Source organism: Rhodamnia argentea, chromosome 5 (assembly GCF_020921035.1).
Source record: "Rhodamnia argentea isolate NSW1041297 chromosome 5, ASM2092103v1, whole genome shotgun sequence".
In the NCBI taxonomy this organism is placed as follows: Eukaryota; Viridiplantae; Streptophyta; class Magnoliopsida; order Myrtales; family Myrtaceae; genus Rhodamnia; species Rhodamnia argentea.
This window is the reverse complement of record NC_063154.1, coordinates 16,373,614-16,655,643: the sequence shown is the minus strand read 5'-3', so window position 1 is coordinate 16,655,643 and position 282,030 is coordinate 16,373,614. Positions and strand designations below refer to the sequence as shown.

Below are 282,030 nucleotides of genomic sequence, written 5' to 3'. Positions count from 1 at the left end.
GAGGTTTATTATCCATTCTAGCATAGTATTTGACCGTTTTACCATGTATTAATGTTTGTTAATTTGGAGTTCTGGCATGCTTGATCTTGTTGGGTGTAAACTACTTATACATATCCTTTTTTTGGGTGGAAAAGATTTACTGATATCATTTTGGCTTTGTTTACATAAAGCACAGCAAGAGTAAAGCGTGAATTGGAAATTCTCCTGCATCAATTGATTTCTTGTGTTAGTCCGTCATCCTGTCTAACGATGGGTTGAAGCATTCATTTTGTAGCATGGCTATTCAATTAGTTGTTTCTCCCCTCCTCCCTCCTTTTCTTTGTGGGTGTGCATCCATTTGTGTTTAACATGAATAATGTGTGAATCATGAGGCTTAATTCAAGTTTCTGCTTTTTCTGTGTTGCTTTGTTTCTTGTTTTCACTGCATGCTTACTGAATGGTTGTTGCATATCAGGTTTTTGCTATGAAGAGCGTTCTCCAGAAGCCCATAAGTTTGATTCAGGAACCTCCTGGCATGGGCAAAACCGTTACTTCAGCGGCAATAGTTTATCACATGGCTAAACAAGGACAGGGGCAAGTAAGCTTAGGGACTTTCCTTTTGAATCCATAAATATATATATATATATATATATATATATATATATTTTTATGAATTTGTATGTCTATGTATCCTTGGAGAGTATACTTTTGTGCTAATAAGGGTGTCCCATGGATATAGAACCACAACCATTGGTTTTTGACTGTTGAAACTTGAAAACCATTTCTTCTTTTTTTGTTCTTATTTGTAGCATTGCATGTGCCCGCATTGCTTATTATGTTTAGCTTTTGTCAGCTACAAAATGGTTGTCGCTTTTGCTGTTGAATGTCGTCCATTATTGCCTCATCCGTGCATTTTTGCAGCCACACAATCTGCTGGGAATTAGCCAATCATCTCTTAACTCAGTCTTATTGTCGTTCTCCTTATTCTTGCTAGATTTTGTGCCAAGCTTTTAATGTTTTACAAACCAATGGAGTCAATGTCCATATGATCTCTCAAGGAACTTCCAAGGTATCGTTAAAGGCATCTTCGTTTTTTTCTCGTGTGCTTTTTTGCATGTCTTGAATGGTATTTCTACCCATACCAATGGTGCTTTTCAAGTAGGAGGTGATAGACAAAGTATGTCTCTGAAGGATCATCTGTTCCGATCAATATCAATGAGAGCCCTACTTATTAGTGCTGAAACAACCTCCACTCTTGAAGGCTGGGAATTGTTGGCCATCGAATCCTTCACATCGTCCCTAGCTAGAGCTTTCAGCTTTAATATAGCATCACTGCTGAACTTGAACCTGCTCGTGACGAATTGCTCGTTGCCAGTAGGCGGTGGAGGCTGATATCGAACCACCGGCTCTTTACCTGAGAATAGAGTGTACAACTCAAAATTTGGGCACTCTACCAAGTCTATGTTACCCTGGAAAGCGGTAGCCCATGAATTAATGAACATGGCGAAGGTGCACACGTCACCGATGTTGCGTATAAAGCGAAGGCCAACCACTAATCCGCCGCGCTTAAATGTATTCACTTGAATCACAACTAATGGATTGCCTACCACGTTGGTGGGAAATTGCGACAAACGACCGATCAACTCCATGTCGAGGTCTCCATGGAGAAGCTGATCAATCTGGCCGTCCACTTTGGCATGGACAAACTCGACTCCAAGGTCGTTACAGTCAATAAAACAACCGTCGTCCTCGGTATATCTCCCTGCCATAGGATAGAAGAGTGTTAGGGTTTCAGAAAGCGACTTCTCCATCCGGTGAAGCCTCTGAAGAGTATCAACTCCCCGATTCTCAGCATTATCTCTATAGCAGAAGTTACTGCCTACATAAAAGGGAACTTGAATCCCATCAATCGGAGATAGCTTCAGTTTTTGCCGGTGATGTGGCGTTGGAGCTGTCGGTTTCACCAACTTCTTCCATTGCACTTCCACCTTCATGCTTGGATTGCTTCTCAAGATATGCGTAGAAGTACAATGAATTGGAAGTAATTTCGTCGAACAAGGATGGTGACTATGGTGGTGTACAAGATATGTCCAGTGCAATGCTCGTTTTATAGAGCGCTCCAAGAAAATAATTAGGTCTTGGGATTAATACGAATCTAAAGGATGGACGTGATAGACCCTTCTTGTTGGCAGACGTTCGATTTAATTCAAATAATGTGACTGATTAGCCATTCATTGGACATTGAATAACACACATTATAGAGGCTAATTTTCTTAGTAATGATGCAATTCGTTAGTTGAAGATTCTTAGCCAACTCTCCACCACAAACAACATGATATCAGTAATGCATACTGGCTGAATTAAGTACAATTAATTATCACGTACAGCTAATCACGGACCTTTCGCTCGTACCGTTTTCTTCTTCCTAAGTAAACTATGCCACATATATAATATGTGACCTCAATAACTATTATGAGCTCTTAAATTATTTTTTTTATAAGAAGTGGGTTATTCAAATCTTTTGATTTCACAAACAACCTCGTCCTATCCAAACACATTAAATTAAGTGTAAGGAAATGTTAATTGAGTGAAATTGAATGTGTGGAATCTAAGTACATTTTTGACAATATCTAGGAATTTAAAAGGACTTGATTAGCATAATAGTCTTTGGGTCGGTGTGTTGTGATCCACAAATTCTTAAAAGAGTGGATTTCCTAATAATTTTTAATTAATTGCTATTTATTTTTTGTGACCTAATATAGACTTATTGTGACGCCCAGGAAATTCGAGTTTTGTATTTTGCCCGAATTCAATAAAAAGGAAGAAAATTGAATTTTAGTCGGTGTAAATTTTTGGATCGAAAGGACAAAAGTGACGAAATTTGGACGAGTCCCGAAATGTCGTTCGATTTCGATTGGATCTTGAAATCTCTGTCGCCGCAATCTAGGATTTTAATCCTCGCGCCTAGACTTTTTCGTAACCGAACCTAGCCCGTGAAAATCTAAATTTCAGTCCCAATCGGTTGAGCCAAAAATCCGATCAATCCCGATTTATCGGATTACCAAATTGCCCTCCAATAATTGACCAAAAGACAAGATAATTAAAAAAAAATCTTGTGGGCCCCACCTGCCATTAATTTTCCCCCCAACCACCAGTCACCCTCAGTCAAAGTCAGCCATCTCTCTCTCTCTCTCTCTCTCTCTCTCTCTCTCTCTCTCTCTCTCTCTCTGCTCCCCCTCCCTTGTTCACTGTGCGAGCTCCCCTCCCCCCACAGCTGAACCGAAGCCTTCATCCTCCTCCTTCGTCCAAGATTTTTGTGCGACAGCCACCCCCAACCTTCGTTCACCACCGCTCGTTGCCGTCTCACAGTCGTTAGCCGCCTGCGCCGCCGTGAGTAGCCCCGAAAGCCCCAACGCCGGACTACCCTATTTCGGGTCCAGAGGGCTGCTCGAGCTGCCCGGCCGCCCCACACCCGTTCTAACCACCACCCATCGTCACTCCACCTCCCTTTCGACCGCCCGACGCCGTCCTATCGCCGCGCGCTGCCATGAAACCGTCGATCAACCCCAGAACAGCCCGGTGACCCACTGCTCTGTTTTCCGTCGCCGAGCCCCACAGCCGCGGTTCCAGCCCCAACAACCACCTTCAACCCCTCACAGTTCCCCAAGCTCACCGAACGCCAATCGCCACTTGTGGAACCCCGAAACACCTCCGGCCAGCCTCTCCTCGTTCGCTCGACGTCCCTTGTTTCACGCTCGGTTACGTCGAGCCGCTGCTCTGCCACCTTACGCCGCCACCAACGCTACCTCCGGTCACCCCGGACACCACCCGACCTTGGCCGAACTTCCTCCAACCCATGAGCCACCCGAAACCCTCGAAGCCTCCTCAAAACAGTCCCCAAAACTCGGTCCCCATTCTCGGCCGTCACGGTTCACCGCCGGCTGCCGCCGCTCCGACCGCCACCTTCGAGCCTCGTGCCACCTTCCCGAAGTGTCGTCAAGTCTTCGGACCGCCTTTGACCAAGTTGGAAGCTCGAAATTTAAGTGGATCGAGTTGTGAGTTGTCGTCGTCGTTGGGCCAGGCCGAGTTCGTGTCACCGCCACTCGAGTTGAGACCGCCCGAGCTAGTTAAATTGTGAGTTAGCCCCTAACTCTTGGTTAGGACGCTAATTGCGTTCAAATTAGTTTAATTAGATTAGTATGTGTTTATGTAGTTTGATTAGGGCCGGATTAGGTTAGAAACTTGGTTTAGGTTCAATGGCCCTAATTAGTTAAGTTAGTCTAATTAGTTAGGATTCTATGCCTAATTAGATTTGATTGATTGATTTGATCGATTGAATTGATTGATCGCGAGCGAGCGATAGGTCAGAGACGAGTGCGCAATTGGAATTAATAATCGATCGGCTGCAATTGACTAAATGATTTATGGATTGTTGGTCGTGAATGTCGGATTTGAGTGTTGATTGCCGTGGGGATCCGATTAGAGGATAATCGCCCCAAATTGCCCGGTGTGTCGGGCGATTTAATTGCGCATTCATGTGACCACGTATGAGATAAAATTGTATGTTTTTGCACGAAAACGGCCTTGGGCCAAGTATTTGAACATGCGAGTATGAGCATTCGACCTAAATCCAAGAAAAGAATTGGCTGGTTGTCGAAGTGCCCGAGTGGTCACATAATGGAATAATTCCGACGATCATTGTCTTCCGGTCGTTCGGTCCCGGTAATCATTGTCTTCTGATTGCTAGATGTGTGTCGCTCATTGTCTTCGGGCTGTACGTTTGTCGGTCGCAGCTTGTGATGGGCCGAAGCCTTTTTAGGATTCCTATTAGCTTCGTGTCGTGTCGACAATCATTGTCTTCCCGTTGGTCAAGCGGAGTCACATGAACTATCAGACACCGTCGCCGAAAGTAAGGGACGATGCCCGATCCTGCCAGGAGAGCACCAACCGACTAGTGTGCTGGATCTATGGGCCGGATCCGATAATAAATAGATTACGTGTGGTGTCCTGTGCATGCAAGTGCTGTGATGCTTTGCGATGGGTTGAATTGATTTGATTGGTGGACTGTTGAATCGAGTCCGCATTGCATTATTTGTGGCCTAGAGGGTAAGTTTGCCTATGATTGAAATATTTGCTCTATGCTAATGTGATAATTTTTTGGGTGTACGAGCGAATCAACGTCCTAACCGGGCTTAGGCGTTGGCTCACTAAGATTAATTTCTCACCCCGTCGTGGTTAACAATTTTCAGGCAATGATGGAGGCCGCGGACGTTGAACCCGGAGGAGTGTGGTAGGATTTTTTAGAGTAGATGAGGGATTAACCTTACCCGACTTTGTGTCTTTTTGAGGTTCTAGTGAGCCATCCCGAAGTATAGGGTTGTATATATTTACCGTAACTTAGTAGGGTTAAGATTTGTCTATTCTGGCTTTTGAATGAAGTTATGTTTTGTGAATTGACGGTGTTGATTTTCCTGCTATTCTATCCCGTTGTTTTTAATTGTCTAGGAGAGTTGCACGTTCCACATGCACCGTAAATTTATAGGTCGATAGCTTACCCGAGACGCTATCACTCATGACCCGAGGCGAGTAAGGTAGGGATGTCGCAAGCTCGAGAATCGGGATGTGACACTTATAGCATAACAGTCGCCGTATATAATCAATCCTCAATTTAAAAGGACCAAACTCTAATCTCTCTCATGAATTACTGTCCTTCCAAATTCTGCCACTCCCGACGAAGCCCAAGCTAGGCAATTCTTGGCCACCTTCATTTCACATTACCTGAACTTTCCCGATACGAGTACTCACACCTCGACCAATGGTCTCCCAACCATTGAGAAAACTTTCAAAAATATTTTGATATTAATAAAACCGTCGCTTATGAATTATGGTTTGATAGATGCATATGTTGATTCCGGTCGGGTGGCACGGATTGATGATTCAACACTACTCTAAGTGCTAAGTGAAAGGACTCAAAAGACTAAACGAACCTTAGGTGTGAACAAGCCAATAAAGTGAATAGGAAGTTCGTGAGGACTTGAAGGAACTAACAGGTGAACATGTCTGTGAAAGTCTCATTCACATGTGCATGCGGGATAATCGAGGGAATGTGATGAAAAAGTTAGTTTATCCGGTGGATGACCGGGTAGATTCGCCAAAAGCCGACGTGAGCCGCTGGTTGTAGCAAACCGAGAAGATCGTCCTCGGTCACGTGACATCATAAATGAAGACCCATGTATTCATTTGATATTTTATTACATATCCGAAGAAATTTGAGAGTTAATCACTTATATGAAATTATCGATTTATTTGCTATGAGGATAATCGAGAACAAGGATTATTTCCTCATATGAACGACTATATTTGTGAAAGCAACAAGATTACTCGAAGATTTGATTGCATATGAAAATAGATCTCTGGTGATTTTGTTGCACTCTAAAATGGCTAAATTGATCTTCTTGAAAATCATATAACAATCAACTGGAAGATCAGTAACTATAAAGAAGGATCAACGCAAGCTGAAGTAGAAGTACACGAGCTGAAAACACTACAAGAGCTATACATATTCTGTTTACTATAACATTAGTTGTTGAGAGTTATATAATGTTTTATGATCTATCTTGAGAACAATGCGAGTGTAGCAGCAATGTGTAGCATTGGTTGGTTGATCTACCAGCTTCGGGTAGAAGCGGGGGCTAAGATTGTATCTACTCAAGGATTACTAGTGGAATCCAAATTGTTGTTGGCTATTAATCTAAGAGAGTAGAAGGAGGCTTAATTTTAGCCAAGCCAATGCAAATTTCCGTGTATCTATCCCTATCTCTCTACACATTATTTTAACTATTTAATAGAAGCACCAGACTTGCTATTAGCAACTTATTCTTGCGTATATCAAATTGTTGCAGCATATATCAATTTGATTCTAAAGTGGCAAACAATATAATATAGATGGGGTGAATATGTGATTTTAAAAAAATTGACTAACTTTTGTGGAATTATAAACATCAAGTTATATATGACTAGTGTAACATAATTGTGTTGATAGGAATCGGTCATAATATCAAGTGCGGTTCGCTTCTATCAAACATTCATAAAAATGAGTAGAGAGATAGAAAATGATGCACTCGGAGCTTTTATAGTTGTTCGGCTTGGCGTAACTCTAAGTCCATTCTCTAGACTAATACTCGACTGGCTGGATTTCACTAGTAATGTTATGAATAGTTGCACTTGTAAGTACCGCTTATACTCAAAGCACTTCTTTTCAAAGCTGGTCCCGATTATATCCAAGGGAGTAGATCTCACTATCACACATCTAAGTATAAACTATAACACTAATACACTTCTCAATAGATTACCATGTCACGATCCTTTTTTTCCATGTCGGGGGAAAGAATAGGTTTAGAAGTATTCCCCAAAAGGTGAGTCGACGACCCTCAATTAGACACAGGGTTATCATAAGCCCTTACCTCGCCCGCCGTTGGTTTTATTTTGATTTTGATTATTCTCTAAAGATTCTATGTGAGACAAGAGTCACCACTAGCCTTTAGGGTCTGCTGGAAAACCAAGCAAGACACTAGAGATTGTCACTCTTCCTACACAACCAGAAATTAATTAGGTTAGGAGAGTTTATTATGCAGCCTAATTAGCGCTCTTTCAGTTCTTTTAACTTGGTAGGATTGTCAATCTAACTGATGAAATGGTTTTTTAACTTATGAATCCCAAAGGTCTTTTGAGTCGCTACATGTTCGCGCAATGTCCCGAAAGGGTTTATTATGATCCTACACTTGAACCAATTTAGAAAGAAAAAGAACAAGCAATGTACTAAGAGTGGGGGAAATGTGTGGAAATGAAAAGTTGACACTTGTCGGGCCAAGAATATTACATCGGCTTTTTCGAACCTTCGGACTTGAATCCCCATAAGCTTGATATTGGAGACTAAGCCTAATTCTAGATCAATGTGAGTCTAAACTGTACTCATTTTGTCGGGGATGATTATGCTAATCTAGACTAAGCTATCCATTTATCAAAAGAGTAATGCTAAGTCTAACCGATACTATTTATATTATTAATTTCTATGTCTATTAACTTAACTAGCCTAATTGATTCCAAGTTAAGCCGACAAACCTAATGTTATCCACCACCTTGGATCGCCTTCCGGAATTCCCTTGGCCGCTGGTCTCCAATGCCAATCACATTAAATCATGCAATCACTTAATTCAAACAATAGCAAACCAACATAAATCAATCGGCAATCAAGAATTTCAAGTTTGATCTGGCCATTTGATATTGATGTTGCGATCCGATTACCCATCCACAACGTAATCATCCGTGGATTGATTGATCAATGCTAAGTAATTATTAACCTCCACTTGCATATCACAAAGAGGTAAGCTAAGTCACTAGGACCTAATTAAACTATAATTCCCATTCCTAGTCTACCCGCCGAGGGGATCATGCATCGCCAGTGAAAATTAAGAGCAATCAACATCAACGTGGACATGTGTTGAGGCTAATTAGCTCCACTAATACTAAGTGATCCTAAACTAAATAGAGAACCCATAATCTAACCTTATATGAACACACAAATCATCAATCAATCAAGCAAAGGCACGAATTACACTAAATATTAGGAAATATAATTTCCCTATCTATATGAATTCTAATGAAATGAAACTAAGCTAAATCAAATACTAAAAATGACTGTAACTAATATTGAGGCCTAGTTTGATTAGAACAGTTCTGTCATAGACGTCCTAGCTCGGTTTATGGGTGTAAGTGATGCAAAATGGTCTTAACAAATGAGCTAATGTGAATGGGAAAACGGGCGTCCGAATTGAATTTAATAGGCTTGTGTAATGGTCTTGGCTACACTTGGGCTTGGGCGCAAATGATGGGCGAATTGGACGAAGCCCCTTCTTGGAGGTTAGGTAGATTGGAACAAGTCAGAATTGATCCCCTTCTAATTTGTTGATTTGTTGGTTAATTTTTTCTTCTTTTCTTCACTTTTACAAGAATGAAAATTTGAATTGTTGACTAAAATTTAGGTGTCAGCAATGCACTCCGAAGAACAATAAATATGTAAAATTTTCTTTTCCGATTCGATTGCTCGTCCCCGTTGATCTCTTACATTTGTAGGGTTTGTTAATCCTTTTTCATAGTCCTCGGTATCTAAATCTTCTGGTTGGCCAATCTTCACGAGGATCAATATGCAAGATATCCGTTGGATAAGTTTTCAGCATATCAATTTAGCAGCTAAAGTTAATCAATTTGAGTTTCCGGAGATTTGGTTGCCCATTCAATCAATTTTCCATTTACCAAAAACAGAGTATCTCTTGCTATGGAAATAAACGTCTCCCGTATGGTTGTCGATCCTATCAATATTTCACGCGTCATGAAGATCATCCACATAGTTAATTTGCAGTCATAAATGTCCAAATGAAAACCGTCATGGGATATTTTTATCAAGATTTTCCAGCGCATGTGATAAACTTGTGTGTAGGTAATATGGGCACTCTGCTTATACTTTCCAAGGATATTATGCTGTACTTCATTTGGCAACTTGAGTATGATATTGATCTTGTAATCTTGTTATCTTGGTACCTCCAAGTTGTTGGGCTTAAAAAGCAACCTAGAAAGGGAGTTGAATAGGTTGAGTGATATTTAGTGGTATAGGTTTATAACCAAGCACACATCTACTTTTAGTCCAACAGCTTTAATAGAGGCTGGATTCACTCGTAATCAGTAGCGCAAGTTACAAGTAATTTGTGCTTTTCCTTTCACACTATCGAGACACAAACACCGCATTTGTACTTGTATACTCTTTTCTTTCTTTTTTGTCAAAACACTTGTATACTTGACTATTAGCTATTATAGTGCTAAACCAAATACACAGAGCAATGCTGAGTACGATCAGAGACAGTTTCTACCTTAGATTGTAATAGCAATATTCTACGTGTCCAACCCTCTTCATACTTTCATTGCTCCTTATATACAAAAGTCTTGAATTTATCCGTTGGAGACCTTCAAGGATGAATAGCTAGTCATTTGAGATTTAGTAGAGACCTCGAACAAAATTAGCACTGCTCATGCGATCACTTCCTCCGAAATTCGTAGGTTCCTAAGATATGGATTATTGTGGCTCCAACTTAAGGCCCGATATGTGAGGGGGAGATTATTGGGGTTATCCCACATCAATGGTAAGTTTATAAGTGTAAGGAAAAACTTCATTCTTTGAGTAAAGTTTTAGGATGAGAGAGACCCAAGACCATTCAACACTAATATCGTAGCCCAAGTTATCGGCAAATCTGGACTCAACAATCACACGAGATAGATACGAGTTATTGCTGTATTGATACAGGCTCAATGTGTGAGTGGGAGATTATTGGGATTGTCCCACATCGGTTGTGAAAGGGGCTGGTTGTTCGTTTATAAGTATAAAGGAAAACCTCTTTCTTTGAGCTAGCTTTTGGGATGAGAGAGGCCCAAGACCACCTAACATTGGTATCAAAGCTTAGGTTACCAACAAGTTTGGACCCAATAATCATACGGCAAAGACCATCCAACATTGGTATCAGAGCCTAGATTACATATAAGTCTAGATGCAATAGTCACACGGGAGAGATACGAGTTGTGGTGCTTTAACCCAAGACTTGGTGTGTGAGGGAGAGATCATTGGGGTTATCTCACATCGGTTGCAGAGGTGGGTGATGGTCGGTTTATAAGTATAAGGGAAAGTCTCATTTTTTGAGCTAGCTTTTGGGATAAGAGAGGTCCAAGATCACCCAACACCGGTATTAGAGCCATCTTACCAACAAATCTGAACCCAACAATCACATAAGAGATATTGGGTTGTTGCAACTCCGAGTGCATCAATGCATGATTAGAAACAAAATAAGTCTTGACACGCTATTTAAATTATATAGTTAATGAATAAATGATTCTATTCCATGTTATAGCATTCGTGTATAGGTTGCACTTATTTTATGAACATAGTATAAATGTCATCTACCATATCATCCTAGTGCATCAATGCATGATCAGATAAAATCATATAGTCATAGCATTTAAATTAAGACTTGTTTATCTTAAACAAGAAAAATCAAAAAAGAATTAGTTGGCATTGCATTTTACATTGGTCTATGTCACACCCATAGCTTTACAGTATGTATGAATCATGTGATTGACCCTTATTGTTGGTAGATGTACAATTTTCTCAGTTTTAGTTCCCATTCATAAACATCAATTAGTTAGCGGCAGACCAATTCAAATAATGTAACAGATTAACTATTTAATCTACATTGAATGATACTCACTTATGAGGGCTGATTGGAAGTTCATCCGGCTTTTTCGTAAGTTGAAGTTTCTTAATCAACGCTCCTATAAAAGTTGCATTAATTATGCGTTTTAACAAACTTGATGGCGGTCCCTCAATCATTAATGCATATTTACTAAAATAAGCACAATCAATTATCACAAACAGCTAATCGTGCACCTTTCGGTCGTACTGGAATTTGAAATAAAAGTGTGTAACATGAAAGTGACTTGACAAAATTTATTTTTCGAGGGTCAATGAAAGGAAGAAGAATCATAAGACCTCCGATCAATCCCAGAGAATATTCTCCATCTTTACCTACTTCTATTTTTTTTTTCCTGGTTAAAGTATAACACTTATTTATTATGTGATGCCAATAAACATTTTGAGCTCTTAATTTGTTTTTCACAACATATGAGTCACTCGAACCTTTTGAATCGACAGAATCCCAAAGAAAGTATGCAAATCATCCTGTTCATGTACATTAAACTAAGTGTACGAAAGGTAAATAGAGTGAAATTGAAACTATATGAAATCAAAGTACATCGAAATCCATATATGAAATTTCATGTGACGAGATGGAGAATCACATGAAAATGAAAAGCGAATGAAATAAAAGGGCAGAAAGACACCTCAAGGAACAATATTTGTGTACAATGTTCACTTTAGTACTAAAATTTTTTGTCGACTTACTTAAGTGTCAAATTGAAGAAAAAGTTATCATTTAAGCGCCAATGGCGAGAGATTTCGATCAAAATAAATACGTGGCATTTTTGTTTAAAATAATTTATTCACATGGCATTTTTAATTCAAACAATTTAGTGACAAGGCTTTTTTAAATAAAAAATCAATTCCACATGTGCAAAGAGAATGACGTCGCTCGATCAACACGGCTAGGATGTCTTAAACTTATAGCATCTAAATGATCATATTTTAAAACTTACGGCACTTAAGTGACCACTTTTTAGAAAAACTTGGCACTCAAACCATTATAATTTACAATTTATGGCACTGAAAGTCATTCCGCGAAATTGGCTAAACAACGTCGTTTGTGCTTTGGAAGTTGACTAGGATCTCTAGCGAGGCACGTAGGATTAGTTAATTAATAAAAAATTGCCACGTATAATTTCCGGTTAGGCTCACTGGAGTTGGTACTGAAATAACTGTTTTTTTTTTTTAATAAGCACTTAAGTGATCCGGAGAAAAAATTTGGCACCAAAATAAGCATCGTACTCAAACATTCTCACCTGTCTTTCGGCCGATATAAAAGGATAAAATCTCTGGAGGATTACCTTGGTTAAACATAAGAACAAATTATGTAAATAAAGAACGTGGGAGGGAATCATGGAATTGTGCAGAAGAAAGATGAGCTATAATGATCAATCACTAATCAAAACGCTTATTACTCAAATATGGTCCACATGTCGCGTACTTTTTGACAAAACCTCCTACAATATTTTGAAGATGACAAAATCATCAAATATTATTTACATTTGTATTTGATTGTTCAAAATGAACAATTTTTATATACATTAGTCATTTGTAGATGGTGTGAACAAGTTACTGAAAATATTTCGTTTTCTTCTTTTATTTCTTTTCTAGAATTTTTAATAACCTTCAATCTTGGGGAATACATTTTACAAAGCAAGCATTACTAGGAGAATGCAGCCGTGATCAACTATACGATACCACCACAGATGCGATCAAACAAGAAAGTTGTATAAAGATGAGCTGTAATGAATAATAATCGGCAATTCATCCGATAACTTCACGGTCACCAAAGAAGCAATTGTTGGCCATTACCTCAAAGTTCAAAGAAGGAAATTGGGATTAACCCATTGATCCCAAGGAGAAGAGCTCCACTTTTGGGCCTGGTAAAGTGGCATCGCGGCATGCCTTCGCCTCTATAATAGTTTTGACCCGGGCAAGGGGATTGGGCTGGCACACTTGCCTTTTAGTTCTTATTAATTTGCAGTATCGCCAAAGTACCTCATCTATAACTTTTGTTTAGACATTTTAAATGATTGTCTTACAAAAGTAGTGTCCATTGATGCTAGCTAGATTGTGTAGACCTGATTATCGGTTTGGCAATTTGTAAGCATACTAGTTAAATTGACGAGTCTAGTTAAATATTTTAAGTTCGTTGATAGGCTTGGACAATACATTCTAGGGCTCGCTAGTGAGTGAGCAAAAGCTTCGAGGCTTGATCCAATTTGCCCATTGGTTTGCCAAAAATCATTTAATAAGATATTTACTTTTCTCTACCTTCATACAAAATTCACAAACATTAGAAGAGAAATGAGGCTTAAAATAGAAAAAGGAAAGTATTCTACGACTCATCCGAAGTGAAGAACCATATGGAGTTATTTCCTATTTATGCTTCCATTTTATATGTTAAATTATCTGGAGTTTAAACTAGCTTATGAAATCGATTTGAATTGGCCGATGCAAAATAGAATTATAAATCGGATCTTCGGATGTTGAAGAATATATTGTAGCCTTGTTTATTATCCTTAAAGAAGGCGTGCAGTAGCTTCTGTCCTCAAAGCCTCATCATTAAAAGGAATGAGATAATTTGGTGGTCCCAATCAAAGTTAGATTTGTTGACTTTCTTTTAAAAGAGGCACAAATAAATAACGTGGGGATTTGCTTTTACTTTCCGATGAAGAAGCCGCACAAGCCGAAGGAGCTGCACACAAGATCACTTCCGATATTCGCACGAACTTTGAACGAGAATGAAGAGGACGTCGGGGTTCTCGTTTTGTTGGCCGTGCGAACGTGCTTCAACACGATTGATTTGTGTTTGTGAGTTCCTTTTATTATATCCACTTGTGAGTTGTTTTATTTGTAAACACTTAGGATTTTGGTATAATCTAGGTACGGGAAACATGAGCGTATTGAGTGATTGTAATTCTGATTCTCCGATTATAGTGGATTATCCGTGCTGGCTCTCTCGTGAATGTAGGTACCGATATTCGGACCGAACCACGTAATCTCTAGTGTCCTTTATCGTTTTCTCGTTATTTTTTTGGGCTCTTCGCATTGACATATTTGCAAGATCTTGGTTAGTTTCCGTGCATTAGTATTACAACAAAAGTATCGAGCAATCGGGTTCGGATATTTTAGATTGTAATTTGGGGTTTTTAACTTGCCCGATTATTACCTGGATATTCTGTGATTGCAATTATGTCTTGAGTAAAAGCTGAAATTGAGAAGTTTAACGGAAGGAATAACTTTTGATTATGGAACCTCAAGATAGAGGAGTTATTGATAACTCAAGGTTTAACATAAGTATTAGAGGGCAAGGCTAAGTTACCCGAAACGATGACAGATGCTGAAAAGGATGTGGTAATAAGGAAAGCTAGAAGTTTAATCATGTTGAATTTATCAGATAAAGTGTTAATAGAGATAAGCGAGAAGAAGGATACCGCAGCATTGTGGGCAAAACTTCGGGCGCTCTATGTAACGAAGGGTTTGAACAATCGCTTGTATATGTTGAAGAGGATGTTCCAGTTCATATATACTAAAGGTACATCTATCGGAACCCATCTAGATGAATTTAATAAACTTATGATGGATTTGAAGAACGTTGGTAAGACACTTGATGATGAAGAGCAGGGCATAATGTTATTGGCTTCCCTACCCTAGTTATGGGAGCACTTTACCGATTCATCATTGCAAGGGCGTACTACGATTACCTTGGAAGAGGTAAAGTCCGCCTTATTTTCTAAAGAGTGGTAGAGAAAGTTGTGAGATGACATTCTAGTGCGGGATGTAGCGCGAGGACTAGTGATTCGGGGTAGAAAGCAACAACGATGGTCCAAGAGCTGTAAAGGTAAAAGCAAGTCTAAATCATGCCATAAAAAGTCCAAGGGATGCGTGAAGTGCTTTAAGTGTCACGAAGAGGGGTACATCGGGAGAGATTGTCCTAAGTTGAGAAATAAAGGTGATAAGCGTAAAGCCACAACTAGTATAGCGAACATTATTGAAGAGAGCACTAGTGATGTAGAGGCTGTTTTATGTGTGACTACGGGTTCGTTAGGAGACGAATGGGTGCTAGATTCAAGGTGTTCTTATCATATGACGCCTCATAGGAACTAGTTTACTACTTACCGACTCGCAGATGGTAGTAGAGTTTTGTTGGGGAATAACGCAGCCTGCAAGTTTATGGGGATACGGATAGTTCGGATTCAGATGCATGATGGTGTAGTGCGCACATTGATAGACGTAAGGCATGTATCGGAGCTCAAGAAGAACCTTATTTCTCTGGGGACACTTGATGATATCGGGTGTAAGTACATCGCTGAAGATGGAGTGCTGAAGATCTCTCGAGGTGCCATAACAGTGATGAAAAGGAAGAAAATGAGTTCTCTCTATCATCTACTTGGGAGAGACCGTGACGGAGCTGTTGTAGTTTCATTAGGTGAGTCGATTCTCGATTTAACTCGTTTAGGGCATATGCGTCTAGGGCACATGAGTGAGGCGGGTATGACAATGTTGAGTGATAAATGGTTGTTAAAGGGTTAGAAGACAAGTAAGTTAGACTTATGTGAGCATTGCATCTTTGGGAAGCAACGCATGATTAAGTTTGCTACACGTATTCATTCAACCAAGCAACCGGTAGAATATATTCATTCAAATATCCGGGGCCCATCTCCTATTCCTTCGAAAGGAGGTGCCCTTTATATGCTGACATTTATCGACGACTATTCCAGGAAGGTATGGGTATACTTTTTTGAAGCACAAATCGACGTGTTTGATTGGTTCAAGAAATTTAAGGCATTGATTGAGAAGCGATCGGATAAACGGATCAAGTGCCCGAGAACCGATAACGGCATGGAGTTTTGTAGTAATGATTTTACCAAGTCTATCGGAAAGAAAGGATTGTGAGATACCGCACGCTGCCCGGGACAACACAAAAGAATGACGTGGCAGAACGGAAGAACGGAACTTTACTTGAGCGAGCTTGGAGCATGCTTTCGCATGCTGGAATTGGCAAGGAATTTTGAGCCAAAGCAAAGAACGTGGAATGTTACCTGATTAATCGATCTTCATCATATGCTATCGAGTGGAAGACTCCAGAAGAAATATGGTCGGGGAAACCTATTGATTACTCTATATTACAATTATTCGGATGTCCCGTATATGCTCATGCGAGTGATGGTAAGCTTGAGCCGAGGTCGAAGAAGTGCATATTTCTAGGTTATGCACATGGGGTGAAAGGCTACCGGTTATGGTGCACCGATCCCGGATCACCCAGATTTCTAATCAGCAGAGATGTGATCATCGACGAGACCGCAATGCTTTGACAAAAGAGTTTTGAGACACAACCAGCAAAGTAGACAAATTATGGTATCGGTAGTGAGGTGGAGCTTTAGGTGAAAACTCCGGAGACCTCGGAGGTAGTAGATGTTGAAACTGCAGATGAGGCCGTAGTTCCCGAAGTCGGTGATGGTGAACAACTAGTACAGCCGCAGCGTAGTATAGCCACGCATGACACGAGACGACAAATTAAACCACCGGTATGTTATGCTTATACAAATTTTGCTTATGCTTTGACCGTAGGTAACGAGGTGGAGATAGATGAGCCTTCGTCTTACTTTGAGGCGATGGCTAGTTCCGAGTTGTCGCAGTGGCTAGAGGCTATAAGTGAAGAGATGGAATCACTCCATCGAAATCAGACATGGGAGCTCGTTAAAGTACCTAAGAGTCAGAAAATTTTGAAAAGTAAATGGGTCAATAAACGGACAAAGGCAATTCTTGGTGTTGAGCCAGCTAGGTATAAGGCGAGATTTGTTGCAAAGGGATACACCCAACGGAAGGGCATTGACTACAATGGTGTGTTCTCTCCCGTGGTAAGACATACTTCTGTTCGTATTTTACTTGCTTTAGTTGCTGTACAAGATCTCAAATTAGAGCAGCTTGATGTGAAAACAGCTATTCTTCATGGTGAGTTGGCGGAGCAGATTTACATGAGGCAGCCCGAGGGATTTACTATTCTAGGTACGTAAGACCATGTTTGCTTGTTAAAGAAATCATTATATGGGCTGAAACAATCTCCTAAGCAATGGTATAAACGTTTTGATGTTTTCATGGCTAGTCAAGGTTATTCAAAAAGTCATATGGATAGCTGTATTTATTTTAGGAGATTGGAGGATGAGTCTTTGATATATTTGCTATTATATGTTGATGATATGTTGATAGCAAAGAAAAATATGTCCGATATTGATGTGTTGAAGAGGCAGTTGAGTGCTGAGTTTGAGATAAAAGATTTATGTGCTGCAAAGAAAATATTGGATATGGAGATTTTGCGTGACAAGACTGCAGGATTATTACGTTTGTCTCAAAAGAAATATATTGAGAAGATTGTAGCACGTTTTAATATGCAGTCTGCGAAGTCCGTGAGTACACCATTAGCGAAGCACTTTAAACTTTCAGTTAAGTTATCGCCGCAACCTGAGGAGGAGGAGGAACATATGTCTCATGTTCCTTACTCTAGTGCTGTGGGTAGTATTATGTATGCTATGGTATGCGCTAGGCCCGATATTTCGCAAGCTGTCGGTGTAGTTAATCGTTATATGAAGCATCCTAGTAAAACTCATTGGGAAGTCAGGAAATGGATCCTTAGATATTTGAAGGGGACATCAGACGTTGGTATAGTATACCGGAGGGACAAGAATGGCAGTGAGACCACTGGTTTTGTGGATTCCGATCATGCGGGTGACTTGGATGAGTGTAGGTCTTTAGTAGGATACGTATTTACGCTTGCAGGTAGTGCAGTTAGTTGGAAGGCATTCTTACAAGACCATGTATCCTTATCGTCGACTAAGGCAGAGTACATGGCACCGACCTTTATAGCAAAAGAGGCGATATGGTTACGGGGTTTGCCCTTGGACTTTGGATTAGAACAAAAAAATGTTGACATACACTGTGATAACCAAGATGCGATTTATCCGGCATATAATCCGGTTTATCACGAGCGGACAAAGTATATCGATATCATGTACCACTTCATCCGACATGTCTTAGTGAAGGGTAAAGTTGTTGTAAAAAAGATTGCTACAACAGAGAACCCAGCAGATATGATGACTAAGCCTATTCCTTTGACGAAGTCCAAGCTTTACTTGAACACTATCGGCATCTATAGAAAATGAGCGCCCGTGAGGGCGTTGGGAGAGTTAGCATGGATGATGAACACTATTGATTTGGTTTCAAACCTCGAGCTAAGGTGGAGAATTATTGAATTATCCGGAGTTTAAACTAGTTTATGAAATCGATTCGAATTGGCTGATGCAAAACATAATTATAAATCGGATCTTCGGATGTTGAAGAATCTATTGTAGCCTTGTTTATTATCCCCAAAGAAGGCGTGCAGTAGCTTCTGTTCTCAAAGCCTCATCATTAAAAGGAATGAGATAATTTGGTGGGTCCCAGTCAAAGTTAGATTTGTTGACTTTCTTTTAAAAGAGGCACAAATAAATAACGTGGGGATTTGCTTTTACTTTCTGACGAAGAAGCCGCACAAGCCGAAGGAGCTGCACACAGGAGCGCTTCTGATATTCGCACGAACTTTGAACGAGAACGAAGAGGACGTTTGGGTTCTCGTTTTGTTGGCCGTGCGAACGTGCTTCAACACGATTGATTTGTGTTTGTAAGTTCCTTTTATTATATCCACTTGTGAGTTATTTTATTTGTAAACACTTAGGGTTTGGGTATAATCTAGGTGCAGGAAACACGAGCGTATTAAGCGATCGTAATTCCGATTCTCCGATTATAGTGGATTATTTATGCTGGCGCTCCCGTGGATGTAAATACCGATATTCGGACCGAATCACGTAATCTCTAGTATCCTTTATTGTTTTCTCGTTATTTCTCCGGGCTTTTCACATTGACATATTTGCAAGATCTTGGTTAGTTTCCGCGTGTTAGTATTATAACATTATACATGATTTAGCTCAATTAATTTTTTTAAAGTAGACATAGCCCATGTTGTTGGGCCAATAATTTTCATTGAGCAAGGCTCCTGTAAGTTCGAACCGAGCCTATACATTGATCAAGGCTAATTAGGAGTACCTTAGTGCGTCACACTCAGATTTTTTCTCTCTATGTATGTCATATGAATGAATTTGCCGGGGTCAAAGAATGGATGGGAGGATTCACCGCATGTTCTTATGATCCGTTTGTTCCGCGAAAAATGAAAGATTGAGAAAAACATTTATTTAAAAGTGATTGATTGTATCACTTATAAAAATAAAAAAACGAAAAATATTCTAATCATCCACGAAAATGTATGACATATCGTTGTTAATATTGAAAATATTTTTTGTTATATAATTATCTCAATCGATAAAAGTGATATTATTTATAAAAAAAATTCCGAAACCATTTCCTTTTCACGAACTAGACATCATAATTTCAATAATTGGCGGTTGCATTCTGAAACATATAATACTTTCGGAAGTAATTATAGAAACCCAAAATAAAAATCTTACTCGTGCGTAACATTTTCCAAATTCATCTTTCGTGCAAACATAAGTTTGAAATAAATAAAAAAATAGAGAATGCATCAAGCTTGACGACTTGAGCTTGATCTTTCAGCTTTTGGTGCTTGACTCATAATTATAATTGACTTAGACGCGAAACCAATTCCGCAGAAGGCGCCAAAAGAAACAGTCAAAAGTAGGGGAGAGAAAACTTTAACCCGACAAAGGAGCCGACAATATTTGTGGAAAGATAGAAAAGGGTGTCAAGGTAAAGTAACCTTTTAAGATGTCCAATGTTCACGTAACGAATCAATGGAGTCGCTATTTGTCATAAATATTTCTACAGCTAAAATTAAAATAAAAAAGAAAAAAATAATAATATGATGAAAATTAAAGTTGGTATGATGATTAAAGTTGTGCAGATTATGAAAATTATCATAGGATGATCAATATTGGCGGGCACTTTCTAGTCATCGTGACCCATCTTGAACATTCGACTTTTTCATGGACTGATTTTTCCACATGATCACCATATAAATACCCCCTTAGCTATTGTCCATCTCTTCACCAATGAACTAAGATATTTCCTTTGCCAACTTTTATGATCTGCCACGATATGAGTTCCCATATAAGTGTTCCTCTCCATGTCGTTTTCCTCATCACGCTAACCCTAGCGTCGATTTCTCTATTTGCTGCCCAGGACTCGCCTCAGGACTACGTCGCAGCGCACAACACGGCCCGCTCTCAGGTCGGTGTGGGCCGGATCGTTTGGGACAAGCGCGTTGCTGGTTATGCCAGTGATTACGCCAAAAAGCTCGCCAGAGATTGCACGCGCCTGGTCCACTCTGGCGGACCATACGGGGAGAACCTTGCTTGGGCTTCCCCTGATCTCACCGGCACAAGAGCGGTGAACATGTGGGTTGGGGAAAAGCCTTACTACAACTACAATTCCAACTCGTGTGCACCAGGGAAGGTCTGCGGGCATTACACTCAGGTGGTGTGGCGTAACTCGGTTCGGCTTGGATGCGCGAAGGCTCGATGCGCGACGGGCGGTACTTTGGTAACTTGTAACTATGATCCCCCTGGGAACGTTGCCGGCCAGAAGCCTTATGGAGTTACAAAAGGTTGGATGTCCGGATGATGAACTATCATGTTAAAATAATGCCTCGTTAGGATGAGGCAAGAGCTTTAGATGCACCAAAATTAAATAAAGTCGTATGAATGATGAAGGTTAATCTCTTTGCTGATTAAATAGTTAATTGCTTTCAATAATTAGTTCTCTCTCTTGCAAATTTTATTTTTCAATTGAAGGAATTTCGATCCTTGATCTAATCTCCTCAGCTCCATTCTCTCAAGCACATCACCATCCTTTGAAGTCTCTTCACACTATGAAAGAGAAGCTAAAAATGATCTTCATGACGGAATTCACTCTCGAGTTCATTCCATTAGTTCTTTCAATTGATTCGAGTATATGAGATTTTGTGAAATCACTATTAAATGTTCCAAAAGTTTAAGCTATTAGATGAAGGTGTGGTTTAATATTAAATTACTCTATCATAGTACATAACAATGGCTATCTCGATCATAAAAAGGTATGTTCCATTCAATAAGCTATATCCGATAGAATCGATTGATCCATCCACGGAAAGAAGATTAAAATGTGGGACCAATATTACTTAATAAATTGGAATTGATGGCATATTCATCAAGAGTTATCATGTATTGATGAATTGAACTACTTTTTTTGATCAAGTAAGTAATATTATCTCTAATTAGTCAACTTGGTGTCGATAAACTTCGGCCAAAAAGATAAATTAGGTGTCAATAAGCGCTATCGAAATTGACTATGTTCGATTTCAATCCTTTTTATCCATAGCAGCCTATTATAGTACTTTGAAAGGTCATAGGCTCATTGATAGAATATTCTTTGCCACTAGGATCTATATGCTTGGATAACTACCTAAATGATGTTTTCACCTTGTCTCAAACCACGTGGTTCAAACAAATTCGGACACACCAACGCGCCACAATTTGCGGTTAACGAATTCCAATTTACGAGTTTGTGCATCACGATCTTCATACCTGCTTTTGGGAATTATCGGTAAGAAAGAGCTCAAATCCAAACTTGTGAACAAATCTCAACTTAGATATATTAATATGATTCATCTTACAGCACATCCCCAATGTGGGATTTCTTGTGCTTGACACCCTCACACATATACTTCATCAAATCTTCCTCACACATGTGAGCCTTTGGTGTGAGGCCACCGCCTTAAGCATGTATTCCTTCTGCACCAATGTTATCTCAACTCGAATCTTCACCTTGACCCAACCAAGTTTGGCATATGTTGGAGCTGAGTAACATCATATGCCTTCAGGCTTTTGCTCAATCGTCTTGGACCATTCGAGCTCGGTAGGAAGCCAGGATACAGCATCTATCACCAAAATTCATTCTTGAGATAATTTCCAAACACCGATATGTATTGAAAGTCAACCACCAATTTACTATCGACACTTACATCACCTAGAGACAGCGGGCTACTAATTAGTTATCGGCACTTTGTTGGGGATGCGCTGCATAAACCCGAACCTTCACCTGGGAGATCATAAAAAAAAGAACCCAAGTCCGAGGTCATTAAGATATTCAGTTGAATCCATCACTTAAAAGCCAGTAGAGTTCTAAGCGAAACAGAAGTCCAATTAAATATTGTTGCAAATATGGTCAATGTAGTGTTAGGCGAAAGAAATCCCAAGTTGGGAATGTGGTGTCAGGTGGAAATAATTTCTAAGATTTTATGAAAATCCTGATAAATTTATTCTTTTATTTGAATTTTTAAGTCCAAGTAGGAGTAAATTGGACAATTCAATTCCTATCTATTCGACCAAAAAACAATTCCTATTTCTAAATGGAAATCATTATCTTTAGCCTAGAAATTTTGATTTCATCTGTAAGTAGTTATAAATCCCGCTTTTTGCGGAGGCATACTTGGATATACTTTTTTGGCAGCATATATTAGTATTTTTATGCGTTAATATATATGATATTAACATATAACCGTAACCACTTACGATACTGAGAATTTTGTCTTGTCTTATTTTTATGAATGAGTTGGATCCGTGCATAAATAATAAAAAAGAAATTTCTTTGTACATTTTGATTTTTAAAATTGAAGAACATGCTAATTTTTATACCACGAAATTTGAAATTTAGTTTAAAATTTAGCATATAGAGAAATTAGCTGTTTTATGAATGTGTGGACCTATACATCCATTTTAACTAAATTTCATTTTTAACCAGGATTTGCTCTAGTGGCCATTCTTTCCATTTGGAAAGAAGGAGGTGGGGGGTTCGAATCCCATCTTCGTGTGGGAGTGGGTTGGGGTCGTGTGAGCAGGATTTTACAACCCATGCATGGCACCTAGCACACAATGCGGCTTATATCCTCTTTTGTACATTTAATTTTCATTAATATCATTACAATTAAGTTTTTTCAAACGGATAGAGAAATAGGAAATAAAATAGCATGATGATTAAGTACACTCAATTATATTATTAAATCACAAGAATTAAATATTAGGGTTAATGCTACAAAAAATCTCAAACCGGTACATCTATGATAAATTTATCAAAAAATAATTTTTTGACCACAAAAATCTCAAACTAGTACATCTTTGACAAATTTATCCTCCGTTATTTTTCGTTAAATTTTACAGTCAAATTTTTGAGTTTTATGACATGTGACAATTGGCGGGGGTACTAGTTTAAGATTTTTACTCCTCGTTTATCACAGTTGTACTAGTTCAAAGTTTTTTGTGTTATTAGCCCAATTTAACAGATACTAACAAAGGGTAAATTTGTCACAAGTGCACCAATTTAAAGTTTTCGATAGTCAAAAAATGAATTTGAGGTAAAGTTATCACTGGTGTATTGCTTTTGGTAGTCAAAAAATTAGTTTGAGGTAAATTTTTCACAGCTTTACTAGTTTGGATTTTTTGTCTTAAAAAATTTAGTTTAGGATTTTTTGTGCTATTAACCCTCAATTATATTTAGGAAAAGGTCACAAAAAATCTCAAATTATGCACACTGTAACATATTTATCATGAACTTCTTTTGTGACATCAAAAACTCCAAACTATGCTTAGTGTGACACATTTACCCCATGATTTTTCTTATGTCATATATAACCTCAAAATTGTACCTATATAATGCATTTACCCTCTGCCAAGGTTCCATCAAATGATTTTTCAACCAAAATCACGCCGATTTTATTTCACTTAAGTCATGTAGGGGTCAAGTCAACATCATTTGCTTTTTGGTGTCCATGTAGGTAGATTTTTAATAATTCTTATTAACAGAACTTTGACAGAGGGTGATATATCACACCGGTACAAGTTTAAGATTTTTGGTACTACAGAAAAAGTTGAGGGTAAATGTATCACAATGGATATAATTTGAGATCTTTGGTGGCTTTTGCCCAAGTTATTTAATTACTCAATGAGAATCCTTAAATCACGCCGACTTTATTTCATTTAAGTCATGTGGGGGTCACGTCAACATCATTTGCTTTTTGGCATCCATGTAGATAGATTTTTAACGATTCTCATTGATAGAACTTTGATGAAGAGTGATGTGTCACACTAGTACAAGTTTGAGATTTTTGGTATCACAGAAAATGTTTAGGGTAAATGTGTCACAATTAATATAATTTGAGATTTTTAGTGACTTTTGCTGATATTATTTTATTACTTAATGTGGCAGGATACTTTATATTGCACTTACTTTTTGATGCGGTGGGATCGATTTCTTGGGCATCACCATAATTTACTTAAATATGAGGTACGTTTTAAATGTCTGCTAAATATTATATCTAGCCACGAAATTAATCTGTCTCAAATCGTGTACATATATTCCTATTAAAACAATCTCGTAGTGTCTCGAATAGACTTTGAGCTGTCATTAGATGTTACAATTATAAGACAGTATACTAGCATGCAAACACTCTTAGTGAGTCAGCCTCTATGTTGAGTAAGCTTATCATCGATTGAGCAAGTAATTCACCACATATAGGGATCAAAAATGCTAATAATTGTAAATCACACAAACGATCTTTGATGATGCGTACCATATAGTAAATTCTACTGATATATCCCAAGTGATCTCACTTGGAAGATTATAGAGGTGGCTTCCACGGGTTCAAGAGATGATTCCAACCATGTAAAACTTTTTCCCTTATGAGGTTCAAGAGATGGCTCTCAAAATGTAGCGCTTTGTCTCGCGTGGCACTTAGTTATAATGGTGAAGAAAAAAGACCGAATCAGCCCAGGCTTAACTCGAATTTTCAAGCCCAAATAGGCCCGAGATGGGATTTCATGCTCCCTCTTGTTATTCTTTTTTCCGGACAGTCCGAGCCATTTTTGAAGCTCGAAATGGCCCAGATCAGCCCGATTATAAACATTACTCATCACAAACGCACAAATTGTATCCCGAACACTTTACTAGACTTGTAAATAAGTTATATAATAAATATACAATAAAGTGAATTTGTGGTCCAAAATATAACAATTCATATATGTCTACTTATAGATAAATCGGTCTAGTCTTGAACGAGCCTGGTCTAGTTCGGACCATATTATTTTGTTTAAATATGGGTCCCGCCTACTAGTCAGGTCCAGTCTTATCGGGCCAAGCCGAAAAAGGAATTTGGACCAACCTGGCCATTGTCCAGCCCTATTTAGTTCTTAATTTTTTATAAATATCTGCCCATGTCGGATAAAAGATTTACAAATAGTAAAGAGGATGTTCTTTAACCACCCAAAAAAAAAAAAAAGATCAGTATTTCTCATTTTGTTCATGCAAAATCAACTACTAAAATATTATTCAATAGCTACTAAGATGGCATGGCGACTTGGCCTACTTTGAGAGTGAATGAATTGACTACACATTTGTACGGAATATTCAGCCATGGACCTTTAAATCCTCGCATAATTGACGAAACAAATCCATCCTCATATGTAGATAAGCAATTGTAGATTAAGATTGTTATGCAAGAAGCGAACGCAAGACTTCAACTCTTAGAATCCAAGTTGGTTCACCCAAAAAGGTTTAAGAGCATATTTGATAACAAATGTTTGATAACGATCTTCAATCGATTATTAAGTAATCCGACCAAGTACGAAAATTTAATCATCACTAAGTGATGAGGGCGTTTCTCATACTTTCGGCTAAAAAATTTAGCATAGTCATTTCAGTTGCTATCTTGGGAAATCTAATTTAAGTGGGTAGCTATGTCGGTAGTTTCCTGTGCTAGTTTTCTTAAAAGAAAAAATAATAATTTCCTTGATATTTTCGGAGCAAGGCTATTGTTATTTATGTGGTATCCTGACCTCCTCCCTTTCTTCTTTGTTATTACCTTAAATTTTGTGCTCTCTCCTGAACTTTTCAAGGTGTTTCGTGTTGGGCAATGCCATGTTATGCATTCATATTAGGAAATTGCTTACTTGACTGTCCCCCAAAGCCAGACTGTGGGATGGTGAGTTTATGGCCACAAACTCAATTTGTGGCTAGTTTCAGTATTTTGACTCCCCGTTTTCTTTTTTTTTTTCTTTTTTTTTCTTTTTTTACTTTTATGTGTTTTTATTGCAATCTAAAATTAGAAGACAAAGTATATAAAATAATTACGTTTCTATTTTTTTTTAGTTATTAAGAATTGAAAAAAGCTAAGATGACAATCAATGAGAGTAACGGACCCACGTGCATCACATACCCTCGTGATATGCTTGTCGCCCAAAAATTCACGTCTAATATTTTCACACCACATATCCGCGTGATATGCTTGTCAATCAAAAGTCCACATCTAACATGCACGCACCACATATCCGCATTTGATGCTCGTGAGCTAGAAGTTCGCGACGTTTATGGTTCAAGTTACACTGTTGAGTGACGGTATTGTCGCCCAAGCAAAGTCCTTAGGTATTTTTTCGTAATGTATGAAACAATATCCACATAATCTTTTTATTTGGCTGGAGAATAATATCTACTATTTTAAAAGTTACAACTTATTATTTGAATATTACAATTAGATATGTTTCATTAGAACCTTGATTGTGTGGGCCCTTACATAATTTTATTTTCCAATTTTAGCTTAAAATAAAAAAATAAAGTAAAAAGAAAAGGAAAAAGGAAAATGTGGAGTCAAAATTTTGAAACCGGATCAACAAGTGACCGATTTCCACAAATCAAATTTGTGACAATAAACCGACCGTCCCACAAATCAAATTTGGGGGACGGTTAGCTTAGCCAAGTCCTTCATATTAATATACTAACCCATGTGGCAGACTATAAATGAATAATACGTCGTATTCAATAATTTATAACAAAGACTTTGTGGTATGATAATATTAAGTAACTGTGAGAATAACAGGCTATAAATGAACAATATGTCGTATTCAATAATTTACAATCTTTAGTTTCATTGCTGACTTCCTATGCAGTCTCTGGGAAAACAAGGCTGAGTCTTCTTCGAGTCTTTGACCAAGTAAAAGAGGGCAAGTAATCGAGTCCAATATAACGTAGTCCTTCGAGTGCAGGCAGTTCTGGTCAAAAACCCTGATTTTCTTTGGCATAATTCAATCCTAACGTCAAGGATTTCGTCTCTACCAAACCCATGCACTCTCGGCCTCCGACGACGAGCCGATTGCTTGCCAGATCATAGACCTGATCGTCCTTCTGTCGGATTCCGGGGTCGGATCGGCATTGGCTGGTGAGGTCGCGGCTAGGCTTTCGGGCCTGCTGTGTTCTCGCGCTCGCTGGGGTGGAGTCGACGCCAGGTTTATGTGGTAAGCGCGACTTGGCGAATTTGATGTCGTTACTGTTCGGGTTCTTTTGGCTTGTGATGAGAAAACGACGAAAAGGGATGTTCATTGTCCAACTCAGTTCTGATTCACAAAATTTTGGTTTGTTCTTTTCTCGTGAGACCATTCACTTGTTTTCCTGCTCGCATCTCTCTCCTCTCCGTTTCCTCTGTGTTTGTGTGTGAACGCGTGGGCGGCGTAAGTGGTTAAAATTTTGATTCCTTCTGTCCGCGATGAACTCATTTTGCTCCTTTTCCGAAAGATAAGGTGGTTTCAATTATGGAGTTGTGCATTGGGCAATAGGGTAGCAACTGGTTAGAATTTCACATAAAAATTGTCCGTACATGTTCTTTAATTTGAAGTTGAGATAATCTAGCAGCTGTTTAAGTTGAAGCTTGTGATCTGATGCGGTGCTTCAATTAAAGTCTTATGAATCTGACATGGGCCTTGAATCTTTGCATGTTGACTGGCCAAATTGTATGCCTAGTAGTGATGCTATCTGCTTTCGCGTCCTGATGCTTGTCCTTCCTGCCTGAAATTAGGGAATGGTTTGACCTTGGCTTTGCATGTGTCTGCCTTTTAAAGGAAACCGAGTCCATATGACTTTGTTGATGGTGTGATTTTAGGTACTGCCAGTCCAATTCGTGTTACTCCAAATTACTGTCCGCTTATATAATGCCACACAAGCAATGTGAATTCGCAGAGGCAGCTTCAACCATTACCTATATCTTGTTGCATCCATGGCGAGCTCATCTTTGTGAAGAGTAATAGTAGTGCATGGAATTCATTGTCTTGTGTCCATTTGTGTGTTGTTTCTTCTTCTGCAGCGTACCTATCGATCTATTCGCCGAACCAAGTTCCAACCGTGTCTCAGAACATGCAGTCCTATACCGAGGCAGTTGTAGAGAGGTGATCCTATAAAATCCTCTTGTAGATTCGGAAAGTCCTATTGCTTATTCTGATAATAAGTGACCGCCTTTTCTCTTTTTTTACAGCAGTTGCGAACCAGCATATGCTGATGTCAATTGGGACGAGTTGGGATTCAATCTTATCCCGGCCGATTATATGTACATGATGAAGTGCACCGATGGCGAGAGCTTTTCGCATGGATTTCTCGCTCGCTATTCCAAGCTCGAACTCGATCCTTCTGCTGCGATCCTCAACTACGGACAGGTCAGTGATCAGCAGCATTGAGTTGATCTCTTCTCTGAGATAGGAAAACAATGGGTAGAAGTGAAGACACAATTCCTGTGCTTCGGTTGAGTCACATGAACATCCATCGCGCCAAAACTAGTGTTTATCACTCTAATTGGGTTACATTTGCAGTGGGAGAGTTTACAGAAAAGAGTCACCTAATGAGCACGTTGTTAAGTGACATTGCTGTCGTTCAAACCATCGAATGATGATGTCTTGTTTGTAGGGATTGCTGGAAGGCCTAAAGGCACAACGGGCAAAAGATGGTCAGATCCTGCTCTTTCGGCCAGAAGAGCACGGCTTGCGCATGAAGATGGGGGCCGAAAGGCTTTGCATGCCATCACCATCCGTAGAGCAATTCGTTGACGCCTTGAAGCAGACTGTCCTAGCCAACCAGCATTGGGTATCAGCACTTTCTTCATGAACATGATGAGTTCAACAAGCAGAAAATCCAAAGCGTTAGACCTCAAGTGTTTCTCGATTACACTTGATACCGACATGTTCGATTTATACTGCAATCTGCAGGTTCCTCCTCCAGGAAAAGGATCATTGTATGTTAGACCTTTGATCATCGGAAGTGGACCTGTTTTGCGCATGGGGCCAGCGCCAGAATATACATTTCTGGTATATGCTTCACCGGTTGGTAATCTGCATAAGGTGGGCGACTGACAATCCGTTTCTTGTGAACAATGAGAATTCTTCGGATCTTTTTTTCTTTCGTTCTCAGGGTTGAAAAGATTTCGATAACGCATTGAATTATTTGTATCCAGGGTCAGATGTCCATGAAATTGGTCATCCAGGATAAATCCCATAGAGCTACTCCTGGAGGAACCGGGGGAATCAAATCCATCACAAACTACTCCCCTGTAAGCCATTGAACAGCAAAAATTTCCTCTAATCACATAATTTGAATGACTTGTGCTCTGCTTCTGCTCATGCGAATGCATCAGTTTCATACAGAGATCTACTCTTAGTGGCATTTCTATGTGGGTCACTACAAGTTTCTTCAACAGGTTTTCAAGCCCATAAGTGAAGCAAAGGCCGCAGGGTTCTCCGATATCCTGTTCCTGGATGCTGCAACAGGAAAATTCATCGAAGAGGCTTCTTCGTGCAATGTATTTACAGTCAAGGTATTTATTGCCTATATGGTATAAGTGGTAACCAAATTTTGCTTCCGGCTAAAAATGACAACTCCGCATTTGCGGTTTATCACAGGGTAATGTCATCTCTACACCGGCATTACAAGATACCATCTTGCCTGGAATCACAAGAAAGAGCATAATTGATATTGCTCTCAGCTTCAAATACCAGGTGTGTGGGACTAATAAACAATGAAATCTGATTACTTTGGCTACAAGACAACTTAGGGAAACAGATTCATTAATCCGACTAGATTTAGCCAGTTAGGACTAGAGATTCTTGTCCAGTTAAGAGGCTTTTCTCGTTTTAGGATACAGAAATATAATTGACACTCCTACATGGAACATTAAGCCCATAAGGAACACTATGAATCAATGATCGTTCGGAAAGGGTAAAGGAATTTCTCTTTCTGACTTACCAAACACTCGCGCAGTAGGAAACTCTCAGAAGAAGGCATGCTTCAACTCTCTTCATAGTCGTCTAAATTGCAACCTCGAGAATTTGTGCAGTAAAAAAGGTTTTCGATCAGGTGGAAGAATGTCTGCTCATGGTGGAGGATGTGATGGATGCTGATGAAGTATTCTGTACTGGAACAGCTGTGGGTGTCACTCCTGTTGCTAGTGTAACCTACCAGGGCAAAAGGTATAACAAGAATTGGTTTATTGATGTTCGCCTATGGAAAGAAAACCACATTTGCCATTCTCCTTCATCCTGGGTTGTTCGTCCAGTACCGACGGTTGCATTACTGCAGGTGCGAGTACAAAACTGGAGACGACACCGTGACCGAAAGGCTTCGCACAAAGCTTGCAGCAATTCAAACCGGTACAGCCGAAGACGACTTTGGGTGGACTTCAACACTTAACCAAGCTTAACATCTATTCTCTACTGCCTATGAAAAATGTAGAAATCAGCTAGCTGATATGTACTAGAGAAGCAACTCATAGTTCAGAGGCATCAGAGATATCTTCTCTGCTGTTTGCTTGCATTGACATGGGAAAGTTGAATAGTTCCTTTTTCTTATTTTTCTCGTCTTTACACAGAGACACAGTACGAGAGGATTTCGATAGCTGTTTCTTCCAAGACTGCGTGGCAGAACAAGTTATACTTGGAACAAATCTCTCATCCTATCCAAATCTTTCAGCATCTGTACTCCCCTTGCTTTTAAACTGCGGTTTTGGTTTTTTAGTGAATTTTAATGTAGATGTCAAGATCACTTTTTGTAAGATGAGAGAGTTCAACTTACGTTAATACCCTTACAAAAAAAAAAAACTTACGTTAATACTATTCACTCAAAATACAAAGTGAACAAATCTCTTTCTGTTGGATTTCACGCAACATGCGTTGGTTAAATAAAATATAGACGCAGCGGAAGCAAAAATAAAATTAACCATACATGTATCTCCAGAGTTGTTGTTCGCATGTCACAACTAAAAATCAGAAAAATAAAGGGAGTCAAACGGATTACCTCTCGTAGCATGCCTAAGACGACTTGATTTTGATATTTTTCAATTCGAGCCTTACAAATGTTGGACATTTAGTTCAGACACACCATCAATCGCACGTCAAATGGAAGAAAGAACTCGCGGGTACCCATTACTTTAATTATGCTAGCAATCTTGTGAACACAATTCTCGCTTATGGTACTTAGGTCGCGATACCAACAAAAGAGAGAAAACCCCTTTTGTCTCTCACTTTTTACGCATATTGCACACACTCAGAAATAAATTTTTGGCAACCGTCGCAGATCAGCAACTGCTGATCGGGCATCACATACATGATCAGCTACCGTTGCTAACCGTGATGCTGCACATGGTCAACAACGGTTGCTGACCATGTGCATGTGCACTTAATATATATATATGTGTATTAGAATAAAAGAGTACATAACCATATGTACGCATTTTGGGCCCATTAATATGTGTCTATTTTGGGCGTGTGTATGCATCGTATGCACACATGCTCATAAAAAATTAAATTAAATCTCATTTAATGTAATTTTAGCCCAACTCAGTTCGATTACCATGATTGCAAACATATTTGCAATATTGAGTCTCTCGTTCAACGTTATCTTGAATTGGTTTGTAGTGTATGAAATCCCTAAGTTTATCATTGTGCTAACATATTAGCACTCTCAAGAGAATTGATTGTCACTATCAACCTCTAAATTCTACATGCACTGATTGACATCTAACAATATGCGATGGTTACCCAAATAGTGCAAATGCTTTAAAAATATAATGAACCTGTCAACTTTGGCTATTATATAATTCAATCCTCTATCTTACTATGTCCCAATCAAGTGGAATTTTTGGTCAAGTCACCATTTTGATCATTTGCACGAATTTAATTGACATGCATTTTACACAAGACATAAACAGTCCAATCTCGGTGACAACCCCGATCGTGAATTTCAATGCAGTGTCTTGCTTGGATCGCATATGACATCATTATTGTACCTTGCATGTAATAAGGAGATAGATTCTATTTTGCGCACACGTGTAACTTCGTATGTAAATGAACTATGACCATAAAGTACAGAGACAGATTAATGAACCCGCAACATGCACACTTGTGAACCATAGCCATCCAACATACGAGTCGACACTGTACCTCAAGTTTAAGGATTATTTACTAGAGCATGAATGATTAGACTTGACCATGCTAAAAGCTTCTATGTTGCTAATCATTATATGCGTGTCTTGTTCACTGAAATTATCTAACTTGGGCATCACAATATCCAATGACTTATGACTCGTCATCTCCTCACGTATCCGTTAATTAATTGTGAATTTAAGAACACGCCGGTCTCAATAAGATCATTAATATCCACTCGATGATCCATCGACCAGGAATAGTTTAAAGATTCAGTCTAACCGTGAACTTAGCACACATATTTTTAATATCTCAAGAATAGGTTTAGTCACAACTGATTTTATGGAATCATTTATTTTTAAATAATCGGACAAATAAATGAATGCGTCTTTTCCATTGAATAATAAGATTGATAATACAACCGAGACCCCCAAACATGTAACTATTATATGATTGCCTTAGGGCTTAAATCCAATAATCTCCCTCTTGCACTAAGGCCAACTTGTTTGGTACCTCAAACTATTTTGTCAAAGTGTCTTTCAAAAGACGACTCAAGTAAGGCCCTAGTGAAGGGATCTACTACGTTTTTTAATGAGGCGATTTTTTGTAAGGCGATATCACCTCTCCCAACAATTTCTCTAATAAGATAGAAGCGTCTCTCAATATGCTTGGACTTCTGGTGAGACCTTAGTTCCTTAGCTTGAGCTATTGCCCCACCGTTGTCGCAAAACAATGTAATTAGTTGCTCAATGGAAGGAACTGCTTCAAGTTCAGAAATGAAATTCTTCATCCATGCAACTTCCTTCGTTGCTTCCGAAGTAGCTCCATACTCTACCTTAGTAGTAGAATCAGCAATTATGCTGGGTTTGAAACTCTTCTAATTAACTGCACCACCATTAAGTGTAAAGACATACCTAGATGTAGATTTATAATCATTAGAATCCGATTGAAAATAAGAATCAGTATAAGCTTCAACTTTAAACTCTTCTTCTACATATATAAATCTTTAGTCCTTCGCAAGTATTTAAGGATATTTTTTACCTCTATCCAGTGCTCTTCCCCTGGATTAGACTGATACCTGCTAGTACCGCTTACATAATGCGCAATATTAGATCTTATGAGTAAGGTATCTTCGCCATCCGCTTTCTTTTTTCAAGAATGTTGGGACACATCTCCTTGGAAAGACAGATTTTATGCCTAAAAAGGTACTAATCCTCTTTTAGAACATTGCATGTTAAAGCATGTTAATACTTTGTTTATGTACATAAACTATGAGAGGCCAATCAATTGTCTCAATCTATCTCTATAGATCTTGATATCTAAAATACAGGTTGCCTATCCTAAATATTTCATAGAGAATTTCTGTGAAAAGAACAATTTAATTAATGATATTGTCAATACATTTCTGATCAAATGTATATCATCGACGTAGAGAACTAGAAACACAATTGCGCTCCCACTAATCTTCTTGCATACACAAGTCACATCCGGATTTTTAATGAAGCCAAATGAATTGACTACCTCATCAAAATGGATGTTCTATGTTTGAGTCCATAATGTTGAGAAAAATTCCTAATAGATTTTGAAGGTAACAAAACAATAATATATATCTCTCGAATCGATAAATGTATCTAAGTATTTATCCGTAGCTGATACTTGAGAAAAGAAATATATATCAATGTTGCTTATGTTTAGACTATATGAGTAGAATGATACAACTATAGTCTAAAGGGGTAATTTCATGGTTGTTATCCTAAATATCGCATTTTGACCATGGCTTGACTTTTCAATCAAAGTTTAACCGGAAAGTCAACTTCAAATTAAACTTTTGTCTCTTCGAAACCAAAATGCAAATGACCTGTAAATGTAAAACTTACGCTAATTCAAATGCTAGATGACTCCTTTTTTTTTTTTTTTTGAAAAATAAAAACTGTCGCAATCAGAAATCTAAATTTCAAGTTTTTGACCTTAATGAGTCATCAACTAAAATCAAGTGTTAACAAACACACAAATCATCAATCAACAAAGTAAATGCACGAGTCACCCTAGAAATCAAGGAATATAATTTTCCTAACTAAATGAGTTCTAATGAAACGAAACTAAACTAAACTAAATCTAATACTAAAATCCAACAATCGATGGAATTAAACCCAATTCACAAGAAATCAGCCCAAGCTTAGTTAGCCTAGTCAAGCCCACTTACACTAATAACATTATAAGCCTTCTTACGTTGAACTATTGCAGGCGAATCCATTCTCTATTTATATCTAATTTTGAGCCCAATTTTGTTTCTCCTTGTCTTTTTTTATTAGCATTTCCGTTTCCACTCGATTTTCACCGTCTTCCTTCAATTTCTCGTCTTCCACAGAGCGAACCGAGAACTCCAACTTTTGCCGATTCACAATTTCAACTATTCACCGAATCAGTGCATCAACGCTCAGCCACGTTGTTCATCATATGATCACCAGGACTACAGTCCACCGGCCAATATCTCAACGACCAGAACCATAAATAACTAAACATGGCAGAAATGCACAGGATACGAGCACAAAATTGAAACGTGGTTAACGTGAACTTTACCGGAAGAACAGCATGCGTCTCAATAGTTTCAAACCGTTTTTCTCACCAGGAATCACAATTTGGCTCCATAGGAGTATGGGAAACGCGGAACAAAAGCATGAGAAAAATTCATGTTCAAGTTCGATAATCGTAGAACTTTCGCCTTATCTAAAGTTCTTTCCAGCTTGAAAACATCTCAACGCCCAATACCTTGTTCACCCTTGATACCACCAGCGATCTCTCCATATCAGCAAAGCACTCTTGACAGTGACATAGCACTCCTTATATTAGCTCACATGGTGCTGATTATGACATCATCTACATAGTGAATTGTGCATATATGACCTGGCATTACTCAAATTTACAAACATTAGTATTCTTTGATTATTTTGTCATTTTAAAATGACATAGGGGATTTTCCCAACAAAGGGTAGTTTGGATTGTTCCAATGCAAGCGTCTTGATAATCCAAAAAGCGGGTGTCTAATAGGGCAACTCGGGCAACAACTGGGAGGCCTTTTCTCTAATGGAAAGACAGGGCAAGACATATAGCAGCAAAGTGAAGCTGCATATAGCCTTGTTGGATCCACCGTCGGGGAATTCGGGGGGGACCTAAAGGGTGATGAACTGATCTTGCTGAGTTTTAGGTATATGATGTTGATAGAACTTAGAGGACTGAACATAGTCCTTAACTGCCCAAGCAGTATGCTTAATAAGATGTTTAACATATCATATAGGAGAAAAAGAAGATGGCTGAGCAAACAGGAAATATAGATTTACAAGTGGAAGATGAATTTCCGAGATCTCATTAATCTCATTGAGCTGTGAAACGTCATAAAGACTATCGGTCTGCCTTATAATAGCAGACTTTCTGATGCACAGGGTTCATATGATGGCAAGTGCAGACCATACTACCAGGAACAATCAGATTATGCATTCTTAACTTTCAGGAAATCACAACAGACTTGTGAGGAGAGAGGGAAGTGTCTAAAGATTCATGGAGAATTAATTCAATGCAAATCTGCAAACTTCACTCCTTATTCCAAACTGATTACAAGGTTGGCCTTATATAGGCGACACTAGAGGTATTACAGACATTTAGGCACACTTATGATACACACTCTTAGCAGACACAATAATTCAAGCACTTAGGGCATCATGCAGGACGCCTTATTTTGACATGAAGTGAAATAGTACAAGCTGCTGGCCAACGGCTGTTGTCCGACACATAAAGCAGCGCTAATAGCGAACGGTGCACAAGTCCTTTCGAGCTCTTCATCAGAGCTATCTTCTTCTTCACGCCTTTTCTCAAATCTTCTGGAACGCCAGAATTTCCGGATCTTGTTTCAGAAGAATCATCTCATCTTTTTTTATGGTTATGCACGCATTTATTCCTCCGTCCTCTTCGTCGTCGAGAAGAACAATCAATCTGAAATTCACTGACGTGTGGCTGACGAAAATAGGCCTTCCCCACCCGAAGTCAATCTCACGTAGCCCATACCTGCACCAGCTACTAAAGGCAATCACAAACTCTTCGCTATTTGTCGACACATTCTTTAGGAACTCGGCTTGAGAATTGACCACCATCGAGCATAACTCCCCCTTGTCTACGACTGTTGCATATTTCGTTTTGGCATCTGATATCATGTCGCAAATTACATGCACCAGTCCATTGAACTCCAACTTGCTTTTGCCGTCCGTGGGTTGACCGGACTGCGCAAACATCACGGCGGAGAAATTGCCAAAAGAATTCGCAGGCATTGCCACACTAGTTTTCTCGCGCAAGTTAGCTGTCATAGAAACCACGAAAGCCCTTTTTTCCCCATGTTTAATTCGATCAATATCAATGAGAGCCCTACTTATTAGTGCTGAAACAACCCCCACCCTTGAAGGCTGGGAACCGTTGGCCATCGAATCCTTCGCATCGTCCCTAGCTAGAGCTTTCAGCTTTAATATAGCATCACTGCTGAACTTGAACCTGCTCGTGACGAATTCCTCGTTGCCAGTAGGTGGTGGAGGCCGATACCGAACCACCGGCTCTTTCCCTGAGAATAGAGTGTACAGCTCAAAATTTGGGCACTCTACCGAGTCCATGTTACCCTGGAAAGCGGTAGCCCATGAATTAAAGAACATGGCAAAGGTGCACACGTCACCGATCTTGCGCGTAAAGCGCAGGCCAATCACCAATCCGCCGCACTTAAATGTATTCACTTGAATCACAACTAATGGATTGCCTTCCACGTTGGTGGGAAATTGCGACAAACGACCGAGCAAATCCATGTCGAGGTCTCCATGGAGAAGCTGATCAATCTGGGCGTCCACTTTGGCATGGACAAACTCGACTCCAAGGTCGTTACAGTCGATAAAACAACCATCATCCTCGACATATCTTCCTGCCATAGGATAGAAGAGTGTTAGCGTTTCAGAAAGCGACTTCTCCATCCGGTGAAGCTTCTGAAGAGTATCAACTCCTCGATTCTCAGCATTATCTCTATAGTAGAAGATAATGCCCACATAAAAGGGAACTTGAATCTCATCAATGGGAGATAGCTTCAGCTTTTGCCGGTGATGCGGCGTTGGAGCTGTCGGTTTCACCAACTTCTTCCATTGTACTTCCACCTTCATGCTTGGATTGCTTCTCAAGATATGCGTAGAAGTACAATGAATTCGAAGTAATTTCGTCGAACAAGTATGGTGAGTATGGTGGTGTACAACATATGTCCAGTGCAATGCTCGTTTTGCTCGTTTTATAGAGCGCTCCGAGACAATAATTAAATCTTGGGATTAATACGAATCCAAAGGCTGGATGTGATGGACCCTTCTTGTTGGTAGATGTACGATTTAATTCAAATAATGTGACAGATTAGCCATTCATTCGACATTGAATAATACATATTATAAAGGCTAATTTTCTTAGTAATGATGCTTTTCGTTAGTTGAAGATTCTTAACCAACGCTCCACTACAAACAACATGATATCAGTAATGCATACTGGCTAAATTATGTACAATTAATTATCACGTACAGCTAATCATGGACCTTTCGCTCCTACTGTTTTATTTTCCTAAGTAAACTATACCACATATATAATATGTGACGTCAATAAATATTATGAGCTCTTAAATTATATTTTTTTTCATAATAAGTGGGTTACTCGAATCTTTTGATTCCACAAACAACCTCGTCCTGTCCAAACACATTAAATTAAGTGTAAGGAAATGCAAATTAAGTGAAATTGAGTCTGTGTGGAATCTAAGCACGTTTTAGACAAAATCTAGGAATTTAAAAGGACTTGCCTTGAATAATAGTGTTTGGGTGACTGTGAGAGCAACAATATGTTGTGATCCATAAATTCTTAAAAGAGTGGATCTCCTAATAATTTTTAATTAATTGCTATTTATTTTTTGTGACCCAAAATGAACTTTTATCATAATAGTGACGTTATATAATCAATACTCAATTTAAAGTGATCAAACTCTAATCTCTCTCATGAATTACTATCCTTCCAAATTCTGCCATTGCCGACGACCCTCAAGCTAGGCAATTCTGGGCCACCTCCAAACACTCCATTGCACGGTACCTAAACTTTCCCGATACAAGTACTGTCACCTCGACAATGGTCTCCCAACTGTTGAGAAAACTTTCAAAGATATTTTGATATTAACAAAACCATCACTTATGAATTATGGTTTGATAGATGCATATGTTGATTACGGTCGGGTGGCATTGATCGATGATTCGACACTACCGTAAGTGCTAAGTGAAAGGACTCAAAAGATTAAACGGACCTTGGGAGTGAATAAGCCAACAAAGTGAACAGGGAGTTCATGAGGACTTGAAGGAACTAATAGGTGAACATATCTGTGAAAGTCTCATTCATATATGTATGCGGGATAATCGAGGGAATGTCGTGAAAAAGTTGTTTTATCCGGTGGATGATCGGGTAGATTCGCCAAAAGCTAACAGAAGCTGCTGGTTATATCAAACTAAGAAGATCGTCCATGGTCACGTGACGTCATAAATGAAGACCCATATATTCATTTGATCATTTATTATGTATCTAAAGAATTTGAGAGTTAATCACTTACCTGAAATTACCGATTTATTTGCTATGAGGATAATCGAGGACAAGGATTATTTCCTAATATAAGCGACTATATTTGTGAAAGCAACAAGATTACTCGAAGATTTGATTGCATAGAAAACCGGATCTCTGGTGATTTTGTTGCACTCCAAAATGGCTAAATTGATCTTCTTGAAAATCATCTAACAATCAACAGGAAGATCAATAACTATAAAGAAGGATCAACGCAAGCTGAAGTAGAAATACACGAATTGAAAACAAGACAAGAGCTATACATATTCCGTTTATTGTAACATTAGTTGTTGAGAGTTATAGAATGTTTTATAATCTATCTTGAGAATAATGCGAGTGTTGCAGCAATGCGTAAGATTGGTCGGGTGATCTACCAGCTTCGGGTAGAAGCACGGGCTAAGATTGTATCTACTCAAGGATTACTAGTGGAATCCAGTCTGTTGTTGGCTGTTAATATGAGAGAGTAGAAGTAGGCTTGATTTAAGCCAAACTAATGTAAATTTATGTGTATCTATCCCTATCTCTCTACACAGTATTTTAACCGTTTAATAGAAGCACCAGACTTGCTATTACCAACTTATTCTTGCGTTTATCAAATTGTTCTAGCATATATCAATTTGATTCTATAGTGGCAAACAATATAATATAGATGGGTGAATATGTGATTTTAAAAAATTTGACTAACTTTTGCGCAATTATAAACGTCAAGTTATATATGACCAGTGTAACATAATTGGGTTGATAGGAATCGATGATAATATCAAGTGCAGTTTGCTTCTATCAATCATTTATAAAAGTGACCAACAAGATAGCAAATGATGCACTCAGAGCTTTTATAGTTGTTCGGCTTGGTGTAACTCTAAGTCCATTCTCCGGACTAATACTCTACTGGCTGGATTTCACTAGTAATGTTATGAGTAGTTGCACTTATAAGTACCGCTTATACTCAAAGCACTTCTTTTCGAAGCTGGTTCCGATTATACCCAAGGGAATAGATCTCACTATCACACATCTAAGTACAAACTATAACACTAATACACTTCTCAAGAGATTACCATGTCACGATCCTTCTTTCCCATGTCGGGGGAAAAGAATAGGTTTAGAAGTAATCCCCCGAAGGTGAGTCGATGGCCCTCAATTAGACACGGGGCTCTCCCAAGCCCTTACCTCTCGCGACGTTGGTTTCATTTTGATTTTGATTATTCTCTAAACATTCCACGTGAAATAAGAGTCACCACTAGCCTCTAGGGTCCGCTAGAAACCAAACGAGACACTAGAGTTTGTCTCTCTTTCTACGCAATCAAAGATTAATTAGGTTCGGAGACTTTATTATGCAACCTAATTAGCGCTCTTTCAGTACCTTTAACTTGGTGGGATTGTCAATCTAACTGATGAAATGGTTTTTTTTTAACTTATGAATCCCAAAGGTCTTTTGAGTCGCCACATGTTCTCGCAATGTTCCGAAAGGGTTTATTATGATCCTAGGCTTGAACCAATTTAGAAAGAAAAAGAGCAAGCAATGTATTTAGAGTGGGGGAATTAGACACCAAATTACCGAAAGGCTCAGTAAATGTGTGCAATGAAAAGTTGACACTTGTCGGGCTAGGAATACTGCATCGCCTTTTCTAAACCTTCGGACATGAATCCCTATAAGCTTGATGCTGGAGACTAAGCCTAATTCTAGATCAATATGAGTCTAAACTATACTCATTTTGTTAGGGATGATGATGCTAATCAAGACTAAGCTATCCATTTATTAAAAGAGTAATGCTAAGTCTACCAGACGCTAGTTATATTATTAATTTCTATTTCTATTAACTAAACTAGCCTAATTGATTCCAAGTTAAGCCGATAAACCTAATGTTATCCCCCACCTTGGACCACCTTCTGGAATTCCCTTGGCCGCCGGTCTCCAATGCCAATCACATTAAATCATGCATTCACTTAATTCAAACAATAGCAAACCCACATAAATCAATCCGCAATCAATAATTTCGAATTTGATCCGGCCATTTGATATTGATCTTGCGATCCCATTACCCATCCACTAGTCATCTATGGATTGATTGATCAATGCTAAGTAATTATTAACCTCCACTTGCATATCACAAAGAGGTAAGCTAAGTCACTAGCACCTAATTAAACTCTAATTCCCATTCCTAATCTACCCGCCGAGGGGATCATGCATCGCCAATGAAAATTAAGAGCAATCAACATCAACATGGACATGCGTTGAGGCTAATTAGCTCTACTAATAATAACCGATCCTAAACTAAACATAGAACCCATAATCTAACCTTATATGAACACACAAACCATCAATGAATCAAGTAAATGCACGAATTACACTAAAAATTAGGAAATATAATTTCCATATCTATATGAATTCTAATGAAACGAAACTAAGCTAAATCTAATACTAAAAAATTGATCGTAACTAATATTTGAGGCCAAGTTTGATTAGAACAGTTCAGTCATAGACGTCCTAGCTTAGTTTTTCGGTGTAAGTGATGCAAAATGGTCTTAACAAATGAGCTAATGTGAATGGGCAAATGGGCTTCCGAATTGAATTTAATAGGGTTGTGTAATGGTCTTGGCTACACTTGGGCTTGGGCGCAAATGATGGGCGAATTGGACGAAGCCCTTCTTGGAGGTTAGGTAGATTGGAACAAGTCTGAATTGATCCCCTTCTAATTTGTTGATTTGTTTCTTAATTTTTTCTTCTTTTCTTCACTTTTACAAGAATGAAAATTTGAATTGTTGACTAAAATTCAGGTGTCAGCAATGCACTCGGAAAAACAAGAAATATATAAAATTTTCTTTGCTGATTCGATTGCTCGTTACTCTTGATCTCTTACTTTTGTAGCGTTTGTTAATCTTTTTTTACACTCCTCGGTATCTAAATCTTCTGGTTGGCCAATCTTCACGAGGATCAATATGCAAGAAATCCGTTGGATAAGTTTTAAGCGGATCAATTTAGCAACTAAAGTCAATCAATTTGAGTTTCTAGAGATTTGGTTGCCCATTCAATCAATTTTCCATTTACCAAAAATAGAGTATCTCTTGCTATGGAAATAAATATGTCTCATGTATGGTTGTCGATCCTATCAATATTTCACGCGTCATGAAGATCATCCACATAGTTAATTTGCTGTCATAAATGTCCGGATGAAAACCGTCATGGGATATTTTTATCAAGATTTTCCGGAGCACGTGAAAAACAGTTGTGCAGGTAATATAGGCACTCCACTTATACTTTCCGGTGATATTGTGCTGTACTTCATTTGGCAACTTGAGTATGATATTGATCTTGTAATCTTGTTATCTTGGTACCTCCAAGTTGTTGGGCTTAAAAAGCAGCCTAGAAAGGGAGTTGAATAGGTTGAGTGATATATAGTGGTATAAGTTTATAACCAAGCATACATTTACTTTTAGTCCAACGGCTTTAACGTAGGCTGGATTCACTCGTAATCGCCAGCGCGAGTTACAATTAACTTGTGTTTTTCCTTTCACACTATCGAGACACAAACACCTCATTTGTACTTGTATACTCTTTTCTTTTCTTTTTTGTCAAAACACTTGTATACTTGACTTTCAGCTATTATAGTGCTAAACCAAATACACGGAGCAATGCTGAGTACGATCAGAGACAGTTTCTACCTCGGATTATAATAGCAATATTCTATGTGTCCAACCCTCTTCATACTTTCATTGCTCCTTATATACAAAAGTCTTGAATTTATCCGTTAGAGGCCTTCAAGGATGAATAGCTAGTCATTTGAGATTTAGTAGAGACCTCGAACCGAATTAGCACTGCTCATGCGGTCACTTCCTCTGAAATTCGTAGGTTCCTAAGATGCGGGTTGTTGTGGCTCCAACTTAAGGCCCGATATGTGAGGGGGAGATTATTGGGGTTATCTTACATCGGTGGTAAGGTTATAAGTGTAAGAAAAAACTTCATCCTTTGAGTAAAGTTTTGGGAAGAGAGAGGTTCAAGACCATTCAACACTAATATCATAGCCCAAGTTATCGGCAAATCTAGACTCAATAGTCACACGAGATAGATACGGGTTATTGCTGTATCGATATAGACTCGATATGTGAGTGGGAGATTATTGGAATTGTTCCACATCGGTTGTGATAGGGGCTAGTGGTCCGTTTATAATTATAAAGGAAAACCTCTTCCTTTGAGCTAGCTTTTGGGATGAGAGAGGCCCAAGATCACCCAACATTGGTCTCGTAGCCTAGGTTACCAACAAGTTTGGATCTAATAATCACACAGCAAAGACCTTCCAACATTGGTATTAGAGCCCGGATTACAAATAAGTCCGGATACAACAATCACACGGGAGAGACACGAGTTGTGCTACTTTGACCCAAGACCTAGTGTGTGAGGGAGAGATCGTTATGGTTGTCTCACATCGGTTGCAGAGGTGGATGATGGTCAATTTATAAGTGTAAGGGGAAGTCTCATCTTTTGAGCTAGCTTTTAGGATAAGAGAGGTCCAAGATCACCCAACACCGGTATTAGAGCCATGTTGCCAACAAATCCGAACCCAACAGTCACACGAGAGATATCGGGTTGTTGCAACTCCGAGTGCATCAATGCATGATTAGAAAAAAAAAAAAAAAGTCTTGACACACTATTTAAATTATATAGTTAATGAATAAATGATTCTATTCCATGTTATAGCATTCGTGTATGGGTTGCACTTATTTTATAAACATAGTATAAATGTCATCTACCATATCATCCTAGTGCATCAATGCATGATCAGATAAAATCATATAGTCAAAGCATTTAAATTAAGACTTGTTTATCTTAAACAAGAAAAATTGAAAAAGAATTAATTGGCATTGCATTTTACATTGGTCTATGTCATCACCCATAGCTTTACAATATGTATGAATCATGTGATTGACCCTTATTGTTGGTAGATGTACAATTTTCTCGCTTGTAGTTCCCCTTCCTAAACATCAATTAGTTAGCGGCGGACCAATTCAAATAATGTGACAGATTAACTATTTAATCTACATTGAATGATACTCATTGCTGAAGGCTGATTGGCAGTTCATCCGGCTTTTTTGTAAGTTGAAGTTTCTTAATCAACGCTCCTATAAAAGTTGCATTAATTATGTGCTTTAACAAACTTGATGGCGGTCCCTCAATCATTAATGCATATTTACTAAAATAAGTACAATCAATTATCACATGCAACTAATCGTGCACCTTTCGGTCGTACTTGAATTTGAAATAAAAGTGTGTAACATGAAGGTGACTTGACAAAATTTATTTTTCGAGGGTCAATGAAAGGAAGAAGAATTATAATGTAACGGCCTTGGGCCCCACGCGCTTCCGCCGCGCCACTCTGCAAGATATTGTCCGCTTTGGACACACAATCCTCACGGTTTTGTTCCTCCGAGCGTCGCCCATACAACGCCCGGAAAACGCGTCTTAGCGGCACGGCGTCCCAGCTGTGCCCTCGCCGGCACCAGCGAGCGCCCGTTGCGGCCCCACATGCGATCGGAGATCGGCTCTGATACCAACCATAACGGCCTTGGGCCCCACGCACTTCCATTGCGCCACTCTGCAAGATATTGTCCGCTTTGGACACACGGTCCTCACGATTTTGTTCCTCCGAGCGTCGCCCATACAACGCCCGGAAAACGCGTCTTGCAAGTCTAAGGGCACCCAAGCCTTATAAAGGCTTCCCAAGACCTCCTCTTAGGCAATGTGGGACTAGAGGAGTTGTGACAAACTCCCCCCTCAAAGGCACGGCGTCCCGCCGTGCCCTCTAGCACTGGACGAGCGCCCGCCGTAGGCCCACACGCGGTCGAAGGTTGACTCGATACCAACCGTAACGGCCTTGGGCCCCACGCGCTTCCGCTGCGCCACTCTACAAGATATTGTCCGCTTTGGACACACAATCCTCACGGTGTGGGGCCCAAGGCCGTTACGGTTGGTATCAGAGCCGACCTTCGACCGTGTGTGGGCCCACAGCGGGCGCTCGCTAGTGCTAGAGGGCACGCCGGGGACGCCGTGCCTTTGAGGGGGGGAGTTTGTCACAACTCCTCTAGTCCCACATTGCCTAGGAGGAGGTCTTGGGAAGCCTTTATAAGGCTTGGGTGCCCTTAGACTTGCAAGACGCGTTTTCCGGGCGTTGTATGGGCGACGCTCGGAGGAACAAAACCGTGAGGACCGTGTGTCCAAAGCGGACAATATCTTGCAGAGTGGCGCAGCGGAAGCGCGTGGGGCCCAAGGCCGTTACATATAAGACCTCCGATCAATCCCGGAGAATATTCTCCATCTTTACCTACTTCTATTTTTTTTTCCTGGTTAAAGTCTAACACTTATTTATTATGTGATGCCAATAAACATTTTGAGCTCTTAATTTGTTTTTCATAACATATGAGTCACTCAAACCTTTTGATTCGACAGAATCCCAAAGAAAGTTGCATGCAAATCATCCCGTTCGTATACATTAAACTAAGTGTACGGAAAGGTAAATACAGTGAAATTGAAACTATATGAAATCAAAGTACATCGAAATCCATATATGGAATTTCATGTGATGAGATGGAAAATCACATGAAAATGAAAAGCGAATGAAATAAAAGGACAAAAAAACACCTCAAGTAACAATATTTGTATACGGTGTTCACTTTAGTGCCAAAATTTTTTGCCGGCACACTTAATGTCAAATCGAAGAAAAAGCGACCACTTAAGTGCCAATGGCTAGAGATTTCTACCAAAATAAATATGCGGCATTTTTGTTTAAAATAATTTAGTGACATGGCATTTTTAATTCAAACAATTTAGTGACATGGCTTTTTTAAATAGAAAATCAATTCCACGTGTGCAAAGAGAATGACGTAGCTCGATCGACATGGCTAGGATGCCTTAAACTTATAGAATTTAAATGATCATATTTTACAACCTATGGCACTTAAATGATCACTTTTAGAAAAACTCGGTACTCAAACGATCATAATTTACAATAATGGCACTGAAAGTCACTCCGTGAAATTAGCTAAACAATGTCGTTTGTGCTTTGCAAGTTGACTAGGATCTCCGGCGAGTCACATAGGATTAGTTAATTAATAAAAAATGGCCATGTATGATTTTTGATCAGGTTCATCAGAGTTGGTATTGAAATAATCGCTTTTAAAAAAAACTGGCACTTAAGTGATCCGAAAAAAAAAATTGGCACCAAAATGAGTATTGTACACAAATATTTCACTTGGAGTGACTTTTGGCCGAAATAGAAGGATAAAATCTCTGGAGGATTACCTTGGTTAAACATAAGAACAAATTATGTAAATAAAGAACGTGGGAGGAGTGGACGTTTATTATTTAGATTGTCATGCTAGTATTTTGCAGAAGCAAGAGACACGGAGAGGGAATCACGGAATCGTGATTTAAAAATACCTAGAACTTGCTGGAAATCGTGATTTAAAAATACCTAGAACTTGCTGGAAATGGATGTTACCTGTTGGCTGTGTCTGGGAGTCTTTAGGTTCAATTTAATTTCAATTTGAGCTTAATGAAATAAGGACGGGATGATACATGCATAAATGTCAATGTGATGGGAAATTAATTCGATTTCATCCCAATCCTTTGCGATTCCATTGTATCTTTTGTTCATCGATGCTTGATGCTGTAGAATGTAATCCAATGTGTGCTTAATGAAGTTGATTGGACTTGATTTAGTGTTTGATCAAATGCTTGATTATTTTTTCCGACTCCGAGTCCAAAGAGTATGTTGCATTGATTAGGGAATTTTACTTAGTAAATGACCTAACTAGGTAAAATCGTCAAATAATGAGATGCGGATACTTCCTAAACTTTAGTTTGATAGGCTGTGAGCTAAAATTGGACTTCATTTGCTAAGGCAAAGTGCCCCCCATTATCTTGGTGATAATCAGGGTTTAGGAGTCCGACTGATATGTTTTAGAAAACTTAAGATTCGAAGCCTTTAGAGTCAAAATCTCTAACTGTGGTAATCTGAGTAGATTTCGAGGACTTCAAGGACTATTCAACCATTTAAGGCTCGCAAATTTCTAGGTTTATTTTATGGGTAAAATGGACTTGTAAAGTGGCGGTTTTAAGGCAGGGTTATTTCCAGACTTGTTCCAACCAGGCGGGCTTATTCACTAATTTGGGAAATTTGTGGGCCTAATCTCAAAAATTTGTCAGATAGGGAAATAAAGTAGATTCCCTAAGCTTTAAAACCGTGGGTGGCCTATTAAAATTGAAGCACAATAGGCTATGCTAGGACAAATAAAAAATGGGCAAATTGAAGCTTGTTTTGGGTTTGAGTCCTTTCAATAAGGATCGGCGATGAACTTACTCAGACATAGATATAGACCTAGTTCCATGATTAAGGAAATTTTCTTTGAAATAGCAATCTTCAAGCTTAATCTAGACACCAAACTCAATTCAAATAATTGGGTAAGAATAAAATTGTCAAGTTGTTGCATTGGATTGACTTCAAGTTAAGCTCATGGAGAATCATGTCCAGCTAAAATCATAGCACTAGTCCTAATGACCAATAGCAGGTTGTGGAGTTAGATGAGCAAAGCATCAGTAAAAATCACCTATATACTATCTAGTGCTGGTAATTGTATGGCTAGAAAATTCATAATGAATACCCTTAATACAACGAGATATCTTGTGGATAGATCATCATCAATTGCAATTAGATATCAAACTCTCGAAGAAGGATGATCAGGAAACGCTGTTGATTATTTTATTGTTAGAGTGTCGCGTTTGAATGAATGACGGTAACTCGATAAGAATGCAAGAGAGTGTACATTTTCAAGTTATGCACAAAGCAACACAGGATAAAGAGACGCGGACACCCTATCAGTATTAGAGAACTCATGAAACAAAAAACTTCACTAATAACCTTAAAAACGGCAAAAGCAATTAAATCTTTTAAAATCAAGTTTGTTAATTTTATTAAATAATCGACTTCTTATGATAAGAAAGAAATTTTCATCGACACTGATTATAAATCAACCCCATGTGCAGCACACGATTATTAAATGCAACCACTAGATTTTGTCGCTTATTGGCTGGTGGAATCAATGCTGACGTGCCTGATAATGTGGTAGTTCCAAATGAAACAAAATTGTATGTCAGGAAAGCAGAATTTTTTAAGCACTAATCGACGACGTATAGGCAAGCACGAACGGGTACAAAAACCAGAGAATCAATTCAAGAGCACGATATGAACTTTTGATCAACTCCCTTTCTCCTATTCGACTTCGAAACTTGATGGAATCAGAAATGCTCTATGATTTGTCTCCAGTGGTAAGGCTTTACAAGGATGGCCGAGTGGAGAGACTTGAGGGCACGGAAATCGTCCCTCCGTCGCTCGATGAGAAGACCGGCGTCCAGTCGAAGGACGTCGTCATTTCATCGGACTCCGCGGTCTCGGCCAGACTTTACATCCCGAAAGCTGCAATCTGTTCTCTCCGAAAGCTGCCAATACTCGTGTACTATCACGGAGGAGGCTTCATAGTCCAAACTGCATGGTCGCCGGCTTACCACAACTATCTCAATGCCCTAGTCGCCGAGGCTAACGTCATTGCCGTCTCCATCAACTATAGAAAGGCGCCCGAGGCTCCTCTTCCAGCGGCTTATGATGATTCGTGGACTGCCCTCAAGTGGGTGGCCTCTCATTCTGCCGGAAACGGCCCTGAGGAGTGGCTGAATTCTCATGCCAATCTCAAGAAGGTGATCTCTCTAACTGGAATATGTATAATCGATACGGGTCCAAACTCAGTAATTTATACTAGCTTTGATGCCCGTTTGCTATAGCTGTGGTTGTGTTTTCGTTGTATCGCTTTATGACTATACTGTGAAGTAGTGTATCTTTTGCTTCGGACCATATTCGGTCTGGTCTCAGTTTGGGTCAAAAAAGAAGCTCACATCCATAATGTTCGGGTCGGGTATCAAGGATCCCGAACCAAACCGTCGACCCCGGTACAAACTAGTAACATATTTTTCCTATTGCGAATTGTTTATTAGGGGTTCCTCAAGCAAAGAGTATGCACAACAAACACAGCACTCTCTTCTCTTGTTAATTAATTTAACTATCTTCTTTCAAAAATAAATTCTTAGGTGTTTCTAGCCGGAGATAGTGCCGGCGCAAACATAATCAACAACATGGGCATCCGATTTGGAGAGGAAAAGCTCAGTGGAATTGAAGTTCCAGGTGTTATGATGGTGCATCCTTATTTCTGGGGAAACGAACCCTTGCCTTCGGAGACCACTGACCCCATGAAGAGGTCCTTCGCCGTAATGTTCTGGCACGCCGCAAGCCCGGCGACCACCGGGTGTGACGACCCGCTAATAAACCCAGCAATGGACCCAAGGCTCTCAGGTTTGAGTTGGAAAAAGGTCCTGGTTTGTGTTGCTGGAAAGGATATGTTAAGACACAGAGGGTGGTATTACAAGGAGATATTGAGTAAGAGTGGATGGAGTGGAGTTGTGGAAGAGATGGAATCACCAGGAGAGGATCATGATTTCCATTTGTTCAATCCTAACTGTGATAATGCTGTGAAGTTGATGAAGAGATTGGTCTGCTTCATGAATGAGGTCAAGTAGGGGCCGGACGTATTGCTCATAGTAACTTCTTTTGTGTGTGGGCGAATCCTTGTTACTCTCTCTCTCTCTCTCTCTCTCTCTCTCTCTCTCTCTCTCTCTCTCTCTCTCTCTCTCTCTCTTGTGCTTACATAATGAATCTTTCACGATTTTTAATCAGCTCGAAACATGATCTTTGTTTTCATATGGCATGCTCTATGGTCTTCTCCAATGTTTTAAATTCTACTAGCAATAATACATCCTGCGTTTAAACAGTAGGTAAGGCTGTCAAATAGGTTGGTCGGGTAAAAAATGAGAACTATTTAACCTATTTTGTCCATGTTCATACAATGTAAATATAATGACTCGTACCCGATTTGACCCGTATTCGACTTGACCCATAATATCAAAGCACATTAATATTTCACCCAATTCAGAAAAAATCCATGCCACTCATTTAACACATTTTAAGCTCTTCACACTAGCTTGAATATTACAAAAACTTCACATCAAACCTAAAAAACTAATTAACACAATTAAAAAATTGCCAATTTAAGAAAAAAAAAAGGTCAAAAACCTATAGATTGAAATACTTATTAAAAACTCTTAATAAGAACTCTTCTAACATTAGCTTATAAGAACTCTTCTAACATGCGACTGTGTGTTCTCAAAGCATGCAGGCGCACTGACATCTAGACCCGTGAAATCAAAAACTTCCGGACTTACGACAAAATTTAAGGCTCATTTTATATTAGAGAATATCAGTCTTTGGGGATTTATACGCTTAAGTACATTACAAGTGTCAAAACTTATGTATCACATTTACTTGAGTGCTAAAGTTTTCAAAACGATCACTTAAGTGTCAATTTTTTTTAAAAAAACGACCACTTCAATACCAAAACTTTCAAAACGCTCACTTCAGTGACAACTCCAGTGAGCCCCGTCAGCTCAAATATTAATAAAATAAAGTAAGGCTGACAGCTGGCTGGACGCGACCGCTAGGCAGCTTCATTTTCGCTCAGCAAGGCTCGGCCAATGCTACAGCGGTTGGAGAAGATCCGAGTAGAGCTCACAACCGAGAAAGGCCACGTCGTGTTGTGATTTACAGCGGAGCAGCAGCACGTGGCATTAGAAAGTAGCTGGCTCTTCAGGAAGAATGACGAATTAGGACTAGCTTCACGAGTTAGACAGGCGGTGTTCGGGGTCTAACGAGCGATGAGAGGCAATGAGCAGGGGCAGCAGCGTCGTCGCCTAGCCTCAGCTGGCATCCGGAGTCAGAGTAGCAGAGCAGCTCCGGCAAAAGTCACAACCAACGGACGTCAAACGGCCGAGGGCGGCAGCTGACGACTCCGCTGACCTTCTCTCTCTCTCTCTCTCCCTTTTCCTCTTTTTTGTTCTCGTGTGTGATTGTCTCTAATGTCCTCTAAATTGTGATGTCTCGATGTGTATTTATAGTGAATAACTAGGTCTACTCTGATTAATAAGGCCAGTTTTCGGCCACTTTAGTTCCATGGGCATATTATCCAGCTCAAAGCCTCTTTAATTTAAGCATAAATCACACAGACTTGACCCAACTCATAAAGTTCAGGACCCCACTTTTGATCATGTAATTTTCAGCCAAGGGCTCAGTCCAAATAAGTTCAGAACCTTTCATCACCGGTCCAGGTAGTTATGCAATGCAAAATGCTCTTAACCAAGCAGCCATGCTTGGAGCTAAGGAGGTTGCCACCCCCAATGACTATCAGCAGCTCCTTCACTCTTGTTGATGAGTCACCTCTTGCAGATACCGCTAAACATAGAAAGATTATCGGTGCTACTTGGTATCTTGCATTCACGAGGCTTGATATTGCCTTTTTTGATCAACAGACTTTCTCAGTTTACGATGTTAGAGATATGCCCTAAAGCGACTATATAATAGTTACATGATAGGGATTTCAATTGTATTTTTAATTTCTTATTTAATTAATGGCAAAGACGTATTTATTCATTTGTCCAATTATTTACTTATATGAATAAATTCCATAAGGTCAGTTGTGACTGGACCTATTCTTGAGATGTTAAGAATATGTGTGACGGGTTCACGCTTAAACCGAATCTTTAAAATGTTCCCGATCAATGGATCATTGAATGGATATCAATAATCCTGTTGAGATCGGTGTGTTCTTGACTTCACAATTAAGTATTGGATACTTAAGGGAATGACGAGTCACAAGTCATTGGGTATTGCGATGCTCGAGTTAGAACATAGATGCTTGTATCGCACAAGTTCACTTAACGTGACACGCATTGAACGATTAGTGACATGGAAGCCTTGAGCGTGGTCAATGCCCAATCATTCATGCTTTGGTCTTGTGTAAATAATCCTTAGATCCGAGGCACAGTGTTGACTTGTATGTTAGATGGCTATGGTTCACAAGTGCGCATATTGGCGGTTCGTTGATCCGCCTCTATACTTGATGGTCATAGTTCATGCACAAATGAAGTCACACGTGTGGGCAAAATGGAATCTGTCTCCTTGTTACATGCAAGGTATAATGTCCTATGCGATCTAATTATGGCAATGTATTGAAATCCTCGGCTAGGGTTGTGATCGAGAATGAAATGTTCATGTCTCATATAAATGCATGTCAATTAGATTTATACATATGATTGAATTGGTGACTTGACAAATAATTCCATGGTCTTTGTTCGATCGGGATATAGTAAAACAGAGAGATTGAATTACACCGTAACCAAAGCCGACAAGTTCATTATGTTCTTAAAGAATTCACATTGTTTGGGTAGCCATGATATATTTTTAGATATTACTCATGGCTTGTGGGATCTAAAGGTTAATCGGGATAATTAATTTTCTTGGAAGTACTAACGTGTTAGTGCATGTCTTACTGCCGGTTCAGTGATAAACCTAGGAATGTCACACACCTTAACCAATAAATGACGACGTTAAAAGGAAAGACGATATTGCAAATATGTTTGCGATCACGACCATTGAATTGTCGGACTGAAATTAGATTAAATGAGATTTTATTTTATTTTATTTTTTGGTCATAGGAGCACGTACATATGATGCACACGCACGCTCTAAGAGGACATATATTGATGTATTCAAAATGTACTCGTGTGGTCGTACTATTATGTTTTTATTAAATTATATGTAGATATAACTTATATATATTTCTATAATTGTGTTGCACGCACAAATTGATGTGCGTGCAACGGACATGGTCAGCACTCGTTGTGCTGACCATATGTTTTTCTTTTCTTAATATATATATATATTAGAAGGTTAGTGCACACGGTCAGACCGTGTGCATTAACTCGTGCGTGTTCTGCACGGTCAACAAGCGTTGACAGTGTAGCACACTTGCACGGTCAGCAACCGTTTGCTAATCGTGCAGCACTTGCTGACCGTGCAAGTGTGCGACGCCCAATGAGTCAGAAAAACAGTTTTCTCCATATAGAGCGGGTGCAAATTTTTTAGCAAGGGAAGTGTGACTTTGAGAAAAACCAGAAAAAAAATTCTCTCGACACTCATGCTCCTTTTTTAGTGACCAAAATTCAAGAACGCGAAGAGTGATTACCACGGGATTGCTAGCAAAATTAAGGTGGTGATTTTCGCGAGTTCATCTTTCCGTTTGACGTTACGATTGGTGGTGTGTCTGAACTAAATGCCCGACACTTGTGGGGCTCGGATCGAAGAACATCTAAATCTGTTTCTTTTCAAGCACGCTTCAAGAGGTAATCCGTCAAATCCCTTCGTTGCACATGTTTTTCGATTGAAACGCACGAACTCGCCTCCGGAGATACGTGTATAGGTTTTTATTTATTTTCGCTGCGTATTTTATATGTTTTATTTGCCTATGCATGTTACGTGTTTCCCAACATGCGCATTAAATGAGTTGAAAGTAGATCAATAATGCACGAAACAATTTACCATGAAAAAAGGAAAATGAATATACGAGGTACACGTGCCCAAATAACGCAAACACAATGCTAAACGTAATTCATGAAATGCGAGGAAATCGGGAAAGAAGAAAAGAGCAAAGCCTCGGCCAAAGGAGAGTGGTTTATCAAACAAAAGAGTCATGGAATGGCCATGAGGAGACTCGAGAGTCGTCACTGCGCCCGACGCTTCTTCCGGACCTCCAACATGAAGTCATAGACCTTGTACTGGTCGGGCAAGGACATGGCCACGCTCTCCCTCTGCATGCAGCGCTTTGCCCATCCCACCAACTTGGGGCACTCCTCCATGATGCTCAAGTTGGCGGACGTCTCCACGGCATAGAACCAGCTATAGAACGGTATCAACGACACATCCACATACCCAAACCTCTCACCTCCAAAGTAAGCCTTGTCGCCAAGCTCTCCCTCCAGCACCTTCAAGCACTCGATGAACTCCTTCTTTGCTGCCTCCTGGGCCTCCCCCGTTGGCGCCCACACCACTCCCCCCACCGAAATCTGCACCGTCGTTTCGTCTTTCGAACGTCAAGCGCGCTTAATAAGGAAATGTTTGATAAGATTGGGCGTTGTTTTCTTACCTTCTTGTCCATGTAGTCGGCCCAGAACCTGGCACGGGCGCGTTCGTAAGGATGGGAAGGTAGTAGAGGGGACTCGTGACCCCAGGTCTCGTCGATGTATTGGACAATGATGAGGGACTCGCAAACCGGCTTGCCGTTGTGGACGAGGACGGGGACCTTCTTGTGAACCGGGTTCTTCTCCAAGAGCAGGGGGCTCTTGCTGCTGAGATCCTCCTCCCTCAGATCAAAGTCCACGCCCTTCTCTCTCAGGGCAATCTTGGCCCTCATCCCGAATGGGCTCGGCCAGAAGTCCAACAATATCACTTCCTCTGCCATTGAAGCTTTGGTAATCTGAACTCAAGAATGCGTTTTTTGTGGTGAAATGAGGTCAAAAGCTGGGGTTGCTTATATGGAGCAAAAGAGAACATTGATGAGGCTTTTCCTCGCTGCGGTGCTCGAGGAGGGGCTGCTTAATGATGTCATTGCTCCTGTCACTATCAGATCCAGATCTAGTCTCCATGCTCCGCCGATCAGATCGTGGCTTAGGTGTAAGATGAACGAGAAATACATATTATAAGTTCGACTGATGGCTTCTTCCTTCTTTTTCGGTTCTTCCAGTTCCTCTCCACTTTGTTTATTTTAGGAATAATGACACTACACGGATGATCCATGAACCACGTCAATTCTGAGAGATCTTTTACATATATCTTCTTAAGAAGGTTTTTGGAATTCCCTGTGATGGAAAGCTTATGGTATATCCAGTGCACTTGTACTACAGTTAAGTTTTTATTGAGACTTTTGAACATTTTTAGGCATGACATTGCATTTTCATACGCTTTATGGACTAAATTGAACATGTACCACAAATTTAAGAACCACAGTGAACAAATTAAAATTACAGGGGCAGCATTACACATTGGCTAAAGTTCAAGGATCACCGATGCGGATGTCATTAGTAATACGTTTCTGGATCGATTGGATCGACATAAATCTAATCGGAAGGCGAAACGGTGCTGCAGCTAAAACCAGCTGATCGGGTCAACGACGTCGGATTGAGATCAAATTCGGCAGGCTGAAGCGAAACGGCGTCCTGATCAATACTCACAGCCTTTGGCTGTGACTAACGATAAATTTTGGCCCTTCGAGAATGTTTAGATGGGTTTTCCTATTTTTTTTTTTTTAGTATTTTTCGGGCTTAATTTTATTTCAGTGGCACTTTTGTAATTTTCCGTTTTTTGATATTTTGATTCCTAATTAGACTAGGGTTAGGATAACACTCTATAAAAGGTGTTTATCATGTTTTTTTAAGGACATCATCAATAATATTCACAGAATTTTCGAGATTTCTCTCCTTTAGTAAGGATTTTCTTGCGATATTCGCTGAACGCTGCGTCAATCACATTGACAAATTTTGAAGTTCATGGACCGCATTTCATAAAATTTAAAGTTTAGAGGCCACATTACACTTTGGACAAATAAAACGTATGATTTCTTAATCTAATGGACGTCTCCCATTTCCTCAGCCTTGTTTTTCTTTTGGCGTCCTGAATTTGACTTCGTGTAAATGCAGTGGAATTACCATACCCTTCCATCACAGGGAATCCCAAAGAGCTTCTTAAGAAGATATGGAAAACAACTCTCAGAATTGACATGGTTTGGTTGTGGAAAGGGTGGCGAAAGTTAATGGAGGATTATTCGCTTGGTCATAAAGATATGTGTGTGTAAGTGCTTGTGTTGAGTTTTGACTTTCAAATTAGTGATTAGGGTTTTTGGACCATGCACTTTTGTTTTAGGATTTTAGAAGAGAGCTATAAAAGAGATATGTTGCATAATATATTATAATGCTTGCCTCCACATTCTGCTCATTTTCTTTGTTCTTCACTTCGTCTTGTTAGATCTTTAATTGTACTCTAATACTCGTTGTTAAAGATAGTGAAACCTCTCTCTCTCCCCTTGATTTTTCATGTTTTGGGTTTTCCACTTATATCTTGTGTCTCATGTGATTTTTTATCTTGCTTTCATCCTTGCACTTCGACTTGTGCATCTTTTGTATTATTCCACAATAAATTGGTATTAGAGCCAAAGATTTCAATTTTTTGCTCGAGATGGCATTTTTCAAGTTCAAAGTGGCACCTTTCGATGGCCAAAAGAATTTCAAGCTATGGGTTCGCAAGATAGGGGCGGCAATGGCTGTGTACGGTTGCATGTCGATACTATGTTTGAATGATCTCCTTTGAGTCTTGAATTGATTGAAGAGTGGTTTGGTTTGCTCGTACACTGGCCGAATGTGTTTATGGAATGTCTATTTAGTGATTGACGGTTCCGATAATTGACGTGTTAGACTTGACCTCGCATAGCTTTCAGCTTAGCCTCGTTCGTTGTAAATCTTTTCAGATTAATAGCAGGGGCGAAGCCACAATTGGATGCTTCGGATGACGGGGCCGCCCGGTGTAGATATAGCATGGCGACGATGGAGCCCTTTGTTGATGAAATATATCGAGTTAGGTTTCATTCGAGTTCAAACTCAAGATGTATTTTCGTCACAATCTGCTTATAACATTGACACCATGCCAAGGACGCGACGGAGAAAAGACCACTCCGGAAAGGTTTTCGATCCAGATGATAACTTGGACTCATTTCATTGATGTTTTAGGGCTCAGAGAACATTTTCCATCAGCGACGTCGTCATTTTGCACATGGGGGCTTCCTCAATTGAGTTGTGTGCCCCGTGAGAGAGAGGAACGAGCCCCGTGAGAGAGAGGAACGAAATAAGCTAGAGTCGAATTGGATGAAGTTAATGGAGGAACTTGATTGCACCAACTCGACAAGACTTAAGATTTCATTGCACTTCTTGAGAATTTTATTACGGACTAGTACTTTCATGATAAGTTTTAGAAATTCTAGTGTACTTATCCCTTTAGGCTGCGTTTGCTGGACTGGATTTAACTCCGGATATGATATAAAAAAAATTGTAGTAAAGTGTTCCTACCAGTATTAACTTCTACATACGAGAATTTCCCTTATTATCTAAGTCAGTAAATATTGTCGACTATAGTTCTCATATCATGTACTCTCAACATTTGAAGTGTACGTAGGCTCTTGGGTGAACATATTTTTTGCCCTAATTAAATCTACAAGCGATTACAGGTGCAACAAATGGGGTCAGCCTGGCTTAGGCTTGCCGTACTGGTCAATTTAGCATGTCGGGTGGGGCGACCCATTGGGAAGCGGACAATACTATGAGTTGGAAGGGCTTCTCATCAAACTGGTTATGCCTTACTTGAACTAACTCTTTAATTTTTTTTTATGGAGTGGTCAATGGTCACCGATACTGTTAATGACTATCAACTAGCTAATAGGTACCAAATAATCATCATGAGTAGTCATTTGTTGCCAACTTTTGGCCCTTTGGGGAAATAATTTTTCTTTTAAGCGAGGCCTAGCATGGGACTATGTCGCAACCGTACCAGATCGATGTGACGTGATGAGTAGGATCATACTTATTTGCATCTACATTTTGCATTGATGCAACGATAGAATCTCTGGCGAAGGAGTTTATCCTCTTCTTTGCTTTCAAGGTCGAGGAGATCTCTCTCTCTCTCTCTCTCTCTCTCTCTCTTCTCTACTTGAAGCCAACACTCTTTGATCGATCAATTGACCAAAGCAACTTACTAATGAGTGAAAACTCTGTAGCCTACAAAAACGTAATCGACTCGTTAGAGTTGCTTGGCTTAGCGCATCATCTCCTCCCTCGAGCAGAAGGAAACTCGCCAACACTTGGGAACGTCAAAAACAAGCAAGCTTAAAAAAAGGCACTCTGGATTTCTCTTTTCATGCCCGGAATTGATCCTCCGAACGTCGCTGCGCCTCTTCTTTGATCTGGTTTGTATTGGGCGCAAGTCAGATTTTCAAAGATCTTCAAAGATGTTTATCCTATATTGGATTGCACCATACATGTGATGGGATTTTTTATGATCTGGAGGATATTGGAAGGATTCTTAATCCGACCTTATCCTAACATATCCCAATCCAAATCCGAACGGCAAAACGCAACCTTAAGAAATCACCTCGAGTTAGGAAACTTTTTTGGATCGGATTTCATTTACCGCCTTGAATTCGTGACATATTTTCAACATTATTAGAAGTCAAGGTTAAGAATGTGGTCATTTCTCTCATATGGCCTACACCTGAAGTGGGCATTGCAAATCTCTCCTTGCCCGATTAATTTTAGGATCACTTCAAGATCAATGGCCCAAAATATCGTCAACTCAAATAAGTCTCCCATCAATTCAATACTCTACATTTTTCCAGATTTTCAATAAATGCTTTACGTAGTTAGGAAATCAAGGATGCTAGTTCTTGATACGACACCAGTGTAAAAATTCCAAACCAACACAGCTGGACACTTATTAAATTTTTTTTTATTACAAAAGTTTTACATTTAAGTATTTTGATTGCGAAGATAAGTGATAATAATAATTAAGGACAAATAAAATGGCACAAAATGAAGAGACAACACGAAAAGTAAGAGATGGCAATCAAAATCGAAATGACGAGGATGATAGAAGAAACGCACATGTGCTTATATGCATTCAAAAGACAACTAAGGTGATTTTTATTCCACTTTAACGGTAATGTATCCGTTCACAACATCATGTTTCTCTCTACGTTTACGTAAGAGGTTTTCTCCCTAATTTTGCAGGATGGTTCCACGGATAACACTGTTTAGACTGTCTGGTTTTCCCTTGGAGCAAACAAGGACCACTGGGGTAGACCGTCCAAACACGCACGAGATCGTAACAACGATATCGAGCTTGAAAAGATGTATCAAACCACTTAAGTTGACCTGGCCAAAAGAATAACGTCGTCCTTCAGAAATTGGTTCCGAATGAGAATGCCCATCTGCCCGTGCTCGTTATATCATGGATACCGAGATCGCCATCCCTGGATTTGCAATGAACTCTTAGAGTAGTTCCGCCTGGCAAATTGTTACTGATCGCAACATGTATTTTTCCCCCAAACATATCCTACACAACCAGTTAGGAATAAAAGATAAATGAACATGAGCTTAACTGATGAACTCATGAGTGCGGCCTACCAAACTCCAACATTAGCTTCATTCAGCTATTTATGGATGAAGAATATGGGGGATAAGGACATATCCTGTAATATTTGTGTACAAAAGCGAAAAGAAAAAGCTAAACAGTCAAAAGCTAAAAAGAAGGGGGAGACTTGGTCTTTGTCAACAAAGGAGGGGACATAACATTTAGAGAGAGAGAGAGAGAGAGAGAGAGAGAGAGAGAGAGATTCTTCTCCAGTTAAGAGACTGCTGGTTTTAGGATACAGATATAATTTGTACTTTGCATGAGAGACAGGATGAATCTATGATCACTCGAAAACGGCAAAGGAATTTCTATTTCGACTCTCCAAACTCGCCCAGTAGGAAGCCCTCAAGGGAAGTCGTGCGTAAACTCTCTTTAGAGGTGGCAAAATGTGTGTAGAACTAAAATAAGCTAACTAGATCATAAATGAGTTGTTAAAATAAGTTAATTGGGTCATAAATGGGTTGTTTAAAAACTTAATGAGCCCTAAATAGATTTTAAATAAGTCGTAAATGGATTAGCTAAGATAACTATATTAATTGAGACAGAATTTTTTTAAAAAACTACAAAAATTTGTTTGGCAATTTATATAAATACTTTTAGAAATGTATAGGAAACAATTTTTTATAAACTGGATTTAATATTGAAGTGTTTTAACAATATCAATCGGTGGGTTCAGTTGGTTATGGGTCATTAGCATAAAAATAGGTCAAAATGGGTTAAATGGATCGATATGAATCAAGCCGTTTTCGACCCGACCCACCAATTTGACGGCTCTAACTTTCTTCGTAGTGTTCTAAAGCTGCAACCCCAAGAATCTGTCCATTAAAAAAGGTTTTCGATTCTATCAGGTGGAACAATGTCTACTTACAGAGGAGGATTCAATGGAGGCAGATGAAGTCTTCTGTACTGGAACAGGTGTGGGGGTCACTCCTGTTGGGGGTGTAACCTACGGCGGCAAAAGGTAACAAGAATTGGTTAATTGAGGCTTGCTTATCAAAGGAAAACCACACATATCATTCTCTCATTCATCTCAGGTTGTTTCTTCTCCTTCTATTTTATTTTATTTTATTTTTTTGGTCAGAATATCAGGTTGTTTCTTCTCTGGTACTGACCATTCCACTACTGCAGGTACGAGTACAAGATAGGAGAAGATACGGCGACTGAAAGGCTTCACGCAAAGCTTGCGGATAATTCAAATTGGTACTGCCGAAGACGACTTCGAGCAGACTTCCACAATCAACCGAGCTTAATATCAATTCTCTACTGGCTATGAAAATGTACAAAGAAGCCAGCTGATACGTACCAGAGAAGTGACTCGTATTCCAGAGGCACATCTCTACTCTTTCTTCACATTGACATTCGGAGAGAGAGAGAAGAATCATTTCTTTTTCCCTCCTTTCACCGTCTTTACATAGAGATACAGTACGAGAGGATTTTGATAGCTGTTTCATTCCGGAATGCGTGGCAAAACTAGTAATAGTGGGAACAAATCGTGCACCCTATCCAATTCTTTCAGCGGGCAAGCGTAGTTTAGTTCAAATGTGTTGCAACCTACCAGACTTCAACGTGTCTCCAATAGGTACTACTACGACAAAACAAAAATGCAAGCTGTCTAAGCAAACTCTAGGTGCACCTAAGAAGTATATAGTTGCCTACAAGAAAGATTAGTAAACGCACTTTTACAGCATCAATCTCAGCAATGAAACAAAATCTGATAAAGAGCATTACGAAATTTCATCTCGATTGTCTGATTTGGGTCAAAAGCGTAACAAAAATATCGTTCCAAGTGTCAGTGATTCCTGGTAGGCACCAATGCATGCAATCATCGTGCTTCTTCCCACCAAATGTGGATGGGTGAGCATCAGCTCTGAACTCGCTCAGGTGAGTAATATCCAGCACATGGAAATCTGACCCTTTAAGCGCCTTGTAGAGGTGCCGGTTAACAAGACGTGCCTCCACATTAGTTCCGTTATTCTCAAGTGCGAAGAGCTCTTCGACCTGAAGAATAATGAAGACAACAAATTAGCAAGAGCCAAGAATAAGTCGCACGCAGTAAGTGAAGAAGCAGCTGAAGAGTTGTGAAGATATAGGATTCAAGTTATGATTATACTAAAGAAGCATTTCAAGCGTACTTAGCATAAGTTTTACTGATAAAACAAAAATTTTAAAAAGAAGCATTTCCAGAGAACTCAGAGAACTGAGGAATCTAACCTGTTCTGGTAATAAAGGTTTAGAACGTGAGCAAGAACCACCTTGGTCCCAGTCTCCTCCCTCAAAATGTCTAGGTGATTGAGTACGGAAGAATTTGATGGCATCGGACTTTGCTTCATTGGTCACATACATCATCTAATGGACAACCCAAATCAGCAGAAAAATCTCTTGGTCAGTCACCAACATTTGTCACAAGTTTTCAATCTATAGAGCACCTGTATATTTGAAATGATTCCCAATCACGCTCTAATTAAATCTTAAATTTCCAAACAATAATTGAAAAAAGAAAAAAAACAGCTTTTTGTTGGTAAGATTAAAATCGTAGTAGAATGAATGGCCAGATCCCTGCTAGAATATGTGCAGATTTGGAGGGGATGAATTATATCACCCTTCTAGTTCTGACTTCTGCCTTTTCATCCAACCTGCTATATGGCATAAAAAATCACTCCCTAAAAGCCAGCGTCAATACTTCCCTTGCTTTTAAACTGTGGTTTTCGCTTCTAAGGGAGTATTAATAGAAATGTCAAGATCACCTTTTTAAGATGTGAGAGTTCAATTTGCATTAATTCTACTTCTTCAAAATCCATAGTAAACAATTCTCTCTCCTCTTTTGGAGAAAACACCATGAGAACATTTTTGCTTCAGCACTCATTCTGAAGAGAATTCCAGCAGCAACAGTCCAAAAGATTATTGAATAAGAAGCATAATTTCAAGTGTTCTGTTTGGCTTTCAAATCTATTAAGCATTGTTAATTTTCACGCTGATATCCTAGATTTAAAGCAGCAGAGGACTACAAGCAACATGCAAAGTTGATCACCGAAACCTATAGACATATGTTAAAAACATAAAAAGCAATACCATGTTTTCGAGAACCAAATCCAAGCCGATATCAGGTTTTACAGGAGGGATCAGCGGCTGTCCCTTTTTGAAGAAAAGCATGGGTGACTTTATTGGTTCAAATTTTGAGGGAGCCCACCACCTGTAAGCAAAAGATGACATGGCATAGATAATGTCAAGAAATACTCAAATTGCAAGTTTTACTGCTGTGATTTTTACCAATAGAAGCAATGGAAGGGAGGAGAGCAAAAGGGAAAATGAATTGTATAGTCTTGCTCCCCTAACTTTTCAAAAAGATGAGGAGGCTTCCTAATCCTCCTTTTTGAGTCTGTGGAGAAGAGGAAGAAAAATACAAAAGATCTTTTAGTGTTCTCTTTTAGTTCAAGATGTGCCAAAACTTGCAGCTCATCAACATGCAAAAAAGGGATGCAGGGTGTTTAAAAAGTTGAACGGTTGGAGAGCTGCTGAAACTTCAAATAGAGGAATGTATGCGCATCAAGTCCTGATTGATTGTACTATTTTATTTCATGACCACCCTCATCCCAATTATAAAAAAAAAAGAAACATTTCTTCTTGGTTTTGCTTCTCATCTATTACCTTACCAGTCAATCTAGAAAATGAATTGTTTATCAAGGAAAAAGAAACACAATCAGCACATGGGCTAAACAGGCAACATGATTGATGACTAATATTCATTGCACTGAACAGCCAATTTAAACAACTATCAAAAGAAAATTCGACTACCCAGTGGTCAGACAAGACCTGCAAATCGAGTGGTAGCATGAAGAATTCAACGGGACCGAATCAAAGAAAATGACAGATGTCGTGATGGATAAATGAAAAGGATGAAGAAGAACTGTGCCAAAGGCTCTTCTCAGCATCATTGACAAAAACAAAAAGCCTTGGTTTGCCAAAGGCTTTTCTCGGAATCATTAACTAAAACAAAAAGGCGATGTTTGACTCATGATCCAGACTTTCAATTGACTAAATTACAATTGATTTCATATCCATGAGTCAAATCAGGACAGCATCTAACACACACAATTCCGCCACCTCGACTATCAAAGATGATGAAGCCTTTTTCTAGATTGGCCATGCAGCTGACAGAAAATTATTGTTACCAGTGCCCAGTATTGAATATCAGAATATCATGAAACCCAGGAGCTGCAGCCCATGTCCCTTCTGGAATATCTACATCAACCCTATAACCTTCCTTATATCCAAGGGACACCAGTTCCCCACCATCAGCATTAGCTGACCACCTGCATCGGCAGAGCACCCATAGTCAATAAGCAAAATGCCAAAGCTTATCAAGTTGAATGGGTAGACCAAATAAACTTTGGAACATGAAAGATGTTTCGGAATATTAGAAAGTCCAACCGCAAAACTTAAGCTTTATGAAGTGGAAAGAGACCACATGTACATAAAATCCAATCGAACCAGATATAGTCAAGCAATGTGGTATAAAACTTTATTACTCCCTCTCATGTGTAAGCCAGGCTGACACCATATGCAATAAGGCCAATGGGAGCGGGCACACGCAAAATATAATTGGGGCAAGAAGGATGCAGAAGGTTGGCTCTGTACCAACTTAAGGTTATATGGGCAACCGTTTGCTTCAGAAGCTTAAGCTATTAGAGGGCAACACGAAATACATTTTAAATCTTAGCACAAAACATCACATTAACCAATGCGTAAAACATTTCTCTTCAAAATACACTTAGAAAAGAGAGCCCACATTTAAGTGGCCTCTTGGAATAAAGTACCCAAACAAGAACACTGCAGGGAATTTTTTACCAAAAGAAAGCGCAAGAAATAAAGAAATCATCAGATAGGTAGCAGAAAGAATTCCTCTGCTTCTTTACCACGTAAGCATATAACTGACCACTCAAAGCTTAAATGCCTTGTAATCAAAATGCAAACAAGTTTTCAAATACCAGCAACCAAATTCACACTTCAAAATAGATCAATATGCACCTAAAAATATAGGGAAAAAGCCACCAAAAATCCTAAACTATGCCCATTGTGACACATTTACCCCAAACTTTTCTTTATGACATAAAAAAGCCTAAACTTGTACCCATGTGACACATTTACCCCAAACTTGTGCCTGTGCAACACATTTACCCAAACTTTTTGTTGTGACACCAAAAACCCCAAACCTATAGGCATATGACACATTTATCCCAAATTTTGAGGTAAATGAGTCACATGGGTACAAGATTAGGATTTTTTATGTCAGAAAAAAATAGTTTGGGATAAATATGTCACATGGCTATAAGTTTAGGGTTTTCGGTGTCATAAGAAAAAGTTTGGGGTAAATGTGTCACATGAGTAAAAGTTTGGGATTTTTTATGTCACAAAAAAAAAGTTTAGGGTAAATGTGTCGCAGTTGGCATAGTTTAGGGTTTTTGGTGGTTTTTTCCCAAAAATATATGTAAAATAATACACCTCAAAAACAATACCGAAAAAATATAAAACAAATGACATGAACCTGAAATAAATTATGAATAGAAGCAGCTCACAGACAATACTTGAACAAATCATGTCACCGAGAGGTGCGAGCATCCTCTTACCAACAGTTACATTCATATACACACCCCTTAGCTAAAGACTATAAGCCCACAGCCTCCATGTTTCAGTTTATTGAACTTAGTCATTTACCTCTCAGCTTTTAAGCTAATGGGAAAAAAGTTGCCACTTCAAGCCTTTTTATATGCTCTAAGCTGTATAGTTTGTACGACAGTTTGATGATCAAATTTTGATGGCTTGAGCTGTAGATCCTAGCACTTTTAATATACCACATCAAAGACCAGGAAGAGCTACCACTCATGTCAGTATCTATTGCTACATTACCAAGACACCACAACATAATGATCATGCTCTAAGGTTGTTTAGGCTGCACAAAAGTATATCCTAATGCCAGTTGAAGAGGGAAATTGTTACGGATAGTCAAATTACAATGGCTTAAGCTGAAGACAGGCCTAGTATGATTAATATACGACATCAAGAGACTAAGTGAGTGCAGGAAGAGCTTCCACTATTGTCAGTAATTATGTGCTGCATTACCAAGACACCACCACCTAATCTCCCGTCCCAACAATAAGGTATTGCTGTCACTCGGTTACATTTTAAGCACGCAACATTCCCACTCCTCTTTTAGGCCATCAATTACTTGCTTAATAATAAGGCACCCTACTTACCTTGGTTGTTGCATATCAAAAATCATGTACTCCCTTTGGACAGGCCAATTTTTACCCCCAAAGGGATGATTGTACTAATTAGAAGTCCAATATAGAGCCAACTCCCACTTCAAATTCAATAACAAGGTACCAGGCAATGGTTCTCTTAGCTAGCCTCAGATTGGATTTACAGAGGCACTATCAGCATCAATACAAAAATTGTGCAACATTCATTATTCTTTAAAGTAAAAGCCAATGACTGAACAATCAGACAAACATAATTCAGCTCACCGTGATCAACTAATTTCTCTAAAACTAAACAAAAAGAATGTGGATAAATAATCACAGTCAGAAAGGAGAGAGAGAACATGTAAGAAACATAACCATCATCATGTAAAAACATAGCTTACCTACTATAACGAGCCAAAAGATTTGTCCTGTGATAAGCAAGGGTAAGGTTGTATTGAAGAAATGTGAATCCCCTATCAGCACCAGCAGGCCGCCACTTCTTAACTTCACCCGATACCTTCTTTAAAGAGCAGAAAAGAGAGACAAACATATTCCTGTTCAAGGAATCGCCAACAAACCCTGCACTGTTGCATATATCAGGTTCAAAGGATAGTATCATGATACAACTAACTAAATTCTGATCAACTCCAAATCAAGCATGGCAACAGCTGTTGACTTTCTAAGGAACTAAATTCAGGACACATAGCACACAAAATCCAATGGCAGACGCAGATTTTTGTTTGGAGGGGCGAGCTAAAAGAATTTGTCGAGATGACTCAGACTTTCTGAAAAGCACAAAAGAAACACTATATTCCTGGATTAGAAAACAAGCGCACAAATTTAATTGAACTGACAGATAGCCTTTCAATCCCTCAAATCCGATAACTTTTCGAGCAAACACCACATATCCGTGAACCTCATCCACTTACTCCATTTCCTAGAAATACTCAGTACTCTACACAATTTAGCAAACAAATTTCAACACCCCGAATTGACCAAGGATAATTAGCACCACCAAGAGCTCTCGTCTTTTGAACTAAAAGCAGAAACAGCTCCGAGGAAGAGAAGTAACGGCATTTATCCTACTGAAGAACTTCAAAACCACAGTAACTAATTTAACTGCAGAATCACTCTATTATGCGCACAATTGCTGAGTTCCTGAATTATCCATTGCTGTGATCACTTTTCTTCTTCCCCCTACACGTTCTCAGCACACGCACACACCAGAGAGAGAGAGAGATGGAGTACCGATGTTGGTGTTCCTGTTCACCTCCAGAAACCTAACGGGATCGAAAGCGGGCAGATCGCAGGCCTCAGGCTTCCACCGCCACTTGACCAAGTCGCGAGCGCCGGGCTTGCCACCGGAAATGCAGTTCCATCCCTTGAATATCTCCTTGCAAGAGCCATCGTACCTGGCCGATTCGAAGCTCGGGTCGTAGATCCAGGACCCGACGGAGTAATCGCAGGACCGACCGGAGCCGGAGCCGGCCCCGGCCCGGGGCTTCCGCGTCACCTCGAGGGTCTGGTAAGAGCGGGCGGGGACCGGGGAGGCCCGCCGGAAGAGAGAGAGGGCGAGGAAGATGGAGACGAAGCAGAGGAGGGAGAGGAGAGGGAGGAGGGAGTTGGGCTTCGATCGGAGGTCTCTTGCGGTGGCCATGAAGGTTCAAGCCATCAACTGAACTCAACTTACAAGTATAGAACGCGAAAATGTATAATGCTTTCCGGGTCGGGCCAGACCCGACTCAGGCAAACCGAGTATGACTAAGCTTTAAATCAATGCACTTTTATGCAGGTAGCACCAGCATGGAACACCCGACACGACACCATATACGATATGCTGACACGTTATTTGTCAAAAAAATAAAAAATTTCAACACGTTGACACACTTTGGATATTAAATGCATGTTTTTATATAAATAATAAATTATCATATATAAAAATATCAGCAGTGAGTTTTTTTTTTTTTTGTTAGAATTCACGATTAGGTTTTTTTTAAGCTTGCTGGAATATTAATATTAGGGTGGCTGGTAATATGACTTAAGTGTGTGTATATATATGATATATTTTAACCCCAAATTTGTTGAAAATGTTTAAAATTGACCCATGCGTGTTGCTGGGGTGTCCGAAGCGCCGATCACGTGTCGGATGTCCGACACATATTGACCATGTGTTGGGCGTATGTCGGAGAGTGTCGAACACGTGTCGATGTCTAACAAAACACGTACACTCTTAAAGAGTGTCCATGCCCGCGCTTCCTAGCTCTTACCTAGGATCGTCGAAATTTGCCTTTGACACGATCGAGACAACCTGAGGTAGTGGTCGAATCTAGTCTAGTTAACCAACTCGGCACCTCCAAAATAATTCACCAAGTTTGTTACTCCTTGACATGAAAATCATATAATCATTGACACACAAGACAATTGATAAATGTTCAAGATGGCCATGCTGGATTGAGATAGGATGAGATAAGGTGTCTAATCCTTCGAATATCATTCGGATAGTAAAAAATCTCACCCCATGTTTGATGCTATCCAAAATAGGATTCAAAATCTTTAAAAATCTCAATTCTTGACGTAGGTGATACTCTCTAAATCTAGGGCTGGTTGGCTGGTGCCGCAAATGCTGAACATTCTCCGACATTGGGCGAAGAAAGCAAACCGTCTTAAGATACGACATCGATTATGTAAACTTGGAAATGGAGTCCATCATCTCCACCAAGAACACCTCCTTCTTAAGAAGCTCGGACTGCGAATACACAACCCTAACGACGCCGACCTATGAATCACAATAATCATCGCCACTCAATGCAAATTCCATCAAAATCGCATCCCTTACGAATCGCTCAAACAAGCAATTCCACAGCAAACAACGACGATCCAAGAGACAACGAGCGAACCGAAGTGATGAAATCATGAAACTTCCCGGATAAATGATCAAGTCAAAGAGAAGCTTATGGTTTGAGAATCGAGAACGAGAACCGTAATGGCCTGAATTTTACCCGATCGAGTTAACGAGTGGAATGGGTCATAAGAACATGAATTACTAATTATGTTTGGGAATCACAAGTTGGGCATGGTAATTATATCGGATCGTTGGTAATTATTCGCACATTAGTGTACGAAATCGGTCCCGACACGAAGATTGATTCCTGGATAAACCGTGAAGGGCATTTTAAATCAACCCATGAACTTGCCACCTGCCTAAACGTGCTACCTAGACATGGCCATGGGCTGGTTTGGACCCGAAACCAGCCCGAAACCGGCCCGTGGAATAATCGGAACAGATCCGTTGACCGAGACTAGCGATTCCGAACCGGAACTAGCCCGACCCCTCACGAGCCGGTTCCGGTTTAAAAAAATTCGAAACCAGCCGGGAACCGACGGTTCCCGGCCGGTTCCGAACAACCAAAAAAAAAAAAAAAGGAAAGAGCCGTTGGGCTCTTTACCCGTTGGGCCCTTATGGCCGTTGCAATTTTCCCACATCCCCTCTTTTTTTTCTTCTAAAATTTCTTATAAATACCATTCCTCCCCTTTCATTTTTTTTTTCACAATTTCTCTCAATTCTCAATTCTCTCAAATTCTCTCAATCCCGATTCAATTCTATCAATTTTCTGAATTGGCATTTCACTCAATTTTCTGACAAAAATGGCAAGTGGAAGCGGAGCTAGTGATAAGGGAAAGAGCCCAGTGCCTATGGGGATGGGAGAATCCGATTATCCTCAACTTCATGATCAATATGATTTTCATAAGTTTACATGTTGGGTAGACGATGACGATAATATCAATTATGTTCCCAACGTCGAGCACATCCCAACGCAAGAAAGTTTTCATTCTCCTCTCGGCGTCGAAGAAACGTTGACGATAAAGGAATCGGAACAGCGAGGCCGGGAGAGTACATCCAACTTATGGCAACACTTCGACAAGGTACATGTAAGCGGAGATAAGTACAAGATAAACTATAAATATTGTATAAAATCATACAATTTTAATAAAGGAGACGGCTATGGAACATATCGTCGCCATCCGACGCAAAAACATGCAACGCAAGCGGGGATCGACACCAGGCAACAACAAATTTCTGAATACGCCAATCCTAACACGTTTCCTTTATTTCGTTATAGTGATGAACTTTATAAAAAAAACATTAGCTCAATATGTTGCCATTAAACATTTACCTTTTACTACTGGTGAAAATTTTAGTTTGAAATTTTTTATTAACGATGCATGTACTCCGCAAGCAAAACCTGTTTCGAGAACTACTCTTAAACGCGAACTTTTTAGGGTTTATAAAAAACAAAAAAAAAAAACTTTGCAAAATTTTTTTACGGATTTCAATGGACGTATACATATAAGTAGCGACATTTGGAGTAATCCTTGACAAATTCATTCTTATATGGGTATCACATGTCATTAGATAGGTGACTATTGGAACATTCAAAAAAGAGTATTTGCATTTCGAGTGTTTGATGAAAGGCATACGTCCAATAATATTTATAGAATAATTAGGTAAGTTTTAAAAGAATATAATTTGATGAATAAAGTTTTTTCAGTTGATTTTGATAATGCCGCGTCAAATACCGCTTTCATTCCCGATTTAGAAAATATTTGTAAACCCTCTTTTGGCAGATTATTTTTTCACATTAGATATGTTTATCATGTTTTAAATTTATGTATACAAGATGGTTTATGAACTCTTGAGACTTTTTTCACTCATATAAAGAGAGTAATTAAATTTTTATGAAGTTGTCCCCAAGTTATGAAAAAATGGAGCAGATTTTGTAAATCACATAGACAAAAGCCAAAAAGATTTTCAAAAGATGTTCCGACTCGTTAGAATTCTACGTATGAGTTGCTTCATCAATCTTTTACTTATAAAGATTTATTATGTACATTTATTTCAAATAATATTTTCGAAATTAGTTTACTCCCGCAAGATTGGGTTGTTTGAAAAAAAAATAGATTTTTTGAAAATTTTTAATGATGCAACTTGTACTTCATCCGGTGTTTATTATTCTACTATGCATTTATTTTTAAAAGATTGTGTTAACATTGCTGGTATTTTTTGTGAATATGAAAAAGATGCTTAATTACCTTCGACTATTATAGCAATGAAAGCAAAATGGTTGCATTATTATGCCCGCATTCCTTTTATTTATTTGGTTGCTATTGTTTTCGATTCACGTACTAAATTAGATGGTTTGTATGATTATCTGAATGAATATTATTATGATTGTTTACATTTGAATGAAGCAGTAGATATTAAAACTATACAAGTAGAGGTTAAAGATACTATAGTAGCATTATATAATGAATTTTATAGTAGATATGGTTTAGGTGATAGTACATCTTCTCAACGTAGTGCTTCACAAAGGGAGGAGAGTGGTAGACTTAGTAGATAGTACAATTTGCTCATTAGTAGGCAAGAAAGGCAAAAGGGAGCAACATTTAATATTTTTGAATTAGAAAATTATTTAACCATTGCTTTTGAATTCCGTGATTTTGAACACAGTACTGATTTCAAAATTCTAGAGTGGTGGAAGACTCATTCAACTCAATTTTCAGTCATCGCTCTCATCACAAGATAGATGTTAGCAACCCATTCTTCAATAGTTGCGGTTGAACAAGCATTTATCGCTGGAGGATTAATTTTGGACGACCGCCATTCAAGATTAAATTCGGATGCTGTAGAGGCTCAAGCTTGTGTCCATGATTGGACAAAGGCTAAATTTCGACATCAAGAGCTGAATTGAGATAACGAATTCTTCAATGATGATAGTGGAGATACCACCACCACGGATACCATAACGGATAGCGACAATTGACGATGAGGTAAGTTGGGGTTATCAAAGGTAAAAAAATTACATGGGCTTTGATTCTTCAATAGTTGCGATGGAATAAGCATTTAGCGCTGGATGATTAATTTTGGACGACCGCCATTCAAGATTAAATTCGGATGCTGTGGAGGCTCAAGCTTGTGTCCATGATTGGATAAAGGCTAAATTTCGACAACAAGAGCTGAATCGAGATGACGAATTCTTCAATGATGATAGTGGAGATACCATCGCCACGGGTACCACAACGGGTAACGACGATTGACGATGAGGTAAGTTGGGGTTATCAAAGGTAAAAGAACTACATGAGCTTTGATTTTTCTATCCCCAAGAAAATATGTAGGCACTTAATGATAATTCATTAAGTTCAAACCCCTTCCCTCTCCTTTATTTCCCTCCAAATTTAATTACAATATACAATTTGATTATAATTGATTATTTTTTTATTTCATAATTTATTATATAAAATTAAATTTTAAATTCGAAACCGGAATCAGCCCAAAACCGTCTGTTCCGAACCGGAACCGCCCCTTCAAGGGCCGGTTCCGGTTCAATCATGACCACAAACCGGAACCGCCGGTCGCCGGTTCATGAACCGGAACTAGCGGTTCACGGCCCGTGGCCATGTCTAGTGCCACCACCATACCCTCCACTTCCCATGAGATTGACACTACCGCCTCACCCCTCCTCCACTCTAATCTCTTTCTCACTTCTTTCTTCTTTCTTCTTCATTCTCTTCTTAGGCGACATGACCAAAGCTCCATCCCTCTCTCGTCCTTCATCTCATTCTTCTTCTTCACCCGAGCTTTGTGAAGCTCTCCTCGTCACATCGTCGCTCGTTCGTTGTTCAAGCCCTCGAGCATCGCCGCTCAAATCCTCAAGCTCCATCTCTAGCCGACGTCATTCATCCTTGTGGTAGCTCGAATTCAAGACTCTGTGGTAGAGCAAGTTCGACAAGACAACGATCTGTGGTGGTTTTGCTCATGTGAGAACAAAGGCAAGTGAAATTCTAACCCATCAACCTTTGGATTGTTGGTTTTAGCCTATGTATTGCTTATTTGTTTCTTCTTGTTGCTTTGGTTTGGTGAAATTGTTATCCTTAAGTGTTGAGATGGAGGAATTGAATGACGGGTCGCCCAAATTGAGCGAGAATTTGTGGTTGCCGAGTGAGAGGTGGTCCGGCTTGTTATGAGTGAGTCGAAGTGTCTTGTACGTAAATATATTGTGACGAATGATATAGGCGAGGTAAGAATAAGAGGAATCAACGAATGGTTCATTGAGTTGGGCGGTGGGATGAAACAAGTCGTATTAATGGAGGTTCGGTAGTGAGCATATGGGAGGATAAGACACCCGTGTTTCACTTGTTGAATCTTATGGTTTGAAGGGCTTCCTTGTGCTTGGAATTGAATGGTTTGATGGAGAGAACTAATGCAACAATCATGGAACTACGACTTAGTGGAGAAAGGGAAGGTGGTCGAGAACGCTAGAGGTGGGTATGGACCAATTGTCGAACTTTACTTGGAGATAATTCTCCATATGGCTTATATTGAGTCAACTGGCATGTATGTTAATGACTGATATATCCGATTGTTGACGTGTTAGACTTTTACTTGCAGAGCCTTGAGCTCATCCTCATTGGATAAACTTCTTTTCGGATGTGCTAGTCAACAAGGTAAAGTAGTCATGGAAGATGGAAGCCATGGACGGATACGATGCGAGATCATAGCCGAGAGGAGTCACTTTTTCGTGATCCTAGTTGCTTGTCCGGTTCATTTGAAATGAATGATGTAATGAACTAGTCTATGAATATATATATATATATATGTGTGTGTGTGTGTGTGTGTGTGTGTGTGTGTGTGTGTTTGTGTGTGTGTGTGTCAAGAAAATATTTCCCAAATTGTAGGATAATCTTATTATATGACTGCTACAAATAGGGAAGCCTCTGAGTAAAGCCGTACCCTTTAAGCGACGTGCCTACTGATTGTTTTGCATGCACTTGTGTGTTTATTTTAATTTTCCACATGCGCCCTATTATATGTAATATAATATTAAAACAAAACGCGCTTAAAGCATGGATTAAGAAGCGGTCCTTACGTAATTAGTATCAAAGCGGGAGGATCGAGGACTGTGCCTTACAACGTGGTATCAGAGCAAGACGTTCGAGGGTCGTGCCTTATAAGAACCTTCATGTTGGATATACCCGTAGCATTATGTTGACGTAATCTCGCACGACCGAGACTATTACCATATTGAGGGATCACGCTTTTGCTAGAGCTCCTCCTCCTCCTTCTTCCAAATCTTCTAATAATCTTCTAATTGTAAGTAGAGTCCCGGATCCGAGTAGAGGACAGGATTGAACGTCAAAGTATCATAGTAAAATCAGGTGAACATCGTTAAGAACCAACATATGAATGCCTAGAACTTCATGCACATTGGTTTGTTTCTTCTTCTTTTTCAAAGACGGGTTTTCGAGTTGATCCATCGATTTCGGGTCATTCATCGGCGAAAGTCGACTTGGACCAACAATCGTCCAAAGACAATAGGTTGGATGGTGATGATGATCGGTGCTGTCGGTTGGAAGTGACGATGATTGGCTATCATGGAGATAGTCCTTGCATGGTGGTCTACGAAGCCGAGCTCCATCATTCCATCGTAGGAAGAAAATTGTGAAGTTATTTTTTTAAAAAAATTAAGTCAATCCAGGTTTATCCCACCTTTATTCGATCTAGAAGACGTCATCAAACATTGGATATGACATATTGTTATCCTATCCGGACTACCAAACGCAACCTATAAACCCAAGAAAAGACAATCATAATCAAAATTCATAAGTTATCAATTTAATAAATGAGAGTTATTTCACCGACAATGGTCGTCAACAAAATACCTTTCACCGAACGTTGTTTTTTCGGTTTTATTAAGAGGAGACAGGTTTTGTGGCAATTCCGGACATGAATCTCAATTGATCACAAGGAACATGATATGATGCGTAGGAATTTAAACAAAGTGCAAGAAAAAAGAAGAAGAAAAAACCAAACAAATTATTAAAAATATCCACATCGGCCGCCGATCATGCCACGTCAACGATTTTCGGCCAAAATTGGCCGGATTAATTTAATTGATACATATACAAAAGGTTTAAGACTGAATTGACATAAATACAAAAGGTTTAAGACTGAATTGACACAAATACAAAAGGTACATAACAAAATTGGCACCAATAAAAAGGTTTATAACTGAATTGACACCAATGCAAAAGGTTTAAGATTGAATTGATACTAATAAAGGGTTTAGGATTAAATTGGTATCAACGCAATATATTTATAACTTTTTTGATACTTTTCCCTTCCTTTTAGGATAGAATCTAAAAGCATCAAATGGAAAAAATTAGCAAATAAACCATGCAAGAAGAACTTACCTAAGATCACAGAACCACTTCAAGAGACATGAGTTTCAAAGTAGCTCGTTTTCTCATGGTCATTGGTCAAGCGATAGACATTAGTGGTTGCAAATAAGCATTCTCTGATCACCGCAATGCGACCCGTTGCTTAAAGCAGTTGCAACACGGTACAAATGGTCATCAATTTCCCAACATAGACACAAACAATCCACAATGTAAATACAATTGAAACGAAATTCCCGTAAATTCAAACGTGATGGAAGACACAGTAGTGACAGAACTTGCAAGATTTGCTCCTTATAGGCCATAATGCATAAACATGGAGTCCACCTCAATTGTAAGGTGTTTAACATTAACTTCTCTCCACCTCTAATTCAGCAAGAATCCCAACATATTACACCAAATTTGATACGACCTCCAATATAGTATGACTGCATTTGGTCGTTTGGATTTGTATTGGGATAGGATGGGATAAAATCTAATCCTCGAATATCTTCTGGATCGTTTAAAAATATCACCCCATATTTGATGCAATCCAAGATATGATTTAAAATCCTTAAAAAATTTTGAAAATCTCAATTGCTCACAGAGGTGATACTCTCCAAATTCAGTGGTGGCGAGATGGTGCCACAAATGCTGAACATTCTACAACATTGGGTGAGGAATGCAAACCGCCTTGAGATGCGACATCGATTATGTAAACTTGGAAATGGAGTCCATCTCCACCAAGAACACCTTCTTCTTAAGAAGATCGGACTATGAATACACAAACCTAACGATGCTGACACGAGAATCACAATAATAATCATCGCAACACAACGCAAATTCCATGAACATCGCATCCCTTACCAATTGCTCAATCAAGCAATTCCGCAACAAACAACAACAATCCAAGAGACGATGAACGAACTGAAGCGATGAAATCGTGAAACTTCCCTTGTAAATGATCAAGTCAAAGAGGAGCTTATGGTTTGAGAAGTGAGGACGAGAACTTTCATGCTAGATATATCTATAGCATCCTGGCGACGATTTCTAGTATGGCCGAGACTTGCATCATATTGAGGGATCACCATTTTTGTTGTAGCTCCTCCTCCCCCTTCTTCTTCCAATTGTAAGCAAAGTCTCGGATCCGAGTAGAAGATAGGATTGGACGTCAAAGTATCACAACAAAATCAAGTGACCATCGTTAAGAACCAACATACGAACCCCCAAAACTTTGTGCGCATTGGTTTATTTCTTCTTCTTTTTCAAAGAAGAGTTTTTTTTTATCAATCCATCGATTCCGAGTCATTCATCAGCGAGAGTCGGCTTGGATCAATAGTCATCGAAAGCCAATCGTGACGACGATCGGGGTTGTTGGTCGTAAGTGACGATGATTGACCGTCATGGCGATGGTCCATGCGTGGTGGCCGACGAAGTCGAACTCCACATTCCTCGTTGGAAGAAAATTGTGAAGTTATTTTTAAAATCCTTTTATTCAATCCAGGTTTATCCCACCCTTAGCTCGGATTTCTTATCTAGCGTTTTATCCAGGTTTATACAATCCGAACATGTCGTCAAACATTGGATACGACATATTGTTATCTTATCCGGACTCATATTCAGATTTCCAAACGCAGCCTATAAACCCAAGAAAAGATAATCATAATTAAAATTCATAAGCTATCATTTTAATAAATGAGAGTTATTTCGCCAACTATGGTCGTCGACGAAATACCTTTCACCGAACGTTGTTTCTGTTGTTTTTTTAAGAGGAGGCGAGTTTTATGTTGATTCCGGACATGAGTCTCAATTGATCACAATGAACGAATATGCTGTGTCGGAATTCAACCGATGACGTAGCACAAATCATTTTTTCGGAATTTAATCGGCGGCAAACCGAGATGATTGATCAACACAACACCGAAATTTAATCGGCGAAGAAGTATCCGAAACTACGACTAAAGTTCATAAATGGAAAGATGCGGAAATGTAAAGCTACGGAAAAGATAAATTACGAAAGTAGAGAACGTTGAGTTCTTTCATTAATTGAAGGCGGCTTTATAAAGAGTACACTTGGGACCTTTATAACCTTACAAACGGCATTTACACATAGCTGTTACTAAATTAGAAAGTAAAAATAACTCCCTTTTGGTGGTCACCAAAAGTTACTACATGAACGGATAAGACATAACAAACCAATGGTTATCTTCGAATAACTCTCTTTTGGTGGTTATCGAAAGTTACTGCATGAACGAAGAAGACATAATCAATCAACGGTTATCTCGAATAACTCCCTTTCAATAGTTACCGGAAGTTATTTCACGAATAGATAAGACATAATCGATCAACGGTTATCTTTCCGTCTATCGCTTACCATCGATATCAATGACTTTAGGAAAAACTTCAAGACTCTCGTTGGTAACTTCACATTGTGTTGTCGATGACTTCACTAGCATATTGCCAATTCCCTTGAAATTGTCATTAACTCTGTTCATTATTGACCAATCTCTACTCTTATCGGTTAAGTCCGATACTTATAGATAACAATCAAAAGTTGGTCATTTTTGGGTGTCAACAAATGCCACCTTAAAATAATTGGCCATCAACATGTGCCCCGCTTATCATCGGTAAATCCAATTTTTCTTTGCCGAGTGTTATCTTGGTCATATTCATCATCTGACACGTTTTTTCACAAAAGCCACATTTTGTGTAAAATCTTCTTGTGGGTCTTTATCTTTGTTCTTAAGTAGTTGCTCATAGTTAGACACCATTGTTGCCAATTCAAATAAACCGGCAAAGTTTTGGCCTTCCAACTTTTTTCTAGATTGAATCTCTATCCATTGAAAGCCAAATTCGTAGATTTTTTCTCTGAGAGTAAAGTAAACCATTTATTTCTAGCATTTTTTAATCAAGCAACAAACTAATTGGTTGACTCGTTATTGTATTGATAGAGTGTTGCTAAATGAGAAATTGATACCTCGGGCATCATTCAATAAAATTGACAATGAAATTGTTTCTCCATATATGCCCAATTACACACGGAATTAGGTGATAAGTCGATGTACCAGGCAAAAGCAATTTTCGACAAAAACAAAGGAAATAATCTTAGTCTTAAAAACTCATTTGTTTTAGCTTCTCCGCTTTGGAAAATCGACAAATATGTTCAATATTCGATTGTTCATCTTCGTCGAGAAAAATGGAAAATTTGGGGATTTCAAAGCCTCTTGAAAATGGCTAGTTATCCACCCATTTAGGACATGGTTTCCCATAAATGGACTTAGGGATAACCCCCATCAAAATTCATTTGTACAATCCATGCCACCTACTTGACCAATAACTGGTTCTCTTGAGGGTTTTGAATTTGTTGAAATTGTTGACCTTCTTGGACCTGGCATTCTGCCCCTTGGGGGAAGTGGCTATTTAGCCTAGTTATTCATTAGAACTTGGGGTCGGTATGTCATATACCCCAAATTTGATTGATTTACCACTCCGACATTCGGTGGTGCAGCCACAATGATATTTGACGGTACCATAACATCGATGTTGGTGAATTAACTGCACCGATTTTTGGTGGTTGTACTCTCCCATTGGGTAGGGGTGTTTCATTCTCCACAAGCCAAGTCATATAGTCAGGTGTCATTGGCAATATAGGTATTTGATTTCCATCAATTGGCACCGGTAAACTTTGATTTGCTATTACATTATTATTTTCGGTGGCACCGCCTTGAACTAGACCACTTTGATTAACAATATTTCTCACAACAATTAAAAGATTACTTTGGTTTTGACCATCGGCTACTTCGGTCTTAGTAATACTCTAACTACTGGTTGTGACTTTGTTTGGCTTAGATTACCAATATTATTTAGATGAGAAGAGGAGATAAAGGGTACGTACTCAATCGCCGCTTGACTTCCATGCATTGGAAACGTCTAACTTAATGGTCCTAGCCTCGAATCAAGTTCTTCACCATGTTGAGTATCATGGGCTTGAGCACTCCAGTAAGATGGTTGACTATGTGATTAGCTAGATCATTTTATTGCTCCTTGAACACCCTTCTCATTGTTGCCAACATATGATGATTTAGTGCAACTTCTCTCGATTGATCTTTAGTGAGGTGTCGGGAAAACTATGCCCGCTCACGTTGGCCTTCTTTTGCCATTCGTTTAATGGCTGAAGATCCGGAGTTTGCAGACCTATCACTGGTATTGCGATGGTTCCCTTTGGCATTGTCAGGCTATGGATGATTCCTTGTTCTCGGCATTGAATTTCCTCAAATTGAACCACAAGTGGTCCCACCAGATGTGCCGGAAAGATGTTCCGTCGAAAACGGTCGTCGACGAAATACCTTTCACCAAACATCGTTTTTTCGATTTTATTAAGAGGGTAATTCCGGAAAAAAGTCTCAATTGATCACAAGGAACATATATGTTGCATTGGAATTTAATTGACGATGAAGTGGGAAGTAAGATGATAGATAGTTGCGGCGTTGGAATCTAATCAACAATGAAGTATCCGAAGCTACGACTAAGATGCGTGAATAACCCATCCGAGCCGTCGCCGCGGCCGCCACCACCACCCCCCCCCGCGGCGGGTTTTGCCCTTTCTCCGGCCCATTCCTCTTCCTTTTTCTTCTTTCGGCCCGTGAGCAGCCCCGTCCGGCCCGGCCCACTCCCCCTTCTTTTTTCCACCGAGAGAAAAAGGGCAGAGTATTGCAGAGGGAGAGGGCGAGTCAGAGAGACCGACTCCAACCGGACTCCCGATCAGCCGCCTTCGGCTTCGCCGTCCGACGAATCTCGAGGCCGGTCACGTCTCACGCGACCTCCCTCGCTCTCGCGTCGCTGCTGTTTTCGGTAAGTCTCGCTTTGTCTTTGGTCCGGTTCTCTCTGTCCCTAGGATTGCGGCAGGGGGGACGTCGCTGAACGGACGGCCACGTCTCGAATCGTCTAGGGCTTGTCCCCCGGTAGCCGTTTGCTAGCCCAATAGGGACATTCCACTCGACGCCGCTCGCGCGTCGTCCGATCGTTGCTCGCCGTGTGTTTGTTGACAAACGATCTACTTTGAGTGGACAAGAATGCCCTCCGCAGGCGGTGCTATATCCATGGCCAAACTCGGCAATCCACCTTAAAGCCCTACTGTTATGACTGCTTCAGTTCATCATCTTCATTTCGTAGATCTCAATCCCAGTCCAAAAAACCCAAAGAGAAACTCCAATTTCTCACCATAAATCCACGTATTCAGATTCTTGCTATTCGTTGCCGATTGGGCTTGCGAGCTTGCACGAACGGCAATCTCCTAAGCAAATTGCGTTCTTGACGGTCCCGGTAATTATCAGTTCAATCGGAGGAGCTGAAATTTTTTTCCAATTCAGAAGTGTTCGTTCATGCGCTTTTGGGTTTTCAATTTTCTCCAGCTTCTATTTGCCTATTTTTAATGCTAGATTTGTTGGGTTGTTGGGGAATTTTGATGATTGGGCCTGTTTTCGTGGTTTTGTATTGATTTCTGCGAGGTATATGATCAATTTCCCTTGTCGGAGTAGCTCGGTGGTTTGATTAACATGGATTAGTATGTTGTCTGTTACCTGTTGGTTTAGTAAATTTGGGTGGTGAAGAACTGTTGGAATTATTGCTGAGGCACGTTTCATTTTGGATTCTTTGATTATGCAATTAGAGGGCGATGCAAGACACCCGACTGACCGGAAAACTTGCAAGGGCGTGCTGAATTTGGTTGATTTGTGCAGGTTTTAGTTGCCGCCGTAGATTTCTTGTCCGCTGAAAGGTCGCCATGGCTGCGTCGGAGGAGAATAGTGCACTGTTTCCTATTTTCATTTTGACTATAATGGCGCTGCCTTTAGTGCCTTATACTGTTATGAAGTTATGCCATGCTGCTACCAAAAAATCGAAGATCACGCATTGCCAGTGTTCGGAATGCCTGCGATCAGGGAAGTATCGCAGGTCAATATTCAAGAGGGTGAGTTTGCACAGTTGACTTCTTGAAAGCATTCGATGTTTTTGAGTGGTATGGGGGTTGAGTTTATGACCGTGTGTTCTCTTTTTTCTTCATTGTTGCAGATCTCTACATTTTCAACGTGCAGCAACCTGACATTAGTTCTGCTCTGGGTCGTAATAATATTTCTAGTCTACTACATAAAAAATATGAGTGGGGAGGTAAAATCTATTTTAGGAACTTTTCTGTTAACCTATCTATTATGCTGTTGTTGGTACACATGCCAGTTACTTATGAGCTTTTTTTCTTGGCATATGTATATGTCATCTCTTATTGCCATCATTTCCGATGAATGTAAGTTTCCTAAATGTTGCTTTTCACTCAGTTGTCTTTTTTCTGGCATACATAGATTCAAGTTTTTGAGCCATTTAGCATTCTTGGGTTAGAACCTGGAGCTTCCGATTCAGAAATAAAGAAGGCGTATAGAAGACTTTCAATTCAATACCATCCTGATAAGAATCCTGATCCAGGTTGATGGCTTGACAAATATCTTCAATGATGATTAACTTGAAATAATAAATGTATCCTAAGAGTTGACTTTGTATATATCTGTTATCAGAGGCGCACAACTATTTCGTGGAGTACATTTCCAAGGCTTATCAAGCTCTCACTGATCCTATATCTAAGGAAAATTTTGAAAAATATGGTCATCCGGATGGGAAGCAGGTACTTTTTGTTTGAAGCTGTCTACTAATCTGATTAATATGCTTTGGGAAAACTTAAAATTATCCTGGTCTCGTGCAGGGATTTCAAATGGGCATTGCTCTCCCTCAGTTCCTGCTGGATATTGATGGTGCTTCTGGTGGAATTCTTCTACTTTGGATTGTGGGCGTCTGTATTCTCTTGCCTTTAGTTATTGCTGTGATATACCTCTCAAGGTCATCAAAGTATACTGGAAACTATGTCATGCATCATACACTGTCCAATTACTATCGTTTAATGAAACCTTCTTTGGCCCCAAGGTATGTGGTTCTTTCTGAGTATATGTCCCATTCATTTTGTTGCTGTATACATCAAGAGTTATGTTCATGCTGTTGGATGTTACTGATAAGCAAGACTTACCATTTCTTTTTGCTATATATAAAATGGAGGAGGAAATGTTAGTTTAACTGTTGTTCTGATAGTAGGATGCTTCCATCGTTCATGAATTTAACGTTGTAATATGTTTCTGGTGAACTCTTAGACCCGTAAAGTTGTATGACACTCATTTTTCTCGTCTACCATTGCTTGCAGCAAAGTTATGGAGGTCTTTATCAAGGCTGCTGAATTCATGGAAATTCCAGTCCGAAGGACTGATGAGGAACCCCTTCAAAAGCTGTTTTTATTGGTCAGGAGTGAGTTGAATCTGGATCTCAAGAACATCAAGCAAGAACAAGCTAAGTTTTGGAAGCAACATCCCCCATTCGTTAAGGTGATATGCACTAAGATTGTCATTAGTAGCTTTTTGTCAAATTTTTTTCAAGTAATTCGGCACTTAATAAATATGTGGTTGGTGCTTTGATTTCTTTCAGACAGAATTGTTGATTCAGGCTCAGTTAACAAGGGAATCAGATTCCTTATCTCCAGCTTTGGTCGGTGATTTCAGACGTGTTTTGGAACTTGCGCCTCGGCTACTTGAAGAACTAATGAAGGTGCTGTTTAGTTTCTTAGTAATAATTGGTGGGGGGAAGGGTATATTCTATATATAATTTATATGCTTTCTGAATAGAAACCACGTTTCTCGTCCTTCTTCATTCTTGTTCTTTTTGTATTGGTCTGTATCTTGGCAGTTATTTTTCATGCAAATCCGTGCAGAAATGATTGAATCTCTATATAGCTCTTTGCTTGACATGTGTGTTTCATACTGCTCAATTAGTGGCACAAGAACTGAAATACTAGTATTTATGCTATATGAACACCTTTTTGATTGTGTTGGTGTTCTTTGTTGACAAATTGTGAACCATTCAGCTAGCTTCATTATCCTCTTCCTCTCAGTAGCGTTTTAACTTTTCATTCAGATGGCTGTCATTCCACGCACTGCCCAAGGACATGGTTGGCTGAGGCCTGCAATTGGGGTTGTGGAGCTTTCTCAATGCATTATTCAGGTGCTGAAGCTGAGAACGTAATCTATGTTAATTGTCGTAGTTGACTAATTCCATAGATTTTTATTTTTTTGGTCAGATAATTCCATAGATTTGGGCTGTCAAGACAACACACTTTTCCCATTTATGATTTATAGTTTTGATGCACGAGTAAGCGTTTAGGAGTCAAGGAGATTGATTTTCAATCTACTGAACAGATACTCTCTCTCTCTTTATAGTTTTGATGCACGAGTAAGTGTTTACGAGTCAAGGAGATTGATTTTCAATCTACTGAACAGATGCTCTCTCTCTCTCTCTCTCTCTCTCTCGCTCTCTCTCTCTCTCTATAGATATATATTCATGGGTGTGTGTGCATGTGCATGCAGGTGTGTGTTTTTGTTTCGCTGAGGTTCTTTGTTACTTTGAATATTCTGCCATGATCTTATAATGTCTAACATTGTGGAGAACTGAAACTCACAATATGTAGTTACATAAGTTCATTGAAAGTTGAGTATTAGCTAGTAGCAGAAAGTTGTATGAAGTGCAGATGGATACATTGACGGTATGACAATCAAAATGACAAATACCTGTTGATCTGAAAAGTGATACTACAGGCTTAAGTGCTGAAAATTTAAGCAGCGAAGTTCATGTGTAAATAAAAAATAAAAAGCTTTTTGATATTAACTGAAAGTTGGTTGCTGGAATATTATGAATTTCTTACCAAATACAAAGTTATGATTAGTATCGGTGAGTTTTTACAATATATTTGGCCAGATTCTAATAACAATCGATCATTTTCTATGGAAGGAATTTAGAAACCCTTACTTGTCAGATAAGTGAATTCCGACTGTAAATGCTAATTCAGCTTATGAAACCAACTTAATCTTATTGAGTGCTGAATTTTAGGTTTCAGCAATTTATTGGGGTTATCAAACAGGCCTTAAGCCAATATTATGGTGTTGAAGGTCTGACATGCACTCTTCTCTAATTGGAGGCCGATTGGCCATTTACCTTTTCTTCGTTTTTTCCTAAAAAATTGCTCACTTGCCTTTGTCTTCATTTCGCAATATATCTGTGATGTGGAGGGATGTAGATTTGCGCCAAATCTCGATGTACATTTACTAGATACGAAACTATAACTAATCCAGGGGAGCATTGTCGGTGTTTTATGAATGTACTCTAGGCTGTTCCTCTCAGTGCAAAGAAGACAACTGGAGGATCTACTGAAGGCAATGCACCTTTGCTGCAGCTACCGCATATGAGTGAATCTGTTATTAAGAGGATTGCTCGCAAGGTGAGTATAGGATTGCTACATGCGTGATCTCTGGTCAGAGATCTTTTCTGTACTATTCTTAAGGGTGGTCATGATATGCCTGATGGCTCGAGCTTAAGGTTTTCTGTTAATTAAAATCAAATGTTGACCAATTGTTGCACCTAGTGGAGTGACTGTGAGCCCCATCCCTAAGTCTTCTGCATTGCTGGGATTTTTAAAATGGTTTTCACTGAAAGCACGTCATGATGCATTAGACTGCGCAAGTGGATATTACTGAGTCAGCTCTGCCCTGAGCAATGGGAACCAGGGCATCGCAGATTTTTTCTTCCTTCTAAGCTCCCTTTTTCTAAGATCTTCACTCATCTTTTGCAGAAAGTGAGAACATTTCAGGAGCTCCGGGACATGTCTCTTGAAGACCGCGCGGGACTGCTCCAGGCAGCGGGCCTCTCCAGCACAGAAGTGCAAGACATAGAGAGAGTTCTAGAGATGATGCCATCTCTATCAATAGATGTTACGTGCGAGACTGAAGGTGAAGAAGGCATACAAGAGGGCGATGTGGTCACGATTCAGGCTTGGGTTACACTTAAAAGAGATAATGGACTCGTCGGCGCCCTACCTCATGCTCCGCGGTATCCTTTTCACAAAGAAGAAAGTTACTGGTTTCTTCTGGCAGACCCCAACACCAATGACGTTTGGTTTTCTCAGAAGTTAAGTTTCATGGATGAAGCGGCAGCTGTAAGTGCTGCCTCTAAGGCTATCGAGGAGACTATGGAAGGATTGGGAGCAGATGCAAAGGAAAAAAGTAAGGCCGTCAGAGAAGCAGTGGAGAAGGTGAGGGGTGGCTCGAGGCTGGTTATGGGCAAGTTTTTGGCCCCAGCGGAAGGGAACTACAATTTGACGTGTTACTGCTTGTGTGATTCGTGGATTGGCTGTGACAGAAAACTGAATTTGAAGGTGAAAGTTCTCAAAAGGACTCGTGCAGGCACTAGAGGCGGCGCAGCACTGGAAGAGGCCGTCGTGGATGACGGGGTTGAAGAGGAAGAGGAGAGTGATGAAGAGGAGTACGATTACGAGAGCGAGTACAGCGAAGATGAGGCTGACGAGCAGGACTCGAAAAAGAAGGGCAAGACTGCCAACGGCACAGTGCCTAAGAAGGGCTCAAGTTCAGAAGGCTCCGGGACAGATGAGGACTGACCGCTGTCGAATAGAGAAGATAATGTGCAACTTCATTGTGTACTTTGACCCCGTCTAGTTACGGCAAGAGATTTCAATAGCTTTCAGGATTGATAGTTTTTTATACCGTGGATCCTGGTTCGAGCCAAATGATTACAAAGAATTTTGTTTCATTCGATAGCGGTGTTGCACCAAATTTTAACTCCATGCATTGGGATATATGACCGCTTTGTAACTCAGGGAGAAGTACGAGGATGAAGATTTCGTTCAGAGTATTTTTCTCAACATATGTGAGTAACTTGTTTTCCTCAACATGGAGGAAATTACTTTTTCCTATTTAGGACTTTTCTTGCAAAGATGAGAATGCTTTAATTTTAAAAAGTATGAAAAACTCGACATTTCAATGTATGTTTATTTTGGAATGATATGAAAAGTTTTACTTTGGGAAAGTTACTGAGCCAAAATTTAATGTAGCTCTAAATAAGCAAATTTTTTTGGGATTTTACAAGTTATACTGCGTGCGTTATGTGCTGTGTGCAGGTTGAAAAGCCCCGAGTGGTTCTAAACAAGCATTTAATTCACTATTTTTTGTTATTAATTTTTTGTAAGCATATTAAAAAATTGGCATCATCAATCAAAACCCATACCTTACCCGTCAACTCAGTTCCCCATGATCAACAGTAAAAAGAAAAAAAATGAAGAAATTATCCTGCGGTGAGCCGATTCTCAAAGTCCATCTGCACTCAACCTGAATTTGATCGTTTTGACTCAATAAATTTCCTGCATTCATCGCCGGTGAAACTGCTGATGAACGCACAGCTCGTACCTGTCTACTCTTCAATCCGTGACGTTCTCGTTACCCTCTTACATCTGTTCGCCAGCAATCAATATATCACCGAAGATTGAGCCGAGAGCAAAATTCAAAAGATATTTTGAAACAAGATCGGAGTCCGAAAGAACCCCGGGGATTTTAGGAAATTTTCCACGATCGATCTTGCTCTCTTTCTTTTTCGTTCTTTGATTCCAAGCTTCAGAGTGGAGATGCGAATGTGCTTTTCACTTCTCCCGCCTCCTTTGCTCTGTCGCCATTCGTAGCTTCGAGCCATCGCGAATGCTTGTGTCCGTTCGTCGAATGATTGGTTCACGATTCTTTTGTTTTCTTGGGTTTTTTAATAGATTCTTTCTTCTGACAAACAAGCAAAGAGCAAGGAACCATCTCAACGTGTGTATACTCATTTCCCACCGTTCTCTCAAGCACAAGCCGAAATCATACAACGAAGAGCTATAGAGTTCAAACTAAGCAAAAGCGTGGTATTTAGCTACATTTCGGATCTCTGGAACAGATGGAACATCCGAGGTTCCGTCATATTGAGCCTCTCGTTTCATGTCTTTCTCATTCTATTTGGGCCCCTCAGAATGAAAATAGCTAAACACCACATCATTTTCCTGTTGTGACTGGCCTATTTGATGGCCGACTCGGTAGTAGTATAGCGGATCAGGCTCATCTCCCCCGACCGAGGCAATTCGTGCGTTCATACAGTCGAAGCAGATGGGGCATTTCAGGCATTTTGGGCCCATTTATTTTATTACATCTTAGCGGTCTAGACACCATCACTGTCTTCTCTCTGGAAGACAATTCGCTTTGGAAACGACACCTGCTCAATCTTATCTTCTGCCACCATCTATCTCAGAGACAAGTCGCTAATGATCCCAACGATGCTGATGTCTTTTGTCGGAGTCATAAAAAAATGTGGAGAATATAGTGGCACTAATTCTCTCAAGCCTCCTGAGGCTCAGGAAATCAATGCTGTTGTCGTACCTACCTCGTGATGATGAATTCGACGAGTGCATTAAATAACCCAATGCTCAGTGGGAAGGATATTCCGACGAAGAAGAAGCAAAGATTGCAGAGAGCATTGTGGTAAAGCATGCTTATAACTTCTTTCAAATATTTAGCGTCTTCATCGGAGATCACATGTTCAAAGATTACGAACGCAGATTTAGTATGGCATATTTCACGAAAGTTTCTGCGATAGATCAGTTCATGGTGCTCCACACAAAAGCCCTTGGTAATACATTCGAAGTGGAGCTGCATATTCCGCTTTGTTGCCTTTAATGACATTGCGATGTCTTTCGTCGTGTTCAACAGCTTCAAGAAGCACTGGCTCCCCAAACTCGATGTGAAAATTACTTATCCTCTTCTACTTAGAGAGATGACTCTTGATGTGATAGCTCTGTTCATGCCCGTTTTCTCCAATTGGACTGTTGCCAAAATCAAGCGGTACAACACAGGATCCTCTAAACTAGATTTATTTCTTCACAGGTTGATTCTTTCTGACTATATGTTGTATCTTTTACTTAATCAGCATAACGCGGCGTCCTCTGTGGTAGGAATTTGCCCGATCGACATCGGCAAAGGCGCCGCATGAGCTCTTCCTCATCATCCATGATAAGACCGAGGATGTAGAAGAGCTATGCAAGAGATTGTAGATGGTCGTTCCACAAGCTATCTACTACACACACTCAAGGAGTGGGTTCCGATTGGTAGGACTTGAACCGAAACATCAGCCATGTCTTGTAACCAGTTCAATCAATTTTCCCTTGTTTTTTTTTGGTAAGGCAATTTTCCCTTTTGTTTTTTTTTGGTAAGGGAATTTTCCCTTTTGTTGATCTTGATCAAATCCAATAATCCCGTTCTCGACTGTTTAATCTCCTGTTTTATGATTTACGACAGAATGGGCACGGCTATGTTTTTCCAGTAAAATTGATCGGCTTACCGGATTATTCAACACGAGGCATTACATCGATTACCGTTTTTGTTCCGTGAAGAATTAGATTGGAAATGGAGCTATTCCTAGAACGAAAAGAATGACCAAGGGTCCGTTTGTTTCATGGAAAATGAACCGTTTGAAAAACATTTTTCTGAAAATGTTCACTTATATCAGCTTCAAATAATTAGTCAATTAAAATTATTTTTATTAACGTTTGTGTTTGAAATAACCGTCGGCATAAGGCTTCTACAACTGGCATTTGCTTCCCACGTAGGAGTCAAATATGTTAATGTTTCATTTTCCTTACCGAGTTGTGGTTTTCGCAAGCTAAACTTCAATAAGAAATTAAAAAGCACATCAATTTTCTCTTTGCCAAATGGAAACATTATCTATCAAATTGAACCGTACCCTTTTCCAATTTAGGACTTTCCTTGCATAGACGAGAATGTCAATAATTTTAAAAATATGGACAAATCGTCATGTCCAAACTTGATATAGTGCCAATGGTTACCAATAGGGTCGATCTAGCGAACCAAGGGAAGATATATAAGGTTAGACGCCGGCTAAGGCCAGCGATCCTGATCATTTGCGGCTCGACTTCGTGTATCCTTCGAGGTCGCACTTCTCGTACAGCGCAACACGGTGTTCCTTCCACCATCGCTCCGCCGCCATGTTCGATAAGTGCTTCTGGCTACAAAAACAGTATGCAACATTTGCTCATGATGCATTTGAACAGGTGAAAGATTGTAAACATGAGTGTACATATCAACAATCCAAAACGAACAACACTTTGTTATGGTATGAATTGACTGGATATGTTCACCTCATTAACTCAGTAAATCTGGATATGGATCACCGAACTCTTGTCTCCTACTTAACATGGCCTGCTCTCATGTATAATCCCTAGAGAAAATTTGGACCACTCAAATAGAGATTGTGTTTGATTAGGCTTGATTTGGTCAAGTATTGATGGGTCGTGATGATGTCTGAGAACTAATATGTACTCTACACATCCATGCTCCAATGACTCACTCTAGACACGGGTCGCTATTACATGAGTCTATCTAGTGGTAACCATCCGAAGATGACGTGAAGTCTATTTTTCCCACTATCACCCCTCAAGTTGAGAGAAAATGGCTTTCTTCCCTTCATCTAGGAAATATCCTCGAAATTTTACGTCCCAGAGCTTAAACGAAATCTTTTAAGGTCATGCTTAGGACCACTCTAGAGCAAATTTAGACCACTCAAATAGAGATTGCGATTGATTAGGCTCGATTTGGTCGAGTATTGATAGGTCCTGACGATGTCCAAGAACAAATATGTACTCTACACATCCACGCTCATACACATGCACAACGAAAAAAACGTAACGGATGGGATAGATCGGAGAATCAATGACGGGAGGTTCAGACATCGAGCTCTTAAGGATCGAGATACTTAGAAGATGTGGATGGAAAGTCATGGTACCATGACATAGTGACCTACCTGCAAAGGAAAAAACTTGAAATGATTGAAGTTTTTCTATTTGGAGGGAGCTCACTGGCGGAAGTGAAGCAGATCTGAACGTGTGTACGCGAAATTTGTGATTTATATTTGAATGTAATCATTATTTCAATAAAAACAATTGGACATTATATCTTCTTATGCGTAGGGAATATCAAATCCTCTATTATTGAAAATTGTATTCCTTATTATATTGTCTATAAAATTTATGATACCTATGATACACATACTAGTTTTAGAATGTTTTGCCAAACCATATGATTCGATTCAATTATCAATTCACAATTCATCAATTTAACATTTCAATTCGCGATATGCATCTCGGTTTCACAACTATGATTACTTTGCTTAAACAACCTTAGTACCAGAAAAGTGTTAAAGAAGAACTAATATGTTCTATCGCTAATTATTTATCATTCTCTTTAGGGGTGATCTATTCTAAGGTGGGCTAATTCTCACCTTGAAATTGGCAAGCGGACTAGAAATATCGGTTCCCACTTTGTGGAACCGGGAACCACTCACCCAGTCCCGGACCCATTGGGGAACTAGATTAATTGGTCCGGTCTGGTTCTTGGGTAGGTTAAAAAACCGGCGATATACTTCTCTTTTTTGTTTTTTCATATTCCTTACATGATTGCAAGTGTTGTCGCATGGTCTAAACTACTATACGAGTGATGTTAATAGAACAAGCTCGTGATAACCTAAACATGATAATCGCCTCCACGAATAAAGTTATGCTGATCATCACGAACCAAGTATATGAGTTTGCCACAAAGTTTGACACCACAAAGCTCTCAAGCTTCACTTCAAATTAGGAATGGTGCAATTAGGGTTTTTATAGTGGGAGAGTGAAGATGAAGAATGAGGAATTGATAGTGTTTTTAGTTTTGTCATAAAAAGAATAAAAAAAAAATTAAAAGAACTAGGTGGATGCACACCTAAAATTGAAAACTGGACCGATATTCACCAGTTCTAAATTTGAGGAACCGGAAACCAGACTGGTAACCATTGGAACCTCACCGAATTGATCGGTTTGGTCCGGTCCGAATGTTTTTCAACTCAATCCGGGTATTTTCCGGCTCGGTCCTATTCCTCTTGATGAGATATTCTAATTTCTCATATGCACCCAATTTGTGTGAGCCAGTGGGTATGCATAACGACCTTAAAAAGAGGTTAGGACCCCCCCAAAAAAAAAAAGACCTTAAAAAGAGGTTACCAAAATCCAAAAGGACAAAAACTGGGTATTGAATGCTTAAGGGTCGAGACAAGTTCCTTATTGCACTTTCTTTCCCTCTTTGCTCTTTGTGGTATCTAGCGAAATGGCAACTGGATTCTCAACTTGCAAAAGATTTGGCTGATGACTTATAAAAAGTTATGGAGAAAATTAGAACTAACATAAAAGTTATTTATTAAGCATCATTTGGTCAATTTTTTTCTTCATCGATAAATAGCTGAATGAGGCTGAAATTGGAGCAATGATAGGCCACAATGGTGAATTCATCAGCTAAGCTCATATTTATTTGTTTTTTTATTCCTAACTGGTTGTGTAAGAGATGATTAGGGCAAGATACATGTTGAGATCCATAACAATTTGCCAGGTGGAACAACTCTAAGAGTTCATTGCAAATGCAAAGATGACGATCTCGGAATCCAAGATATAAGGAGCACATAGGGATTCTCACTCAGACACAATTTCTGGAGGACAATATTGTTCTTTTGCAGCTTTGCATGGTCGGGTCCACTTAAGTGGTTTGATATATTTGTTCAAAATAGAGATCATTGTGACGATGAGTCGATGACAATTGTTCTTTTGCAGCTTTGCATGTTCGGATCAACTTAAGTGGCTTGATATATTTGTTCAAAATAGAGATCATTGTGACGATGACAAGTGCGTTTGCACGATCTCCCCCAGTGCTCCTTGTTTGCTCCAAGGGAAACCTGACAGTTTAAGCATTGTTATACACGGAATCTTCATGCAAAATTAGGGAGGACCTCTTATGTAAGAAGTATGAGAGAGAAAGATGATGTTGTGAAGTGATACATTATCGTTGAAGTGGACTAAGAATCAGCCCAGTTATCTTTTAAACCAATAGACACACGTGTGTTTCTCTTATCATCCTCTTCATTGAAGTGGACTGAGAAGATGTTTGAGTGACTCGAACGTAATTTGTAATCTCCATTGTATTGCTTGATTTATAATGCAATTTATTACTACTCTCCCCGTGTACATAAATCTCTATGATCAAATCATGTAAATCTAGTGTCCGATTTATTTTCTTGTTCTGTCTATTTTATTGTTCGAACGTTTATTAGAGAGAAATAGAGATCCAACGATCCAAGTGAGGAGGAAGGCAAGTGAGACGCCATGGCTGGACTTGGTGCGGAAGTTGGTGATGATCTGGGGGATCTCGGCGACGCCCCACCACACCAGGCTCATCAGCCCGAACGCGAACGACACCTCCACCTCACGCACAAATCATTGGACCACCTAGGAAACGACAGAACATAACGACCAATTAAAAAAATTACAATTAATGCCACTCGGAAAATTCCAAGTGTCCGAGTAAATAGTCCTATCGTACTTTGGGTTTCTGAAGAATGGTATCCGAGCATCTCTCGACATTATTATTCCTAGGAAGGTACGTGAAGGAAGGAAAACATGCCGGAAACAAGGAAAGCAGCAGAGATTAGAACAGGGCAACCCTTCTTTTTTAGTAGAATATCAAAGCTTCAAATGGCAAAACCAGTGCACGGTAGCTCACAGAGCCACTTCAAGAGATATATGAGTTTAAAAGTAGCTCGTCTTCTCGTGAGTCGGCTATAGACAGTAGTGGCAACCATTTCCCCGGTCGCTGCAATGCGACCTGTTGCTAAGAGCAATTACAACACAGTGCAGAATGCCGCCAATTTCCCCGAATAGACACAGACAATCCATACAGAACACAGTAATGAGTATCGATACGGTCACCTAGAGACCAAACTGATGTCGCTACACACTATCAAATTCCTTATAACCCTTTACTACTCAGGCATTCCAAGACTGGACAAAGAAACCATAGGTACTAGGCATGAAGTTCAGATACACAAGGGTCATGATGGACACAATTGAAACGAAATCCCAGTAAATCCGATCGCGGTAGAGGACACATCAGTGACATAACTTGCAAGATTTGCTCCTTAGAGGCCATAATGCATCAATATGGAGTCTACCTCTTCTTTAAGCTGTCCAACATTAACTTCTCTCCACTTCCATTTCAGCAAGAATCCGACAACTCCAATTCAGTATTAACCAAAGAAAAGACCATCCAATCAAAATTCATGAGCTATCATTTTCAATAAATGAGAGAGTTAGAAGTTTCAAACATCACAAAAGGAAACTACTAAGTAGCAGCTTCTTGAAAAACAAACCTATTTTCATAATTCTGTAAGGGCGGAAGCCAACTTGGTGCATCCTCCACTGAATAAATACTAAGCTAAACAAATGTAGGGAATCACCACTAAAACTGATCGGGCAATCCAATTGTCAACACAACCCTTTGGGCGCGAAGATTGAAGGAGTTTGTTGCCCTGTATGTTACTTCAGGAAGCTCGGAGAACAAGACTTGAGCATGGGATTTTCAAGGCAACGATTTCAGATGGAAAACCTGGCAGGCCGGTTTATATGATCGCTTACTTGAAGCTTGTTCGAACTTCTTCGTGGCAGATTCATTTTCTTCTAGTTTGCTCTGAAAAAAGTACCTTATCCACCAAGATGAGCTCCGCAATTTGGCCTTCAAGAAAGGATCATTTACGTATTATAATTGAGGAGAATTCGGTGATTTTTTAAAATCCACAGGTATATAAACTGTAAAACTTTTGATGGGGACTAGCACATTCTCTAGTAAGCATACATTAAAAAACATGTATCACTGTATCACGATCTCTTAATATTCATCTAAACTTGTCATCACTATAGTTTTATTAACATTCTTCTCCTTGTAAACTATATTTTGCCATCTCAAATATGTTACTCACAGACTACTTTGGAATTCATACTACCTCTGCCACATTACTCTGCGCTAAAAACATAGTTTCATGAAATGCTTCAAGTCCAGTCATGGAATGGCAAAGATAGCACTTGTGACACAATAGAGCTCCATCATCCTTCAAGCCTAAAATTATTTGGCTAAATAATAAGTGCAAGAACAATTCAATATCAGAAAGTGTTGACAACTCACTGGACGACCAAATCTTGATAACTCAGCAACTTTAGGTCTCTGCTGACCTGGATAGCCTGCAAAAGCAACAGCAAAAAGATTTAAAACCAGTCACCATGAGAAGTGTAATATCTGATGCTCCAGAGTCCAGAGAAACATCTACCAGCATGCATTCTCTAGAATGCTCTAGAGAATAAGCAATTAACTCTTTTCCCAGTTAACTATAGTTAATTAACAGAGAACCATGAAGTGCCAACTATGTACATGACTTAATGAACAACAAAACAATAAATCAGTAGAATTAAACCAAATAAGTCCATGTATTGTGGGGTCTTCTGAAAGTAAGAAACAATAAAATAACAAGCAAGATAGAAAAGGACAGTACCATGTTGCAATAACTAAAAAAAGGGAAAAGGAAACAAAAGGGACCCACATCATTTATTCTGCAAAATTTTAGGGGGAATTGGCAGTGTTTTAATTTGGGTAACACTTAATGCGAGATCTCAAAGTACATGTGCCAGCCTATTGTGGAGAGGACCTAGATTGGGACATGTTAGGGGATAGGAGAATCACATCCCTCTCTTCCTCGCTGTATTTACAACATGTATATTGCCATTTGTCAAGAAAATGAATATATATTGCTCTGCAAGTGCCACCTTCTCACATCATCATCTTGATGTCAGTCTGTATGTCTCTGGGTTTTCCCCCTGTTTCTCCCTTCATCCTCTGTATTTTCCCTTCTTCGTCCTCTATCTGCTTTTCCTTTTATTTTTTCTCTTTCTCCTCTCTCAGTCATGGCCAGTTCTAATGCTGGCCCTCTCATATCGACCATTTTCGCGACCCTTCCCCAACAGACATCCATGTGTCTTCATATCCGTCGACGATAAGAACTCATCATCGAACTGCACTTCCCATGTTTGTAACCGACAAGCAACAAATCGTAATCAATGACTGACATGAAGGGTGGACTACTGTTATTTTAGGAAATGGGGAGCCGGAATACGCGTGGCAAAGGCAGCTATGCTTAAAAGAGAGGGTGAGACACACCCACACAATTGAACTTCATACCAAATATCCTGATGAGGCCTTGCAGGATGCACTCAAGTACTGTAAGAAGAGAAATGGACAGATTACGATTCTCTGAGAGCATGCCCAGTCCATGCGGACCTCAGATCGCAAGCTGTACGACCACTGCATTCTCACGCGATTTCTCCTGTGCGACAAGGAACGTGGCTTCGAGATCGCAGGAGAACTCAACCCAGGCAAGCCGCCGTTCTTTGGAACGTATGAATATTGGAAGGGGGCCGAGTGCAACAATATCTTGATGCTCAGCGATGACATGATGGAGGTGGTTTGGTGTGACATTCTGGCATCCAAGCATGGCGTCAGAAAAGTGTGATGAGGTCTCCCAAAAGATGGAGAGATTTTAAGAGGTAAAATCACCACAAGGGAGACAGTTTTGAGCTGTGCCCACCCAGCAGTCAACTTCTGCAAACAACACAAAGTGTGGCTTGTGTTTGATCAGAAAAGTGGAGGCTACGAGGAGCATTGCAGGACTTCCAGTTTGGGTCAAGGGTACCAAATTCGGATTTTCTGTGTGTCGAAAATTAGTTTGGGGTGGATATATACCGGCTTGGGATTTTTTGTGAGATTGAAAGTCAGTTTGGGTAGGATACCAGTTTGGGTATTTTAATGATGTTCATCCTCAAATTAATGACATGCATGTATGAAGGAAAATAGGGCCTGCACTTCCATCAATTATGACAAAAAAGGGCCATAAGATTTCTCTAGTTCTTAGATAATTCTCCCCCCTTTCCTTCCCTTCTCAACATATTAGCACACATGCACTCATACGAAGGCTCGCAATCCACACAAAATATACAAATGTGATAGCACACATATCTTCTGCATCCTTCAGTCCAGTTACTTCCAAGCATTTATTCCACGATTTGAAATCTCTCTCAGTGGCAAAGTCATTTAGGTGATTTATCTAACATGCTTCTGCGCTAATCAATTTTCTCATGCATACACTCTATACTATTAGCACACATGCACTCATACGAAGGCTCGCAATCCACACAAAATATACAAATGTGATAGCACACATATCTTCTGCATCCTTCAGTCCAGTTACTTCCAAGCATTTATTCCACGATTTGAAATCTCTCTCAGTGGCAAAGTCATTTAGGTGATTTATCTAACATGCTTCTGCGCTAATCAATTTTCTCATGCATACACTCTATACTATGACATGTATTATAATACGACTCTCTGGTTGAGCCATCATCTCAGACTGCATTTGACTAGAGCAGAAACCTTATACTGCCAATTTGAAGAAAACGAGATCATATTGGCAGCTAGATCCACATTATTTGATGTGTATCAACAGCCTACCATAAAAAATTACAACTAGACCAGGTTGAATGAGGTTCTAATCAACTTTATCATCAAAATAACAAATTCATTTTGCATAAAATAACATGGAAATAGATACATTACCCGTGAAAATGACAACACCATCAGTGGATACCCTTGCCAATTCCGGAAGGGTTCTGTTGAGGTATCTTGGAGACAGGTAGTCCAATGCATCTGATACTATAACAAGAGAGAAAGATTTTGCCCGGTAAGGAAGAGGAAACTTGATATCAGCTACACGTACGATTGCTTTGCGAACAAGCCTTTTGCAGTTGGCCCCAGCTTCATCTAAATCATACGGTTCAACACCCCAAGCTTCAGTATCTTCTTCCCTTAACAATTGAGACACCACTGCACAAGTGTCTGGACCTACATGCAATACTTTGTGCAGGCTATCACCATATGCTTTCTTCAGAACAGGTAATGCTCTCAGCACTTCCAGACTGCATGGTACACCACCTGCAAAAGGATCATGCTTCAAGTTCAGATTTATGTTCCCGTATAAGCATTTCTTTTCATGGCACTAAAATAGAGATTGATGTCCTCAAGAGGACATTGGTCAGACTATAGTTTCATCTTAACACGGTTGCATTTGTAAAACCTCAAGTCAGGGCAGGATTGCTACACATATTCATGGAATATGCAGAGATTTGTTTGACAGAACACAGTAATTTACAAGTATGACAGTCAAATCAGGAAAAGAAGGGAAGTAAACAAAAGAAAAAAGACCACAATCCAATATTTACCATTTATGTAAAGAATAAAAGCTTACGAGGTTGAGATGTTATTGTACGAGAACATATGAGCTCAGAGACAATTTATTCATCCATATGTCAGCTTGTAATCACAAATCAATTATCATTCATGAGCTGACTCGGGCTTACTGACATGTCACTTCACGGTATCGCCTACCAGGTATTTGGTACAACCCCAATAGATACTATTGAATGCTAGTCAAAAGCAAAAGTGGATGTTCATTTTCACTGAAAAGGACAAGATAAAACTGGACACAAACAGTGGCTTGTGAAAAAAAATAAAAATTATCAACTATCCCATACCAGTAGCATACAAGAAGTCATGCACTGAGAGGCTGAAAATTGTCAAACTATACCTTCAATTTTACTTACAGCATCTCCATCACCACTTGATCCTCCTGTCATACAAATCCAGAAGATTGAATCAGTCCATGCATACAATAATACTGTTTATTTTACCAAAATCCTGAGCAGAGAATGAAAACCAGAATTTCGCAGTTAACTTTCTATCCATTGGCCAGCCACCATTCTTTGCGACTCTACTACACCAGTCCTTTTTGCTACTAAATCTATTTGATGGTGCCGGTAAATGAACAAATTCTTAGACATGTTTGAGCTAGTGCAAACTGTATGGAGGAAGCTATTGCTACATAATCTACAACACAAAAAAGAAAGTGGGAGGAGCTAGATCTAGAGGATAAGCGTGAAGGAATTTCTCCAATAAATGATTTACAAAGCAAAAACATCAAGTACACACCTGATCCACTAAAAGAGTAGCCAATCAGAAGGATTGCACCCTGAAAGGGTACAAGCAATGAAAGAGGTCAAAACAAATCACTTGAATTCGTATCAGCATTAGTCAATCAATGGAAGCAAAATAATGTGAAGGAAAATGGGTATCCCTTCAAAGAGAGCAGAATATAAAGGTTGTATATATATTTACAAGGGACCGCTTCCATAAGACTAGATAAGACCAGGAAAGTGAACGGAAGAGAGCAATGGCAGGACTGCACCATACCACAACTAAAAGTCCTATAGCTAGTAAAGGCGGCGACCGTGTTTTGGATTGCACTGCACCTACAAAAGGTATACTTCCACCATCGGCAAAGCGCCTCGTAGCATTTGCAACCCTCCTTGCCATGTTGATATTATATTTAATCTGAAATAAAGGAAAAGAAAGAACATTGGCACACACGATTGAGTAGAAATGTCTACTGATAAATTTCATTTGGGGTCACTTCCCGCCTCCCACTTTTCTCATTTTCCATGCGCATCCCTGCCTCACGTGACCTAAGAGAACCATCATGAACTATCCCAGATTTTGTTTTCCTCAGAAAACGCCAATCTTGCATATCCTTCACAAAAACAGAGTACAAAATTGGAGTCCCAAAGCGATCTCGCAGCCTAAATTATTCTCTTAAGTATCAATCTACCAACGAACAATCTCCGTAAGATAACTAAGCTAGAATAATTCGACAAAGCCAAGAACAAAAACATCCCACCTCAAACCCCAGAGTCGCCACACAAACTGGGTCCTCCCAAACCCAGCACTACGAACCGCTCAAGATGTTCAAGAGACTTCACAGACCAATACCCAAAGTATCAAGCACCCTAAACGAAACACGCCCACGAAGCTGCAACACAGCAGCACGAGAGGCGATTCCGAGCACGAAGCAGCATCGCCCGTCGGCCTCAACGCGAGGCAAAAAGAGCAGAGCACTTGACGGCCCAAAAGAGACGAAGATTGCAGTTTGATTAGAGCGCATCAAACAGCGAATTCACCACCGGAAAACCCATTACCTGGTGAGGGATTGCGAGGGGGAAGGATCCAGATCTGACCCAGTAGGACTACACTCTTGAGCTCCACAGAGAGAGAGAGGCAGAAGATTCTCTCCCCTGTCCGTCGGGCCTTTGTCTTCTGAGATGACTGTTCAGTTAATTTATGATAAAACAAATGGAAAATTAGTGATGTCTTACGAGCGACTCATCGCCATCGGGTGTTGTTGTCCCCCGATGACGTCGTGCTTGCCAATTCGGGATGTCTTGTCGGGCCCCCTGGAAAGCCGGCTAAACGATGTCGTTGCTCTTAATTTGTAAGGAATGCACAACATCGGGAGTGCCACAAGTTGCCTATTACATTCACATTAGTGTTAAAAATTTTCTTCGTATCACTTAAGAGTAAATTTTTCTGAAAAATGATTCTTTAAACTCCAATTTCGATCTGCTTGGTTGGAAATCCGACGTGTCATTTTTTTATTAATATTTGAAGCCGACGAGCTCACCGAGAGGTCCAATCAACAAAAAAAAAAAGAGATAAAAGTTGAAAAAAACATAATAATAAAAAAATACAAACTTAATTAGATTAAAAAAAAGGCTAAAAATTTCAAAAAAAGACATGTGCACTAGAGGTTCTAAAACTTGTTACGAAAGTGTAATTAAGTTATAAACTTATAAAAAAAAGCCATCCAAGTTCTTAAATTTGTCAAATTAATGCAATCGAATCCTTCCCTTAATTTTTAAAAAAAAAAATAGATTTAAAAATTTGCTAAAACTATGTTTTCATAATTACAAATTTTATTGAAAATAATTTTAAAAATAAGCTTACAAATTTAACAAAAAACATAAAAATTTAAAAGGAGGGAGGGGGAAGGGGAGAACCGGGCGACGAGGGCTTGCATAGCTCTCGTTGTTGCTAATCCATTATCGCCAGCAATGGCAGGTGAGGCCCGCCGACCGCTCACAGCTTGGTTCTTCCCCCAACCTTTTTTTTTTTTTTTAATATTTAGCTTTTTTTTAAAATTATTTAAGCAAATTTTTAAATCTAATTTTAGTTTATTTTATTCTTTTAAGTTGAGAAGTCCACGTGAACTTAATTTTTTTTTTTAAAATGGCACTTTATATTAAAAGTTTAATTACAAATGCCACATATCAATTTTGGCCGAAATATCTCGCCAAAAGCACTTAGACAATCATTTTTTCTTCTATTTGGCACTTAATTGATCATGTGAAAACTTTCGACGCTAAAGTGAGCATCGTACATAACTTTTAACACTTATGATATTCTTTTTCCCCGAATACACGCATTCATATAATATCTCATTTGTAGACATATCGCACGGCAAATCTGAAGTTGCATCGGGCCTCCACATTCGCATCCTGCTACAACTTGAAATATTCTCTTTCAAGAATATGAAAGTATCTTATTTATCTCTCAATTTCTCGAGCATGTCATCCCTCTCGTTTTAAGTATAGTTTTTAATCAACGGTAAGTTCCTCGAGTATACTCATTAATCCCCTAATTTATAGACGGAGGTCGGCAAGTTCACTCTACGTTCACTTAAAACAACTAACTTTAATCATTAAGAAAAATTGCTAAGAATTGAAGTTGGATTGGGTTCAGTTCGGATCGAATATAGATCGTTATATATGTATTATATAAAAATAAATCAATATGGGTTAAATGGATTTATGGTTAAGCATCGACCGATGGTAGACCTTGGAATCGTATCGGACCGACCCTACCTAGTCGATCTGGTCTGCTTTGCTTCGCCCACTTCTTTCACATTTTCACCATGCAAATCAACCCTCGCAGCTCACCAGCCTACTGTAGATCAGTCACTCGGCAGTCAAAGAAGCATCGAAGATGCTCTAATCCTATTTCTACTATTCTAGCAGATACAAAGGTTTTTCAAAAGCATTTGCGGTGTTTAATCGAAAAATTATAGTCTTAGCAACACTCTCCATGAATGCAAAAAAAACGAAATAATAAAAGAAGAAATCGGTCGGTTCCAAGTGAACTCGAGAATCGGACCAAACCAACATGGTCGTTTACGGGACCTACACGCCGATTGGGAAACCAGTTTCATGCCGCAAGTTTCGAACCACTACCTATAAATGGATTTTTTTTTTATTAAATCCATTTTCGTCGTACCCAAATCATCCGACCCACTATTTACGTAGCATCGACAATATGTGGTAGCCAGGCGTGCCGTGTCGATGCTCTTTCATACTGCGATAGCTTCCAAGATGTGATCGACATGTGGTTGGAACTCCGGGCAAGCCAACGACACGCGAATCTAGCATCCCGACACGCTATTTCAACACGTGCGTGGTCAATTCTAAGCATTTTTAATAAGTTAGGAGTCAAAATGTAAACTTATAAAAATATATATATACTTAAGTCATATACCTAGTCCCCCAAAATTAATATGGCCACCTAGTAAAAAAAAAATTGTGAATCCTTAAAAGAAGAAGAAGAAACTTACCGGCGAATTTATCATTTATATATAAAATATTCCTTTAATATACAACGTGCCTCAAAGAGTCAATTTTTTTTTTTATAAATGACGTGTCGGCATATCATATCGTGTTGTGTTACGAGTAGCGTCCGTGCTACTTGGCCTACCATTCCACACGTCTATCAATAATTCGTGACGGTAAGCATCTCTAGCATTTTTCAAATCCCAAAATACCAAGTTCCAATAGACTTTAGGATCGACGACGATAAATGTAAAACTTCGTAAAAATGGAGGGCCAGATTGCAATTTGCGGTTTTGATCCTTTTCTCTTTCCCTCCGTCACCTGCTGCTCATCGTAAAACCCTACCCCCTTCCCCTCCGCTCGGCACCACCATGCTCGCCTGAACTTCTTCGCTTCGCCGGAGAACGTCGATTCGACTTCGTGAAGAAGCTCCGATTCCTTCGCATCTTTCGTTTTGCCGGAGCGGATAGATCGGACCGTTGGCACTGGACCGAAGCAATGCGAAACCTCAGGAAATTGTCGCATCGTCCTCGCCCATGGCACGCCGATATGCTCTTGCGTTCCTTCTCCTCCGCAGAGACGTCTACGAATGCCGACGCGGACCGGCTTTACGACACAATACGGAACTTGTCGTCTACGAACGACCTGAAACAGTACTTCAATTCGAGGAAGATAGTCCTGTCGAATGAGCTGGTCGATGGCGTGCTCAAGAGGTTCAGGTTCAGCCACGGGAACCCGCTGCAAGCTCTCGAGTTCTTTCGCCACGCGAACCGCAGGAGAGGGTTCGATCACTCCGGGTTTTCCGTGGATACGATGTTGTACATTCTGGGGAGGAGTCGCAAGTTCGATCTCATTTGGGAGGTCTTGACTGAAATGAAGAGGACGGATCGGTCCACGATCACGCCGCGGACTATGATGGTGGTTCTGGCCAGAGTCGCGAAGGTCTGCTCGGTGAGGCAGACCGTGGAGTCGTTTAGGATGTTTAGGAAGTTCATACCCGAGTTCGATACGACTTGCTTTAATGCGCTGTTGAGGACCTTGTGTCAGGAAAAGAGTATGCACGATGCGAGGAATGTTTACCACAGTCTAAAGCGCGACTTTCAGCCAAATTTGCAGACTTTCAATATACTCTTGTCGGGATGGAAATCCGCTGAAGAGGCCGAGAATTTTTTTGAGGAAATGAAGGAAATGGGTGTGAAACCTGACATTGTTTCATATAATTCTTTAGTTGATGTGTACTGTAAAGGTAGAGAAATTGACAATGCATATAAGGTCGTTGAGAAAATGAGGGAAGAAGATATCTCGCCTGATGTAATCACCTATACTAGCATTATCGGTGGGTTGGGGCTAATTGGTCAGCCAGATAAAGCTAGAGATGTTTTGAAGGAAATGAAGGAGTATGGTTGCTACCCAGATGTCGCTGCATATAATGCTGCTATTAGAAATTATTGTATTGCAAAAAGGCTTGGTGATGCGTATAGCTTGCTGGATGAGATGGAGAGTAAGGGTTTAAGTCCAAATTCGACGACATACAATCTGTTCTTTAGAATTTTCTATTGGTCGAACGACTTGCGGCATTCTGATGGCTTGTATCGGAGGATGATGGATGCTGGATGTCTTCCCAATACACAGAGTTGTATGTTTCTAATTAAGTTGTGTAAGAGGCAGGAGAATGTGGACTTTGCCCTAGAGATATGGAATGACATGATTCAGAAAGGATTCGGATCTTACACTTTGGTATCAGATGTGTTGTTTGATTTGCTCTGTGATGTGGGGAAGTTGGCCGAAGCTGAAAAGTGTTTCCTGCAGATGGTAGAGAAAGGTCATAAGCCAAGTAATGTTTCCTTTAGGCGAATTAAGGTGCTGATGGAATTGGCAAATAGGTCCGAGGCCCTCCAGAATTTGTCAGAGAAGATGAGAATACTTCAGTCCTAAGAACAATCTCCCGAGAATTGCGATTGATCGCCAGTGCTTGCCTTTGCATGCTGAAATTTGCTGTGCCGTGTCATGTGCCTGATCGTTGCATCAAAAGTAGTGGCACCAGATGCTTGAGGAAATGACTTTGTGACGCAGTTGAAATAGGTAAATTAATTGGTCCTATTGGTTGCTCGGCTATATCATGGCTAAAAGTGCAGCTTGGTCCCAATGGCAGCCAGATTGTTTCTTGGAAAATTAGTGCTATTTGAAGGATTTAATCTCCCAGTTGATCCTGATTGTGTGAGTTTTTGTTCTATTCTTTATTTTAAAAACGATATTTTTCAAAGAGACACTTATTAATACCTGTTGGGCTTTTTTCTTTTTTCTTTTTTTTGATCTGGATTCCTATTGGACTTGACATGAGCAACAATGGAGTTATTTATGCAACAAAATGCTGGAAATTGTTTGCTCCATTTATTCCAGATTTTGTGAATTTTCTTTCCTCACTTATATTGTAAATCCAATTTTTCCTAGGGAAACTGATTAATTTTTATTGGACTTGAAACAATTTTCATTTCATACTGCTGTTTCTTTGCCTATGGATGAATGTGAGATTTGTTCGCTAGATGTCTTCATTTCATTAACGGTTGAGATGTTATGCTATGGCTGTTTAAGGGTGAATTTGGCCTGCCAATTAGGATTTTTCTGTACTTCCGTACCCATTATTTGACAGACATGGATTTGGAAATATGTTAGTGAATAGATAGCTTGTTTCTGATGCTGTATGAAGTTGTTAGTATGCCACCTAGATTTGTTAATTTTCCAGACTCTTATCCTAGTTTATTCATGGTCAAGTTATTTATTCACTAATATCTTCATAGCTTGTGCTCAGCTTCAGTGGTCTGGAATAAGGTGATAAATCGACATGCGATGAAGAGTTGATCATTGCTGCTGCACGTGAGCTCATAGAGAAGATGACATGATATGAGACCTTGGAACAGTCATTCATGCCAAGCTTGATGGATCTGTCTGGTATTCGACGATTTTGTGAAACTCATTCATAGATTTCTTATGCCAATAGATGATGTACTTAATGATATGGAGCCACTAGTAAATCTCGACTCTCCTTGTCAGGAAAGCCATTTGCAGATTGCTAGACTTCTAAATATTACGTCAATTAGAATTGTTAGATCATTACACAATTCTAAGTACTTAATGATATGGAGCCACTGGTAAATCTCGACTCTCCTGGTCAGGAAATCCATTTGCAGATTGCTAGATTTCTAAATATCACATCAATTAGGTATCATTACACAATTCTTTTGGAAGTTTGCATAAATAGGGACTGTTGGGGAGATCAAACTAATGGAAGGAAGATGTGATGCCTTTCTGGGAGATAAAACTGGTAATTCGGTGAAAGTGCACAGGGAATTTTCACTGCGGTGACGATTTTATGCCTATTTCCATGCGGTTCCAGAGTTGTTCCTTGTCGCTATATCATGTGCATCCGTCTTCCTTAAATGGTTCCTGGTATAGTCAAACATTTTTCAGGCACATTTCAAATGTGTATTGACTTGGCACATACTGACTTCATGTTCTGTTGCAGTACCAATAGTGTTTACTTGTCACGGATCATTGTCTATAGCTTTGCGATCTGCTGATTTCAAAATGATGCTCCCAAGTGCCGTGGAATTCGAAAGTACGGGAACCCTCTTCAATAATCAGTAATGAATGAGAATTACAATGCTTAATGTTCTCTGTTGGGAATGCTAACTGAGCCAACTTTCGACAGTTATTTTACAGCTCGTGTACCTATCCTGATTTTTTAGTGGTAACTGGACTCATGTATGGTCAAGAGTAACAAAAGCGAGAGGAGCACCTTTCTTGGCCTTTCGGCAGAGATCAGGTGCTGTATCTGGTTTGCAATATGACATTTTACTTCTTCTCAGAACTAGGTTTCTGCCACTAGTAGAGATGGTGGAGCTCTTCTCAATTTAGGCAGAGGTAAAATCCGTCCTGCACGACATTTATCCGACTACTACACAAAAGTTTGAGTTCATCGAAAATGTCAATCTTACCACTCTAAAATGGAGAAGATGTTGATTCAGAAAACAGGATGCGGCATTAAACCAGGAGTCGATTGTTTTTTATTCACCAGTTATAAAGCTCGTGGATAGACTGAGATGCAACAGGAGTCAGTCTTAATCATGTATCTTTCTTTCATTAATTTGCCAACCATAATCTACAGAAGCTCTGCATATATTTTGATCGCAGGTATATGTGCCTAAAGGGGACAAGAATCTTCTACGAGCTTAGTACAAGAGCAAGAAGTGATTACCTTATCGAAAACACTCAGCATCCGAATTTTGGATCACGTAATGTCCCGTTTTGATTAGGACAAGAACCCAGAAAAAAAAAATAAGGACTATGAATGTGCTGTGACTCTGTTCTCCGAAGGAAATTTTATTGGCTAAGATACAACTCCTCTGTCTTTTCCTGGTTCACCCAAAAAGCTAGAAGGATCAGTTTTTTCTACGGTCTCTCAGAACAGCTCTGAACAGGATTCAGCACATCAGCTCCAAAAACTGAGGCGCATTAACCGATTCCAAAGCCGAGATGGGCTCCCTCAAGGTTTATCCATGTAAATGTACTGCTGTCTACCATATGAAATGCTGCCGCAGAGAACAAGAATCAGCTTGAGGGCTTGGTGTTTTGCTGCTTTTCTTCGGTCTGTTGGCTGTTTTCGCCTACTTTGTCGACGAGGACATTCTTGAGGCTGATAGGCTCGGCCTCCTCTAGCATCTGAACCACCATCCTCATCGACGGCCTCACGGTTGGGAGGTTAGCCGTGCAAAGGATGGCTATCCGGAGCACTTCAACGGCGTCTTCTTTTAGGGTGTCGGGAATGTTGGCGTCCACCAGATCAAGCAAAGGCTTTTCGCTGCTCGTGTTTCCACGCACCCAGCGAACAATGTCCTCGTTCTCCCCGAATTCCGACTCGATCGGCCTCCTTCCAGTGACCAATTCCATCAGGACGACCCCGAAGCTGTAGACGTCGCTCTTTTCATTGATCTTCATGGTGTACGCATACTCTGCAGCAAACAGGAGAAAGCGATTGTTTGTGAGAGGAACAAAGAACAATAAGAAGTTGAAGGGAAGAGAACAGAAGCACGGACCACCTATCAAGAACGAAGAGACGACGAGATCCAAAGTACTATAATTGATCGCTACAAGAATCTAAGCCCAGGCCATTCTTGAAGACTCGTAATCTAAAATCAGATTTACCTGGAGCTATGTAACCAAGAGTCCCTGCAATGGCATGTGTCCAATTACCACCGGGACCGGGCTGCACAATTTTCGCTAGCCCGAAATCCGCTATCCTCGGCTTCCACTCCTCGTCCAACAGAATGTTACTCGATTTCACATCGCGGTGTATAATCGGCCGAGCACACCCGTGGTGCAGATACTCCAATCCCCGGGCAGCCCCTAACGCAATCTCGTACCTCACATCCCATCCCATCTCCATCTTCTGGCTCTCGTGCAGCCGATCCCACACGCTCCCGTTCGGCAAGTACTCGTAAACAAGCAGGTGGCTGTCCTCGCTCGTGATGCTGCAGTACAACTTGACCACATTCACGTGCCTAATCGAACTCAGTGCAGCCACTTCAGCATCGTACTCGGGCGTGCCCGTGCTCTTCTTGCTGAGGATGGCCAAACTGCTACGATGGCTTCTCAAGCTGCCTGAACTCGATGCCCAGATGTGCTTCACCGCAAGTTCTTTGCCATTCCCCAGGACGACTTTGTACACATTCCCCGATCCGCCCCTGCCGATCAAGTTCTCAGTTCTTACGTGATCGATTATTTCCCTCTGCGTGAAGCTTAGTACTCGGTACGGCTTCATGTTCCAGGAATCCGGTCTCCACAAACTGTTGACACTCTTGAGACTATTGCTTTTCTTTCTGAACTTCAGATACATCGTAATGGCGAATACTATTAGCAACAAAAATATTCCGGCGAAGAAGCAGGAGAGGATAACCCCGAGGTGAGTGGTTGCCTGTGAACTCGAAATACACGGCTGAAATTGTTTAAGCCTCTGGCTACACAGGCCGGGATTCCCATCGAAGCTATCATGGTAGGCTTCTATTGATAGAGAGTCCGGTATGGGACCAGTTAACCGGTTGTTCGAGAGATCGAGAAGGCTTAGCTTCAGCAATGCCAGGCTCGATGGGATTACACCGGAAAGTTCATTATTGGATAGGTTCAGGGAGTTCAGAGTCGGTAAGTTTCCGATGCTGTCCGGAATTTCTCCAGTCAATGAGTTGTTTGAGAGGTTTACATCGGCGAGGGCGACACAGGAGCCAATCGATTCAGGTATGCTGCTGGAGAACAGATTTCCATTCAAATCGAGTGTATTTAATTTTGTCAAGTTCCCAATTGTCGACGGAATCTTTCCCACGAATCCATTCAAACTCAGCTGAATCGAGACCAAAGAAGATGCTTCCGACATTGCTTCTGGTAATTCGCCTGAAAATCTGTTATCTGATAGAAGTAACTGGGCCAGAGATTTTCCCATTCTGATGTCAGACGCTATCGATCCCTCGAGTCGATTCGCTGCAAGATCAATTATGGTGAGATTCGGCAAGCCCCATATTCCAGCAGGAACGGCACCGGAAAGCGAGTTATTGCTCAAGCGTAACCGAGTTAAGGATGAGCAACTCGCGTAGGTCGCCGGGATAGTACCGGTGAGCCTGTTATCCAGCATAAGAAGATCAGTCATTTCCCCATTCTTGCACATATCCGGCGGGATACTTCCCGTGAACGAGTTGTCCGACACATCTATGTAATTGAAGTCCGCCAACGAGCCAAGCTTCGGAGGAAGCGAACCGGTCAGCCTGTTTGAGTAGAGAGAGAGTTCGGTAAGATTCTTGAGCTCTCCAAGCTCCTCTGGAATCTCCCCTGTCAACTGGTTCTCAAAGAGCTGCAAGGAGGCCAGGCTTGTCAAGAACCTGATCTCCGAGAGATCGCCTCCGAGCCTGTTATGCGACGCATCGAAGTTCATGAGTCTTGTGAGGTTCCCGAACCAGAGAGGAAGCTTACCAGTCAAGGAATTGTTGTAGAGCTCGAGCTGCCAGAGCTGGCCGAGCCTTGCGATGCTCCGAGGGATCTCGCCGGACAACTCATTGTCCGAGAGCTCGAGATTCTCGAGAAGCGTCAAGTTCCCGATGCCCTCCGGGATTTGCCCTCTTATGCTGCAATTGGTGAGGTAGAGCCAATTCAACTTCTCCAACTTGATGACCTCCATGGGAAAGGGGCTCGTCACATCGAAAGGGTTGTCTCCGAGGCTCAAAAAGCCCAGATCGGTCATGTTTTCGAGCGACTTCCATGGGAAGACCCCTGAGAATCCACTGTTGTTCAGGTTCAAGAAGTCCAACCCGCTCAGAGTGGACAAATCAGGAACTTTCCCGGAGAAAGAATTGAACCCCAAGTCCAAGTACTTCAGGCTCGTGCAGTTTCTCAGGTCGGCGGCAACATTACCGTGCAAAAGATTATCTCCAAGATCAATCTTTTGAAGAGAGCCAAGCGAGCATATCGAATCGAAAGGGAGCGTACCCGCCAGGCCTTTTCGAGAGAGATCGATTTCGGTGACGAAACCATCCGAATTGCACACGATTCCAGTGAAGCCGCACTTGTCGTCGCCTGCCCGCCATGAACTGAAAACACCTGCGGTCGACGGTGTCTCGAGCACGGACTTCAGCTTCAACAGCAGCTGAACCTCATCTCCCTCTGAGGCCGAAACTACACTCAGAGAGAAGCAGAGCAGCATCAACACTCGCCCGACACAAAGCCCAGCCGCCATTCTGGCCAGCATGTCCATACTCGCCGGCGAAGCGAGCCACTAGACAGAGAGAGAGAGAGAGAGAGAGAGAGAGAGTTGAATTCAGAGATTCACGTGGCGAAATGGGAGTTCAAGAATCGGACGCAGCCATGCAGGAAGTCGTTGCTGTGCACGATGGGGTCAAAGCGAGGTGATTTTCACGAGCGTTAGCATCTGAATAATTGCATGGCGATTGATCGCGACTTTTATATTAATCATTCCATTTTTCTGCTTGGTGTTCTAGGTGTACTCAATAGACGGGGCACTCATAATCCACTCGAACATTTGTCACAACGTCTTCCTTAGCCCTGTTTTGGGACAGGATTGGTCGAAAGGTACGCGTAATAATTTCTCGTCCGAAAGAAATTAAATGGTTCTGATAATTCTGGACACGATTCGTTCTCGTGATGCAGATAAGATACTGAATAGAAGTACGGAGAAAAATTTAATTTAACCTGATCCGACACGTCTTAAAATTCTGAATTGATACAAATATATGCGAATTACAAGCTTGATCACAAAAGAATTTAGATGGTAATGATAATATTAGACATAATTCGTTCGTAAATAAAACACCAGATAATTTGCGAGTTACAAAGAAAAATCCAACTCAACATGATCGGGACACATCTTAAATATTGTAAATTGATACGAGTCGACGCGAATTGCGAGCACGATCACGACACGTGGGCGCTAATTGTAAACCCTAATTTTAGATGAGTTTTTTTTTTTTTTTTTGGTTTAAATTTTAGATGAGTTGAGAAGGGACACTTTGAAAGTCACCCTAGCCTAATGTTCTTGTGTTGTGCCACGTGGAATGTTTGCACCACTCTTTCTCCGACCTCTCCGGTGGGCGTGAACGGACGCGGCCGCCATGATTGACTCCGCTTCATGTGTTTGCCACGTGGAAGAGGAAGACAATTGAAAAAAAAAAAAGTACTTTTCGTTCCTCATAAATGACTCCCTCGGTGTAGATTTGTCAATGTTCTTCCCCCATCAATAAAATCTGATTTTGGTTGGCCCGACAAAAGAATTGTGAATTTTGAAAAGGCAAGAAGAAAACAATGAATTTTGATTTACAAAAGTGGAAATGAAAATAATCCATAACGCCGACACGAATTAGTACGTTTACGTACTATTATCTTACATGTATCCAAGGATTATCGATGTCTGGAATCTATATTGTGTAAGAAATGATCGTGCCATATGTAAAATGAAACAGAATCGCGAAATAGCAAAGACATATGGAGCTTTTGCGTATTTTCGATTTTATAGACCAAATTTAATCGCAATCATCAACTTCTACTGATTCACGTGGAACGACACACGATTAATGGCTTTAACTAACCTTGTCGACGCGATCTTAGTAATTTTACCGGATAAAAATTCAATATCTCTATCCATCTCTAATTAGACTGCTTCATTCTACATTTTAATCGATTTAATTGTTTGTCCACCATCAAACCCATTTTATGTATAATAGCCTTTTTTTTTTTTTTGGGGTTAATGACTAACAATGCTTACCACATATTTATTGATCAATTAACTAGTCAAAATACAATTGAGTTCTAAAACTTTTTATAAGATGTAATTAAGTTCTAAAACTTATCAAATTGATGAAATCAAATCCTTTCGTTGATTGTATTTTTTTGAAGTTTTAAGGCTCGATTATACTTTCATGATAATTTGTAGGGCAATTTGAATTGCAATTTTTTTGAAATTATTAAGATGCAATTGCATTTTTATGACAAATTTTATGATTTTCAAATTCAACATATTTATTTCGAAAATTAAAATATCGAAAGTAAATTGTACATCTCTTGGCCGAAAGTCCAATCGAAAATAAATAGAATTGCCGAGATTGATGTGATAAATGACTTCAAGAAGTGCCGTGAAGATATGTGTGATGGACACTGATTCCCACTCGGTTGTCTATTTCTTCGGATAAAAAGGAGACGAGATCGTTGACTGGCCCGTGCACAATCTTTTGCCCTTTTCTGAGTCTCCATGAATGGTTACGTCGTCTACTTTGACTATCCCTAAAAACCCAAATCTCCCAAAAGTGTTTGCCAAAGAAAAGTTGCAAACTCATGATTACGCATGCGCGAGATAGAGCGAGAAACTCTCATAATAACGCATTAGAATGATCGCCGATTAAAGCAGTCAATTAGGGTTGCGAAGTGTCGAAATGGGGCGCCTAATCCGAAAATGACATGGTTACATAAACGTGTCGAATTGCTTCGATATGAGCACGATATCTCTAATACAGCGGATCGGATGACGCCCGCTGCTAGCGATTGATACGACACGATACACTAACCTATGTACGCGATATGTACGTTCATAATTCATAAACCGTATGTCAAATAATTATAAAAGAGAAAAACCTATATTCTGAATTGATGAGGTTAGATTTCTTTCACTTGTATATGGAATTACACCCGGATTAATTGTTTTAACTAATGCGAAAATAATAACGAAATTAAAATTGATAAGAAGAAACGAACACAAAAATTTATGTGGAAACCCTTGCGGGAAAAATCACAGGAAGAGGAGAAACAAAATCCATTATAGAATCAAGGATTACAAAAGGCACCTCTAAAACTCTTTTTTGTCTCTACTTTTTAACATAAGAACTCGAGGAAGGACAATATATATAGTGCTGCCCCCAAACCCTAACGTTGGTCCAAGCCTGTAAACAATTAAAGGCATACTTAACAAATCTCCACCTTGGCTTAAATTTCTCGAATAGACATAACTAACAAATCATCTTCTCCTCCCACTAGAATAAAATCCAGAGGCAGGAAACATTAACCAAATCCAAGCAATGCTTGAATTTAGCAATAGGCAAGGACTTCGTCAACATATTAGCTAAATTATTTTCTATACTAATCTTCAAAACCTTAATATAGCCATCAGCAAGAATGTCCCGAATATAATGATACCGCACATCAATGTACTTCGTCCTCTCATGATACATCTAATCTTTAGTAAGATGTATAGCTCTCCGACTATCACAATGGACAACGATCGCACTATAATCCAAGCTAAGCTCTCTAAATAAGCTTATTAACCATCCGGCCTCTTTAACTACATCAGTAACAGCCATATACTTTGTCTCGGTAGTAAACAAAATAACAGTATTTTATAAAGAAGCTTTCCAATTGACTGTACAACCTCCTATAGTAAAGATGTATCCAATCAAAGGTCTTCTTTTATCAAAGAATCTATACGAAGAATCGAGACATTGCAGCAATCGGACCTTGAGATTGCGAAGATCCGAGACGAAAATCTATTAAGGAAAGAGACCAAATTTCAAATGTCGAAAGACGGAATCATGAAGTTCTGAAGATGGCTTTTCGAACTCGATATGGACATTACGAGCTTTGGTCATGCCGTTCGGATTGGCCAACCTCTCGATCAGTCCTAAGTAGCCGACAACGTTTGATTAAATTAAAGAAAAACGTCACTTCTCATTTTCACTTATCTCCCTTTTAGCCCTTGACTTCAACAAAGGCCGCAACGACGTCCAGCCAAAAGGAAGCAGAAGGTAAAAACAGGAAACAAGTCACGAAAAAAATGACGGGGGAATCAATTATGTGGGCCAACGACTAATTAAAAATTGCAACTTGATATTGCCTTGTGTGCGTCCAAAATGTTGGACCACTCTTGTCGGCCGGGGTAGCAAGTGGCTACCGCGTCGGTCCCTATAGTTGGGTCTATCGGATCCATTCGATGTTCGTCGTATGGCAATAGGTAATTGGGTGGATCTTAAGTGGGATTGATTGAAGATTGAGGAATGAAAATTATCAAAAAAATCATATATCTATTGTAATTGTGTTAATTCGATTCTAATTTTTTTTTTTTTTGTTAATTCAGTTCTGAGTCATTTGCATTTGTAAACTAAATAAGTTTATATTTTTTTTTATTTTTTTTCAATTTTTGGTTTTTATTAATTTTTGTAAACTAATTAAGTTTGTATTTTTTTATTTTAAATATTTTCTTTTAGCCTTTTTTTACTACTGATTGGATCTTCGACTAGCCACATCAATTTTAAATATTAGTAAAATAATACCACACCGAATTTTCGATGATGCATATCGAAATTGTCACTTAAATAAATATTTTTTTAAAAAAAAAAATTGATACGATGAAACTTTTGACATGTCCCCACACAACTTTTGGCGTACTATTCTTTTCCCGGCAGTGCTGAGTATGATGAACAAAGAGTTGCATCCACCGGAATCTGTCCGATTCAGTCGCACGGTCACCCCGTCCCTTCCTCGTCTTCATCGAAACTTCCTCGCTCCCCTCAATCGGGCCCCACCCACTGCGAGTCTGCGACCCACCTTCCCCTCCTCGCTCCCGCTCCGCTCACTCCTCCCTCCTCACTGCATCAAGCTTCAACCACACCCCCCGGCCCGCTCTTCTTCGTCTTCTTCGTCCGCGTTCGTCGTTGACCCACAAATCAAGATCCGCGCGAGTCTCCGATGGCTGCGTCGCCGCCGGCGAATATCGAGCTCCGGCCGCTCGGCAGCACGGGGCTGAAGGTGAGCTGCGTCGGCTTCGGCGCGTCCCCTCTGGGCAGGGTTTTCGGCCCCGTCTCCGAGGACGAGGCCGTCGCTTCCGTCCGCGAAGCTTTCCGCCTCGGCATCAATTTCTTCGACACCTCCCCGTAAGGCAAATTTGTAATTTTTCGCTTTTCTTTTACTGTACTTTTGATCAATCGCCCAGAGAGAGAGAGAGAGAGAGAGAGAGGTTTCGTCGAGTTGGGGTCATTTTATTGCCTGGATTCCGAGAAATGATGATGGTCTAGGGTAGAGAAAAGGGCGGTTTTGTCGATGGCTTGGTTCTTGAGCCATGTCTGAATTGGTAATGATCATCTGCTTGTTGCTGAGAATATGGGAATGAGTGGCTTTGCAATCTGAGTGAGCAGATGCTAAAATAGTTGTTATTTGAGAGAGGGGACGCGTAGACAGGTGAAGGATTTCAAGATAGTACGATAATGTCCTGGATGGTTCATCGCTGGAGGATCATCGAGTGAGGGGATATGTTCTTTGTTTCAAAATATTGATGAGCGATAAGATCACTGGTAGTTAATCACATAAGAGGAGGACTAGTGGAAGTTACTGAGATAACAGTGTTAATAACTCTTTGATGATGGCGATAATCAATTATTTGCATTAATTTTGTTTGAGGTGCACGCATAATCATTGCCATTTTCTACTCAATTTCTGCTTTTCGTCCAATCTTTATCCAACTTTACTACTATGCGTAAGCATTGAACCGATGAAAAGTGGAGAAATTGATCTGGACTCAGCAACTCTTTGGTGGTTGGTCAGCTCATTTGAGGTCTCTCTTTGTTTTCGGATTGGTGGATGCTCTCACATAATTTCTGGTCTTCATTTTGTTGTACCCGCTTTTTAAACCGGCTCTGTTGTTGTTTTTATACATGCATTTTGGACCTCCATTATGCGCTCGTTTTCCGCTTGAAAATATCACCTGATGTATCCTATTGTTAAAGGTACTATGGAGGAACGTTGTCAGAGAAGATGCTGGGGCTGGCACTTAAAGCTTCAGGTGTACCAAGAGATCAGTACGTTGTATCAACGAAATGTGGACGTTATAAAGAGGGCTTTGACTTTAGTGCCGAGAGAGTGACAAGGAGCATTGATGAGAGTTTAGAAAGATTGCAACTTGATTATGTAGATATACTTCAATGCCATGATATTGAATTTGGCTCCCTGGATCAGGTGCTTACCTTTCTCGTTTTTTTCCATTTGGGCACTGTATTGTTGATTTGTCACATTTATTCTGACAAATGAGCGTGAACACATGGCTTTTCCAAACTGACAGATTGTCAATGAGACTATTCCTGCACTTCTGAAACTGAAGGAAACCGGAAAGATCCGTTTCATTGGCATTACTGGACTACCATTGGGAATCTTCACATATGTGCTTGATCGTGTGCCACCACGTTCAGTCGACGTAGTCCTTTCTTACTGCCGCTTCAGTATCAATGACAATACCTTGGAAGATTTGCTGCCATACTTGAAGAGCAAAGGTGTTGGTATAATAAGCGCCTCTCCCCTAGCAATGGGGCTTCTTACTGAGAGTGGTCCACCAGAGTGGCATCCAGCTCCCCCTGAGCTAAAGGTTGGTTTACAATTTCTTCCCTTTGTTTCTCACAGAAATGATATGTTAAAATTTAGAAACAAAGCCTAGTTGAGGGGTAGTTTGGCTGGCTATCTGTCATCCTTAGTGCTCCACATGGAATTTACCTGTGAGCGATGATGAGAATCTTTTGAGCATTTCAGGTGCTTGTGCAGAAGGATGCTCATTTAAGTCATAGAGGTAGATTGGCAGTACTGGAAGGTCATGGCTATGGTTTCGGAAATTTTAATGAATTTGAGGATATTATTTGTATGATAGTAATGGTTGATCAAGCGATGTCTGAGCTAGAATAAAATTAGAATGTTGCACTTGAGGTGATTGGTCCTTGGTTGATCTTCTGTTTAATCAAAACTTTTGTAGTTTAGGTCTTTCTAGCTACCTAAATTTCGTGAAAGCAATGTCTTTTTATGCTAACTGGTACACATTGTTGGTACTTCTATAACCTTTGTCAACAAAATGATTTTGCTTCAGTCTGCATGTCAAGATGCTGCGGCCTTTTGCCAGAAGAAAGGAAAGTACATCTCAAAGTTAGCCATGCAATACAGTTTGACAAACAAGGATATTTCCTCAGTGCTGGTTGGCATGAACTCTGTCAAACAGGTATGTATTAACATTTACACTAGGCTTTCAGTGATTTATCGAGATTGTATTGTAAATGATATCTGCGTAAATCATTTCAATAAGTGACAGTTGCATTTTAGCCTTGCTTTCTGCTTGGATGCGTAATCTTTGCTTTTCTCATTGACAGACGCTTTTTGCCTGTGTACACCCCATAAAATTTGTTATCCTACTTCTAAGTTCTTTGTGGGTTGCTACTAATGTCCATTATGTGTTTGCCTAGTTTGTCTCCTTTGGTTTCTGGGCAGTACAGAGAAAAGCATGGGTCCTTGGCAAATAACACATATTTATGGCCAGGGTGCAATATGCATCCAAACTTCTTGAGTGGGACAGTTTAGAATATAGTGGTAATTGGGATTGTAGTGGGGTATTGGCTTTGGCTTTAGTTTGGGATGAGCCAATTTAGGTATGGCTCATGTGAGCCGATTTGCGGTTTGATGTTCTGCTATGATCCTACAGTCCTCGTTGATTGCTTAATTGGTTCATCTTCCTGACAAAAGTTAAGTTGAGGAATCTGGGACGCCCGATGCCATTTAAATAACTGCCACACATGCATTTTTACCAAAACAGCTCTGTAGCTAACTCATCAAGTACCTTCTACTGCGGCGAAGAACATGGGTTGTATCACCGCTAGTTAAGTAGGAAGGCGCAGCATGTAGCAGTGTAGAAATGAACCACTCTGATACGCTCTCACGCCGTGCGCGATTATCAGGTCGAGGACAACGTCACTGCTGCAACGGAGCTGGTGTCTGCGGGAATGGATCAAGAAACACTGTCAGAGGTCGAGGCCATCCTCAAGCCGGTGAAGAACCTGACCTGGCCTAGCGGGATCCAGCAGAGCTGAGAGTTGGTGTCATTCTCAACATTTGAATTTGCTCGTGACATTGTGTTCCCTCTTATCCCATTTCCTCTCTTGAACTGGTCATCATGAAATATGTTGCATCAAATTCCGACATATCTTATCCGACAAAGTGCTTCTCAGTCGAAGCTCTCTTTCCACCTCCTTTTCGTGGCTTGAAATTGAGGGAATGCATCAGATGAAAGACCCAAATCCAATGCGTTGATAATGCAATTTTTCTTTTTCTTTTTGTCTTTTTAGCATTTTCCGAGGGTAATAATTACAATCAATGTTCTAAATCATTGGCAAGAAAAGAGGGAAAGATCTGATCAGCTAATTATGAAAAAAAAACCCTTTAATTCTCGATTTGCAGATTCGTTGGGGGATTTGATTTAGTTTGCTGCCATCGATCCATTGCGCCTTCCGCAAAGGCATGGTCTAATGGAGATTCCAATTTATTTTGCGAAGAACTAAATGGTTCGAATTTTTTTTTTCCTGGAAAAGATTATTTGTATAGTTTGAAATAATTAATAAATAAAATTATTCGCATTGTTAATAACAATTTATATTTAAATGATTTTATAGAAAGCAAGTAAATATTATTTATTTATTTATTTTCATAAGCGATACAAATTATCATTTGTGGAAAAATATTGTTCGAATTATGCATTTTTTTTAATAAATAGGGCCTAAATCTATTTCCATAATGATCGATGTCAAAAGGAGCAGCGTGAGGGGTAGAGAATTCACAAGATGGATTGCCGGAAAGAAACTGGCAAGAACTGACGCATTCTTATTCATTTTTAATTAGACAAAGAGAATTTGTAATTATGTAGAAAGCATCATGTCAAGGACACAAAATCGACACGAATATTTGAAAAACTTGAAATGAAGACGAAAGACACGAGACAAGTTGATGGCTGGCTCTAGCCTATAAAAAAAAAAAAAAAAGAAAAAAAAAGATTGGTCTGAAAATTGACCTAATTCCTGAATAAACCCCATTAATATTAGGTCCAGTTCTAATTTTACATTGAACATTTTTCTTCATCTAAAAAACGTGAACATTCAACGCTGTTTTTTGCTTTTAAAAAAAATCACAAACTTTCAATCAAGTTACAAATCTATTTACCCTTTATCCAAAAATCGTCATTAGTTGATTGATGTGGTATTTGCACGTCAACGGCAAATTCACATCTGCAAAGTGACGTAAAAAATTATCTCCAAAACAAATGCATTTTTTTATATGAAAATTAGGGAAATCAGGGACGACTAATAATGATTTTGGACACAGAGGGCTAATAGGGGCATATTTGGGACTAGAGTTAAACTTTGTGAAATAAAAGAAAAGTGCAAGGCATATTAATTTGAGAGTGGACCTAAAGTTAGGAGTATTTTTTTTTAAGACGAAAAAAGTTAGGGACTGAATTGAGGCTGAATCTAAAGTTACGTTTTTTAAGACAAAATAGCTTGGGCAGAATTGGGATTACACCCTAAAGTTGGGGTTTTTTTTATAAGGAAATCGGGCCTTTGAAAATATGTTTGAAGCTCCGTTTGTCTCGTGAAAAATGAATGATTCAAAAATATTTTTTAAAAAATTAATCGTTGTATCACTTACAAAAATAAACGAACCGTAAACTTTTTCACTCTTTACCAAAAAATATATAGACATAATTTTTTTCATTCATGCTGGCTGTTTCCTTTTGTTCCCACGCCTACTGCTTCGTTACTTAGGAGCCTACTATATTGGTGGTGCTCGATGGATCCACGACCAACGCTTGATGCTGCTTCTTGATGCTAATACTTTCGGTGCTATGCGATCGGGTTCCTATTGTACTCTCCAGTTTTTTTTCTGTCCTCTAAGACTCTGCTTCCCCATAGTTATCTCCTTTTGTTTAGGGTTGTATGTTTAGCTTGTTTTTGCTCCATTTTAGTTGGCTTTGCCTCGGGTGGTTTCGTTCTACACTCTGCTATGTATCTTGCAACCGGTTCACCGTTGAACCCTCTCTGGCACTTATGGTGCCACACATTGTTCATGATTTTTGTGCCCGGTTTTCTACCCGTACCTAGCTTTTTGAAAAGTTCAATACACACTTACCTTACCAAAAATATATTTATATATATTGACATAATTTTTATTGACAATGGAATTTTTGCTATTGGCTCGACTATTTCAAACGATATGAGTGATCATTTTCAGAAAAATATTTTCAAAATTGTTTATTTTTTTTTTTGTGTGAAATAAATGATGCCTAAACCTTGGCAAAATTTGTCTCTTTTGTGATGAGAAAAATTTTCTCTATTGCACTAGCCATCTATAGTAGGGGTAAGCAAAAAAGACCGCTCGGACCGGGACCGCCCGGATCGAACCGGGACCGATGGTTCGGTTCCCGATTTTAGGAGGATCCGGTCCGGTTCCTAAAATTGGAACCGGTGACCGGGAGGTCTGGTTCCCGGTTTCAGGGCCCATGACCGGACTCGACCCCCCGGACCGGACCGATCCTTTTTTTAAAATTTGTTTTTTTAAAAAACAAACCTAACGTTTACTTATTGTTTAGGTTTATGTCATTTAGAGTTCGATCCAAACCTGCCAATTGAAGAGGCCTTGATTTCGCCGAGCTCATGGTACACCGACCCTTGTTTTCTCAACCTCGAGCTCAATTGTGTCTTCTATCAAAGTGTGTATTCACTTTTCGTAACCGCGGATCGGAAATTCTTAGAACTGCCCGGGAACCGGACCAAACCGACGGTCCGGTCCGATTCTTGGTTCCGAGGGTGGCCGATCCGGTCCGTGGTTCCGAAAAGTGGGAACCGGGACCACCGGTCCGGTTCCCGATTTTTGATGGGAACTGGATCGGACCGGGAACCGCTCACCCCTAATCTATAGCTATAGCGGCATGGGAAAAGAATCCTACTTATCTTTTTTTTTTTTTTTCGGAAGTTTCTTTACCAAGAGAGGTAAGAACTTTTATGAAAGAGCTTAAACGAGTTTATCGACCAATTCATAAGTCCTATTTATTTTAAGCCTCCGATAATCGATTCGCAACATCTGTTAGGAAAAAAAAATTGCTAAATTTCTTTGGCAAAAATTCTAATAATTCAAATGAAAATTTGCTAGCGAATATATATATATTTTTGGGTACAAGTAAACATTTTCTTGAAAAATGAAAAACAAAATCATAATAACTTTTTTTGAACAAATTCTAAATAAGAGCCAGAAATACCATCGTTCTATCAAATAAGGCATGAAGTGGACATTGTCTCTTTCAAATAAAGACCTAAAGTGGTCATCAAGTAAGGGTCTGACTTTCAAGGTGGTTAAGGGCATTTTCGTTCTTTACATATTTTTATTTTTTTTTTGCCTTTTTCATTCCTTTTTTGTTTTTTCTTTCTTTTTCGCCGATGGTTGCTTGGAAAGGGTTGGGCAAGGGTCGCCTTGCCTAGACGCTGCCGACGAGGGCCTGGGCAAGGGTTGCCTCACTAGAGGGTGATCTTGCCTAGGTGAGGCATCCCCTCGCCGGCCTCGCTTGGGGCAAGGGCGACCCTTGCTAAGAGTGAGCATGGTCCGAGATAGTCCGGTTCTCTGGTGGTCCAATGAAACCGGTAGATAAATTATTCAAATTTGATTTTGATGGACGTTTAGGCCGTGCCGATGCTCAAATCTCCGCCGATCCTCTTCCAAAGGTGGTCAGTTACTTTTGCCTTTTTCTTCTCTTGTTTGACAATCCACAGTCACACATGATCATCCAATTCTACTAAGACTGTGCCTTTCGGGTTCCCCGTTCTCAATTTGGTAATTTGGGCTGATGATGGTTTGGGTGTTGATGATTGCCAAAAAGGAAAAATCATTAGGTGGAGGCGTTGGAGAAGACCATGAAGGAGGACAAGGTAGTGTGCTTGGAGACAGGCTCGGTCGCCACCATGCTCCTCCGCAAGTCCTCCCATTTCGTCGCCGTTTTCTTGGTCCCTCAAGTCGTCCTCGTTCGACCAAAAAAGCAACAACAAAAAAAAAAAAATTCGTCCTCGTCTCCCAGCTCTCTCTCCCCTTCCCTTTTGAATACCAATTGAGAATGTTCTTTAAAAAAAAAAATTAATAAAAATTTAAAAAATTCGATCCGATTGGATGATCTATCGGTTCTGCTCCATTCCTAGAATCGGAAACTTGACCATCCGAACACCGATTCCGCTTTTAAGAGTCGAGAACTGGACTAGAGGCTTCCCGAATCAAACCAAACCGGCTGATTTGAACAGTCCATTATGCTTAGCCCTCCCAGCCCTTTCCAGTGGTAGCCATCGGCGAAAAAGGAAGAAAAAAACAGAAAATTGGCAAGCAAATAAAAAAAAGGAAAGAAAGTTCAAAATGGTAAATGATAAAAATACACCTCACCATCCCGAAAGTTAGACCCATATTTAAAATCATCACAATAATTTTAAATTATTATTTGAAATAAGATCATTCCATATCCTTATTTGAAATAATACCATCACTTCAAGGTTTTGTTTAAGACAATAACAACGCTTCGAGTTTTTATTTGAAAATTTTCTTTTCGGTTTTTTTTTCCCCCTCCTTTTGGACATATCACTCGGCATAACTACTTAAGGCGGCTCATCGATCTCCACCAGTCGCTCTATAGCAAGTATCACGTGGGCCCACCAGATTCTTTTGTCCTCTTTTGCATTTTATTATGCAATTTTTTTGGGGAGAGAAAAAAAAAATTTTAAAAAGAAAACGAGAAAATACACGAGCAGTATTTGGCTCTGTGGCTCGCTCGCACTCCTCGAAAGCACACTCCAATCGCCATCGTCTTCGTCTTCGATCCGTCAGCAGCAGAAGCAGAGCGCCTCCCGACCGGCCATGGCGACCGCGAGAGTCATCCCGGCCGCGGCGACGAGCGCCACCTCTTGCCTGCTCGCCAGGACGCCGTTCTCGCTCCGGCGGACGGCTGTGAACGCCGGCGGGCTGTGCTTCTTCAGGAGGGCCGGGGCCGAGCCGTCGTCGTCCTCCAGGAGGTTGTTCACTTGCAGAGCTATCCAGAAGCCTCAGGTCCAGGTCAAAGAGGAGGGCAAGCCCGAGACGCTCGATTACAGGGTCTTCCTCGTCGACGATTCCGGCAAGAAGGTCTCTCTCTGGTCCCTCGCTTTCTCTCTGTGAGTGTGCTTATTTGATTCTCGAGAATATGATGGAAAGGGGTGGATTTCACTTGGAAGTATCGGAAAGTTTGTGGTATTGTTATATGGTGGATAATCGATAGGAAGATCGAAGACTGTCGCTTTATAAGAAGCTTTGTGTTTGGGGCGCAAAAAAAGACAACTTTGATTCGGTTGTCATCCACGTCATATCTTGTACTTGCGGCAACATCAGGTTTTGACCAATGAGCGCAGTAACAGACAACTTCCAATGATGCAATTGGCTGCTCCTGATTCGATAGTAGTGTTCTCTTGAGTTACTGGACATTATGGTCGTTGGAAATAGAACGTATTTCAGCGTCTTTTAAAGTATTTTCGTCTTGCAGGAAAATGCCTGATGTTGGAATTGTTTACATTTCGATACAAGGAAGTGTCTCACATTCTTCTCGTCGCTGTTGTTTAGCATACGGACTTTTGCCAAACTAAAAGATGTCATCGACGAAAAACATTGATTTGAAAAAAAGTTGAGTTACCGATTTCTGGGGGTCAAACATGAAGTAGAAGTATGACACTGGTGCAGGTTTCCCCATGGCATGATATACCATTGCAACTAGGCCATGGTGTTTTCAACTTTGTAGTTGAAATACCTAAGGAGTCAAGTGCAAAGATGGAAGTTGCTACGGACGAGCCATTCACTCCCATCAAGCAGGATACTAAGAAGGGCAATCTTCGATATTATCCGTAAGATGTGCTTCTCTGCTATTGTCCCTAGTTGAAATATCTCTACGTCAGCTACTTAATATGTATGTTCCTGTTTGCTAATATATTCAACTGCAAGGCATGGGCAGACCAGTATGTGTAACAGTTAAATTATTGGGCGCTCTCCGTTCATTTAACCAAGCTATGCTGGTGTCTACTTTCTGAGCATGTTAAACACTTTAATTTCTGTCACAGCCAGTGTCACTTGTGAGTCGTAGTTCCTTTAGTTCCTCCCCATGAATGTTCAGATGTAAAAGTCATTTGAGGTTGAAACTCAATAATTTCTGATTGACATGTCATAAACCTCCTCAAACATAAGGTGGTCATGATTAATGTCCACTGCATTCATTTCTTGGCTTCCTGCTTGTGCATCATTTTGAAGCTCCAAGGCGACACACAGATGAAAAAATATGGTCTTTCTTCTTGGCCTTCTTTTTATTTCGCAGTTAGTATTTGCTAACCTTTTTTCAAACTAAGAATGTTTGATCTAGAGCAATGGGGAGAGGCCCAAAGCCCACTTGTAGCCATGTATATTGTTAGAATGACGACGACTGTGGGTGGCTTACATGGATGCTTTACGCCTGTGTGTTTCTAGCATGAAACCTGTATCCATGTTCAAGATCTTCGTTCTTATAGCTTTTATCCACATCCTTCTGGAGTTTTGATTCATTTTGACTGGAGCTGCCACTGTGTTGTGGTTGTGGAGCATCTTGATGTAAATTCCGCAAACCTATTCTTAAAGGAGCAACCGCCCGGTTTTCTCTAATAATTATCATCAGAGTAATGGAAATTCTGCATCGTTTCTCATTAGGTGTTTTTCAAGTGCATCTGTTCTTTAAAACTCCCTTTATGATGTTTCTACATGGCCACTTCATCAAAAGACTTATAGCGGCTGTGGAGGATACAGGTATATTTTGAGAGATCTAGTTTTCAGGTTATAGTCTCTCCTCTCATATTAGAACTGGATTTATCATTTATACTTAAAACAAATTTATAAATTATGTAAATGGAAGTAGCCAATTGGTTTGAAATCCACAGGTATAGGAAGAAGCCCTCTCAAATTGAGTTTAGCTAGGTCTAGAAGGAAGTTATGCCTTCTAACTGCATTTTTTTATATTCGAAAGCTGAAGCATCTTAATTGTCTTCCTCAGCTACAATATCCACTGGAATTATGGATTACTTCCACAAACATGGGAAGACCCATCTTTTGCAAACTCTGAAGTTGAAGGGGCATTTGGCGATAATGATCCAGGTATTGAACAAACTACAGTTCTCAACTTTCTTTATTCAAGAATTTTTAATGGGGATATAGAATAATAATCAGTATTTATATTCTTGACTGTGTAGTTGATGTTGTTGAGATTGGTGAAAGTCGGAGACAGATTGGTGAGATTCTTAAGGTCAAGCCCTTGGCTGCATTAGCTATGATTGATGAGGGGGAACTTGACTGGAAAGTAATAGCAATTTCACTGGATGATCCTAAAGCTTCCCTTGTAAATGATATAGATGATGTTGAGAAGCATTTCCCGGTATGTTCTATTTGGCTGAGTATCGTGCCTTTCGCTCATGCTATTCACCTTTCTCTCAACAATATGCTATTATGCACCATAGTCTGTTTTGCAACTTCGATATGTTTATTGCTACAAACTGGCACCAATTTTTATCATAGCAATCTGGTCAGATGAACTTGTAAAATTTGTGAGAGGTGATGGTTTACATGATTGGGTCTATCATAGTGGTACATATGTCTGGATTAGGAAAGGGAAATTGTCTGGCATTAGAAACAGAACTAGAATACTTATTTTTTCTTTTGAGAAAGCATGATACTATGTTTGAAAGGGCACCGAAGGTGTAAAAGCCATTCACCTATTAGAGAGGTCGAAAGTACTCTGAAAGATTCATGAAGAATCAAAAGTCAAAAGAATACTTCCCACATTCCAAGCTCTTAGCATGGATATATACCAACCGTGTGAACATATATGGTACTCCCCACCACTTTCAAAGCAGTTCTGTCTCTCTGTCACTCTCTGTGCGTGTGGACATTGAAAAAGGAATTACAAATAAAAACACTAGTCCTATCCCTAAAAGTGTTATAATTATCCATCACTGCTGTATTTTTCTTTTTTTGTTAATTATATCCTGAATAACATGTAAAGCTCAGACGCTTTCTGAGATGTTTTATATCCTCAGGGTACTCTAACTGCAATCAGGGACTGGTTTCGTGACTACAAAATTCCTGACGGAAAACCAGCCAATAAGTTTGGTCTTGGAAACAAGCCAGCTGACAAGGTATATTCAATGTCTTCAACATACTTTGCACATATTTTGACACCCAATAGAACAAAAAACTTTTGTGCAGAAGCAGTAAAATGCCATGGCCCAGCATGCACTGTTTACCAGCAATTTGCTTCACCGAAGATTTTCTTATCATGCTTATCTTCCGCAAATTGCTATGTTGAGAGTTCTCTCTAACCCATTCATAAAATAACTTTATGGCAATGCTCCATGGCCATTAGTGATTGTGAAAATTTCCTTTTCCTTCTTTTCCCCACTAGCCAGCAAGTCGCGCTACTTAGATCCAATGCTTGATGACATTTGTCAATTAGGCCTACATTGACATTTGTCAATTACAAGTACACTGGTCAATATGAGCATTTTGCCAGATTCACGACAGCGTTGCTTCCTAGCTACATATCTGTAAGATAGGCCTTGATCTGAATGGTTTCTCCACCTTTGGTTGTAGGCCTTCATCTTTTTGTCTTGAATATTTGAAATGAAAAGGTCTCTGGTCTTACTGCCACCCTGAAGGCCCAACCAACCAACAGTTAGGGAATGCTCCAATTATTAGATCAGTTTGCGTAGGCATTAGCGAATGCATCTTTCTATATAGTTTGGAAGGTTTACATTTGCTATTATTGCTTTTGATTCAAATCTAATGAATTGCATACTGTGGGATATGATGCTGCAGGCTTATGCTCTGAAGGTTATCACTGAGACAAATGAATCTTGGGCCAAACTCGTGAAGAGATCAATTCCTTCGGGTGAATTATCTCTTTTGTAATGTTGATCATTGATTTCATGCGTGCACACTTGGATATGTCCATTTTTTCCGTTATAGAGTCGGAAATGTCCTCCCGTGATGCTATTTGCCGATATTGTGTACACGAATGGAATTATCGAGTTCTGGATGTTTAGGTGGCATTTATCACTGTGTATTTTAGGCATCATTGTTGTTTCACTAACATTTGTGTGAGATTTTTCGTCGTACGAAATATAAAAACTTTCATGTAGTATATACCCCCTCATACTATTTTGGAGTTTGTGAAGTTATTTGTCTTAAATGCATTTGTCAGTGTCATGTTCATGAGAATCCTACAGGCTGCTCTGCTGGCTAAGATCAAACCGTTTTGCTGTTTTGTATTCCCACCGAGGTGGTGAAAAGCTTCTATTATACACCGGAATGCACCAAACTCTGTATTCTATGTGCACAAATTTCTTTCCGAGACCTTAAGAGTTTGGCCAGGCATAGCACAGACGCTCTTGTTTAATATGTGTAGGCCATTGGCTATGCATTCCCTGTTTCTGTAGTTAACAATGTAAGTAGTCATCGCTTAGCAATGGCTTTTCCATCTTTTGATTGATGTGCTGCTCTGCTCATCATGTTTTACTCGTTTTCAAAGAGACATTGGTAGTGTCCTTAATGTGATAGGTTAAGAAGTGTCGAATTGGTAATCTATTCAATTTGAGTTTGCTCTCTCGTAGCTTGGCCCAGAATTTTGGCCTAGCCGAGAATTTTGGCCTAGCCGTAAGGTCATTCGGTTATTCTGATCTTCACTCATCGTGCATATCTTGTACGCGCCCATGCTCGGATAGAAACAAGCATGGCGCACGGTTACTCTAAGCAGTTAAGGACAGTGCTTCAGGAAACTGCTTGATGACGGCACATTTGGCATGCGTTGGTTGTGTTGGAGCAAGTAAATTGGGTCAAGACATTCGTACCTCCTATAAGGAGGGAGACTTTGCCTTGATCATAGGTCGACATGATTGTTCAAATCAGGAGGTAACATGATTGTTGAAATCAGGAGGTGAAGAAGAAGAAGAGAATGCTATTAAACAAGGAACGGAAATTCGACAAGTGATCACAGTGCTTTTCAAGAGGTATTAGTTTCTGGGTTTGATCACGTAGAACTCTTGTTAATCTCCCAATTGTCTTGCGCGTCAAAGAGATATATTTGCCATTTATCGAAGCATTTGCTCATTAGGTACTTTTGCGTAGCTTTTATTTCGAGGAAAATCAACGACTTTAAAAGTATTCTTAAAAGAATTGATTCGCTTGTCTTGTATGGAAAAATTAGTCGAAGAACCCCATTTTCATCGGCCTAATTCTATTAAAAATCCGAAACTTTAGTTTATGTCCCAATTTTATCCCAATCTATTTTTTGTCTTGTAAAAAACCATCATCTTTCACTTCATACCCAAATCTGCCTGCCGTTATTATTCCGTCCAATTATGCTGTTACTATATGAAGTGTCATCCACGTGTCATCTATGTCATTTTCTACACATCAGTTTAATTGAACTTATTTTCTTTTTATCCTTCTTCCTTTTACTGTCGCCATGGACAACCTATATGAAAGACATTGTTTATCATCTTCTTCGCACAAACTCGCTCGACCAGAGTTCACTTGCGCTCACCAACCGTTGGAATCATATCCAACAGTCTCAGTCGACACCCTTATTTTCAGTACCAGTTTTTCAAGTTTCAAGAAAGCATTTTATCGTAATTACCTTCGATTAGTCATTCCCGAAGCTTTGTAGATCCATTTCGAGCCCGGGTGACGACAAAATGAGCCCAAGCTCTTCTCTCTCCCTTTCTGCTCTACGGCCGACCTCCATTAATGGAGGTTGCCATCCGTGATTGAGGAGCGAGACCTCACAATCTCTATTCTTAACCTAAACCAAACGGAGCCAAGATTCAATTTCGCACATGCCCTTTGAGCTCTAACTCACAGATCCACTTCGAAGTCAAATCAGTTTGGCCTCAAAACCCTGATTTCGATCATTTTTAGTCCTGAAAACTTTCAGAACTTGAACTTCTTTTTGGTAAATCTCACTAAAAAAAGTAGGCAAGAAAATGCACCACGACCCATCATCACTGTTTCAACCCACGACAAGTCTTCAATTCCCAGAGCAAGAACAGCTAAAATGCCCTCGCCGTGGTTCCACCAGAACCAAGTTCTGCTACTACAACTCCAATCGTCTTAGTCACACCACTTTTGCAAGAGCTATCATGGCTACGGGATTGCCGGTGGTGCTCTCCGTAACAATGCCAGACGTAGCACTCCGAAGGCTACCGATCAGGGTTAAATGATCTTATGGATGGGTTGATAATGGTTTGTCATGGTATAAGTGAACGGAGAAGAAAAAGGGGAAAAAATGAAAAAAAAATAGTAATTTGGAATATTACAACGATGTGGAACTAACTGGTCAAATTCTAACAGTATAACTGGACGGAAAAGATAATGGAGGGCAGATTTAGGTATGAAGTGAAAGTTTGAGATTTTTTATGGGACAAAAATTAATTTGGGATAGAATTGGGACATAACTCATAGGTGCAGGTTTTTAATGGAAATAGGCCTATTTTCATCATAATCACCAACAATTTGTGACTAAAAGTCGTCATTGATGATAAAAATACTTGCCATTCATATTTTAAGCATTACAAACGCTCATTTTTAGCAAAATATTTTTTGAATTATTATTTTTTTTGCGGAAACATCGCGTAAAACGCATTTCACTTTCCCTTTTAAGATTTTGGAACAAATATTGCCAACATTAAGAACCGTAGAAAAAATCTTGAATGCTATGCATGTCAAGATCTATATACTTGAAAGACTTAAAATAAGAATAAGAACTTTATATGTAAAAAAAAAAAGGAAAAATGAAAACATAGAGCAATGGGAAAGAGAGAGACCCTCCATTGGAAATTATTCCTTGGCATGTAGCGGATGTTCTTCTGATCACATGAATCACGATAAGTTTATTCCATCACCAGCAACTGAACTCGTAGATCTACAGAGGACGGTAATGCATCCATCTAGGAAACATCTCACAACGTTCTACAGAGGATAGTAATGAATCCACCTACGAAACATCTTGTAGCATTCTCTGCGTTTGTATTCTGGAGGCGAGTGACCAGCTCCCTGTATCATTGGCGTTAACAGAGGGACAAAAGTATTATGACACCAGAGGCTACTCAAAGAGAAGGATGAGGTGGCATTGAAGTCGGAGTTCCAACCTTTAATGTTGCATAAGTCAATCGATATGCGCCCTCTTGATACTTCCTCGTGTACCTATTGAAAGCATGGTGAAATCGGAAGCTCTTGCAGCATTGAAGACTAAACGAATGCAAAAGTACGTTCATCTAAAAGCTTGCACTAGACTGAACTGTTCGCGAGCTTACCCAGCAACTTGGCCATCTACAAACCACGGTCTCCAATCTGTATCCACTGTCAAATCAAGCCATTTTATCCACTTCTCGATACCGTTATGCGGCATAAGCATGTCGTGATCACCACTGCGAAAGAATGAGTTACTCATCACGGGTCCAATGAAGTAATTCTTCTTGTAGGATTTCACATTCATAAAAACGTTCCTAGAATATTGTAATTGTTGGTTTTCAGTAGGTTTTACCTGAAAACTAGAACTTGCATGCCCAGACGGGTGAGATTCTTATGATAATCGAGAACATTGGTGATATCTTCACTGTAGGCTAAGGAAATGTTACACCTGAAAAATTCGCTGACAGTTCCCTACAAAACGACCCGACAGGATACAACTATTTGGTTAGTTCCCTCAAAAGGAAATGAAATTTTTTTTGGACAGAAAAAGGAAATAAATTTGAAAGAGAAATTTCTGGCAAATCAAGTACATACAGCTCGAACATGAAGAGCTTCTTGTACGCCTGGATAATTACCCCACATATCGACAAGTAGATAATCGAAATACTGTCACATTTAATAAAAGAATAAGAAAAAATGATAGATAGATAGATAGATAGATAGATAGATAGAGAGAGAGAGAGAGAGACCTTGCACCAAAGATCGCGAGGTCTCCGTAGGGACACGAGATAATCCTTGCTGGAATCTTGGAGGGACCTCCTGTGCTCCTCTTGGTTTGGTGTTGCCAATTTGAAAGCTTCTTTCGATTTTGGTGAAATGAAAGTACAAACAGGGTCAAGAACATTTGTTTCGTTGATCAATTCAATTAGCTGCAAATAAGACAGAAACAACCAAACATCTCTGCTCAAACTTTATATTCAATGAATTTCATTCCAGAAAAGAGTTTGGAGAGCAAAAAAGAACTTGTCTACTTCACATGTATCCATTAGGGATGCACCAGGCTAACCTTGTTGTACGTTGCTAGATCCTTTGTGCAGTTCGCGTTTGTCGAATCCACAAAATTCCCACCACAATTTACTTCTAAAGACTGAAAAATAACGAAGGGTGCACAGTTTGATCAAACCCGGGACTCAATGCTCAACTAGTCTTGTTCAATGAGTTAACATATGATTTATCATTCATTTACCTTATAAAGTGCATCTGAAATGAGGGCCAACCTATGTGCAAACGGAATTCTTGCGTTTGTTTCAAGATCGGTGTTCGTGTGGGGACATGATAGTATCATCCCCTAAACATGATTCAAACAGAGAAGAACAGTACATTAACATAAGATACAGTTTATGTCAAATTTTAAGGAGGAGAAATTTAAGATGAAGAGCAAGCTTTCTCCAATACCTTGAGGTGGACATATGGTTTAAGTCCAGCTTCATTCCCTGCAAGTTTGCAACAAGAAAGGAAAGAAATGGATGTTCCATAAATTGATAGGGACAGGTGATAACGTCTATGTTTATCCCATTTCACTCGGGCTCATAGAAAAAAAACTTACTACCTTGTAGAATCGCCATAGCAACCATTGGAGGATATAAACCGGCATAAGAATCGCTACCAACAAACACCGGATTGGTTTCGAAACTTGGATGAGCTACCAACCACTGCACCGCATACATAAATTGGCACTTTCACTCCCAATTTTTCTTACATCATGATATAACCACCATGATCTGTCCAAAATTTCACTCACATTTCTCAAGAAGGCCTGCATCTGTGCAGAATTCAATGTGTCTGTGGGAATTGTACTCGACGTGGATGTCGCATAGGAGAAACCCGCGCCGACTGGTGCATCAATGAATATAATGTTGGCTGTCTGATTAATTTTGCGGGATGAAAAGTCAGTATGAAACTCAATAGGACGACAAGATTCAAATGGAATTGAGGTGTATTGAAAATCGAGGGCAAATATTAATCTTCGCACTTTACCTCAGTCCACGCATCTGGCTCGTAGAGTAATGACGGCAAACCCCCGGTGTAATCGGTGACGTTGAATTTAAGCGGACCTGCAAATCGCAGACATTGAAAACTCCATGTTAACAGCTACTCGAAGACATTTGCAGCATCGTACAATTACACAGATAATGATGACATTATAGGAGTAGTGAAGAAGAAGATACAGACCGATCTGGTACAAGAAGGCATTCAAACCCGAACACCCAGGACCTCCGTTCATGAAAAGGATAAGAGGATCAGCTCTAGGATTCCCCGTAGACTGCACAAAGTAGTAGAAGAACTCGATCTCGCCTACACTTATGTACCTGCAGCAACCAAAATACCCAATTAAGATCTCTTGAAGAAGTCAAATCCATCCGTGCATTGCGAAGCCAAATTTACTTATGTACCTGCAGCAACCAAAATACCCAATTAGTGCAGTTACATTACTAAAAACCAGGAGAATTACATCAGAAATGCCAAAAGTTGTGTATGAAACTCACTTTAGTGTTAAAAGTTTCCGTCAGATTACTTAATTGTCAAATTAGAGAAAAAAACAATACTTAAGTGGCTTCGGCGAGAAATTTTTGCCAAAATTAATACGTAGCATTTCCAATTAAAATTTTTAAATGAGTTGGCATTATATTGAAAAAACCCGGCGACGTGGATTTGCAAAAACAACTCTGCTTCATCCAAAGTGGCGCCATGTCTCAAAACGGCATCGTTTTGTTTCACAGCTCAATTAAAAAAAAGGTCATATAGGTGATGAAGGATTCATTGGATTAGATTGGAAAGTTGCTCTATCCAGTGAGTCAGATGATGGAGCACCAACATAGCTGACTTTCGAACAGCCAAACATGGGTTTTTTCAGCTGACAAAGGAAGGTTTTTGAAGCACTTTTTCGAAATGAACCTAAGCATTGGTGCAGCGAAAGCAATCCGGGATAACCCGGTAATGCCTTAACAATCCAGCCAGAAAATTCAGAGCCAAAAAGGTACAGAAATAGAGAGCAAAGGAACTGATAGAACCTGAAATACTTTCAAGATTTTAACTGGTTTATTAGATCAAATAATCATGTTCAACAAATATTTTGTTACTAGGACTTTGATTATCTAAATTGTATTTTCCCTACCATATGTTATGAAGTCAAGAGCACCTATATTATGGCCAAGTAGAGATGGGCTTGTCAGAACATGCACCTTTTAATCCAGATTTTATGAATTAATCCGTCACACTTGAAAGGATAAGTATGTATTTATCAGAAATCGATCACATATCCATCTATGTTGCTCCCCCAGTCATGGACCGTCATAAACCGGTTCATTTCCGTCGCATTACAATACGAAGTGTCTGAAATTGCAATACGTGAAGAAAATCTAGTTCAAATAGTTGTTGAGAGGGAGAGAGAGAGAGTCCAAACTGACCCGGTTTCAAGCTTGAAAGGAAGTCTACCAGGAAACCCAGGAAGTGTCTCCACTATGTGCTGAGATGAAGCAGCTGAAGCAGACATCAGCACAAGCAGAATGCACACCCATTTCTGCTCCACACCTTGGCTTCTTGAATTCAACATTGCCTTTTGCCTTGCCATTCTCTTTCTCTATCTCCTTCTCTGGTCTCTACTTTCACTTTGGTGCCGATGACTGACCCCGCCAGAAGAAAATCACTACATAAATATACTCATCGGAAAATGACACATCATCTCACCAACTAAATACGAAATCCTTCCATATTTAGCATTCCACCTACTACACTGCCAATTTTGAGGTGGAAATGAGAGAGCAAATTTCTCCAAGGCTCATTTCCCATGTTGACAGATGATAAAAGAGAATCTAATTGATGCGGGAGCATCGGAGGTTCGGAATTCATAGAACTTGGAAGTTGAAACTATGAATTGGAGGATTTTTGCATATTTCGATATATGATGACGAAGATTAAGCCTATTTATAGGCTTTATGAGATTACTATCTAAGGAAATCAAATAAACAGAAATATCAAATATAATCGATCAATGATATGCAATATCAAATGAGATATAAGCATAATCCTGAGTGATATGTAGAATTAGATAAAATATCCTAAACATCTCTAGAATATATCTAAATATCCTTAACATTGGGAATTCCGTTAAAGACAAACAATTCAAAAGTTCAAGTCGAGCCTTGTCGTTGGGTGAGCACATCCGATCCAAAGTCCTTGATAAGACCTTTTCTACCCTTTTCGTGTTTTTAATTGACATTGAAACAAGTTTAGAGTAAAAATGACAAGTCGGTTTGATATTTGTGCATGCAAAAGATAAATTTCAGCCACAACATGATTCGATGGGTCCAATCAAGAGGAAAGGCGTCCGAGATAGAGTTTCAAGAATTGAAGAATCGAGGCTCGTTCGGCCGAAAAGGTTGGTGATTGTTTTCTACTTTGAGTAGGTTTTCTATTCCAAGTAGGTTTCGTAACTTGAATACGTTTGTTGGTTTAAGGTGTTTCCTACTTTAATGTTACTTAGTTTAATGTTTCCTAGTCTTTTTTTTTTTTTTTTGGTAAGGAATGTTTCCTAGTCTTAGTCCGTCTATAAATCGGATATGCATTTCAATTTTAAGGATGTATTTATGAGTTGACAATATATGAGAATTCCTCCAGAGTGAGTGATTCCTTCGGTTATTTATCCACTTTTTTGGCTGTGAACTTTAATATCCTTATGTTGTTTATCCAATTTTTTGATGGTAGATTTTAAAAGTCCTTTATTATAAACTGGTGTAACATTCCTTCATGCTGGGTGGGGAGCACTTTGTTTTCCGAGATTGTATTCCAAATTACCATTTTTTCCGTGAAACAAAAGGAGCCTATATTAGAAAATTATTAAATCCTAAATAGAAATAAACTAAATAATGGATCTGAAATATAAAGACAAGATAACTGTTAGACAATTTAAACCCGTAGTGACAAAATAAATTAACCTAACAATTTAAACCTGGTGGTGAGCTCTTTCTTTTCCGAGATTGTTTTCTCTCAAACACGCTAAACACATTCTTTCCATCACACATGTTCAATATTTCTCATTCACTCCTTTTTGTAATCAATATAAGCAATCATTTTTTTTTTAAATGTATTTCAAATTACCCTTTTTTCGTGAAACAAAAGGAGCCTGTGTTAGAAAAGTATTAAACCCTAAATAGCAATAAACTAAATAATGGATAAGAAATGAAAAGACAAGATAATTGTTAGACAATTTAAACCTGGAGGTGACAAAATAAATTAACCTAACTAATAATTCTGTCCACAAGACAAAACACAACGAAGCTAGCAATTGACCTTAGGTAGGTTGAAAGGTGGCTGAGGATTTTCATCTTCGCAATAAGTAGGAAATTTCAATTGAACATGACCTCTTATTTAATCCACCTCATGCTTGAATTACATGTTCGTACTAGACAATAGTTCACTAAATGGACGAAAACCACGTGTTCTTTTTTCCTTGTGTTCTTTTCCAAAGGACAAAGAATATTCAGCTGTGAGAACCGTATGAGGGCCAACACGCCATCACTAAGTCAGGCCAGCATATTCACGTCAAAACACTTTGGGCTCCGTTTATTTCGTAGAAAATGAATGATTTAACAAAACATTTTTTGAAAAATGGTTGTCTGTATCGTTTGAAATAAGTACTCCAATAAAAATGTTTCCATTACTATCAATAATTTTTGTCTAAATATATTCGTGGACTATGAAATTATTTTTCGTTCATACATTTTTGTAAGCAATCCAAACAATAACTTTTGGGGATATAATTTTCAAATCATTCATTCTTCGTAAAACAAACGGAGCCAAATTATGGTCTCTTTTTTGTTACTTATGATATATGAATGCTGTAGGAGAAAAGAATGCTATAGGAGATGAGGGTGTTGAATGTGATTTAGGGCTTTGCTAGCATAATAGTTTTTGGTGATTGTGAGAGTAATAGTATGTTGTGAGTCACAAATTCTTGAAATTTTTTAATTCTTTGTTATTTTTTTTTTATGACTTAGAGCATGTTGTTAATCTCATAGTGGACTAAAGACAGTTATATAATCATTTCTTGGTAACTTAAGAGACTGACATCACACCTAACTTTCGATGAATATGAATGCCCTGCACTAATTCCCTAACTTCTCTTAAACGCAGAGTGAAGTAATTGGTTTTCGATATGGAAGTTGGACACAGCATTTTCTCTTCCTCTGAGCTTCCATGTCTTACAATTGACTTATGACCTGAGCTGGAAATGTAGTAGCTGTTGCTCGGTCGACCTTCCGTTCCATACCTTGCCGAACACATGTCGGTTGTTCTGGTAACTCAATGGATGTTCTTCCGATTACACGAATCATGACAAGGCTAAATAACTAGTGAATGAAGTTCTTCTCATAACTTAGCAACAGAACTTTATTCTAGCACCCACTCCTAAGCATGTGGATCTACAGAGGATAGTAATGAATCCATCTGTGAAACATCTCGTAACATTCTCTGCGTTTGCACTCTGGAGGCGAGTGACCAGATCCCTGTACCAATGGCGTTAACAGAGAAACAAAAGTATTACGACACCAGAAAGAACTCGAGGAGAAGGGAGAGACGGCATTGAAGTCTGAGTTCTTACCTTTAATGTTGCGTAAGTCAGTCGATATCCCCCGTCTATATATTTCCTCGTGTACCTATTGAAAGCATGGCGAAATCGGAAGCTCTTGAATCATCAAAGATCAAACAAGAGGGAGAATGAAAAGTAAGTTCAGCTGAAAGCTTGCAATAGACCGAACTCTACACGAGCTTACCCCGCAACTTGGCCATCTACAAACCATGGTCGCCAATCAATATCCACCGTCAAATCAAGCCACTTTATCCACTCTTCGATACCGTTATGCGGAATAATCATGTCATGATCACCACTGCAAAGAAAGAGTTACTCATCACCGGTCGAATGAAGTCTCTTTTCTTTTGTTTGAATTTCACATTTGCCAAAGTTTTCCCACAGTATTGTCAACATGGGTTTTATTAGCTTTTACCTGAAAACTAGAACTTGCATGCCCAGACTGGTGAGATTCTTATGATAATCAAGCACATTCTTGATATCTACAGTGTAGGATAGGGAGATATTACACCTGAAAAATTCGCTGACAGTTCCCTACAATTGACATGGAAAGGATACGACTATTCCGTTAGTTCTCTCAAGATGGAACAAATTTGAATGAGAAATCCATGGGAAATCATGTACATACTTGTCGAACATGAAGAGCATCTTGTACGCTTGGATAATTACCCCATATATCAACAAGTAGATAGTCGAAATTCTGCACCATTCAATGAAAGAATCAGAAATCAGATTTTGAGAGAGAGAGAGAGAGAGAGAGAGAGAGAGAGAGAGAGACCTTGCACCAAAGATCGCGAGGTCTCGGTAGCGACACAAGATAATCCTTGGTGAACTCTTGGATGGACCTCCTGTGCTTCTCTTGGTTTGATATTGCTGATTTGAAAGCTTCTTTCGATTTTGGTGAAAGTAAGGCACAATTAGGCTCAAAAACATTTTGTTTGTTGATCAATTCAATTAGCTGGAAATAAGAGAGAAAGAAGCAAACATCTCTGCTCAAACTTTATGTCCAATCAATCTCAAACCAAACAAGAGTTTGGTGAGAAAAAAGAACAAGTTTACTTGATAAGTATCCATTACGGATGCACATTCTCTAACCTCGTCGTATGCTGCCAGATCCTCTGTGCAGTTCGCGTTTGTTGAATCCACAAAATCGCCGCCACAATTTTCTTCTAAAGCCTGATAAAGAAGGATATAATTTGATCATACCAAGAAATCACAAATGCTCAACTACTCTTGCTAGTTCCCACATGATTTGTCATTCATTTACCTCATAAAGCGAATCTGAAATGAGGGCCAACCTATGAGCAAATGGAATTCTTGAGTTTGCTTCGAGATCGGTGAACGTGTGGGGACATGATAGGATCATTCCCCGAAAATGATTCCACAACGAGAAGATCAGTATATCAACACAAGATACAGTTTATGTCAAATTGAAGAAGGAAAATTTAAGATGACAAGCAGGCTTTTTCGTACCTTAATGTGGACATATGGTTTTAGTCCAGCTTCATTCCCTGCAAATTAGGAACAATATACGAAAATGACTTCGTAACGATCGATAGGTGTGGACACGCGATGATGTGTATATTCAATCAGGTTTAGGGGAAAGAATGGACACCTTGTAGAAGCGCTGTAGCAACCATGGGAGTATACACGCCGGCATAGGAATCGCTACTAACAAATACCGGATTGGTTTGAAAACTTGGATGTTCCGCCAGCCACTGCATCACATATATAAAGCATTCATTTCATTCCCATTTTTTTCTTACCTTATGATACAACCACAGTGATCTGTGAAGAATTTCACTCACATTTCTTAAGAAGGTCTGCATCCGTGCAGTATTCAATGTGTCCGTCGAAGCGTATGCTGATGCTGTCGTCGCATAGGAGAAACCCGCTCCGACCGGTGCATCTATGAATATAATGTTGGCCGTCCGATAATTTCGGGGGTGAGAAGTCAGTATGAACTCAATAAGTGGACAAGATTCACATAGACTTTAGATTCAGTATAATCCGAACTTGAGGGCAAATTTACTACTTCTCACTTTACCTTAGTCCACGCATCTGGCTCGTAGATTAATGACGGCAAACCCCCAGTATAATCAGTAATGTTGAATCTAAGCGGACCTGCATATCACAGACATCAAAATACTTTAACACCTACTTGAAGACATCTGCAGCATCGTAACGAGAAAACCATAACATAATAGGAGGAATTATGAAGAATAAGAAACTTACCCAGCTGGAACAAGAAGCCATTCAAACCCGAACACCCGGGACCTCCATTCATGTAAAGCAGAATAGGGTCAGCTCCAGGATTTCCGGTAGACTGCACAAAGTAGTAGAAGAACTCGATATCGCCAACACTTATGTACCTGCATCAACCAACATACCCAACTAAGATCACTAAGAAAGTCAAATCCATCCCTGCATTTTGAAACCAAAAGTATAGTCACATTACTAATTCACCCAGTTTCAGGAGGGACCCGAACCAAAGCGGGATAACCTGGTAATCCCATAGCAATCCAGCTAGAAATTGCAGAGCCCGAAAGGTACAGAAACAGAGAGAGAGAGAGAATGCAAGAGCAAGTGGAGTTGAGCTTGCTAGGACTGATGGAAGTCACTGTTAGAGAGTTTATGCTGGCATTCCAATCTTGTTGGGAGGAGCCAACAAGATTCCAATGCTTTGAAAAGTTGGTCATTTTGCAGTGAGCATGTTGTGTTTTTATGGAAATTTAGGAGAATTTTGGTGCAGCCGATGTATGTTAGATCAGTCCATCAAGATGAGTTGACTTATCTGCTCCTGTACATTATGAATTTGGGCGTGCTTTCTCATCCTTTAAAGAAGATGATTTTACTTGCTTGGAGGAAACACTTCTACACAAAATATTTCTGACATTAGTGTATATGAATTAGAAGATTGAATGGGTTGTGATTCAATATCGGATCGATTCATATCATATGTAATGAATTTGTGCACTTGGGACCCAACATCATCAGAGTTATTAACACATTTAGTCCTTTGACATTACTACTTGTCTTGCGGTAATCCTGTCGAGAAGAAAAGTAGGTATTTATGGCATTTATTTTCCAAGATTTAGGAAGGAATTTGCTGAACAGACGGACGAACGGCATAGCTTTCTAGAGTGCCGAGTCCGGAACGCGGGTGGACTTAAATAGGTTCAATCAGAAACTCTAGGACCCAGTTGAGACTAGTCATAAATTGTAGGGACTACACTGCAAAGTTCCCTAAAGCTGGCGTGTCTTCTTTTTCTAGAAAAGTTCTGCAATCTCAGCACCATCATGCATCACCTAATGCAAGAAACAAAGAACTGTTGGCGAAAAAGCAATCACACATTCCATGTCTGGTGCCACCGGGGCACCGTGCCTCGGGCCACAGACCGTCCTAAACCGGCTCATTTTCATCGCAGGCCAATACAAAGTGCCGCGAATCAATCGCGACCTGTGAAGGAACTCTAGTTCAAATCACTGTCAAGATAGGGGGACGGCATGAAAGAATCGAAACTGACCCGGTCTCCAGCTTGAAAGGAAGTTTTCCGGGAAACCCAGGAAGTGTCTCCACAATGTACTGAGATGAAGCAGCTGAGGCAGACACCAGCACCAGCAGAATGCACACCCATTTCTTCTCCGTACCTTGGCTTCTTGAATTCAACATTGCCATTCTCTCTCTCTCTCAAGCCTCTGCTTCCACTTCTGTGCCAATGACCCCCCTCTAAAACAGAAGGGGAATAAGGGGTTCCAACTAGGAATGAAGTAGGAAAGAAGGAAATTCTTAAATGGAGACCATGGATGGGGGCTCCTTGCGTGTCCGTTGAGTTTAGTTCAAGAAAGTTAGGTGTTGGGCCTGTGAGGGGAGCTTGGTCTAACCCCTTTTCAACTCCAATCATATGGCTTCGTTTTGTAGGACATTGTCGCCCATATGTTCATATCATCTAACGTGCGTCTAGCTTTTCTAAACAGTACTTGCATGCTCGCGATACAAGCCAGACGAGCCCGAAGCATGTCGACCGTCGAATCACGTCCCAACGAGATCAACCGGGTCCACGCGCACCGGCTTGGCGTGATGACTTTTCCGGGGTTTTCATGGGCTCCTGATGAAAAAAAGTGCTCGGCGAAGAGTTTTGTCAATGTTAAGGACGAGCGAGAACTAATTTTACGGGCTTCTTCACTGGCTACGGGGTGTTCGGTCTCTTTGAACGTTCGATCGGGCTCACGTATTAGTATTAATCGCATAATCACAACGAGTAAAAAGCTAAGACGAGAAAGAGAAATCGAGGCATAAAAAAACTCATCGAGGACATCCCAAGACATTTCGGATCGAGTGAGGCCGCCTAATCTAGCCGTCACGACCTCGCCCTGGGCCAAGGAGGGCCACGAAACCCTTGCCTGGCCCAAATCTAGCCAGGGTGTCAGCCCTTGCTGGCCTATAGCAAGAAGAAGAAGAAATAAAGCCTAGAATAGGGAAAAAAAAAAAAAAAAGAAAATTATTCAAAATTTTAATAATAAATAATATTAAAAATTATCCACCGTTAGCGCTAGTCGGGCCACGTAACTCTGTTGGCATCCACGTTAACAATTTTCTATCAAAATTGATCCGATAGACTCAATTGGATCAATGCAAAAAGATTTAAGACCGAATTGGTACCGATATAATAGGCTTATGACTTTATTTGGTACTTTTTCACTTAAACTACTACATCCAACAGTAGAGGATTCTATTATAATTAGTAAATTCCACTTCTCTATTACAACTCTCAATTACAAAAGAAAAAGACTAATATTAGTTACTCATGTGCTCAATTTCTAACTACCAATAAAATACGAGCTCAAACTACAAAAAGACCTCTGATGTCTAGAGAATGCCGTCATCTTAAGACCCCAGCCAAGGCGGTTTCCCAACCCCCCACGGGGTGTAGCAATCACCCGTCTCAAGCCGGCTAGCTAATTGTTAGAGGATCTATTTCAATCGCCGGTCTCGGGTCTGATTCTGATGTGAGTACTCAACTCACGCACTCCTACCGGTCGTTGCCGTTGCGTCGCATCTCGCTCCGCCGCCTCGGCGCACGTGGGGCCCTTTTGCTTGATTTTTATTTCTATTGATTAATTATTTCTCTTAATTTCGTTTATTTATACCTCTCCAAATGCAGAAATAGTACAATGTGTGGGGCCCATTGGAGAAGTACATGTTATAAAACTCATATAACACGTGCCAGCTAAGAAATCCGACAGTCTCCATACCTAACGTTCCACCTGTTATTATAAATTTAAACGTGGAAATGAGAGAGTGACTTTTATTTTATTTATATATTTTTTTTGTAATTTTTCTTTTATCGTAGCATTTGGAAGTTGACTTTTGATATGAGTTTAACGATGAAAATCATTTAAAACATACGCAAATTCGACATGCAAAAAGCCATCTATAATTTTTTTTTTGTCCTAATTTCTCTAGCCCTTGAACAAAAATCATTTAAAACATACGCAAATTCGACATATGAAAAGTCATCTAGTATTTTTTGTCCTGATTTCTTGAATCCTTGATGCATATCCCATTTCGTTTTGATATTTCCGAGGAACAATAAAAATAATTTTTATTAAATTGAATTTACTAAGATGACTAATATTTCCCCTGGCTATGATATAATAGGTCCCCGCGGGATCTTGGGGATATTTTCTCGAGTTGTAGTGGAAACGGTATGTGATGTAGCTCGAGTACGAAACTAAAGAGTAAAAATAATAGAACAAAATAATTATACAAATCAGCTTCATACCATTGGAAAACAATTAGACGTGATAGAATTATCTGTCCAACATTCCTCTCCCTAAATATTATCAAAAGCAAAAAAATCTCAAACCAAGATACTTGTGATAAATTTATCCAAACTAATTTTTAGAGCATCAAAACTTTCAAATTGGTACATGAATGATAAATTTATCCTCTGTTAGTTTCTGTCATATTTTTCCATTAAATTACTGACTTGCACGACACGTGGCTATTGAGGTGGTAATTGCACGTGGAAAGGGTTAGTTCCGCGAAAAATCCCAAATCGGAACACTTTTTATAAATTTATGCCAAAATTGATACATCTGTGACAAATTTATTCTAAATTGGTTACACGTGTGATAAGTTTACTTTAAAATATGATTTCAAAACTATAAAAGTCCTCTCGAGTGATCTCACCAGGGCAGCTCTCCAACCTCTCGCCCGGTGCAACGCTCACTCATCCCGAGCCAGTCTCGGGTCTGATTCCGATGTGAATTGAATACTCGCTCGCTCCTACCAGTCTTTGCCTTTGTGTTGCATTCCGCTCCGCCGCCTCGGCGCACGTGGGGTCCTTTTGCCTAATTTTTGTTCCTTTCGATTAATTATTTTTCCTAATTTCGTTATTTATCCCTCTCGGAATGCGTGGGGACCATTTTTCCCTTTTTTGGTCTAAGTGGGGCCCATTGGAAGAGTGCATTTTATAATTTTTACAACACGTGCTAGCTATGAAAGACGACAATCTCCATGTCTAACATTCCAGCTATTACTGTAGTGCAAATTTAAACGTGGAAAGGAGAGAGTGACTTTAAGTTGCTTTTTTAAAAGAGTTGATACCATGAAGAATTCTATATTGGTACACTATAATAAATTTATCTCAAAATATTTTTTTATCACAAAAAACTTTAAAGCGATATAGATGCGTCAAATTTACTGCAAACTTTTCTTTCACCATAGTAAATCTCAAACCAATACACCTATGACAAATTTACTCCAAACTGATTTTTTTACCATAAAAAATTCTAAACTAAAAAACACTTATGACAAATTTGCCATCCATTAGTTTTATTAAATTTTACTATCAAATTTCCGAGTTGGATAACACGTAATGCTTGATGGAAATACCGGTTTGGGATTTTTAACCTATGTTTATCACGTGTATATTAGTTGGGAGTTTATTGTGGTATTAGCCTACTTCAACGAGAACTAACGGAGGATAAATTGTCCCAGGTGTATTAGTTTTTTATTTTTAGTGGTCAAAAAATTAGTTTTGGGTAAATATGTCACGGATATACCAACTTAGAGTTTACTGTGGTAAAAAAAAAATAATTTTGGATAAATTTGTCACATATGTACAAGTGTAGGATTTTTATGGTAAAAAAATAGTTTTGGTAAATTTATCACGGGTGTATCGGATTGAAATTTTTTGTGGTGAAAAGGATAGTTTTGGATAAATTTGTAATAGGTGTATGAGTTTAGTGTTTTTCGTAATATTAACCCTTTTTAAAAAGAGTTCTTTTCTCATAGAGGAAGTTAACTTTTGATATGAGTTCGAGAACGAAAATCATTTAAACTTACACAAATTTGACATATGTAAAGTCATCTAAATATGTTCGTGGACTATGAAATTATTTTTTGTTTATACATTTTTGTAAGCAATCCAAACAATAACTTTTGGGGATATAATTTTCAAATTATTCATTCTTCGTGAAACAAACGGAGCCAAATTATGGTCTTTTTTTTGTTACTTATGATATAAGAATGCCGTGGGAGAAAAGAATGCTATAGCATATGACGGTGTTGAATATGACTTAGGGCTTTGCTAACATAACAATTGAGAGTAATGGTATGTTATGAGCCAAAAATTCTTGAAATTTTTTAATTCTTTGTTATTTTTTTTATGACTTAGAACATGTTGTTAATCTCATAGTGAACTAAAGACAGTCATATATAATCATTTCTGGGTGACTTAAGAGAGTGACATCACACCTAACTTTCGATGAATATGAATGCCCCGCACTAATTCATGCAACCCATGTGGCCTGTTCATTTTATTCTTTGCTTCATCGGGTTTTGCACACTCATTGTACAAAAAGGGAATTAAACAAGCCAATGGTGAAGTAATCGGTTTTCGACATGGAAATTGGACACAGCATTTTCTCTTCCTCTGAGCTTCCATGTCTTACAATTGACTTATGGCCTGAGCTGGAAATGTAGTAGCTGTTGCTCGGTGGACCTTCCGTACCGTACCTTGCCGAATACATGCTGGTTATTCTGGTAACTCAATGGATGTTCTTCCGATTACATGAATCATGACAGGGCTAAATAACTAGTGAATGAAGTTCTTCTCATAACTTAGCAACAAAACGTTATTCTAGCACCCACTCCTAAGCGTGTGGATCTACAGAGGATAGTAATGAATCCATCTGTGAAACATCTCGTAACATTCTCTGCGTTTGTACTCTGGAGGCGAGTGACCAGATCCCTGTACCAATGGCGTTAACAGAGAAACAAAAGTATTACGACACTGAAAAGAACTCTAGGAGAAGGGAGAGACGGCATTGAAGTCACAGTTCTTACCTTTAATGTTGCATAAGTCAGTCGATATCCGCTGTCTATATACTTCCTCGTGTACCTATTGAAAGCATGGCGAAATCGGAAGCTCTTGAATCATCAAAGATCAAACAAGAGGGAGAATGAAAAGTAAGTTCAGCTGAAAGCTTGCAATAGACCGAACTCTACACGAGCTTACCCCGCAACTTGGCCATCTACAAACCATGGTCGCCAATCAATATCCACTGTCAAATCAAGCCACTTTATCCACTCTTCGATACCGTTATGCGGAATAACCATGTCATGATCACCACTGCAAAGAAAGAGTTACTCATCACTGGTCGAATGAAGTCTCTTTTCTTTTGTTTGAATTTCACATTTGCCAAAGTTTTCCCACAGTATTGTCAACATGGGTTTTATTAGCTTTTACCTGAAAACTAGAACTTGCATGCCCAGACTGGTGAGATTCTTATGATAATCAAGCACATTGTTGATATCTACAGTGTAGGATATGGAGATATTACACCTGAAAAATTCGCTGACAGTTCCCTACAATTGACATGGAAAGGATACGACTATTCGGTTAGTTCTCTCAAGATGGAACAAATTTGAATGAGAAATCCATGGCAAATCATGTACGTACTTGTCGAACATGAAGAGCATCTTGTACGCTTGGATAATTACCCCATATATCGACAAGTAGATAGTCGAAATTCTGCACCATTCAATGAAAGAATCAGAAATCAGATTTTGAGAGAGAGAGAGAGAGAGAGAGAGAGCTAGAGAGAGAGAGACCTTGCACCAAAGATCGCGAGGTCTCGGTAGCGATACAAGATAATCCTTGGTGAACTCTTGGATGGACCTTCTGTGCTTCTCTTGGTTTGATATTGCTGATTTGAAAGCCTCTTTTGATTTTGGTGAAAGGAAGGCACAATCAGGCTCAAGAACATTTTGTTTGCTGATCAATTCAATTAGCTGGATATAAGAGAGAAAGAAGCAAACATCTCTGCTCAAACTTTATGTCCAATCAATCTCGAACCAAACAAGAGTTTGGTGAGAAAAAAGAACAAGTCTACTTGATAAGTATCCATAACGGATGCACATTCTCTAACCTCGTCGTATGCTGCCAGATTCTCTGTGCAGTTCGCGTTTGTTGAATCCACAAAATCGCCGCCACAATTTTCTTCTAAAGCCTGATAAAGAAGGATATAATTTGATCATACCAAGAAATCACAAATGCTCAACTACTCTTGCTAGTTCCCACATGATTTGTCATTCATTTACCTCATAAAGCGAATCTGAAATGAGGGCCAACCTATGAGCAAATGGAATTTTTGAGTTTGTTTCGAGATCGGTGAACGTGTGGGGACATGATAGGATCATTCCCTGAAAATGATTCAACAACGAGAAGATCAGTATATCAACACAAGATACAGTTTATGTCAAATTGAAGAAGGAAAACTTAAGATGACAAGCAGGCTTTTTCATACCTTAATGTGGACATATGGTTTTAGTCCAGCTTCATTCCCTGCAAATTAGGAACAATATACGAAAATGACTTCGTAACGATCGATAGGTGTGGACACGCGATGATGCGTATATTCAATCAGGTTTAGGGGAAAGAATGGACACCTTGTAGAAGCGCTGTGGCAACCATGGGAGTATACATGCCGGCATAGGAATCGCTACCAACAAATACCGGATTGGTTTGAAAACTTGGATGTTCCGCCAACCACTGCATCACATATATAAAGCATTCATTTCACTCCCATTTTTTTCTTACCTTATGATACAACCACAGTGATCTGTGAAGAATTTCACTCACATTTCTTAAGAAGGTCTGCATCTGTTCAGTGTTCAATGTGTCTGTCGAAGCGTATGCTGATGCCGTCGTCGCATAGGAGAAACCCGCTCCGACTGGTGCATCTATGAATATAATGTTGGCCGTCTGATAATTTCGGGGGTGAGAAGTCAGTATGAACTCAATAAGTGGACAAGATTCACATTGAATTTAGATTCAGTATAATCCGAACTTGAGGGCAAATTTACTACTTCTCACTTTACCTTAGTCCACGCATCTGGCTCGTAGATTAATGACGGCAAACCCCCAGTATAATCAGTAATGTTGAATCTAAGCGGACCTGCATATCGCAGACATCAAAATACTTTAACACCTACTTGAAGACATCTGCAGCATCGTAACGAGAAAACCATAACATAATAGGAGGAATTATGAAGAATAAGAAACTTACCCAGCTGGAACAAGAAGCCGTTCAAACCCGAACACCCGGGACCTCCATTCATGTAAAGCAGAATAGGGTCAGCTCCAGGATTTCCAGTAGACTGCACAAAGTAGTAGAAGAACTCGACATCGCCAACACTTATGTACCTGCATCAACCAACATACCCAACCAAGATCACTAAGAAAGTCAAATCCATCCCTGCATTTTGAAACCAAAAGTATAGTCACATTACTAATTCACCCAGTTTCACGAGGGACCCGAACCAAAGCAGGATAACCTGGTTATCCCATAGCAATCCAGCTAGAAAATGCAGAGCCCGAAAGGTACAGAAACAGAGAGAGAGAATGCAAGAGCAAGTGGAGTTGAGCTTGCTAGGACTGATGGAAGTCACTGTTAGAGAGTTTATGCTGGCATTCCAATCTTGTTGGGAGGAGCCAACAAGATTCCAATGCTTTGAAAAGTTGGTCATTTTGCAGTGAGCATGTTGTGTTGTTATGGAAATTTAGGAGAATTTTGGTGCAGCCGATGTATGTTAGATCAGTCCATCTAGATGAGTTGACTTATCTGCTCCTGTACATTATGAATTTGGGCGTGCTTTCTCATCCTTTAAAGAAGATGATTTTACTTGCTTGGAGGAAACACTTCTACACAAAATATTTCCGACATTAGTGTATACAAATTAGAAGATTGAATGGGTTGTGTTTCAATATCGAATCGATTCATATCATATGTAATGAATTTGTGCACCTGGTACCCAATATCATCAGAGTTATTAACACATTTAGTCCTTCCACATTGCTACTTGTCTCGCTGTAATCCTGTCAAGAAGAAAAGTAGGTATTTATGGCATTTTCCAAGATTTAGGAAGGAATTTGCTGTACAGAAGGACGAACGGCATAGCTTTCTAGAGTGCCGAGTCCGGAATGCGGGTGGACTTAAATAGGTTCAGTCAGAAACTCTAGGACCCAGTTGAGACTAGTCATAAATTGTAGGGACTACATTGCAAAGTTCCCTAAAGCTGGTGTGTCTTCATTTTCTAGAAAAGTTCTGCAATCTCAGCACCATCACGCATCACCTAATGCAAGAAACAAAGAACTGTTGGCGAAAAAGCAATCACATATGTGCCACCGGGGCACCGTGCCTCGGGCCACAGACCGTCCTAAGCCGGCTCATTTTCGTCGCAGTCCAATACAAAGTTCCGTGAATCAATCGCAACGTATGAAGGAACTCTAGTTCAAATCACTGTCAAGATAGGGGGACGGCATGAAAGAATCGAAACTGACCCGGTCTCCAGCTTAAAAGGAAGTTTTCCGGGAAACCCAGGAAGTGTCTCCACAATGTACTGAGATGAAGCAGCTGAGGCAGACACCAGCACCAGCAGAATGCACACCCATTTCTTCTCCGTACCTTGGCTTCTTGAATTCAACATTGCCATGTTCCTAGCCATTCTCTCTCTCTCTCTCTCTCTCTCTCTCTCTCTCTAGCCTCTGCGTCCACTTCTGTGCCAATGACCCCCCTCTAAAACAGAAGGGGAGTAAGGGGTTCAAACAAGGAAAGAAGGAAATTCTTAAATGGAGACCATGGATGGGGGCTCCTTGCGTGTGTCCGTTGAGTTTAGTTCAAGAAAGTTAGGTGTGAGCCTGTGAGGTGAGCTTGGTGTAACCCCCTTTCAACTCCATTAATATGGTTTCATTTCGTAGGACATTGTAGCCCAAAGGTTCATATCATCTAACGTGCGTCTAGCTTTTCTAAACAGTACTTGCATGCTCGCGATACACGCCAGACGAGCCCGAAGCATGTCGACCGTCGAATCACGTCCCAACGAGATCGACCGGGTCCACGCGCACCGGCTTGGCGTGATGACTTTTCCGGGGTTTTTATGGGCTCCTGATGAAAAAAAGTGCTCGGCGTAGAGTTTTGTCAATGTTAAGGACCAGCGATAACTAATTTTACGGGCTTCTTCACTGGCTACGGGGTGTCCGGTCTCTTTGAACGTTCGACCGGGCTCTCGTGTTAGGATTAGACGCATAATGACAATGAATAAAAAGCTAAGACGAGAAAAATCCATTGCTCGCCGGCCGCGCGGACACCTCGGTTATCAAAAAAAAAAAAAAAAAAAAAAAAATCGAGGCATAAAAAAACTCATCAAGGACATCCCAAGACATTTCGGATCGAGGTGAGGCCGCCTAATCTGGCTGTCGCGACCTCGCCCTGGGCCAACGAGGGCCACGGCGCCCTTGCCTGGCCAAAATCTAGCCAGGGTGTTAGCCCTTGCCGGCCAATAGCAAGAAGAAGAAGAAATAAAGCCTAGAATAGTATAAAATAAAAAAAAAGACAAGAAAATTATTCAAAAATTTAATAATAAATAATATTAAAAATTATCCACCGTTAGCGCTAGTCGGGCCACGTAACTCTGTTGGCATCCACATTAACAATTTCCGATCAAAATTGATCCGATAGACTCAATTAGATCAATGCGGAAAGATTTAAGACCGAATTGATACCGATATAATAGGTTTATGACTTTATTTGGTACTTTTCACTTAAACGACTACATCCAACAATAGAGGATCATATTATAATTAGTAAATCTCACTTTTCTGTTACAACTCTTAATTACAAAAGAAAAAGACTAACATTAGTTATTCATGTGCTCAACTTCAAACTACCAATAAAATACGAGCTCAAACTACAAAAGACCTCTGACGTCCGGAGAATGCTGTCATCTTAAGACCCCAGCCAAGGCGATTTCCCAACCTCCCACTGGGTGCAACAATCAACCGTCTCAAGCCAGCCGGCTAATTGTTAAGAGGATCTATTTCAATCGCCGGTCTCGGGTCTGATTCTGATGTGAGTACTCAACTCACGCACTCCTACCGGTCGTTGCCGTTGCGTCGCATCTCGCCCCGCCGCTTCGGCACACGTGGGGTCCTGTTGCTTAATTTTTATTTTTATTGATTAATTATTTCTATTAATTTCGTTTATTTATCCCTCTCCGTATGCAGAAATAGTACAATGTGTGGGGCCCATTGGAAAAGTACATGTTATAAAACTTATATAACACGGGCCAGCTACTAAATCCGACAATCTCCATACCTAACCTTCCACCTATTATTATAAATTTAAACGTGGAAATGAGAGAGTGACTTTTATTTTATTTTTATTTTTTTTTGTAATTTTTCTTTTATCGTAGCATTTGGAAGTTGGCTTTTGATATGAGTTTAACGATGAAAAATCATTTAAAACATACGCAAATTCGACATACATAAAGTCATCTATAATTTTTTTTGTCCTAATTCCTCTAACCCTTGAACGATAATCATTTAAAACATACGCAAATTCAACATACAAAATGTCATCTAAAATTTTTCCTAATTTCTTGAATCCTTAACACATATCCCGTTTCGTTTTTTTTTTTGTATTTCCAAGGAACAATAAAAAGTACTTTTTTAAAACCAAAACTAACAAGGCCTTTTAAAATCATAATCGAGTCACACGACGCCACAGGTGCCGGCGAAATCTTGGGGATCTAAACTAAAGAGTAAAAACGAATTAAAAACTTGGGTTAAAACTATCATTATCGAAATACTAAGGAAAAAAAAAAAGATCTACAAAGAATATAAAGAGTTCAATGGTTAGGTAAATTATGCTTAGTGCAGTGTAAATGATTAGCCAATTAACTAAAATGAAAGTTGGATAATTCAAGAACGATTGTAGACAAGAAAGGAAGAGAAAGCGATATGTAAAATGGTAAATAAGCCAAGACAGAAAGTAAAACATACCATATAGGTGATAGTTACCTAGATGCATTCAAGCCAAACTTTGCAACCTAATTAAACTGAATTTACTAAGATGGCTAATATTTCCCCTGGCTATGATACAATAGGTGCCCGCGGGATCCCGGGGATATTTTCTCGGGTTGTAGTGGAAACAGTATGTGATGTAGCTCGAGTAGGAAACTAAAGAGTAAAAATAATAGAACAAAATAATTATACAAATCAGCTTCATACCGTTGGAAAACAATTAGACGTGATAGAATTATCCGTCCAACATTCCTTTCCCTAAATATTATCAAAAGCAAAAAAATCTCAAACCGATACACTTGTGACAAATTTATCTAAACTAATTTTTGGAGCATAAAAAATTTCAACGGGTATATACGTGACAAATTTATCCTCTGTTAGTTTTCGTCAGATTTGTCCATTAAATTGATGACTTGCACATGGCTGTTGAGGTGGTAATTACACGTGGAAAGGGTTAATACCGCGAAAAATCTCAAATCGGTACACTTGTTATAAATTTATGCCAAACTATTATATCTATGATAAATTTATTCTAAATTGATTACACGTGTGATAAATTTACTCCAAAATACAATTTCAAACTATAAAAGCCCTCTCGCGTGATCTCGCCGAGGCAGCTCTCCAACCTATCGCCGGGTGCAACGGTCACTCGTGCCGAGCCAGTCGCGGTCTGATTCCAATGTGAATTGAATACTCGCTCGCTCCTACCGGTCTTGCCTTTGTGTTGCATTCTGCTCCGCCGCCTCGGCGCACGTGGGGTCCTTTTGCCTAATTTTTGTTCCTTTCGATTAATTATTTTTCCTAATTTCGTTATTTATCCCTCTCGGAATGTGTGGGGACCATTTTTCCCTTTTTTTGGTCTAAGTGGGGCCCATTGGAAGGGTACATTTTATAATTTTTACAACACGTGCTAGCTATGAAAGACGACAATCTCCATGTCTAACATTCCAGCTATTATTGTAGTGCAAATTTAAACGCGGAAAGGAGAGAGTGACTTTAAGTTGCTTTTTTAAAAGAGTTAATACCATGAAGAATTCTATATTGGTACACTATAAATAAATTTATCTCAAAATATTTTTTTTATCACAAAAAACTTTAAAGCGATATAGATGCGTCAAATTTACTGCAAACTTTTCTTTCACCATAGTAAATCTCAAACCAATACACCTATGACAAATTTATCCAAAACTGATTTTTTGACCACAAAAAATTCTAAACTAAAAAACACTTCTGACAAATTTGTTATCCGTTAGTTTTTATTAAATTTTACCATCAAATTTCTGAGTTGGATGACACGTAACAGTTGATGAGAATACCAGTTTGGGATTTTTAACCTATGTTTGTCATGTGTGTATTAGTTGGGAGTTTATCATGGTATTAGCCTAGTTCAACGAGAACTAACGGATGATAAATTGTCCCAAGTGTATTAGTTTTTTATTTTTAGTGGTCAAAAAATTAGTTTGGGATAAATATGTCACAAGTATATTAGCTTGGGGTTTACTTTGGTCAAAAAAATAATTTTGGATAAATTTGTCACATGTGTACGAGTGTAGGATTTTTTATGGTAAAAAAATAGTTTTTGGTAAATTTATTATAAGTGTATCAACTTGAAATTTTTTGTGGTGAAAAGGATAGTTTTGGATAAATTTGTAATAGGTGTATGAGTTTAGTGTTTTTCGTAATATTAACCCTTTTTAAAAAGAGTTCTTTTCTCATAGAGGAAGTTAACTTTTGATATGAGTTCGAGAACGAAAATCATTTAAACTTACTCAAATTTGACATACGTAAAGTCATCTAGATTTTTTTTTTTTTTTTGTGTCCTCATTTCTCGAACCCTTGAACGAAAATCATTTAAAACAAGTCATCTAGAATTTATTGTCCTAATTTCTTAAACCCTTGATGCATGTCCCGTTTCGTTTTGATATTTTCGAGGGACAACAAAAACTACTTTTTTTTCCTTACAAAAAAAAAAAAAAACAAAAACTACTTTTTTTTAACCAAAACAAACGAGGCCTTTTAAAATCATAATCACGTCGCGTGATACCATAGGTGCCGGCCAAACATTGGGGGGTCTAAACCAAAGAGTGAAAACAGATTAAAAACTAGGGTTAAAAATATTAAAGTCGAAATAGTAATAAGAACGATCTATAAAGAATATAAAGAGATCGACGGCGAGGTAGATTATGCTTAGTGCAGTGTAAATGATTAGCCAACTAATTAAAATGAAAGTAGGATAATTCAGGAATGATTATAGACAAGAAAGAAAGAAAAAGCGAGATATCAAATAATAAAGAAGATGAGACATAAAGTAAAAACCAACCATATAGTAATAGTCACGCAAATGTGTTCAAGCCAAACTCGCCAAACCTATTAAATCGCGGGATATTGAAGATATAAACTAAAGAGTAAAACTATCGAAACTAGAAACCTTTAAATCACCAATTTTCTTTAGATGATGAAATCATTTTATCAACTTAAAGAAGTTGTTACGGCCGCAACCGATGATGACACTTCTTCAGAAGGCTTTCTTGAAGAAGAAGGCCTTCAAATCGACGAAATCGAAACCTCATCGGAATAATCAGAAGATCCATCTTCTAACAAACCAACACCTGAAATAAACATGTCAACAAAAGTTGAAGAGTTCTTTTTTTTTTCTAAACAATGATTACCATGATAGGATTTAATCCTCTAAGATAACCTGTGTTAAGAATAATACATCCTATAATCTCAAAGATATTATTAACAGAAACCAGAAAAGTCAACCTAGACCTCCTAGTAATGAAATTAAACAACAAGAACTATTTGTTCCTGATTTTTGTCAATCCTTTACAATCAAGCTACATGCGGTTGCGGTTTGATTCAGTTTCAAACCGAGCTAAACTGAAATATTCTTTTTTATACAAATGCAGTTTCAAAGCTTCTTTCAGTTTTGGTATTTTCCAGAAACCATATTATCGCAGTTTGTTTTGATTTTTTCATCCAAATCAAATCGAACTGAAATGTGCATGTGTCACGGATAAAAAAAAGTGCCACGTCATCAATCCGAAGGGAACTCATCGAAGCCGTTAGATCGTAAAGGGACTCAATCTCTACCATCAAATTTGATTGACAATGTTTGATGATCTCAATTGTCGGATAAATTTAATCTCCACCATGAAAATAATATAGCAAGGATCACCACCCTCCACCGTTAGATCAAGTAAATTTCCACCCTCGGATTGACTAGACAATGATTGACATTCTCTATCATTAGATCGTATAGTAGATCAACAGTTGTAATAAGAGGCCCTCTAGTATAAATAGAGGAGTCATCTCCCTCTTTTGCATCATCCACTTCAATTAAGCAACACAAGTATCCTAATGCTCCTCTCTCTAAACTTTCTCTCTATGATCCGGGAGATTCGACCTAGCGATTCTCCAGAAAAGGCCTAACTTAGGCACTCCAACGATCCAAGAGAGCATAAGTTGCCGCACGGATCGACTCTCAAAAGTCATCCTGTGATAGTTGCACACCCAAAAACTTGGAGCACACAATATAAAATGCGTCTTTGCATAGACAAGACAACTGGATCGTACTTAAAAACATCTTTGCAATACGGTTTATTTAAATTAATAAAGATTTCAAATAATGGCCTAAAGTTTCATTATTTTCTCAAAAAAGGCTTGAAATTTCATCATTTTCTCAAATAAGGACTTGAAGTAGATTTTGTGTCAAATAAGGGCTTGAAGTGCCCTCACTATCCAAATAAGGGCCCGAAGTATCATCATTTTATCAAACAATGGCATGAAGTGGACCTCGTGCTAAATAAGGGCTTGAAATTGACATAGTTTCAAATAAGAGCGAAGTGACCATATCATTCTTAACAAATGGCTTCCCCACCAGTTGACAAGAGCATTTTTATCAATTATAATTATTTAGTTTTTTTTTCTTGCTTTTCCATTTTCTATTTCTTTGAAAAAAAATTTTAAAAAAAAAGAGTAAACACCATCGCCCCACCGCAGGTGGGGCATTGGCGATGGCCCGCGGGGTCGCCAGCCCTCGCCCAATTCCTGGTGAGGGTCGGCAGCCTCCCGCCTACGTTTCCTTTTTTTTTTCCCTTAATTTTTAACTTAATTTAGCTAAAAATTAGATTAAAATTGTGTTTTGACAAAAATGTCCTTGACCGGCTGGAATATTTAGCTTGCCGACGAGCTCGGACCCTTAATTGAAACAACCATGGCCACTTCAGGTTCTTATTTGAGATGATTTGTCCACTTCGGGCTTTTATTTAAAATGACGTTTACTTGAGGTCCTTATTTGAAAAAATGAAGGAACTCCAGCATCTTATTTGAAAATTTTCCTTTGAATTATACGTGTTCTTGTCTAGAAAACCTATTTTAACCATGCAATATTCTCAATTTTCATCCATAAGCTTGATATTTTGAGTTAATCATATTCTCATCTCAATTTGACAATTGCGATTTTACATGGTTGAACGAGATTTATTTCTTCGACAACAAAGTTAAGCTTGTTGCTGGGATACACGAAAAAGATGAAATTTTCGGGTAAGGTGTATCGATGATACTGTCTTAAAAATAGAGATTTTCTCGATAGAATTCGTGATCATGCAATTAGCTCCGATGAAAATCCTGTCCCCAGGATGCAATGCCCAGACTCGAAGAGGAGGAAAAGGATAAGTAACATTAATGGTTCTCTCCTTATTTTCATATTTTAGGAAAATGAAACTAATGGCCCCAAACGTTTGGTAATAATATTGGAATCCTAAGGTAGATTTGCTAAATTTATGAACCGCAATAAACTAACTAATGTATAAGAATTTAAAGACAAGATAGCTGCTGGACAATGTAAAGCTCTCGCTCAAAATATTTCACGACGAAGATAGCAATTGAGTTCAGGTAGGTTGACTGGCGATTGAAAATTTATGAGGTAATTATTGATTAACTCATGAATTTATTATATTGATACCAATTTAGTCATAACATTTTTAATTTTAGGGTTAATATCATGAAAAACCCTAAACTGGTACACCTATGATAAATTTACCCCAAACTATTTTTTTGACCATGAAAAACCCCAAACCGGTACATATGTGACAAATTTACCCCAAACTATTTTTTTTACCACCAAAAACCCTAAACTGGTATATTTGTGACAAATTTACCCTAAACTAATTATTTTGACCACGAAATACCCTAAACCGGTACACGTGTGACAAATTCACCCCCCGTTAAATCGTCACTTTGTTTTGGCTTTTGGTTCGCTACTGTATGGGAGGACACAACCCTTGGTGCTCCACCCATCCGTGCGCTATGGATGGTGTCATTGTACAAGAAGAGACTACTGAAGGAAGGAGGTTCACGATTTGACATAAATAGGTAAGCCTTAGGGGCGACCCAATGGGCGAAGATCCTAACCATGGAGACCATGGGGATAACCCAGTAACAATGATACGGAAAGCAAGTCTTCGATCTTACAAAGAAAGGCGATGGCTCGAAGACCTCGTCTCTAATGCTTTTGCCTTCCACGAGACCGTACTGCTCGGATCCGAAGATCGCCTATCTCAAATTGATAAACCAGTAACAAATAGAGGGTTAAAACCCCATATTGGTATACCCGTCAACTATCACATGTCACTAAATCAACAATTTGATAGTTAAATTTAATGAAAATTAACGGAGGGTAAATTTGTCACATGTGTACCCGTTTAGGGTAAGTTTATCACGGGTGTACCGGTTTAGGGTTTTTTGTGGTCAAAAAAATAATTTGGGGTAAATTTGTCACAAGTGTACCGGTTTGGGGTTTTCCATGGTATTAACCCTTAATTTTAACAATATAGTCCTAAACCTTCTTGCGAAATTCCAATATAGTCCTTCCGGTTCATTGCCTTCGAAAATCGTTGATGTGGCTCCAGCCATCACCGGCCGTCCTACATGTCATGCCGACTTGAGCAACGTGGGAATTGCGACGTTAACGATTTCCCGTAGCAATTGGCTGGAGATGTTACATTGTAATTTTGCGAAAGGTTTAGGACTATATTAACAAAATTTAAAAAGTTTAGCATTGAAATGACATTTGTACAACAGGTCGATGACTGAATTGGTAATTTCCCCAAAGGTATGCATCTGGACAATTAATATGAAATTTCCAGTTGAATATGACCGACCTCTTAGAAGAACGCGCCTCATGTCCTCATGCTTGGATTGCATGTCTGCGTTCAGTCTTCATTATAGAATTAACCGTGAGAACCATATGACGAATTGAACCAACGGTGACTCCCCACAATATCAAATCAAAAACAGAACGTTACACCAAACAAAACGTGTCTCCTCCGTTCGAGAATCCGAAGGTTAGGTTCAGCTGGCGGATTGAACCGCCGGTGACTACCCACCATGGACTCTCTCTCTCTCTCTCTCTCTCTCTCTCTCTCTCTCTCTCTCTCATTTTGAGCCAGAGCCAAGTTTCACTAGGAAAAATTGCACATTGCTGTAGGGGCCCCTCAGTACTGCATGTACGGACCCGTCCCCGAAGTTACGGAATGACTTGATTACAGCAACCGGCATTAGCTTGCACAATTGAAATCACAAAACCTAGTCGAAACAACTCTAAAGGACGAGCTTGACTTGAGATTAGATAGGGATGTGACAAGACTTGAGGGTACGTTTGCTTGGGGCAAAACTCCGCAAGAAAATAAAAAAGAGCATAATTTCCGGGAAATCATTTTTTAGGAAACAATTTTTTTTCCTTTATTTGGTGATATGTGACTAGAAAGGTTTTATAGTGTTTAGATCTCATTTAGAAAATGATTTCAATCTCACGACTTTATATGAGACAAAAAAATCGAATTTTTCCATAATTATTTATTTATTTATTTATTTCATTTATATATTTACCCTTTTTTGTTTTCTTTTTTATTTTTCTTTATCCTCAAATAATTGCCAGGTCTCAGCGATGGCTGACGACTGGCCACAAGAGGTCAAGCCTCTCCAGCCCTTGGGGAGGCTCGAGCTCGCCGAATATGGCGAAGCTTGGCCTTGTGTGGCCAGTTGCCAGCCATTGTCAAGGCCCGGCGTAGGAATAAAAAAAAACGAATAATAGAAAAAAATTAAAAAAATACATAAAAGGAAAAAACAAAAAATGTATTTAAAAATTCGAGAAGAGCATCTGGTTAGATTTAGGAATTCACTTTCCTAATTTTATGTATTATTTTTCCGTTGATAGGAAAAAGTTTTCCTTTGACTAAGTCATTTTCGGCGAACCAAATAGGTGAAAATCCGAAAAATTCAATTCCTGAAAAACAATTACACTCAGACAAAGCACCTCAAAAGAGAATTTCCAAACATATATAGAGTAAAGAAGAAAACAAAACAGAAATACCCAGAAGCAGTTAGTTAGACCGCTGAAGACAGATGATCGGTGTTGAAGGTGAGTTAGAGACCGATGACACACCTAACTTTCTATCCATACGAACATCCACGTGCTCCATCCATGGTTGTCTTGTCCTTCTTTGCTTCATTGGGTTTTGGCCCCTCGTCAGTCCTCCTCGTTTTCTTATTTTGGGAAGGTTTGGTACAATACAAATGGGACAAAACAAGCAAATATCCAATTTAACAAGGAATAATGACACCAAACAATTCACCAACTTTGCATGGACTTTTGACCTGCATAAAGCATATATGTAGAGAGAGAGAGGGAGAGAGAGAGAGAGAGAGAGAGAGAGAGAGAGAGAGAGGCTTCGAGCTTTGATGTTGCTGTGGTGGCTGAGTGGGAGTAGTGAGGTTGAGGCGAGAGTTGCAACGACGAGTTGACGACAGTGGCCAGTGCTTGAAGAGGGGACCAGTTCCGAATTTAGGAGTAGGGTTTCATCTGGTGATCCATGGGAAAGTGAGATATACAGTCTATGAACTTTAATTCACAGTGCTACATGGTAATGTGAACCTGAAATTATTGGTAAAGGTTCAATTTTTGTCCATCGATTGTAGGAAAGTGTTCAACTTCGCCCTTTCGTTAATCGAAGATAACAAAATCTACTGACGTGACTTTTAATCTGCTAAGTTTAAACGAGCTACAACAAAAAAAAAGTTACATATGGATTGTATAATAAGATATTCATATCAAATTATTAAATAATAATCCATATTACCAATTACGATGGAAATGTTAACGCCCTAATTTTTTTTCCCTTTTTTTAAAGAAGATGGATGAAAAGATAGACATATTGACTTATCATTGGATAAAAAGATTGACATATCGACTTATCATTGTTAAAAATCTAACTCCCATATAATAATTCATGCCATCAAATAATGCCTAATTTATCACTTGAGCAAATGGAAGGACTAAATGGATATTTACCAATAGTCCAGGGATCATATTGAACAAAACAAAAGTCTATAGACAGAAATTATATATTAGGTCAAAGTTTATAGATTATTTGTGTCATTTTTCAAATGATCAATTGGAGTTAAAATTACAGTCCTTGGATCACTGTCTGCTGATTTGGCATCCACTAAAAGGACGATTACTTTCGGATGTATGTGTCCATTCTCCTGCAAATGAAAGCATTCCCATTTAGAGGATCACACAGTTTTCATCTTCGAAAATTTCAAGGTTCAAATGTGTACACACAATTCCCTAAAAAAAAAAAAAGACCAATCTTTGGATTCAATTTTAATTTTGTCCCGAACTTATTTAAAAAAATTTCTTAACTTTTACTCTATTCCCAAATCTACCCACGCGTCCAAAAATTGTCACTAATTTCTTCATAATCATTAATAACAGGGCCAATTAGAGGTTCATTATTAGAACTTGCGTCTTCATCAATACCCTCACATTCTTATGGAATAACAATAGCTTCATGATGATGATAATTTTGAAAAAACCGATGGTAGGACTAAAGTGAAAGTTGAGGATTTTTTTTTTTACGTTGATAATTTCTTTTTTCTATACCATTGAGAAGTCTTCTAACAAAAGGAAAAAAAAAAACCATCGGGATGTCCATCGTCCCTCAATCCATTGTCTGGACTATGTAATGGGGCCAAGAGATTCGATGATCATATCAGATCGAACTCGGGACCTATAACGTGCCGAGACGCACTTGCCGTGCCGACCGCCGACTCGTGAGGGGCCTCACCGACAGTGGCCCAAACTCCAAAAGGGCCGATGACAATTGGATAAAAAGCCCAACAAGCTCGAGCTTGTGGGCTCCATGAAGTGGCCCACTTTCTTGATTTGTTCCATGCACTTCACTTTAGATTTGTTTAACGTGGAAAAATGTCGCAAATGATTCATAAATTTTAATTTCATGTGCAATGTCATTCATGAACTTTAGATTTGTTTAACGTGGTCCATGAACTTCAGCTCAATGTGCAACGTCATCCTTGAACTTTTCATCCGTTCAATGTGGTCGTTTAATTTTGGTCCAACGTCTAGTATGGTTCCCGAACAAGAAATATTTTCATATAATCTAAGGATTACACTAAACATTGATCAATAGTTCAGGAATGCATTGAACAAATTAGAAGTCCAGGAACGACGTTGTACATTGGGGTAAAGATTAGAGACCATATTGCATAAATTAAAAGTTTAAAAATGATATTGCACGTCGGACCAAAGTTCGGAGACCATTTATATTATTATCCCGTTTAATGAAGCCACACATGCAGTTGGTGACAAGAACTAGTAGTGGATTTCTATGATCAGGTGCCTCCTCATCTCGACAGTATACAGTAAGACACACTTCAAGGTGTATTGGAAGGCTTCCTTTCAACCTGGAAACTGGCTCACTTGAATCCTCTTCATTTGCTTGTAGATACGCAAGTCTTCATTAACTTTTAGGGTAAATACTACAAGGAATGGATGGTTGAATATTCGATCTCCAACCCCCCCAAAAAAAAAAAAAAAAAATTCGAATAACAAGATGTCATTCTCTAACGTGATGATCGTGACGTGGGTTTTTCCACGTAATAGGAAACCATGGGTTTGCAGATCTTGGTATATTGCAAGCTTTCAAGTGAACTACTTTTCCCTATTCATCTTCTTGTTTTTTTTTTTTTTTTGGAAATTACACAAACTCCCGCAAACATTAGGGATTTCCAACTTAGAAAGCATGGACACTCTTCGAGAGCCTTCATATCTATTGGACGGGTGTTCGAAATTGACATGCGTCCGACGCACAACCGACACGTGGTCGTTACTCTGGACAAGCTAGCGACACGCGAATCCTCCATTTCGATAAGTACATGTTCAATATTATACATTTTCAATAAAATTAGGGGTCAAAAGTAAATCTATCACATATATATATTTATTTATTTAAGTTATATACCTAACTAGCCAAAAGAAAAAAATTAATCGTGAATGCCTAACAAAAGAAGAAGAAGAAGAAGAAGAAGAAGAAGAAATTCATTGCTAATATTTTTATATATAGATGATAATTTATCTCACACACACACACACACACACACACACATTTTATACCAAAGTGTCGGAATTCTTTTCTTCTTTTTTTTATAGAACTAATGGGTTGAAGTGTTATGTCCCGTGTCAGTGTCGGTCTTGCTTTTTCACTAATTTTTCCATGAGTGAGTGCGATGCACCTGACTTTTAAGGGTTAAATGTGTGCTTTAATCTGATTTTTTTTTTTTGGAAGAAAACTCTCTTTTACGCTTAATTACTTTAAAATTGAAAATAAAATAGAGAATGGAATGGGAAAATAGATATATTTAAATGAATAATATAAAAATAATTAATACTAATAATATCAAACAAAAAAAAATGGCACGATTTGATGAATATAGCCACTTTTTTTTTTGCTCGAATATTATATAGCCACTTTAATTGGACGTAATACTCCGACCAAAAAAATAATAATAATAAAATTGGGACGTAATAAAACATTTTAAGATCGCCGACTCGTGAGGAGCTCAACGGCATTGGCCCAAAATCCTAATGGGCCGAAGACAATTGGATAAAAAGCCCAACAAGCTCTCTGGCTTGTTCCGTACACTTCACTGAGCTCTCTCCGTCGTCCCCGTGAGACTTGGTACCGTTCAATCACAGTGGGGGTCGTGCTCGGAAGCTCCCTCGCTCGCTCGCTCGATCGATCATGGCGTCCGCTCCTTCGAAGCTCTATGCAGGTTCCTCTCGCTACTGATACCTCCCGCGAAATACCCATCACTTCGCGTCCACAAAGTGAGGAGCTTTTCCCTCTTTCCTCTTCTTCCCCTGACTCTTGACGCTTGTTGCGCTTCCATATCCAATGTTGCAGACGACGTCAGCCTCCTCGTGGTGTTGCTGGACACGAACCCCTTCTTCTGGAGCGCTTCTTCTCTCCCGTTCTCCAAGTTCATCTCTCACGTAGCCTGCTCTCGTTCTCTCTTCTCTTGAGTCTTTTTAATTTTCTGAATCGCAGACTCTTGACTTCTTTTTTGAGCTCACTCAGCTTTTTTATTTTCGTGTTATTGTTTCGGGAACTTATAGGTGATTTCGTTCCTGAATTCGATTCTGCTGCTCAACCAGCTGAATCAAATCGTGGTGATAGCTACGGGACACAACTGCTGCGACTACGTTTATGATTCTTCCTCTCTGGCGAACCGGTCGTCGGGGACGGGGAAATTGCCGGCTCCGTCCGCTGATCTTTTGGAGAAGTTGGAGGAATTTGTGATTCGGGATGAGAAGTTGTTGAAACGAGAGCCTGAAGGCCCTATAGTGTCTTCGCTGTTGTCCGGGTCGCTCTCGATGGCGCTTTGCTGTATCCTTGACATATATGATTGCTGCTAATGGTCATATTTTTGTGGGTATGAGCTTAATGTTCTGAAAATGAAATTCATGTTATCTTTCGTAGTACGAAATGTTGGAATACCTGCTGACACCTTTCGAAGCACTTTCTTATTTTCTTTTTCGAAATTTGTAATTGGCAGAAAATTGGTAGTTCTTCATGTTAACATCATAGATTCTATGCCATTATGGATTGTAGTCCCCTTTGGAATCATTTGCAAATTAGCACATTGTTTAACAAGGAATGTGAAATTTGAGAGGCGAGGTGTAATATTTATGTGACTTGTGGGAAATGTGTTTGATTTGATTTGACTGTCAGACATTCAGAGGGTTTTTCGTTCAGGACCGCTACATCCGCATCCTCGAGTAAGTATTATACATCCTGAAGTGACTATGATCTACAATGCGTCATTGAATTTATAACTGGATTTTGAGGTTTCATCATAGCAAGATCCTAAATACTCCCGGTTCCATGCACTAAGTTCCTGCTGTTGGTCCATCTTAGGCCGAATGTCTAAGGCAATATAAATGTTGCACCTAAAAGTAATTTGCTTTTGATAGCTTGGTTTGATAGTATTTAGGAGTTTATATTTCCTTTAGAGGTTGCAGATATTGCAGTTATATAAATCTACTAACTCTTCTTAGGCTTACATGAAAGAGAAGTAAGTTTAGTTCCACATAAGCAATAAAATTTAACAGTGGCCAAAAGTTTTCTGGAGATGTTCAGTGATGCTGCCATAGTCAGATTGTTGAGCGGTCCAGTTGTGATTGTAGATGTGAATCTTAAAATTTTTTAAATTTCGAATGGATAGTACCTGAACCAATTCAAAAGATGTTGATATCTATTATATGTGGGGTACCCAGTTGATGCCCGATATTTTGTTAATTTGTCCTTCTTTTATTAGAAAAGGACTAGTATGTCATGAATTCCTAATGTTAAAATTTAAATAACCAAAGGGAAGTACAGTGCTTTTACAGAGGCGATATTGGATTTGGTTGGTCAATTCCTTTTCTGTCCTATTCTGCAATCTTTTACATTTGATGACATTAGGAAAGTTACAATGGAAGTACTGGTAATAGTAACCAATCCTTTTGAGTATCTATATTTTGTGTTATAATTTGAAAGCCTCCACGATGATGACATAGGTTTGAGAAGGCTTTCCTTTTTAAAGATATGTATTGTCGAAAGGATCTTGTTTTTGGTCCTACTTGTATACATTATCATCATGATGGTAGAAGGGGAGTAATTGTTTAGTTGCAAATAATTGACTAATTCTTCACAAAAGGAGACAAACCCATTGATGATTCAAATTTAGTTGTTCCTTCATCCTGTCACCATGATTTCCCATCATTGTGGTGCTCAACATTAGAATGAGCATCTGCTGATTTTGAGTCTGTGCAATGTTCTGATGTCTGTTTTTCTAACTCGCAACTTGGGAGCTCGCTATATTCAAAGGCTCACTTGTGGAACACATTGGTCATGGATTATCAGAGAGGATTGTGCATCAAGTGGATATATTGATATACCTTTCTTGTACATTTTGAATTCAAATACTTATTATGCAGCAATGGCACAGAGGTATAGGGTTTCTCCCTCGGAACATTGAAAGGCAAATCTTTGGACATCGCCTTTTGCATTGTTTATCTTTTCCACACCTGTCATCTAGTTTCTTTTCGTTTTTGACCAGGTTTATTTCACGGTAATGTCTTTCACATATAAAGTTTTCCTGGAGCACTTATATAATATTGATTTCTTTCTGCTTTTTTGGTGCAGATTTTATGCTTGCATGGATCTCAGGATGGGCCTGAACAGTAAGTGCTCAGTTTGCTTTTCCATTTTGTTTTTATGTATCTTTGTTGTAGACAAGTTACTCAAAGACCTTATCTTCCTTTCAGATATGTTGCCATCATGAATGCAATTTTCTCTGCTCAGCGTTCGATGGTATGTATTTAATTATTTTCAATCTTGTACGAAATAACTAACCGGTGACTAATCTACTCATCATGAAAGGAAACAAATAAACTACATGAGGGCAGTATTGTTATTTTCTTGTCACATGTCACTCTACTTTGTGAATGCCAATTATTTCTACCGAACTATTGATTGGTCCCTTTTGCAAATAACAGCCTTTAAATGGTAGAGCCTCAGTTTGAGATCATGCCCCTGATGTTTTTTTCAAAATTACTTCAACTGTAGAAATTTCATTTATGTGGGGATAACTTTTTATATATTGGGTAGTTCTTGATCCTAATTCTGGAGCTTTGTGGTATGAGAGTTACAGCTGACCTTTGAGGCATAGGATTTAGTACAAAATACTTCTTTGGGCTCCAGCCAATTTTTTATATCACTCTAGTTCTACTCTGCTTTGAAGCTACCATCATGAACTTTTACTCAATGGTAACCCTTTTTGCTGACAACTGTTTCCCTTCTAACTCGTCTCTGCATGGTGTCAATATCATTTCTAGCTTTCGTTATGCAAGCTGCTCTGGTTGTAGGGTGGGTATGATCTCGGGAAACCCTGTTTCTGCAGGTCCCCATAGATTCCTGTTTCATTGGAGCTCAAAATTCTGCCTTTCTCCAGCAGGTACTTTCTTTTTTCTTTTTTCTTTTTTGTCAGTTTGGAAAAAGAATCCTGGATCCTTTTCTTCTGTGGTTGAAGAGTATTATATTGTATGTTTCATTGATGTTGGGCTTCTGTTTGCACTTCCTTATGTTCATGTTGGTGTCACTTGATCAGGCTTCCTATATTACCGGTGGCGTATATCTGAAGCCACAACTATTGGATGGAACATTTCAGTATCTATCGGTATGAGATACGCATATTTCTTGTCACCAGAAGCAACTTCTGGTTGTTAGTTTGGGGTATTCTTCTTGCTATGAAACTTAAGTTGGCTGTAAAGCTTTGTAATAGCTGACCTGATGCAACTTGTTGGAAACAGAAAAAGTTTCAACGGAGAACATGTACTTTTATGGATCCATCTATCTTGCTCGCCCCTTGCATGTGATCAAATTTTACCTGTCAAATATATATATATTTTTTTATCTTGGTTTTGTCTGCTCAAATAGATATTTCATGTTCAAAGTAATCTCTAATGAAGTTATAAGCTACACACCTTTCTATGGTACTCCTGTGTTTAATTTACTTTAGAGTTGATTTTTCTTTGCTGACTGGCGCACAATGAAGTTGTAAATATGTACCTTTTTATGTGCAGTAGTAAATTAAAGGCTCTTACTTTGTTCTTGCTAATCGGCGAGTACTATCATGTTACAGCAGGACCTGAATTAAGATAAGATGCTTTAAGTAACTGATGTTTGTATTGGCGTTCCTTTTTTAGTTGAAAAATGACTTATCTGTTAGTCTTTTGTTTCCTTACTGATGCTCAATGCGAGGCCGATTCTGAGACATTATGTTTTTCGTGCAAGTGGGAGTATTAAATTTTTCTGTCAACCTGGTGCTGACTGTTGAGAAGTTTAAGTTATTAGAGCACCCTATGCTGTATTTAAACAGTGGATCCTGGCTACAACTGTTCTTTTCTTCATGTTCAAGATTGAAAATCTGACGTGTGGCATCACAAGTTTAAGTTATTAGAGCACCCTATGCTGTATTTAAACAGTGGATCCTGGCTACAACTGTTCTTTTCTTCATGTTCAAGACTGAAAATCTGACGTGTGGCATCACAAGATTGATCGCCCATGCCATAGACTAACAAGTTCATTGAGTTGGAGATACATCTGTCCGCTATCTTTTTCTTGTTTTCTAGTCAATCTCCTTCCTGTTCTATATTCGGTAGAGATTAGAGAGGCTTAAGAAATTTTAAAATTTGATTACATCCCAGTAGTATTGAATCTCAGTGACCCAAAAAAGTAAAGTACGAGCCAATCGTCAAAGAAGGTTCAGCAGGTTGAGAAAGCAATGATCAAACCTAAAAGGGAAAAAGAACAGAACCCTAATATTTCAATAGTGAACGCATTCTCTTGTATCTGAAAGGGAGAAAAATCTTTTATGCACACAACATTAGCATGCCCTTCAATTTCAATATTATGGTATTTTGTTGGTAGCTATGTAGGCTTCTATCTTTGCATTAATGCAATCTTACTGGATCTTGCAGACAGTTTTTGCCACTGATTTGCATTCTCGTGGGTTCTTGCAATTGCCTAAGTCAGTTGGTGTTGATTTTCGCGCATCGTAAGTTTTCCCTGGTTTGGCTGCTCCATCTGCTGCATCTTTTTTGCCTACCTTTGAACTTTTATGGTATTTTTTTCCTCTTCTGTTCCTGCCACAAAAGTACATGTTAAGTAACTCGTGTTTAACTCTCTCATTGACACGAACAGAGATGTGGGGATTGGATCTTTTGCTTTTGTTGATCATTCTTCCACTGTGTTTGGTTAAAAAGGACAATAAAACATAGAGAAAACATATTAAACTTCCAGTTTCTTTGGTTTGATTTCCCCTTGGTGGAAGGTGGACGGAGGAAAATAGGAATTGATTTCTCTGAGGATGTGCCACATCTTTTAAATGGGTTTGCAAGAGTGAAAGGCCTTAGCTTTGGTAATTTAGCTGCTGATATTTTAAATGGGTCTTTATCTTCTTACTTTCTGTTGACCAATATGAGTTCATGTTCTGCTGGAACTTGCTGTGAGAATGGGCAAAACGAACTTCATCTTGCTAGTTCATAAGTGTCCGAATAAGTGTGACCTTGGTGGCGCCAGCTACTTCTATTGCATTTGTCATTTGTCTAATTATCATGGGAAAAATTCATAAGCTTCCCCGATGAGCATCAGGCTTATTAGTTTGATCTCTTGGTTCTTGAGAGAGAAAAATATCCTCAGCTAAATTACATGTTCATGTGTACTTATTGCAATCCCATAACCTGTGATGAACAGCTTGCAAACTTCTATGCTTTAGAAATCTCTGACCCACCCTTCTTTTGGGAGGGGTGAACAATTTGTGCTATAGACCTCTTATTTTCGAAGTCTCAGTGTATCTAATGGAACTTTATAATGTGCAGGTGCTTTTGCCATAAAAAAACTATTGACATGGGCTACATCTGTTCTGTATGTTTGTCTATATTCTGTAAGCACCACAAGAAATGTTCAACCTGTGGGTGAGTGATTTTGATCTCTCAATTGCATTTTCATGATAATTTTTCCTGTTTCTTGAACTATAGCTCTGTTCCTGTTTCTCTAGTATGTATAGTTGACCAAAATGGATAAGGACGTGTCTAGATAGACTTTTAGTTTCTACAATTTGTTTAATTTAAACTTTTGCGAGAGACGCACCTTGAACTTTTTAACCGAAAACATCTGAAAACTCTTTCTATATATCAATACTAACACGTAAATTCACATATAAATTTTTCATATTTTTCTGAATGTGGATAATAGTTTAGATAGCAACTATAGCCATTTACTTACTCATGGTGGTAGCGTAAAGACTTGGATTGACCATCTCCTGAGTATGATGGCCCCATTGTCCTCCCATGAGAGGCAACTTGATTAGGGCACGGTGTTTTCTTTCCCGTGCTCGCAAATGTTGGTGGACATTTCTCACAGTTTGGCTTTGCAGTTTGTCTTTTATGGTCAATATAATAGAGCATTTTTTATTTTATTTTATGCAGATCTGTTTTTGGTCAGCCCCAATCAGATGCAGCCTCAGAACCTAGCAAGAAAAGAAAGACCGGAGATGCATAAGCTCCTCAGCTTACATGTTTGTGGTTTCATCAGTGAAGTCTCTGCTTGGTGAGAATCCTCTGATTCATGATTATAAACTTGCCACGGTTAACACACACACATACACTGTTTGTTTCAAGGAATGAAAGCGGTATGTGCTCATGCACACACCCATCAGGCATTTGAAATGTTGGGTACTGTTTCCTGACACTTGCCTAGGACTAGGACCGACCTACGACTGGTGACCTGACTAGAATGCATGTGCAAGGTTTAAAAAGTTAATCTCACTTTGATAGTATAGAACTTGGACAGGCCAACTAAATTTTTGTCAGCAGCTTCACAAATCTTTGATTTTGCTCACTGCAAGTAGGCTCGTATCTGCATTTGCAGGCTTGTGGATGAAAAGTAGTCTGATTATGGCTTAAAGAGCAGTGTGAGCTTCAACTGCAGTGACATGCCTGGGAATTAGGGAAGTCCTGAACCTGTTACGTGGAGCGACGACTAATTTAATCAAAAGGAGGATTTTGTTTTTACCCCCTCTTTAAGTCTTTCTCTCGGAACTAATGTTGTTGCAATGGAGGTTTTCTGGTCCCTCCCCCCGAGTTTTTCTTGTGGAACTAAATATTTGTATACTATGTCATATGATCCCTAAGGGTTGCGATTATTTATCTCCTACGATATTTAGCTCTGAAAGCTTTAGAATTGAGATTTGATTTTTTTTTTTTTTAAGCAATAGTAAAATGACAAAATCGGTCAATGCAACTCAAAGGTAAAAGCCACGAGTACAAATGTGTCCTTTTTTAGGCTTATGTTGCTCTTTGGAGAGATATTTTTCGTGTCACTTTATCCTCCACTGTCATAAACATTTGTTCCTTGAGCATCTTTGCCCTCCTTTCTAGGAGTGGTCGGTTTCCGGTCTGGTTCTCGGGCTGTTCAATAGGATCGGTGGATTATATTACTAGGGGTGAGTAGCACGGGCTGTAATTTCAATATATTAATCAAAAGGTGTATATAAAAGGTGTATATTTAAGAGTGAAAAAATAATCGGTGGATTATTAAGATTACATTTAAGAAATAAAAATATAAAAAATGACTGGACCGAAAATTACCGGATGAAACCATAATTGGTCCAGGGGTTATTGATTCGATCGGTCGTCTTGCTCATCCCAGCCCTTTCCAATATCTAGTGCTTTAAGGACCGAATGAATTTCGACTAAAGAAGACAAAAATCCAGTGGTAAGGATTAGGACAAATGCAAGTACTAAAACTAAAGAGGGCAAAGTGACTCTCTGGGTAATCTGAGTGAAATACTGTTTTTGTTTTGTCTGAAAGTTCCAAAAATAATTTCCTTATTTGCAACTTCCAGACGTCCACAAAGACTAAAGAAAGTCACGGCAGAGTCAAGTCACTCGACTTTCAAATTCGTCATTGTCTGTTCCTCTGCATTTACATGCAGCAGAAGGGGCTGACTTCAGCTGATTGAGGGAACATTATAAAGGAATTCGCATGCTTCAATAATAATAATAATAATAATAATAATATTCACCACAACCCATTTTGTCTCTAGTCTGTACCGAGCTATGTTTCTTAAAAAAAAAAAAAAATTCCTTACTATAAAAATAGAGTTAATACCATCAAAAACTCCAAACCGATACATTTAGGATAAATTTATCCCAAATTATTTTTTTGATCACATAAAACCACAAACCGATACATCTTTGACAAATTTAACTCAAATTGGCACAAGTAATAAATTTACTCTCCGTTAATTTGTGTTAAATTTTATCGTCAAATTGCTGAGTTGGATGACACGTGACAATTGCCGGATGTACACGTTTGGGGCTTTTACCTTCTATTTGCCAAAGTTGTATCAATTTGAGATTTTTTGTGGTATTAATCCAATTTAACGGAAACTAACGTAAGGTAAATTTGTCACATATGTACCAGTTTGGGATTTTTAGTGGTCGAAATATTTAGTTTGGGGTAAATTTATCACAAATGTATCAGTTTGGGGTTTTTGGTGGTCGAAAAAGTAATTTGGGATAAATTTATCATAAATGTACCAATTTGGGGGTTTTTTGTGGTCAAAAAAATAATTTGGAGTAAAATTATCATATGTGTACTGGTTTGGGGTTTTTCGTGGTATTAACCCTATAAAATATTTCTTAAGTGACAGACAAAATAAGCAACATTGGTTTGGTCTCCAAACCCCTATTCGTAATACGATTAAAATATCGCTGAATTGTTCACCGTAGGGTGATCCATTAGGAAATTTTTTTAGAAAAATGAGTTTGTACCCAGATCCAATTCGACTCCACAGAGGGGAAAACGAATGACGCAAATGTTCTTTGTCACCATACAAGATACTGATCGACTTTAAGTCAACTGGTGCAAAAGATAGAGCTTTAGAGAGTTAAAAAAAAAAAAAAAAGGAGAAGACGCCGATGGATTTCTTGAACTAGAGCGATAGTTCTCGACAATAAAGATTGTCCGTAGACGAATGTACAACTTAGTAGCTAAATTTGGATTTCACGTATCAAGCAGAATAGCATTCAAAGGCTAGACTTGGGTGAGACCCTTAGCAGCAGCTGAGCTGGAGAGCTTCTTCGAGCTTCGTTTCCAATGGCCGAGGAGGAGACGGAGGAGAAGCGCCGCTATACGCGCATGCGTTCTCCATCGTCTTTCCTTCAGGTGCCTTGGTTCTCATGGAGGGAAGAACTTGCAAGAACCGTTCCGTTGTTGCTGAGAACTTCACTTGGAGAGGTGATGACGTTTGAGAGAGAATTGGAGGAGATGATGACGACGACGACGACGACGATGATGAAGGTGAAGTGGTTCTCTTTTGGTAGGGTAGTATCAGCATTGCAGCAGTTGGTGCCATGTCTCGATGGAGAAGAGAGCACACAGAAGAGAGAGAGAGAGGGGTATATTTTGTGTGTGTGAGGGGATTGGTAGAAACAGGCTAAAGCCTAAAAACTGTGGGCGCTTCATGTCAAGTACTACACGGGAAAAATTGATGGCCGATCAAAATTCACCGGATGGACTGAATTGATATAATTGCAAAATATTTAATACTGAATCAACAAAAAAATAAATTTAGAACTAAATTGATACAATTATAATAAATTTAGAATTTTTTTGGTAATTTTCTCTTTATTCATGTCCTTCTCATTTTTTGTTGTACTCCTACCCCGAAAAAATGAACCGTGTCTTCAATTTGGGTTCAATGCGGGTCGGGCCACAATAAATGCACATACTTGGTGTTCAAGTCGGGCCCGAAACGAAACCCGAACCGTTTTACACCCCAGTACCCGGGTTGGTCTAAGGAACAAATTGATTACCTCGTTATTGTCTCTTTCAAGTTGACCATGAGCTCCGATGATTACCAGAGATACATTAAGGTTTCTGATGGAGGTTGTGATGGAATATTGACGACAAAATAAAGACCAAAGTAGTTTCAAAATTCACTAGATGCATTGAGTATTGGGAAAGTCGTCATTCTGCAAAGAAGATTCCCCATGTTTATAGGCAAGAAGTTGACCAACTTCGTGTTGACTTTGGGATCTAAACCAAGCAGCTATATTGCTAGATCATATATACAGTCTCGTTTACACAGCAGACTTCCAAACTATTCACTTTGCTTTTTGTTCTGTTCCTTCTTTTGTTACAAGCATGGATTACTTGCATCCATCAATGGACCATCAATAAAGAGTTTCCACAGCCAAACCTAAGTAGGACAACCAAAAACGGATGGTGTACTGTTATGCACAGGAAGGAAGAGTATAGTCAGTGACCTCGGTTCTAGTGGAAAGAAGCGGCATGTTTCGCGGTCATGTAGTAGATTCCGTCGTTTCTGTAGTCTTCTCTTCAAGCAACGGCGTTGTGCTCGACTCATGGGTCGCAGGAACATCAGACTCGGTTTCCTCGTCGACTCTATCGACCATGGGCAGAAAAGTTCCTGCAATTTCAAGCAAATGCATCAGTTATAATTCTTCCAGGTGAAAAGGGGAGGCACCCGCAAGGATCATAAAAGGATCTAGGCCTAGTAAGGATTGGCTGTAAATGGCAAACCCAAGCCAATCGTTGGGTCCCACTCAGCAGCATGTCACCCATCCAAAAATCTTTTCGAGGTTGTTGTGAATGTTATACACCAGCCAAGGTTCTCTTCCTATATCCTTCCACAACCGTGTAGAACAAGTAATTCCATTTGACATTTGACAGTCATATCCAAATTGTCCATATAATGCCAAGGTAAAGCAGACTTTTGGCCCTTTAACTTATAGTTTTATTTTCAGTATCGTCCTCCAAATTTTCTTTTCTGCGGTTGAGTCCACTTAACACGGCTTGCGCAATCTGACCTTCCCTCGTCAGTCATCATATCCTCCACCACAATGAATGCGGCATGTCTCATGTGAAATTACTTAAAATGTAAAAGAAAATTTTATGGTTAAGTCTAAGTTCGCCTCCCTAACTCACAGCGTTTTCAAATTTTGTCCTCCAAATTATCCATCTAGTTCGGTCGAGTCCTCTAAAATTGCCACAATTGTTTCCATCTAACCTTCACAAAGAAGTTTGGGAGTCCATTGAATAAGGGAAAGATAAACTTGGTCACACTTGGCAGAAGGATTGAACTCGACAAAATTTCGGATGAACATATAGCCAAAAAAAGAAAAGGCTTAGTGGATGGAAAATACATTTTACACTAAAATTATTTCACCCATAGTACCCATATAATGCAATTTAACAAAAGACATGACAGCACTTGACAAAGGATATAACGGCATATGATCATTGAAGGATCACAATGCACGATCAAAATAAGTAAGAGCACCAATGGCAAAGGAACGAGATTTAAACAAAATTACAAAAACAAAGCAAGTGGAAATGATCAAACTTCCTTTCTTTATCCTATCCATAAAATTATTTCTTCTAAGTAACTGGTCCAAGTGCCCAAAGCCCTCTAATTAAGAGTCTTTTTTACTTTCTATATATTCATTTTCTTCAGCTTTTCCAGAAAAATCATCTTCAGAATAGATACATGCAGATACTGCATCAAGAGAATATATATAATGTCAAGCATAATCGAATCCTTACCAATGAACCAAAAGGCAGCTGCAGGAAACAAGATTGCCGTCAGAATGAGTGCAGTCTCCCTCCAATTATCGACGTAGTCCTGCACGACCTCTCAATTAGTTCCAACTTGTAGTAGCACTATTAATATCTTAGGATAAATAAGACGAATAAGAGGCACATCCTCCGATATGTGCTCTTATATCTTTTGATGCTAAGTTGAAAATTTGTCATGTCTATCCAAAATATCCCAGTCGCAAGCAAGGTGCAGATTATCATGATGAAAGAGGCAGCTCAAATTATAGTCAGCCAAATTTTTTTTATGGCAAAATCATCCTTCTAATTTCTTAACATGATGGATGCTACCAGGCTTCGTTGCCTTGCCTAAGATTTATCAGTCATAAAAGCCTTTGCCATCTACACTCTACCTTAAAACTGATAATTCATGGAAGTTTTACCCGTTTGTTCACGACTATTCTCTAAATTCAATCTCAAAAGTGGTAATCTGTGGTTTCAAGAACAAAATGTGGTTGCCATGTTTTTGTTTCAGAAATGTTACAGACAAGATATGCATTCCAAATTTTTCACTAACATCGGTCTCGGTCTGCAAAACACAAATAATAACTTTCAGCATAAGCACAAAAAGATCACTATCTAACCTGGAGGACACCAACTAGGGGCGACGATGGCACATCTCCAAAGACGTGAAGTGCAACAGTTGCAATTGCCATAGATAATGGTCTCATACTTGGTTTAACACACTGAAGATTTATATAATTTACGGGTGCCTGAAGAATAAAAAGTAGCAATTACTTGAGTCAGGTCACAACTATTAGCCACAAAAGTTTGTATCCCAACGACCGCAGGCTAAACGCATCAAACAGAATATAAAGAGATCGATTCCTGTCTTTGGCCTTTCCCTCCAACATATTTGCTTTTTTATGTTTCACACATTCATATCCAACAAAAACTGCAGAATTTTCCTCTCCCTAGAAACTTTCATCTTTTACTTCTAAAACTAAACTAGCTTGCAGTTTGAACAGTAACAAGATAAAAGAGAAATACATTAGATAAATTGTAGCATTGTGCAGAAATAAAGTGGCAAATAAATGGTTGTCTTAAGTAAAAATTATTTGAGGAGATATGATCGGTAGGTCAATGATGGGGAAGCTAATGTTAGTAAGTGGACATTGTATTCCTAATACAGATGTTTGACGACAATAAATTGTAATAGGTTCCACGTGAAAAAAGAAGAGAAAACCAGAAAATGTAGACTACACAGCTGAAAAACAAATGACTTCCAGATTTGCTTTGTTTCAGGGATCCAAGAAATCAATCTTTTGTTGCTCAACATGTGGAAAGATGCAACAAGGAAACCTTATATAAGGCAATTTCAAATGTACAAGTTAAAGAAGACTTGAATGCCATGCTAAGCTACTACCCACCTGAAGCAAAATTTAACAGAAACCTAGATGAAATAGTGAGTTGACTGGTGAAAAGATAATAGTACCTGCGTAGCAAACACCAGTAGCTCACCAACAGCAAAAAGAGCCAGAAAAGGGTACATGCTCTTGAAGCAAAAGGCAGAAAAGCAAAATATTGCCCCAAGGAATGTTGCTACTGAAAGAATCTGTAGGAGACATTGTACAGAAGTTTAAATGCAGATAATAGGTAGCAAGTTATGCTAATAGTAAAAACAGATCCACATTTTAACTTCCAACTTTCCTTGGTTACTAGCCAGTCTAGTCTACTCTTCCTGTTGCAACATGATATACTGAAAAATGCTGCACCTTCATTCTGTTCTTTAACAAGGAGGGCATTACTCCATCGGAGACAATTTCAACTTTTGTTCATCGGTCTGTCTAATTTACAAGCTCCCCAGAATGTAAATTACATTCCCGCAACACTAGCACCATTTCTAACTATCAATTTTAATTAAAGTAAAGGAGCCATAGGAGTAATTCTGATTCTTTCCACGCTCAAACCTTTCTTGATTACAAATTTTTGCTTTTATCTTTTTAAAGTACACACATGTCCATCAGACTATTATCACCTCATTTAAGCTTATTTTGTTAGTGATGAAGCAGTCAACATTCCATGCCATAAAGGATTGCTGCCCTCAGTCCTGTCCTATAAAAATCAATATTAAACAGATCCTTGAAGTGTCCAAGAAAACAAGTGCTTCTCTTTGACAAATCCAGAAAAAGAAAATCGGGAGAAAATGCATCAATTCAAAGAAAATGAACACCTATACTTGGATGAATAAGAAAATATTAATCTGAAAGATCAAGAACATCCACTACCTTGAATGCATTTGTGATTGTGGAAGAGACAAAGTCAAGAATATAACCTCCTGCAAGAGTTCCTACTATTCCACAGAAAATTGTCATCCCTCCAAATATCAGGTCTGCATCAGTCTGCAAAGATGTGGAATCTATAATGTAACATCTACAAAATGCAGCCCACCTAAGTTTAGGTGAAGAAGTTCAATAAAATGCTTGTTCAGCTTCTTAGCGAAGCCATGCAGGATTTCTGCCACATAACTAAAAATAAGACCAGTGTATAAACAAGACACCAAGAGAAAAGGAAAAATCATCAAGTATAAGAAAGTACCATATGGTAAATATTGTAACCAGCCTTGGGTCCCCAATATGAGTATGCACCAAGGACAAAGTTGTATGCTATGGAACCTGAAACAGCCAGATGCCATGCAAATTGTTACTGGAAGAGATTCAGCTAAGAAGCAGAGTGATGAACAATCAGAACTGTATCTGCATATGACTATCGTATCAATAACTCGTCCAAAGCCACCAGAGAATAAGGCAATAATTTTTAAGTCTGACATGACATTAGAAGTCAAATCAGAACACAAGAAGAACTGGACAAAGACATTCAGTAAATATATCGTATCAGTTAAAACCAAAATAGATCCGTGTAAAACATTTAATATAAGGTCGTGCTAAATATTACCAGAACTCAAATGAGTTTAAGCATTAATCATATTTGGGATTAGTTCTATCTCATAAATCTACTATTATAATAACTAATCTCCCATCTTCCAGGTTCTTGTATTTCTAAAAAAATACAAAGGAAGCGAAGCTAACAAATTTGTTGACTTTTCCCCAATTTTTTTTTTTTAATTTTTGTCGTCAACAATGTCACAACGTAGGATCTTAGAAAATAAAGATTGTCTAGAGAATGCTCCAAAAGCTTCCAAGCCTTGCCATGAGTAAAAGGCAACAGATAGATCTAGCTGCATTAAATGTATTGCATGGATGAATTTTCGGTTGCAAAGACACAATTGGGTTACATGACAATTTGATTGTGTTATCTATTATATCTACAGGATATATTTGGCTTGAGGGTTTTGACACAATTAATGGTTCTACCAATGTTCAAATTGACTCGTTTGGAAGCATATCCTCATTTGGTATGACATGAAAAGTTTAACACGAACCATCAACATGAATTGCCACTCATATCTCAGACAACTAATAATCATGATAATAGATTCTCTTAATCATCAACCCCATATCCAGGCAAAAAAGAAATTTAAGCAGTTGCCTCTTCATTTTGTGCAGAACCAACATAAACCAGGTAAACACATGAAATAGAATTACCTAAATTATTCACAACATATACTCTATTGCTCAATAGAACTCTAGTATCTTTAGCGAATCTTGACAAATGCTCCCAATAGTTGGAGCCAATCAACCTGCATCAAAAAAGAATCATGATATGAAAGACCGAATTAACATGACCTTCACCGATACTACTCCATATTCAGTTCATATCAAACTTGTATCATCAGTATCATCCAGTTTGAAGCTTCTGTACTATGATCAAAAACAGGATACATCACTTCAATTGGCTCAACAATCGTATGAAAGTATGTACAAATAGCAAGTGCCCCATGATGCATCACGTCAATTGATACAGCATCTACTTAAGTGAGATTAAGTGGGAATTTAACAGTTTCAAGTGTCCCTTATGCTTTCACAATGCCGCAGCGACCTAGGGGTAAAATGCTGCAGCAATGCAAATTACAAATCTGGATAGTTGCTATTTGTCCGTAAATCTAAACTTTTGTAAATATGCCTTGGGTAAGTAATATATTTCGAGCTTTTATAAACTAATAGACCAGGCAACAATCCAAACTACACCTTTATTTCTATTGACACGAGATCTAACAAAACCTCACTAAACCAGTTACTCTCAATCTAAAGATACTAGTAGTACGTACCTAGATGATATACTTGAGCATTTGCCAGTGCACTCATCCTTCATGGGTATCTTGCCATCTGTGACCTCTACATCTGCATTCAACAACTAATTAGAAGACTGACAGAATAAATTCCCATTTGGATCTGAACCCTCTCCTACATCATCAATCGAGTACCAAGAGATATTTGCTCTGAAGGAGTACAGTACAATAATGGAAAAGGTTATTAGACCAATCCACCGAGACTATAATGGAAGTAGATAAACATCACTTGAGTCAAGACAGAAGTTGCACTTTAAAGTGAGATGAAAATGTCATACATAGTGACTTAAACCTTTTTATCTAGTCACAAGTTCAAATCAGTTAAAATGTGAGAAAATTAAACAACAATATATATATAAAACCTCAACAGATTATCCCCACACTGACCACCTACCCCAATTAATATATATTATATTAATACAATATAATATATTAATATAAAACCTCAACAGACTATCCCCACACTGACCACCTACCCCAATCCCGACAGAATATGCAAAGTGAGCCAGAGAACAAACATTTTGATTGGTGCTCACGACAGCAAACAATCATACTGAATTGATCTATCTTGCCATTGCTCTATGACATATCGGTTGACATAATGAACAGACGTAAACATAAAGTCATATCTCTCCAAAAGGTTAATCACAACAGGGGAAACCTTGAGTTTCATGGGAAGGCGTCTCTAAGTCTGACGGTGCTTTTTCTGATTGAATAGGAGCAAAGCCTGCATTTAAAAAGTTTCGATTAGATAGAGCAGAAGTAGCTGGCAATATGAGGATAGAATTCGTATGGAACACATGCCTTTCAATTGCAAAGGTTTCATGACAAAACCAAGGATGGCGAATGGAAGCATCAGAATTGCTTCCCCCCAGAATGCATAACGCCAATTAAAATTACTACCAACCTATCGAATCATAATAAAAGGACAATTATGAGATGAGGATGACAAATAAGTAGTTAGGATAAACATCAAAGAGAATTTAGGGCTGAGGTTTCTAATTTTTGTGGTTATCTGGCAAACTGTTCTACATACTGAGGTTTCCTAATCATTTATGATGCCCAGCAGAAATTTGGCATAAACAATAAATTGACTCTGTCAATCTAAAAGAACAAGAGAAAAATACCAGACTGAATGGTTGAGCTCTATTGTTAAACACCTAGGCTAGTAAACCCAACTATCCCTCGGCAGCCTCATGATAGACACTGAAGGTGCAAAATGTCACATACTGAGATTTCTTAATACTATAATTATGACATCAGAAGATTATGACATAAAAACTTACTAGACCACCGTAAACATATCCAATTGCATAGCCAGTTGGTATGCACATGTAAAATATCGCTAACCAAGCCGATTTCTGCAACAAAGACAGGATATCACCAGAAAAGTATAGTATCGCACGATGGAAAGGCAAACATAAAATAGAAGGGTCATTAAGTAGGTCATTCATAACAGAGAAAATGCAAATGGAATAGGTTAGTAAAATATATTCAATAAAGTGGATACAATACCAAAAACTAGAGGTTCTCATCCTTCAGCTACAATTCAAAGTCAGCATGAGAAATTATAAGTTTCAGTCAGACCATTTAAAAAAGCGTGGGACAATCCACACATATAATATCTGTGGTGATGACAACTACTTGACGCTCCACAACAATTCAATAACTTTTTAGGCCACTGCGCATAGTTGTTACTTTCTAATTGGTTATTCCAAATAGTGGCGGAAAGGAATTAGCAAATGTTGGTATTCTCAGTGAATACATTCAACAAGCTGGAGATCTCTAGACACTTGAGAGAACATATATTAGCACCAGTCTGCAACTAGCAACTTTTCTGGAAATCCAACAGGATAAAGTATCAACTAGGAGACAAACCTTCGCGATGAATTGAGATGTGTACACAAAAACAAAAGGAAAATTGAGCAACATCAAAAAGGTAAAAAAGATGAGTTAACAACACAGGTCATCTTGCTTTATGATTGCTCCCTCCCCACCTACTAAATATTGACAATCTGCAGAAAGGGAGCAGTACACTCTTTGCAACAACTACTATTACCATACTCACGACCAATCAGCAAATATTCTTGGATTGTCAGAAAAAATGGAAAACAGTAGCCTCATAAAAAAAAACTTAAAACTAGTACCCTATACTGTTGAATGGAAGCGGTAACACCTATTTCTCCACAGTTAAGATGTTAATACCGATACAGAGGCTCATATGCCAGACACAGATCTCACAAGCCATAAACCTAAGCTTTGAATGAAGTGGGAAAATATGAAAAAAGAAGGTAAAACTGTCTAAAATAAGGAACTCCATAAATTATTTGACAGCTCCAATATAAACACCTTCACAAGTGGGAAAAAAAAAGTAAAAAAGAATGAAAACATCCATTTATGAAGGTCAAAAGGGACATCATGGACAGGTAACTGACTTAGAAGTCGCAAAAACTAATTATCTTCTAATGTTAGCCCCACAACCTAATCAACATACTGACAACATTTGAAAATAGCATGGCACAAATAGTATAGACCAAACCTGAGCAGCCGGGGCATTATCATCAATGAAAGGGGCAGCAAGACTGATGAATGAAGCTTCGCCAACACCAACAAGCCTAACCAACAACACAATCACTAGTAAAGATAACCATATGGAATCAAGCACTGCCATAAACTATTATGAAACAATCCAAAGAGTCGACATCATAAAAGCAAGGGAAAAATGTAAAACACTTACATGCGGCAGATTGTGATAGACCAAAAATCAAATGAGAAGCCGCAACCAATCACTGCAAAAGTCCAAACTGAAAGTCCGAACCCAATGAGCCTAAATGGGTTAATGCTGCAAAAGAAAAGGTACATAAGAATGGATTAGAGAAAATGGTATCATGATGACTTAAAACTCGAATGTTCAAATGATTATGCCAACAATGTCAATGCACAAGAACAGAATTGAGTTTCACTGCTCACTCAAATCCAGGAAGATTATAAAGCAGCATAGGGCCCAAAAATCCTTTTCTTTGTGAAAATCAATCCTACATGACAAATCTATTTATCTTAAAATGAATTTCAAAAACTTATGGATGCTCAGCTAAATTTACTGTACTATGTATGCAGACTATAAATCAATAGCTTAGTTACAACTCACACATTAGAGTGTTAAAGAGCTACTATTTCTAACAGGGCAACCTACCACTTCGCCTAAAGCAAGATATAGTCATTTGGAAAAACAAGCACTGCTGAAGATGTACAAGAGAGGAAACCTTGGGCAAATTTCAATGTGAGTGTAAATTCTTCTGAAAGGATATTTTAAACTACCAATATCCCCTTCGAGTTCCATTAACTCTTCTCTATGCTCTGTGATTTTTCTGATGTATTGCTCTGTCATTTTTTTATTTTATTTTATTTTTTTTTTGATAATCCAGGATCCGCCAGTCGTAATCGGGTCAACTCACCACCACCCGAAGGGCGGCGAAGACCCTTTCCGACGGCGACTATTTATTGGTGCTCTATTTATCTAAGAATTACATCAGATTACCACATGATGTAGTTTAACCCACTACTTTCATGCTTTCCCAATGACCAAAACTATAGCAGGAGTTTATTACCTCTTTGCTAATGATGCAAATACAGGAGAAGAAATGAGAAGTCCAACCATGAATGCAGATGATAGAACTCCATCTTCAAAATTACTTAACTTGAAGTCACCCCTGCATACGAAAGAAACTTGAGTATTCTCAATGCAAAGAACAGAAAGGAAAAAACACACACTCACACACACATAGCAACAGGTGAATAATTTTTCCTGCTTCATGAAGCTATGACAATTTTGACGGACGAATCAACGGAATTATAGCAGCTAGTTCTCTGGGGACCCATGAGATATTATCAAAAAGGGGAATGCTCGCACACATCTTTCCACATGCACAGTATCATTCACCGGGATAAATCCAGCAGAAAAAGACATCTGAAAATTTGGGGAATATCTACGAAACACAGCTGTCAAACAAAATGAGAAAGGAAGATAACAAGTCTCTGAAATTGCTGGAGATAAACCAACTAAATGAAGGAAATGATATATTATATCAGGGACAATATATTTTTGGGCAAATCATATGTGAAAAGAAAGCGTCTGATAGTCTTACTGTATTCCACTACCGGAAGTGCATGCACCACTTTCCGTGCATGTTCCACTGCTTCCATTTACACCGTTGCTTGCTATGGTTCCACGGTCAATGTAGGTTAGCAAGTTAACTATGCAAAACACAGTAAGCAATCTGCAAATTCATATAAGGAAGATGTTCAGCAAGTAGTTGTTTCAACAACAAAACATTAACCACTTTCAGAAATACATGTTTTCCTTCTATATCCACTGTTTGTCCTCCTACACCTATCAGTGACCAGGTGATCACATATGTAATGAGGAACAGCCGAAATAACTTGCTTTGCCTCCACCTAGTCATAGTCTTTAAATTGGCTATCCAGATCTTTGCTATCTGCATCTTTCAATATGTAGATCATGTATGATAAAGCCTTCGAAGTTAAAACTCTAGCAATCCATCCACGGTTTTCAAAATGAGAAGTCTTCAGCTTGGGCAATGCAACTTCCGCCACATCATAGGATGCTCAAAGGATGAAGTACTTTCTCTTGCATCTCAAATACATTCTTCTTTCCGCAAAACGTGCAAACACGTGCACTAAATGAGCGAGATATTACAGAAAAAACTACAAATGTTTATCTTAAGCTTCTGAATTTTTTTTTTCCTGCAGATTTTAACAAGGTTTCGACACTAAAGTCGCAACCTTGCAAAATCAGCCATCACACACAATCACCACAACGTGCCTGCTAAAAAGCCAGCTTTCACCAAAGAACACAGTAAAGAAGAAATCATCATAGCACGATTCTCCAACCCCCCATCATCTTCGCAACAGCTCATGAAACCTCAAAACTCTCAAGCTACGACTAATCCGGCCATGCTCACCCCCCACAGAGCAACAGAATCAGAACGAAGAACCAAAATCCCGCCGGCAAGTTCCAATTTTTTTCTACAGATTCAGCCTCAGAGTTTATCTCGATATCATGACCGATGGTTCCAACTTCCACAATTCCCCCCCAAACAACGCAACTACGCAGTAATGACGCAACCCGAAGTTCCGATTCAGCAATTCACATCAGAAATTACAAAAAGGGACCGAAACAAAGGGAAGGAGCGATCGTTCGGAGTCCGAAGTACATTTTCGGCGAGAACCAGGAGGGATTCTGAGCAGCGAGCGAGATTGAAACCCCCGTCATGCCTCCCTCTCTCTCTAGACTCGAGCAAATCGTTCGTTCCTTGGCGCGGAGTTCAGAAGCTGCTACCGAATTTCGAACTCCTCCTCCTCAGCAAAGACTTCGATGACGATGCGACTGAGAGTCATCATCGGTTTTTGGCCTGCAATGGTGGAATGGTAGTTGACGGAGGACCGGGGAGGAAGAAAGGAACCAACAAGCCAAAATGGAAATAAATAAATAAGTAATATAAAACAAAATAATTGTCGCGCCATCAAAAATAAATAATTAAATAAAGGCAGAATATTCCCTCCACGGGCTGAGAGTTATCCTGGAATTTAAGGTTGCCTTAAGTTCAAATATGGGAAAGGATTTGTCATCAATATAAACAGACATTTTTTTCTTTTCTTGGTATCCGAGGATCCACACGGCTTACACCCGCGACTATACTTCGGAGGAGACTAGCCCAACAACCCACCGTCATGGCTCCTCATTGAAATCACGAAACGCGGTCGGGAGTTTCGAACCCTCGATGTGAATGAAGAAGGGCACGCTCTCAACCAACCATGCCATTTTCTTTTTTTTGGTGATTGTCCAATTTAAATAGACTTGAAAAGAGTCTTTTGGTAGTGATTTTTACTTTAAATTTGTTTCTTTTAAGATCATCGAATTTGATTTTGGAAAATTTTCAAAAAAGGACCCCAAGTGTCCTCATTTTCTTCAAGAATAGCTCGAAATAGGCATTGTTTCAAAGAAGGGCCCGAAATGCTATCTTTATTTCAAATAAGAGCCCGATGAAGGGTTTTTGCGTCATTTCCTTTTTTAATTTCTTTTTTCCCTTCGTTCTTTTTTCTTTTCTGTTTTCTCATTTGTTTTTCCATTGTTTCAAGGTAGGGTGGCGTGTTTCAGGCCAGCGAGAGTGGTGACCTCGCCGGCCACTGGGCGAGACTAGTGAGGGCCGGCGAGCAACCTTCGCCTGTATTGGGCGTTGAGGCGAGCTGTCCCTCGCAGCAGTCAAGGGTGGCCTCCCCTCGACGGCCATGCAGCGTTGGTGTTGCTATCCCCGAAAACCCAATTGGAGTCGGACCGATATGTGTGCGAGATATGCAACCAGGGCTTCGACCAGAACCTGCAGATGCACCCTGAGCAGACCAGAGTCTCTCTTTGCAATCAATGGCCGGAGCAACTCTTCCACGGTCCGCATCTAATTTCTTCAATTTGAGAATAGAAGCCAAGGGTTTACAAGTGATGGGATTTCAGGATCCTGAATCGTGACAATGACTTGCTTCCACTTCTCGAGTCTGGGAGAAAGATCGTGGAGCTCATAACCTTGACCTCATGCAAATTGTCAAACATGATGAGATACCTCAGTTCCATCAAGGACTTGTGAAGGATCTCTTAGAGGTTTTCTTGTTCCATGTGCTCCCTGCAGAGGTGTTTGCTTCATAATCTTCACCAGATCTAGGCGAGGGTGGCCTCACTGCAGCTGGCGAGGGTGGCCAACGGCCTACAAGCCCTTACCGGTCTCGCCCAAGGGCCGGTGAGGTCACCGCCCTCAAGGCTTGAAACATGCCACCCTTGTCAGCATTGAAACAAAGGGAAAACAAATGAGAAAACAGAAAAGAAAAAAGTAAAAAAGGAAAAAGAAATTAGAAAAGGAAACGACAAAAAAACCCTTAGTTAATCCCTTATTTGAAATAAAGATGGCACTTCAGGCCTTTAATTGAAACAAAATCTACTTTATGCCCTTTTTTGAAAAAATAAGGGCACTTGAGGCCCTTTTTTGAAATTTTCCCTTTGATTTTTCACAACACTTAAAATTGTTATATATATATGCCTATCATTTCTATAAAAAGAATGAAAAAATTTAAAATAAAGGCTTAAAGTGCATTCATTTTCTCAAATAAAGGCTAGAATTGAAATTTATATCAAATAAAGGCCTAAAGTACTTTTAGTGTTTCAAAGAGGGGCCTAATCAAAGGTATCTTCTTCTTTTTTACATTTTCTAGTTTTTTCCTTTTTTTTCTTTTCTTTTTCCCTTTTTTTCTTTTTTTCTTTCTTTTTTCCTTTTTTTTGACCTTCCTCCTTGCTATTGGCCATGGGCTGGGCGGCCTCTTTTGCAGCCGTGAGCTCTCGTGTCGCCCTACCCAAGAGATGTCGGCGGCCCCTGCCTAAGCGAGGCCGGCCTTGTGCGGCCGGCGGGGGCTTGCCTCACCCTGCGCCGGTGGCCCGCTAGGTGGCCAACCACCGACAAAATGAAGAGAAAAAAGGAAAAGAAGAAAAGAAACAAAATCAGAAAATATAAAAGACGTAAATACTTCTAGTCGGGCTCTTCTTTGGAATAATGAGTGCACTTATGCCCTTATTTAAAATAATATCGACTTCACCCCTTTATTTGAAAAAATAAAGGCATTCAGACTCTTATTTGAAATCTTTTCTACAAAAAATAAAGCGTAATGATTGACCGATAGATTTTAATTATCGGCACCATGCGCACTAATTAAAAAAAAATATTGATTCAACCTTGGAACAAGATGCACGAAAAATTGTTAGACGAACAAGAAAATATAGAATAAACTTATGGTCTTTCGCATTTAAACAGGAGTTTAAATCTCTTTCATTCACTATGGTATCAAATATGCTTGCCAAAAAAAATAAATAAATAGAAAGTACCTTTTTCTTTATTTAATTTCAACCTTGGAGATGTTATTCCATGTCAGACAGATACATTGTCCAAAACCACAAAATTCTCGACGACTCTGATCATGACCTTTCATCCCATCAACCATGGGCATGTGTAGATTGACATTTGCTTAATGGAAATACCGTCGCGCACATGTCGACTTTTTTTATATTCGAAACACCTGAAAAAATCGCATCTCGATCTGTATGATCTGGGATTTCTGAATTCAACGGAAAAGTAAAAGGTACTTTTGCCTGGAGCAATCTTAAACCCACGAGCTTAATAAACTTGGAAAACAATTTTTTCCAAAATTAATACCTTATATCATTTACAAAAACAAAAACAAAACAAAAAATGAACAGATCATATTTTCATCATGTACAAAATCAATTAAATAAAGGATTAATACCACAGAAAATCCCAAACTAGTACACCAGTGATAGATTAACGGTTTTATTCCAAACCGGTACATCTGTGACAAATTTACCCTCCGTTAGTTTTCGTTAAATCTAAACATTAAAGTGCTAAGTTGTATGACATGTGGCAATTGACAGGTGTACCATGGAATTTTTACCCTCTGTTTGTCACATGTGTATTAGTTTGAAATTTTTCGTGATATGAGCTCAATTTAATGGAAGGTAAATTTGTAACATGTATATCATTTTGGGGTTTTCTGTGGTTAAAAAAAATTACATTCTCTTTGCGGTAGCGGGATCATGGGCTTGATCCCAACTTGTCTCTTTCACCATAATCTTCCATAGGGCAACAAAGGACCTCGAAATCGAGAAAAGTATACTAGAAGTGCCACGTCAGAGCAAAATCGTTCACTTGAGTGCTACAGTAACTTTTCCGGCAAGCCACATCAGCTTTCCGGCATGCCACGTCGCCTTTTCCGGCGTCTACGTCAACATGACACTCAAGTAAACGATTTTTTAAAGTTATGGCACTTAACCGAACGTTTTGAAAGTTATGGCACTCAAGTGAATGCCGTACAAAAGTTATGACACTTCTAGTGTACTTTTCTCGATTTCCGAGGTCCTTTGTTGCTCTATGGAAGATTATGGTGAAAGAGACAAGTTGGGATCAAGCCCATGATCCCGCTACTGCAAAGAGAACGTGATAATGGAGTCATCCTGACTCAACCCCACAAGAATAGATCATCAATCCTTTGAAGAGAAGGAAGAACCTTCCAAAAAAATCCCTCATTTCGCCTATACACATAGCTTATGTACAAGTTACATTCTGCAATCAATGAAAGAAAAAGGAGATCTCGACCTCCATGGAGCTTGTACTCGCCAGGGCGACAACTTTCGCGGTCATAAAGAATAGTGAAATATACACTTTCAGGCCAAAACCTAAAGCCACTCTCGGTGAAGCTTCTATGCCGCAAAACTTGCCGTGCATCCGATTTTCAACAGCTTTCGCGGCAGCAACTCTAGCGGCGATTGCAGCTGTCCTCGTGGCCCGTTAGTCTAATCGGCGAAGGTAACCCGCATGTTCAACTGCCCTTCCTTGCAGCCTGCGTTTAGAAGGCAAAAAAGTGAGTCAAACATCTATGCAAATTGGGAATTAACTGTTACGTTACTTGAGTAGCGGCGGTTTTATTTTCTGGATTTTATTTATTTCTACATACATGTGAGCATTATGGTCATGTATATTTTATTTTAATATATTGCGATAGGTGTAGAGATAAGTGAATATTAAAATTGAGAGCCATTTTTTGGCTTTCACGATCTGTTTTTTCCTCTCTTTTTCTCCTCTTGATTTCTCCTCTCTTGGCTATTTACCGCAGTTCTCCAATCAACTCTTTGACATGGTTCCAGAAAAGATCCGACTACTTCATTCCTTGATTCTATTGCTCGTTCAAGAGTCCTCTAATAACCATTTTCCTTCTCCGGTGCACAGCCAACCAAAGCTGCAAGTTCTACATGTTTTCTCTCCTAGTCTAGATACGTATAAGACCGGGAGAAATCAAATCCATCAAGTTTTGTTTGCGACTATGGATTGGAACACTTACTGATCAGCAAATTTAAGATCATAATATTTCGTTGATTATGGTTAACCGGTATTGTAGGATTTTCATTGAAAATATTTGACTGTCGATATTGTTCATATAGAGCCAAGTGTTGTTTTATCTCTTGCACTAAAGTTTCAGTCTTTTTAATATGTTGTGTATATATATATATATATATATTGAGATTATTACCATGAGTAACACTAAGTTTTTTTGCAGACAATGTCAATGTTCAAATTACCACCATTAAATTAAATGGGGCCTACAATTACTTGTTATAGGCTTAAACTGTCAAAGTATATATTAATGTCAAAGAGAAACTCAAGTATCTTACAACAAACCTGCCTGGAGAAGTTGCTAAAGAGTATGTGATACACTTTTGGTGTGGTTATGGAACGACATGGAAACATCCATTGTTACTAATGTCATGTTTCACACAATTGCTAATGAAGTGTGGGATGATCTTACAAAGAGCTGCTCACAAGACACAAACATGTCTAGAGTGTATGACTTATATGAGAAGATCTTTAATTTTAAACAGGGGGACAACTTTGTTGGAGAGTATTATAGTGCTTTGAAAGACATGTAACAAGAACTCAATCAGCCCATCACTAGTGATCTTAAGAAACTAAAGACACAACAAGCTTAATTTCAAGTGGCCAAGGATTTATTTGGGTTGAATACTAACTTGCAACATGTGAAGAGCCAGCTTCTTGCTTGAGAGAAAGTTCCTTCTATGAATGAAGTATTTGATCGGATTCAGTGCATTATCCCTCCATATTCTACATCTAAAGATTGTTCATCACTTGTGACTAGTGGTGGTCGTGGTGGATTTTCTTATAGAGGTCATGGTTTAGGGGGAGGTCGTGGTGGTGGTGGTGGATGTAGTGGACATAGTTCTAATCAAGACAACCGTTAGTGTACATATTAACACAAATCTAGCAAGCTTGAGTGGGCTCAATGATTAGTTATTGCCAATGCTATTGTATCTTCAGGGAGGCTTGGAAATGTGTCTTCTGGTGATACAAATGCATCTACCCCAACCTGGGGTAGTTCTTCCGAGTTTGTGTCTCGAGATGATCTAGTTACCCAACCTATCAAGCATGTCCAGCAACTAAAGGCTTCCAATTCCTCATGTACTGCCACTCTTCCATGAACAGTTAACATAGCCATTTTTCTCTATTTTGTCTCGTAGCGCTTAGGTCATTGACTTGGGGAGCTTCTAGTCATTTGACGTGTAAGCAAGAATTATTCTCTTCTCACCATAACTCTAGTCCTTCATCTCAAATTATTTTAGCTCACTGTTCCTCTTCTCGGGTGGTTGGATCAAAGACTGTTTCCCCCGCACCTTCATTATCTTTTTCCTCTACTTTACATGTGCCCCAACTTCCCTTGAATTTGTTGTATGTTAGTTAGTTAACTAAAGCTATTAGTTATTTTGTTACATTTTATCCCTGTTCTTGCATTTTTCAAGACATTCAAACAAAGAAGATGATTGGTGGAGGGCATGGACGTGATGGACACTACTATCTGGATGGTGTCTATACTTGCCGACATCAATGATTTAGCTGCTAGTTCTACTACCCTTACCATGACATTCTCATTTAGGACATTTATCTTTATCTAAGTTACAACATATAATTGTGAGTGTAAATCAATATCTACTCTTGAGTGTGAGACTTGTAAATTGGGGAAACATTGATAGCGCTCTTTTCCTAGTTGAAACGATTCTCATGCATCTACTTTACTTGAACTTGTTCATTTGGACATTTGAAGACCTACACGTATTGCTAGTAGAAATGGTTTCGAGTACTTTATTACTTTTGAGGATGATTATTCTCATATGACATGGTTCTATATGCTTCATGAAAGTTCCGAATTTCAACCTGTTTTTCAATTATTTCATTGTGAAGTTATTAATGCTTTTAATACATCCTTTGAAATTTTGCGAGCTGATTATCCTCTATACTCACATAACAATTTCTTCGTTTTGTTCTAATCTTGGCATTATACCTCAAACAAGTTGTACTTATATCCCTCAGCAGAATGGTGTGGTTGAGAGAAAGAACCATCATCTTCTAGAATTACTCCTTCACTCTTGGTTTGTATGCGGGTCCCAATATCATTTTGGAGTGATGCTATCCTTATTGCATGTTACCTCATAAATCGTATGCCTTCCACTGTCCCCAATAATCAATGACTAGTCAATGTTGTGTTTCCTAACACACCGTTATTCCCTCTTACCCCTAGCGTCTTTGGGTGTGTTTGTTTTATCCACAATTTATGTCCCTAGATCGATAAACTATCCCATCGTGTACCACCAAATGTGTTTTTCTTGGGTATTCACGTACTCAAAAGAGATATTAGTGTTATAATCCCATAACTTGTACCTATATGTTAGTGTTGATGTTACTTTCTTCAAGGACATACCATACTATTATACTGAGGGTAAAGAGTTTTCAACTAATATTGTGGTCGATCCTCATATTCCACAATTTATGCCCTTAGACTCTATTAGTCCTTCTCATGTGTCTCCGCCCTTGCAGGTGTATAAATGGCAAAAGAAGTTTATGGTACCACTAACCTCTAGCTCTTCCATGCCCTCTGTCCAATCTCCTTCCTTGCCTCCCGGTCTAAACGATATTTTGGTTGCCCTTCGCAAAGGTATACGTTCTTGTACACGAAAATCATCTTTTGCTTACCTTATTGAGCGCTATGTATCTTTCTCACATCTTCATTCCCCATGACATAACTTTGCTCTGTCATTACAATTCCTACCTCTACCATTGAGGCCTTGTCTCACCTTGAGTGGAAGAAAGCTATGAATGTGGAAATGGAAGCTCTGGTGTCCCGTCAAACATGGTCTTCTATTGATTTTCCTCTTGGGAAAGATGTGGTGAAGTATCGGTGGGTGTATCTTTCGCTTGTTGTGAATTTTGATTGGTCATTATATCAATTGGATGTGAAGAATATCTTTCTTTATGGTGATTTGTATGAGAAAGTATATACGGAGCAAACCAAGGCTTATGTTGCTCGATGGGAGAAATGTAGTAAAGTATGCCTTTTGTATAAGGCCATTTATGGGTTGAAACAGTCTTCAAGAGTATGGTTTGAGATATTCAGTTCAATGATTTTCAAATATGGTTTCCACCTGTGTTATTCTGGTCATTCTATTTTTATTTACAAGAAAGAGTTGCGGCGGTCGTTCTTGTTGACCGGCACCTCTAAGGTCAAATCATTTCTTCAACAGCAGTTTCTGAGAGTGGTATACTAGCTTCCAAGCCAATTGATACTCCCATTGAACCAAATCAAAAGTTTAGAGTTGATGATGGCGATGATATTGAAGATAAGGAACAATTTCGATGTCTATTTGGGAAATTAATTTATCTTACCGTTACCTAAGTAGCACAGACAACGATACGCGACACGCGACATAACACGACACGATACATCGACACGTCATTTTCAAAAAGTAAAAATTTTCGACACATTGGAACACGTTGCATATTAAATATATATTTTTATATATGGTCAATACCACGAAAAATTTCAAACTCGGTACTTCGTGATAAATTTACCCCAAATTATTTTTTTAACCACGAAAAATCCCAAACTATTTTTTTTGACAATCAAAAACCTAAACCGATACATCGGTGACAAATTTACCAAAAACTATTTTTTTACCAAGAAAAACCCTAAACTGGTACATCTGTGACAAATTTCCCCTTCGATAAATTGGGTTAATACACGAAAAATCCCAAATTGATACATCTATGACAAACAGAGGGTGAAAACCCTAAAGTGTTACATCCATGAATTGCCAAGTGCCGTCTAACTTAGCAATTTGACGGTTAAATCTAATGAAAAATAACGGAGGGTAAATTTATCACTGGTGTACCGGTTTGGGGTAAATTTATCACAAATGTACCAGTTTGGAATTTTTCGTGGTAAAAAAAAATTTGGGGTAAATTTGTCATTAGTGTACCAGTTTGAGATTTTCCGTAGTATTAACCCTTTTATATATACATGATAAATTATTATTTTTATGACTTTTTTATAAAAATGAGAAATTTACAAAAAGAGCTCCTATAATGAAAAAGAAATTTTCTATTATGAGTACAATTGTAATATGACCCTAGCCAGCCTAGGGAAAACATAAATAAAAATAAATAAAATTTATTCATTTGATCGAGAGATGGTCCCCGAATTTACCAAAAACTATTTTTTTACCAAGAAAAACCCTAAACTGGTACATACGTGACAAATTTCCCCTTCGATAAATTGGGTTAATACACGAAAAATCCCAAATTGATACATCTATGACAAACAGAGGGTGAAAACCTTAAAGTGTTACATCCATGAACCGCCACGTGCCATCTAACTTAGCAATTTGACAGTTAAATCTAATGAAAAATAACGGAGGGTAAATTTATCACTGGTGTACCAGTTTGGAATTTTTCGTGGTAAAAAAAAAATTTAGGGTAAATTTGTCATTAGTGTACCAGTTTGAGATTTTCCGTAGTATTAACCCTTTTATATATACATGATAAATTATTATTTTTATGACTTTTTTATAAAAATGAGAAATTTACAAAAAGAGCTCCTATAATGAAAAAGAAATTTTCTATTATGAGTACAATTGTAATATGACCCTAGCCAGCCTAGGGAAAACATAAATGAAAATAAATAAAATTTATTCATTCGATCGAGAGATGGTCCCCGAAGTGATTTGACGAGACACAAGACCGAACACTCTCTCTCCTCCTCTCATCTTTCATCTTCCTCACGCTAACGCTCTCTCTCCTCTCTCATCTTCTCATCTTGCGTTCCCCCACCCCGCTCCCTCTCTCTCTTTTTACTTTTTGGAAAGATCTCGCACGCTTCGACCAAAAGAAAAGATCTTGCACACTCCTTCAGCTCTCTCTCCTCTCTCTGTCTCACGAAGCGAGCAACAACGATCCCCATGATTTTGGTTGTCTCGTCTCTCCTCCGACGTTTGCTCATTCTGTCCTCCGGCGTTCGCTCTTTGCTTCGGCACACACTAAGCCCATTCTTTGCTCGTTGCTCACTCTGACGCTGGCTTTTTGCTCATTGCCTCCCCTTCCACATACGACTTTGCACGCGTCTTCTCCATAGATCTACGCTTTCCCCGCACTCCTTCCACCTCGCGTGTCGCCGACTTTCCCTCCCTCCCTCTCTCTCTCTCTCTCTCTCTCTCTCTCTCTCTCTCCCTCCCTCCCTCCCTCCCTCCCTCCCTCCCTCCCTCTCCTCCTAATCTCAGAGTTCCGGATTTGCACTTTCCCGATTCCTTCTTCACCGATATGCATGTCCCGAGCGTGTCGCCGGCGTTGACCGCTTGTCGAAAGCCCGACACTCGTTGACTATGTGTCGGACTCGGACGCGTGTCCATGACCGACACCGACACGCCGACCTCCTTGGCGTGTCGATGCTTCATAGACTGTTACACATCTCGATGTTTCATATATTGTAAGTGTGGTGAGTCGGTTTATGGAGTCACCCAAGAAGGCTCATTGGGATGTTGTTTGTTGGATTCCCAAGAAGGCTATTCTAATGCCGGTTGGGTGCATTAGCGTGTGATCGGCGGTTTACGACTGAGTATTGCACTTTTATTGGTAGTAATTTGGTTACTTAGAGAAGCAAGAAACAGACTATCATTGCTAGGTCTAGTGCAGAGGCAGAATATCGTGCTATGGGGCACATACTGTAGCTGAATTGTTGTGTTTGAAATCCCTTCTCCAAGAGCTTGGATTTTCTATTTATCAACTTAATGAAATGATGAGTGATAATCAGACAGGAATTTATATTGCTGGGAATCATGTTTTTATGAGCGAATTAAGCATATAGAAGTTGACTCTTACTTTGTTCGCGATGCTATGAAGTAGAAGTTGGTTGCTACTCGTTACGTTTAGGGGTGTGCATGGTCCGGGCCGGTCCGGTCTCGGCATGGAACCGGGGACCGGACCGTAGTCCCGGTCCCCATATTTTCGGGACCAAGGACCGGACCGGGACCGCCGGTCCTGGTTCGGGCCGGTCCCGGTCCGGTCTCGGTCCCCCCCAAGAGGGACCGCTAACTATTGAAAATCTAGTCAACTTAATAAATTATGCCATGGTAAAAACATAGCGACTCGCTATGACTTTTATGATCGACGAACTTGACCAAAATGTTCGAATTCAATATCAAATCCAGCCATTACATGATAAAAACATCACCAACCGCACTCAAAAAAGCCTGCGGGGAGAAAAGATGACCAAAAATAAGATGAAAAATAAGACTAAAATGATAGTCTTGAGGAGGAGAGTGCGACCGTGCAAGGTTGGGAAAAAAATGGGCGGTGGACTTTTATTATTCTGTTTTGTTTTCAATTTTTTTTTGCAATTGTATATATTCATATATAAATAATTATATATTATTGGCGGTCCAGTTCGAGCCGGGCCGGTCCGGTTCCAATGCAAGAAACCCGAGGACCGGACCGCCCGATCACCGGTCCCATTTATTCGGACCGGGGACCGGACCGTCCACCTCAAGGACCGGACCAACCCGGCCGGTCCGGGCCGGTCCGGGCCGGTCCCGGGTTGGTCCGGGCCGGTCCGGTCCAGTTTGCACACCCCTAGTTACGTTGCCTCTAGAGATCGGTTTGCTAATATGTTCACTAAAGTATTGTTTCGTCCTACCTTTGTTGTTTGTTGCTTCAAGCTAGACATCGGTGACCTATATGCTTTGGCTCGAGGGGGAGTGTTATGTTACTTGAGTAGTGTCGGTTTTATTTTTGGGTTTTATTTATTCTACATGCATGAGAGAATTATGGTAATGTACAAATTATATAAATATATTGCAGTAGGTGTAGGCTTAAGTGAAAACTAACGAGATCTCTTTTTTAACTTTTATGATCTGTTTCTTTCTCTCTTCCTTCTCGGTTGGCTGTTTATCGTAGGTTCTCTAATCGGCTTTATGACATTAACAAAACATAGAATGAGACAACAGTATACTAAAAGAGATAGGATCTATTTAGGTTCGCTGCCAAAAAGGATATAATTTTTTATGAAGCTTGTCGGTAGGATTGTTTGTTAGCTCAAATAACTAACTACCTACGACCATAATTTCACGAGTCTAGTAATCGGCATTGCACATGGATAAAGACCGAAAGCTAAAGTTCCTAATTTTGCTCGAAGAACTAGGGGTGAGCATGGTTCCAAGGTAGAATGGACCACTGGTTCCCGATACGGTTGCGGGTTTCAATGAGCCGAGGTCCGATTCCTAGTTCTATTTTCCTAGGAACCACCGATTCCGTTTCCCAGTTCCTCGTGGAACCAAATCGAAAATAGAACTGGCATTGGAACTAGTTAAAGTATTAAGAATCTATACTTGCAGAGTTAGATTTCTTGGGATATTACCAATATGATACCTAGCTTGAATCCACTTATCCCTACTCGGACTTCCTAATTTGAAGTGCACATACGGATCGAAAAAATGATAAGGTTGGGTTGAATTCACATAGTTGACAAAGTTCCATAGTGGTAGGAAGAACTATTAAAGACAGGTATGTCCCAAGTTGCCTTGAAAATGGCTTATAATTTGGCCATAAAGGGTCCAAGGAAAGGCTGAGAAAATCAAAATTAAACAGATCGAAAATTACCATCCGATGTCGGTTTTTGGTCTCAATCCAGTTTTGTTCAAAAAGGGAACACTCAAAGTGTAGCTTTTACTTAACACGCCTTTCATGTCCGTCATCAAGAGTGAAAGTAGCCGTTTGTTGAATCATTGTAGGAGGCCGGAGATTTTGGGTTAAGTGACAAAACTTCGATCCGGTTGATGCCCTTGGCGGGTTCTCGGGTGCCCTAGAATTGGATCCCGAAACTTGTGACATGGTAGGTTCCGGGGTATGCAGAGTACATTTTAGGTTCCAAAAAACAAGGAACATGTTCTAACGGGTAGGTTTCAAGTTCTAGATGGAACCCGTAAGGAATCTAAAACTGCTCACTCCTACGAAAAACTGCATCATATAGTGGGGGTAGAGTTTCTAGAGGGAAACAAAGTCGCATTCACCACATTTTGAATCACCATTTCGGAAAGTGCATATTCCATAGCCTTGCTTTGAACCTTCATGCTAAGAACCCTCGTCATAGTGGCGATATATGAAAGGGTAGACATCGTATCCATGAATATCATCGTCGAAATATTCTCCGGCATATCTGTCTCAATTCCTATAACAACAACAAATCATTGACACAAGAAAAATCAAGGCACAAGCACCGAGCAAAAGATACTTGTTGAATAATTAGCCCAATGGTTATCATCTCTATAGTAATCGGATCTTCTAAGTTGAAAAATAAACAACTCTCAGCATTTGTATACACATTTGTGTATAGATCATCAACCAGGGCACATGATGATGAATGTTCACTCTTTTATAATCTTGAGAAACCATATCCAAAAAGTTAGAAAGTCCAACCTAAAAATTTAAGCTAATATGTGAAAGGACTATATGAATATAAAGAGCATTTAGGATCGGCTGTTCCACTTCTCACATGTAAGTTGGATTACGAGCGGCATGTAAAATTTTGACCGCGCACATTCACGTAAGGGATAACGGTGACTCTAATACAATGTTAGAAAGTCCAAACCAAGAGCTTAGCATAATAGGTGGAGGGAAACCACAAGAATATGAAGCACATTTAGGACCCTTTGTCACAATGTGGGACAATACTTTAACATGTCCTATCTCTGCAATCTAAAGAGATTGAACCCCGTGAGATTTTGATGGAGAGAAATTCTTATTCGCATTCATATATTTTACTTCTTTACAGTATTATATTATAGGCTAATACACAGAGAAATCCTAGTAACCAAAATAGGAAACAAAGCCTACATAGGAGAGCAATTACAATTCCACAATTTGTGGGATTTAACCAGAATAAAAAGCTCCTAAATAGGAAAAAATCTACCGCTAACAATCAGTCAATTTTCCTACGTATTTATAGTTAGAAAATCTGGCTATTTACAACTCAACACTCCCCCTCAAGCTGGTGAATTATCTTCCATTCCTAGTTTGGTAACTAGCTTGTGAAAACTTCCACCATAAAGCCATTTGTTCAAGACATTTGCCACTTACTATCCCGACAGGACATAAGACAAACAAATCAGTCATTCTTCAAGTTTCTCCTTAATGAAGTGCCTATCAATCTCAATATGCTTTGTCCTATCATGTTACACGGGATTATTGGCAATATTAATTGCAAACTTACTGTCACAATATAGCTTCATAGGACTGTGCCACTCAACCTTTAAGTCATCGAGAATGATCTTGAGCCACAATCGTTCACATATTCCTTGAGCTGCTGCACTAAACTCAAATTCTACACTAGATCTTATCACCACATTCTGTTTTTTACTTCTCCAAGTTACCAAATTACCTCCAAGGAAGGTCCAATAACTAGTTGTAGATCTCCTATCAACCACGGGTCCAAGATAATCCACATCTACATAAGCTTCAAGCTTGAGATCGGTACTCCCTTTCCCGGGCTCCCTTTCAAGTAGTTCAAGACTCGATAAGCGGCCTGTAGATGTGACTCCTTTGTATTATGAATGAATTGAGTAATAAAGATTGCTGCATAGGAGATATTTGGTCAGGTATGAGCAAGGTAGATCATCTTTCCCACCAATTGCTGAAACCTTTTTCGATCCATTGCTACCTCCTCTTTTGGTTCTGCTAGTCTCTAGTTTGACTCAATTGGAGTAGCTACTGGTTTGCAACCAAACTTCCCGATTTCTTCCAAAAAATCTATCACATACTTTCGTTGTGAAATAAAGATCCCTTGCTTTGAGTACGAAACCTCAATTCCGAGAAAATACCATAGCTTCCTTATTTATTTCAAACTCCTTAATCAAGCACTGTTTTAGCTTTTGTTTCTCCCTTTCATCATTGCCCGTGACTATTATGTCATCAACATACACCAATAATGTTGCAACTTCCCTTGTGCCCGAGTGTTTTATGAACAATGTATGATCTCCCTAGCTTTGTTTATACTCAAATGCCTTCATGACTCTAGCAAATCGTCCAAACCATGCTTTAGATGACCGCTTGAGTTTGTATAGTGCTTTCTTTAGTCTACAAACATTTTCTATTGTTTCCTTTCCTTCAAAATCAAGTAGGATGTTCGTGTAGATTTCCTCTTCCAAATCTCAGTGTAAAAATGAATTCTTTACATCATATTGTTGAAGTTCCCAATCAAAATGAGTAGCTAAAGACAGTAAAATTCTTATAGTGTACCCCTTGTTTACGGTGCAAACGTCTCTTGGTAATCCACTCCATATGTTTAAGTGTAACCCTTCGTAGCTAATCTTGCTTTGTACCTCTAGAGAACCATTTGCCTTGTACTTCATAGTGAATACCCACATGCAGTCAACTAGATTTTTCCCTTTTTGGCCTATCAACAATTTTCCATGTTTTATTTTTTTTAGTGCCTTCATATCTTCTTTCACGACATTCCTCCATTCCTCTTTGATATTGCTTCAAGCAAAGTGTTAGAGATAGCAATAGTGTTTAAACTCAAAATAAAATTTTGGTATGGTCATAATAATCTATTAAGGGGCACATAATTTTATAGTGGATAAACTAGTTTCTTGGTACACTCTCTAGTCACTTTTCTAACAGCAATAGGTAAATCAAGATCAGATTCAAGTGTATCACTAAGCTATTCATCCACGGGAGGTTTAGGACTTGCCGTGCTCTCATCGGCAATACCCAGAGTGGTATTTTGGACCTACTCTTGTGTTGGAATGGTAGTCCTCCTTAAATACATCTAAGAAAATCTCATAGAATCATGAATACGAGTTGGACTAATGGGAATAAAAACATAATTAGATTGGTGTGTGCGTGTGTGTGTGTGAGATTGTAGTGGACAAGAGATATTATTCAAGGTAGGTTGATGCTAAGTAGCACCGACACGCTACACGATATAACACGACACGCCCATACGTCATTTCTAAAATATAGAGATTTTCGATACGTTAGGATACATTGTATATTAAATATATATTTTTATATACACATAATAAATTATTATTTCTATGGTTTTTTATAAAAATGGAGAATTTGCAAAAAGAGCTCTTGTACTAAAAAAGAAATTTTCTACCATGGATACTCTTGTAAATTGACCCCAGCCAGCCTAGAAAAAAAATTAAAAAAATTAAATCACTTGAATTGGATTCTCCCAAAGTGACTAGACCTCTGAACGCCCCACACTCTCTCTCCTCCCTCATCTTGAGTCTTTCGCTCTCTCTCCTCTATCCTCTTTCATCTTGCATCTTCCCCATGCTCTCTCTCTTTACTTTTGGAAAAAATCTCGCACACTTCTCCACACTCTCTCCTTCCTCCTCTCTCTCTCTCTCTCTCTCTCTCTTTACTTTTTAAACGTACACGCCTCACCCCACTCTCTCCTCTCCGTCTCGCGAAGCGAACGACGCGACAACGACCACCGTGATTTTGGCTATCTCGTCTCTCCTCCGGTGCTCTCTTGCTTTGTCCTCCACCACCCATTCGCTCTCTGCTCCGGCACACACGAAACTCATTCTCTACGTGGGCGCTCACTGCTTACTCGAGCACCGGCTTGCTTTTTGCTCATCGCTGCCTCCCCTTCCATCTACGCCTTTGCACTCCATCTTCTCATCCCGATCCATAGTTTCCCCGTCCTCCTTCCTCACCGACTTGCGCGTTGCTGGATCTCTCCCTCATCTCTCTCATGGCGAGACGCAGACATCCTCCTCCCTTTATCCTCCCGATCTCAAAGTTCTAGATCTGCGCTTTCCTCGCCCTTCTTCCTCATCGAATCTCGTGTCCCTAGCTTGTCGCTGGCTTTGTCCACATGTAGGACCTCTTACGGGTGAGCGGTTCCGGGTTCCTTACAAGTTCCACTTCAAACCCGGAACCTACCCGTTGGAATAGGTTCCTCATTTTTTGGAACCTGGACCCTACCCGTCATACCTTGAAAACCGGAATCTACCATGTCACGGGTTCTAGGGTCGGTTCTAGGATACCCGAGAACCTATCAATTTCTTTTATTTTATTTTATTTTTTCATTTTTAGTTAAGCAAAATGAGAGTGAACGCTACAACATCTAAGAGAAAATAGAGGTGAGTAGTTTTAGGTTCCGTACAGGTTACATTTAGAACCCGAAACCAATCCATTTGAACACGTTTATCATTTTTTGGAACCCGAAACCTAAAAATTTGTTTGGCTCCAAATTATACATTCATCATCGGATGTCATATAACATTGTAGGATCGTGCAAAAACATATACCAGGAAAAATATAAAAATTTATTTCGGGATTTAGGGTCCAGGTTCCAGGTTATAGGTAGTGGAACCTGGAACCTACCCATTGGAACCGGTTCCTCAATTTTGGGAACCCGGAACCTACCCCGCATACCTTGAAACTTGAAACCAGATTGGATCCTACAAATTTCGGTTCCGGGTTTTCGGTTCTACCTTGGAACCATGCTCACCCCTAGGACCTCTGACACGCGTCCAACACCGACATGGCGACCTCCTTAATGTGTCCGTGTTTCATAGGGTTAATGAGCTATAGTGGACGAGTTTGGATTGACATGGACATTGGACAATAAATCCAAGTTATCAACAACACCAAGGCCCTTATCTTCCATGAGTGAAATCTCCCCTTGAAAATAAGATTTTGAAAAATAGGATTTATTTTCAACAAAAATGACACCTATGGAGAGGTAGAATTTTTTGGAAGGGGGTTGGTGACATTTGTAGCCCTTTTGTGTGTGTGAGAAACCAATAAACACATCTTTGATTGCCCGAGTATCTAACTTTCCTCGTTGATGATGATGAATGTAGACAAAGAAATGACAACCAAAGACTCAAGATGTAAGACTATTAGATGTACGAAAGTTAGGATAGAACTGAGAAAGAACTTCCATAAGGGTCTTGTTGTCTAATATACGTGACGATAGTCTATTGATCATGTATGTAGCCATAAGAACAACTTTCCCCAATATATTTTAGGAACCTGCCTGTAAAATGACAAGGCAAGAGTCGTATTAAAGAGATGACCATCTTTTCTTTCAGCAATCACATTTTGTTGTGGTGTATTCACACAAGATGACGCATGGATAATACTTCCTTTTGAAAATAACGGGACAGTACTTGATTGAAATAATCTCTAGCATTATCAGATCAAAAGACCTTAATCTTGACCCCAAACCGAGTTTGAGTCATGGAATGCAAGGAAGGAATAATGCAACTCACATCAGACTTATGTTAGAGTAAGAAAGTCAAAGTGACCCTAGAGCAATCATCAATTAGATTGACAAACCAACCAATAAGCTCCAAAGATGTTTGGTATCGTGGAAGGTCCCCAAATGTCATTGTGAATTAAGTAAAAAGGATTAGAAATACGATGGTTGCTAATACGAAATGGTACACGGTTATGCTTGTCTAACTCACAAACATCACAATGGAAATCTTTAATATCCAAATCTTAAAGCAAGGATGGAAACATAATATTCAAGACTTGAAAGAATGGATGACCAAAACGAAAATGATGAAACCAAATAGCTTCTTTATATTTCGACCCAAAAAAAAAAAAAAATAGCTTCTTTATATGAAGTACTAAAAATGTTGAAGACAGATTATACATCATTCTTGTTGCGGTGAGAGGTGTCTTAAGGTAATACAACCCACTTTGTTCCTTAGCAAGTCCAATCCTCCTCTTCGAGCCCCGATCTTGAAAAACACACTAAGATGGGTAAAAAAAAAAAGCTTGCCAATGAAGATCTTTTGTGAGTTTTGTACAGAGATAAGATTGGCAAACAGTCTAGGGACATGAAGGACATCTTGAAGGACATGAAGGACATCTTGAAGGACAAGATTAGTTGTGATAAAGACATCTCCAACTCCTGCAACAGTAACAAGAAACCCATTTGCCACAATAATCTTCCTATTGCTAGGATAAGGTGTATAGGTCCTGAAATGTGATGAGGTGTGAGTCACACGATCAGTAGCCACTAAATCAATAACCTAAGAATTATCCGAGAGTGCCAGTGAGCATGCACCAAAGGGTTTATTAAAAGACCCCACCGAACCTCTTATTTTCTCAATTTCTTCACTATTGAAAGTTGCTTTATCCTGAACTTCTTCATAGCCAACTTGCTCGGTTAGGTAGACCCGAGGCCTTGGTTGTGTTACCCGATTCACCTACTCTCGGCTTGAAATAGTTGATTTTCCATTCAATTTCCAGCATTGCTCCTTTGTATGTCTCAACTTCTTGCAGTAGGCACACCACAAGTTGTCCCAGTTCTCTTTCCTTGGCAAGTCACCTTTTCATCAACCTTTCTAATTGTGAAGGCTGACCCTTCTGTTGCTTGTGGTTCGAGCATCACGGATCAATGGCGTCTGCTCGGATCAAGTAAATGGTTTCATCCAATGATGGCACTTCCTCCTTGCCAAGCATTTGAATTCTGACTTGGTCGAATTCAAAATTAAGCCCAACTAAGAAATCGTAGACCCGATCCTTTTCAACAAAATTCTTCAAAATGGCCGCATCTTCTGTACACCTCATCTGGAATACCCGATAATGATCAAGTTCTTGCCATAAGTTATGTAGAGAACTAGCGTACTCGGTAACAGTCTTACCTCCTTGCTTTGTCCCACTGGTTTCACCTTAATTTCATACACCTGAGCTGCATCACATGCCTTTGAGTACACCCGTAGATGGAATCACATATCTCCTTTGTTGTTGATAGAAACATACACATATCACTTATGGCTGGTTCCATGGAATTCCATAGCCATAACATGATAATTGAATTAGCCACATCCCACGCATCGAAATCAGGATCTCTTTGCTTGGGTCCTATCCCAAGCAAATGGCTAAGTTCTTCTTTGCCCTTCAGGTACGTCTTGACAAATTGTGACTACTTGAAATAGTTTTTCTCATTCTATCGATAAGTTGGCCTGTTATTCTGAAGATCACATGTCATGTCTGTTAAGGCAACCTCCTCCCAATGGTTAGTGATAGGAGAGGTAGAAACTGTGGCTTAGGGTGTGGTTTTGGGTGTGATCATTTTGGATAGAGAAGGTAAGGAAGAAATCAAGAGCAGCAATGCAGCTATGAAGGCTGCATACAGACGAAAAATTTCCTGAAGAATAATAGACAGCAATGAAGGCTGAAAAACGCAGGAATATGAAGGCTGCATACAAAGGAAAAATTTATTGAAGAATAATAGACAGCAATGAAGGCTGAAAAACACAAGAAAGGCTGCAATTTGAAATCTAGAAATCTGGTCTACAGCTTTGATACCATGTGAGATTTTGATAGAGAGAAATTCTTATTCTCATTCATATATTCTACTACTTTACAATGTCATATTTATAGGCTAATACACAGAGAAATCCTAGCAAACAAAATAGGAGACAAAGCCAAAATAGGAGAGCAATTACAATCCCACAATTTGTGGGATTCAATCAGAATAAAAAATCTCCTAAATAAGAAAAAATCTACTCCTAACAGTCAATCAACTTTCCTACGTATTTACAGTCATAAAATCTAGCTATTTATAGCTCAACCAACAAATAATCAACATGATAACATCCAAATCAGAGGCAAGAAACATACACAATGAAGAACAGAACCAAATCTTCACCTGAAATAGTAATACCCAAGTCTATGCTTGACCCCGACTTGAATTCCCCAAGATAACAGCTCCCGCCATCACAACTCTGCAACCCAACCCCATGGCTCTGCCCATTACACCACTCTCCAGCATACGAATTCCCCCGTGTAAAACCTGTAAATGCTGAACCCGTGCCTCAGCCCATTCCAATGCTGCCCCAAGGTACTGGCTCCACAAGCACAACTCTTAGTTGAGTCTGTACAGCTACTTAATCCTCGACAGGTTGCGCTAAATCTCAGGCTTGCTCCAAGAGACGAAGAAGGGCATGATGGCGATGAAGATGAGGCCCAGGAGGAGGTTCTCCAAGGCCGTCATTGTCGGGGCCACATCCATCCAGAAATTGAAGATGCAGACAAAGAAGACAATGGAGAAGGCCAGTGAAGCCACGGCAGGGGCTGGCTGGAACCGGCTTGATCCGGTCAGACTGAGCCGGCAGGGAAGCTGCCTCCTCGCCTTTTGTTCCTCAACTGAGTTGCACTGCTTCACCTGGTGTTGGTGCTGATGGTGAAGTGGGAGCAAGTCGTCCTTGGCAACAGAGGAAAGGCTGTGGATGGAGGATAGGACGGTCAAGACGAATGGAAGAGCAACGACTGGCTCTTCTCTCGCTCTGTTGTGGAGCCCACAAGCTAATCCAATTCAATCCCAGTAGTTAAGGCTGGAATCAATGTGTGGTTTCGGCTTTTGGAATGTTGGACACATCTTCATGGGCGGTGCGCAGGTTAAGCAGAGAGAGAGAGAGGACAATTTTTAGGGAGATGAAAGAAAAGAACCTAGTATCATGGAATTCTTTAAGAACAGGTTGCCTTCAAAGCTGCTTATATTTGGATACTCTAAAGAGTATCGTGAGCATGTGTAAAACAGGAATAAAACCTGATCATCCAACTTTTGCAAGCAAGTTCACCAGCTTGTAATACAAAGTGGTAATGCTGGAGATGTGTTTGTCTGCCTTTCTTGATCATCATGTATTGTAAATGTGGACCTCCCTCATATAAGCCCGACAACCGTCGCCGACCGATCTCAAGGCCTTCGATACCCAATTTGAAAGACTGCTTTTGCCCCCCATGAGAAGTTGAGCTTCATTTATTTCTTTATTGAACAGAGTTCAAGTGCAGTCAATGCTTATGTACCAAATCTATCGAGCAGTTGTCTGGAAAAGATACTTACCAGCTTCCCAAACCTTGCATAGCTTCCTCTGCCAGTCATTTGCAATCTTGGTCCCCAAGGCATGGCAACCTGCTAAACGGTACAGCACAACCTGTAGGAAGCTTGGATGCACGGCTTCTAATACGACGGAACAATCTCCTTGCACCCTCTTAAACCTCATCTTAGAAGCATGACAAATGAGATTAAGCTCAGACAGTCTTAAGGATAGAGACTTGGGACAGATTTTCCCCCAAGTTGGAGTCCGCAGCCCTCCTTGTTTCTGGCGATGTCAAAAAGGTCTGGACACCAATATTTACTATTCGTGTCTTCATAAGTGTCAAGCCAAAAGTGTATCCAATTCCCATTGCCCACTGATACGTTCAAATACAAAATCTTGTGTTCTTGAAGCATGTGAAGACAATTTGCACAATAAACCACTCCGAAGAATTTACACAAAACGGAAGGCTTCTCAACAGCAGAAAAATCAGATGTCAACTTGCAAATGTACAATCTCGCATAACAAAAGAAAGAACACTTGCAAATGTACAAGTTAGTAAAGTACTATACAGTTTGGCAAGTATGGGATGTTAATAATTATAAGCAACAGAATGATCAATAATCCATTTTCCTGTAAAATGTTAGAGGTACGGAAAATTTGAAGGACTCTGCCTTTTATGCCACACATGTGACAAAAGTCTTTGCAGTTAAGGAGTTCAATGTTGTGTAGATCTCTTGTAGTTTGGGAAGCGCTTGATCATTGGATACAAATATATGAACCTGATTTTTCAATTCGATCCAGCTACAGCCAGCTTGCTTTTCTGCTCCACTCCCCATTATCGATATCCTTGCTTTCTCCGCTTCATCCCAATTGCCTACCTCGGCATTTATGTTGGATGTGAGTACATAGTTCGATGTTTTATCAGATTCAAGTTCTGAGAGCTTCTCAGCTGCTAATTTGGCAAGTTTTAGATTCTGGTGCTTCCGACAAGCTCCGAGCAGTGCACCCCACAATCCAGCATTTTCTTTAGTCTTTGTATCACAAGCAATTTGAAATGCTTCTTCAAATTTTCCTGCTCGAGAGAACAAATCCACCATGCAAGAATAGTGTTCAGCTAGAGGTTTGATGGCGAACAGTTCCGTCATTTTTCTGAAGTATTTTGTTCCCTCATCAATCAGGTTGCGATGACTGCAAGCAGACAAAACTCCGATAAAGGTCACCTCGTCAGGAGTAACCCCTTCCAGAAGCATCTGATCAAAGAGTGCAACAGCTTCACTTCCTTGACCATTCCAAGCATATCCAGTGATCAGGGAATTCCAAGAGATAACATCAGGATTGTCCGTACTTTCAAACACAAGTTGAGCGAACATCATATGTCCACATTTAGAATACATGGCAATCAAGGAATTGCAAACAAACACATCTCCAACATAACCACTTTTTATTACAAGTTGGTGAAGCTGCTTGCCCATCTGTACTGCAGCAAGATGGGCACTAGCACTGAGTCCACATGCAAAGGTTGAATGATCAGGCTTCATTCCCGTCTTACACATGCACACGAAGCTCTTCAGAGCATCCAAATATAAATTGTTTTGAAGGAAGCCTGTTATTAAAGAATTCCATGAAACTATGTTTTTCTCTTTCATCTCCCTAAATATTGCAACTGCACTTTCCATTTCTCTAGATTGAGCATAACCCGCAATCATAGTATTCCACGTTACTGCATCTTTCTTTGACATTTGATTGAACAGGTCCAAGGCTTCGTGCATCCTTCCAACTTGAGCATATCCTGCAATCATGGTGTTCCAACAAACAAGGTCACGGGTTTCAATCTGATGGAATAATTGACCAGCTTCATCAATTCTTCGACTTTCCACATACCCATGTATCATTGCAGTTTGGGATGCAATATTTTTTAAGGGCATTTCTTCCAAAAGGTTTCTTGCTTTGTCAAGATTACCAATGCGAACATATCCATTAATCACAGTCGTCCATGACACAGAGTCTCTTTCTGGCATTTTCATAAACAGGCTCATGGCATCATCCATTTGACAGTTATTGATATACCCCGCAATCATTGCATTCCATGAAACGGTATTCCTACTAGGCATCTTGTCAAAGAGTCCCCTGGCCTCCAGAACCCTACCATTTTGCATCAACCCACATAAAATAGTCACCCAAGAAACAACATTAGGGTCTGGAATCCTTGTAAAGAAGCCCCAAGCAGAGTCTATGTCACCCAGCTGAACAAATCCATCTAGCATTAAATTACATGACACAATGTCTCTATCCACCATTTCATCAAAAAACTGTAATGCCAAACGCATTTCCTGATTCTTTGTATACCCCGCAAGCACTGAATTCCATGAAACTAAGTTCTTAACCGGCATCTCATTAAAAAGTAGCTTCGCTTCTTCGAATTTACCCTTCTTTGCATAACCTGCTATCATGGCATTCCACAAAACCACATCTTGCTTATCGGGAACCAAATCAAACAGCTTCCTCGCTCTCTCGAGCTGCCCACTCCGCATAAAGCACGTTATAACCAAAGTCCACGTACGACAGTTCCTATTACGCATTCTCTCGAACAACTGATAAGCTTCCTCGCCCTGATCATTATGCAGGTACCCGGCAATCATGGTGTTCCAGGAAACCAAGTTCCGCCGCGGCATTCCGTCGAACAGCTTCCGGGCATCGTGGATCCTCCCGTTTTTGGCATAAACAGAGATCATGGAGTTGTACGTCACGGTGTTCTTCTGGGCCATACTGGAGAAGACATTGACGGCTTCTTCGACCCGGGCTGATCGACCCAACTGGATGATCTTCGAATTTTGGTCGAAGAGGTGGCTTCCTTGCTCTCCCAAGGCCCTGACTCCCCTCCTCATGATGCGATACGAATCGCGCGCGATTCATAGATTCGTTGTACTGCTCGCAAGTGGTCCTTAACTAGCTCTACTGCGATGACATCACTGAGGCTCTAAGCCTTCCTTTGTTTCGCGTAGAAATTGACGTGTAGGAATTGTTTTTCCAAAAGCTATTTTTCGGTTATGGGCAAAAAATGCTTTTTTATTTTTCTGAAGAAATATGGGCTTTGAAACATTAGTTCTTGAAAATAGATCAATTATGGCGAAAGAATATTTTCCAACTATAATTTGACTCTAGGACTCAGAACTGCAAGAAAATTCTAAATAAAAGTATGAACCGCTCTCAATTTTTTGAAATAAAGACTCGGAATGAATTTTGTTTCGAATAAATGACTGGAATGCGTTTATTGTTTCAAAGAAAGGTATTCTCACCATTTACCTCTTTGATTTTTTTTTCTTTTTTTTTTTTTTCTCTTCTCTCCCAGGCCATCGCCGAAGCCACCGATGGAGGTCGCCTTCTCCTAGGCGGGCAAGAGCCGCCCTCATCGGATCTGATGAGGACATCCCAACCTAGGCGAGGGCAACCCTTGCCTAACTCTAGCGAGGGCCACCCTTGCCCAACCTAGCAAGGGTCTCACTCGCCCACCCAGTTGAAGGCAACCTCCGCTCGGCTAGGGTTGCCCGATGCCGACGATGGTCGGGGGAGGGGAGAGGAAAAAAAAAAACAAGAAAGAAGAAAAAAAAACAGAAAAAAGGAAAAAAAATTCAAAAAGATAAAGGACCAAAATGTCATTCGATAACACTATTTTTTTGAAATAATGAGAGCAATTCAATCCTTTATTTAAAATAAGATCTATTTTAGGTTTTTATTTGGAATTTTCCCCCGAACTAACTTAATGAAATGCATGCCATAAAAAAAAGTACTGATGATAAAGTTATCCTTTGCTTAGGAAAACAAAATGCGTTATTATTTTCTGTCAGGATCACTAGGCTGAACTTCCTACTAATGCTAATGATTTCTACTTACTTTCTGCACAGTTTTATACAAGAGACAATCTCTCTCCTCTTTTAAGTAGATGAACATGTGTTCTACTAAATCTAGAGGCCACATCTAAAGTATGAGATAACTCTTTTGAACTTAAGAGAACATGTTCATCAGCAAGAATTTCAAGTAGAGCACGTTGATAAGCCGAACGAATACGTTCAGCCTCGCTCACTTAACAAGGCGGAGGAGTAAGCACAAGTATACCAATCCCAAATAAGCCAATCCTATAAGTTCATCGGATTTTAGACTTTCGAAATCACATGACAGTCTTTTAGTTGTTTTCATGTTAATATAATTCATTCGTAGCACATCTGTCCGAGTCAAAAAAGGGGTCTTTACTCTTGCTCTCAAAGCACTTGTTAAACATTCCAAATGAGAAATCTTTCGATTTTTGAAGTGTTGATTGTGCATGATGCGGAAATTGAAATTGCAACATTTCCTTAGGACCTTTTTAACAAAATCCATTCAAAAACAGATGAGTGAAGAACTGTATTGAATGTGGAAACGATGACCACACGCCTCTTTTCCAGTACCTAGGAGGATAGGAATTCTGAATTTGCCCAGCAAAATAATAAACTAAAGGGATATTGATACATTGAAGCAGCATTATCCTCTTTGAAATAAAATGAATAGTTATGTCGTAGCGCATTTAACCCAAAAAATAAGTTCGATATGGGTGTCGTCCGCAAACAATAGGACCGTTTTTCTATTGATTGAATTGATGTATACATGTATAAACCCACCGGACAATCCTCAAAGATAGAGCATGACATGATGCATCAGCTCCAAGACCTTTTCCAACTGAAGCAGCAGCAAGATGAATAACTGTCCGCTACCTCCGAGAGTAATCGCCGACTCTCATTGGAAGCTCTATTCGCTTCTTAAAAGTACGAAAAGAAAGCTACATCACTTGAAACAGATCAATTTTTCCTCCTCAATGTTGTCTGCATGACCATTTCGCTATCCTCTACCTCGATGCTGTCCAGAACTATCTCAGTAGTTTTCTGCATTTTGTTTCCTACCGCAGTCTCAGCTACAAAACTGACACCTCTGCTGGAGTGGTTTAGCCTCGTGGTGGTGCATTAATAGTTGCACAACAGACTTTCCAGCCTCTTCGGTGGTCTTCACTTGTTTGGGTCTGCTAGATCTTGTGCAGTGTTAACACCAGTGGATTTCCCAACAAGGGCACCATCCTCGGGCTCCTGCTCACAACTTATGACATGACTGTCTAGATCCTTGGACGTCTGAAGTTCTCTATCATGTCCTGCTTGGGCTTCTTTCTCCTTGAAGTGAATTCCTGTTGCGGCCTCTTCCTGGTTCTTTCCAGATGTTTTCTCTTCAGAGACAGCTGATAAGGAGGACTTCTGTCCCCCGACTAAGTCACCAACTTTTACCTGACAAATGGTGAAATCATAACATGTGGGATAAGAACGCGAACACTTTGGAAAGCATCAGGGTGACACTTGAAAATCTGATTTTGATGCTAAAAGGTGAAGGCAGTGACACTGGTCGGAGAGAATGTTTATCAGGTAGTAGACCCTAGTAGGAAAATGCTGAATCACTCTTATAATCTCTTGTACTTTTACACCTTATAGCAAACATAAATTGGGTTCATGTTGGAAATCTGATAAGATTACCTAGAAACAGGTAAAAAGACATACAAACCTTGATCTTTAAGCTTACTTAGTCTTGGGACTACTTCTTTTTTAGGCCACTTGCCATTGAAAATCAGCCATGTCAGACTGTCAACTTTCCAGTGCTATTGTGGTGCATAATGTTTTTCAAACATTCATACTAACCTGAACTAAAAAACTAGGGCATCTAAATAAAGAGGTCTAAGACCACTCAGGCTTTTCTTGTGAATAGCAAACCACTACATTAGATTATTATCATATTGCCATCACCAATCAAGTGCAGCAAGTCAAACAGATTGTAAAACACGTGAGGTTTGAGTACCTGCGGTGGCTTCATGACATTAGAATCTCGACCATAATTTTGCCTGACCGCATCTTCAGCTTGTAGCTCCATAGAGTCTCGAACAAGCTGCCTCAGAAATGTCACGTCATCGGACATCACACCAAACCCTTTCAAAAGCTTAGAGCCAATCTGTAAGCTTGTCTGCAGGAACAAAATCAAACTCGACTTAGATTTATTTCTCGGACTAGTCAAAAGCATACAAACTCATAAGAAAAAAGTATATTACTAGTAACCTCAGCATTTTCTAGGATAGCATCTGTAGCTCCTGCTTTCTTCAAATCCAGAAGATGCGTAATGTCTTGGGCCCTCGCGTAAATTGGAATCTGCGGTAAAAAATGAGACAACTCCTAAAGTGGGACAAAGAACTATCTTAACTTGAGAAGTGACTACAACATGCAAGCATGATATAGGCATAAATCATATGATGATGTCCACAAACTGAGAACTAGGAGGAACTATATTGAAGAAGCTGACCGCATATTTGATATTGACATGAGAGTAATCGTCACTGAAGATCCAGAAATTTTTTTTTTTCTTGTCTGTCGAAGATCCACGTTCATGAAATAATTTGTAATCAACCAACATTAAATTTGAAGAGGGACCTAATTCCTCCTTTTAAAAACTCTGAGAGGCTAGGTACAGATGATTGGCAAGAAAATTCCTGTTCACATAAGACCATTGATATGTTCTAGAGTGTGATCACTTTAAAAGCAACATGATCTAAAATACTGGCTTCATGCTTGTATCATAAGGGCATAAGAATAGAAGGTAGTACAAAGAAAAATGTATGTGTGAAATTGGACAAATCAAAATGCACCTCAAAACACAAGAAAGGGGGGGGGGGAGAGGGGGAGGGGGAGGGGGAGAGAGAGTTTACAGCTGGGAAGGCAAGTCGAAGCCTTTGAACAGCCTCTATCGTCCTCTTCCGTCCAGCGTACATCACCATGACAGCTTTTGGGGAAGCAATACCAGCAGATTGCAACACAACTGGGCGTGATCCATCCCCATAAAGAATAGGAAAACCAAGCTTTCTAGATGCCTGAAAGTTCAAATAAAAGATCAATTAGCTTAAAAATCATCAAGGCACTACAAACTTCAGTATTTCATTCTGGAAAATGGAAACTAGTGCATCAGTCAGAGACAAATCCAATAGGACAGAAGTTCAGTAGTTTTCCTTCTGATGAAAATTGCAAAATTCAAGAACACGATTTTAAGACACCAGCACATGTGGATGTGGATCTAGGTATATGACCCAAACAAGTACAGCAAACACCATGCAGCTGCACAAGCCCAACAGCATTTACTAAGACACTTTCCCTTTCAATGGGAAACGTGGCATCTAAATTCTAGAAGTTTCAATGGAACTAGTTGATCACACAGACGATCTTCTAGAATTTCACAGAAGGTGTGCTATTTCTTGGTTTCATCTAATCATTAATCTGAAAGTTCTTCTGGTTTCACTCTCCTAATGGAAGTTACAGTTCATCCTTCCAGACATGTCAAAGTCAGTTTCTCTGGCTGTGGGCCCAAATTCCTATGAGAGGAAAATCCATCCTTTCCAGTGAAAAAAGTGTTTCTTTACGATCCAGAAGCAAAATGTGAACATATAAGTATATCCATCCGATGGATGCATTTGACCATACAAACATTCCCAGTTGATCATATACAATAAGCTTATAGTTATATGAGCCCTAAACAAGTTCGACTTTTAAATCCCCAGGGCCCTCCTTGGGTCCCGTCCCTGCTCTTTGGCAACTGGTGAGGCAAAAGAGCAACCCCCAACTTCCTCTCTCCTCCTTCAAGAGCAGCACTGCCACTCTTTATCTAGTTCTCTCTCTTTTTTCCTTATTATTTTAATTAATATTAGCATTTTAATTCTTTTTTTATTTTCTTTTCTCTATTAACAAAAACTGTCATATCAGAATAGCACGTCAGCATACTAACAGTATTGGAAGATCATGCAGGTAAGAAGGCTGAATTGACAGAAACGAAACCCCATAACAAATTACACATACAGTACAAGTTATAGCACCAAAAATACGTGATTGTCATGGAGAGTTTATTTATTACTTGCAGAAACTAAATTAATCAGCTATTAGCTTTGACAGTACTAAAATATATATTTGACAGTCCTCTATTTTCTTCTTCAACGAATTATCTAAAAGTCCTTCAACCACTGTTAGGCTTGATCAGCTTTCTATTAACAGCCTTCTTATTTCATCAGGGAAATTATGTAAAGGTCTAACTAACCTTCACTACAGTAGGATTGAGATCAAAAGCAACATAAGGCCAACCAGACAGGTCACCATCAACTCCAGAAGCCAATGGAGCTGACAAGAAATTGGCAAGGACCTGCATGGATAGAATTTACAACCATGGTGTATAAAAGCAGTCAAAGCGCTAATTCAATCAAAGGAAGAACTTGATGCCCAAATCACACCTGACCCATCTGTCCGAATCCAATAATTACAACAGGATCCCTAGCATCAAAGCTCGCAATCTCCGTCGCTTTCTGCAAGAAAACATGTAAGAGTCAATCTGCAACAACCTGCGAAATTCCATCAGTGAACTACACAAACTTCCCCAGGCTATCCATTCAGCTGACTAGCGATTTGTGTCAATGAAATCATCGAGACTAGAGTTGACATTCTAGCAGGTTGAGTTAGTTCAAGATGCAGGGCTAGTTTCAGTTTATTAGATACAAGTCAGTGTCGAGTTCTTATTGCAGAGGCTTAGTTCCATAAAATTGATAATTGCATAGATTTTGCAAAATAACACATACTTTCAGGAAATGATCAGACAAGGAACTCAAAATTCTGCAATAAGTCTAGATCATGCATTGGCGCACTTCAATCTAGGGTTCTATCAAATAGATGTTTTTTGTGTTGGAATCAGGTTAGTTTGGGATATCATCTTCACCTAGTTTTTTCGGGTTTGGTTATCGCGTTTCCAGGTAAATTGGGTTTCATGCAGTCAACATATTGGTCAAATTGGCTTAATATCAAATCAGAATTTTGGGCCAATTTCAGGGTCAGATCAGTTTTTGCCACCATTAGTCAAGACATCAGAGTGAGTTAAGGGGCTCGAAAAGCATATGAATGTTGCCTATGAGATGATTCGCCTAAATTTGTTCCTTGAATTTTGTTTTTGAGATAAATTTTTCACTCAATAATATAGTTTTAATAGTTCAGTAAGGGATGGTCAATTTTTGAAGGCATAATGCACGAGTTGCAATTTTATGAATAGACTAGAAAGGCCACTGAGATAGACTACTTTGGATGTTCTTATAAAACAACAAACTTTAAATATGACAAGAAGAACGTACTTCCTCAGTTTCGAACTTGTCATCAATAAAATCAGCAGCCCTCTTTCCAACTTCATTAAGCAAAGGTGTTAATGCCATTGACAACACTACGACTATTATGAGGAGCTTGTTCAGCTCAAGTGGCAGCACCCCAAGCCTGGTCAGATGGTAAAGAACTTTGTGAGTCAATGACTTCAAGGGAACAGCCAACAAGTACCCATAACTAACCTGTTTGCCAAGGAGAACACAACAAATCCAAACTCCCCTCCCTGTGATAGGAGCAATCCTATTCTTATGCTTTCTTGCAGAGTGAGTCCAACACGGGGACCTATTGCTGTTATAATCAGGGTCTTGATGAAGATCAAACCTCCCAGTAGAGCAAGCACATTGGGCCACTCTCGCAAAAGAAGCTGCAAAGAGTAAAATTTTCTGTTGCATTTAAAAGAAAAACATGCTTGCTATTGTACAATGTTCTTTCAATGGATACTGGTGTCTTTCTAAATATTGCAGAATAAGCACTGCAAATATATATATCAAAGGCTTACTCAACTCACAAAACCCTAAAAATTTATCATCCTCTAAAAAGAAAAGTATCAAGGTCCACTGATGTTCTCACAAGGAAATTTATGATCGGGTTGACCTGGTGCCAAAAGTTCAGTAGAGTTGAATCACAATTCAAACAGTAGAATGAAGAGATCTCATAGATTTGCAATTCTGTACACGAACCAGAGAATTATTTATGGACACAACAATAGTCAAAAGAATATTCCCACCTCCATGTCAACAGAAGTCCCTGTAGTCACAAAGAACAATCCGAGCAGTAAGCCTCTAAATGGTCTGATATCTGCTTCAATCTGTGTCCGAAAGTTAGTTTCAGCTAACAATGCCCCAGCCAAAAATGCTCCAAGCTGCACATGAAATGTTTCCATCTCGTAAAAACTTCTGAAAGAGAAGTCAGTTCAGAGTACAAGGCATCCTGGGGGTAGGGATACTTAACAGTATCACTGAAGCCTAACATTTGGGTGGTAAGGGAAGTCCCAGCAACTGTCAACAGGCAAAGCGCAACAAAAGCTTCTGAGCTCCTTGCTTCTGCGACAACCTGATGTAATGAAGTTAATTAAGAATAAAAGTTATTTCAATTTTTCTTACTATTGAAGAAACCTGAAGCACACCTCAAAAACTCGCCTAAGCAGGTATTTTCCTCCGAGAGAAAGTAAGCCAAGACCACCTAAAGCCTTTAAACTTTCTTGAGCAAGCACAGGCCAGATGCTTTCCTCAACCAAATTCTGCAAAAGAAGAGTCAGATGACCATGAGCAAAGGTTCGATAAGCTGAATAAAGTGTCTGAAACCATTGAATCTCCAGTGTTTACAGTGAGGACACTAAAAGAGTCTTGAATTACACTGAATCGACTAAAAAAACAAAACCAACTCCTGCAGAACATCAAAAAGAGGGGGAAGAAAGAAAAAAGGCTGTCTTCAACCATTTATTATACTGTCTCACGCAGCTCGAACTATGATGATTCCATCTATATTCGATTTTCTTCCCTATGAGTTCTGCTCTCAGAAAGAATGCTAGTTTTAGTATTTGTTCGCACTTCATGATATGAAGATTCCACATAAGTAAACCCTAGAAATAAAAACAATCAAGCCAGACATGCAATGTACCCATAAGCACCCACCCAAATGCACACGTAATAGTGGATCCAAGCGGAGGCTGGTCTTGTCACACCCTGGCTACTGCATTTTTCCTTGTGAAGTTTTCTATCTATATGTTCTCCTTTAAGGAATTTTGAAAACGATTTTCATGTTGCCCCCAAACTTATTCTCACCCACCTCCCCACAAGTAAGACCACGCACACACGCACCCACAGAGAGAGAGAGAGAGAGAGAGAACCTGGCTCTCCAGCACCGGAAGGATAACTAGAAGAGGGACAACAGCGATATCCTGCAAAACACAAGTCATTCGACCCGAAAAAGTCATGCGCCTCTACTTAGCATGATATCCTGGTCGTCAAGTAAAAGATTGAAAAAAATAGTCCCAAGCTAAACCAGCGGCAAAGAAAATATCATATCATTAGAACCAACTATAACCTGCAAAAGAAGTATCCCCAGAGTTGCGGAACCAAATCTCGTTGCCAGCTCACCTTTCTCTGCAAGAAGCTACACATTATGTTTAGCAAGCCCTTGAAACCTGGAAGAATGATTTCTAATGAGCAAATGCTCATAAGACGAATTAAATCTGTACAACTATATTAAAGAAGCATCAATAAGATCATAATAATCTGCCATAAGCAGTCATGACACTGATGTCATGCACTGACAGGACAAAAAAAGAATATTAATAAGAGCGTGGGATAGGGAGAACATGATCATGCATCAAGCTCCATGTATCATCTTCAAACAAATTGTTGACCGATAACTATTTAGTAAGGTCTCTATATTGCCATGCAATTATTCTATGTATTAATCCAACTATAATCTCATAAGTGGTACAAAGTTGGGTAAAGTCCAACTATTAATAACGGAAAGTGCAAATGCCAAATAAATGAGTTCTGAAAATTTAATTACCTGCAAGACAAAAGCAGAAGAAGATAAAGAGAGAGCAGCACCAATCACTATTGCCTCGTCCAAAGTTCTGATGTTTACCTGCAATTTACAAAGTTTGGTCAATAAAAGAGTAACACAAATATACAGTATGGACCTTGGGCAATCCCAGTGTGATAGTTTTTACAATTTAAATGCCAAAGCAACCTTCAGCAACAGTGCATTAAAAGTATCTTTATTATTTTAAGATGGAGCACTATCTCCATATTCTACTAGTCGACTGGCTTCGTAGGCATGAGCACCAATAATAAGCAGTAAGCCTGCTCAGCAAATACTCCGGCCTACCTTTCAAATTCCAAGGCAACCTTTCAGTTCAAAGAAGGAGGACCTATGCCAAGCAAAATAATGAAATCTCCAGAAGTTGAGAACATGAGCTAACATTTACCATTTAAGGACCCGTAGAAAGAACATATGTGAGTGAAATATGGTGCTGGAATGTTTGTGACAACTGAGACTGTTTTAAGACACAATATACAAGCATATGAATGAGGCCGCCTATTGTGGTAGATGCAATAAATTGCTAGTTGGTCAACAACATACTCACCAAATCTGACCTTGAGTGGAAAAGGAACTCCAAAATTCTTGTTCCTATAGCTCCATTAGGTGGAAGTTCAAATGCCGTGAAGGCTAGAGTGGATAAGAAGACCTTTAAGGTGAAAACAAATGAAATGTCACAATGTGATAGGACTCTTGAGAAAGAAAGTAGATGCGAAATAGTAGAAGAGATTGAACCTCCAAAATTTCACCTCAAACTGAAATCCATGTATGTTATAACACTTTACCTGAGTCAATCCCATACCAAAGGCAAACTTTGCAAGAGCTTTTAAGCGTGCAAGTGATAGCTCCAACCCCATCTCGAACAGCTGGAGAGGAAGATGCATGGTTCTTTCGTGAGTAGAGTCATGACCATAAAGAACATGATAGATGAGCTGTATCTATTTACATGAGAATCTAGCTCCCCTGGTTAATAATAAAGTCAAATATCTAGAGGAAGGAAAGAAGGAAAATAGTAAATTAAAGCCACCCGTTAAGCGGAGTCACATGTGTCAATTTATGCCACTGACTTCTCCTAAAGCCATATCCACCATGTTAAACGTACTTGAGATCTTTCTTCAAGATATCACCTTAGTCTTTTTGGGTCAACTCTAATAATGGAGACAGCAAATGGGAAATCATTGTCCCTCTTGATCTTAACATGCAACACTTGGCAGAAAAATTCAAGACAATGCATTTCCCAACTTACTATCATCTAAAACATGTGTAAATGATAAGTTGCTCACACTTCAATTAAAAACACAAAAATGGACAATTCCCGCTTTTTGACATAGGAATGGTCACTAATGGAGCTGGAAGTTTGTGAAATCAAGCCAAGGACAGTCTTCTTGATGGCCACTCCACCACCATAGACCCCAGATGCAAACAATAGATGGGACTTGGATATTTGTTCAACGTATTGTGTCATCCAATGAAAGAAATTAGGAAAGCTTGATTGAAAGAGAAACAATCTGACATATCACTGTTTTCACTAAGCAAGGGTGGGCGCACTTAAAGCAACGATTATTTCAGAAAATAGCGACTGCTAAAAGTTAGAAACGTCATTAATTGTGACAAAAAGAAAAGGATGATGAAACAATTCAGATTACTGGCAGAGAGAAACTAGCTTACCAGGAAAAGGATGCCCCATTCAGACAGCACTTTGACATCTGTGAGATTTCTTATAAATCCAAATTGATTAAGTACAATTCCGGCAAAGAAGAATCCAAGTATCTGAGGACACACCAATAGCTCTTAGACCAATTATGGCTCCATCCTTATAGCATCTTGTAATAAGTGACTAATAATTTTCAATTACAAAATATCCGTCTATGAATGTATGCAGAGTCTGTTTGATTGAGGACAGTTGCAAACTGGTTCACATGCTGTGAAAACTAAGATTCTGATGGTCATGGCCCATAGCACAACAACCTTCTAAGTAGGTGGGTCAGAGGAAATTTCAGGAAGCACCTTGCACTTCCCCAACATTTATTGCTGAAGTCAGGACTTTATTAACTATAGACTTAAGTGGTAGATATTCTTCTTTCCCGTTGACATAACATAGTGAATTTTAAAACTTACTGTTAATATACTCAACTAACAAACAAGTGGTCAATGCATGAGGACCATTGGTAGGCCTCACCACAAAAAGAGATAAATATGAACCAAAAGGTATTTCTTACGGGACTAGCTCTGAGAATCTTGAATGTTGGGACGACTGCTACAGTCACTGCTAAGAATGTAAGAGTATCCATTCCCAAATCATTAATGACATCAACAGCACCAGCGACGTCAATCGTCACTCGTATCTGAGCTCTTCCAAAACGGCCCGGCCTATGATTGTCGCGACGAAGTTGTCTCTGACCCAATCTTGAGGAAGTCAACAAACTTATGTATTCACAGGTATCTCCTGAAACAAAAGAGCGGCGACCAAACCGATACTTTAAGGCGTAAGGCGGCGCATGGACTTGCTGGCTAAAGGAATATGAATCCTTCAAAGAATGTCCACAGCCACACGAGATGGGAGTAGAGAAAGCTACAATTGCACTTCCATGTTTCACCATGCCATATCCCTGCAAGTTGAGAAAAGGGTAACACATAGCATCACTTCAATCAATCCCGGTATCGCCATAGCCAAGAATGATGCTAATCTACACGACGCTTATAACACAGTAGAAAAATCAAAGAACTTGTATTGTGGGTTACTTTACAAAAGAGATCCCAAGTAGCACTTGGCAGTCGAATAGTCATATGAATAACACATCTTCCAAAAAACACTCTTAGCCGTTCCCCAGTATCGACACGACGGACCCACGGACACTAAGCAATCCAAAGGCGGTTGCTTGGCACGAATCCTTACCAACTACGAACCAAATGCTCATGAAATGGACGAAAGAGACAAGCGCACACAGACAGGTGAACCGAGAACCAGCAAAGCGAAGAGGCTACGTACCCTGGGGACGTGACACAGGTTGAGGGGTTCCCCCATAGCGGCACGACGGGCGCGAGGGGGAGCTCAATCGCAACACGTCGAGCTCCACTCGAAGTATGGATCTCAGTTTTTTCTTGGGTCGTCGTCCTGAGTTTTGAAGGGGCGAAGGTGAGGCTGTGACGAAGCCGCGAAGCAGGAATCTAGAGAGAGAGAGAGAGATTGTGGAGGAAATGCGAGCGCTTGCGGGAGAGGGAGATTGTTGGATTCTTGTCATTCTTGTCTGGATAACGATCTCGCTGCAGGCGCTGACGTGGATCCCACGTGGATTATTACATATGCTGATGACATGATTTCTGCAATTACGGAAACGCCGTTGTATTAATTTGAATCATGGATGCTATCATATTGCTGCACGTAATTAAAAACGTTAAATTTTAATAACGTAATGAAGGCCGTTGGATCAATGTCAATTCGAAACAAAAAATTGGGCAGTCAGGTAAATGCGCTTTCAATCTTGTACATTAAAGGCTTATCTTTATTTAGGTCATTTTCATTACCAGTGAGCGCGCATGACAACACTTATAGAATAGAATTTTTGCTCAGTACTTTTGGAGCAAAAATTCGTTTGATGGTAACGTAATTTCATTTTTTTTTACTTTCAGAGCATTTTTGTGCTCCAAAAGTAGCTTTGAAAACCACTTGAAAAAGTAAAGAAAAATTTGCTTCTCTCCAAAAGTAGAAAAATCAACTTTTGACCAGAAATTGATTTTTAGAGCAAAAGTGCTGTCATGCGCACCTTAAGGCTAGAAGTTGATTTCTAGGATAGAAGTGTTGTCATGCGCGTCTTATTAGAGCAAAAGTGTTGTCATGTGCACCTTAAGGCTAGAAGTTGATTTCTAGGGTAGAAGTGTTGTCATGCGCGTCTTAATAGAGCAAAAGTGTTAACATGCACGCCTTAACTTTTATGGAAATGACCTAAATAAAGAGAAAAGACATTAATTATTAGTAAATAAATTTTTACTTTTTCAATTTGATAAGCTATATGCGGCATTAAAAAGGTTACTTATAATGACCAGTGACATGTTCTAACAAACTTTTTATCATAAATATTACTAGCCATAGGCAAAGGTTGGCAAATTTTTTTTTTTCTCATGGGAAATTATCAATGACCCGAAAAGGAAAAATAACTAGCAGCAAATAAGTTCATACTTCACTTTTCTCTAACTAGAAGTTGCTAACCGAAGTGAAAGCTGAAAAATACTTGGCATGTGTTTGATTTGGCTTTGAAAATAAGCTTTGAGAAAGTGCAAATGCTCTTTTAACCTAAGGAACTTTAGAGAAATGCTTTGGGCTTTGGAAAAATACAAATAACGTTTGATAAAAACTTTTGAAAAGCTACTTTGGATTAAGTAGAATTTCCTTTTTAATAAAGAGAAATCAAACCCTCATTGACGGTTGCGACCCAAGCGAGGGCCCCCTAGGGTGGCACGACCTCAGGCGACCATCGCTTGAGTCACGTGACCTTAGGTGGCTCTTGCTGGGGTTGCTCGACTCCATGCGACGAGGCCTATGGTCGCGCGACCCGAGCGATCGTTGCTTAGGCGGTTGTGTGACCTCGGGCGATAGTCGCTTGGGTCGCGTGACCTTGCCAACCCCTCGCTAGCTTTTCGCCAACCCATTGTCAATCATATCTAACCTTGTCGACTACTCTCATGCAAAGGAGATAAACAGTAACAACAAGGGAACAAAATAAGAAAAACTAAAAAATTGGTAAGGTAATTTTGAAAGAATGTTTTTAATTAAAATTGAATTTTAACATTCCGAAAATGGTGAAAGCCGAAACCAGGTCCTTACCTGCCTTGGGCTTTCAACCTTTCCAATGCTAGCTTTAAGCCTAAAGCCCCTTGAAAAATTTGACAACCATTCTCAAAGGGCTTTGGTGCCTCAAGGAGTTCTCAAAATACTGAACCAAATTACATCAATATTCTGCAAAACATGATCTAATCCGATCCCTAACAACAAAGGAAAACCTATCGATGGCCTATCTAATACATAATTACCACCCGCACAAATTTGCTAGCCAATCTACAAAAGGCTAGCCTAATTATCAGATGAGGTTTACTTTCGTGAAGTTCATTTCATTTCATGTATATAGCGACTGATTAGTGACTACATTAAGCAACCTTTTCACCGTGTCACATTAGAACAGTTCAGCGAGAAGCATCTGCAAGATAACAAGATAAAAGATTTCGACTTTTATTTACTCGAGAGATGGGCAGCAAATATCCGATTCCAATCCAGATGAAGAAGGATTTAAGGGAAGGGCTTATAGTACATAGTGTGGAAATTGGAAGCAAACAATCTCAGATAACAGTAGCAGTCGAAGGCCACATCTGGTGAACGACCCATCTTGCTGCAGAAGTTTTTACTGGGAAGGATAAGAGTTTGCACGAACAAACTTGAGTGAGATACTATTGACGCAATGCCGCTCATCGGTCGGTGTCGGGAACCCTTCACCCTTGAACACGTGACCCAGATGGCCGCCACAGGCAGCACAAGTGATTTCCGTCCTCATTCCATCTGGATCAGGCTGAGATCACGAAGCAAGGCAAGCTCATCAACAATTTAAAGCAGAACACGCCCGACTCATTTTGCATCTCTCCGTCATTTTCACTGTTTAGAAAACTCATCAAATACAGAGCAGCAAGCCATAATAGAAATTGACTTTAATCAGAACCATCTTTAACTAATCATGACCACACGTTTGATTGAGCAAAAGAGAAAAAGAAACTCACAGTGCAGTTTATAGCTCCTGGTAGACCCTCGTAGAAAGCAGGCCAGCCGCAGCTGGAGTTAAATTTAGTTGTAGACCTGTAAAGAGGAGTCCCGCATCCTGCACAATTGTACACCCCCTCTTCAAAAAACTTGTCGTATTCACCCGTGCCTGGATATCTACATGTTAGAGAAACCGCAAAAAATGAGGACGACCAAGATGACAAGTCTTCGTTCTTAAGTAATATATGAACATATATATGTTCAAGGATTTACCACACATGACACCCGATATCAAACCAGATAAAGAGTTGCTTGTTGTACAAAAACATAGTACACGAGGCATAAAAAAGTATTCAGTTATGCTCCTTTGTTCTCCATTGGTTTGATACTTGAATTAGAAAAAGGATAAGGTTGCATTCAAAAAGAATGTATATGAATCTTCAACTACTTGCATCGGACTCAGCAACATTTAAGTCCTCTCTGATCATTTCCAAGCCATTAAGAATAGTCGAAGAGGATTGTATGTATAACACCTCAACAAGCTAATACTATACATAACCACACGAATAGGATTCTTCCCCCAAAAGCATGATTTGAGGAGGTCATCCACCTATTTTAACAAAATTTTTACTAGTGAGGGTATACCTATAACGCTGCACATTCTAACATAACTAATCAGAATGTATCTTCTTACACAGCATTTCAAAGAGATCAACCGTTGCGCTCCCAACATCATTTGACTTATCAATATCATGCATTTTCTTTCTCGTTTTCTAGTCAAATATTTGCCCAAGCAACACAGTACCAAACTGAAGTCCATCAGGTGCATGAGGTCCCTCAATCGATTGATTACTAAAGCATGAAAGCCCCACAAAGAGGGTTGATAAGAACTTCACATATCATGATCAGCCTTAGTGCGCAATCGATGGTAACAGTACGATTATGAGAACGACAAATGAATCATTTTCTAAAATGCCGCAGCACTAACATGAGGATATTATTCCTAGTTCTGATTTCTCTTAAAAACAGGATTAGGATCTTCGTCCTTTGATCCCTCATAGATCCTGCATATTCCTATAATGTAGTGAGCACGCGCTACGAGCTAGTAGTTAAGGAGTTTGACTATGGCTCTGCACCGCTTTCTTATTTTAACAGATGAAGAGACCCTTCAAACAATCAAAATAATACAAACAAGATACAGACTGTAAAGAAAGAGCTTACAAGGACAATGCGCAAGCATTAGATAAGTCAAAATCGAGATCACACTGGACTGACTTCCACTCCCTCACAACAGATAGAAGTAGCATTGAGAAACAATTTTTTTTTTTTTAAATAGCTCTTCAAAACACAAAGATACGCACCAACTGATTCTTCTGAGTTTTTTCTGTTCAGAAAGCGTGGGATGGGTTGGTTTTCTGAGAGTCGCATTTCGGCTCGACGTTTAGCTCTGACTTTGATTAAATTGAATGATGAAATCGTTGACATAATAATATCTAGAAATAACAGTACGTGATCACCCTAGGACTCGCACTTGGGGATGATTTTGACAACTTTTCACCTTTGTTTTGATGAAAAGTCAAAAGCTATAGACTTCATAAGTAACCAAGATTTCGGTACTCATGTAATAACAAATCCTTAGCACCCAAAGGAACCTACAAAGGCCGACGTTTCCAAACAAAAACTAAGTCTTTCCAAACACAGGACAGTGCCAGAGAACTTAAGTAATAGCTAGAACAGCTCATTCCCACAATAAACCAGAAAAGTATAACCCCTCATCATCACCTCGAAAAACACAGAGAACATCCTACCCTGCAATTCCTCCGTGGATTCTCCTATTTAAACCTAATTCACAAAGAATCCACCTCCAATGCACATCGCTTGACATGCTAGAAATGTGTTGTACCGTGCTGAATCAAAACTCAAAAACCCATTTCTGATTCAACATATCAACATATCACATTGCGGCATAAGCTAGCGAAATTTTTTCATGCGAAACATAAATAGACGGCCCAAGACAGCCTCATTTGAACAGGTTGTGTTTTAAAGCTCCCTGCTCAGTGGTCCCGAACTTAAAGGAGACAGCATGGTAATTACGTTCAAACGAAACCAACCGAAGTCAACAAATCCCCACCCAGAACGGGGAAGTGAGGCATCAAGAAGAGCAGGAACCAAAATTAAGAACGGCAAAGCCTCAACCAGGATAATCCAGCAGAAACATCAATAGCTGAAGCTAACTCGCAGACAGAGACTCCCAAAAAAAAAAAAAAAATTAAAGCGAAATCAAAGGAACTAACTCCGTGCCCTTCCGCCTCAGGATACGGAACTGCTCGGGCGACAGGACCGCTTGCCACTCCTCCTCCGACTTCCGGACCGACCCAACGACGCCGCCGCGGAAGCTCCTCTTCGAACGGCTCAACGGGCCGAAACCGCAGGGAGCGGCGGGGGCGACGGGGCGAGGCGGAGGCTTTATGGACCGGAACGCGAAGTGGGTCCTGTTGAGGTGAGAAGAGCGCGGCGCGAGGGAGGAGAGGGGGAGGAGGTTAGAGAGAGAGGGCTTGGCTGTGGCGCGGGAGAGGATGGACTTGGTGGAGGATGAGAGCGACGAGAGCTTCACAGCTTCAAAGCCCATTTTCTTTATTGCGATTGCGATGGAGAAAGAGCGGGAGACAGAGAGAGAGAGAGAGAGTTAATTCTTTTAGACTTGACTTCAACTGCAATTTTTCAGATGTGGTGGGAACGGGGCCACGCAAAGAGGTTCTACGGATAATAATTAGGCAAATTACAGGTCGGTCCCAAAGTTTTTGAGGTTGTTGCAAATTTCCCCTCGATGTTTCAATTTTTTGCAATTTACCTCATGAATGTTAGAAATCGGATTGCAATGTTCCCCTAATTTTCTTTTTTTGGTCTGTTCTATCTCCAACTCTTCCCTCTAACTTTTGTTCTGCTTTTTTACAAAACGCAAAAACCAAATCCCACATCCATAATACTGGCGTCTTCACTCCTAATTCCCTTACCAACGGAACCGTATGCCTATTAGTGCTCCTAAAGTTGACACCAGCCAAATTTCGCCTGATGGTTCGACCAGGTAACAACGCATGACCAATTACAGAAGGCAAACTCGCCTCTTTCATGTACATACGTTACATAGAAAGATGCCAAAATATATTTGCATGTGAAAGCATGTGACTGAATTCGGCGAGAATATGACCAGAGTCAACACCAAATATGACATCGATGTAATTCACAAATATATTTCAGAGCAGCCCCTGTATTTTGTCTCCCAGCTACAAGAAATTTTAGGTGGGCAAATTGCCCATTCTACAAATGAAAAGAGATTCAAAGTAAGATCAAAGTTGAGCAGCCTACCGATGAATCTCCAATAACAATCAACTTAGGCGTAAATCGGAACCGATGACTCTACTACGACTTCCAAGTTCAAACCATTCACAAATAGACTACTCGAATCAGACTGGGGTCTCATGCAGCTAATTACAGTAGATCAAAGCTCACAAAGCATTATGGGAAGTGAAAGTGCTCTTCTGAGTAGTCTGAAAAATGCAGTTTAGGGAAAACCTGTTTCTGCCAGGAAAAGGCCGGTAAATTCAAGAGAGTTCTCGGAACAGGACACTATAAGCTTCCGACCGAACATATGCCATAAAAATTAAGGGAACCCCCGAATGGGTTAATCTAAATAAATCTCCATTGTTGTCCAAAAGGCTGAAATGAAGAGCTAACAAGGCAGTCAGATCAACAAAACCCCTCTCAAAGCAGGGCAGATACCAAGGATCTAGTGAAATCTTCTAGCTCCTTTAGCCCTTCTTCTGGAGATTTGGCTTCGCCAAGCAGTTTCACCATTGCGCTTCCAACAATCACACCATCAGCTCCCCATCTCACAACCTGTGAGAATTAATGAAAACCAAGTATAAACACGAGAGAAAACAGTCTTTGCTCATTGAAGTAGGCCAATAAAAACTAACCTGCTTCACATGCTCAGGTTTCGATATGCCAAAGCCAACAGCAACAGGTTTAGTAGTTGCCTGCAAGAGCATGCATCCCTCGGTGATTGAAAAAGGAGTTTCCCTCAGATAGATTAAGAACATTTAAGCATAGAGAACACAGCAACTCAGATTGGTACAGAGTGTTCTACAAGTAGATGAATATACACGGGACCATCTCTAAGTGTCCCTCTAATTGGATCTAAGTATAAACCCCATGATGGAGCTGGAAGTGACGTGAACTTCCTGATATGTTGATTACTAATCTGCATCTGGAGTATCGGCATCGAGACTTATCGACCAAGCAGGAACTCATTGTCCTTTTAGTAAGAGACAGGCTACAGAAACCACATAGGAGACTTCAGGCCAGCTTTTTGGCCATCTAGTTCTACCTTCAATTATCCTGCAGTCCTTGAGCCCTAGGAGTTTCAATGACTCCCACTGATGTGTCTATTTCAAATACACCTCAGGTCACGGTTGTTTGAGCCGCACAGAACAATCAAAGGAAGGAAACCGCAGCTCTAAGGACTAAATTCCTGCTCTCTGAAGAATGCCTTATTACCATCCAAATCATATGGCCATAAATGGAGGCTGCTCACCCCCAAAGGAGTCGAGGCTGTACTGAATTTTTTGCTGTTGCGAAAATAAGGACAATCCAGAAAAGAGGATATCCTTTGAAAACTAAACTTATCATGATGAGTATCTTAATGAGTATTCCTAGGTAGTTGATGACATAAAATCAGCCAATTACATAACAAGCGAAAAATGTTCTGAATCAACTAACCTCCTTAATGTCCCGCAAAAGAGTTTCCACCCGAGCACTCACAGATGCTCGAGCACCAGTTACTCCCACAGAGCTCACCTATAATAAATAAAATAAATGCCCATTTCATCTCTTTGTGAATCAACCAAAAAACACAGAAATTCAAAATGAAATATGTAACAATAGAGTCATGTGCTGACACTGTACCACCCAGAATAACAATTACATATAATTCATGCATGCTCCGTTGCTATAAGCTTACTGTATGTGAAACTTTCATTTGTGAAGCAAGTGAATGCGGAATCTAATAGCATGATGTTGCATGAAACCAAAATTTACTTTTCCATCAGAGATCAGCAAGAGCAATGAAACCACTATAGCAGCATCAATGTCGCAGTAACTCTTCAAATCAGAAACTGTCCTAATCCAGAGACTAGCTCATGCATATATACACACCGGCACACATAGGTGCGTGGATGTATCTGTCCTTTCATTGACTTCTTTGATTCAGACAGATGTGCTATGCTTGATCTAATTAGCAGCTGGAACTTAATCAACACATAAGACAATACTGATTACATGATCAACTCCCCTACACTCCAGTAAGATACAGAACATTGTTAGACTTAAAGAAACAGCAAAGCAGAAGATGGTCTAGAGAAAGATTTAAATTGCTGTTGTGAAGCAGGAGGACTGGGGTCTCCCTCTTGTTTCAGCACTCGCATTTTAACTAAGACATGCAACTTGTCCTATTCTACCAACAAAGTTTATTCACGATAAAAGTTAAAAGTAATATCGACACTTGTACGCAGGACTAGCGCCATCCTTTTTAGTTGTGCTTTAATAAGTTTTGGGTAATGCAGTGTAGAACTCATCCATTTGAAGGGCTTCACATTAATCTAATTCAAATCAATACTGGTAGCTTAGCTCATATAACAGAAATTACATACATATGTTATCACATGTGTAATCAGATCGTCAATGTATCCGTGTTTGACAAAAATGGCACTAGCCCAGGGGTTAAGTCCCATATAAATAGCTGTAGCCACTTTGAAAGAAGCCTATTTCATTTTTTAGGCCGATTTTAGCTGGATTAAAGCATGCACACTGCCTCAAGCAACAAGAGTTGAGGAGGTGTAACAGAAAGTATTTTCAGAATCTTCAAGTCCCCCACTCTATCCAGCTAAAGTGAATTTATGTGCTTTAGTACTTCCATTACAGGGTTAATGCTGTCGGCTGCTGGCTATGAACTTGTGATCGTCTTAATGACTCGTGAAAATGAACAATGAGAACCTTCAGCAATTAGCAGAGATCACCAAACAAAAGTAACACGAATAACACTGTCACATTGGCTTCTTTTGCTTCACCAAAAACCAATTCGAAAATCTTTTGCTAATTTGATTGGTTTTATTGCTTATAAATAAGTCAATAAAAAAGTATGCATAATGAATGACAAACTATGCCTAAACATATGGTCGACAATGAAATTTTTTCCATTAACTCATTTTTCTAAGAGATCAATCGATTAAAGTTAGGAAAGTCTTTTCCAAATTGTTCATTTTCTGTGAAAAAAACAGAAAAATACAAACGATCAGCATTGGAAAAGGAAACTCTCATTGGAAAATATACAATCTATGTCTAATAGTCTGAATCAATTTGGATAAGAAACTCTCATCATCAACAAAATGATCAGCATTGGAAAGGGATGAGCAGCATAAAGGATCTTACAAGATATACAAATCCTTCTGAGGCTTCAACTATGGCTTTCATTCGACTGGTTGGAGTAGTAGGTGTAGTAAGCAACACCTGAATCATAGAGTCACAGAGGCTAAAGTAAGGCTAACTAGATTCAACTCAACAAAGCAGGCCAAGATTACATAAGTAAAAGAAGACCTAATCACACTTTTAGACAGGCCATTTGAAAATAAATGCAGGCCCTGTGTAGTAAACTTTTCATTGATGTGTATATATCACTTTGCAACAAAACAAAAAACAAACATATCCCACCATAATACATGGACATAGAAGAAGAACAAGGTACACAACTAACTACGAGAAAATCACAAAGTGAAGAACCATTTGACGTTTTATCTTGTCATGGGAAATAATTAGCGAAAATAGGTGAGAATTGCGATTTGTGATGTCAACAAACTCGAGGTAGATCTGTTATTTTAAATTCCAAAATAAGAATTTACATTCATAATACATAGCTTTATCCTCAGGAATTTAAACAAGTAAATGGTGAAGAATGTTAAGATGTCTTAAGAGTCAGACAAACCAGTTCAATTTTGTACTTAAGAGCTTCCTTTCTTAAGATTTCAGTCTCTTCCAAAGGAACATCAGGAACTACAAGCCCTGAAAAACAATAAAATGGCACAGACAAGATTACAAACTAAGACAGATCTAGACACCATGAATGAACAAGAACGTACTTTCGGTTTTACTTTTTCAATTTAAAGAGCATCCTCCATTATTATTGCGAAATTATTATAATTACTGCTTAATTTAGACATCAGTGTGTCGCTTAGAAGAGAGAACATAAAAATTCTCCAGCAGCTTCTTATATAGCATAAAGACTTCCATTGGGATCTTCGATTGATGAGCTATAATCATCTTAACTATGAAGAAAGAAAGAAAAAAGAAAGAAAACACCTCACACCCATAATAATGATTGAAAACTGATTCCGGTTGTCCTGGCAATTCGATCTGCATACTAGGCCAAGCCAAAGATTGGTTTAATTGGTTTCTCACTCTTTTTCTAGGGTCACAAAGGGTCGCTTTAATAAGAAGTTTCATCATAGATTTCCAAAAAGATTAAAGTTTCATGATAGATTTCCAAAATAACCTTTTGGCTTTTGCTCAAAATGTTATGACCGAAGTATTCATCTGATCCATTGGTGATTATCCCCTTGATAACCTTTTTCAATAAATGTTTAATGAAAAACTACTCATGGATAAGTTTAAGAACTGATCTATGCAAATGAGTTTGTTCCAGTAATGATAGGCATGATGACAATGCTTAATTACACCATGACATCCACATCCAAAACCGAATACATTCAACTGATTTCTCATCTTGGCAAGATGGGGGAAAAAATAAAAACTGATTTTCCCTCAAACTACTAAATATAAGCAAAGTTTGTATGTAGATGCAAGTGTTTCAAGTCAAAAGATGAGGGAAACTTGTTAATTACCATGAACCCCAGCATCATTTATGATGGACATGAACTTTTCAACTCCACGCTTCAGAATTGGGTTATAGTATGAGAATAAAGCAACAGGGGACGACAATTGCGGAACAACCTATTCATAAAAAACTGCAGCATCAGAGCATGATCTCAAAAATGCATGAAGGAAGCAAAATATAAATCAACAGCACTGTAACCATTCTACAATTGCCAGAGATGGTTGCACATACACATCACTGTTTCTACGCTACTAGGATCACTAGTACCAAAAGGGAGCACTGAATCTGAAAAGAACAATATTATGTAATGTTGCTGAGAAATTTCATCCTAAAAGGTAGGATTGTGTTATGCAAACTTAACTTGCTATCATCAACAATAGAAGGCACTGCATGAGAGTAACACATAGAATGAAAAATTTCAAAAGCAGCATCACAAATCTAATTTCGTCGATTAGAAGAGAAGGCTAGGTTAGCAAATATAATGCGACTAGAATCAATCATAATGGACCTTGAACTGCCCATCAGAAGGAGAATAAGCCACGGACCTGGCAACGATTAATCAGTCTCTTTAAGTATGACAGAAAGCATAAAGTAACTTACAATCTTACCTCCTTCAACATGGAAATAATTGCATCAAAATTAGTACCCCTTGCCAAGGATCGAGTGGCTGCAGCCTAAAAACGTAGATCTATGAGATGAAGGAACAAAACTTCAAATGGACAAACTAAAAGATATTGAAATACCAGACCTGAATCACTGGACCATCTGCTAGCGGATCGGAATACGGGACACCCAGCTCAATTATATCCGAACCACATGAGTCAAGCACCTTCAAAGCTTGTGCGGTAGTTGAAAGGTCAGGGTCACCAGCTGTGATGTAAGGAATAAGTGCCACCTTCACAAAAATGAAACAACACATTTGTCATAAAAAGAGCGTTCCTCCTATATTAAAATAATGCCTGCTACATCCCAACAACATTCGACTAAAATGCCATCTTTTTGGAAAGAAAATGTCTATGGGTGCCCCTGGGGCTTGTTTAGTTCAAATGATGTGCTTTGCGAACTAAAAACGATGAAGTTCACAACTTAATATTCATGTGATATATGGCATTGGTGTGATTATACTCATTCCAAATTGCAAATATATAAAATTTCCAGGCAAATGACGTACATATTTCTAGATAACAGCAAGAACTCACACAAAAACAGAAGGATTAATCCTCACAATCTGAAAACATGAGTGATTTCACAACCTTTCTATTACTCTCTAGCCGGATAGGAGGAAATAGGTTGGGTGGGCATTTGTTTATGACTTGACCTGCATCTTCGAGGGAAAAGGAACAAGTTCGCATAAGTGCTTCAATTGAGGTGTAGCTTAGCTTTGGAAATAAAACTTGATGATTTAATCATTTCCTATTCTAGGATTCCAACACTATGCCTTGTATATCGTTGCTATCAACTCCTCCTAGTAGAGAATTGGCCAACTCATGCAGAGGCTGAGCATTAGATTTCCTTCTTCAATGTTTCAAACTTATTTAAACTCAGACAATGAGGACGAGATCGCTCCCATCAATCACTGAGGGTACTACACCATGAGAAGAGCAAAAATCTTTTGAAATCCGAGAAAGAGAAAATGTGGGCTCTAGAGTAATTATCCATGATGATCTGATGCTATATAGATAAAGCTCTTCACAAATCATGTATCATTTGAGACAAACCTAATGGAACTATATGAGATTGAAATGTGTATTAATTTCTTTGCCAACTAATGGTAATCTAACAAAAATAAGTACAGTTTCCAAGTATACAAGGAGTATACTAAACATAACTTGTCATGTATCTGTGAGCAGTACATTTCATCCTAAGCCATGACTAGCCCAATTTCCAATTACTATCATAGACAAAAACTAAAGTAGCTGATGGTATTCTAGGAAATTGATAGACATGTTGATTAGCCAGTCGCACAAGTTTGAACTAGTTGCTGCGAGAGTTAGTCTTAGAAATGGTACAACAATCTCACAAATACAATTGCTGAGCCATACTCATTCCCAACACTTTCCATAAAAATGCTCAATAGTTCAATTGAGATTAAAAAAGAAAGCAACCATGTCATGTCACATCAAGATGGACTTCCAACCCAAAAACCAACATCAACATCACCTTTATCCCAAATTAGTAGGGTCGGTAGTTGATGAACCCAAAAATAAATAAAATAAAAGCAAGACCGATTGAGGGAAAAGAAATAATTATATAAAAATAAATATATATAAATATTTTGAAGCAATGAAAATTCTGAAGCAAAAAGTCACAAAGGATAATCAATGAATTTGTTAACAAACATCAAGAAACTCAAATGATGTTCTTACCTTGCCTTCTTTCTTCAATTTAGCAAATGTCTCAGAAATGCCAATTGTCGATACAGTGCTAAGAGCAGCCATTGCTGTATTTCTTTTGGTAGAAGCAACTGCTAGTTGCCGTGAAGACCGAAAAGCACAACAAGATTTGGGTTTCTTAAGTTGAACAAAGCAAGTTGATTTAAGAGCTAATGCCATAGCCAGCGCCTTTTGACTCCGGCTTAAAAACTCTTATCCCTGCACTTCAATCCTATTGATGAATTAATAAACAAATAACGAGGAAAACACTCTATATCAAATAATAGCAGTTTTCCAAACAAAATGAGTGATAGAAGCAGCAAGTTGCCATCTCTAAAAGACAATACACAGATATAATCACTTCTCAGTGCATATCTCAGTACAATGAACTCAGTGCAAGCCAGCTAATACCCACGGCTCACAAGTGTTTGCTAAGAGGAAACTGAAGCAACTAGTAGCTTGAACTGATGGTACAACAGGGTTTGATAGGCATAACATAACCAGCCGCCTCTTGCAAATTAAGCTTTTCATGATTGATTCTTTGTGCTCAGCAAAGGGATGAGACAACGCTTTCCTTGCCCAGAAATGGGGAAAAGAAGAAGAAAAGATAAGTGAATCCATGCTGTAAATTTCTCCACTCATTCGACGACCCAATTTTTAACTGCTTGAATTTTCGACAGGATAAGTTATGATATCATACGGAATCAAGAAATTCCTCACATCATGGACATTGATCCAAAACCCCAAGAAAGAGTGTCTAAATACGATGACTACCATTGGGATGACCGACAGTCATCCCGAAAGGTTCATACATTACAGAGGGAAGAAACTTACAAGCAAATGTCACGATGAAACAAAAAGACATGCAAGATAAGAGAAGAGACGCATAATCCGAGATTAAAAAGACATCTAACTTGGCAAATAAACACGTCAGTGTCTCAGAAGTTCATGATCTAATCGACACAATCTCAATAACATCAACACATTCTGGAATCCAAATTCCCTCAAAAGAAGAGTAGAACGAACTCAGCCACCAAGTCATTCCACCAAGCCAAAGCGAGGATGATCGGAAAAGGAACCGGTAAATGAAACGACAATAACAAAGAATCAACACTCGCATATACCGGTCACTCAGAACGGGGTACAAGCCAGGCAGCGAGATTACGAGGGAAAAACGCAGCGGAAAGGGACGGGAAAAGGGGACGTCGCCGGCGAGTTGCCGTTACCTGCGACGGAGATGGCGGCCGGAACGGCGGTGGAAGGAGGCGAAGAGACCGGCGATACTACAGTACTAGGGTTTGAAATGGCCGCATCCCATGCAGCCGCCATTTCTAGTGTCAAAACCCATTTGTGGGACGAGTCTGCGAGACTCTCTGTATTTGGTAAGAGGGGATTCAGGCCCGATAGAAAACGACATCTGGAAGAGGTGACGTGGCACATTGTCATCATTCACCACCATCCTTCCATAATTCTTAAGCTTATCCAAAATTACGATACTTTACCATTTTAATCGATTTTTTTGGTCGAGCTAATTATTTTTGACCCGATCCAAACGACACAAAGAGGAGGCAGAGAGTTCGATTCCTCCACCTTTTTAGGAGATTAGGGATGGAAACGCGAGAGTGAAGGTGTAGGGTTTCGCAATTTGCACATAACGCACACAGTGCAACTTGTAAAATAAAATAGAATATGACAGAACCAAATAGAAAAAGAAGAAGACACGATCCCCCCATTGGACGGAGGTAATTAATCGTGCTCATGGCGTGCTAAATCAAATTTATAATATATTTGAGTGGCCTAAATTTTATTTCTAGATTAAGAAAAAATTGTACCATTTTTTAGATTTTAATCCAAGCACAATATTTAAATTTTTGCCGAAGGGGGAAAAACACAAAGTGTAAACTTTAAAATTACAAAAAAAACATACGCAAACAAAAACTGGGTTGCTTATTTACATACCGATAGAGGGAAAAATTTTTATGTAAATCTCAATAAGTTTTCAACAATTAATCTTTAAGATCTCTCGATATTATACAGCAAAGCAATCTTGATCTTTCAATTTCTAATGTCTAAAAATTCCAGAAGATGCCCCATAATATAAAAGAATAAGATAATGTATTTTCAACTGATAAATAATATTGTAATCTAAAATGCGTGTAAATTTATCATTATTATTCAATACATTTCCCTTGCATAGATTCCATATATATAATAGTAATTTTCCTTATCCTACAGCTACACCAATTTAAGTTTATTTCCTTATAACTCATATATTTACCTTTCTTCTATTATAATATTTTCATATTTATGCTAGTTTTCTCAAAACGTATTAACTTTAAGGCCGAGTCCCAATTTTAGCTTGAATTTTTTTTTTTTTTTGTCTTGTAAAAAAGCACCGCCTTTAGGTCAAGTCCCAATAGTAGTATGAGCTTCTTTCGTCTTAAAAAACACACACACAAACTTTGGATTGAGTCCGAGCTTTAGCCCAAATTTTGTTCTCCCATAAAAAAGAAAAAGAAAAAAGAAACCCAAACTTGGCCCTCGTCAAGTTTTTTATCCGATGGTGTCTTTGGAAATTTCGACACCTCTCCCTCCCTCCATGTGTCATTTTACTTGACAGCATAGGGATTTGAGTATCAATTGACCCTTTTTTATGTGATAAAACAGGTTATAATAGAATTTGGATTCAATTTAAAGCTTGTGCTTTGTTATTAGACCGAAAAAAGTTCGAGTTAGAATTCGAGATATAAATGTGTATTTTTTTTTCTAGTACTTAATTGGAGGAGGAGGTGGGCCAAATAATATTGTTTTTTTTTGTTGAAAATGATATTGTTTTGGACAAGTGAAAAAGAAAAAGGAAAAAAAATTAGATCAGCACCACCTCCCTCGCACGTGCCAATATCATTTCTAGTAAAATTAAAAATCCAATTTCTTTCGCCCGCAGAAACGCCGCCGTATCTCTCTCTCTCTCTCAAAATCGCTCTCGCTGAAGTATTTTGGTTCCTCAAATGCGAACTCGAGTTGCTGAAGAAGAACGAGAGAATCACGAAGCGAAGCTCGATCGCTCGCACGCCATTTTCCGCGGGTTACTCGCTCTCCTCGCGTCTTCCGGGGTCCAAATCTGTCAAATCTGACCCTGCATTTGATCGCCTCGCTCGATCTCGTCGAGATTCAGAGCGCGCCGAAGGGGAATCCGCCAAAGATTGGAGAAGCATGCCGTGGGAGTTGGCGGACCGGAGATTTCGGGATGTTCGTTCGTGAGATCGAACCGCGATAAAGCGGGGATTAGCAGCTCAGCCCTTGTTCGGGATTGCGACGCGGAGAGGCACAGCGTAAGCTTCTTCCATTTAATTCGGGTTTTTCTCGACGCGTTGGTGCTACCGGCTTGTGTTGGCTTTGTTGAGTTCATCTTCTGTGAGTGGGGAGTGTCGTTTTCAGATTCGGTTGCGACGTTTGTAGGTGCTTTGTTAGGATAATTGACGCAAATGGGTCGATTATGGGGTTAATGAGTTTGGAGAGAGGTCATGGTTGATTGGTGTTGAGAATAGTAGGAACCATTACTACTTCGACCGAAGTCTGATGTTGCAAACTTTGCATTTCTTGCTAATTAACCACCAAACCCCCTATGGGCATGCTTGTCTTGGAGTGCACGACCTGCGAAAAGCTATAATGTGCATGGTGCAACCTTCACTTACCTCCAAATTTGACTTGCTGAAGCATTTAGCACTAATGCCACTTCCTAAAGTCCCTTACTTTGGGAAAAAAAAAAAGTACTTCTTAAGCTGCATTGCAAGGATCTTCTGATTGTTTCTTTTACTGTATAGACACGAAAAGTTAGAAGATGCCTGGCTTTGCTCTTCCTTAACGTGATGAGCCTGGTTTTTGTTGCTATGAAGTTATTTTTACAGCTTTTGAATGTTTTGCTGGGAAATTTTGAGGAGGTGTGAGAGAATGGCGCCATGTTATTATGTCTTTTGCGTTGCTTTTCGTACCTACCCATTATCAGTTATAATATGCATGACCAGGCTGGTTTTGTTTGTTTGATATCTGGTTATAAAATTGGAGAGCACCTTTACTATTGGGGGGAAAATGGGTTGTTGATGTTTTCCTTTTCCACCAGGATGTCTACTAATAAAGACGTGGAAAATCCAAAGGCGGAGGTGGCTCAAGTTGATACTGGAGCCTCTTCTTGGTACAGTGTTTTGCTTCACCAAGTCTCAATTTATGGTGTAGCTGCTGGATACTGCCTCTCAGCATCGTTGCTCTCGATAATCAATAAATGGGCAGTTATGAAGTTCCCTTACCCTGGTGCTCTGACTGCTTTGCAGTACTTAACAAGTGCTGCTGGTGTATTTGTCTGTGGTCAGTTGAAGCTCTTAGAGCATGATCCACTTGATCTAGTGACTATGTGGCGGTTTCTTCCTGCAGCCATAATTTTCTACCTGTCTCTCTTCACCAACAGTGAGCTCCTTCTCCATGCCAATGTTGATACATTCATCGTCTTCCGTTCTGCAGTTCCCATGTTTGTTGCCATAGGAGAGACTCTTTTCTTGCATCAACCATGGCCTTCAATGAAAACATGGCTCTCATTGGCCACCATATTTGGTGGAAGTGTTCTTTATGTGCTTACAGATTATCAGTTCACATTCATGGCATACAGCTGGGCTCTGGCTTATCTCGTGAGCATGTCCATAGATTTTGTGTACATCAAGCACGTGGTCATGACCATCGGACTAAACACGTGGGGTCTTGTGTTGTATAATAATCTTGAGGCTCTTCTACTGTTTCCTCTGGAGCTTTTGATAATGGGTGAATTGAAGAAAATAAAGCATGAAATCTCCGATGAGTCCGATTGGTACTCCTTTCAGGTGGTTTTGCCCGTGGGATTATCGTGCATATTTGGTCTAGCGATTTCATTCTTTGGGTTCTCCTGTAGGAGGGCAATTTCTGCCACTGGATTTACAGTGCTTGGCATTGTAAACAAGCTATTGACAGTTGTGATCAATCTTGTTATCTGGGACAAGCATTCGAAACTTCTAGGAACAGTGGGGCTTTTGATTTGTATGATTGGAGGGGTCATGTATCAGCAATCTACAAGCAAACCTAAGCCTGCTAAAGAAGTAGAAGCCAAAGAGAATGAGGAGGAACAGCAACAGCTAATTGAGATGCAATCTGGCAAACAAAGCTCTGGTGATGATGAGGAGAAATGAGTGTTTCTGGGAAAGGAAATCATTTCATTTGTTTCACGCTTCTGTGGCTCAAAATATTATGATGGGTTGTCCACACTCCATAGTAGATTCGTGTGAGCTGCGTAAATTGCTTTGATCTTCTTACGAGTTACTATGTCGTTAACTAGGATCCTCATCTGGGTGTACCGAGCCTCCATCATATCTGACAAGAAATCTAGATAGACAGTGCATTACTTTGCTATCATTCTTTTCTCATTCATTCCAGTGATCTAGTCAATACAAACAATTATAGATTGTTCTCTTGTTTGCTCTTAAATGTTACATGTAGTGATCAGATATGATAGTGTGATGGCCTAAGTGGCCATTTCATTTCTTGCAGGATGTTGCATGCTTTTGAAATTGGATTGAATTGATCTTGGTGAGAGTTCCTTTACTGATATTTTTTGCTGCCATGAAGCTTTGACGACACCGCATGCACAACCCATATTTGGTTCCCCCTTGGATTGGCTTAGTGGGGATTAATCTTCCTACCTCATATTAATTATAGGAACGGTGTGGCTTTTGATTTGTATGCTTGGTGCGCTCGTGCATCAGCAATCAACAAGCATGCCTAAGCTTGAGAGAGAAGTAGAAGCCGAAGAGAAAGAAGAAGAACAGCGACCGTGACGCGAGCCGCAATCACTGGCAAAGTAAACTGCGACAATGATGCACGATGAGCAGAGAATCGAATGCTTCCATGAAAGAAGACTCGTTCTATGTCTACGTTTTCTCGTATTTCTTGGCTGCAGGATATTTCGACAGATTGTCCAGTCAGTAGTTAGGTTGGCCCAAGCAGTCTAAACTGCCTTTGTTGGCCTTCTCTGAGTTACCAACAATGGTAGGTAGCATCCTCATCCGTGGACTTGGTACAAGCCTCCGCCGCATCCGGTGCCAATTCGAGACAGGTGTTGTACTCGTTTCCGACCACTTTGTTTGTTGATAAATCTCCGATGCATTTTCATCATTGTCATGATAGCTCAAGTGGACCACTTGCGAGAAAGCGCATGATTTTGAATTTTGATTCCATTGATCTTGGTCATAGATTCTTCAACTGATTTTGAAGTATTTGCACGGTTGTCATGGCGAGTGTCATCGTGGTAAGTGCCACTGTAGAGACAAGGAAAGGCTTCTCGCTCAACTCTGCTCTTAGAACATCAAGGTGACTTTCTACATTGCATCAACCATAGGTTTTGACACAGAATCTTACCAATGCCGCCCACAATTTTATGTCTAATGTTTTATTGGTGGTACAATCTTGTAACGGCAATAATTTTCTCTGGTTCGGATTGAAGAAAACTCCATTCAACCACGCCTCTGGAAGTGGGTCATGACCTTTAGACATCACCAATATTCAAACTCAATCAAAATCCAACGTAGTTGATGCTCATGCTTGTAATTCACCGATCAGAGATTTGTCTGGAGAGAAAGTTTCACGGTACACCGCATCAGCTACGAAATGGTAGGCCCGTCCTACGATGTTTCATAGCTTTCAACATCCACGAGAAGCACTCTCTTTATTGAACAAATACCATTGCTTTCAGTTATTCAACATTTTGCGCAAAAACTCCAAATTCATGTGCGAAGAACTTATAAACTACTTAGTAAAAGGGTATTATTGCTCGCACCTAACTCTACAATCCTCCACCTCAAGTTGAACGCCGACGCTCAGCAAACATTCGTGGATTTTGTAGTTGTTAACAAACGATGGACGCATGAGGCATTCCCCCCGGTGTAAGATCATTATTCCAAGTCGTGTGGCGGTAGCACTTCGTGCTATCAGCATCCGGAGAGGAAAGTATAGTAGCTATAACCTTCATCGGCCGTGCTTATCTCTAGATCGTGGAGGACCCCCAGTACATTAGCACCGAAGTTGTCGCATTGCTGGGAACTTAAAGCCATTGCATATCTGGCTCACCACGGTCATGTCGGGATCGCCTTTTGCGGCATCGAAAATGAGAACGAACCCGACGATGAATGCAAGTATTGAAACCGCACCCCCCGACTTGTTCCTCTCATCCTCATTTCCTTGTCTTTGATGGTCGTCCTCCTCTTATTGAGGGATCAGGGCTTATTTGACTACGTAAAAGCATGTCTCTTGTAGGGTTTTCCGCCTCTATGCTCCACTTTTTTCCATTTTCGATTAAAAAAAAACATAGGGAAAGTTGTCCAAAAAATTGTAAATCTATTGCATTTTTATCAATTCAGTCATAAACCTTCCGATTTTGCTAATTGAGTCCTAAATCTTTTTTCACTTTCCGCCAATTGAATTTATCCGGCCAATTTGATCGGAAGCTAACGCGGCATGGTCGGCCTTGACATGAATAATTTTTAATAAATAAATTTAATATTTTTCCGAATCTTTTATTAATATATGTTTTTTTCCCTTTTCTCAACGGTCGGCGGGCCCTCAAGAGTAGTATCACTCTGCAGCGGAAGGAGGATCGGGACCCATAGAACCATCGATTTGCAGCTAGCGCCTCGGATCTTGATGCAGGCCGAAACCAACCATCTTCGGATGTTTCTTTGTCAGCACAACCGTCATGCTTCCACTTGATCAAGAGCACCTTAAAAGGATCGAATCCTCGATTCGAATATTTATTCGGTATTGGACCATTTTTTACCGAATCAAGACAATCGCATATGAAGATTAGGTATGATCCACATTAAAGTCATGGCCGAAAGCACGAACTTTGCGATTCCCGCATTCGATTAATTTTTACTTTATCGATAGTAACCGACATAACACAAGGAAAAATTCATTGGATGAACATGGTAAATGTACTAAAATGAACTTGCACCACGTAAATCGACCGGCTCAATGGAAGTCGTTTTTTTTCATAAGTAAAAGGGCGGGGCGGGATGACCACGGCTAGGGACCCTTTTGAGCATTATCATAACAGTTTCTACAACCGCTAGGGAATGTGCAGAATGACCAATAGCGGCGACTGCACAACATCCGCAACTTATAGTTCTGAAAAGTTGACGAGCCTGTCATCGTACTAATCGAAAGAGTTTCACGACGGCTGTCAAATGTACAAAATGATCCGTGCCACCCTACATCATCCACGACTTAATAGCTCTGAAGTTGGCGAGCCCGTCGCCCTTGTTATTGAAATAGTTTTCGTAGCTACTGCGAAATGTGCAGACTGATTTAGGTTCTATTTGGTTCAAGATTGGAAATAAGCATTGTGGCTCTAAAGTCTCCTGGCAAAATACAAATGGTGTTTGGTTACTCTTTTAACTCACTTTGGAGAGATGCAATTGCATCTCAATTGCTCTCCAAAGGTACTTTGGATTAAAGGACTTTTGTGAATGCAACTAATTTTTTTTTTTTTTTAACTTTGTCACCTTCGCTTGTCGGCCTCCGCTTAAAGGCTATTGCAGCTACCGCCTTGGTCCGCCGGCCGCCGCCGCCTAGGTTCACCGGCCGCCGTTGTCGCCTTTCGCCGTCCGTAGGCCGCCTAGGTCCGCCGGCCGCTGCCATTGCCTTTCGCCGTCCGCAAGCCGCCTAGGTCCGCTGACCTCCGCCATCGCTATCCGCAGTGCGTTGCCATTTGCCGCCGCCCACCCGCTGGACCCTTCTGCCGTCGCCGGCCGGCCGCCCCTTTTTTTTGAAAAAGTAAAAATACTTTACCATGTTCATTTTTCTCTAAATAACATTTACGTTAAAATTACTTTCCAAATGTGTTTTTAAAATACATTTTACTTAACACTACTTGTATTTTGAGGAAGATATTTACCGGAACGAAATCGAATCGAGTCGCTGCCACGTGTAAGACAATGGATCTCTATTACAAGAGTAACACAAAGACCTAAACCTCGCTTAACCTCGAAATCTGTCGACAAGCAAGAAGACAAGAACGCTGCCAGTCACATCCGACGAAGCAGAGTGAGTGAGAGGAGCCCTTCACTCTCAGAGGGCTCAAGAAGAGTCATTGATGACTCCTTTGGCTGCTCACTCGCCAGTTATTATATCACTCCAAAGTCACCACGCCATCGCCTTTTTCAGCTCCATCCCAACCCCATTCTCTTCTTCTTCTTCAGCAGCAGCAGCATCACTCGCTGCTCCCACAGCACAGTATCATCGCCGCCTGCTCCTCCTGCCGTCTCTCTCGGTCCACTGCTGCTCGTCTCCTTCCGGTAAGATGGGTTCGCGGTTTCCGAATGGGGTTCTTGATTCTGTGGTCTCTTGCCCTGGGATCTTTGCTTGACCCGTAGCATGTTCCGTGGCCTTTCTTGCTTTAGCCTTTTCTCTGGCTTTCAATGGATGGATGGTTGAAGGAGTGGACTCTTCAATCTGCTTTTATGCATTTTTTCGACCAGTTGTACGGCTTATTCTGGCGCTTCCTCTGGATAGTGGACTCTCTCTGCTGTTTCCGGTGGAAACTTGTTTTGGATGTATGTCTTTGTTGTTAGCATGGCGTATACGATTTCTGTCATCTTTAGGAAGGAGCATCATCGGTTGGGAATTAAATTGGGTAGTTCAGGTGAATTTCTATGGAAAAGAATGTTGGGCTAATTACAAGCTCAAAATGGGATTCTTTTAGCTTCTGAACCAGACTCGAACCCATTTGTGAGATGAAAAAAAAAAAAACATCTTAAAATTTGTGACTTTTCAGAAGCATTGATTCTTTGTCCATGATGCAAAAATAGTGCTGGTGATGCTCTTGACAGTTGACATGGTCTGATGCTTCGCAAGGATGTGTCATTTTTCGAGACCTCCTCTTGTTTGCTCTTGGTTGATATCATATTTTACGAGTTCTTTAGTGGGTTTTTTCTTCAACTTCCCCACTTGTTTTCATCTCGGGATCGCTCCTAGTTGGGGCAGAACTTGGAGGGCCTAGTCTCTCCTCATAACTTCATATTGTACTGTCAATGCAGCAGCTTTCGTGTTATTGTTATCAACATAGTTGTTTCTTCCTTTGCATGTAAACAATCTATGTCAGAAATGGAGGGAGCTTCACGACCTAGCTTGTTTCCTCTGCATCGCTGCAAAACTCTTCACCTGGTCAGTGTCAAATTCATTTGTTCAAGGATATATTGTGTCAGTTCTGGATTTGAAGTTGCAACACCTGGCAAAGGACGTCATTGTATCCCTCTTAGTGGATTTTCTTGCAATGCATTGAAGAGAATATGATCTTATGAGACGTCACATCCAGGTGAGGCATGGACAGGGGATTCACAACGTAGAGGGAGATAAGAACTACAAAGCCTACATGAATCCAGTTTATCTTGATGCACATCTCACTCCATTAGGTTGGCAGCAGGTAATTTTTCTTTCAACAATCTTATTTTCTAGTAAAAATCGTCTGCATTTCCATAAATGTGATATTATTCCGGACTGAATTGATAATCTGTTGTGCTTTGCTGTGCTGCTCAGGTTGATAATCTGAGGAAGCATGTTCAGGCATGTGGACTCTCCAAGAAGATTGATTTAGTCATAACATCTCCTTTGCTGAGGTACTGCTGCCAGTGCTTGTGTGCTTTTCAACTGATAAATGAATTTTTTTGCATGCTGCAACTGATAGTAATGCTTTTACTGCTTGCTGTGGATTCTGTATCATGATCTGTTAGTTAGGGAGAAGTGTTTGTCACTGAATTAGAATAGTTATGCTAATCATTTCATTGAAAAGGTCAACATAAAAAACAGGTGATCATCCCTATAAATAGAAGCCATGGACCTATAAGGGGAGGATTTGGAAAAATTGAAATTTCAAAAGGTCTTCCCTGAGGCCTATTAAGTATCAAAAGCCATGTGAAGTAGCGTCAATTTACTGAAGTGGGTCGTTCTTTAAGTAATTTCATTTGAGTAGTGTCACTTGAAGTCTAGCCTCTTGAAACTTTGAGCAGGATTATAGGTGGACTAACTGTGACTTCTATCTAGGCACATTGACTGCAATAAGACTTTGCCTTGAAATGTCACAGGAGGCACAAAAGATTGAATGGAGTGCATGGCCATTCTGTTGGAGCTTTTGAAAGCTGCAGAAATAATTCTTTCAATGATTTCAATAGCCAATATATAGTGCTGTATAAGTTAACTTTGCCTATAGTAAGTAAAGCATGTGACATCTGTTCATCATATACTTTGTGGAAGATAATATTCTATTTCCCTTGTCATGCTTCTTTTAGATGTTTGATTCTTGCAGTTCTTATTAACATGGCTTTGTAGGACTCTTCAGACAGCTGTTGGAGTATTTGGTGGTGAAGGCTACACAGATAGGTTTGATGTACTACCACTAATGGTTGCAAATGCAGGAAATAGTGGTCGTGCTGCTATTTCAAGTCTAGACTCTCCACCCATTGTAGCAGTAGAACTTTGTCGAGAACATTTGGTATGCTTTGTTTAAAAGTGCTGTACTCAATGCCACACTTCCATGCTTTTAATGGGAATATGGTGCACCTAATATTTGTATGCATATGTGCATAAGATTGTGGGCAGTGCTATGCGATGCTCGTAATTCATGCTTTCCCGAAACAAGACAGTTGCTCTAAGAAAATCTTGTGACATCCATGCCCTATAGTTATCTAGCCAAGCCTGAGGTATCTGTATATTGCAAGTTCAAATGGTAAGGCCTTCAGTAGGTGAACCTGAGAATAACATTCATAGATTGGAAAGGACGTGATATAATCATTGTGCATGGCAGGCTTAATGTTAGTTATCTCTTCACTTAACCAAAAGAAAGGAGATGGATAGACACGGCACAATTGAGAGTTAAAACTGCACCGACGATCATTAGGAGCTTCTTTCAGTTAGGTAGTGCAATCTAAATTGCCAATTCAGGTGCTGTCAAATGCTATTGTAACCCTCTCCTCACTGTTCTGACAGTTTCTTGATGATTTCCTGGAAAATGATAGATCCATGGCTCCTTAAATTTTTCTGATTAGATGGTCTAGTTCCTTTTATTCATAGTCAGGGATGTCCTTTTGGTTGTTTGATGCATCCTGTCCTTGTGCCAACTTCTTGTAATAAGCAAGTTTATCGTGCAAGTACCAGAGAACTTTCAATTTTTTCATCTGACTAGTTTAGGTACTTCGACTCATTCTCACTTTCTTTCCTTTTGGTTACCTGAGTGGATTAATGCAATCCTTAGCAGTTGGCATTTTGGTATGCATGGATTCTAAACTATTTTCTCCTTTCCTGATTGCAGGGTGTTCATCCTTGTGATAAGAGAAGTAGTGTTACTGATTACCAATTTCTTTTTCCAGGAGTTGATTTCTCACTGGAAAGTACTTAACTTAGTATAGACTCAAATAAATCAGTATATTTGTGCTATATATAACGCTAGCATGTCTTTGGTGCTGTTAACTGCTGAGTTAGTCTGCTTAATGTGCTTTTCTTTCATTTGTGGTAGCTTGGTCATTGTGTCTTATTATATGCAGATTGAGAGCGATGAGGATATATTGTGGAAGGCCGATGTTAGAGAGACCAAAGAAGAACTTGCAGCCAGGGGAATCAAATTCCTCAACTGGTTAGTGCTTGCTTAACTACTTTTTAGGCTTGGACATGCGTGCCACAGCACTTGCTCTTCGGTGAGCAGGATTACAGCTGCAAAACGAACTCGCATTTGCATGGAATTTAGTTTATTTGTAAGCTCTGGGAAAAAAAGGAACATGGTATAATATGATTACATGAGAAAACCATAGGCCGTTGATAGGACAGATTTTCCAGCAAACCAGCAAAAAAAAAAGGCAGAAATAAACAGCACACCAGGTAGTCAAAATACTAAGAGCCCACCCTGATATAGGCTCATTTCCTAATACGTTTCTACCATCGCATAAGTTACCTGAAGCTTGCATATTGCCTATTACAATGGCTAAGAAAGCTACATCGAGTCCCCCGCAATAAGTCCAGCAGCAAGGAGGTCTTTCAAGTCTTGTTCGGCCAAAAATGCAGCTTCATCCTGGCTTTGGTTCCAAAGTTGGTATCTTTAGTTCGTTGTCCTTCCCATTTCAGCTAGCATATCAGCAACTCGATTTGCCTTCCTGGTTGAGGGGATCCTGCAATCCAATATTAAAGGCATTAGTTCAGGAGATTCAACAAAAGATTGTTTAACATTGCATTGGCATCCAATTGAACTTGCAACTTTGTGACTTAGTTGGATTAATACTTTTACACCTTCCCTGAATGCCCCAAGTTCAGTAAAGCTGGATATGGTCAAACTAGTGTATATACTTCATTAGCTCTATGGATAATTCTCTACTCTTTATAGTCAAGCATGCTAAATGGCTAGAGATAGACGCCAGAAGATGCAAGTGGGATCTTCGATACATGTAACTTATTGGAATTTCGATTGCTTGACTTTATGGCGGTCCAGTTTGACTTAGTGCTATATATATGACAAAAACTTTGGCAGGATTTTTCAATTGCCCAAGTGCTTCTCTACCTTGTTGAATTTGCAGGTTCCATGTAAACTCGTGATAGGCCTTCTGTAACCAGACAACTTACAGTAGCTAACTGTAGCTAAGTATCATACTACTAGAAAGCTTTGGTGATTTTTCTAGCATGATGACAATTGGCAAGTTACTTATTAGATGACATATATTTAATTTGCCCAATATAGAAAAGCCACTTAAAACGCTGCAAAGAATTAACAAAAGACAAACGGTTTTATGTAATTATACTAATGATAGTACTACGGTGTCTTCTATTTTCCAATTTGGATGAACTAAATAAATGAAATAGGTGTATTGTGTGTGATCTACATGTATTCATCTAGGATAAACAAAGAATGCTGAATTTGTGAATGTACGTAACATAGAAAATTGCTAATGTGTACTAATCATAGGGAAAAAAAAAAAAGCACGTTTAAATGAAATTGCATCGAAAGTTCTTTTATGGATTCAATTTTAAACTTTAGAAAAGTATGTCAGTGTTTACTCTTTTATCTCTACAATGGAATAAAAGCTTCATATCCTCATTCTTTTCCTGAATGGCATGTGTTTTGGAATTAGTATTTATTCACTTTTCTACATTTTAACTATGTAAAGTTCCCATGTATATTATTTCTCATCCTATCAAATGTACTCCCTTTGAGGATTAGTTGACTTCTGAAATCTTTATATAAATATGTCTATAGGAAATTAACACTGCAAAATTAGGAAATTTCAGAAACAATGCTTAGTTGTTGGCAACAGGACAATTAATAGGGAGAATATTTGATTTTGAAAGATACTTGTAATGATTTAGAAAGCAATGATAGTATAATTATATTTTTCTTCAAAAGGAGGTGGAAAACAAGTTAACTAGCATCTCAATGTGGGCAACATTCTGAAAAACAGATTCATGCTAATAATGGTTAAAATATCATGAATGTGTTTATCTTTCTATTTGATATAGACCAAATCCTATCATTGCATAGTTTTTATGCTAGTGGCTAAGTATAGCTAAAATTATGTGGATATCGCGGATAAGTAAGTTTGGCGAAAATGTACTTTCTTATATCATGGTGGACCAACAGCTGTCTCTAGTGTCTATAGAGTGCTAAAAATAGAAAGAGGGCAATCGGACTTCAGTCCTTCAGATATGCAAGCTGCTTGCCGTCTACTTTGGCAGCGAGGAGTCTCTGCAAACTATCTTTTGGTTCGGCTGAACGATGAAAATTAGCCTCAATGGCCCTATTTGCTTTTCAGGTTGTGGACACGGAAAGAAAAGGAGATAGCGGTTGTTACGCATAGTGGTTTCTTGTTCCACACATTAACTACTTTTGGAGAAGATTGTCACCCTTCAGTGAAAACTGAAATATCTAGACAGTGAGTATCTGCTTTGCCTGTTCATTAGTTCTTAGATTTTTTGACTTGGCAGAATTAGGAAAATTTTGAACTCTTTTGCCTTGTGCTGCATAATTTGGGCTTCAGTAGGATTTAATTTCTCTCATCCCATAGTTGTGCTTCAGACAAATGAGTGCATGTTTCCTTTTTGTCGGAAGTCGTGTTGAGCCGTCTATGTATCGTGTAGTGTAGTATAACCTTGCAGTGAGGTGACACAACATATGATTTTTGGGCAGCTTTGCAAACTGTGAACTCCGGTCAGTGGTTATCGTGGACAAAAGGTGAGCTTGTGGCCTCTCGCTGCTCCTTTATTTCCTTCTATTTCGAGCTGCTCACCCCTCTTCATCTTCATTTTCAGTAATATTGGATCCGATCTCTCCGCCACCAATTTTCCTGGAAAGATTCCTCATGGACCTGACCGCCCTAGCACCATTGCAGAAAACAATATGGAAGGAAAGAGTTCCAAGAATGAACCCTAACCCTGTTGACAAGAGAGAGAGAGAGAGAGAGAGAGAGAGAGATCGATCTCAACGATTCTTCAGAAGCTGCAAGCTAGTGCAGAAATTGTGTTCTTGTGGGTGAATATCAACTTGCAGAAGCTTTTGTTCCTCAATCCCCTGTATCTGGGTAATGAAAACCCGGCCTTTAATTCATAAGCAAATGGATGTTCCGCATTGTATGATCTATCTCTTGTTCTGCTCTTAGTAAATTGCAAATCCTTTTCTGGGCATTACAGAATGAACTGTAGCATTTAGCCTTGCTCCAGATTTTCGGTGCTTCGTAATGTTCTGGTTAGAACAAGTAGAAGTGGTGCATGAAACATGAACTGTTGTCAATTCATATCGCACGGCAGGTTTTACTTCTGTCGGACCTTTCCCAGTTGCATCATGATAGATTGTACGATTGTGTCCTGTTCAATATTGCTAGGTTATGGTTTAATAGTCTGAGTCTGACTTGGCATAGTTCGCAATCCGACTTACTCGAGGTCAACTTTCTCATCAAACTATGAATCATGTGTTAAGGTCTTCTTAGGTTCACACTTGAGCTTTAGCTCTGGAGTGACGTAGGAAACCCTAGACCATTAAAAGTTTCAAGGCATGCCGAATCATCGTGGCCACGTATTCAATCTATTGTACTTTGAAAATCTCCGGCCCGTGAGATTCTCCCCCACCTGATTGAACGACGCCCTCGGCATTTTCCATTTAGAGTCACTTCCCCATTTGAATCCTTCCCATGATCGATGGCTCTCTTGGCGGTTGGTAGTTCTTTGGGAAAATTAGCAAAAACATTTTGAACCTATTACGATTGTGTCAATTCAGTCTTTTTTTATTTTAAATTTAATGTTAAAATTTTTTACATTTGTGTCAATTTAGTTCATCCGGCCAAGTTTGGTTGAAAATTGCTGACATGGAAGCCGATTGTTCTTCGTGAAGCTGTCGGTCTTGACATGGACAATATTGAACAATATTTTCGTACTTTTTCAAATTATATATTTTTTCTCTTCCTTTTCTTTCCTTTCCTCATTCCTATCGCCGGTTGTGGGACTGCAGCAATTGGCTAGAAGCGAGGGCCGGCAAGCTTCAACCTCCCTAATGGTCGGCGAGGCCGACCTCTTCTTGTGATAGCGAGATGGAGGCTCACCGGTCCTCGTCGCTAGCCTATCGCCAAGGTCCGACGGCTAGGTAGAGGATGAAGAGAAGAGAAAAGAGAGCGGAAAAAAAGAAAAGAAAATTCGAAAAAAATGAGAATACTATTTAAAATTGTTCAATTCAACATCAATCTGACATATAGGAGGTTGGCATCCATATTAGCGATTTCCTATCAATATTGGCCGAACGGACTGAATTTACACAAATACAAAATGTTCGACTCAATTGATGATAAAGAAAAGTTAAAGACTGAAGTGGCACAATTGTAATAGATTTATAACTTTTTTTCATAATTCTTCGATAGTTCTTCTGTTTTGTGTGCTGTTCGGTCTTTCCCTTGTTAACTTCACGGCTACATGCCTATGGAACCACAATGCGCTTCAAAAGCGACTCATGGATTTGGATCCCCTGACATGGCATTTTCTATGTCAGGGTTACCATAAAATGAAATCGGGCCATCTATTTTCATCTCTTGGCCAAGAATGCTCCACGTCACAAATTGAGGGGAAGGGAAAATTTTTGGACAGGAACTTTTTTTGGCAGCCTTCCAAAAATTTTGAATCCCATCATCTCTCATCACATTCGACCCTACCAACCCAAAAAAATCAGAAACCTCTTCTCTCCCCAAAAACTTCCTCCCACCGGTGACCCTCCTCTACGCCGGCCAACGAGCTTTCTTCGGTGACCTTCCTCCACACCGGCCCCCGAATATTTCTCTCTCCCCTCACCCCCTAATTCCAACACCAAAAATTAGAAACCCAAAATATTTTTCCATTTTTGATCGTTTCACATTCTCGCACCAATGACTTTGCCGGACAAAAAGAAAAAGGCAAGCCAACCGAAGAAAAAGGTACGTAATTCTTCAAATACACAATTTTTACTTTCAATTCTTTCCCCTTCTCTTATAGTTTAGAACCCTTGCTTTTGTTTGTTCTAGATGCAGCATTGTTGGGTTGAAATTCTAGGTTTTAAATTTTTCAGGGAAAGTTGCTTTTGAAATATTTGATTTTTTTTGTTATTAGAAAATTTTTGGTTAACCCAAAATTATGCTATGTTTGCTGACTTAGTAGTTGTTAGTCGGTTGTTGCTTCTGCAATTTCTGTGGAGATAAAATTATTTATGTTATACATTTGTGGGGGACGTTTACTTATACTTCTCGTCTTCTCTCGATCTGCTTTGAAGGTGATTAATTTTTTACTTGCAAAGTTGATGAGTTCTCTATCTATTGTACGTTGTTTAGTAGTAAGATATAACTCTAGTCATTCTTTCAGTCCACAAAGTTGGTGAGAGCACCTTTTTAAATATTCCAAGTTGTTCAAGTTATAACCGGTTCCTTGTCGCTACTCAAGGAAACTTTTTATATATTGCAGGATCCTTTGGATCAATTAGTTCACATGGTACATTGTATAATAAGGTTTCTAATATACCATCCGAAGTTGTTACATGGCGAGATTTTTCATCAATACTAATTACATTAGTATTTCTGGTTTATATTCCTCTGTTTGACGTTGGTCTTTGAGCTTAATTCCTCCATTTTCTTATATTTTGCATGATCTTTGCTTTGTAAATTGTAGTATTGGCATGCTTTATGTTATACGTGGTAAAGTGAATGCTTTGTAAATTGAATGCTAATGCCCCTTGGTATTGTATGTCGCTTATCTATGCTATTTTAGGTTTGTTGAAATGCCGAACGAATACTATGTCGTTTTCAATGGCCGAAATATCGGCATAAATGATAGTTGGCCTCAAACTCAAGTCCAAGTAAGTGGTTTTAGTAATGCTAATTATAAAGGATATAACAATCGGGAAGCCGCAAAATAGGATAGTTGAAAATTTTCAATATGAAGGAGTTGCCAACGACAATTCATTTGCCTACATGATTTCAACCGAAAATTGAACATGTGAAGCAGGTATGTTAGTTGCTTACTCTTGTAATGAGACGCTTTAAGTTTTCAATGGTTTAGGGATCTAAAAATTATATGATTTTTTGTTATGTCTAATTAGGACAATACTTGTCCTAGTGGATGTAGCCGTATAATTAGAGATCCGGCAATGGAGTTGGAATAAACCCTATTTGAGCTGGAACAAACCCGAAGGGGGCTGGAGCATAGCGAATGTTCGCATCGATTGACTATACAAGAGTTGGAACATACCCAAGATTCGCTTCGATTGACTGTCTGGAGCTATAAAATGCAAGGGAGGTGAATGACAACTACTGAGATATGACTAGTGGCTTCAAGAATGACAACATCGATTAGAAATGCTAAGGCATTGAGTGCTTTTTTGTTATTACTTAAGCTTAAGATTGACAAGTTAAGGCTTGCCGCTGCATTTTGTATGTGCTGGGTTAGAATTTTTGGTTGATTTGAGTTCTTAATAATGATGAAATGTGCTGGGTTAAATCTTAACAATGCAACCTAATAAAAAAATAAATCAATATAAGCAAGTATATGATGAAATGTAAAATAATAAGAAAATTATGCACTCAAGCCCACTCAATTGACAGAAGGAATCAAGATTTTTTCAATTCACATAAGTTTATTAGTAGATTGGGGGAAGCTTACAACATCCCGATCATCAAATAGAAGAAATAGAAAGAGTTAATTTAATTAGAAATTAGCATGCAAGATAAAATGAACATAACTTTGTACAAATAGAATAATGCATTACCCGTCACCAAGCGGTGCTACCATGGAAGGCATATTCAAGTCTCGTGACGCCTCAAACCTATTGAGTAGACTATTGTAAAAACCCCGAGGCTTGTTGTAACTTCCAAGAACTTGATTACTTTCACCACCAAAGTTATGTGCAAAAGCTTGCGAAGAAGCTCGAGGTGCGTCTCCTTGCTTCTTTCTTTTTGTTTTATTCTTCTCTAGACAGCTCTTATGTCGCTATCCTCCATTGCGTCCATCTTTCTTCTTGAGGTCCGTACATTTTGCAAGGAGACTCATATCTTTACTTAAGGCTGTCAAATTTCCCCGAGACTCACTTCCAAGTGGCATGTCATCGGGAGATTTGTTTATGGTCAAGATCATCTTCTTGGTAAATTCATATCTCTAAATAATTTGTGAGCCCCCGATGCTATCTTAACAAACTTGGGACACACCTCTCTATATCTATCACTAGCATCCATGTCACCATTCCCCCGAACCAATATATAGAATTTACCAATAAATGATAACAATAAATTGAGTAAAAAAGAGTATCACGACAATTTATACCCGAGTATCTAAACCATGCTTCAGTAGTATTCTATATCTTGCTTCATGTGTCCATCTCTTCAAAATGTAAGCGTTAAGAATTAACTTTATGTCCAAGTTATCAAGCACCTTCAATGCATGGCAACATAAAATCCCAACGGTCTCAAAATGATTGCAAGCACAATTCACCACTTCATTACTTGGGCCACCAGTGACCTTGTATTCTGGTTCATTTGCACCAAATGAACCAACAACATATTCACGCAAGGACCCATCTCATTATGTTCCTTCATAACTAGGGCTAAATTTTTCATCCATTATGTCTGAAAATTTTCAAACATCGAAGGTGTACTGACCTTACCTACTTGCTGCAACATATGTGATGTCCGACACAAAATCGTAGGCAAATTTCTCTCTAGCATTAAACTTAGCTTGTAACTCTTTGTACTGCTTATCATTCACCACCTTATCAAATCTCTTGAAAAATCCATTTAGATTTATATTACATTTAATATAATCATTCAAATCTCCATTCAAACTTTCACTCAACCGTGTACTACGCATCTTCAAGGTCACCGTAGATTTTATATAACATTTAGCCCACTTCTCCATTTGAGGGTTGAGAGAAATATTCCAGTGCCAGTGTGGAGGAATGTTACCGGAGAAAGCTCGCTGGCCGGTGTGGAGGAAGGTCACCAGTGGGATAGAGTTTTTGGTTTCTTCGGTTGGCTTGCCTTTTTCTCTTTCTTCGGTGAAGTCACCGGTGCGAGGATGAGGGACGATAAAAAATGCGAAAATATTTTGGGTTTCTGATTTTTGAGGTTGGAATTAGGGGATGAGGGGAGAGAGAAATATTCTGACGCCGATGTGGAGGAAGGTCACTGGAGAAAGCTTGCTGGCCGGCGTGGAGGAGGGTCACCGGTGGGACAGAGTTTTTGGGGAGAGAGGAGGTTTTTATTTTTTTTTTTTTTTGGGTTGGGAGGGTCGAATGTGATGAGAGAGGATGAGATTCAAAATATTTGGAAGGCTGCAAAAAAAAAATTTCCGCCCAAAAATTTTCCCTTCCCCTCAATCTGTGACATGGAGCATTCTTGGCCGAGGGATGAAAATGGACGACCCGATTTCATTTTATGGTAACCCCGACATATAAATGCGATGTCAGCGGATCCAAATCCGCGATTCCTTCCTTCCTTGGCTAACTCCATGTTGCTTATCATTGACTATCCAAGAAAACACATGGATCCCTTCCTTCCTTGGCTAACTCCATGTTGCTTATCATTGACTATCCAAGAAAACACATGGATCGACATACGCTCTTTAAATTGGCTTGGACACCACCAACTCCACCTTCAGTCCATCCAAAGGTTGTGGCCTTACCCTTGTCTTGGCCATAGGTGTCATGACGCTCTGCCTTCCCTCCAAGAGTCGTATCGCGGAGATGGTCTTGGTTGTCGTCGACCCACGAACCAATGGAACCATAGATTGGCATTTCGGATCTTCAATGATAAGGTGAGGCGACTTGATTTTCTTGTTGATCAACGCAGCCACCCTATCGAAGAATTCAAAGTGCAAATAGTAAGTTCATATTAACCAAGCAAAATCACATCGGTGTTGCATCTCAAGGTTTGAGCCCATCCGTGAATGTGAATAGAGCCTCGGTCTCGCACCTGGGTCATGTTCGGAATCTCAAGCAAGAGCTTGGGAAACTCCAGCACCTACTCACAAATATCTCCCTTTCACGTGAGACGGCATAGTTTTACTCCGTGTTTCATCCTTTGCAAACTCCGGTGCTACCGTGCGAGCAACCAATGCTGGTGAAGAAGGGTTTGCGAAAGGGCGTCAGGGAAGGGAATCGCAAATTCGGATGCAAGCAAGGTAGCGCTAATCTATACCTACATGATTGCTACTCTTATTGAGATTGATAACTATGGGCTACGGAAGTTAGAGAGAGAGCATATAATCTCGTATGAGATTTGGATCGAACGGTTCTTGCTCAATTTCGTGAAGTCCGTTCGCATTATCCATATTTACTCACTTTCTTGCCGACTTCTAAGTGCCCTTTGCCAAAGAGAGAGCTGAAACAAGCTTCTATTTATAGGCTTGGGCGCCCTTAACTCTTTCCTATTATTAGTAATAAAGGTAGTCTTAGTGAAGAAAGATGGTTCAAACCTGGCTTTTCATGACTATGCAATCGCATCCACTATATTTTAATGCGCCGAATAATTCTCCCCGTACGAATTGGCGTACAAAAGGCCCACCCAAAAAAACGAATAAAATATTCCTTTCTTTTCGTGAATATCGCCACGCTGGTTAATCCCGATCACTCCCCTAGGAATAGGAGGCAATAATAAAGCGCATCTGTTGGAGAGTGCTCCACCACGAGCTGCCAAAGCACGCTCAGTCAATCGCCTGCTTAATCTGGTTGTGCTTTGTTTGTTCACACAGGCATGATAGTACTCAACCGTGGAATTCCCGCCGCATGGCGGGATTTCTCTACACTCTGTAAATATATAGAGATTCTAAATCTGTTCTTGAAGGATCATAAGGACAGTGGCCCAACACTTTATCGCTTTCTCATTATCACACCTACGTCGCCATCAAAGCATAGCACCATCAGTTAAGTATATGGGACAGACTATCTATGCCTTGGCGTCATTGTCCTTGATCGCATCAAAAGTACCCTAGAAACCCCTAGATGTCTCAAAGGCATCGCCAATAGCCTCGGTCGCCTCTCCGACCTATTTTGTGTCGGACAATCTTCGGTCTAGTCATTGACACACCCATAGGTCATCTAAGGCTTGTAAGTCGATTTTGTTAAAATCGGCCCGAAATGATAGGGACAACAGGTTTCGTGATGAGCCGATCATCAGAATCTTCTCAATAGACGTCGGTTCTAGAAAATTGGGATGAGGAACTGGAACCTATTATATCTAGAATCGGCATAAAATCGAACAGGTCGGTTCGCGATTTATCGACAACCGCACTTGTTTCCGCAAAAAAAAAAAAACCACTTAATTATGTCACATGTTATTAATTTTAGCTTAATGCCAATAAAAACTTCCTAGTGGAGTGGTCTCGTGTATCTATTGCATGGTAGATTTATACCCGGTTCGTTTCTATTTCAGGATCGAACCGGCCCAATTGCTCGCCCGACAGCGTCAAAAGATTCAAAACCAACCGTATAAAGCCACGTCAGAAACCCTACCTTTCCGAGCAAACATTTTTCTGCTTTCTTCTACAGCCGTCGCCTCCTCCTCCTCCTCCTCCGCCTCCTTCGACTTCTCTGCTTCTGCTCGGAAACCTAATTCGACTCATGAAGCACTCGTCATCATTACCTGAAGTTCCCCCTCTTTGCGATGTGGGGCGAAAATCTCGCTTCTCCCGAGCTAAATATCCCGCCAGCGAAGCGTGAATTTCAAGTAATGATTGACGAGTACTCCATTTGTCCGAATTCCTGCGCCTTCGAGTTTCGATTCGACCAGGGTATCCCTTCTCTTTCCCTTTTTTTCATTGCTCGTTTGCCTCCTCGAAGATGTTATCGTGTTTGTTTGTTTCGGCGTCTTTGTGCAGTTTTCCGCGTGTGGATGTGGATTGGACTGCCGCTCGTGTTGTGCTGATGGACACGACGTCATACGATTCTGGGACTTTTTGCCAAGGCAATTTGGACTTGTTTCGATCCATGTTCATTGGTTGTGAAATAGTTCTGAACAGGATTCAACCTATGGTTCTTAATCATGTGCTGTACATTCGTGTCGTATTGATGTTACGATGTTATAGTCAACAATCAGGTAAACCATGCTGATAACATCGATCGACCTTGAATTTGGTGGAAAGCTTGACAGTTTTGAAAGAAAAAAACGTTTTGTTGTTGGAGATGATAACAAATATGAACATGGGCTGTTTTTTCATTTTTTCACAATTGCCATGGGATAATGTGTTTGGCAGATTATATGTTCTGAAGTCACAGCTTCATTTGATACCTTCTAACCAAAGTGTGATACTGTGAACATGCTATATGGAGTGGTACTCAGAATAAGATGGGCATCCTATGGAGCAAGTTTTGTAGGTTGAAGACATCTGTGCTTTCAAGCTATTGAATAATGTAGTCTAAATGCTCTAGATGAGGAAGACCTTTTCCTAGTCTATCTGCAGAAATCTTAGCACGAGCCATGTATTTGAATTGAGACATTTTAGCTTATGCCTCCAAAGTATATAATTTTTGAAGTCATCCATATAAACATACTGGGAAATTTACCTGAAGATAGGCAAGCTTTTTCCTTTCAATCTATACATTTAGTTACGTGGATACTTTATTTTTTCACACAGAAAATCCTACATGGCCGATTGGACTTGCTTGACACCTCAGATGCAAAATGGACTTTGAAAAGTCTCTTTTAAGTTAAGAGTGTGTTTTGCTATGTATTTTGTATTGTTTTGAGTCCATGTTCACGTAACCCAATTTTTGCTTCATGAAAAAGATGCCTTCAAAGTTTGTGAATCTATCTCCATCTGACTTTCAGCTTACCTTCTGTTGTGGTTAAATGGGAAAAACCCCACTTTACGAACCTGAGGAAAGGCTGCACAGCAGTTGTAAAGGCGTTAAAACTGGGGATTTTGTCGTGCTAGCAGGAGTACAAGTGAATGAATCACATCCTGTAGCGAGTGAAATGCTTACGCCCCTTTAGAGATAGGGGGAACAGACGTTCTTCAAATTTGAGGTCTGGGTGTCCGTCAGCTTCTCTCAGGTGATTCCAGTTCTCCTCTGGATACAATGTAAGTTCAACAGAAAAGGTGTGAATTTGGGAGTCTTCTGAGCATCTGTTCTAACGTGGCAATTGTGTCAGGCCCCTGGGGCTGCTCCATTCTGATCCAAAAAGTGATTTCCCGGTTACTTGTTCATTACAGATAATGATGAGGTGAGATTAGTTGTATTAGGAGAGTGTTTTTATTCCTAGGCACTTTATGTAACTAGCTTCTTCTATATGATGCGGATGACCTATTTTTTAATAAAGCAAGGAGAAAGTTCATGTGAAATTTGGAAAGGTGCTAATGTGTTTGGGATTTTGTTGTCTATGTCTGTCTATAGCACCTTTTCTTTTTTGGGTAAAGTTAAATTGCATTAGCTCAGATTTTTGTCATTCTATCGGACCTTGACTTGACTTTACCATCACATTCTCATTCTATGGGCTTCACGTCCTGTTTGATACCTACTAGAGTTATCTTGATCATGATAGAATGGTGTGCCTATAATGTTGGTGGAGGGTGGATTGAGTTTGTTGAAATATAGTTGGAATTTGTTAAGAGTTATTTGCTGCTAGACCGACTGTTCAATTAATCGGAAAGGTAATTCACAAGGTGACCTTGCACTTGAGAGGCTCTGATATGGGGAATGCACAGATCTTTTTCTTCCTACTTTTTTTTTTTTTTGGTCCAACTTTTTCTTCCTACTTAGATGATTAATTTGCGTAACTGTGCAGAGCATCTATCGATACAAATTTACCATTTGCCTTAAGCTTATTGTTGCAGAGGAGCATTTTTTTCAGGACATTTCTAATTTTGCTCTCCATGAATATGAGATAAGAGGAGGAAGTTTGTGGATCAACTGATATCAAGTGAAAGGATCTCTTTCTCCTTGAAAAATTCTTTCGAAAAATTTATCTATCCGATTGATGATTCATAATGATGATTCATAGGATAATTCAAGGTTCTTTTTTTTTTGAACTGGGGATAATTCAAGGTTCAGGTGCTTATTAAAAATAGGAACAAACAACTTTACCTAGTTCAGGTTATGGACCAAGAAAGGTTTCTTTTTATCTTCAAAAACCCTTAGGACCATGTACGGGAAATCAAATCATATATTTCTTATGTACCTGCAGCTTGTGCAAGTCAATGGTGTAGTTATTAACAGCTGTGGGAGGTTTGTCGTGATTTAGTGTATATTTTGAACCTGGAGCTAGATTCTACTTGACCATGGTGGCATGGCACCAAGTTCTTTGCTTATCAATTGTCTTGTAACAATACGATCTGTTGTACCTGTGCGTATTTACTACTTGCGGTCTGAAGTTTCATTCTAATAACTGACCTGGAAAGTTGCATAGCATTCTTTATTAGAACAGTTAAAATCATAGATTAAATTTCATTACAGTGGTAGCATATAGGCTTGGTGATTTGACTGTCCAGCAATACGTTGGAGGTTCTTGAAAATCATGGTTTCTCACAATTTCTATGTCAATATTTTATCTCTATCTGCAGGAGTAGAGTTGACCAAAAAAAAAATAAATTCTGCAGGAGTATTTTTGACGTTGACCATGCTCGTAAAATCTCATTGTGGGGCCGGAGGGATCATGAATTGGTTTTCATTTTAGTCCAATTGCTAATGTTGGTGTGGGTTATAGATGATTGGACCATATGAAACGAGATTTTATGATGCTAACTTGTGCTTTAATAAGCCCGGCGACTGTTGGTGTTGAATGTAAGGACATCCTTCAGCATGATGCTACGATGCTTTGATTGGATAAATCATGACATGGACGAAATTAAAGCTAGTGGAGCAGGGCTATTCTTCAGCTCATTGACATGGTGGGGCTGCAACTGAAATGAGCGAAAAACGAATGTGGGCGTGCTTAATGCCTAGCACGGTAGGTCGATCGATTTGGTCCTAATCCATCCTATGTACGGTAAATGACTTCATCAAGCAATCACAGTGTGCAATCCCACTAGATCTTGTGACATGAAGATCCTTAAGACAACCAAGGAAATTTAAGATCCATAGGAGTCATGCTTGGGCAAGACGTAGCCGAAGGGTTGCGTTAGAATTGTGTCGCACCACAATCTTGGTCTGTGCTTTTAGCTTAAAGCCTGTCTAGATTCTCTTTGGGCATAAGCTTTAGGACTTAAAATGGGTGGGAAAGCACTTGCACTGTTACAACATAAGGCAGAGGGTCCATTTTATTTAAAGGAAGCGAATTGGAATGACCAAAATCACAAGGAGTTCAAAGAATTTCGATATATGGACCGTCGATACTAACTTTTAATTTTAACTTTTAAAATACTTAGGATATGGCACATTTTGTCCCCACGAGATTTTTGGTTATTTTAATTGCTTTCACCCCCTTTCTGCGCCAGAAAGGATGCTTCATGAGCTCCGGCAAGTGACACATTGGGATTTTTTTTGTCATAAACGCGATAAAATGATGCATCCAACACCAGAACATAAGCACTAGTAACTAGTTTTATTTGAACCGTTCTAGCAAACAGTCCTGTAAATTGCAATGGTCTCTTGATTAATCAGAACCTAGATGTATTTTGCTTTGGTTTGATTGGTCATATAAGACAGATGTGGGCTACGAGAGGAGATTATTGGACGGAAGTATAGTCACCATTCTTGATTATTCTGTCAAATTTGCTCAGCAAACTTATGGTTTTCTCAAATGTATGAAAAAATAACATAACTTACCGAAAATTCCATATATGGTTCTTTTCTAAGAATTGTTACCTCGAACAATAATAAATTTTTTGGACTACGGAAGTGGGGCCCATCATTACCCCCTTACATCACGACTGCATAAATACATGGGCTTTGACTAGACCTGACCATGAACCTAGTGGCAAGCTAGCCTCGTCCAGGCATACAATCCAGTGAAAATCTGAAAAATAGATCAACTTTGTATAACCTATAGCAACTCCCTCCTTTTGCAAGAATGGATTTGTCGTAACATCATAGCACAATTGGTGGCTTATCACCGAAACTCGCATCATCTTCGGTGGTAAGCACACGCTGAAAACTTCATCTGTAGGAACTGCGGTTTTGTCAAAAGGTTGTGCGCGCCCAAGTTCAAAACCGGGCAACACTTGAACGGGGACTTTTGACTAGGTTGGCGCAGTGCCCTGCTCGGTCTACTTAGACCACGCCTATGGATTACATCTAGCTTTGCATGCTTAGACCTTTGGTCATTAAATTGTCACGCTTTGGCTCAATCTCTCCAAATATAGAGCTCCATGGGCATTGGCAGAAAAAAGTACTCCCAAAAAGAACTGGGCTCTCACTTTCCTGGGGAGGATAGAATGGGAATTTCACCAGTAGCTTCTCCTAGGTGCAACCGTGTAATCCTCCGCAGGGAAGATAGAGAAAATTTTTTCAGCTTCCCCTTCAGAAACAAGGGCGTAGGGAAAAAGGAGGCTTCTGGCACAAGGGAAGACCCACAAGCAGCAGAAACCAGAAGGTTGAGTCAATGTTAAGTCCCAGTTATAAATTGTAATCGCCAATCGACATATGAACTCACAAATTTGCTCAAACCCTCAAGTTCAGCTACATCACTTGTCTTAGTTAATTAGCCATACTCAAATCTCTGTATGGAGCGATTTCAGGTGGGATTCAGATTTCTTCCGACCGAGGAAGAACTCGTTAGCAGCTACCTTAAGAGCAAGGAACTTGGATACGTCGACAATTGCGTCATCCCTGAGCTTGAGGATTTCTATGCATGGGATCCTTGGGATTTACCTAGATTGTATCAAAGTGAGTTTCATGTGCCTACTCCCCTGGCTCTTTTACTTTGGTTGTAGTATGAATTTGTTATGTCATATTAGTAATCACGCATTGAAAAGTTGTTCATACATTGTTTGCACTCATAATGTTCCGATAAGTTGTCCTAAATCTTTTGTCTTGTGCGCGCGCGAAGGGATATCGAATATTCCGTCGGATGGGTTGGATTGGTACTTCTTCTGCCCTTCTCCTTACCTAGCCCAGGGTAGGGATCGCATCAAAAGGCAGACAAGAAGCGGTAAATGGAAGATCACCTGCCAAAAGGATGACATAAAGACTCGAGACACCAAGGCTTTAATAGGCACCAAGAGGATTTTGGTCTTTAAAAAGGGTCGCGCCAAGACGGGATGGGTCATGCATGAGTATCATTTGAATCCGAAACTTCTTGATGGATACTCCTCAACCTTCCAGGTTCCCCATTTTGATCTATCCAAGATTTCCCTTATGTTTTTCATTTTGTCAAACGAATTAGTCCGGAATGAAATTAAAAAGTGCATTAGGCCATGCTGAAGGAAGTAGGATGATGGTTCTTTTGATCTATAACATAATATCAATGGCTTTCACGAGAATGAGCCAAATTAACTACGAAGGGTTGGCACAATTTGTTGCGATGTGAGTGATTCTTAGTCTAGTTACAAAAAGTCATTCATTTAAACCTCACAAACTACGGGTAAACTACTCTGAATTAGGATCACCTGCGTAGGCCAAAATCGTACACCTAACCGGTTCATGGGACTTGCACGATGTTCCACGAGCACATCCGGGACCTTATGATCCGTGCCCTGGATTATAAAAAAAGGGAAAGAATGACCCAATTACACTCTTTTATCATGTCATTATGATTTTTCTTTTTGTTTCGACCACGTGACATACTTTCAGGTCCCGTCTTTCATTTAAGGTCCTCATTGTATTCAAAGTGCAACTTCCAGATTCTCTAATCTTTCTTACATTGACGAGTTCTGAATATTTTCAGATACCATACATCCTTTGTCGCTTGAAGAGGAAACCAGGTGAAAGCTTGGAAATTTCCCCAAGTTTTGAAGGAGGTTCCTGTGCAACTGATGACACTCCAGTTGCTTCTCAACATGAGGACACAGATCAGGAGGTAAATAGATGAAAGGACCGAACGTCTTTACTGGATTTTGCTTCCCTAGTCTCACCGGTTTCGATCGAAATAATGTTTACCAAAAATCTCGGTGTAGTTCGAGAGTATTCTAACACGAAATTGTTGGTCCGACGTCAGTCATCGTTCCAAGAAACCGTGGAATCACTCCCTCAATTTCAGGCGCTTGGCAACCACCTACCGAGCTACAGCTCGTATCGCTCTTTCGATCCGCAGCCCTTGGTGTACGACAGCGGCCAGGTAAGGCGCACAGGAGCCGATTGTTTTAATCAGTAGGTGGAACAAATCGACCATTCAGTAATTGCTAATTAAACTGATGATCACTATGTTTGGTACAGGACAATGATTTTTGGTGAGCATTGGAACGTGGAGAGCACCACCATTAGCTCTCCAGCGAAGTAGCTTTGCAGGATCATGCCTTAGGAAAATTTTCATGCTCTTCGAGCGGGTATTGTACTTCATATTCCGTATTGTACTTGTTCCAAACATAGAGTTGGACGAAATTGTGGATATGAAACTTCAGTTGATGAATGAAGATGACGATTGTGATACCAGCCTTCCATCTCCAATGCTTCGGGCATTTTGTGGCGATCCATGTCGGAACTGTGTTATATGCATTAGTTCGATTCGACACCAGACGCTTTCATCTAAGTCAATCGGTGGACCAAGTCGGACTACGAAGGCGGCGAAAAATTGCAAATTTTCAAAAATTCCCTGTTAAACAGAAGTAATAATGTGACCCTTTGACCCCCACCAAATTTTTGTCACCACAATCTGTCCCTTTCAAAGTCAGAAAAAACCAAATTGCCATCGATTCGAGAATTCACATTTACAACAAGCCCAGACCACCTGACCCAGTAAAACATAAAAGAAATAGGAATGCTGCTACTATAGCTCTTCTTGTCGAACAAAAAGTCAGCAAATTAATTTTCATTTTCAACTGATAATTAGTCTTTATAGTGTTCCACAAGGTGCGTCTTAAAGGATCGGACCTGCAACTCTCTAAACACGTATTGAGCGTGTTCGAACTAAGCTTAATCAATCCGCTTTGTATACGAATTATAAATGTGTTGCATGCAGATTAACTCATAATAATATTTTCTCAATATGCTCTAGATATATGTAAATAATACCAATTTATGTTAAATCTATTAGCATGACACGTTTAATGTATTTAGACAAGTTTAGATGCTTCTAAACAAATTTTACATGTCTAATGTTGCATCTTCTAACGTGTTCGATGATCAAGTCTCGGTCAAATTTCAAATTCACGACAAGAGTTGCGAACAAATTGTGTTCAGCATGAATCTAACATGAAATGAATACGACACGACATAATTACGATATGAAACTAGAAATTGCCAGCTCAATTCTATGCAATATCCGAGCGGACACTACTTATTGTAACTCTAATTCCCTAACTAATATCCTTACAATAACTTTTCCCAATAATGAAGCTCTTCTATTGCTGCTACACCTACTAGTGAAATCTTCGAGCTCCATTACTGTTTTAATAGTAATTAGTAGTAAACTATATACTAATCTTTGTTAGAGCATTTCTCAAGTCTTAATCTAGTGGGAAAATTCCAAATAAGGGTTAGAAGTATTCTCATTTTCTCAAATAAGGTCATGAAGTGGATCTTGTTTTAAATAACAGCCTAAAGTGCCATTATTTTATCAAATCTTAAAGTGGATATGGTCTCAAATAAAGGGCCCGAAATAGCCACGTCGGTCTAAAAAAAGGGCCTGATCTCACCGGCCGCTTAAGGGCATTTTCATCCTTTTATTTTTTATTTTTTATATTTTAAAAAAAGTCTTAAAAAAAAAAACAGGGGGGAAGGCCAGCCCTCTATGTGTGGCTCGGGGTGAACATGGTTCCGCAACTCTCATTGGCCGGGTTCGAGGTTCCATGGTATACAAAGTAGGTTCTAAATTCCAAAAATTGGGCGATGGGTAAGTTCTAGATATTGAAGAAACCGTTAGCGGTCTACCCTAGGAACTAATCAAGGTTGATGCTCTAACATTAGTTGTGGATTAGGTTGTGTCGAAAAACGACCTTCACTATACTTAGGTAGTGATAATGTGTTGTTAGAGACCGCTTATGACTTATGGGCCAAAAGGGTTTTGAGCACACCGCTAATGTTTAGTGAACCTACAGGGTCGCACACAAAAGCAAACCGAATCCATATTTTATCCGGCCCTTGATTTACTTAAGAAGTAGATTTTAATTTATTCTCCTATTCTAAATATCTACGCGATCGTGCATGTTATAAGATAACGATTGAACGCACAATTGGAGATAGGCGGTTTAGCGGGCCCGAATCACCCGACCCCACTTCTTTATTATGCGTAAATATTGAGGCTATATATATAGAGACAAGGGAAAAACCCTAAATACGCCGATTGGAATAAATAAAGTCTTATTCCGAAGGAGAACATGGGGGAAATACAGAGAATCGTTCTCTGTTCTTAGATCTTTAAGGGAGTCTCTAAGATCAAAGGCAATATAACAAGAGAAGCTCCAAGATCTATAAGCTAGCACTTAGATCGTTGGAGATTTCGGTTCGTGTGTGTGGATACCGGTAGAGGCGCAATACTAGGAGCGCTAATCCAGACACAACCGATCGTCAATTTATCAGTATTTGCAAAAATGTATGTCTTGAACTCCTATAGATTTCAATATACGCATGGATCCTGTCTACGGTTTGGGTTTAGAATTATATTCTGCTGCGTTTTTTTGATAATCCCAAAATCATATCAGAAACATCTCATAAAATACTTTGATGATTTCTAAATTATTCTTTGGTATTTATTTTACCTTTAGTGTGCATATATTTTGTCTATGACTAAAAATCACGTGATGACCATCGGGCAAAGTCATGTGAAAGCCCGAATTTTCTTCTTGTTTAATTAGTGAGTAAATCAAGTGTTGTAATGACAATTATGTGATAAATGAGGAGTTATTTGAAGTTAAATGAAGTGTAATTTTGAGATTTGATGTTATGTCATGTGATATAATGAGTTATGGACAACGAAATGAGAGTTTGTTTCAGAATTGAGAGCGATTGGAACGCGAATTGGACCACGTGACCGAACCCATTAAACCCCCTATATAAACCCTCCCTCTCTCTCTACCCTCACTATTCCCTCCCCCTCTTCATGCGATACCCCTCCCCCCACCCTCATGATATCCGCCCCACACTCGAGAGACGCACTCCATGCTTATCTCTCTCTCTCGCCTCGTTCTCAGATTCATCGCTATTATTTGACTACGAAGTTCGGGCCGTAACCCATCTCGAAACCTCCGCATCTTTTCTAGAGGATCCTCCACATAACGTGGTGCATACATAGACAGCCTTGCAAATTCTGCTTCATATTGATCAACAATCAAATGACCCCGACGTAAGTTCTGGAACTCCACCAACTTACTTTCTCTCGCAGTCTCCGAGAAATACTTATCATTGAAGACCTCTGTGAACGTAGTCCAACCGAAAGCAGTGCCTTCAGGAAATACTCCGTCTTTCGTGGCCTTCCACCGCTCATTTGCCGTACTATCCAGTTGGTACACTGCTAGATGCACTTTCTCCTCATCCGTACATCTCGGGACTCCAAAAATTTTCTCGAGCTTCTCTATCCATCCGGGCGCTAACTCTGGGTCAACAATTCCATAAAACTGGGGTGGTCTCAACTTCATAAACTATTCCACTATTTGGCCCATGTCTCGAGGTGTAATGACATTACTTGGTATATTGCCAACTCCCACACTTTGACCAACATTTACATTAACTTGTGTAGTATTAGATCCTGCGCCCTGGCCATTGCTACCACTACCACCACCCTCTACATTAGTACCCATCATTGCATTCACCGCAGTTAAGGCGGCGCCCACCGCTTGAGTTATGGCAGCATCCCTATCCCGAGCCTGTCTGTCAATCAGATTTCCAATCCGTTCCAAGGCTCTCAATACATCGCTCATTCCAGGATTCTTTGTTGCAGGTGGCCTCGAGCTAGAAACCCTAACACTGGGTCGTCTGCGTCTCACGGGTCGATCGCTCATCCTTAAACTCCCTGTAACACTTTAATTCCACAATGGTATTAAAACTTAATTCAACCATTCCAACATCGGGATTCCATGCCACACAACTAGCAACATCACTTCAAAGCAAATATTCCCGGACAATCTCAAAAGTACAACATTCCAGGATACACAATCATGTTTCGAACCTAGTGGAACAATCAACGCGTCATCAAATAAGCATTCACATTCAATGCACATTCTCAATATGAAGCTTGGTTGATTCAATCATCATAACAATGCCACTTTCATGATGCCAAACGCCACTCATATGCAATGCATTACCTAACTTACTCTAGTGAACGCTTCCTACGGTCTCGCTACCCAATCACCCCGGATCTCATTCCTCCTTATTACTCCGATCTTCAATCAATTTGGATCGAGCAAACCTTGCTCCGATACCACTTAACTAGGATGTAACACCCCGCTTCCCTTACGAGCACGTACATCCATAACACGCCGTAAGTACTATCCCATGATACTCTTCATGTACGGCGAATGAAATGAAACTTGCAAGCGAAAAGCGAAAGAAAATAAACCCAACTCCAGTCCATCGTCTCAATACATCCACTTAATGAGATGCGGGTAAACTAAAAGACTTTATCCATAAAAAAAATACAAATAAATAAATAAATACAGGTCCGTACAAATGATACCAAAGAAACTAACAATATACACAACTGAGGTCAAGGAGACAAGACGTCAAATCAAAAATGAAATCACCAAGCCCTAACCTAACACCGTCTCCAACAAAAAGTAGCATCAAAGTTAACCAATAACAGAGACTCTAGAAATTGCTAGTGTTCTCGGCTTGACTCGCGTCCTTGTCGGGATCATACTCAGAGAAAGACTCCAACCGCACTTCGATTGAATCCTCGTCCATCTTGTCATCCTCTGAATCCGAAATCTCTATTACTTCTATATTCTCCTCTCCCACTGGTTCTTTTTCGGGTATATTCCTTGAACCTACAGTGGACGCTTCAACTTCTATCTCATCCCTGGTAGGGTGGCACCAAGAAGGTACAACCCCTTCTGGCACATCTTGGGGCCTTAACTGTTCAGATACGACCCCGTTTACTCTACGGAACCTTGCCTTGAACCTATGAGGCTTATAAGATGCTTCAAGCTAATCTACCCAAACCACGGTAGTCCTTCTAACATATACTACATCTCCTCCTTCAGGAAACTCCTCAATATACCTAGTCATTTCTTGGGGTTCACCCAATCGGATAGGCAACATCTTTAATTTCTAGGATCTGAAAATGAAAGGTCCCACGACAGGGTGAGATTTACATCTCAATAAGGCAAGTCCTATCCCTAGTTTAGACCAACAGTTCATTTAGGTAAAAGCAACATAAGCTCAATGTGCATAGTAACGTGATGCATACAAAAACCATACAAAGTACATGTATAACGATAAGTATCAATTACTCAATCATGATAATATATCTCATCACTTTACTTAAGACATGTGCACATAACGAAACCAAGCCACGTCTTCCTTTCTTTCCACCTTCATTCGATTCAAGCTCGCGTGTGAAACGCCTTAGGCTAGGTCCGCGTGCTTACGCATCAGACCGTCTCATCGATAAAACCCACGTAAAACGCCTCGGGTTTTCAAAATCATCTCGGGCCTGTGTCGATACATCATAATTTCCGTCCCTCGTCACTTACGCATCAAGACGTTGGCCATTTCCACCCCGCGTCTTTATGCATCAAGGTACCACAATTTCTCAAGCATGCTAGCAATTCATCATAATCATGACTTCAAGTTTAAATATAGCTCACACATAGAGCTAACAATAAAAGGCATATGAGAACATAAATTTTCAACAAACAAGAGGCAATCAATACATATCAAAGCTATTCAATGAGTCTTTAAGCAATTGGCACAACACGAGATCATATATCAAACAACATTACCGTAACTCACCAAAATTTGCATAATCCTTATCGTATTCACCCAATTGAGCCCAATCGTTCTAGCCAAGGTATAAGAACTTGCTTACCTTAAGCTTAATAAGCAAAACACTTCTTTACTAGCCCTTAAACACCTCGGCTCCGAAATTTCAGAATAGGGCAGCAAGCAGCCTAGAGAAAATCAATCAATTCATCAATATTCATTTGCCTAAACACCAAATCATCGATCATACATTTCCTCAACATATCACTCCACACCCTAACATGCCTCAAGGATCAAATTAAATCTCAATTCCATCACAAACAGCCCCCTCTAACTCAGTAAGAACAGAACCGAAACAGGGTACCCCCTATTCTGTTTCAATCCAGCTCAAACAGTCCACAACTCAACCTAATCCTTCAATTTATCCATCAATATCCTTGCTAACACAAAGTTCTATGTATTAAGGGGCCTCACCGAAAATTTTGGCTCAAGGCGACACCAGTTGGTCTTCGTTTGGCGCTAATTCCTTTTGATTCGCCATTGGACAGTTTCTGCTCCTTTGAACACAACAGTGGTTCAAGGTCAAGATACCATTCATTTTCGCCCAAAAATTTACAGCAACATCATATATATGTCTACTAAACGTCATCAAAATTTGAGCTCAAAATTCGTCAGTTTGGTGGTCCAATAAAATACCAACAGCAGCCTACCTCCGGTTGAGTCAGTTTCCGGCGACTCGTGGGAGATTGGCCTCCCTGAATTCCACAGTGTCTCAAACGGTGCACTTCCACCTGAAAACGTTCGACAACAGGTTGATCTTCGCAGTGGTAGGTGGCTCACCGGCTGGTTGTTGACGGTTAAAAAGTTAGACGGCCAGGAAGTTGGCGATTCGAACCGGTTGGGGCAGACTGTTTCTGTGCATGAGGGAGTGAAGGAAGGAGAAAATGGAGGTGATGGTGGTGCTGTTCTGTTCTTGAACGTAAGTATCCAGAAGGAAGAAAGAGAAGATGGCTCATTTTCATCCCAAATTCTCTTAGGTGTCAAGTTCATTAATTGAGCACCATGGATTAATGACATTTGGCATTGTACACATAATATCACACTTTCCTCCCAATTTTTCCCCTCCAATTGCACCTGATATAAAGGGAATAATCAAATGACAAGAATTCCCTTGTCCGATTACTAAAAATAGGGTCGAAGCTCCAGGGGGCAAAATCGTCTTTTCACACCCTTCGTTAAAAAATCCAATTTTTTTTTACTGATTTTCATTCCCGACTAGGCGTCGTCCAATCCAAACTCTTTTTTTTTTTTTTACAAATCTTCATTTCCATTTTTTTTTTCCATTTCTGAGATCCAATTTTGTGATCGATTTCTCATCGTCCGTAATTTCAATTTATCTCGAACTAACGGGTGGCTTTTGTTGACATTACGCGTATTGATTCCGTGATTCTCATCACACTTCGGAAAATTCAAATCACGACTATCTTGGTTGTTATGAAATCGCAAGGGTCTATTACTAGACCCGACAGCGATGATCGTCGTAAATCGATTTAGGGAAATTCGCAAATCATACGTTGGTTATGCGGCATGACCCGCGTCCCAATCATATAACACTAGCAATGAATCCCTTAATCGTTCTCAGATCAGCCTCGGCTCTAAATATTCCCTCAACGACCCTTTTGGTCAAAATGCCGTTTTCGAATTGAATTTCCTAGGTCCACGTATCTCGTCACGTGTTAGTGTTTCCCCTTCGGTTAGTTAACTCGCGATTGATCAGATCCGAGCGAGATATAACCGAAATACTTCAACGGATATCTTACGGTCAAAGATCTTGAAATGACAGGAAAATCAGATCGTCACAATGAGCTCCGGTCCAGTGGAAGAGATGAAAGTCACTCTGAATGCATTGAATTGTTCTTCTTGTCATCAACTCAATAAAACGATGCATCCAACACGAGAACCTAAGCACTAATGACTAGTTTTATTCAAACCATTCTAGCAAACAGCCTTGTAAATTGCGATGGTCTCTTGATTAATCAGAACCTAGATGTATTTTGCTTTGGTTTGATTGGTCGGATGAGACAGATGTGGGCTACGAGAGGAGATTATTGGACAGAAGTATAGTCACCATTCCCGATTATTCTGTCAAATTTGCTCAGCAAACATATGGTTTTCTCAAATGTACAAAAAAATAACAGAACTTACCGAAAATTCCATATATGGTTCTTTTCTAAAAATTGTTAACTCGAACAATAATAACGTTTTTGGACTAGAGAAGTGGACCCCACACTACCCTCTTATAGAGCGACTGCATATATGCACGGGCTTCGACTAGACCTGACCATGAATTTAGTGGCAAGCTAGCCTCGTCCAGGCATACAATCCTGTGAAAATCTGAAAAATGGATCAACTTGGTATAACCTGCAGCAACTCCCTCCATCTGCAAGAATGGATTTGTCGTAACATCATAGCACAATTGGTGGCTTATCACCGAAACTCGCACCATCTTCAGCGATAAGCTCACGCTGAAAACTTCATCTGTAGCAACTACGGTTTTTCCAAAAGGTGGCGCGCGCCCAGATTCAAAACCAGGCAACAATTGAACGGCGACTTTTTGACTTGGTTGGCTCGGTACTCTACTCGGTCCACTTAGGCCACGCCTATTGATCACATCTAGCTTCGCATGCTTAGACCTTCGGTCAATAAATTGTCACGCTTTGGCTCAATCTCTCCAAATATAGAGCTCCATGGGCATTGGCAGAAAAAAGTAGTCCCCAAAAGCACTGGGCTCTCACCTTCCTGGGGAGGATAGAATGGGAATTTTACCAGTAGCTTCTCCTAGGTGCAACCGTGTAATCCTCCGCAGGGAAGATAGAGAACATGTATTCAGCTTCCCCTTCAGAAACAAGGGCGCAGGGAAAAAGGAGGCTTCTGGCACAAGGGAAGACCCACAAGCAGCAGAAACCAGAAGGTTGAGTCAATGTTGAGTCCCAGTTATAAATTGTAATCTCCAATTGACATATGAACTCACAAATTTGCTCAAACCCTCAAGTTCAGCTACATCACTTGTCTTAGTTAATTGGCCATACTCAAATCTCTGTATGGAGCGATTTCAAGTGGGATTCAGATTTCTTCCAACCGAGGAAGAACTTGTTAGCAACTACCTTAAGAGCAAGGTACTTGGATACGTCGACAATTGCGTCATCCCCGAGCTGGAGGATTTCTATGCATGGGATCCTTGGGATTTACCTAGATTGTATCAAAGTGAGTTTCATGCGCCTACTTCCCTGGCCCTTTTACTTTGGTTGTAGTATGAATTAGTTATGTCATATTAGTAATCACGCATTGAAAAGTTGTTCATACATTGTTTGCACTCATAATGTTCCGATAAGTTGTCCTAAATCTTTTGCCCTGTGCGTGCGTGTAGGGATATCGAATATTCCGTCGGATGGGTGGGCTTGGTATTTCTTCTGCCCTTCTCCTTACCTAGCCCAGGGCAGCGATCGCATCAAAAGGCAGACAAGAAGCGGCAAATGGAAGATCACCTGCCAAAAGGATGACATAAAGACTCGAGACACCAAGGCTTTAATAGGCACCAAGAGGATTTTTGTCTTTAACAAGGGTCGCGCCAAGACGGGATGGGTCATGCATGAGTATCACTTGAATCCGAAACTTCTTGATGGATACTCCTCAACCTTCCAGGTTCCCCATTTTGATCTATCCGAGATTTCTGTGATATTTTTCATTTAGTCAAATGAATTAGTCAGGAATGAAATTAAAAAGTGCATTAGGCCATGCTGAAGAAAGTAGGATGACGGTTCTTTTGATCTATAACATAAGATCAATGGCTGCGAAGAGAATGAGTTAAATTAACTACTAAGGGTTGGCACAATTTGTTGCGATGTGAGTGATTCTTAGTCTAGTTACAAAAAGTCATTCATTCGAACCTCACAAACTACGGGCAAACTGCTCTGAATTAGGATCACCTGCTTAGGCCAAAAGCCTACACCTAACCGGATCATGAGACTTGCACTACGTTCCACAAGCTTATCCGCGACCTTATGGTCAGTGCCCTGGATTATAAAAAAAGGAAAGAATGACCCAATTACACTCTTTTATCATGTCATTATGATTTTTCTTTTTGTTTCGACCACGTGACATATACTTTTCAGGTCCTGTCTTTCATTTAAGTTCCTCATTGTATTCAAAGTGCAACTTCCAGATTCTCTAATCTTTCTTACATTGGCGAGTTCTGAATATTTACAGATACCATACATCCTTTGTCGCTTGAAGAGGAAACCAAGTGAAAGCTTGGAAATTTCCCCAAGTTTTGGAGGAGGCTCCTGTGCAACTGATGACACTCCAGTTGCTTCTCAACATGAGGACACAGATCAGGAGGTAAACAGATGAAAAGACCGAACCTGTTTACTGGATTTTGCTTCACTAGTCTCACCGGTTTCGACCGAAATAATGTTTACCGAAAATCTCGGTGTAGTTCGAGAGTTTTCTAACATGAAATCTTTGGTGCGACGTCAGTCATCATTCCAAGAAACCGTGGAATCACTCCCTCAATTTCAGGCGCTTGGCAACCACCTACCGAGCTACAGCTCGTATCGATCTTTCGATCCGCAGCCCTTGGTGTACGACGGCGGCCAGGTAAGGCGCACAGGAGCCGGTTGTTTTAATCACTAGGCGGAACAAATCGACCATTCAGTAATTCCTTATTAAACTGATGATCACTATGTTTGGTACAGGACAATGATTTTTGGTGAGCATTGGAACGTGGAGAGCACCACCATTAGCTCTCCAGCAAAGTAGCTTTGCAGGATCATGCCTTAGGAAAATTTTCATGTTCTTCGAGCGGGTATTGTACTTCATATTCCGTATTGTACTTGTTCCAACCATAGAGTTGGACGAAACTGTGGATATGAAACTTCAGTTGATGAATGAAGATGACGATTGTGATACCCGCCTTCCATCTCCAATGCTTCGGGCATTTTGTGGCGATCCATGTCGGAACTGTTATATGCATTAGTTCGATTCGACACCAGACGCTTTCATCTAAGTTGATCGGTGGACCATGTCGGACTACGAATGCGGCGAAAAATTGCAAATTTTCAAAAATTCCCTGTTATACAGAAGTAATAATGTGACCCTTTGAACCCCACCAAATTTTTGTCACCACTATCTGTCCCTTTCAAAGTCAGAGAAAACCAAATTGTCATCGATTCGAGAATTTGCATTTACAACAAGCCTAGACCACCTGAACCCAGTAAAACATAAACGAAATAGGAATGCTGCTACTGTAGCTCTTCTTATCCAACAAAAAGTCAGCAAATTAATTTTCATTTTCAACTGATAATTAGTCTTTATAGTGTTCCACAAGGTGCATCTTAAAGGATCGGACCTGCAATTCTCTAAACACGTATTGAGCGTGTTCGAACTAAGCTTAATCAATCCGCTTTGTATACGAATTATAAATGTGTTGCATGCAGATTAACTCGTAATAATATTTTTTCAATATGCTCTAGATATATGTAAATAATACCAATTTATGTTAAATCTATTAGCATGACACGTTTAATGTATTTAGACAAGTTTAGATGCTTCTAAACAAATTTTACATGTCTAATGTTGCATCTTCTAACGTGTTCGATGATCAAGTCTCGGTCAAATTTCAAATTCACGACAAGAGTTGCGAACAAATTGTGTTCAGCATGAATCTAACAGGAAATGAATACGACACGACATAATTACGATATGAAACTAGAAATTGCTAGCTCAATTCTACGCAATATCCGAAGGGACACTACTTATTGTAACTCTAAGTCCCAACTAATATCCTTACAATAATTTTTCCCAATAATGATGCTCTTCTATTGCTGCTACACCTACTAGTGAAATCTTCAAGCTCCATCACTGTTTTAATAGTAATTAGTAGTAAACTATATACTAATCTTTGTTAGAGCATTTCTCAAGTCATAATCTAGTGGGAAAATTCCAAATAAGAGTTAGAAGCATTCTCATTTTCTCAAATAAGGTCATGAAGTGGATCTTGTTTTAAATAAGAGCCTAAAGTGCCATTATTTTATCAAATCTTAAAGTGGATATGATCTCAAATAAAGGGCTTGAAATGGACACGTCGGTCTAAAAAAAGGGCCTGATCTCACCGGCTCGTTAAGGGCATTTTCATCCTTTTATTTTTTATTTTATTTATTTTTTTCTTTTAAAAAAAGTCTTAAAAAAAAAAAAACGGGGGGAGGCCAGCCCTCCGTGTGTGGCTCGGGGTGAACATGGTTCTGGAACTCTCATCAGCCCAGGTTCAAGGTTCCATGGTATACAAAGTAGGTTCTAAATTCCAAAAATTGGGCAATGGGTAAGTTCTAGATATTGAAGAAACCGTTAGTGGTCTACCCTAGGAACTAATCAAGGTCGATGCTCTAACATTAGTTGTTGATTAAGTTGTGTCGAAAAAACAACCTTCACTATACTTAGGTAGTCATGTGTTGCTAGAGACCGCTTATGACTTATGAGCCAAAAAAGGTTTTGAGCACATTGCTAATGTTTAGTGAACCTACGGGGTCGCACACAAAAGTGAACTGAATCCATATTTTATCTGCGCCTTGATTTACTTAAGAAGTAGATTTTAATTTATTCTCCTATTCTAAATATCTACGCGATCGTGCATGTTATAAGATAACGATTGAACGCACAATTGGAGATACGCGGTTTAGTGGGCCCGAATCACCCGGCCCCACTTCTTTATTACGCGTAAATATTGAGGCTATATATATATAGACAAGGGAAAAACCCTAGATACGCCGATTGGAATAAATAAAGTCTTATTCCGAAGGAGAACAGGGGGAAATACGAGAGAATCGTTGGAGATCTTTGAGAGAGTCTTGAAGATCAAAGGCAATATAACAAGAGAAGCTCCAAGATCTATAAGCTAGCACTTAGATCGTTGGAGATTTCGGTTTGTGTGTGTAGATACCCGTAGAGGCGCAACACTAGGGGCGCTAATTCGTATACAACCGATCATCAATTTATCGGTATTTGCAAAAATGTATGTCTTGAACTCCTATAGATTTCAATATACGCATGGATCCCGTCTACGGTTTGGGTTTAGAATTATATTCCGCTGCGTTTTTTTTTTTTGACAATCCCAAAATCCTATCAGAAACATCTCATAAAATACTTTGATGATTTCTAAATTATTCTTTGGTATTTATTTTACCTTTAGTGTGCATATATTTTGTCTATGACTAAAAATCACGTGATGACCATCGGGCAAAGATCATGTGAAAGCCCGAATTTTCTTCTTGTTTAATTAGTGAGTAAATCAAGTGTTGTAATGACAATTATGTGGTAAATGAGGAGTTATTTGAAGTTAAATGAAGTGTGATTTTGAGATTTGATGTTATGTCATGTGATATAATGAGTTATGGACAACGAAATGAGAGTTTGTTTCAGAATTGAGAGCGATTGGAACGCGAATTGGACCACATGACCAAACCCATTAAACCCCCTATATAAACCCTCCCTCTCTCTGTCTACCCTCACTATTCCCTCCCCCTCTTCATGCGACACCCCTCCCCCCACCCTCATGATATCCACCCCTCACCCGAGAGATGCACTCCATGCTTATCTCTCTCTCGCCTCGTTCTCAGATTCATCGCTATCATCCGACTACGAAGTTCGGGCCGTAACCCATCTCGAAACCTCTGCATCTTTTCTAGAGGATCCTCCACATAACGTGGTGCATGCATAGACAGCCTTGCAAATTCTGCTTCATATTGATCAACAGTCAAATGACCTTGACGTAAGTTCCGGAACTCCACCAACTTACTTTCTCGCGCGGTCTTCGAGAAATACTTATCATTGAAGACCTCCGTGAATGTAGTCTAACCGAAAGCAAGTGCTTTCGGAAATACTCCATCTTTCGTGGCCTTCCACCAGTCATTTGCCGTACTATCCGGTTGGTACACTGCTAGATGCACTTTCTCCTCATCCGTACACTCGGGACTCCAAAAATTTTCTCGAGCTTCTCTATCCATCCGGGCGCTAACTCTGGGTCACCAATTCCATCAAACTGGGGTGGTCTCAACTTCATAAACTGTTCCACTATTTGGCCCATGTCTCGAAGTGTAATGACATTACCCGGTATATTGCCAACTCCCACACTTTGACCAGCATTTACATTAACTTGTGTATTACTAGCTCCTGCGCCCTAGTCATTGCTACCACTACCACCGCCCTCTGCATTAGTACCCATCGTTGCATTCACCATAGTTAAGGTAGCGCCCACCGCTTGAGTTATGGCAACATCCCTATCCCGAGCCACGTCAGTCAATCGATTTTCAAACCGTTCAAAGGCTCTCAATACATCGCTCATTCCAAGATTCTTTGTCGCAGGTGGCCTCGAGCTAGAAACCCTAACATTGTGTCGTCTGCGTCTCACAAGTTGATCGCTCATCCTTAAACTTCCTGTAACACTTTAATTCCACCACGGAATTAAAACTTAATATAACCATTCCAACCTCGGGATTCCATGCCACACAACTAGCAGCATCACTTCAAAGAAAATATTCCCGGACAATCTCAAAAGTACAACATTCCAGGATACACAATCATGTTTCAAACCTGGTGGAACAATCAACGCGTCATCAAGTAAGCATTCACATTCAATGCACATGCTCAATACGAAGCTTGGTTGATTCAATCATCATAACAATGCCACTTTCATGATGCCAAACACATGCGCCACTCATATGCCATGCATTACCTAACTTACTCTAGTGAACGCTTCCTACGGTCTCGCTACCCGGTCACCCCGGATCTCATTCCTCCTTATTACTCCGATCTTCAATCAACTTGGATCGAGCAAACCTTGCTCTGATACCACTTAACTAGGATGTAACGCCCCGCTTCCCTTACAACCACGTACATCCATAACACGCCGTAAGTACATCCCAGGATACTCTTCATGTACGGCAAATGAAATGATACTTGCAAGCGAAAAGCGAAAGAAAATAAACCCAACTCCAGTCCATCGTCTCAATACATCCACTTAATGAGATGCGGGGAAACTAAAAGACTTTATCCATAAAAAAAAATACAAATAAATAAATAAATATAGGTCCGTACAAACGATACTAAAAAAACTAATAATATACACAAGCGAGGTCAAGGAGACAAGATGGCAAACCAAAAATGAAATCACTAAGCCCTAACCTAACACCGTCTCCAACAAAAAGTAGCATCAAAGTCAACCAACAACGGAGACTCTAGAAAGTACTAGTGTCCTCGGCTTGACTCGCGTCCTTGTCAAGATCATACTCAGAGAAAGACTCCAACCGCACTTCGATTGAATCCTTGTCCATCTCGTCATCCTCTGAATCCGAAATCTCTATTACTTCTATATTCTCCTCTCCCACTGGTTATTTTTCAGGTATATTCCTTGAACCTACAGTGGACGCTTCAACTTCTATCTCATCCCTGAAAGGGTGGCACCAAGAAGGTACAACCCCTTTTGGCACATCTTGGGGCCTTAACTGTTTAGATACGACCCCGTTTACTCTACGGAACCTTGCCTCGAACCTATGAGGCTTATAAGATGCTTCGGGCTCATCTACCCAAACCAGGGTAGTCCTCCTAACATATACTACATCTCCTCCTTTAGGAAACTCCTCAATATACCTAGTTATTTCTTGGGGTTCACCCGATCGGACAGGCAACATCTTTACTTTCTAGGATCCGAAAACGAAAGGTCCCACAATGGGGTGAGATTTACATCTCGGTAAGGCAAGTCCTATCCCTAGTTTAGACCGACAGTTCATTCGGGTAAAAGCAACATAAGCTCAATGTGCACAGTAACGTGATGCATACAACAACCATACAAAGTACATGTATAACGATAAGTATCAATTACTCAATCATGGCAATATATCTCATCACTTTACTTAAGACAGATGCACATAACGAAACCAAGCCACGCCTTCCTTTCTTTCCACCTTCATTCGATTCAAGCCCGCGTGTGAAACGCTTTAGGCTAGGTCCGCGTACTTACGCATCAGACTGTCTCATCGATAAAACCCACGTAAAACACCTCAAGTTTTCAAAATCATCTCGGGCCCGTGTCGATATATCATAATTTCCGTCCGGCGTCACTTACGCATCAAGACGTTGGCCATTTCCACCCCGCGTCTTTACGCATCGGGGTACCACAATTTCTCAAGCATGCTAGCAATTCATCATAATCATGACTTCAAGTTCAAATATAGCTCACACATAGAGCTAACAATAAAAGGCATACGAGAACATAAATTTTCAACAAACAAGAGGCAATCAATACATATCAAGGCTATTCAATGAGTCTTTAAGCAATTGGCACAACACGAGATCATATATCAAACAACATTACCGTAACTCACCAAAATTTGCATAATCCTCATCGTATTTACCCAATTGAGCCCCATCGTTCTAGCTAAGGTATAAGAACTTGCTTACCTTAAGCTTAATCAGCAAAACACTTCTTTCCTAGCCCTTAAACACCTCGGCTCCCACAATTTCAGAATAGGGCAGCAAGCAGTCTAGAGAAAATCAATCAATTCATCAATATTCATTTGCCTAAACACCAAATCATCGATCATACATTTCCTCAACATATCACTCCACACCCTAACATGCCTCAAGGATCAAATTAAATCTCAATTTCATCACAAACAGCCCCCTCTAACTCAGTAAGAACAGAACCGAAACAAGGTACCCCCAGTTCTGTTTCAATCCAGCTCAAATAGTCCACAACTCAACCTAATCCTTCAATTTATCCATCAATATCCTTGCTAACACCAAGTTCTATGTATTAAGGGGCCTCACCGAAAATTTTGACTCAGGGTGACACCGGTTGGTCTTCGTTTGGCGCTAATTCCTTCTGATCCGCCATTGGACAGTTTTTGCTCCTTTGAACACAACAGTGGTTCAAGGTCAAGATATCATTCATTTTCGCCCAAAAATTTACAGAAACATTATATACATGTCTACTAAACGTCACCAAAATTTGAGCTCAAAATTCGTCCGTTTGGTGGTCCAATGAAATACCAATAGCAACCTACCTCCGATTGAGTCAGTTTCCGGCGACTCGCGGGAGATTGGCCGCCCTGAATTCCACAGTGTCTCAAATGGTGCACTTCCACCTTGAAAATTTTGACAACAGGCTGATCTTCGCAGTGGTAGGTGGCTCACTGGCTGGTTGTCGACGGTTGAAAATTTGGACGGCCAGGAAGTTGGCAATCAGAACTGGTCGGGGTAGACTGTTTCTGTGCGTGAGGTAGTGAAGGAAGGAGAAAATGGAGATGATGGTGGTGCTGTTCTATTCTTGAACGTAAGTATCCAGAAGGAAGAAAGAAAAGATGGCTCATTCTCATCCCAAATTCTCTTAGGTGTCAAGTTCACTAATTGAGCACCATAGATTAATGACATTTGGCATTGTACACATAATATCACACTTTCCTCCCAATTTTGCCCCTCCAATTTCACTTGATATAAAGGGAATAATCAAATGACAAGAATGCCCGTGTCCGATTACTAAAAATAGGGTCGAAGCTCCAGGGGCAAAATCGTTTTTTCACACCCTTCGTTCGAAAATCCAATTTTTTTCATTGATTTTCATTCCCGACTAGGCGTCGTCCAATCCAAACTCTTTTTTTTTTTTTTTTTTTTACAAATCTTCATTTCCATTTTTTTTCCATTTCTGAGATCCCATTTCGTGATCGATTTCTCATCGTCCGTAATTTCAATTTATCTCGAACTAACGGGCTGCTTTTGCGGACATTACGCGTATTGACTCTGTGATTCTCATCACACTTAGGAAAATTCAAATCATGGCTATCATGGTTGTCATGAAATCGCAAGGGTCTATTATTAGCCCCGACGGCTGCGATCGTCATAAATCGATTGAGGGAAATTCGCAAATCATACGTTGGTTATGCGGCATCACCCGCGTCCCAATCGTATAACACTAGCAATGAATCCCTTAATCGTTCTCAGATCGGCCTCGGCTCTAAATATTCCCTCAACGACCCTTATGGTCAAAATGCCTTTTTCGAATTGAATTTCCTAGGTCTACGTATCTCGCCACGCGTTAGCCTTTCCCCTTCGGTTAGTTAACTCGCGATTGATCGGATCCAAGCGAGATATAACCGAAATACTTCAACGGATATCTTACGGTCAAAGATCTTGAAATGACAGGAAAATCAGACTGTCACAATGAGCTCCGGTCCAGTGGAAGAGATGAAAGTCACTCTGAATACATTGAATTGTTCTTCTTGTCATCAACTCAATAAAATGATGCATCAAACACGAGAACCTAAGCACTAATGACTAGTTTTATTCAAACCATTCTAGCAAACAGTCTTGTAAATTGCGATGGTCTCTTGATTAATCGAAACCTAGATGTATTTTGCTTTGGTTTGATTGGTCATATGAGACAGATGTGGGCTACGAGAGGAGATTATTGGACAGAAGTATAGTCACCATTCCCGATTATTCTGTCAAATTTGCTCAGCAAACATATGGTTTTCTCAAATGTACGAAAAAATAACAGAACTTACCGAAAATTCCATATATGGTTCTTTTCTAAAAATCGTTACCTCGAACAATAATAACGTTTTTGGAATAGAGAAGTGGACCCCATCACTACCCTCTTACAGAGCGATTGCATATATGCACGGGCTTCGACTAGACCTGACCATGAATCTAGTGGCAAGCTAGCCTCGTCCGGGCATACAATCCCGTGAAAATCTGAAAAATGGATCAACTTGGTATGACCTGCAGCAACTCCCTCCTTCCGCAAGAATGGATTTGTCGTAATATCATAGCACAATTGGCGGCTTACAACCGAAACTCGCACCATCTTCGGCGATAAGCACACGCTGAAAACTTCATCTGTAGCAACTACGGTTTTTCCAAAAGGCGGTGCGTGCCTAGATTCAAAACCAGGCAACAATTGAACGGTGACTTTTTGACTTGGTTGGCTCGGTACTCTACTCGGTCCACTTAGGCCACATCTATTGATCACATCTAGCTTCGCATGCTTGGACCTTCGGTTAATAAATTGTCACGCTTTGGCTCAATCTCTCCAAATATAGAGCTCCATGGGCATTGGCAGAAAAAAGTAGTCCCCAAAAGCACTGGGCTGTCACTTTCCTGGGGAGGATAGAATGGGAATTTCACCAGTAGCTTCTCCTAGGTGCAACCGTGTAATCCTCCGCAGGGAAGATAGAGAAAATTTTTTCAGCTTCCCCTTCAGAAACAAGGGCGTAGGGAAAAAGGAGGCTTCTGGCACAAGGGAAGACCCACAAGCAGCAGAAACCAGAAGGTTGAGTCAATGTTGAGTCCCAGTTATAAATTGTAATCTCCAATCGACATATGAACTCACAAATTTGCTCAAACCCTCAAGTTCAGCTACATCACTTGTCTTAGTTAATTGGCCATACTCAAATCTCTGTATGGAGCGATTTCAGGTGGGATTCAGATTTCTTCCGACCGAGGAAGAACTCGTTAGCAACTACCTTAAGAGCAAGGTACTTGGATACGTCGACAATTGCGTCATCCCCGAGCTGGAGGATTTCTATGCATGGGATCCTTGGGATTTACCTAGATTGTATCAAAGTGAGTTTCATGCGCCTGCTCCCCTGGCCCTTTTACTTTGGTTGTAGTATGAATTTGTTATGTCATATTAGTAATCACGCATTGAAAAGTTGTTCATACGTTGTTTGCACTCATAATGTTCCGATAAGTTGTCCTAAATCTTTTGCCCTGTGCATGCGTGTAGGGATATCGAATATTCCGTCGGATGGGTGGGCTTGGTATTTCTTCTGCCCTTCTCCTTACCTAGCCCAGGGCAGCGATCGCATCAAAAGGCAGACAAGAAGCGGTAAATGGAAGATCACCTGCCAAAAGGATGACATAAAGACTCGAGACACCAAGGCTTTAATAGGCACCAAGAGGATTTTGGTCTTTGAAAAGGGTCGCGCCAAGACGGGATGGGTCATGCATGAGTATCACTTGAATCCGAAACTTCTTGATGGATACTCCTCAACCTTCCAGGTTCCCCATTTTGATCTATCCGAGATTTCTGTGATATTTTTCATTTAGTCAAATGAATTAGTCAGGAATGAAATTAAAAAGTGCATTAGGCCATGCTGAAGAAAGTAGGATGACGGTTCTTTTGATCTATAACATAAGATCAATGGCTGCGAAGAGAATGAGTTAAATTAACTACTAAGGGTTGGCACAATTTGTTGCGATATGAGTGATTCTTAGTCTAGTTACAAAAAGTCATTCATTCGAACCTCACAAACTACGGGTAAACTGCTCTGAATTAGGATCACCTGCTTAGGCCAAAAGCCTACACCTAACCGGATCATGAGACTTGCACTACGTTCCACAAGCTTATCCGCGACCTTATGGTCAGTGCCCTGGATTATAAAAAAAGGAAAGAATGACCCAATTACACTCTTTTATCATGTCATTATGATTTTTCTTTTTGTTTCGACCACGTGACATATACTTTTCAGGTCCTGTCTTTCATTTAAGTTCCTCATTGTATTCAAAGTGCAACTTCCAGATTCTCTAATCTTTCTTACATTGGCGAGTTCTGAATATTTACAGATACCATACATCCTTTGTCGCTTGAAGAGGAAACCAAGTGAAAGCTTGGAAATTTCCCCAAGTTTTGGAGGAGGCTCCTGTGCAACTGATGACACTCCAGTTGCTTCTCAACATGAGGACACAGATCAGGAGGTAAACAGATGAAAAGACCGAACCTGTTTACTGGATTTTGCTTCACTAGTCTCACCGGTTTCGACCGAAATAATGTTTACCGAAAATCTCGGTGTAGTTCGAGAGTTTTCTAACATGAAATCTTTGGTGCGACGTCAGTCATCATTCCAAGAAACCGTGGAATCACTCCCTCAATTTCAGGCGCTTGGCAACCACCTACCGAGATACAGCTCGTATCGATCTTTCGATCCGCAGCCCTTGGTGTACGACGGCGGCCAGGTAAGGCGCACAGGAGCCGATTGTTTTAATCACTAGGCGGAACAAATCGACCATTCAGTAATTCCTTATTAAACTGATGATCA

The 282,030-nt window shown here is 39.7% G+C and overlaps 26 protein-coding genes and 1 long non-coding RNA gene across 49 annotated transcripts; 13 read left to right on the top strand and 14 right to left on the bottom strand.

Moving 5' to 3' along the window:
- Positions 1 to 1,172: 1,172 nt before the first annotated feature.
- Positions 1,173 to 1,973, bottom strand: LOC115746609 (acetyl-CoA-benzylalcohol acetyltransferase-like). The gene has a single exon (XM_030682439.1). The coding sequence runs from the start codon at positions 1,971 to 1,973 to the stop codon at positions 1,173 to 1,175; it is 801 nt and encodes a 266-aa protein (XP_030538299.1).
- Positions 1,974 to 20,351: 18,378 nt separating this feature from the next.
- Positions 20,352 to 20,922, top strand: LOC115746604 (pathogenesis-related protein 1-like). Its single transcript, XM_030682437.2, has one exon. The coding sequence runs from the start codon at positions 20,372 to 20,374 to the stop codon at positions 20,909 to 20,911; it is 540 nt and encodes a 179-aa protein (XP_030538297.1). The 5' UTR covers positions 20,352 to 20,371; the 3' UTR covers positions 20,912 to 20,922.
- Positions 20,923 to 28,447: 7,525 nt separating this feature from the next.
- LOC115746648 (branched-chain amino acid aminotransferase 2, chloroplastic-like) lies at positions 28,448 to 30,872 on the top strand. Of its 3 annotated transcripts, none has more exons than XM_030682494.2 (9): positions 28,448 to 28,530; positions 28,617 to 28,794; positions 29,042 to 29,218; positions 29,341 to 29,472; positions 29,586 to 29,681; positions 29,829 to 29,945; positions 30,031 to 30,126; positions 30,485 to 30,597; positions 30,707 to 30,872. In XM_030682494.2, the coding sequence occupies exons 1-9, from the start codon at positions 28,499 to 28,501 to the stop codon at positions 30,825 to 30,827; spliced, it is 1,062 nt and encodes a 353-aa protein (XP_030538354.1). In that variant the 5' UTR covers positions 28,448 to 28,498; the 3' UTR covers positions 30,828 to 30,872. The 3 variants fall into 3 exon arrangements, with proteins under 3 accessions (XP_030538354.1, XP_048134832.1, XP_048134831.1); XM_048278875.1 differs by having other exon boundaries at positions 30,552 to 30,597; positions 30,707 to 30,848; XM_048278874.1 differs by having other exon boundaries at positions 28,450 to 28,530; positions 28,620 to 28,794.
- A 5,541-nt stretch (positions 30,873 to 36,413) lies between these two features.
- LOC115746610 (acetyl-CoA-benzylalcohol acetyltransferase-like) lies at positions 36,414 to 37,730 on the bottom strand. The gene has a single exon (XM_030682440.2). It carries the CDS (start codon positions 37,728 to 37,730, stop codon positions 36,414 to 36,416), a length of 1,317 nt encoding a protein of 438 aa, XP_030538300.1.
- A 10,718-nt stretch (positions 37,731 to 48,448) lies between these two features.
- LOC115746611 (probable carboxylesterase 12) lies at positions 48,449 to 49,816 on the top strand. Its single transcript, XM_030682443.2, has 2 exons — positions 48,449 to 48,943; positions 49,331 to 49,816. Exons 1-2 carry the CDS (start codon positions 48,482 to 48,484, stop codon positions 49,814 to 49,816), a joined length of 948 nt encoding a protein of 315 aa, XP_030538303.1. The 5' UTR covers positions 48,449 to 48,481.
- A 4,092-nt stretch (positions 49,817 to 53,908) lies between these two features.
- LOC115746636 (probable glutathione S-transferase parC) lies at positions 53,909 to 54,685 on the bottom strand. The gene is made up of 2 exons (XM_030682471.2): positions 54,331 to 54,685; positions 53,909 to 54,250 (listed from the first exon to the last, which is right to left on the bottom strand). Exons 1-2 carry the CDS (start codon positions 54,643 to 54,645, stop codon positions 53,909 to 53,911), a joined length of 657 nt encoding a protein of 218 aa, XP_030538331.1. The 5' UTR covers positions 54,646 to 54,685.
- Positions 54,686 to 60,983: 6,298 nt separating this feature from the next.
- On the bottom strand, positions 60,984 to 67,395 carry LOC115746646 (protein trichome birefringence-like 13). The gene is made up of 6 exons (XM_030682490.2): positions 66,902 to 67,395; positions 66,055 to 66,232; positions 63,584 to 63,724; positions 62,484 to 62,604; positions 61,626 to 61,760; positions 60,984 to 61,412 (listed from the first exon to the last, which is right to left on the bottom strand). The coding sequence occupies exons 1-6, from the start codon at positions 67,308 to 67,310 to the stop codon at positions 61,149 to 61,151; spliced, it is 1,248 nt and encodes a 415-aa protein (XP_030538350.1). The 5' UTR covers positions 67,311 to 67,395; the 3' UTR covers positions 60,984 to 61,148.
- Positions 67,396 to 79,559: 12,164 nt separating this feature from the next.
- Positions 79,560 to 85,556, top strand: LOC115746651 (dnaJ protein ERDJ2A-like). 2 transcript variants are annotated; one of them, XM_030682501.2, is made up of 11 exons: positions 79,560 to 79,717; positions 80,605 to 80,834; positions 80,936 to 81,031; positions 81,220 to 81,340; positions 81,430 to 81,536; positions 81,615 to 81,832; positions 82,104 to 82,281; positions 82,382 to 82,501; positions 82,868 to 82,954; positions 84,114 to 84,224; positions 84,576 to 85,556. In XM_030682501.2, the coding sequence occupies exons 2-11, from the start codon at positions 80,649 to 80,651 to the stop codon at positions 85,395 to 85,397; spliced, it is 2,046 nt and encodes a 681-aa protein (XP_030538361.2). In that variant the 5' UTR covers positions 79,560 to 79,717; positions 80,605 to 80,648; the 3' UTR covers positions 85,398 to 85,556. The 2 variants fall into 2 exon arrangements, with proteins under 2 accessions (XP_030538361.2, XP_048134817.1); XM_048278860.1 differs by lacking the exon at positions 79,560 to 79,717 and adding an exon at positions 79,833 to 80,188.
- Positions 85,557 to 92,954: 7,398 nt separating this feature from the next.
- On the bottom strand, positions 92,955 to 98,949 carry LOC115746660 (probable pectin methylesterase CGR2). 2 transcript variants are annotated; one of them, XM_030682521.2, is made up of 7 exons: positions 98,817 to 98,949; positions 98,035 to 98,175; positions 97,774 to 97,813; positions 97,373 to 97,414; positions 96,346 to 96,720; positions 93,868 to 93,923; positions 92,955 to 93,420 (listed from the first exon to the last, which is right to left on the bottom strand). In XM_030682521.2, exons 2-7 carry the CDS (start codon positions 98,155 to 98,157, stop codon positions 93,268 to 93,270), a joined length of 789 nt encoding a protein of 262 aa, XP_030538381.1. In that variant the 5' UTR covers positions 98,158 to 98,175; positions 98,817 to 98,949; the 3' UTR covers positions 92,955 to 93,267. The 2 variants fall into 2 exon arrangements, with proteins under 2 accessions (XP_030538381.1, XP_030538382.1); XM_030682522.2 differs by lacking the exon at positions 98,817 to 98,949 and adding an exon at positions 98,519 to 98,739.
- A 2,649-nt stretch (positions 98,950 to 101,598) lies between these two features.
- LOC115746655 (putative pentatricopeptide repeat-containing protein At1g02420) lies at positions 101,599 to 108,289 on the top strand. Of its 4 annotated transcripts, XM_030682510.2 has the most exons (3): positions 101,599 to 103,358; positions 104,075 to 104,225; positions 105,740 to 105,835. In XM_030682510.2, the coding sequence occupies exon 1, from the start codon at positions 101,775 to 101,777 to the stop codon at positions 103,209 to 103,211; it is 1,437 nt and encodes a 478-aa protein (XP_030538370.2). In that variant the 5' UTR covers positions 101,599 to 101,774; the 3' UTR covers positions 103,212 to 103,358; positions 104,075 to 104,225; positions 105,740 to 105,835. The 4 variants fall into 4 exon arrangements, 3 of the variants coding, with proteins under 3 accessions (XP_030538370.2, XP_048134823.1, XP_030538369.2); XM_048278866.1 differs by lacking the exons at positions 104,075 to 104,225; positions 105,740 to 105,835 and adding an exon at positions 108,278 to 108,289; XM_030682509.2 differs by lacking the exon at positions 105,740 to 105,835 and having other exon boundaries at positions 101,599 to 103,329; positions 104,075 to 104,278.
- Positions 105,347 to 109,214, bottom strand: LOC115746650 (receptor-like protein kinase 7). 2 transcript variants are annotated; one of them, XM_030682497.2, is made up of 3 exons: positions 106,479 to 109,214; positions 105,919 to 106,285; positions 105,347 to 105,875 (listed from the first exon to the last, which is right to left on the bottom strand). In XM_030682497.2, exons 1-3 carry the CDS (start codon positions 109,066 to 109,068, stop codon positions 105,851 to 105,853), a joined length of 2,982 nt encoding a protein of 993 aa, XP_030538357.2. In that variant the 5' UTR covers positions 109,069 to 109,214; the 3' UTR covers positions 105,347 to 105,850. The 2 variants fall into 2 exon arrangements, with proteins under 2 accessions (XP_030538357.2, XP_030538356.2); XM_030682496.2 differs by having other exon boundaries at positions 105,347 to 106,285.
- LOC125315035 lies at positions 109,092 to 132,473 on the top strand. The gene is made up of 3 exons (XR_007198406.1): positions 109,092 to 109,124; positions 120,603 to 120,607; positions 132,362 to 132,473. It is a non-coding gene; the product is annotated as an uncharacterized LOC125315035 (long non-coding RNA).
- On the top strand, positions 113,313 to 116,949 carry LOC115746657 (L-galactose dehydrogenase). The gene is made up of 5 exons (XM_030682513.2): positions 113,313 to 113,743; positions 114,593 to 114,821; positions 114,925 to 115,224; positions 115,714 to 115,842; positions 116,573 to 116,949. The coding sequence occupies exons 1-5, from the start codon at positions 113,559 to 113,561 to the stop codon at positions 116,702 to 116,704; spliced, it is 975 nt and encodes a 324-aa protein (XP_030538373.1). The 5' UTR covers positions 113,313 to 113,558; the 3' UTR covers positions 116,705 to 116,949.
- Positions 121,436 to 125,891, top strand: LOC115746658 (soluble inorganic pyrophosphatase 6, chloroplastic). Its single transcript, XM_030682515.2, has 6 exons — positions 121,436 to 121,814; positions 122,403 to 122,563; positions 123,733 to 123,833; positions 123,929 to 124,110; positions 124,772 to 124,870; positions 125,550 to 125,891. Exons 1-6 carry the CDS (start codon positions 121,551 to 121,553, stop codon positions 125,640 to 125,642), a joined length of 900 nt encoding a protein of 299 aa, XP_030538375.1. The 5' UTR covers positions 121,436 to 121,550; the 3' UTR covers positions 125,643 to 125,891.
- LOC115746653 (serine carboxypeptidase-like 18) lies at positions 128,598 to 132,622 on the bottom strand. Its single transcript, XM_030682504.2, has 14 exons — positions 132,389 to 132,622; positions 131,154 to 131,290; positions 130,959 to 131,035; positions 130,723 to 130,845; positions 130,531 to 130,633; positions 130,377 to 130,414; positions 130,168 to 130,269; positions 129,988 to 130,068; positions 129,671 to 129,850; positions 129,516 to 129,587; positions 129,274 to 129,392; positions 129,044 to 129,157; positions 128,879 to 128,933; positions 128,598 to 128,783 (listed from the first exon to the last, which is right to left on the bottom strand). Exons 1-14 carry the CDS (start codon positions 132,550 to 132,552, stop codon positions 128,700 to 128,702), a joined length of 1,449 nt encoding a protein of 482 aa, XP_030538364.2. The 5' UTR covers positions 132,553 to 132,622; the 3' UTR covers positions 128,598 to 128,699.
- Positions 132,623 to 135,100: 2,478 nt separating this feature from the next.
- On the bottom strand, positions 135,101 to 138,993 carry LOC125315024 (serine carboxypeptidase-like 18). The gene is made up of 14 exons (XM_048278862.1): positions 138,034 to 138,993; positions 137,803 to 137,939; positions 137,615 to 137,691; positions 137,376 to 137,498; positions 137,183 to 137,285; positions 137,041 to 137,078; positions 136,835 to 136,936; positions 136,663 to 136,743; positions 136,346 to 136,525; positions 136,196 to 136,267; positions 135,983 to 136,101; positions 135,752 to 135,865; positions 135,580 to 135,634; positions 135,101 to 135,484 (listed from the first exon to the last, which is right to left on the bottom strand). Exons 1-14 carry the CDS (start codon positions 138,264 to 138,266, stop codon positions 135,401 to 135,403), a joined length of 1,518 nt encoding a protein of 505 aa, XP_048134819.1. The 5' UTR covers positions 138,267 to 138,993; the 3' UTR covers positions 135,101 to 135,400.
- A 4,551-nt stretch (positions 138,994 to 143,544) lies between these two features.
- On the bottom strand, positions 143,545 to 147,682 carry LOC115746656 (serine carboxypeptidase-like 18). The gene is made up of 14 exons (XM_048278864.1): positions 147,423 to 147,682; positions 146,149 to 146,285; positions 145,961 to 146,037; positions 145,722 to 145,844; positions 145,529 to 145,631; positions 145,387 to 145,424; positions 145,181 to 145,282; positions 145,009 to 145,089; positions 144,692 to 144,871; positions 144,540 to 144,611; positions 144,327 to 144,445; positions 144,096 to 144,209; positions 143,924 to 143,978; positions 143,545 to 143,828 (listed from the first exon to the last, which is right to left on the bottom strand). Exons 1-14 carry the CDS (start codon positions 147,584 to 147,586, stop codon positions 143,745 to 143,747), a joined length of 1,449 nt encoding a protein of 482 aa, XP_048134821.1. The 5' UTR covers positions 147,587 to 147,682; the 3' UTR covers positions 143,545 to 143,744.
- Positions 147,683 to 160,954: 13,272 nt separating this feature from the next.
- LOC115746659 (general transcription and DNA repair factor IIH subunit TFB4) lies at positions 160,955 to 180,758 on the top strand. Of its 6 annotated transcripts, XR_007198387.1 has the most exons (13): positions 160,999 to 161,078; positions 161,210 to 161,298; positions 161,422 to 161,692; positions 162,038 to 162,084; positions 163,493 to 163,530; positions 163,615 to 163,660; positions 164,250 to 164,303; positions 164,457 to 164,525; positions 165,829 to 165,905; positions 166,729 to 166,824; positions 167,338 to 167,458; positions 175,014 to 175,019; positions 180,748 to 180,758. XR_007198387.1 is itself a non-coding variant. In XM_030682517.2 (12 exons), the coding sequence occupies exons 1-11, from the start codon at positions 161,048 to 161,050 to the stop codon at positions 167,408 to 167,410; spliced, it is 891 nt and encodes a 296-aa protein (XP_030538377.1). In that variant the 5' UTR covers positions 160,955 to 161,047; the 3' UTR covers positions 167,411 to 167,458; positions 167,720 to 168,104. The 6 variants fall into 6 exon arrangements, 4 of the variants coding, with proteins under 4 accessions (XP_030538377.1, XP_030538376.1, XP_030538378.1 ...); XM_030682517.2 differs by lacking the exons at positions 175,014 to 175,019; positions 180,748 to 180,758 and adding an exon at positions 167,720 to 168,104 and having other exon boundaries at positions 160,955 to 161,078; XR_007198386.1 differs by lacking the exons at positions 175,014 to 175,019; positions 180,748 to 180,758 and adding an exon at positions 167,729 to 168,104 and having other exon boundaries at positions 167,338 to 167,466.
- LOC115746652 (probable sphingolipid transporter spinster homolog 2) lies at positions 171,046 to 191,895 on the bottom strand. 2 transcript variants are annotated; one of them, XM_048278861.1, is made up of 17 exons: positions 191,875 to 191,895; positions 181,958 to 182,022; positions 180,869 to 181,000; positions 180,332 to 180,433; positions 179,461 to 179,565; positions 179,263 to 179,338; positions 178,010 to 178,084; positions 177,528 to 177,630; positions 177,385 to 177,450; positions 176,703 to 176,775; positions 176,080 to 176,174; positions 175,073 to 175,149; positions 174,763 to 174,876; positions 173,970 to 174,089; positions 173,119 to 173,247; positions 172,484 to 172,562; positions 171,046 to 171,347 (listed from the first exon to the last, which is right to left on the bottom strand). In XM_048278861.1, the coding sequence occupies exons 2-17, from the start codon at positions 182,014 to 182,016 to the stop codon at positions 171,220 to 171,222; spliced, it is 1,533 nt and encodes a 510-aa protein (XP_048134818.1). In that variant the 5' UTR covers positions 182,017 to 182,022; positions 191,875 to 191,895; the 3' UTR covers positions 171,046 to 171,219. The 2 variants fall into 2 exon arrangements, with proteins under 2 accessions (XP_048134818.1, XP_030538362.1); XM_030682502.2 differs by lacking the exon at positions 191,875 to 191,895 and having other exon boundaries at positions 181,958 to 182,208.
- A 12,111-nt stretch (positions 191,896 to 204,006) lies between these two features.
- On the bottom strand, positions 204,007 to 206,567 carry LOC115746594 (pentatricopeptide repeat-containing protein At2g35030, mitochondrial-like). The gene has a single exon (XM_048278853.1). It carries the CDS (start codon positions 206,427 to 206,429, stop codon positions 204,219 to 204,221), a length of 2,211 nt encoding a protein of 736 aa, XP_048134810.1. The 5' UTR covers positions 206,430 to 206,567; the 3' UTR covers positions 204,007 to 204,218.
- Positions 206,568 to 208,138: 1,571 nt separating this feature from the next.
- On the bottom strand, positions 208,139 to 218,558 carry LOC115746593 (K(+) efflux antiporter 3, chloroplastic). Its single transcript, XM_030682421.2, has 19 exons — positions 218,326 to 218,558; positions 217,556 to 217,945; positions 217,005 to 217,106; positions 216,122 to 216,202; positions 215,884 to 215,985; positions 215,304 to 215,381; positions 214,827 to 214,895; positions 214,630 to 214,680; positions 213,907 to 214,020; positions 213,732 to 213,833; positions 213,508 to 213,642; positions 212,963 to 213,144; positions 212,756 to 212,891; positions 211,871 to 211,942; positions 211,681 to 211,782; positions 210,308 to 210,469; positions 209,664 to 209,753; positions 209,410 to 209,571; positions 208,139 to 208,847 (listed from the first exon to the last, which is right to left on the bottom strand). The coding sequence occupies exons 1-19, from the start codon at positions 218,359 to 218,361 to the stop codon at positions 208,578 to 208,580; spliced, it is 2,436 nt and encodes an 811-aa protein (XP_030538281.1). The 5' UTR covers positions 218,362 to 218,558; the 3' UTR covers positions 208,139 to 208,577.
- Positions 218,559 to 220,536: 1,978 nt separating this feature from the next.
- On the bottom strand, positions 220,537 to 223,767 carry LOC115746577 (peptide methionine sulfoxide reductase B5-like). Its single transcript, XM_030682390.2, has 3 exons — positions 223,374 to 223,767; positions 221,100 to 221,256; positions 220,537 to 220,894 (listed from the first exon to the last, which is right to left on the bottom strand). The coding sequence occupies exons 1-3, from the start codon at positions 223,706 to 223,708 to the stop codon at positions 220,730 to 220,732; spliced, it is 657 nt and encodes a 218-aa protein (XP_030538250.1). The 5' UTR covers positions 223,709 to 223,767; the 3' UTR covers positions 220,537 to 220,729.
- A 755-nt stretch (positions 223,768 to 224,522) lies between these two features.
- LOC115746576 (tryptophan synthase alpha chain-like) lies at positions 224,523 to 250,787 on the bottom strand. 5 transcript variants are annotated; one of them, XM_030682388.2, is made up of 12 exons: positions 232,623 to 232,785; positions 231,391 to 231,615; positions 229,773 to 229,919; positions 229,633 to 229,698; positions 229,032 to 229,140; positions 228,116 to 228,192; positions 227,566 to 227,643; positions 225,859 to 225,936; positions 225,057 to 225,116; positions 224,840 to 224,976; positions 224,694 to 224,715; positions 224,523 to 224,617 (listed from the first exon to the last, which is right to left on the bottom strand). In XM_030682388.2, exons 2-10 carry the CDS (start codon positions 231,574 to 231,576, stop codon positions 224,842 to 224,844), a joined length of 936 nt encoding a protein of 311 aa, XP_030538248.1. In that variant the 5' UTR covers positions 231,577 to 231,615; positions 232,623 to 232,785; the 3' UTR covers positions 224,523 to 224,617; positions 224,694 to 224,715; positions 224,840 to 224,841. The 5 variants fall into 5 exon arrangements, with proteins under 5 accessions (XP_030538248.1, XP_048134835.1, XP_048134833.1 ...); XM_048278878.1 differs by lacking the exon at positions 232,623 to 232,785 and adding an exon at positions 250,782 to 250,787 and having other exon boundaries at positions 224,571 to 224,976; positions 231,391 to 231,592; XM_048278876.1 differs by having other exon boundaries at positions 224,571 to 224,976; positions 231,391 to 231,628.
- Positions 234,376 to 237,024, top strand: LOC115746574 (GDP-mannose transporter GONST3). The gene is made up of 2 exons (XM_030682383.2): positions 234,376 to 234,728; positions 235,517 to 237,024. Exon 2 carries the CDS (start codon positions 235,518 to 235,520, stop codon positions 236,604 to 236,606), a length of 1,089 nt encoding a protein of 362 aa, XP_030538243.1. The 5' UTR covers positions 234,376 to 234,728; position 235,517; the 3' UTR covers positions 236,607 to 237,024.
- LOC115746575 (phosphoglycerate mutase-like protein 1) lies at positions 240,454 to 247,157 on the top strand. Of its 5 annotated transcripts, none has more exons than XM_048278870.1 (11): positions 240,460 to 240,764; positions 241,571 to 241,632; positions 241,784 to 241,891; positions 242,005 to 242,084; positions 242,794 to 242,956; positions 243,773 to 243,847; positions 244,005 to 244,093; positions 246,255 to 246,374; positions 246,629 to 246,673; positions 246,751 to 246,878; positions 246,918 to 247,157. In XM_048278870.1, the coding sequence occupies exons 1-10, from the start codon at positions 240,563 to 240,565 to the stop codon at positions 246,869 to 246,871; spliced, it is 1,065 nt and encodes a 354-aa protein (XP_048134827.1). In that variant the 5' UTR covers positions 240,460 to 240,562; the 3' UTR covers positions 246,872 to 246,878; positions 246,918 to 247,157. The 5 variants fall into 5 exon arrangements, 4 of the variants coding, with proteins under 4 accessions (XP_048134828.1, XP_048134827.1, XP_048134830.1 ...); XM_048278872.1 differs by lacking the exon at positions 240,460 to 240,764 and adding an exon at positions 240,963 to 241,022; XM_048278871.1 differs by lacking the exon at positions 246,629 to 246,673 and having other exon boundaries at positions 240,454 to 240,764.
- An 8,806-nt stretch (positions 250,788 to 259,593) lies between the features above and the next one.
- LOC115746612 (protein NTM1-like 9) lies at positions 259,594 to 261,293 on the top strand. Its single transcript, XM_030682444.2, has 5 exons — positions 259,594 to 259,756; positions 259,920 to 260,194; positions 260,757 to 260,888; positions 261,027 to 261,146; positions 261,245 to 261,293. The coding sequence occupies exons 1-5, from the start codon at positions 259,594 to 259,596 to the stop codon at positions 261,260 to 261,262; spliced, it is 708 nt and encodes a 235-aa protein (XP_030538304.1). The 3' UTR covers positions 261,263 to 261,293.
- A 19,099-nt stretch (positions 261,294 to 280,392) lies between these two features.
- Positions 280,393 to 281,701, top strand: LOC115731578 (protein NTM1-like 9). The gene is made up of 3 exons (XM_030662241.2): positions 280,393 to 280,555; positions 280,719 to 280,993; positions 281,558 to 281,701. The coding sequence occupies exons 1-3, from the start codon at positions 280,393 to 280,395 to the stop codon at positions 281,699 to 281,701; spliced, it is 582 nt and encodes a 193-aa protein (XP_030518101.2).
- The last annotated feature ends 329 nt before the right edge of the window (positions 281,702 to 282,030 follow it).

What these genes read in the sequence shown, in the direction of transcription:
- LOC115746609 (XM_030682439.1), bottom strand. Translation starts at nt 1,973, where the DNA reads ATGAAGGTGGAAGTGCAATGGAAGAAGTTGGTGAAACCGACAGCTCCA.
- LOC115746604 (XM_030682437.2), top strand. Translation starts at nt 20,372, where the DNA reads ATGATCTGCCACGATATGAGTTCCCATATAAGTGTTCCTCTCCATGTC.
- LOC115746648 (XM_030682494.2), top strand. Translation starts at nt 28,499, where the DNA reads ATGCAGTCCTATACCGAGGCAGTTGTAGAGAG. An exon ending in TCCTAGCCAACCAGCATTGG is followed by an intron (nt 29,219 to 29,340) that starts GTATCAGCACTT and finishes TGCAATCTGCAG; the next exon opens with GTTCCTCCTCCAGGAAAAGG. An exon ending in CCATCACAAACTACTCCCCT is followed by an intron (nt 29,682 to 29,828) that starts GTAAGCCATTGA and finishes TTTCTTCAACAG; the next exon opens with GTTTTCAAGCCCATAAGTGA.
- LOC115746610 (XM_030682440.2), bottom strand. Translation starts at nt 37,730, where the DNA reads ATGAAGGTGGAAGTACAATGGAAGAAGTTGGTGAAACCGACAGCTCCA.
- LOC115746611 (XM_030682443.2), top strand. Translation starts at nt 48,482, where the DNA reads ATGGAATCAGAAATGCTCTATGATTTGTCTCCAGTGGTAAGGCTTTAC. An exon ending in CTCATGCCAATCTCAAGAAG is followed by an intron (nt 48,944 to 49,330) that starts GTGATCTCTCTA and finishes ATAAATTCTTAG; the next exon opens with GTGTTTCTAGCCGGAGATAG.
- LOC115746636 (XM_030682471.2), bottom strand. Translation starts at nt 54,645, where the DNA reads ATGGCAGAGGAAGTGATATTGTTGGACTTCTGGCCGAGCCCATTCGGG. An exon ending in CCGACTACATGGACAAGAAG is followed by an intron (nt 54,251 to 54,330) that starts GTAAGAAAACAA and finishes ACGACGGTGCAG; the next exon opens with ATTTCGGTGGGGGGAGTGGT.
- LOC115746646 (XM_030682490.2), bottom strand. Translation starts at nt 67,310, where the DNA reads ATGGCCACCGCAAGAGACCTCCGATCGAAGCCCAACTCCCTCCTCCCT. An exon ending in GAACAGGAACACCAACATCG is followed by an intron (nt 66,233 to 66,901) that starts GTACTCCATCTC and finishes GCAACAGTGCAG; the next exon opens with GGTTTGTTGGCGATTCCTTG. An exon ending in ATTTGGTTCTCGAAAACATG is followed by an intron (nt 61,761 to 62,483) that starts GTATTGCTTTTT and finishes GTTGTCCATTAG; the next exon opens with ATGATGTATGTGACCAATGA.
- LOC115746651 (XM_030682501.2), top strand. Translation starts at nt 80,649, where the DNA reads ATGGCTGCGTCGGAGGAGAATAGTGCACTGTTTCCTATTTTCATTTTG. An exon ending in TGATAAGAATCCTGATCCAG is followed by an intron (nt 81,341 to 81,429) that starts GTTGATGGCTTG and finishes ATCTGTTATCAG; the next exon opens with AGGCGCACAACTATTTCGTG. An exon ending in AAACCTTCTTTGGCCCCAAG is followed by an intron (nt 81,833 to 82,103) that starts GTATGTGGTTCT and finishes CATTGCTTGCAG; the next exon opens with CAAAGTTATGGAGGTCTTTA.
- LOC115746660 (XM_030682521.2), bottom strand. Translation starts at nt 98,157, where the DNA reads ATGGCAAGGAGGGTTGCAAATGCTACGAGGCGCTTTGCCGATGGTGGA. An exon ending in CTACTCTTTTAGTGGATCAG is followed by an intron (nt 97,415 to 97,773) that starts GTGTGTACTTGA and finishes TTTGTATGACAG; the next exon opens with GAGGATCAAGTGGTGATGGA. An exon ending in TGGTGTTGTCATTTTCACGG is followed by an intron (nt 93,924 to 96,345) that starts GTAATGTATCTA and finishes TTGCTTTTGCAG; the next exon opens with GCTATCCAGGTCAGCAGAGA.
- LOC115746655 (XM_048278866.1), top strand. Translation starts at nt 101,775, where the DNA reads ATGCGAAACCTCAGGAAATTGTCGCATCGTCCTCGCCCATGGCACGCC.
- LOC115746650 (XM_030682496.2), bottom strand. Translation starts at nt 109,068, where the DNA reads ATGGACATGCTGGCCAGAATGGCGGCTGGGCTTTGTGTCGGGCGAGTG. An exon ending in TCTTGGTTACATAGCTCCAG is followed by an intron (nt 106,286 to 106,478) that starts GTAAATCTGATT and finishes TGTTTGCTGCAG; the next exon opens with AGTATGCGTACACCATGAAG.
- LOC115746657 (XM_030682513.2), top strand. Translation starts at nt 113,559, where the DNA reads ATGGCTGCGTCGCCGCCGGCGAATATCGAGCTCCGGCCGCTCGGCAGC. An exon ending in AATTTCTTCGACACCTCCCC is followed by an intron (nt 113,744 to 114,592) that starts GTAAGGCAAATT and finishes CTATTGTTAAAG; the next exon opens with GTACTATGGAGGAACGTTGT. An exon ending in GCATGAACTCTGTCAAACAG is followed by an intron (nt 115,843 to 116,572) that starts GTATGTATTAAC and finishes CGCGATTATCAG; the next exon opens with GTCGAGGACAACGTCACTGC.
- LOC115746658 (XM_030682515.2), top strand. Translation starts at nt 121,551, where the DNA reads ATGGCGACCGCGAGAGTCATCCCGGCCGCGGCGACGAGCGCCACCTCT. An exon ending in ATTTGGCGATAATGATCCAG is followed by an intron (nt 123,834 to 123,928) that starts GTATTGAACAAA and finishes TTGACTGTGTAG; the next exon opens with TTGATGTTGTTGAGATTGGT. An exon ending in GAAACAAGCCAGCTGACAAG is followed by an intron (nt 124,871 to 125,549) that starts GTATATTCAATG and finishes ATGATGCTGCAG; the next exon opens with GCTTATGCTCTGAAGGTTAT.
- LOC115746653 (XM_030682504.2), bottom strand. Translation starts at nt 132,552, where the DNA reads ATGGCAAGGCAAAAGGCAATGTTGAATTCAAGAAGCCAAGGTGTGGAG. An exon ending in AGCCAGATGCGTGGACTGAG is followed by an intron (nt 130,846 to 130,958) that starts GTAAAGTGCGAA and finishes AAAATTAATCAG; the next exon opens with ACAGCCAACATTATATTCAT. An exon ending in AACCATATGTCCACCTCAAG is followed by an intron (nt 130,270 to 130,376) that starts GTATTGGAGAAA and finishes AATCATGTTTAG; the next exon opens with GGGATGATACTATCATGTCC.
- LOC125315024 (XM_048278862.1), bottom strand. Translation starts at nt 138,266, where the DNA reads ATGACCAACTTTTCAAAGCATTGGAATCTTGTTGGCTCCTCCCAACAA. An exon ending in TTTCAGATTCGCTTTATGAG is followed by an intron (nt 136,744 to 136,834) that starts GTAAATGAATGA and finishes CTTCTTTATCAG; the next exon opens with GCTTTAGAAGAAAATTGTGG. An exon ending in ATGCTCTTCATGTTCGACAA is followed by an intron (nt 136,102 to 136,195) that starts GTATGTACATGA and finishes TGTCAATTGTAG; the next exon opens with GGAACTGTCAGCGAATTTTT.
- LOC115746656 (XM_048278864.1), bottom strand. Translation starts at nt 147,586, where the DNA reads ATGGCTAGGAACATGGCAATGTTGAATTCAAGAAGCCAAGGTACGGAG. An exon ending in TGCCACAGCGCTTCTACAAG is followed by an intron (nt 145,425 to 145,528) that starts GTGTCCATTCTT and finishes CCTAATTTGCAG; the next exon opens with GGAATGAAGCTGGACTAAAA. An exon ending in ATGCTCTTCATGTTCGACAA is followed by an intron (nt 144,446 to 144,539) that starts GTACGTACATGA and finishes TGTCAATTGTAG; the next exon opens with GGAACTGTCAGCGAATTTTT.
- LOC115746659 (XM_030682517.2), top strand. Translation starts at nt 161,048, where the DNA reads ATGGCGTCCGCTCCTTCGAAGCTCTATGCAG. An exon ending in ATTCTGCCTTTCTCCAGCAG is followed by an intron (nt 164,304 to 164,456) that starts GTACTTTCTTTT and finishes TCACTTGATCAG; the next exon opens with GCTTCCTATATTACCGGTGG. An exon ending in GGTGTTGATTTTCGCGCATC is followed by an intron (nt 165,906 to 166,728) that starts GTAAGTTTTCCC and finishes TATAATGTGCAG; the next exon opens with GTGCTTTTGCCATAAAAAAA.
- LOC115746652 (XM_048278861.1), bottom strand. Translation starts at nt 182,016, where the DNA reads ATGACGGGGGTTTCAATCTCGCTCGCTGCTCAGAATCCCTCCTGGTTC. An exon ending in TGCTCAAGTATATCATCTAG is followed by an intron (nt 176,175 to 176,702) that starts GTACGTACTACT and finishes TTTTTGATGCAG; the next exon opens with GTTGATTGGCTCCAACTATT. An exon ending in GTTACAATATTTACCATATG is followed by an intron (nt 174,877 to 175,072) that starts GTACTTTCTTAT and finishes ACATCTTTGCAG; the next exon opens with ACTGATGCAGACCTGATATT.
- LOC115746594 (XM_048278853.1), bottom strand. Translation starts at nt 206,429, where the DNA reads ATGAGGAGGGGAGTCAGGGCCTTGGGAGAGCAAGGAAGCCACCTCTTC.
- LOC115746593 (XM_030682421.2), bottom strand. Translation starts at nt 218,361, where the DNA reads ATGGGGGAACCCCTCAACCTGTGTCACGTCCCCAGG. An exon ending in TCAATCCTACTGTAGTGAAG is followed by an intron (nt 210,470 to 211,680) that starts GTTAGTTAGACC and finishes TTGAACTTTCAG; the next exon opens with GCATCTAGAAAGCTTGGTTT. An exon ending in CTATCCTAGAAAATGCTGAG is followed by an intron (nt 209,572 to 209,663) that starts GTTACTAGTAAT and finishes TTGTTCCTGCAG; the next exon opens with ACAAGCTTACAGATTGGCTC.
- LOC115746577 (XM_030682390.2), bottom strand. Translation starts at nt 223,708, where the DNA reads ATGGGCTTTGAAGCTGTGAAGCTCTCGTCGCTCTCATCCTCCACCAAG. An exon ending in CTGAGGCGGAAGGGCACGGA is followed by an intron (nt 221,257 to 223,373) that starts GTTAGTTCCTTT and finishes TCTAACATGTAG; the next exon opens with ATATCCAGGCACGGGTGAAT. An exon ending in CAGGAGCTATAAACTGCACT is followed by an intron (nt 220,895 to 221,099) that starts GTGAGTTTCTTT and finishes TCGTGATCTCAG; the next exon opens with CCTGATCCAGATGGAATGAG.
- LOC115746576 (XM_048278878.1), bottom strand. Translation starts at nt 231,576, where the DNA reads ATGGCATTAGCTCTTAAATCAACTTGCTTTGTTCAACTTAAGAAACCC. An exon ending in AAATGATGCTGGGGTTCATG is followed by an intron (nt 228,193 to 229,031) that starts GTAATTAACAAG and finishes ATTGTTTTTCAG; the next exon opens with GGCTTGTAGTTCCTGATGTT. An exon ending in TTTTGCGGGACATTAAGGAG is followed by an intron (nt 225,117 to 225,858) that starts GTTAGTTGATTC and finishes ATGCTCTTGCAG; the next exon opens with GCAACTACTAAACCTGTTGC.
- LOC115746574 (XM_030682383.2), top strand. Translation starts at nt 235,518, where the DNA reads ATGTCTACTAATAAAGACGTGGAAAATCCAAAGGCGGAGGTGGCTCAA.
- LOC115746575 (XM_048278870.1), top strand. Translation starts at nt 240,563, where the DNA reads ATGACTCCTTTGGCTGCTCACTCGCCAGTTATTATATCACTCCAAAGT. An exon ending in GCTGCAAAACTCTTCACCTG is followed by an intron (nt 241,633 to 241,783) that starts GTCAGTGTCAAA and finishes CGTCACATCCAG; the next exon opens with GTGAGGCATGGACAGGGGAT. An exon ending in ATAACATCTCCTTTGCTGAG is followed by an intron (nt 242,085 to 242,793) that starts GTACTGCTGCCA and finishes ATGGCTTTGTAG; the next exon opens with GACTCTTCAGACAGCTGTTG.
- LOC115746612 (XM_030682444.2), top strand. Translation starts at nt 259,594, where the DNA reads ATGGAGCGATTTCAGGTGGGATTCAGATTTCTTCCGACCGAGGAAGAA. An exon ending in TTTACCTAGATTGTATCAAA is followed by an intron (nt 259,757 to 259,919) that starts GTGAGTTTCATG and finishes GCGCGCGCGAAG; the next exon opens with GGATATCGAATATTCCGTCG. An exon ending in GATACTCCTCAACCTTCCAG is followed by an intron (nt 260,195 to 260,756) that starts GTTCCCCATTTT and finishes GAATATTTTCAG; the next exon opens with ATACCATACATCCTTTGTCG.
- LOC115731578 (XM_030662241.2), top strand. Translation starts at nt 280,393, where the DNA reads ATGGAGCGATTTCAGGTGGGATTCAGATTTCTTCCGACCGAGGAAGAA. An exon ending in TTTACCTAGATTGTATCAAA is followed by an intron (nt 280,556 to 280,718) that starts GTGAGTTTCATG and finishes GCATGCGTGTAG; the next exon opens with GGATATCGAATATTCCGTCG. An exon ending in GATACTCCTCAACCTTCCAG is followed by an intron (nt 280,994 to 281,557) that starts GTTCCCCATTTT and finishes GAATATTTACAG; the next exon opens with ATACCATACATCCTTTGTCG.